Source organism: Rhynchophorus ferrugineus, unplaced genomic scaffold (assembly GCF_030347505.1).
Source record: "Rhynchophorus ferrugineus isolate W39M unplaced genomic scaffold, kcgeb_rfMv2 rfM10, whole genome shotgun sequence".
Lineage (NCBI taxonomy): Eukaryota > Metazoa > Arthropoda > Insecta > Coleoptera > Curculionidae > Rhynchophorus > Rhynchophorus ferrugineus.
The window spans coordinates 20,735,802-21,024,159 of NW_027472589.1; positions in this window are offsets into that span (position 1 = coordinate 20,735,802).

Here is a 288,358-nt window from a genome sequence, read left to right on the forward strand (position 1 = left end):
TGCCGAATATTACTTGTAATGTGAATTACAACAAAATCGCTAATTCATAATACCATTTTACAATTCTGGCCCAAGTTAGAAGCAGAGCCAATATTGCAAGATGTCGATAGTCCATATCTCGGAAACTATAAGAGATAATGCAATTTGGCAATCGGCAACGTAATTAGCATGCCGAATATTACTTGGAATGTGAACTGGAGCGAAATCGCTAATTCATAAGACCATTTTACAATTTCGACCCAAGTTAGAAGAAGAGCCAATATTGTAAAATGTCGATAGTCCATATCTCGGAAACTATAAGAGATAATGCAATTTGGCAATCGGCAACGTAATTAGCATGCCGAATATTACTTGGAATGTGAATTACAACGAAATCGCTAATTCATAAGACCATTTTACAATTCTGGCCCAAGTTAGAAGCAGAGCCAATATTCCAAGATGTCGATAGTTCATATCTCGGAAACTATAAGAGATAATGCAATTTGGCAATCGGCAACGTAATTAGCATGCCGAATATTACTTGGAATGTGAATTACAACGAAATCGCTAATTCATAAGACCATTTTACAATTCTGGCCCAAGTTAGAAGCAGAGCCAATATTGCAAGATGTCGATAGTCCATATCTTGGAAACTATAAGAGATAATGCAATTACGCAATCGGCAACGTAATTAGCATGCCGAATATTACTTGGAATGTGAATTGGAGCGAAATCGCTAATTCATAAGACCATATTACAATTCTGGCCCAAGTTAGAAGCAGAGCCAATATTGCAAGATGTCGATAGTCCATATCTCGGAAACTATAAGAGATAATGCAATTTGGCAAACGGCAACGTAATTAGCATGCCGAATATTACTTGGAATGTGAACTGGAGCGAAATCGCTAATTCATAGACCAATTTAGAATTTTGACCCAAGTTAGAAGAAAAGCCAATATTGTAAAATGTCGATAGTCCATTTCTCGGAAACTATAAGAGATAATGCAATTTGGCCATCGGCAGTGTAATTAGCATGCCGAATATTACTTGGAATGTGAATTACAACGAAATCGCTAATTCATAAGACCATTTTACAATTCTGGCCCAAGTTAGAAGCAGAGCCAATATTGCAAGATGTCGATAGTCCATATATCGGAAACTATAAGAGATAATGCAATTTGGCAATCGGCAATGTAATTAGCATGCCGAATATTACTTGTAATGTGAATTACAACAAAATCACTAATTCATAATACCATTTTACAATTCTGGCCCAAGTTAGAAGCAGAGCCAATATTGCAAGATGTCGATAGTCCATATCTCGGAAACTATAAGAGATAATGCAATTTGGCAATCGGCAACGTAATTAGCATGCCGAATATTACTTGGAATGTGAATTGGAGCGAAATCGCTAATTCATAAGACCATTTTACAATTCTGGCCCAAGTTAGAAGCAGAGCCAATATTGCAAGATGTCGATAGTCCATATCTCGGAAACTATAAGAGATAATGCAATTTGGCAATCGGCAACGTAATTAGCATGCCGAATATTACTTGGAATGTGAACTGGAGCGAAATCGCTAATTCATAAGACCATTTTACAATTTTGACCCAAGTTAGAAGAAGAGCCAATATTGTATAATGTCGATAGTCCATATCTCGGAAACTATAAGAGATAATGCAATTAGGCAATCGGCAACGTAATTAGCATGCCGAATATTACTTGGAATGTGAACTGGAGCGAAATCGCTAATTCATAAGACCATTTTACAATTTTGACCCAAGTTAGTAGAAGAGCCAATATTGTAAAATGTCGATAGTCCATATCTCGGAAACTATAAGAGATAATGCAATTTGGCAATCGGCAACGTAATTAGCATGCCGAATATTACTTGGAATGTGAACTGGAGCGAAATCGCTAATTCATAAGACCAATTTAGAATTTTGACCCAAGTTAGAAGAAAAGCCAATATTGTAAAATGTCGATAGTCCATATCTCGGAAACTATAAGAGATAATGCAATTTGGCCATCGGCAGTGTAATTAGCATGCCGAATATTACTTGGAATGTGAATTACAACGAAATCGCTAATTCATAAGACCATTTTGCAATTCTGGCCCAAGTTAGAAGCAGAGCCAATATTGCAAGATGTCGATAGTCCATATCTCGGAAACTATAAGAGATAATGCAATTTGGCAATCGGCAACGTAATTAGCATGCCGAATATTACTTGTAATGTGAATTACAACAAAATCGCTAATTCATAATACCATTTTACAATTCTGGCCCAAGTTAGAAGCAGAGCCAATATTGCAAGATGTCGATAGTCCATATCTCGGAAACTATAAGAGATAATGCAATCTGGCAATCGGCAACGTAATTAGCATGCCGAATATTACTTGGAATGTGAATTGGAGCGAAATTGCTAATTCATAAGACCATTTTACAATTTTGACCCAAGTTAGAAGCAGAGCAAATATTGTAAAATGTCGATAGTCCATATCTCGGAAACTATAAGAGATAATGCAAATTGGCAATCGGCAACGTAATTAGCATGCCGAATATTACTTGGAATGTGAATAACAACGAAATCGCTAATTCATAAGACCATTTTGCAATTCTGGCCCAAGTTAGAAGCAGAGCCAATATTGCAAGATGTCGATAGTCCATATCTCGGAAACTATAAGAGATAATGCAATTTGGCAATCGGCAACGTAATTAGCATGCCGAATATTACTTGGAATGTGAATTACAACGAAATCGCTAATTCATAAGACCATTTTACAATTCTGGCCCAAGTTAGAAGCAGAGCCAATATTGCAAGATGTCGATAGTCCATATCTCGGAAACTATAAGAGATAATGCAATTTGGCAATCGGCAACGTAATTAGCATGCCGAATATTACTTGGAATGTGAATTACAACGAAATCGCTAATTCATAAGACCATTTTACAATTCTGGCCCAAGTTAGAAGCAGAGCCAATATTGCAAGATGTCGATAGTCCATATCTCGGAAACTATAAGAGATAATGCAATTTGGCAATCGGCAACGTAATTAGCATGCCGAATATTACTTGGAATGTGAACTGGAGCGAAATCGCTAATTCATAAGACCATTTTACAATTTCGACCTAAGTTAGAAGAAGAGCCAATATTGTAAAATGTCGATAGTCCATATCTCGGAAACTATAAGAGATAATGCAATTTGGCAATCGGCAACGTAATTAGCATGCCGAATATTACTTGGAATGTGAATTACAACGAAATCGCTAATTCATAAGACCATTTTACAATTTTGACCCAAGTTAGAAGCAGAGCAAATATTGTAAAATGTCGATAGTCCATATCTCGGAAACTATAAGAGATAATGCAATTTGGCAATCGGCAACGTAATTAGCATGCCGAATATTACTTGGAATGTGAATTACAACGAAATCGCTAATTCATAAGACCATTTTGCAATTCTGGCCCAAGTTAGAAGCAGAGCCAATATTGCAAGATGTCGATAGTCCATATCTCGGAAACTATAAGAGATAATGCAATTTGGCAATCGGCAACGTAATTAGCATGCCGAATATTACTTGGAATGTGAATTACAACGAAATCGCTAATTCATAAGACCATTTTACAATTCTGGCCCAAGTTAGAAGCAGAGCCAATATTGCAAGATGTCGATAGTCCATATCTCGGAAACTATAAGAGATAATGCAATTTGGCAATCGGCAACGTAATTAGCATGCCGAATATTACTTGGAATGTGAATTACAACGAAATCGCTAATTCATAAGACCATTTTACAATTCTGGCCCAAGTTAGAAGCAGAGCCAATATTGCAAGATGTCGATAGTCCATATCTCGGAAACTATAAGAGATAATGCAATTTGGCAATCGGCAACGTAATTAGCATGCCGAATATTACTTGGAATGTAAACTGGAGCGAAATCGCTAATTCATAAGACCATTTTACAATTTCGACCCAAGTTAGAAGAAGAGCCAATATTGTAAAATGTCGATAGTCCATATCTCGGAAACTATAAGAGATAATGCAATTTGGCAATCGGCAACGTAATTAGCATGCCGAATATTACTTGGAATGTGAATTACAACGAAATCGCTAATTCATAAGACCATTTTACAATTTTGACCCAAGTTAGAAGCAGAGCAAATATTGTAAAATGTCGATAGTCCATATCTCGGAAACTATAAGAGATAATGCAATTTGGCCATCGGCAGTGTAATTAGCATGCCGAATATTACTTGGAATGTGAATTACAACGAAATCGCTAATTCATAAGACCATTTTACAATTCTGGCCCAAGTTAGAAGCAGAGCCAATATTGCAAGATGTCGATAGTCCATATCTCGGAAACTATAAGAGATAATGCAATTTGGCAATCGGCAACGTAATTAGCATGCCGAATATTACTTGTAATGTGAATTACAACAAAATCGCTAATTCATAATACCATTTTACAATTCTGGCCCAAGTTAGAAGCAGAGCCAATATTGCAAGATGTCGATAGTCCATATCTCGGAAACTATAAGAGATAATGCAATTTGGCAATCGGCAACGTAATTAGCATGCCGAATATTACTTGGAATGTGAACTGGAGCGAAATCGCTAATTCATAAGACCATTTTACAATTTCGACCCAAGTTAGAAGAAGAGCCAATATTGTAAAATGTCGATAGTCCATATCTCGGAAACTATAAGAGATAATGCAATTTGGCAATCGGCAACGTAATTAGCATGCCGAATATTACTTGGAATGTGAATTACAACGAAATCGCTAATTCATAAGACCATTTTACAATTCTGGCCCAAGTTAGAAGCAGAGCCAATATTCCAAGATGTCGATAGTTCATATCTCGGAAACTATAAGAGATAATGCAATTTGGCAATCGGCAACGTAATTAGCATGCCGAATATTACTTGGAATGTGAATTACAACGAAATCGCTAATTCATAAGACCATTTTACAATTCTGGCCCAAGTTAGAAGCAGAGCCAATATTGCAAGATGTCGATAGTCCATATCTTGGAAACTATAAGAGATAATGCAATTACGCAATCGGCAACGTAATTAGCATGCCGAATATTACTTGGAATGTGAATTGGAGCGAAATCGCTAATTCATAAGACCATATTACAATTCTGGCCCAAGTTAGAAGCAGAGCCAATATTGCAAGATGTCGATAGTCCATATCTCGGAAACTATAAGAGATAATGCAATTTGGCAATCGGCAACGTAATTAGCATGCCGAATATTACTTGGAATGTGAACTGGAGCTAAATCGCTAATTCATAAGACCAATTTAGAATTTTGACCCAAGTTAGAAGAAAAGCCAATATTGTAAAATGTCGATAGTCCATTTCTCGGAAACTATAAGAGATAATGCAATTTGGCCATCGGCAGTGTAATTAGCATGCCGAATATTACTTGGAATGTGAATTACAACGAAATCGCTAATTCATAAGACCATTTTACAATTCTGGCCCAAGTTAGAAGCAGAGCCAATATTGCAAGATGTCGATAGTCCATATATCGGAAACTATAAGAGATAATGCAATTTGGCAATCGGCAATGTAATTAGCATGCCGAATATTACTTGTAATGTGAATTACAACAAAATCACTAATTCATAATACCATTTTACAATTCTGGCCCAAGTTAGAAGCAGAGCCAATATTGCAAGATGTCGATAGTCCATATCTCGGAAACTATAAGAGATAATGCAATTTGGCAATCGGCAACGTAATTAGCATGCCGAATATTACTTGGAATGTGAACTGGAGCGAAATCGCTAATTCATAAGACCATTTTACAATTTCGACCCAAGTTAGAAGAAGAGCCAATATTGTAAAATGTCGATAGTCCATATCTCGGAAACTATAAGAGATAATGCAATTTGGCAATCGGCAACGTAATTAGCATGCCGAATATTACTTGGAATGTGAATTACAACGAAATCGCTAATTCATAAGACCATTTTACAATTCTGGCCCAAATTAGAAGCAGAGCCAATATTCCAAGATGTCGATAGTCCATATCTCGGAAACTATAAGAGATAATGCAATTTGGCAATCGGCAACGTAATTAGCATGCCGAATATTACTTGGAATGTGAATTGGAGCGAAATCGCTAATTCATAAGACCATTTTACAATTCTGGCCCAAGTTAGAAGCAGATCCAATATTGCAAGATGTCGATAGTCCATATCTCGGAAACTATAAGAGATAATGCAATTTGGCAATCGGCAACGTAATTAGCATGCCGAATATTACTTGGAATGTGAACTGGAGCGAAATCGCTAATTCATAAGACAATTTTACAATTTTGACCCAAGTTAGAAGAAGAGCCAATATTGTATAATGTCGATAGTCCATATCTCGGAAACTATAAGAGATAATGCAATTTGGCAATCGGCAACGTAATTAGCATGCCGAATATTACTTGGAATGTGAACTGGAGCGAAATCGCTAATTCATAAGACCATTTTACAATTTTGACCCAAGTTAGTAGAAGAGCCAATATTGTAAAATGTCGATAGTCCATATCTCGGAAACTATAAGAGATAATGCAATTTGGCAATCGGCAACGTAATTAGCATGCCGAATATTACTTGGAATGTGAACTGGAGCGAAATCGCTAATTCATAAGACCAATTTAGAATTTTGACCCAAGTTAGAAGAAAAGCCAATATTGTAAAATGTCGATAGTCCATATCTCGGAAACTATAAGAGATAATGCAATTTGGCCATCGGCAGTGTAATTAGCATGCCGAATATTACTTGGAATGTGAATTACAACGAAATCGCTAATTCATAAGACCATTTTGCAATTCTGGCCCAAGTTAGAAGCAGAGCCAATATTGCAAGATGTCGATAGTCCATATCTCGGAAACTATAAGAGATAATGCAATTTGGCAATCGGCAACGTAATTAGCATGCCGAATATTACTTGTAATGTGAATTACAACAAAATCGCTAATTCATAATACCATTTTACAATTCTGGCCCAAGTTAGAAGCAGAGCCAATATTGCAAGATGTCGATAGTCCATATCTCGGAAACTATAAGAGATAATGCAATTTGGCAATCGGCAACGTAATTAGCATGCCGAATATTACTTGGAATGTGAACTGGAGCGAAATCGCTAATTCATAAGACCAATTTAGAATTTTGACCCAAGTTAGAAGAAAAGCCAATATTGTAAAATGTCGATAGTCCATATCTCGGAAACTATAAGAGATAATGCAATTTGGCCATCGGCAGTGTAATTAGCATGCCGAATATTACTTGGAATGTGAATTACAACGAAATCGCTAATTCATAAGACCATTTTGCAATTCTGGCCCAAGTTAGAAGCAGAGCCAATATTGCAAGATGTCGATAGTCCATATCTCGGAAACTATAAGAGATAATGCAATTTGGCAATCGGCAAGGTAATTAGCATGCCGAATATTACTTGGAATGTGAATTACAACGAAATCGCTAATTCATAAGACCATTTTACAATTCTGGCCCAAGTTAGAAGCAGAGCCAATATTGCAAGATGTCGATAGTCCATATCTCGGAAACTATAAGAGATAATGCAATTTGGCAATCGGCAACGTAATTAGCATGCCGAATATTACTTGGAATGTGAATTACAACGAAATCGCTAATTCATAAGACCATTTTACAATTCTGGCCCAAGTTAGAAGCAGAGCCAATATTGCAAGATGTCGATAGTCCATATCTCGGAAACTATAAGAGATAATGCAATTTGGCAATCGGCAACGTAATTAGCATGCCGAATATTACTTGGAATGTGAACTGGAGCGAAATCGCTAATTCATAAGACCATTTTACAATTTCGACCCAAGTTAGAAGAAGAGCCAATATTGTAAAATGTCGATAGTCCATATCTCGGAAACTATAAGAGATAATGCAATTTGGCAATCGGCAACGTAATTAGCATGCCGAATATAACTTGGAATGTGAATTACAACGAAATCGCTAATTCATAAGACCATTTTACAATTTTGACCCAAGTTAGAAGCAGAGCAAATATTGTAAAATGTCGATAGTCCATATCTCGGAAACTATAAGAGATAATGCAATTTGGCAATCGGCAACGTAATTAGCATGCCGAATATTACTTGGAATGTGAATTACAACGAAATCGCTAATTCATAAGACCATTTTGCAATTCTGGCCCAAGTTAGAAGCAGAGCCAATATTGCAAGATGTCGATAGTCCATATCTCGGAAACTATAAGAGATAATGCAATTTGGCAATCGGCAACGTAATTAGCATGCCGAATATTACTTGGAATGTGAATTACAACGAAATCGCTAATTCATAAGACCATTTTACAATTCTGGCCCAAGTTAGAAGCAGAGCCAATATTGCAAGATGTCGATAGTCCATATCTCGGAAACTATAAGAGATAATGCAATTTGGCAATCGGCAACGTAATTAGCATGCCGAATATTACTTGGAATGTGAATTACAACGAAATCGCTAATTCATAAGACCATTTTACAATTCTGGCCCAAGTTAGAAGCAGAGCCAATATTGCAAGATGTCGATAGTCCATATCTCGGAAACTATAAGAGATAATGCAATTTGGCAATCGGCAACGTAATTAGCATGCCGAATATTACTTGGAATGTGAACTGGAGCGAAATCGCTAATTCATAAGACCATTTTACAATTTCGACCCAAGTTAGAAGAAGAGCCAATATTGTAAAATGTCGATAGTCCATATCTCGGAAACTATAAGAGATAATGCAATTTGGCAATCGGCAACGTAATTAGCATGCCGAATATTACTTGGAATGTGAATTACAACGAAATCGCTAATTCATAAGACCATTTTACAATTCTGGCTCAAGTTAGAAGCAGAGCCAATATTGCAAGATGTCGATAGTCCATATCTCGGAAACTATAAGAGATAATGCAATCTGGCAATCGGCAACGTAATTAGCATGCCGAATATTACTTGGAATGTGAATTGGAGCGAAATTGCTAATTCATAAGACCATTTTACAATTTTGACCCAAGTTAGAAGCAGAGCAAATATTGTAAAATGTCGATAGTCCATATCTCGGAAACTATAAGAGATAATGCAATTTGGCCATCGGCAGTGTAATTAGCATTCCGAATATTACTTGGAATGTGAATTACAACGAAATCGCTAATTCATAAGACCATTTTACAATTCTGGCCCAAGTTAGAAGCAGAGCCAATATTGCAAGATGTCGATAGTCCATATCTCGGAAACTATAAGAGATAATGCAATTTGGCAATCGGCAACGTAATTAGCATGCCGAATATTACTTGTAATGTGAATTACAACAAAATCGCTAATTCATAATACCATTTTACAATTCTGGCCCAAGTTAGAAGCAGAGCCAATATTGCAAGATGTCGATAGTCCATATCTCGGAAACTATAAGAGATAATGCAATTTGGCAATCGGCAACGTAATTAGCATGCCGAATATTACTTGGAATGTGAACTGGAGCGAAATCGCTAATTCATAAGACCATTTTACAATTTCGACCCAAGTTAGAAGAAGAGCCAATATTGTAAAATGTCGATAGTCCATATCTCGGAAACTATAAGAGATAATGCAATTTGGCAATCGGCAACGTAATTAGCATGCCGAATATTACTTGGAATGTGAATTACAACGAAATCGCTAATTCATAAGACCATTTTACAATTCTGGCCCAAGTTAGAAGCAGAGCCAATATTCCAAGATGTCGATAGTTCATATCTCGGAAACTATAAGAGATAATGCAATTTGGCAATCGGCAACGTAATTAGCATGCCGAATATTACTTGGAATGTGAATTACAACGAAATCGCTAATTCATAAGACCATTTTACAATTCTGGCCCAAGTTAGAAGCAGAGCCAATATTGCAAGATGTCGATAGTCCATATCTTGGAAACTATAAGAGATAATGCAATTACGCAATCGGCAACGTAATTAGCATGCCGAATATTACTTGGAATGTGAATTGGAGCGAAATCGCTAATTCATAAGACCATATTACAATTCTGGCCCAAGTTAGAAGCAGAGCCAATATTGCAAGATGTCGATAGTCCATATCTCGGAAACTATAAGAGATAATGCAATTTGGCAATCGGCAACGTAATTAGCATGCCGAATATTACTTGGAATGTGAACTGGAGCTAAATCGCTAATTCATAAGACCAATTTAGAATTTTGACCCAAGTTAGAAGAAAAGCCAATATTGTAAAATGTCGATAGTCCATTTCTCGGAAACTATAAGAGATAATGCAATTTGGCCATCGGCAGTGTAATTAGCATGCCGAATATTACTTGGAATGTGAATTACAACGAAATCGCTAATTCATAAGACCATTTTACAATTCTGGCCCAAGTTAGAAGCAGAGCCAATATTGCAAGATGTCGATAGTCCATATATCGGAAACTATAAGAGATAATGCAATTTGGCAATCGGCAATGTAATTAGCATGCCGAATATTACTTGTAATGTGAATTACAACAAAATCACTAATTCATAATACCATTTTACAATTCTGGCCCAAGTTAGAAGCAGAGCCAATATTGCAAGATGTCGATAGTCCATATCTCGGAAACTATAAGAGATAATGCAATTTGGCAATCGGCAACGTATTTAGCATGCCGAATATTACTTGGAATGTGAACTGGAGCGAAATCGCTAATTCATAAGACCATTTTACAATTTCGACCCAAGTTAGAAGAAGAGCCAATATTGTAAAATGTCGATAGTCCATATCTCGGAAACTATAAGAGATAATGCAATTTGGCAATCGGCAACGTAATTAGCATGCCGAATATTACTTGGAATGTGAATTACAACGAAATCGCTAATTCATAAGACCATTTTACAATTCTGGCCCAAGTTAGAAGCAGAGCCAATATTCCAAGATGTCGATAGTCCATATCTCGGAAACTATAAGAGATAATGCAATTTGGCAATCGGCAACGTAATTAGCATGCCGAATATTACTTGGAATGTGAATTGGAGCGATATCGCTAATTCATAAGACCATTTTACAATTCTGGCCCAAGTTAGAAGCAGAGCCAATATTGCAAGATGTCGATAGTCCATATCTCGGAAACTATAAGAGATAATGCAATTTGGCAATCGGCAACGTAATTAGCATGCCGAATATTACTTGGAATGTGAACTGGAGCGAAATCGCTAATTCATAAGACCATTTTACAATTTTGACCCAAGTTAGAAGAAGAGCCAATATTGTATAATGTCGATAGTCCATATCTCGGAAACTATAAGAGATAATGCAATTAGGCAATCGGCAACGTAATTAGCATGCCGAATATTACTTGGAATGTGAACTGGAGCGAAATCGCTAATTCATAAGACCATTTTACAATTTTGACCCAAGTTAGTAGAAGAGCCAATATTGTAAAATGTCGATAGTCCATATCTCGGAAACTATAAGAGATAATGCAATTTGGCAATCGGCAACGTAATTAGCATGCCGAATATTACTTGGAATGTGAACTGGAGCGAAATCGCTAATTCATAAGACCAATTTAGAATTTTGACCCAAGTTAGAAGAAAAGCCAATATTGTAAAATGTCGATAGTCCATATCTCGGAAACTATAAGAGATAATGCAATTTGGCCATCGGCAGTGTAATTAGCATGCCGAATATTACTTGGAATGTGAATTACAACGAAATCGCTAATTCATAAGACCATTTTGCAATTCTGGCCCAAGTTAGAAGCAGAGCCAATATTGCAAGATGTCGATAGTCCATATCTCGGAAACTATAAGAGATAATGCAATTTGGCAATCGGCAACGTAATTAGCATGCCGAATATTACTTGTAATGTGAATTACAACAAAATCGCTAATTCATAATACCATTTTACAATTCTGGCCCAAGTTAGAAGCAGAGCCAATATTGCAAGATGTCGATAGTCCATATCTCGGAAACTATAAGAGATAATGCAATCTGGCAATCGGCAACGTAATTAGCATGCCGAATATTACTTGGAATGTGAATTGGAGCGAAATTGCTAATTCATAAGACCATTTTACAATTTTGACCCAAGTTAGAAGCAGAGCAAATATTGTAAAATGTCGATAGTCCATATCTCGGAAACTATAAGAGATAATGCAATTTGGCAATCGGCAACGTAATTAGCATGCCGAATATTACTTGGAATGTGAATTACAACGAAATCGCTAATTCATAAGACCATTTTGCAATTCTGGCCCAAGTTAGAAGCAGAGCCAATATTGCAAGATGTCGATAGTCCATATCTCGGAAACTATAAGAGATAATGCAATTTGGCAATCGGCAACGTAATTAGCATGCCGAATATTACTTGGAATGTGAATTACAACGAAATCGCTAATTCATAAGACCATTTTACAATTCTGGCCCAAGTTAGAAGCAGAGCCAATATTGCAAGATGTCGATAGTCCATATCTCGGAAACTATAAGAGATAATGCAATTTGGCAATCGGCAACGTAATTAGCATGCCGAATATTACTTGGAATGTGAATTACAACGAAATCGCTAATTCATAAGACCATTTTACAATTCTGGCCCAAGTTAGAAGCAGAGCCAATATTGCAAGATGTCGATAGTCCATATCTCGGAAACTATAAGAGATAATGCAATTTGGCAATCGGCAACGTAATTAGCATGCCGAATATTACTTGGAATGTGAACTGGAGCGAAATCGCTAATTCATAAGACCATTTTACAATTTCGACCCAAGTTAGAAGAAGAGCCAATATTGTAAAATGTCGATAGTCCATATCTCGGAAACTATAAGAGATAATGCAATTTGGCAATCGGCAACGTAATTAGCATGCCGAATATTACTTGGAATGTGAATTACAACGAAATCGCTAATTCATAAGACCATTTTACAATTTTGACCCAAGTTAGAAGCAGAGCAAATATTGTAAAATGTCGATAGTCCATATCTCGGAAACTATAAGAGATAATGCAATTTGGCAATCGGCAACGTAATTAGCATGCCGAATATTACTTGGAATGTGAATTACAACGAAATCGCTAATTCATAAGACCATTTTGCAATTCTGGCCCAAGTTAGAAGCAGAGCCAATATTGCAAGATGTCGATAGTCCATATCTCGGAAACTATAAGAGATAATGCAATTTGGCAATCGGCAACGTAATTAGCATGCCGAATATTACTTGGAATGTGAATTACAACGAAATCGCTAATTCATAAGACCATTTTACAATTCTGGCCCAAGTTAGAAGCAGAGCCAATATTGCAAGATGTCGATAGTCCATATCTCGGAAACTATAAGAGATAATGCAATTTGGCAATCGGCAACGTAATTAGCATGCCGAATATTACTTGGAATGTGAATTACAACGAAATCGCTAATTCATAAGACCATTTTACAATTCTGGCCCAAGTTAGAAGCAGAGCCAATATTGCAAGATGTCGATAGTCCATATCTCGGAAACTATAAGAGATAATGCAATTTGGCAATCGGCAACGTAATTAGCATGCCGAATATTACTTGGAATGTGAACTGGAGCGAAATCGCTAATTCATAAGACCATTTTACAATTTCGACCCAAGTTAGAAGAAGAGCCAATATTGTAAAATGTCGATAGTCCATATCTCGGAAACTATAAAAGATAATGCAATTTGGCAATCGGCAACGTAATTAGCATGCCGAATATTACTTGGAATGTGAATTACAACGAAATCGCTAATTCATAAGACCATTTTACAATTCTGGCTCAAGTTAGAAGCAGAGCCAATATTGCAAGATGTCGATAGTCCATATCTCGGAAACTATAAGAGATAATGCAATCTGGCAATCGGCAACGTAATTAGCATGCCGAATATTACTTGGAATGTGAATTGGAGCGAAATTGCTAATTCATAAGACCATTTTACAATTTTGACCCAAGTTAGAAGCAGAGCAAATATTGTAAAATGTCGATAGTCCATATCTCGGAAACTATAAGAGATAATGCAATTTGGCAATCGGCAACCTAATTAGCATGCCGAATATTACTTGGAATGTGAATTACAACGAAATCGCTAATTCATAAGACCATTTTGCAATTCTGGCCCAAGTTAGAAGCAGAGCCAATATTGCAAGATGTCGATAGTCCATATCTCGGAAACTATAAGAGATAATGCAATTTGGCAATCGGCAACGTAATTAGCATGCCGAATATTACTTGGAATGTGAATTGGAGCGAAATCGCTAATTCATAAGACCATTTTACAATTCTGGCCCAAGTTAGAAGCAGAGCCGATATTGCAAGATGTCGATTGTCCATATCTCGGAAACTATAAGAGATAATGCAATTTGGCAATCGGCAACGTAATTAGCATGCCGAATATTACTTGGAATGTGAATTACAACGAAATCGCTAATTCATAAGACCATTTTACAATTCTGGCCCAAGTTAGAAGTAGAGCCAATATTGCAAGATGTCGATAGTCCATATCTCGGAAACTATAAGAGATAATGCAATTTGGCAATCGGCAATGTAATTAGCATGCCGAATATTACGTGGAATGTGAATTATAACGAAATCGCAAATTCATAAGACCATTTTACAATTCTGGCCCAAGTTAGAAGCAGAGCCAATATTGCAAGATGTCGATAGTCCATATCTCGGAAACTATAAGAGATAATGCAATTTGGCAATAGGCAACGTAATTAGCATGCCGAATATTACTTGGAATGTGAATTGGAGCGAAATTGCTAATTCATAAGACCATTTTACAATTTTGACCCAAGTTAGAAGCAGAGCCAATATTGTAAAATGTCGATAGTCCATATCTCGGAAACTATAAGAGATAATGCAATTTGGCAATCGGCAACGTAATTAGCATGCCGAATATTACTTGGAATGTGAATTACAACGAAATCGCTAATTCATAAGACCATTTTACAATTCTGGCCCAAGTTAGAAGCAGAGCCAATATTGCAAGATGTCGATAGTCCATATCTCGGAAACTATAAGAGATAATGCAATTTCGCAATCGGCAACGTAATTAGCATGCCGAATATTACTTGGAATGTGAATTACAACGAAATCGCTAATTCATAAGACTATTTTACAATTCTGGCCCAAGTTAGAAGCAGAGCCAATATTGCAAGATGTCGATAGTCCATATCTCAGAAACTATAAGAGATAATGCAATTTGACAATCGGCAACGTAATTAGCATGCCGAATATTACTTGGAATGTGAATTACAACGAAATCGCTAAATCATAAGACCATTTTACAATTCTGGCCCAAGTTAGAAGCAGAGCCAATATTGCAAGATGTCGATAGTCCATATCTCGGAAACTATAAGAGATAATGCAATTTGGCAATCGGCAACGTAATTAGCATGCCGAATATTACTTGGAATGTGAATTGGAGCGAAATCGCTAATTCATAAGACCATTTTACAATTCTGGCCCAAGTTAGAAGCAGAGCCAATATTGCAAGATGTCGATAGTCCACATCTCGGAAACTATAAGAGATAATGCAATTTGGCAATCGGCAACGTAATTAGCATGCCGAATATTACTTGGAATGTGAATTACAACGAAATCGCTAATTCATAAGACCATTTTACAATTCTGGCCCAAGTTAGAAGCAGAGCCAATATTGCAAGATGTCGATAGTCCATATCTCGGAAACTATAAGAGATAATGCAATTTGGCAATCGGCAACGTAATTAGCATGCCGAATATTACTTGGAATGTGAATTACAACGAAATCGCTAATTCATAAGACCATTTTACAATTCTGGCCCAAGTTAGAAGCAGAGCCAATATTGCAAGATGTCGATAGTCCATATCTCGGAAACTATAAGAGATAATGCAATTTGGCAATCGGCAACGTAATTAGCATGCCGAATATTACTTGGAATGTGAACTGGAGCGAAATCGCTAATTCATAAGACCATTTTACAATTTCGACCCAAGTTAGAAGAAGAGCCAATATTGTAAAATGTCGATAGTCCATATCTCGGAAACTATAAGAGATAATGCAATTTGGCAATCGGCAACGTAATTAGCATGCCGAATATTACTTGGAATGTGAATTACAACGAAATCGCTAATTCATAAGACCATTTTACAATTCTGGCTCAAGTTAGAAGCAGAGCCAATATTGCAAGATGTCGATAGTCCATATCTCGGAAACTATAAGAGATAATGCAATCTGGCAATCGGCAATGTAATTAGCATGCCGAATATTACTTGGAATGTGAATTGGAGCGAAATTGCTAATTCATAAAACCATTTTACAATTTTGACCCAAGTTAGAAGCAGAGCAAATATTGTAAAATGTCGATAGTCCATATCTCGGAAACTATAAGAGATAATGCAATTTGGCAATCGGCAACGTAATTAGCATGCCGAATATTACTTGGAATGTGAATTACAACGAAATCGCTAATTCATAAGACCATTTTGCAATTCTGGCCCAAGTTAGAAGCAGAGCCAATATTGCAAGATGTCGATAGTCCATATCTCGGAAACTATAAGAGATAATGCAATCTGGCAATCGGCAACGTAATTAGCATGCCGAATATTACTTGGAATGTGAATTGGAGCGAAATTGCTAATTCATAAGACCATTTTACAATTTTGACCCAAGTTAGAAGCAGAGCAAATATTGTAAAATGTCGATAGTCCATATCTCGGAAACTATAAGAGATAAAGCAATTTGGCAATCGGCAACGTAATTAGCATGCCGAATATTACTTGGAATGTGAATTACAACGAAATCGCTAATTCATAAGACCATTTTGCAATTCTGGCCCAAATTAGAAGCAGAGCCAATATTGCAAGATGTCGATAGTCCATATCTCGGAAACTATAAGAGATAATGCAATTTGGCAATCGGCAACGTAATTAGCATGCCGAATATTACTTGGAATGTGAATTGGAGCGAAATCGCTAATTCATAAGACAATTTTACAATTCTGGCCCAAGTTAGAAGCAGAGCCAATATTGCAAGATGTCGATAGTCCATATCTCGGAAACTATAAGAGATAATGCAATTTGGCAATCGGCAACGTAATTAGCATGCCGAATATTACTTGGAATGTGAATTACAACGAAATCGCTAATTCATAAGACCATTTTACAATTCTGGCCCAAGTTAGAAGCAGAGCCAATATTGCAAGATGTCGATAGTCCATATCTCGGAAACTATAAGAGATAATGCAATTTGGCAATCGGCAACGTAATTAGCATGCCGAATATTACTTGGAATGTGAACTGGAGCGAAATCGCTAATTCATAAGACCATTTTACAATTTCGACCCAAGTTAGAAGAAGAGCCAATATTGTAAAATGTCGATAGTCCATATCTCGGAAACTATAAGAGATAATGCAATTTGGCAATCGGCAACGTAATTAGCATGCCGAATATTACTTGGAATGTGAATTACAACGAAATCGCTAATTCATAAGACCATTTTACAATTCTGGCTCAAGTTAGAAGCAGAGCCAATATTGCAAGATGTCGATAGTCCATATCTCGGAAACTATAAGAGATAATGCAATCTGGCAATCGGCAACGTAATTAGCATGCCGAATATTACTTGGAATGTGAATTGGAGCGAAATTGCTAATTCATAAGACCATTTTACAATTTTGACCCAAGTTAGAAGCAGAGCAAATATTGTAAAATGTCGATAGTCCATATCTCGGAAACTATAAGAGATAATGCAATTTGGCAATCGACAACGTAATTAGCATGCCGAATATTACTTGGAATGTGAATTACAACGAAATCGCTAATTCATAAGACCATTTTGCAATTCTGGCCCAAGTTAGAAGCAGAGCCAATATTGCAAGATGTCGATAGTCCATATCTCGGAAACTATAAGAGATAATGCAATTTGGCAATCGGCAACGTAATTAGCATGCCGAATATTACTTGGAATGTGAATTGGAGCGAAATCGCTAATTCATAAGGCCATTTTACAATTCTGGCCCAAGTTAGAAGCAGAGCCAATATTGCAAGATGTCGATAGTCCATATCTCGGAAACTATAAGAGATAATGCAATTTGGCAATCGGCAACGTAATTAGCATGCCGAATATTACTTGGAATGTGAATTACAACGAAATCGCTAATTCATAAGACCATTTTACAATTCTGGCCCAAGTTAGAAGCAGAGCCAATATTGCAAGATGTCGATAGTCCATATCTCTGAAACTATAAGAGATAATGCAATTTGGCAATCGGCAACGTAATTAGCATGCCGAATATTACGTGGAATGTGAATTATAACGAAATCGCAAATTCATAAGACCATTTTACAATTCTGGCCCAAGTTAGAAGCAGAGCCAATATTGCAAGATGTCGATAGTCCATATCTCGGAAACTATAAGAGATAATGCAATTTGGCAATAGGCAACGTAATTAGCATGCCGAATATTACTTGGAATGTGAATTGGAGCGAAATTGCTAATTCATAAGACCATTTTACAATTTTGACCCAAGTTAGAAGCAGAGCCAATATTGTAAAATGTCGATAGTCCATATCTCGGAAACTATAAGAGATAATGCAATTTGGCAATCGGCAACGTAATTAGCATGCCGAATATTACTTGGAATGTGAATTACAACGAAATCGCTAATTCATAAGACCATTTTACAATTCTGGCCCAAGTTAGAAGCAGAGCCAATATTGCAAGATGTCGATAGTCCATATCTCAGAAACTATAAGAGATAATGCAATTTGGCAATCGGCAACGTAATTAGCATGCCGAATATTACTTGGAATGTGAATTACAACGAAATCGCTAATTCATAAGACTATTTTACAATTCTGGCCCAAGTTAGAAGCAGAGCCAATATTGCAAGATGTCGATAGTCCATATCTCGGAAACTATAAGAGATAATGCAATTTGACAATCGGCAACGTAATTAGCATGCCGAATATTACTTGGAATGTGAATTACAACGAAATCGCTAATTCATAAGACCATTTTACAATTCTGGCCCAAGTTAGAAGCAGAGCCAATATTGCAAGATGTCGATAGTCCATATCTCGGAAACTATAAGAGATAATGCAATTTGGCAATCGGCAACGTAATTAGCATGCCGAATATTACTTGGAATGTGAACTGGAGCGAAATCGCTAATTCATAAGACCATTTTACAATTTTGACCCAAGTTAGAAGAAGAGCCAATATTGTAAAATGTCGATAGTCCATATCTCGGAAACTATAAGAGATAATGCAATTTGGCAATCGGCACCGTAATTAGCATGCCGAATATCACTTGGAATGTGAATTACAACGAAATCGCTAATTCATAAGACCATTTTACAATTCTGGCCCAAGTTAGAAGCAGAGCCAATATTGCAAGATGTCGATAGTCCATATCTCGGAAACTATAAGAGATAATGCAATTTGGCAATCGGCAACGTAATTAGCATGCCGAATATTACTTGGGATGTGAATTGGAGCGAAATCGCTAATTCATAAGACCATTTTACAATTCTGGCCCAAGTTAGAAGCAGAGCCAATATTGCAAGATGTCGATAGTCCATATCTCGGAAACTATAAGAGATAATGCAATTTGGCAATCGGCAACGTAATTAGCATGCCGAATATTACTTGGAATGTGAACTGGAGCGAAATCGCTAATTCATAAGACCATTTTACAATTTTGACCCAAGTTAGAAGAAGAGCCAATATTGTAAAATGTCGATAGTCCATATCTCGGGAACTATAAGAGATAATGCGATTTGGCAATCGGCAACGTAATTAGCATGCCGAATATTACTTGGAATGTGAATTACAACGAAATCGCTAATTCATAAGACCATTTTACAATTCTGGCTCAAGTTAGAAGCAGAGCCAATATTGCAAGATGTCGATAGTCCATATCTCGGAAACTATAAGAGATAATACAATCTGGCAATCGGCAACGTAATTAGCATGCCGAATATTACTTGGAATGTGAATTGGAGCGAAATTGCTAATTCATAAGACCATTTTACAATTTTGACCCAAGTTAGAAGCAGAGCCAATATTGTAAAATGTCGATAGTCCATATCTCGGAAACTATAAGAGATAATGCAATTTGGCAATCGGCAACGTAATTAGCATGCCGAATATTACTTGGAATGTGAATTACAACGAAATCGCTAATTCATAAGACCATTTTACAATTCTGGCCCAAGTTAGAAGCAGAGCCAATATTGCAAGATGTCGATAGTCCATATCTCGGAAACTATAAGAGATAATGCAATTTGGCAATCGGCAACGTAATTAGCATGCCGAATATTACTTGGAATGTGAATTACAACGAAATCGCTAATTCATAAGACCATTTTACAATTCTGGCCCAAGTTAGAAGCAGAGCCAATATTGCAAGATGTCGATAGTCCATATCTCGGAAACTATAAGAGATAATGCAATTTGGCAATCGGCAACGTAATTAGCATGCCGAATATTACTTGGAATGTGAATTACAACGAAATCGCTAATTCATAAGACCATTTTACAATTCTGGCCCAAGTTAGAAGCAGAGCCAATATTGCAAGATGTCGATAGTCCATATCTCGGAAACTATAAGAGATAATGCAATTTGGCAATCGGCAACGTAATTAGCATGCCGAATATTACTTGGAATGTGAATTGGAGCGAAATTGCTAATTCATAAGACCATTTTACAATTTTGACCCAAGTTAGAAGCAGAGCCAATATTGTAAGATGTCGATAGTCCATATCTCGGAAACTATAAGAGATAATGCAATTTGGCAATCGGCAACGTAATTAGCATGCCGAATATTACTTGGAATGTGAATTACAACGATATCGCTAATTCATAAGACCAATTTACAATTCTGGCCCAAGTTAGAAGCAGAGCCAATATTGCAAGATGTCGATAGTCCATATCTCGGAAACTATAAGAGATAATGCAATTTGGCAATCGGCAACGTAATTAGCATGCCTAATATTACTTGGAATGTGAATTACAACGAAATCGCTAATTCATAAGACCATTTTACAATTCTGGCCCAAGTTAGAAGCAGAGCCAATATTGCAAGATGTCGATAGTCCATATCTCGGAAACTATAAGAGATAATGCAATTTGGCAATCGGCAACGTAATTAGCATGCCGAATATTACTTGGAATGTGAACTGGAGCGAAATCGCTAATTCATAAGACCATTTTACAATTTTGACCCAAGTTAGAAGAAGAGCCAATATAGTAAAATGTCGATAGTCCATATCTCGGAAACTATAAGAGATAATGCAATTCGGCAATCGGCAACGTAATTAGCATGCCGAATATTACTTGGAATGTGAATTACAACGAAATCTCTAATTCATAAGACCATTTTACAATTCTGGCTCAAGTTAGAAGCAGAGCCAATATTGCAAGATGTCGATAGTCCATATCTCGGAAATTATAAGAGATAATGCAATCTGGCAATCGGCAACGTAATTAGCATGCCGAATATTACTTGGAATGTGAATTGGAGCGAAATTGCTAATTCATAAGACCATTTTACAATTTTGACCCAAGTTAGAAGCAGAGCCAATATTGTAAAATGTCGATAGTCCATATCTCGGAAACTATAAGAGATAATGCAATTTGGCAATCGGCAACGTAATTAGCATGCCTAATATTACTTGGAATGTGAATTACAACGAAATCGCTAATTCATAAGACCATTTTACAATTCTGGCCCAAGTTAGAAGCAGAGCCAATATTGCAAGATGTCGATAGTCCATATCTCGGAAACTATAAGAGATAATGCAATTTGGCAATCGGCAACGTAATTAGCATGCCGAATATTACTTGGAATGTGAACTGGAGCGAAATCGCTAATTCATAAGACCATTTTACAATTTTGACCCAAGTTAGAAGAAGAGCCAATATAGTAAAATGTCGATAGTCCATATCTCGGAAACTATAAGAGATAATGCAATTCGGCAATCGGCAACGTAATTAGCATGCCGAATATTACTTGGAATGTGAATTACAACGAAATCTCTAATTCATAAGACCATTTTACAATTCTGGCTCAAGTTAGAAGCAGAGCCAATATTGCAAGATGTCGATAGTCCATATCTCGGAAATTATAAGAGATAATGCAATCTGGCAATCGGCAACGTAATTAGCATGCCGAATATTACTTGGAATGTGAATTGGAGCGAAATTGCTAATTCATAAGACCATTTTACAATTTTGACCCAAGTTAGAAGCAGAGCCAATATTGTAAAATGTCGATAGTCCATATCTCGGAAACTATAAGAGATAATGCAATTTGGCAATCGGAAACGTAATTAGCATGCCGAATATTACTTGGAATGTGAATTACAACGAAATCGCTAATTCATAAGACCATTTTACAATTCTGGCCCAAGTTAGAAGCAGAGCCATTATTGCAAGATGTCGATAGTCCATATCTCGGAAACTATAAGAGATAATGCAATTTGGCAATCGGCAACGTAATTAGCATGCCGAATATTACTTGGAATGTGAATTACAACGAAATCGCTAATTCATAAGACCATTTTACAATTCTGGCCCAAGTTAGAAGCAGAGCAAATATTGTAAAATGTCGATAGTCCATATCTCGGAAACTATAAGAGATAATGCAATTTGGCAATCGGCAACGTAATTAGCATGCCGAATATTACTTGGAATGTGAATTACAACGAAATCGCTAATTCATAAGACCATTTTGCAATTCTGGCCCAAGTTAGAAGCAGAGCCAATATTGCAAGATGTCGATAGTCCATATCTCGGAAACTATAAGAGATAATGCAATCTGGCAATCGGCAACGTAATTAGCATGCCGAATATTACTTGGAATGTGAATTGGAGCGAAATTGCTAATTCATAAGACCATTTTACAATTTTGACCCAAGTTAGAAGCAGAGCAAATATTGTAAAATGTCGATAGTCCATATATCGGAAACTATAAGAGATAATGCAATTTGGCAATCGGCAACGTAATTAGCATGCCGAATATTACTTGGAATGTGAATTACAACGAAATCGCTAATTCATAAGACCATTTTGCAATTCTGGCCCAAGTTAGAAGCAGAGCCAATATTGCAAGATGTCGATAGTCCATATCTCGGAAACTATAAGAGATAATGCAATTTGGTAATCGGCAACGTAATTAGCATGCCGAATATTACTTGGAATGTGAATTGGAGCGAAATCGCTAATTCATAAGACCATTTTACAATTCTGGCCCAAGTTAGAAGCAGAGCCAATATTGCAAGATGTCGATAGTCCATATCTCGGAAACTATAAGAGATAATGCAATTTGGCAATCGGCAACGTAATTAGCATGCCGAATATTACTTGGAATGTGAATTACAACGAAATCGCTAATTCATAAGACCATTTTACAATTCTGGCCCAAGTTAGAAGCAGAGCCAATATTGCAAGATGTCGATAGTCCATATCTCGGAAACTATAAGAGATAATGCAATTTGGCAATCGGCAACGTAATTAGCATGCCGAATATTACTTGGAATGTGAACTGGAGCGAAATCGCTAATTCATAAGACCATTTTACAATTTCGACCCAAGTTAGAAGAAGAGCCAATATTGTAAAATGTCGATAGTCCATATCTCGGAAACTATAAGAGATAATGCAATTTGGCAATCGGCAAGGTAATTAGCATGCCGAATATTACTTGGAATGTGAATTACAACGAAATCGCTAATTCATAAGACCATTTTACAATTCTGGCTCAAGTTAGAAGCAGAGCCAATATTGCAAGATGTCGATAGTCCATATCTCGGAAACTATAAGAGATAATGCAATCTGGCAATCGGCAACGTAATTAGCATGCCGAATATTACTTGGAATGTGAATTGGAGCGAAATTGCTAATTCATAAGACCATTTTACAATTTTGACCCAAGTTAGAAACAGAGCAAATATTGTAAAATGTCGATAGTCCATATCTCGGAAACTATAAGAGATAATGCAATTTGGCAATCGGCAACGTAATTAGCATGCCGAATATTACTTGGAATGTGAATTACAACGAAATCGCTAATTCATAAGACCATTTTGCAATTCTGGCCCAAGTTAGAAGCAGAGCCAATATTGCAAGATGTCGATAGTCCATATCTCGGAAACTATAAGAGATAATGCAATTTGGCAATCGGCAACGTAATTAGCATGCCGAATATTACTTGGAATGTGAATTACAACGAAATCGCTAATTCATAAGACCATTTTACAATTCTGGCCCAAGTTAGAAGCAGAGCCAATATTGCAAGATGTCGATAGTCCATATCTCGGAAACTATAAGAGATAATGCAATTTGGCAATCGGCAACGTAATTAGCATGCCGAATATTACGTGGAATGTGAATTATAACGAAATCGCAAATTCATAAGACCATTTTACAATTCTGGCCCAAGTTAGAAGCAGAGCCAATATTGCAAGATGTCGATAGTCCATATCTCGGAAACTATAAGAGATAATGCAATTTGGCAATAGGCAACGTAATTAGCATGCCGAATATTACTTGGAATGTGAATTGGAGCGAAATTGCTAATTCATAAGACCATTTTACAATTTTGACCCAAGTTAGAAGCAGAGCCAATATTGTAAAATGTCGATAGTCCATATCTCGGAAACTATAAGAGATAATGCAATTTGGCAATCGGCAACGTAATTAGCATGCCGAATATTACTTGGAATGTGAATTACAACGAAATCGCTAATTCATAAGACCATTTTACAATTCTGGCCCAAGTTAGAAGCAGAGCCAATATTGCAAGATGTCGATAGTCCATATCTCGGAAACTATAAGAGATAATGCAATTTGGCAATCGGCAACGTAATTAGCATGCCGAATATTACTTGGAATGTGAATTACAACGAAATCGCTAATTCATAAGACCATTTTACAATTCTGGCCCAAGTTAGAAGCAGAGCCAATATTGCAAGATGTCGATAGTCCATATCTCGGAAACTATAAGAGATAATGCAATTTGGCAATCGGCAACGTAATTAGCATGCCGAATATTACTTGGAATGTGAATTACAACGAAATCGCTAATTCATAAGACCATTTTACAATTCTGGCCCAAGTTAGAAGCAGAGCCAATATTGCAAGATGTCGATAGTCCATATCTCGGAAACTATAAGAGATAATGCAATTTGGCAATCGGCAACGTAATTAGCATGCCGAATATTACTTGGAATGTGAACTGGAGCGAAATCGCTAATTCATAAGACCATTTTACAATTTCGACCCAAGTTAGAAGAAGAGCCAATATTGTAAAATGTCGATAGTCCATATCTCGGAAACTATAAGAGATAATGCAATTTGGCAATCGGCAACGTAATTAGCATGCCGAATATTACTTGGAATGTGAATTACAACGAAATCGCTAATTCATAAGACCATTTTACAATTCCGGCTCAAGTTAGAAGCAGAGCCAATATTGCAAGATGTCGATAGTCCATATCTCGGAAACTATAAGAGATAATGCAATCTGGCAATCGGCAACGTAATTAGCATGCCGAATATTACTTGGAATGTGAATTGGAGCGAAATTGCTAATTCATAAGACCATTTTACAATTTTGACCCAAGTTAGAAGCAGAGCAAATATTGTAAAATGTCGATAGTCCATATCTCGGAAACTATAAGAGATAATGCAATTTGGCAATCGGCAACGTAATTAGCATGCCGAATATTACTTGGAATGTGAATTACAACGAAATCGCTAATTCATAAGACCATTTTGCAATTCTGGCCCAAGTTAGAAGCAGAGCCAATATTGCAAGATGTCGATAGTCCATATCTCGGAAACTATAAGAGATAATGCAATCTGGCAATCGGCAACGTAATTAGCATGCCGAATATTACTTGGAATGTGAATTGGAGCGAAATTGCTAATTCATAAGACCATTTTACAATTTTGACCCAAGTTAGAAGCAGAGCAAATATTGTAAAATGTCGATAGTCCATATCTCGGAAACTATAAGAGATAAAGCAATTTGGCAATCGGCAACGTAATTAGCATGCCGAATATTACTTGGAATGTGAATTGGAGCGAAATTGCTAATTCATAAGACCATTTTGCAATTCTGGCCCAAGTTAGAAGCAGAGCCAATATTGCAAGATGTCGATAGTCCATATCTTGGAAACTATAAGAGATAATGCAATTTGGCAATCGGCAACGTAATTAGCATGCCGAATATTACTTGGAATGTGAATTGGAGCGAAATCGCTAATTCATAAGACCATTTTACAATTCTGGCCCAAGTTAGAAGCAGAGCCAATATTGCAAGATGTCGATAGTCCATATCTCGGAAACTATAAGAGATAATGCAATTCGGCAATCGGCAACGTAATTAGCATGCCGAATATTACTTGGAATGTGAATTACAACGAAATCGCTAATTCATAAGACCATTTTACAATTCTGGCCCAAGTTAGAAGCAGAGCCAATATTGCAAGATGTCGATAGTCCATATCTCGGAAACTATAAGAGATAATGCAATTTGGCAATTGGCAACGTAATTAGCATGCCGAATATTACGTGGAATGTGAATTATAACGAAATCGCAAATTCATAAGACCATTTTACAATTCTGGCCCAAGTTAGAAGCAGAGCCAATATTGCAAGATGTCGATAGTCCATATCTCGGAAACTATAAGAGATAATGCAATTTGGCAATAGGCAACGTAATTAGCATGCCGAATATTACTTGGAATGTGAATTGGAGCGAAATTGCTAATTCATAAGACCATTTTACAATTTTGACCCAAGTTAGAAGCAGAGCCAATATTGTAAAATGTCGATAGTCCATATCTCGGAAACTATAAGAGATAATTCAATTTGGCAATCGGCAACGTAATTAGCATGCCGAATATTACTTTGAATGTGAATTACAACGAAATCGCTAATTCATAAGACCATTTTACAATTCTGGCCCAAGTTAGAAGCAGAGCCAATATTGAAAGATGTCGATAGTCCATATCTCGGAAACTATAAGAGATAATGCAATTTGGCAATCGGCAACGTAATTAGCATGCCGAATATTACTTGGAATGTGAATTACAACGAAATCGCTAATTCATAAGACTATTTTACAATTCTGGCCCAAGTTAGAAGCAGAGCCAATATTGCAAGATGTCGATAGTCCATATCTCGGAAACTATAAGAGATAATGCAATTTGACAATCGGCAACGTAATTAGCATGCCGAATATTACTTGGAGTGTGAATTACAACGAAATCGCTAATTCATAAGACCATTTTACAATTCTGGCCCAAGTTAGAAGCAGAGCCAATATTGCAAGATGTCGATAGTCCATATCTCGGAAACTATAAGAGATAATGCAATTTGGCAATCGGCAACGTAATTAGCATGCCGAATATTACTTGGAATGTGAACTGGAGCGAAATCGCTAATTCATAAGACCATTTTACAATTTTGACCCAAGTTAGAAGAAGAGCCAATATTGTAAAATGTCGATAGTCCATATCTCGGAAACTATAAGAGATAATGCAATTTGGCAATCGGCACCGTAATTAGCATGCCGAATATTACTTGGAATGTGAATTACAACGAAATCGCTAATTCATAAGACCATTTTACAATTCTGGTCCAAGTTAGAAGCAGAGCCAATATTGCAAGATGTCGATAGTCCATATCTCGGAAACTATAAGAGATAATGCAATTTGGCAATCGGCAACGTAATTAGCATGCCGAATATTACTTGGAATGTGAATTGGAGCGAAATCGCTAATTCATAAGACCATTTTACAATTTTGGTCCAAGTTAGAAGCAGAGCCAATATTGCAAGATGTCGATAGTCCATATCTCGGAAACTATAAGAGATAATGCAATTTGGCAATCGGCAACGTAATTAGCATGCCGAATATTACTTGGAATGTGAACTGGAGCGAAATCGCTAATTCATAAGACCATTTTACAATTTTGACCCAAGTTAGAAGAAGAGCCAATATTGTAAAATGTCGATAGTCCATATCTCGGGAACTATAAGAGATAATGCAATTTGGCAATCGGCAACGTAATTAGCATGCCGAATATTACTTGGAATGTGAATTACAACGAAATCGCTAATTCATAAGACCATTTTACAATTCTGGCTCAAGTTAGAAGCAGAGCCAATATTGCAAGATGTCGATAGTCCATATCTCGGAAACTATAAGAGATAATGCAATTTGGCAATCGGCAATGTAATTAGCATGCCGAATATTACTTGGAATGTGAATTGGAGCGAAATTGCTAATTCATAAGACCATTTTACAATTTTGACCCAAGTTAGAAGCAGAGCCAATATTGTAAAATGTCGATAGTCCATATCTCGGAAACTATAAGAGATAATGCAATTTGGCAATCGGCAACGTAATTAGCATGCCGAATATTACTTGGAATGTGAATTACAACGAAATCGCTAATTCATAAGACCATTTTACAATTCTGGCCCAAGTTAGAAGCAGAGCCAATATTGCAAGATGTCGATAGTCCATATCTCGGAAACTATAAGAGATAATGCAATTTGGCAATCGGCAACGTAATTAGCATGACGAATATTACTTGGAATGTGAATTGGAGCGAAATCGCTAATTCATAAGACCATTTTACAATTCTGGCCCAAGTTAGAAGCAGAGCCAATATTGCAAGATGTCGATAGACCATATCTCGGAAACTAAAAGAGATAATGCAATTTGGCAATCGGCAACGTAATTAGCATGCCGAATATTACTTGGAATGTGAATTACAACGAAATCGCTAATTCATAAGACCATTTTACAATTCTGGCCCAAGTTAGAAGCAGAGCCAATATTGCAAGATGTCGATAGTCCATATCTCGGAAACTATAAGAGATAATGCAATTTGGCAATCGGCAACGTAATTAGCATGCCGAATATTACTTGGAATGTGAATTGGAGCGAAATCGCTAATTCATAAGACCATTTTACAATTCTGGCCCAAGTTAGAAGCAGAGCCAATATTGCAAGATGTCGATAGTCCACATCTCGTAAACTATAAGAGATAATGCAATTTTGCAATCGGCAACGTAATTAGCATGCCGAATATTACTTGGAATGTGAATTACAACGAAATCGCTAATTCATAAGACCATTTTACAATTCTGGCCCAAGTTAGAAGCAGAGCCAATATTGCAAGATGTCGATAGTCCATATCTCGGAAACTATAAGAGATAATGCAATTTGGCAATCGGCAACGTAATTAGCATGCCGAATATTACTTGGAATGTGAATTACAACGAAATCGCTAATTCATAAGACCATTTTACAATTCTGGCCCAAGTTAGAAGCAGAGCCAATATTGCAAGATGTCGATAGTCCATATCTCGGAAACTATAAGAGATAATGCAATTTGGCAATCGGCAACGTAATTAGCATGCCGAATATTACTTGGAATGTGAACTGGAGCGAAATCGCTAATTCATAAGACCATTTTACAATTTCGACCCAAGTTAGAAGAAGAGCCAATATTGTAAAATGTCGATAGTCCATATCTCGGAAACTATAAGAGATAATGCAATTTGGCAATCGGCAACGTAATTAGCATGCCGAATATTACTTGGAATGTGAATTACAACGAAATCGCTAATTCATAAGACCATTTTACAATTCTGGCTCAAGTTAGAAGCAGAGCCAATATTGCAAGATGTCGATAGTCCATATCTCGGAAACTATAAGAGATAATGCAATCTGGCAATCGGCAACGTAATTAGCATGCCGAATATTACTTGGAATGTGAATTGGAGCGAAATTGCTAATTCATAAGACCATTTTACAATTTTGAACCAAGTTAGAAGCAGAGCAAATATTGTAAAATGTCGATAGTCCATATCTCGGAAACTATAAGAGATAATGCAATTTGGCAATCGGCAACGTAATTAGCATGCCGAATATTACTTGGAATGTGAATTACAACGAAATCGCTAATTCATAAGACTATTTTGCAATTCTGGCCCAAGTTAGAAGCAGAGCCAATATTGCAAGATGTCGATAGTCCATATCTCGGAAACTATAAGAGATAATGCAATCTGGCAATCGGCAACGTAATTAGCATGCCGAATATTACTTGGAATGTGAATTGGAGCGAAATTGCTAATTCATAAGACCATTTTACAATTTTGACCCAAGTTAGAAGCAGAGCAAATATTGTAAAATGTCGATAGTCCATATCTCGGAAACTATAAGAGATAAAGCAATTTGGCAATCGGCAACGTAATTAGCATGCCGAATATTACTTGGAATGTGAATTGGAGCGAAATCGCTAATTCATAAGACCATTTTACAATTCTGGCCCAAGTTAGAAGCAGAGCCAATATTGCAAGATGTCGATAGTCCATATCTCGGAAACTATAAGAGATAATGCAATTTGGCAATCGGCAACGTAATTAGCATGCCGAATATTACTTGGAATGTGAATTGGAGCGAAATCGCTAATTCATAAGACCATTTTACAATTCTGGCCCAAGTTAGAAGCAGAGCCAATATTGCAAGATGTCGATAGTCCACATCTCGTAAACTATAAGAGATAATGCAATTTTGCAATCGGCAACGTAATTAGCATGCCGAATATTACTTGGAATGTGAATTACAACGAAATCGCTAATTCATAAGACCATTTTACAATTCTGGCCCAAGTTAGAAGCAGAGCCAATATTGCAAGATGTCGATAGTCCATATCTCGGAAACTATAAGAGATAATGCAATTTGGCAATCGGCAACGTAATTAGCATGCCGAATATTACTTGGAATGTGAATTACAACGAAATCGCTAATTCATAAGACCATTTTACAATTCTGGCCCAAGTTAGAAGCAGAGCCAATATTGCAAGATGTCGATAGTCCATATCTCGGAAACTATAAGAGATAATGCAATTTGGCAATCGGCAACGTAATTAGCATGCCGAATATTACTTGGAATGTGAACTGGAGCGAAATCGCTAATTCATAAGACCATTTTACAATTTCGACCCAAGTTAGAAGAAGAGCCAATATTGTAAAATGTCGATAGTCCATATCTCGGAAACTATAAGAGATAATGCAATTTGGCAATCGGCAACGTAATTAGCATGCCGAATATTACTTGGAATGTGAATTACAACGAAATCGCTAATTCATAAGACCATTTTACAATTCTGGCTCAAGTTAGAAGCAGAGCCAATATTGCAAGATGTCGATAGTCCATATCTCGGAAACTATAAGAGATAATGCAATCTGGCAATCGGCAACGTAATTAGCATGCCGAATATTACTTGGAATGTGAATTGGAGCGAAATTGCTAATTCATAAGACCATTTTACAATTTTGAACCAAGTTAGAAGCAGAGCAAATATTGTAAAATGTCGATAGTCCATATCTCGGAAACTATAAGAGATAATGCAATTTGGCAATCGGCAACGTAATTAGCATGCCGAATATTACTTGGAATGTGAATTACAACGAAATCGCTAATTCATAAGACTATTTTGCAATTCTGGCCCAAGTTAGAAGCAGAGCCAATATTGCAAGATGTCGATAGTCCATATCTCGGAAACTATAAGAGATAATGCAATCTGGCAATCGGCAACGTAATTAGCATGCCGAATATTACTTGGAATGTGAATTGGAGCGAAATTGCTAATTCATAAGACCATTTTACAATTTTGACCCAAGTTAGAAGCAGAGCAAATATTGTAAAATGTCGATAGTCCATATCTCGGAAACTATAAGAGATAAAGCAATTTGGCAATCGGCAACGTAATTAGCATGCCGAATATTACTTGGAATGTGAATTACAACGAAATCGCTAATTCATAAGACCATTTTGCAATTCTGGCCCAAGTTAGAAGCAGAGCCAATATTGCAAGATGTCGATAGTCCATATCTCGGAAACTATAAGAGATAATGCAATTTGGCAATCGGCAACGTAATTAGCATGCCGAATATTACTTGGAATGTGAATTGGAGCGAAATCGCTAATTCATAAGACCATTTTACAATTCTGGCCCAAGTTAGAAGCAGAGCCAATATTGCAAGATGTCGATAGTCCATATCTCGGAAACTATAAGAGATAATGCAATTTGGCAATCGGCAACGTAATTAGCATGCCGAATATTACTTGGAATGTGAATTACAACGAAATCGCTAATTCATAAGACCATTTTACAATTCTGGCCCAAGTTAGAAGCAGAGCCAATATTGCAAGATGTCGATAGTCCATATCTCGGAAACTATAAGAGATAATGCAATTTGGCAATCGGCAACGTAATTAGCATGCCGAATATTACTTGGAATGTGAATTACAACAAAATCGCTAATTCATAAGACCATTTTACAATTCTGGCCCAAGTTAGAAGCAGAGCCAATATTGCAAGATGTCGATAGTCCATATCTCGGAAACTATAAGAGATAATGCAATTTGGCAATCGGCAACGTAATTAGCATGCCGAATATTACTTGGAATGTGAACTGGAGCGAAATCGCTAATTCATAAGACCATTTTACAATTTCGACCCAAGTTAGAAGAAGAGCCAATATTGTAAAATGTCGATAGTCCATATCTCGGAAACTATAAGAGATAATGCAATTTGGCAATCGGCAACGTAATTAGCATGCCGAATATTACTTGGAATGTGAATTACAACGAAATCGCTAATTCATAAGACCATTTTACCATTCTGGCTCAAGTTAGAAGCAGAGCCAATATTGCAAGATGTCGATAGTCCATATCTCGGAAACTATAAGAGATAATGCAATTTGGCGATCGGCAACGTAATTAGCATGCCGAATATTACTTGGAATGTGAATTACAACAAAATCGCTAATTCATAAGACCATTTTACAATTCTGGCCCAAGTTAGAAGCAGAGCCAATATTGCAAGATGTCGATAGTCCATATCTCGGAAACTATAAGAGATAATGCAATTTGGCAATCGGCAACGTAATTAGCATGCCGAATATTACTTGGAATGTGAACTGGAGCGAAATCGCTAATTCATAAGACCATTTTACAATTTCGACCCAAGTTAGAAGAAGAGCCAATATTGTAAAATGTCGATAGTCCATATCTCGGAAACTATAAGAGATAATGCAATTTGGCAATCGGCAACGTAATTAGCATGCCGAATATTACTTGGAATGTGAATTACAACGAAATCGCTAATTCAAAAGACCATTTTACAATTCTGGCTCAAGTTAGAAGCAGAGCCAATATTGCAAGATGTCGATAGTCCATATCTCGGAAACTATAAGAGATAATGCAATCTGGCAATCGGCAACGTAATTAGCATGCCGAATATTACTTGGAATGTGAATTGGAGCGAAATTGCTAATTCATAAGACCATTTTACAATTTTGACCCAAGTTAGAAGCAGAGCAAATATTGTAAAATGTCGATAGTCCATATCTCGGAAACTATAAGAGATAATGCAATTTGGCAATCGACAACGTAATTAGCATGCCGAATATTACTTGGAATGTGAATTACAACGAAATCGCTAATTCATAAGACCATTTTGCAATTCTGGCCCAAGTTAGAAGCAGAGCCAATATTGCAAGATGTCGATAGTCCATATCTCGGAAACTATAAGAGATAATGCAATTTGGCAATCGGCAACGTAATTAGCATGCCGAATATTACTTGGAATGTGAATTGGAGCGAAATCGCTAATTCATAAGACCATTTTACAATTCTGGCCCAAGTTAGAAGCAGAGCCAATATTGCAAGATGTCGATAGTCCATATCTCGGAAACTATAAGAGATAATGCAATTTGGCAATCGGCAACGTAATTAGCATGCCGAATATTACTTGGAATGTGAATTACAACGAAATCGCTAATTCATAAGACCATTTTACAATTCTGGCCCAAGTAAGAAGCAGAGCCAATATTGCAAGATGTCGATAGTCCATATCTCGGAAACTATAAGAGATAATGCAATTTGGCAATCGGCAACGTAATTAGCATGCCGAATATTACGTGGAATGTGAATTATAACGAAATCGCAAATTCATAAGACCATTTTACAATTCTGGCCCAAGTTAGAAGCAGAGCCAATATTGCAAGATGTCGATAGTCCATATCTCGGAAACTATAAGAGATAATGCAATTTGGCAATAGGCAACGTAATTAGCATGCCGAATATTACTTGGAATGTGAATTGGAGCGAAATTGCTAATTCATAAGACCATTTTACAATTCTGGCCCAAGTTAGAAGCAGAGCCAATATTGCAAGATGTCGATAGTCCATATCTCGGAAACTATAAGAGATAATGCAATTTGGCAATCGGCAACGTAATTAGCATGCCGAATATTACTTGGAATGTGAATTACAACGAAATCGCTAATTCATAAGACTATTTTACAATTCTGGCCCAAGTTAGAAGCAGAGCCAATATTGCAAGATGTCGATAGTCCATATCTCGGAAACTATAAGAGATAATGCAATTTGACAATCGGCAACGTAATTAGCATGCCGAATATTACTTGGAATGTGAATTACAACGAAATCGCTAATTCATAAGGCCATTTTACAATTCTGGCCCAAGTTAGAAGCAGAGCCAATATTGCAAGATGTCGATAGTCCATATCTCGGAAACTATAAGAGATAATGCAATTTGGCAATCGGCAACGTAATTAGCATGCCGAATATTACTTGGAATGTGAACTGGAGCGAAATCGCTAATTCATAAGACCATTTTACAATTTTGACCCAAGTTAGAAGAAGAGCCAATATTGTAAAATGTCGATAGTCCATATCTCGGAAACTATAAGAGATAATGTAATTTGGCAATCGGCACCGTAATTAGCATGCCGAATATTACTTGGAATGTGAATTACAACGAAATCGCTAATTCATAAGACCATTTTACAATTCTGGCCCAAGTTAGAAGCAGAGCCAATATTGCAAGATGTCGATAGTCCATATCTCGGAAACTATAAGAGATAATGCAATTTGGCAATCGGCAACGTAATTAGCATGCCGAATATTACTTGGAATGTGAATTGGAGCGAAATCGCTAATTCATAAGACCATTTTACAATTCTGGCCCAAGTTAGAAGCAGAGCCAATATTGCAAGATGTCGATAGTCCATATCTCGGAAACTATAAGAGATAATGCAATTTGGCAATCGGCAACGTAATTAGCATGCCGAATATTACTTGGAATGTGAACTGGAGCGAAATCGCTAATTCATAAGACCATTTTACAATTTTGACCCAAGTTAGAAGAAGAGCCAATATTGTAAAATGTCGATAGTCCATATCTCGGGAACTATAAGAGATAATGCAATTTGGCAATCGGCAACGTAATTAGCATGCCGAATATTATTTGGAATGTGAATTACAACGAAATCGCTAATTCATAAGACCATTTTACAATTCTGGCTCAAGTTAGAAGCAGAGCCAATATTGCAAGATGTCGATAGTCCATATCTCGGAAACTATAAGAGATAATACAATCTGGCAATCGGCAACGTAATTAGCATGCCGAATATTACTTGGAATGGAATTGGAGCGAAATTGCAAATTCATAAGACCATTTTACAATTTTGACCCAAGTTAGAAGCAGAGTCAATATTGTAAAATGTCGATAGTCCATATCTCGGAAACTATAAGAGATAATGCAATTTGGCAATCGGCAACGTAATTAGCATGCCGAATATTACTTGGAATGTGAATTACAACGAAATCGCTAATTCATAAGACCATTTTACAATTCTGGCCCAAGTTAGAAGCAGAGCCAATATTGCAAGATGTCGATAGTCCATATCTCGGAAACTATAAGAGATAATGCAATTTGGCAATCGGCAACGTAATCAGCATGACGAATATTACTTGGAATGTGAATTGGAGCGAAATCGCTAATTCATAAGACCATTTTACAATTCTGGCCCAAGTTAGAAGCAGAGCCAATATTGCAAGATGTCGATAGTCCATATCTCGGAAACTAAAACAGATAATGCAATTTGGCAATCGGCAACGTAATTAGCATGCCGAATATTACTTGGAATGTGAATTACAACGAAATCGCTAATTCATAAGACCATTTTACAATTCTGGCCCAAGTTAGAAGCAGAGCCAATATTGCAAGATGTCGATAGTCCATATCTCGGAAATTATAAGAGATAATGCAATCTGGCAATCGGCAACGTAATTAGCATGCCGAATATTACTTGGAATGTGAATTGGAGCGAAATTGCTAATTCATAAGACCATTTTACAATTTTGACCCAAGTTAGAAGCAGAGCCAATATTGTAAAATGTCGATAGTCCATATCTCGGAAACTATAAGAGATAATGCAATTTGGCAATCGGAAACGTAATTAGCATGCCGAATATTACTTGGAATGTGAATTACAACGAAATCGCTAATTCATAAGACCATTTTACAATTCTGGTCCAAGTTAGAACCAGAGCCAATATTGCAAGATGTCGATAGTCCATATCTCGGAAACTATAAGAGATAATGCAATTTGGCAATCGGCAACGTAATTAGCATGCCGAATATTACTTGGAATGTGAATTGGAGCGAAATCGCTAATTCATAAGACCATTTTACAATTCTGGCCCAAGTTAGAAGCAGAGCCAATATTGCAAGATGTCGATAGTCCATATCTCGGAAACTATAAGAGATAATGCAATTTGGCAATAGGCAACGTAATTAGCATGCCGAATATTACTTGGAATGTGAACTGGAGCGATATCGCTAATTCATAAGACCATTTTACAATTTTGACCCAAGTTAGAAGAAGAGCCAATATTGTAAAATGTCGATAGTCCATATCTCGGAAACTATAAGAGATAATGCAATTTGGCAATCGGCAACGTAATTAGCATGCCGAATATTACTTGGAATGTGAATTACAACGAAATCGCTAATTCATAAGACCATTTTACAATTCTGGCCCAAGTTAGAAGAAAAGCCAATATTGTAAAATGTCGATAGTCCATTTCTCGGAAACTATAAGAGATAATGCAATTTGGCCATCGGCAGTGTAATTAGCATGCCGAATATTACTTGGAATGTGAATTACAACGAAATCGCTAATTCATAAGACCATTTTACAATTCTGGCCCAAGTTAGAAGCAGAGCCAATATTGCAAGATGTCGATAGTCCATATCTCGGAAACTATAAGAGATAATGCAATTTGGCAATCGGCAACGTAATTAGCATGCCGAATATTACTTGGAATGTGAATTACAACAAAATCGCTAATTCATAAGACCATTTTACAATTCTGGCCCAAGTTAGAAGCAGAGCCAATATTGCAAGATGTCGATAGTCCATATCTCGGAAACTATAAGAGATAATGCAATTTGGCAATCGGCAACGTAATTAGCATGCCGAGTATTACTTGGAATGTGAATTGGAGCGAAATCGCTAATTCATAAGACCATTTTACAATTCTGGCCCAAGTTAGAAGCAGAGCCAATATTGCAAGATGTCGATAGTCCATATCTCGGAAACTATAAGAGATAATGCAATTTGGCAATCGGCAACGTAATTAGCATGCCGAATATTACTTGGAATGTGAACTGGAGCGAAATCGCTAATTCATAAGACCATTTTACAATTTTGACCCAAGTTAGAAGAAGAGCCAATATTGTAAAATGTCGATAGTCCATATCTCGGAAACTATAAGAGATAATGCAATTTGGCAATCGGCAACGTAATTAGCATGCCGAATATTACTTGGAATGTGAACTGGAGCGATATCGCTAATTCATAAGACCATTTTACAATTTTGACCCAAGTTAGAAGAAGAGCCAATATTGTAAAATGTCGATAGTCCATATCTCGGAAACTATAAGAGATAATGCAATTTGGCAATCGGCAACGTAATTAGCATGCCGAATATTACTTGGAATGTGAATTACAACGAAATCGCTAATTCATAAGACCATTTTACAATTCTGGCCCAAGTTAGAAGAAAAGCCAATATTGTAAAATGTCGATAGTCCATATCTCGGAAACTATAAGAGATAATGCAATTTGGCCATCGGCAGTATAATTAGCATGCCGAATATTACTTGGAATGTGAATTACAACGAAATCGCTAATTCATAGGACCGTTTTACAATTCTGGCCCAAGTTAGAAGCAGAGCCAATATTGCAAGATGTCGATAGTCCATATCTCGGAAACTATAAGAGATAATGCAATTTGGCAATCGGCAACGTAATTAGCATGCCGAATATTACTTGGAATGTGAATTACAACAAAATCGCTAATTCATAAGACCATTTTACATTTCTGGCCCAAGTTAGAAGCAGAGCCAATATTGCAAGATGTCGATAGTCCATATCTCGGAAACTATAAGAGATAATGCAATTTGGCAATCGGCAACGTAATTAGCATGCCGAGTATTACTTGGAATGTGAATTGGAGCGAAATCGCTAATTCATAAGACCATTTTACAATTCTGGCCCAAGTTAGAAGCAGAGCCAATATTGCAAGATGTCGATAGTCCATATCTCGGAAACTATAAGAGATAATGCAATTTGGCAATCGGCAACGTAATTAGCATGCCGAATATTACTTGGAATGTGAACTGGAGCGAAATCGCTAATTCATAAGACCATTTTACAATTTTGACCCAAGTTAGAAGAAGAGCCAATATTGTAAAATGTCGATAGTCCATATCTCGGAAACTATAAGAGATAATGCAATTTGGCAATCGGCAACGTAATTAGCATGCCGAATATTACTTGGAATGTGAATTACAACGAAATCGCTAATTCATAAGACCATTTTACAATTCTGGCTCAAGTGAGAAGCAGAGCCAATATTGCAAGATGTCGATAGTCCGTATCTCGGAAACTATAAGAGATAATGCAATCTGGCAATCGGCAACGTAATTAGCATGCCGAATATTACTTGGAATGTGAATTGGAGCGAAATTGCTAATTCATAAGGCCATTTTACAATTTTGACCCAAGTTAGAAGCAGAGCCAATATTGTAAAATGTCGATAGTCCATATCTCGGAAACTATAAGAGATAATGCAATTTGGCAATCGGCAACGTAATTAGCATGCCGAATATTACTTGGAATGTGAATTACAACGAAATCGCTAATTCATAAGACCATTTTACAATTCTGGCCCAAGTTAGAAGCAGAGCCAATATTGCAAGATGTCGATAGTCCATAACTCGGAAACTATAACAGATAATGCAATTTGGCAATCGGCAACGTAATTAGCATGCCGAATATTACTTGGAATGTGAATTACAACGAAATCGCTAATTCATAAGACCATTTTACAATTCTGGCCCAAGTTAGAAGCAGAGCCAATATTGCAAGATGTCGATAGTCCATATCTCGGAAACTATAAGAGATAATGCAATTTGGCAATCGGCAACGTAATTAGCATGCCGAATATTACTTGGAATGTGAATTGGAGCGAAATTGCTAATTCATAAGACCATTTTACAATTTTGACCCAAGTTAGAAGCAGAGCCAATATTGTAAAATGTCGATAGTCCATATCTCGGAAACTATAAGAGATAATGCAATTTGGCAATCGGAAACGTAATTAGCATGCCGAATATTACTTGGAATGTGAATTACAACGAAATCGCTAATTCATAAGACCATTTTACAATTCTGGCCCAAGTTAGAAGCAGAGCCAATATTGCAAGATGTCGATAGTCCATATCTCGGAAACTATAAGAGATAATGCAATTTGGCAATCGGCAACGTAATTAGCATGCCGAATATTACTTGGAATGTGAATTACAACGAAATCGCTAATTCATAAGACCATTTTACAATTCTGGCCCAAGTTAGAAGAAGAGCCAATATTGCAAGATGTCGACAGTCCATATCTCGGAAACTATAAGAGATAATGCAATTTGGCAATCGGCAACGTAATTAGCATGCCGAATATTACTTGGAATGTGAATTACAACGAAATGGCTAATTCATAAGACCATTTTACAATTCTGGCCCAAGTTAGAAGCAGAGCCAATGTTGCAAGATGTCGATAGTCCATATCTCGGAAACTATAAGAGATAATGCAATTTGGCAATCGGCAACGTAATTAGCATGCCGAATATTACTTGGAATGTGAACTGGAGCGAAATCGCTAATTCATAAGACCATTTTACAATTTTGACCCAAGTTAGAAGAAGAGCCAATATTGTAAAATGTCGATAGTCCATATCTCGGAAACTATAAGAGATAATGCAATTTGGCAATCGGCAACGTAATTAGCATGCCGAATATTACTTGGAATGTGAATTACAACGAAATCGCTAATTCATAAGACCATTTTACAATTCTGGCCCAAGTTAGAAGCAGAGCCAATATTGCAAGATGTCGATAGTCCATATCTCGGAAACTATAAGAGATAATGCAATTTGACAATCGGCAACGTAATTAGCATGCCGAATATTACTTGGAATGTGAATTGGAGGGAAATCGCTAATTCATAAGACCATTTTACAATTCTGGCCCAAGTTAGAAGCAGAGCCAATATTGCAAGACGTCGATAGTCCATATCTCGGAAACTATAAGAGATAATGCAATTTGGCAATCGGCAACGTAATTAGCATGCCGAATATTACTTGGAATGTGAACTGGAGCGAAATCGCTAATTCATAAGACCATTTTACAATTTTGACCCAAGTTAGAAGAAGAGCCATTATTGTAAAATGTCGATAGTCCATATCTCGGAAACTATAAGAGATAATGCAATTTGGCAATCGGCAACGTAATTAGCATGCCGAATATTACTTGGAATGTGAATTACAACGAAATCGCTAATTCATAAGACCATTTTACAATTCTGGCTCAAGTTAGAAGCAGAGCCAATATTGCAAGATGTCGATAGTCCATATCTCGGAAACTATAAGAGATAATGCAATCTGGCAATCGGCAACGTAATTAGCATGCCGAATATTTCTTGGAATGTGAATTGGAGCGAAATTGCTAATTCATAAGACCATTTTACAATTTTGACCCAAGTTAGAAGCAGAGCCAATATTGTAAAATGTCGATAGTCCATATCTCGGAAACTATAAGAGATAATGCAATTTGGCAATCGGCAACGTAATTAGCATGCCGAATATTACTTGGAATGTGAATTACAACGAAATCGCTAATTCATAAGACCATTTTACAATTCTGGCCCAAGTTAGAAGCAGAGCCAATATTGCAAGATGTCGATAGTCCATATCTCGGAAACTATAAGAGATAATGCAATTTGGCAATCGGCAACGTAATTAGCATGCCGAATATTACTTGGAATGTGAATTACAACGAAATCGCTAATTCATAAGACCATTTTACAATTCTGGCCCAAGTTAGAAGCAGAGCCAATATTGCAAGATGTCGATAGTCCATATCTCGGAAACTATAAGAGATAATGCAATTTGGCAATCGGCAACGTAATTAGCATGCCGAATATTACTTGGAATGTGAATTACAACGAAATCGCTAATTCATAAGACCATTTTACAATTCTGGCCCAAGTTAGAAGCAGAACCAATATTGCAAGAAGTCGATAGTCCATATCTCGGAAACTATAAGAGATAATTCAATTTGGCAATCGGCAACGTAATTAGCATGCCGAATATTACTTGGAATGTGAATTGGAGCGAAATTGCTAATTCATAAGACCATTTTACAATTTTGACCCAAGTTAGAAGCAGAGCCAATATTGTAAAATGTCGATAGTCCATATCTCGGAAACTATAAGAGATAATGCAATTTGGCAATCGGCAACGTAATTAGCATGTCGAATATTACTTGGAATGTGAATTACAACGAAATCGCTAATTCATAAGACCATTTTACAATTCTGGCCCAAGTTAGAAGCAGAGCCAATATTGCAAGATGTCGATAGTCCATATCTCGGAAACTATAAGAGATAATGCAATTTGGCAATCGGCAACGTAATTAGCATGCCGAATATTACTTGGAATGTGAATTACAACGAAATCGCTAATTCATAAGACCATTTTACAATTCTGGCCCAAGTTAGAAGCAGAGCCAATATTGCAAGATGTCGATAGTCCATATCTCGGAAACTATAAGAGATAATGCAATTTGGCAATCGGCAATGTAATTAGCATGCCGAATATTACTTGGAATGTGAACTGGAACGATATCGCTAATTCATAAGACCATTTTACAATTTTGACCCAAGTTAGAAGAAGAGCCAATATTGTAAAATGTCGATAGTCCATATCTCGGAAACTATAAGAGATAATGCAATTTGGCAATCGGCAACGTAATTAGCATGCCGAATATTACTTGGAATGTGAATTACAACGAAATCGCTAATTCATAAGACCATTTTACCATTCTGGCCCAAGTTAGAAGAAAAGCCAATATTGTAAAATGTCGATAGTCCATATCTCGGAAACTATAAGAGATAATGCAATTTGGCCATCGGCAGTGTAATTAGCATGCCGAATATTACTTGGAATGTGAATTACAACGAAATCGCTAATTCATAAGACCATTTTACAATTCTGGCCCAAGTTAGAAGCAGAGCCAATATTGCAAGATGTCGATAGTCCATATCTCGGAAACTATAAGAGATAATGCAATTTGGCAATCGGCAACGTAATTAGCATGCCGAATATTACTTGGAATGTGAATTGGAGCGAAATCGCTAATTCATAAGACCATTTTACAATTCTGGCCCAAGTTAGAAGCAGAGCCAATATTGCAATATGTCGATAGTCCATATCTCGGAAACTATAAGAGATAATGCAATTTGGCAATCGGCAACGTAATTAGCATGCCGAATATTACTTGGAATGTGAATTACAACGAAAACGCTAATTCATAAGACCATTTTACAATTCTGGCTCAAGTTAAAAGCAGAGCCAATATTGCAAGATGTCGATAGTCCGTATCTCGGAAACTATAAGAGATAATGCAATCTGGCAATCGGCAACGTAATTAGCATGCCGAATATTACTTGGAATGTGAATTGGAGCAAAATTGCTAATTCATAAGACCATTTTACAATTCTGGCCCAAGTTAGAAGCAGAGCCAATATTGCAAGATGTCGATAGTCCATATCTCGGAAACTATAAGAGATAATGCAATTTGGCAATCGGCAACGTAATTAGCATGCCGAATATTACTTGGAATGTGAATTACAACGAAATCGCTAATTCATAAGACCATTTTACAATTCTGGCCCAAGTTAGAAGCAGAGCCAATATTGCAAGATGTCGATAGTCAATATCTCGGAAACTATAAGAGATAATGCAATTTGGCAATCGGCAACGTAATTAGCATGCCGAATATTACTTGGAATGTGAATTACAACGAAATCGCTAATTCATAAGACCATTTTACAATTCTGGCCCAAGTTAGAAGCAGAACCAATATTGCAAGAAGTCGATAGTCCATATCTCGGAAACTATAAGAGATAATTCAATTTGGCAATCGGCAACGTAATTGGCATGCCGAATATTACTTGGAATGTGAATTACAATGAAATCGCTAATTCATAAGACCATTTTACAATTCTGGCCCAAGTTAGAAGCAGAGCCAATATTGCAAGATGTCGATAGTCCATATCTCGGAAACTATAAGAGAAAATGCAATTTGGCAATCGGCAACGTAATTAGCATGCCGAATATTACTTGGAATGTGAATTACAACGAAATCGCTAATTCATAAGACCATTTTACAATTCTGGCCCAAGTTAGAAGCAGAGCCAATATTGCAAGATGTCGATAGTCCATATCTCGGAAACTATAAGAGATAATGCAATTTGGCAATCGGCAACGTAATTAGCATGCCGCATATTACTTGGAATGTGAACTGGAGCGAAATTGCTAATTCATAAGACCATTTTACAATTTTGACCCAAGTTAGAAGAAGAGCCAATATTGTAAAATGTCGATAGTCCATATCTCGGAAACTATAAGAGATAATGCAATTTGGCAATCGGCAACGTAATTAGCATGCCGAATATTACTTGGAATGTGAATTACAACGAAATCGCTAATTCATAAGACCATTTTACAATTCTGGCTCAAGTTAAAAGCAGAGCCAATATTGCAAGATGTCGATAGTCCGTATCTCGGAAACTATAAGAGATAATGCAATCTGGCAATCGGCAACGTAATTAGCATGCCGAATATTACTTGGAATGTGAATTGGAGCGAAATTGCTAATTCATAAGACCATTTTACAATTTTGACCCAAGTTAGAAGCAGAGCCAATATTGTAAAATGTCGATAGTCCATATCTCGGAAACTATAAGAGATAATGCAATTTGGCAATCGGCAACGTAATTAGCATGCCGAATATTACTTGGAATGTGAATTACAACGAAATCGCTAATTCATAAGACCATTTTACAATTCTGGCCCAAGTTAGAAGCAGAGCCAATATTGCAAGATGTCGATAGTCCATAACTCGGAAACTATAAGAGATAATGCAATTTGGCAATCGGCAACGTAATTAGCATGCCGAATATTACTTGGAATGTGAATTGGAGCGAAATTGCTAATTCATAAGACCATTTTACAATTTTGACCCAAGTTAGAAGCAGAGCCAATATTGTAAAATGTCGATAGTCCATATCTCGGAAACTATAAGAGATAATGCAATTTGGCAATCGGCAACGTAATTAGCATGCCGAATATTACTTGGAATGTGAATTACAACGAAATCGCTAATTCATAAGACCATTTTACAATTCTGGCCCAAGTTAGAAGCAGAGCCAATATTGCAAGATGTCGATAGTCCATATCTCGGAAACTATAAGAGATAATGCAATTTGGCAATCGGCAACGTAATTAGCATGCCGAATATTACTTGGAATGTGAATTACAACGAAATCTCTAATACATAAGACCATTTTACAATTCTGGCCCAAGTTAGAAGCAGAGCCAATATTGCAAGATGTCGATAGTCCATATCTCGGAAACTATAAGAGATAATGCAATTTGGCAATCGGCAACGTAATTAGCATGCCGAATATTACTTGGAATGTGAATTACAACAAAATCGCTAATTCATAAGACCATTTTACAATTCTGGACCAAGTTAGAAGCAGAGCCAATATTGCAAGATGTCGATAGTCCATATCTCGGAAACTATAAGAGATAATGCAATTTGGCAATCGGCAACGTAATTAGCATGCCGAATATTACTTGGAATGTGAACTGGAGCGAAATCGCTAATTCATAAGACCATTTTACAATTTTGACCCAAGTTAGAAAAAGAGCCAATATTGTAAAATGTCGATAGTCCATATCTCGGAAACTATAAGAGATAATGCAATTTGGCAATCGGCAACGTAATTAGCATGCCGAATATTACTTGGAATGTGAATTACAACGAAATCGCTAATTCATAAGACCATTTTACAATTCTGGCCCAAGTTAGAAGCAGAGCCAATATTGCAAGATGTCGATAGTCCATATCTCGGAAACTATAAGAGATAATGCAATTTGGCAATCGGCAACGTAATTAGCATGCCGAATATTACTTGGAATGTGAATTACAACGAAATCGCTAATTCATAAGACCATTTTACAATTCTGGCCCAAGTTAGAAGCAGAACCAATATTGCAAGAAGTCGATAGTCCATATCTCGGAAACTATAAGAGATAATTCAATTTGGCAATCGGCAACGTAATTAGCATGCCGAATATTACTTGGAATGTGAATTGGAGCGAAATTGCTAATTCATAAGACCATTTTACAATTTTGACCCAAGTTAGAAGCAGAGCCAATATTGTAAAATGTCGATAGTCCATATCTCGGAAACTATAAGAGATAATGCAATTTGGCAATCGGCAACGTAATTAGCATGCCGAATATTACTTGGAATGTGAATTACAACGAAATCGCTAATTCATAAGACCATTTTACAATTCTGGCCCAAGTTAGAAGCAGAGCCAATATTGCAAGATGTCGATAGTCCATATCTCGGAAACTATAAGAGATAATGCAATTTGGCAATCGGCAACGTAATTAGCATGCCGAATATTACTTGGAATGTGAATTACAATGAAATCGCTAATTCATAAGACCATTTTACAATTCTGGCCCAAGTTAGAAGCAGAGCCAATATTGCAAGATGTCGATAGTCCATATCTCGGAAACTATAAGAGATAATGCAATTTGGCAATCGGCAACGTAATTAGCATGCCGAATATTACTTGGAATGTGAACTGGAACGATATCGCTAATTCATAAGACCATTTTACAATTTTGACCCAAGTTAGAAGAGCCAATATTGTAAAATGTCGATAGTCCATATCTCGGAAACTATAAGAGAAAATGCAATTTGGCAATCGGCAACGTAATTAGCATGCCGAATATTACTTGGAATGTGAATTACAACGAAATCGCTAATTCATAAGACCATTTTACAATTCTGGCCCAAGTTAGAAGAAAAGCCAATATTGTAAAATGTCGATAGTCCATATCTCGGAAACTATAAGAGATAATGCAATTTGGCCATCGGCAGTGTAATTAGCATGCCGAATATTACTTGGAATGTGAATTACAACGAAATCGCTGATTCATAAGACCATTTTACAATTCTGGACCAAGTTAGAAGCAGAGCCAATATTGCAAGATGTCGATAGTCCATATCTCGGAAACTATAAGAGATAATGCAATTTGGCAATCGGCAACGTAATTAGCATGCCGAATATTACTTGGAATGTGAATTGGAGCGAAATCGCTAATTCATAAGACCATTTTACAATTCTGGCCCAAGTTAGAAGCAGAGCCAATATTGCAAGATGTCGATAGTCCATATCTCGGAAACTATAAGAGATAATGCAATTTGGCAATCGGCAACGTAATTAGCATGCCGAATATTACTTGGAATGTGAACTGGAGCGAAATTGCTAATTCATAAGACCATTTTACAATTTTGACCCAAGTTAGAAGAAGAGCCAATATTGTAAAATGTCGATAGTCCATATCTCGGAAACTATAAGAGATAATGCAATTTGGCAATCGGCAACGTAATTAGCATGCCGAATATTACTTGGAATGTGAATTACAACGAAATCGCTAATTCATAAGACCATTTTACAATTCTGGCTCAAGTTAAAAGCAGAGCCAATATTGCAAGATGTCGATAGTCCGTATCTCGGAAACTATAAGAGATAATGCAATCTGGCAATCGGCAACGTAATTAGCATGCCGAATATTACTTGGAATGTGAATTGGAGCGAAATTGCTAATTCATAAGACCATTTTACAATTTTGACCCATGTTAGAAGCAGAGCCAATATTGTAAAATGTCGATAGTCCATATCTCGGAAACTATAAAAGATAATGCAATTTGGCAATCGGCAACGTAATTAGCATGCCGAATATTACTTGGAATGTGAATTACAACGAAATCGCTAATTCATAAGACCATTTTACAATTCTGGCCCAAGTTAGAAGCAGAGCCAATATTGCAAGATGTCGATAGTCCATAACTCGGAAACTATAAGAGATAATGCAATTTGGCAATCGGCAACGTAATTAGCATGCCGAATATTACTTGGAATGTGAATTGGAGCGAAATTGCTAATTCATAAGACCATTTTACAATTTTGACCCAAGTTAGAAGCAGAGCCAATATTGTAAAATGTCGATAGTCCATATCTCGGAAACTATAAGAGATAATGCAATTTGGCAATCGGCAACGTAATTAGCATGCCGAATATTACTTGGAATGTGAATTACAACGAAATCGCTAATTCATAAGACCATTTTACAATTCTGGCCCAAGTTAGAAGCAGAGCCAATATTGCAAGATGTCGATAGTCCATATCTCGGAAACTATAAGAGATAATGCAATTTGGCAATCGGCAACGTAATTAGCATGCCGAATATTACTTGGAATGTGAATTACAACGAAATCGCTAATTCATAAGACCATTTTACAATTCTGGCCCAAGTTAGAAGCAGAGCCAATATTGCAAGATGTCGATAGTCCATATCTCGGAAACTATAAGAGATAATGCAATTTGGCAATCGGCAACGTAATTAGCATGCCGAATATTACTTGGAATGTGAATTACAACAAAATCGCTAATTCATAAGACCATTTTACAATTCTGGCCCAAGTTAGAAGCAGAGCCAATATTGCAAGATGTCGATAGTCCATATCTCGGAAACTATAAGAGATAATGCAATTTGGCAATCTTCAACGTAATTAGCATGCCGAATATTACTTGGAATGTGAACTGGAGCGAAATCGCTAATTCATAAGACCATTTTACAATTTTGACCCAAGTTAGAAGAAGAGCCAATATTGTAAAATGTCGATAGTCCATATCTCGGAAACTATAAGAGATAATGCAATTTGGCAATCGGCAACGTAATTAGCATGCCGAATATTACTTGGAATGTGAATTACAACGAAATCGCTAATTCATAAGACCATTTTACAATTCTGGCCCAAGTTAGAAGCAGAGCCAATATTGCAAGATGTCGATAGTCCATATCTCGGAAACTATAAAAGATAATGCAATTTGACAATCGGCAACGTAATTAGCATGCCGAATATAACTTGGAATGTGAATTGGAGCGAAATCGCTAATTCATAAGACCATTTTACAATTCAGGCCCAAATTAGAAGCAGAGCCAATATTGCAAGATGTCGATAGTCCATATCTCGGAAACTATAAGAGATAATGCAATTTGGCAATCGGCAACGTAATTAGCATGCCGAATATTACTTGGAATGTGAACTGGAGCGAAATCGCTAATTCATAAGACCATTTTACAATTTTGACCCAAGTTAGAAGAAGAGCCAATATTGTAAAATGTCGATAGTCCATATCTCGGAAACTATAAGAGATAATGCAATTTGGCAATCGGCAACGTAATTAGCATGCCGAATATTACTTGGAATGTGAATTACAACGAAATCGCTAATTCATAAGACCATTTTACAATTCTGGCCCAAGTTAGAAGCAGAGCCAATATTGCAGGATGTCGATAGTCCATATCTCGGAAACTATAAGAGATAATGCAATTTGGCAATCGGCAACGTAATTAGCATGCCGAATATTACTTGGAATGTGAATTACAACGAAATCGCTAATTCATAAGACCATTTTACAATTCTGGCCCAAGTTAGAAGCAGAGCCAATATTGCAAGATGTCGATAGTCCATATCTCGGAAACTATAAGAGATAATGCAATTTGGCAATCGGCAACGTAATTAGCATGCCGAATATTACTTGGAATGTGAACTGGAGCGAAATCGCTAATTCATAAGACCATTTTACAATTTTGACCCAAGTTAGAAGAAGAGCCAATATTGTAAAATGTCGATAGTCCATATCTCGGAAACTATAAGAGATAATGCAATTTGGCAATCGGCAACGTAATTAGCATGCCGAATATTACTTGGAATGTGAATTGGAGCGAAATCGCTAATTCATAAGACCATTTTACAATTCAGGCCCAAGTTAGAAGCAGAGCCAATATTGCAAGATGTCGATAGTCCATATCTCGGAAACTATAAGAGATAATGCAATTTGGCAATCGGCAACGTAATTAGCATGCCGAATATTACTTGGAATGTGAATTACAACGAAATCGCTAATTCATAAGACCATTTTACAATTCTGGCCCAAGTTAGAAGCAGAGCCAATATTGCAAGATGTCGATAGTCCATATCTCGGAAACTATAAGAGATAATGCAATTTGACAATCGGCAACGTAATTAGCATGCCGAATATTACTTGGAATGTGAACTGGAGCGAAATCGCTAATTCATATGACCATTTTACAATTTTGACCCAAGTTAGAAGAAGAGCCAATATTGTAAAATGTCGATAGTCCATATCTCGGAAACTATAAGAGATAATGCAATTTGGCAATCGGCAACGTAATTAGCATGCCGAATATTAGTTGGAATGTGAATTACAACGAAATCGCTAACTCATAAGACCATTTTACAATTCTGGCCCAAGTTAGAAGCAGAACCAATATTGCAAGATGTCGATAGTCCATATCTCGGAAACTATAAGAGATAATGCAATTTGGCAATCGGCAACGTAATTAGCATGCCGAATATTACTTGGAATGTGAATTGGAGCGAAATTGCTAATTCATAAGACCATTTTACAATTTTGACCCAAGTTAGAAGCAGAGCCAATATTGTAAAATGTCGATAGTCCATATCTCGGAAACTATAAGAGATAATGCAATTTGGCAATCGGCAACGTAATTAGCATGCCGAATATTACTTGGAATGTGAATTACAACGAAATCGCTAATTCATAAGACCATTTTACAATTCTGGCCCAAGTTAGAAGCAGAGCCAATATTGCAAGATGTCGATAGTCCATATCTCGGAAACTATAAGAGATAATGCAATTTGGCAATCGGCAACGTAATTAGCATGCCGAATATTACTTGGAATGTGAATTACAACAAAATCGCTAATTCATAAGACCATTTTACAATTCTGGCCCAAGTTAGAAGCAGAGTCAATATTGCAAGATGTCGATAGTCCATATCTCGGAAACTATAAGAGATAATGCAATTTGGCAATCTTCAACGTAATTAGCATGCCGAATATTACTTGGAATGTGAACTGGAGCGAAATCGCTAATTCATAAGACCATTTTACAATTTTGACCCAAGTTAGAAGAAGAGCCAATATTGTAAAATGTCGATAGTCCATATCTCGGAAACTATAAGAGATAATGCAATTTGGCAATCGGCAACGTAATTAGCATGCCGAATATTACTTGGAATGTGAATTACAAGGAAATCGCTAATTCATAAGACCATTTTACAATTCTGGCCCAAGTTAGAAGCAGAGCCAATATTGCAAGATGTCGATAGTCCATATCTCGGAAACTATAAAAGATAATGCAATTTGACAATCGGCAACGTAATTAGCATGCCGAATATAACTTGGAATGTGAATTGGAGCGAAATCGCTAATTCATAAGACCATTTTACAATTCAGGCCCAAATTAGAAGCAGAGCCAATATTGCAAGATGTCGATAGTCCATATCTCGGAAACTATAAGAGATAATGCAATTTGGCAATCGGCAACGTAATTAGCATGCCGAATATTACTTGGAATGTGAACTGGAGCGAAATCGCTAATTCATAAGACCATTTTACAATTTTGACCCAAGTTAGAAGAAGAGCCAATATTGTAAAATGTCGATAGTCCATATCTCGGAAACTATAAGAGATAATGCAATTTGGCAATCGGCAACGTAATTAGCATGCCGAATATTACTTGGAATGTGAATTACAACGAAATCGCTAATTCATAAGACCATTTTACAATTCTGGCCCAAGTTAGAAGCAGAGCCAATATTGCAGGATGTCGATAGTCCATATCTCGGAAACTATAAGAGATAATGCAATTTGGCAATCGGCAACGTAATTAGCATGCCGAATATTACTTGGAATGTGAATTACAACGAAATCGCTAATTCATAAGACCATTTTACAATTCTGGCCCAAGTTAGAAGCAGAGCCAATATTGCAAGATGTCGATAGTCCATATCTCGGAAACTATAAGAGATAATGCAATTTGGCAATCGGCAACGTAATTAGCATGCCGAATATTACTTGGAATGTGAACTGGAGCGAAATCGCTAATTCATAAGACCATTTTACAATTTTGACCCAAGTTAGAAGAAGAGCCAATATTGTAAAATGTCGATAGTCCATATCTCGGAAACTATAAGAGATAATGCAATTTGGCAATCGGCAACGTAATTAGCATGCCGAATATTACTTGGAATGTGAATTGGAGCGAAATCGCTAATTCATAAGACCATTTTACAATTCAGGCCCAAGTTAGAAGCAGAGCCAATATTGCAAGATGTCGATAGTCCATATCTCGGAAACTATAAGAGATAATGCAATTTGGCAATCGGCAACGTAATTAGCATGCCGAATATTACTTGGAATGTGAATTACAACGAAATCGCTAATTCATAAGACCATTTTACAATTCTGGCCCAAGTTAGAAGCAGAGCCAATATTGCAAGATGTCGATAGTCCATATCTCGGAAACTATAAGAGATAATGCAATTTGACAATCGGCAACGTAATTAGCATGCCGAATATTACTTGGAATGTGAACTGGAGCGAAATCGCTAATTCATATGACCATTTTACAATTTTGACCCAAGTTAGAAGAAGAGCCAATATTGTAAAATGTCGATAGTCCATATCTCGGAAACTATAAGAGATAATGCAATTTGGCAATCGGCAACGTAATTAGCATGCCGAATATTAGTTGGAATGTGAATTACAACGAAATCGCTAACTCATAAGACCATTTTACAATTCTGGCCCAAGTTAGAAGCAGAACCAATATTGCAAGATGTCGATAGTCCATATCTCGGAAACTATAAGAGATAATGCAATTTGGCAATCGGCAACGTAATTAGCATGCCGAATATTACTTGGAATGTGAATTGGAGCGAAATTGCTAATTCATAAGACCATTTTACAATTTTGACCCAAGTTAGAAGCAGAGCCAATATTGTAAAATGTCGATAGTCCATATCTCGGAAACTATAAGAGATAATGCAATTTGGCAATCGGCAACGTAATTAGCATGCCGAATATTACTTGGAATGTGAATTACAACGAAATCGCTAATTCATAAGATCATTTTACAATTCGGGCCCAAGTTAGAAGCAGAGCCAATATTGCAAGATGTCGATAGTCCATATCTCGGAAACTATAAGAAATAATGCAATTTGGCAATCGGCAACGTAATTAGCATGCCGAATATTACTTGGAATGTGAATTACAACGAAATCGCTAATTCATAAGACCATTTTACAATTCTGGCCCAAGTTAGAAGCAGAGCCAATATTGCAAGATGTCGATAGTCCATATCTCGGAAACTATAAGAGATAATGCAATTTGGCAATCGGCAACGTAATTAGCATGCCGAATATTACTTGGAATGTGAATTAAAGCGAAATCGCTAATTCATAAGACCATTTTACAATTCTGGCCCAAGTTAGAAGCAGAGCCAATATTGCAAGATGTCGACAGTCCATATCTCGGAAACTATAAGAGATAATGCAATTTGGCAATCGGCGACGTAACTAGCATGCCGAATATTACTTGGAATGTGAACTGGAGCGAAATCGCTAACTCATAAGACCATTTTACAATTTTGACCAAAGTTAGAAGAAGAGCCAATATTGTAAAATGTCGATAGTCCATACCTCGGAAACTATAAGAGATAATGCAATTTGGCAATCGGCAACGTAATTAGCATGCCGAATATTACTTGGAATGTGAATTACAACGAAATCGCTAATTCATAAGACCATTTTACAATTCTGGCCCAAATTAGAAGCAGAGCCAATATTGCAAGATGTCGATAGTCCATATCTCGGAAACTATAAGAGATAATGCAATTTGGCAATCGGCAACGTAATTAGCATGCCGAATATTACTTGGAATGTGAATTGGAGCGAAATCGCTAATTCATAAGACCATTTTACAATTCTGGCCCAAGTTAGAAGCAGAGCCAATATTGCAAGATGTCGATAGTCCATATCTCGGAAACTATAAGAGATAATGCAATTTGGCAATCGGAAACGTAATTAGCATGCCGAATATTACTTGGAATGTGAACTGGAGCGAAATCGCTAATTCATAAGACCATTTTACAATTTTGACCCAAGTTAGAAGAAGAGCCAATATTGTAAAATGTCGATAGTCCATATCTCGGAAACTATAAGAGATAATGCAATTTGGCAATCGGCAACGTAATTAGCATGCCGAATATTACTTGGAATGTGAATTACAACGAAATCGCTAATTCATAAGACCATTTTACATTTCTGGCCCAAGTTAGAAGCAGAGCCAATATTGCAAGATGTCGATAGTCCATAACTCGGAAACTATAAGAGATAATGCAATTTGGCAATCGGCAACGTAATTAGCATGCCGAATATTACTTGGAATGTGAATTACAACGAAATCGCTAATTCATAAGACCATTTTACAATTCTGGCCCAAGTTAGAAGCAGAGCCAATATTGCAAGATGTCGATAGTCCATATCTCGGAAACTATAAGAGATAATGCAATTTGGCAATCGGCAACGTAATTAGCATGCCGAATATTACTTGGAATGTGAATTGGAGCGAAATTGCTAATTCATAAGACCATTTTACAGTTTTGACCCAAGTTAGAAGCAGAGCCAATATTGTAAAATGTCGATAGTCCATATCTCGGAAACTATAAGAGATAATGCAATTTGGCAATCGGCAACGTAATTAGCATGCCGAATATTACTTGGAATGTGAATTACAACGAAATCGCTAATTCATAAGACCATTTTACAATTCTGGCCCAAGTTAGAAGCAGAGCCAATATTGCAAGATGTCGATAGTCCATATCTCGGAAACTATAAGAGATAATGCAATTTGGCAATCGGCAACGTAATTAGCATGCCGAATATTACTTGGAATGTGAATTACAACGAAATCGCTAATTCATAAGACCATTTTACAATTCTGGCCCAAGTTAGAAGCAGAGCCAATATTGCAAGATGTCGATAGTCCATATCTCGGAAACTATAAGAGATAATGCAATTTGGCAATCGGCAACGTAATTAGCATGCCGAATATTACTTGGAATGTGGACTGGAGCGAAATCGCTAATTCATAAGACCATTTTACAATTTTGACCCAAGTTAGAAGAAGAGCCAATATTGTAAAATGTCGATAGTCCATATCTCGGAAACTATAAGAGATAATGCAATTTGGCAATCGGCAACGTAATTAGCATGCCGAATATTACTTGGAATGTGAATTACAACGAAATCGCTAATTCATAAGACCATTTTACAATTCTGGCTCAAGTTAGAAGCAGAGCCAATATTGCAAGATGTCGATAGTCCATATCTCGGAAACTATAAGAGATAATGCAATCTGGCAATCGGCAACGTAATTAGCATGCCGAATATTACTTGGAATGTGAATTACAACGAAATCGCTAATTCATAAGACCATTTTACAATTCTGGCCCAAGTTAGAAGCAGAGCCAATATTGCAAGATGTCGATAGTCCATATCTCGGAAACTATAAGAGATAATGCAATTTGGCAATCGGCAACGTAATTAGCATGCCGAATATTACTTGGAATGTGAATTACAACGAAATCGCTAACTCATAAGACCATTTTACAATTCTGGCCCAAGTTAGAAGCAGAACCAATATTGCAAGATGTCGATAGTCCATATCTCGGAAACTATAAGAGATAATGCAATTTGGCAATCGGCAACGTAATTAGCATGCCGAATATTACTTGGAATGTGAATTGGAGCGAAATTGCTAATTCATAAGACCATTTTACAATTTTGACCCAAGTTAGAAGCAGAGCCAATATTGTAAAATGTCGATAGTCCATATCTCGGAAACTATAAGAGATAATGCAATTTGGCAATCGGCAACGTAATTAGCATGCCGAATATTACTTGGAATGTGAATTACAACGAAATCGCTAATTCATAAGACCATTTTACAATTCTGGCCCAAGTTAGAAGCAGAGCCAATATTGCAAGATGTCGATAGTCCATATCTCGGAAACTATAAGAGATAATGCAATTTGGCAATCGGCAACGTAATTAGCTTGCCGAATATTACTTGGAATGTGAATTACAACGAAATCGCTAATTCATAAGACCATTTTACAATTCTGGCCCAAGTTAGAAGCAGAGCCAATATTGCAAGATGTCGATAGTCCATATCTCGGAAACTATAAGAGATAATGCAATTTGGCAATCGGCAACGTAATTAGCATGCCGAAAATTACTTGGAATGTGAATTACAGCGAAATCGCTAATTCATAAGACCATTTTACAATTCTGGCCCAAGTTAGAAGCAGAGCCAATATTGCAAGATGTCGACAGTCCATATCTCGGAAACTATAAGAGATAATGCAATTTGGCAATCGGCAACGTAACTAGCATGCCGAATATTACTTGGAATGTGAACTGGAGCGAAATCGCTAACTCATAAGACCATTTTACAATTTTGACCAAAGTTAGAAGAAGAGCCAATATTGTAAAATGTCGATAGTCCATATCTCGGAAACTATAAGAGATAATGCAATTTGGCAATCGGCAACGTAATTAGCATGCCGAATATTACTTGGAATGTGAATTACAACGAAATCGCTAATTCATAAGACCATTTTACAATTCTGGCCCAAGTTAGAAGCAGAGCCAATATTGCAAGATGTCGATAGTCCATATCTCGGAAACTATAAGAGATAATGCAATTTGGCAATCGGCAACGTAATTAGCATGCCGAATATTACTTGGAATGTGAATTGGAGCGAAATTGCTAATTCATAAGACCATTTTACAATTTTGACCCAAGTTAGAAGCAGAGCCAATATTGTAAAATGTCGATAGTCCATATCTCGGAAACTATAAGAGATAATGCAATTTGGCAATCGGCAACGTAATTAGCATGCCGAATATTACTTGGAATGTGAATTACAACGAAATCGCTAATTCATAAGACCATTTTACAATTCTGGCCCAAGTTAGAAGCAGAGCCAATATTACAAGATGTCGATAGTCCATATCTCGGAAACTATAAGAGATAATGCAATTTGGCAATCGGCAACGTAATTAGCATGCCGAATATTACTTGGAATGTGAATTACAACGAAATCGCTAATTCAAAAGACCATTTTACAATTCTGGCCCAAGTTAGAAGCAGAGCCAATATTGCAAGATGTCGATAGTCCATATCTCGGAAACTATAAGAGATAATGCAATTTGGCAATCGGCAACGTAATTAGCATGCCGAATATTACTTGGAATGTGAATTACAACGAAATCGCTAATTCATAAGACCATTTTACAATTCTGGCCCAAGTTAGGAGCAGAGCCAATATTGCAAGATGTCGATAGTCCATATCTCGGAAACTATAAGAGATAATGCAATTTGGCAATCGGCAACGTAATTAGCATGCCGAATATTACTTGGAATGTGAACTGGAGCGAAATCGCTAATTCATAAGACCATTTTACAATTTTGACCCAAGTTAGAAGAAGAGCCAATATTGTAAAATGTCGATAGTCCATATCTCGGAAACTATAAGAGATAATGCAATTTGGCAATCGGCAACGTAATTAGCATGCCGAATATTACTTGGAATGTGAATTACAACAAAATCGCTAATTCATAAGACCATTTTACAATTCTGGCCCAAGTTAGAAGCAGAGCCAATATTGCAAGATGTCGATAGTCCATATCTCGGAAACTATAAGAGATAATGCAATTTGACAATCGGCAACGTAATTAGCATGCCGAATATTACTTGGAATGTGAATTGGAGCGAAATTGCTAATTCATAAGACCATTTTACAATTCAGGCCCAAGTTAGAAGCAGAGCCAATATTGCAAGATGTCGATAGTCCATATCTCGGAAACTATAAGGGATAATGCAAATTGGCAATCGGCAACGTAATTAGCATGCCGAATATTACTTGGAATGTGAACTGGAGCGAAATCGCTAATTCATAAGACCATTTTACAATTTTGACCCCAGTTAGAAGAAGAGCCAATATTGTAAAATGTCGATAGTCCATATCTCGGAAACTATAAGAGATAATGCAATTTGGCAATCGGCGACGTAATTAGCATGCCGAATATTACTTGGAATGTGAATTACAACGAAATCGCTAATTCATAAGACCATTTTACAATTCTGGCTCAAGTTAGAAGCAGAGCCAATATTGCAAGATGTCGATAGTCCATATCTCGGAAACTATAAGAGATAATGCAATCTGGCAATCGGCAACGTAATTAGCATGCCGAATATTACTTGGAATGTGAATTACAACGAAATCGCTAATTCATAAGACCATTTTACAATTCTGGCCCAAGTTAGAAGCAGAGCCAATATTGCAGGATGTCGATAGTCCATATCTCGGAAACTATAAGAGATAAAGCAATTTGGCAATCGGCAACGTAATTAGCATGCCGAATATTACTTGGAATGTGAATTACAACGAAATCGCTAATTCATAAGACCATTTTACAATTCTGGCCCAAGTTAGAAGCAGAGCCAATATTGTAAAATGTCGATAGTCCATATCTCGGAAACTGTAAGAGATAATGCAATTTGGCAATCGGCAACGTAATCAGCATGCCGAATATTACTTGGAATGTGAATTACAACGAAATCGCTAATTCATAAGACCATTTTACAATTCTGGCCCAAGTTAGAAGCAGAGCCAATATTGCAAGATGTCGATAGTCCATATCTCGGAAACTATAAGAGATAATGCAATTTGGCAATCGGCAACGTAATTAGCATGCCGAATAATACTTGGAATGTGAATTGGAGCGAAATTGCTAATTCATAAGACCATTTTACAATTTTGACCCAAGTTAGAAGCAGAGCCAATATTGTAAAATGTCGATAGTCCATATCTCGGAAACTATAAGAGATAATGCAATTTGGCAATCGGAAACGTAATTAGCATGCCGAATATTACTTGGAATGTGAATTACAACGAAATCGCTAATTCATAAGACCATTTTACAATTCTGGCCCAAGTTAGAAGCAGAGCCAATATTGCAAGATGTCGATAGTCCATATCTCGGAAACTATAAGAGATAATGCAATTTGGCAATCGGCAACGTAATTAGCATGCCGAATATTACTTGGAATGTGAATTACAACGAAATCGCTAATTCATAAGACCATTTTACAATTCTGGCCCAAGTTAGAAGCAGAGCCAATATTGCAAGATGTCGATAGTCCATATCTCGGAAACTATAAGAGATAATGCAATTTGGCAATCGGCAACGTAATTAGCATGCCGAATATTACTTGGAATGTGAATTACAACGAAATGGCTAATTCATAAGACCATTTTACAATTCTGGCCCAAGTTAGAAGCAGAGCCAATGTTGCAAGATGTCGATAGTCCATATCTCGGAAACTATAAGAGATAATGCAATTTGGCAATCGGCAACGTAATTAGCATGCCGAATATTACTTGGAATGTGAACTGGAGCGAAATCGCTAATTCATAAGACCATTTTACAATTTTGACCCAAGTTAGAAGAAGAGCCAATATTGTAAAATGTCGATAGTCCATATCTCGGAAACTATAAGAGATAATGCAATTTGGCAATCGGCAACGTAATTAGCATGCCGAATATTACTTGGAATGTGAATTACAACGAAATCGCTAATTCATAAGACCATTTTACAATTCTGGCCCAAGTTAGAAGCAGAGCCAATATTGCAAGACGTCGATAGTCCATATCTCGGAAACTATAAGAGATAATGCAATTTGGCAATCGGCAACGTAATTAGCATGCCGAATATTACTTGGAATGTGAACTGGAGCGAAATCGCTAATTCATAAGACCATTTTACAATTTTGACCCAAGTTAGAAGAAGAGCCATTATTGTAAAATGTCGATAGTCCATATCTCGGAAACTATAAGAGATAATGCAATTTGGCAATCGGCAACGTAATTAGCATGCCGAATATTACTTGGAATGTGAATTACAACGAAATCGCTAATTCATAAGACCATTTTACAATTCTGGCTCAAGTTAGAAGCAGAGCCAATATTGCAAGATGTCGATAGTCCATATCTCGGAAACTATAAGAGATAATGCAATCTGGCAATCGGCAACGTAATTAGCATGCCGAATATTTCTTGGAATGTGAATTGGAGCGAAATTGCTAATTCATAAGACCATTTTACAATTTTGACCCAAGTTAGAAGCAGAGCCAATATTGTAAAATGTCGATAGTCCATATCTCGGAAACTATAAGAGATAATGCAATTTGGCAATCGGCAACGTAATTAGCATGCCGAATATTACTTGGAATGTGAATTACAACGAAATCGCTAATTCATAAGACCATTTTACAATTCTGGCCCAAGTTAGAAGCAGAGCCAATATTGCAAGATGTCGATAGTCCATATCTCGGAAACTATAAGAGATAATGCAATTTGGCAATCGGCAACGTAATTAGCATGCCGAATATTACTTGGAATGTGAATTACAACGAAATCGCTAATTCATAAGACCATTTTACAATTCTGGCCCAAGTTAGAAGCAGAGCCAATATTGCAAGATGTCGATAGTCCATATCTCGGAAACTATAAGAGATAATGCAATTTGGCAATCGGCAACGTAATTAGCATGCCGAATATTACTTGGAATGTGAATTACAACGAAATCGCTAACTCATAAGACCATTTTACAATTCTGGCCCAAGTTAGAAGCAGAACCAATATTGCAAGATGTCGATAGTCCATATCTCGGAAACTATAAGAGATAATTCAATTTGGCAATCGGCAACGTAATTAGCATGCCGAATATTACTTGGAATGTGAATTGGAGCGAAATTGCTAATTCATAAGACCATTTTACAATTTTGACCCAAGTTAGAAGCAGAGCCAATATTGTAAAATGTCGATAGTCCATATCTCGGAAACTATAAGAGATAATGCAATTTGGCAATCGACAACGTAATTAGCATGTCGAATATTACTTGGAATGTGAATTACAACGAAATCGCTAATTCATAAGACCATTTTACAATTCTGGCCCAAGTTAGAAGCAGAGCCAATATTGCAAGATGTCGATAGTCCATATCTCGGAAACTATAAGAGATAATGCAATTTGGCAATCGGCAACGTAATTAGCATGCCGAATATTACTTGGAATGTGAATTACAACGAAATCGCTAATTCATAAGACCATTTTACAATTCTGGCCCAAGTTAGAAGCAGAGCCAATATTGCAAGATGTCGATAGTCCATATCTCGGAAACTATAAGAGATAATGCAATTTGGCAACCGGCAATGTAATTAGCATGCCGAATATTACTTGGAATATGAACTGGAACGATATCGCTAATTCATAAGACCATTTTACAATTTTGACCCAAGTTAGAAGAAGAGCCAATATTGTAAAATGTCGATAGTCCATATCTCGGAAACTATAAGAGATAATGCAATTTGGCAATCGGCAACGTAATTAGCATGCCGAATTTTACTTGGAATGTGAATTACAACGAAATCGCTAATTCATAAGACCATTTTACCATTCTGGCCCAAGTTAGAAGAAAAGCCAATATTGTAAAATGTCGATAGTCCATATCTCGGAAACTATAAGAGATAATGCAATTTGGCCATCGGCAGTGTAATTAGCATGCCGAATATTACTTGGAATGTGAATTACAACGAAATCGCTAATTCATAAGACCATTTTACAATTCTGGCCCAAGTTAGAAGCAGAGCCAATATTGCAAGATGTCGATAGTCCATATCTCGGAAACTATAAGAGATAATGCAATTTGGCAATCGGCAACGTAATTAGCATGCCGAATATTACTTGGAATGTGAATTGGAGCGAAATCGCTAATTCATAAGACCATTTTACAATTCTGGCCCAAGTTAGAAGCAGAGCCAATATTGCAATATGTCGATAGTCCATATCTCGGAAACTATAAGAGATAATGCAATTTGGCAATCGGCAACGTAATTAGCATGCCGAATATTACTTGGAATGTGAATTACAACGAAAACGCTAATTCATAAGACCATTTTACAATTCTGGCTCAAGTTAAAAGCAGAGCCAATATTGCAAGATGTCGATAGTCCGTATCTCGGAAACTATAAGAGATAATGCAATCTGGCAATCGGCAACGTAATTAGCATGCCGAATATTACTTGGAATGTGAATTACAACGAAATCGCTAATTCATAAGACCATTTTACAATTCTGGCCCAAGTTAGAAGCAGAGCCAATATTGCAAGATGTCGATAGTCCATATCTCGGAAACTATAAGAGATAATGCAATTTGGCAATCGGCAACGTAATTAGCATGCCGAATATTACTTGGAATGTGAATTACAACGAAATCGCTAATTCATAAGACCATTTTACAATTCTGGCCCAAGTTAGAAGCAGAGCCAATATTGCAAGATGTCGATAGTCCATATCTCGGAAACTATAAGAGATAATGCAATTTGGCAATCGGCAACGTAATTAGCATGCCGAATATTACTTGGAATGTGAATTACAACGAAATCGCTAATTCATAAGACCATTTTACAATTCTGGCCCAAGTTAGAAGCAGAACCAATATTGCAAGAAGTCGATAGTCCATATCTCGGAAACTATAAGAGATAATTCAATTTGGCAATCGGCAACGTAATTAGCATGCCGAATATTACTTGGAATGTGAATTGGAGCGAAATTGCTAATTCATAAGACCATTTTACAATTTTGACCCAAGTTAGAAGCAGAGCCAATATTGTAAAATGTCGATAGTCCATATCTCGGAAACTATAAGAGATAATGCAATTTGGCAATCGGCAACGTAATTAGCATGCCGAATATTACTTGGAATGTGAATTACAACGAAATCGCTAATTCATAAGACCATTTTACAATTCTGGCCCAAGTTAGAAGCAGAGCCAATATTGCAAGATGTCGATAGTCCATATCTCGGAAACTATAAGAGATAATGCAATTTGGCAATCGGCAACGTAATTAGCATGCCGAATATTACTTGGAATGTGAATTACAATGAAATCGCTAATTCATAAGACCATTTTACAATTCTGGCCCAAGTTAGAAGCAGAGCCAATATTGCAAGATGTCGATAGTCCATATCTCGGAAACTATAAGAGAAAATGCAATTTGGCAATCGGCAACGTAATTAGCATGCCGAATATTACTTGGAATGTGAATTACAACGAAATCGCTAATTCATAAGACCATTTTACAATTCTGGCCCAAGTTAGAAGAAAAGCCAATATTGTAAAATGTCGATAGTCCATATCTCGGAAACTATAAGAGATAATGCAATTTGGCCATCGGCAGTGTAATTAGCATGCCGAATATTACTTGGAATGTGAATTACAACGAAATCGCTAATTCATAAGACCATTTTACAATTCTGGCCCAAGTTAGAAGCAGAGCCAATATTGCAAGATGTCGATAGTCCATATCTCGGAAACTATAAGAGATAATGCAATTTGGCAATCGGCAACGTAATTAGCATGCCGAATATTACTTGGAATGTGAATTGGAGCGAAATCGCTAATTCATAAGACCATTTTACAATTCTGGCCCAAGTTAGAAGCAGAGCCAATATTGCAAGATGTCGATAGTCCATATCTCGGAAACTATAAGAGATAATGCAATTTGGCAATCGGCAACGTAATTAGCATGCCGCATATTACTTGGAATGTGAACTGGAGCGAAATTGCTAATTCATAAGACCATTTTACAATTTTGACCCAAGTTAGAAGAAGAGCCAATATTGTAAAATGTCGATAGTCCATATCTCGGAAACTATAAGAGATAATGCAATTTGGCAATCGGCAACGTAATTAGCATGCCGAATATTACTTGGAATGTGAATTACAACGAAATCGCTAATTCATAAGACCATTTTACAATTCTGGCTCAAGTTAAAAGCAGAGCCAATATTGCAAGATGTCGATAGTCCGTATCTCGGAAACTATAAGAGATAATGCAATCTGGCAATCGGCAACGTAATTAGCATGCCGAATATTACTTGGAATGTGAATTGGAGCGAAATTGCTAATTCATAAGACCATTTTACAATTTTGACCCAAGTTAGAAGCAGAGCCAATATTGTAAAATGTCGATAGTCCATATCTCGGAAACTATAAGAGATAATGCAATTTGGCAATCGGCAACGTAATTAGCATGCCGAATATTACTTGGAATGTGAATTACAACGAAATCGCTAATTCATAAGACCATTTTACAATTCTGGCCCAAGTTAGAAGCAGAGCCAATATTGCAAGATGTCGATAGTCCATAACTCGGAAACTATAAGAGATAATGCAATTTGGCAATCGGCAACGTAATTAGCATGCCGAATATTACTTGGAATGTGAATTGGAGCGAAATTGCTAATTCATAAGACCATTTTACAATTTTGACCCAAGTTAGAAGCAGAGCCAATATTGTAAAATGTCGATAGTCCATATCTCGGAAACTATAAGAGATAATGCAATTTGGCAATCGGCAACGTAATTAGCATGCCGAATATTACTTGGAATGTGAATTACAACGAAATCGCTAATTCATAAGACCATTTTACAATTCTGGCCCAAGTTAGAAGCAGAGCCAATATTGCAAGATGTCGATAGTCCATATCTCGGAAACTATAAGAGATAATGCAATTTGGCAATCGGCAACGTAATTAGCATGCCGAATATTACTTGGAATGTGAATTACAACGAAATCTCTAATTCATAAGACCATTTTACAATTCTGGCCCAAGTTAGAAGCAGAGCCAATATTGCAAGATGTCGATAGTCCATATCTCGGAAACTATAAGAGATAATGCAATTTGGCAATCGGCAACGTAATTAGCATGCCGAATATTACTTGGAATGTGAATTACAACAAAATCGCTAATTCATAAGACCATTTTACAATTCTGGACCAAGTTAGAAGCAGAGCCAATATTGCAAGATGTCGATAGTCCATATCTCGGAAACTATAAGAGATAATGCAATTTGGCAATCGGCAACGTAATTAGCATGCCGAATATTACTTGGAATGTGAACTGGAGCGAAATCGCTAATTCATAAGACCATTTTACAATTTTGACCCAAGTTAGAAAAAGAGCCAATATTGTAAAATGTCGATAGTCCATATCTCGGAAACTATAAGAGATAATGCAATTTGGCAATCGGCAACGTAATTAGCATGCCGAATATTACTTGGAATGTGAATTACAACGAAATCGCTAATTCATAAGACCATTTTACAATTCTGGCCCAAGTTAGAAGCAGAGCCAATATTGCAAGATGTCGATAGTCCATATCTCGGAAACTATAAGAGATAATGCAATTTGGCAATCGGCAACGTAATTAGCATGCCGAATATTACTTGGAATGTGAATTACAACGAAATCGCTAATTCATAAGACCATTTTACAATTCTGGCCCAAGTTAGAAGCAGAACCAATATTGCAAGAAGTCGATAGTCCATATCTCGGAAACTATAAGAGATAATTCAATTTGGCAATCGGCAACGTAATTAGCATGCCGAATATTACTTGGAATGTGAATTGGAGCGAAATTGCTAATTCATAAGACCATTTTACAATTTTGACCCAAGTTAGAAGCAGAGCCAATATTGTAAAATGTCGATAGTCCATATCTCGGAAACTATAAGAGATAATGCAATTTGGCAATCGGCAACGTAATTAGCATGCCGAATATTACTTGGAATGTGAATTACAACGAAATCGCTAATTCATAAGACCATTTTACAATTCTGGCCCAAGTTAGAAGCAGAGCCAATATTGCAAGATGTCGATAGTCCATATCTCGGAAACTATAAGAGATAATGCAATTTGGCAATCGGCAACGTAATTAGCATGCCGAATATTACTTGGAATGTGAATTACAATGAAATCGCTAATTCATAAGACCATTTTACAATTCTGGCCCAAGTTAGAAGCAGAGCCAATATTGCAAGATGTCGATAGTCCATATCTCGGAAACTATAAGAGATAATGCAATTTGGCAATCGGCAACGTAATTAGCATGCCGAATATTACTTGGAATGTGAACTGGAACGATATCGCTAATTCATAAGACCATTTTACAATTTTGACCCAAGTTAGAAGAGCCAATATTGTAAAATGTCGATAGTCCATATCTCGGAAACTATAAGAGAAAATGCAATTTGGCAATCGGCAACGTAATTAGCATGCCGAATATTACTTGGAATGTGAATTACAACGAAATCGCTAATTCATAAGACCATTTTACAATTCTGGCCCAAGTTAGAAGAAAAGCCAATATTGTAAAATGTCGATAGTCCATATCTCGGAAACTATAAGAGATAATGCAATTTGGCCATCGGCAGTGTAATTAGCATGCCGAATATTACTTGGAATGTGAATTACAACGAAATCGCTAATTCATAAGACCATTTTACAATTCTGGACCAAGTTAGAAGCAGAGCCAATATTGCAAGATGTCGATAGTCCATATCTCGGAAACTATAAGAGATAATGCAATTTGGCAATCGGCAACGTAATTAGCATGCCGAATATTACTTGGAATGTGAATTGGAGCGAAATCGCTAATTCATAAGACCATTTTACAATTCTGGCCCAAGTTAGAAGCAGAGCCAATATTGCAAGATGTCGATAGTCCATATCTCGGAAACTATAAGAGATAATGCAATTTGGCAATCGGCAACGTAATTAGCATGCCGAATATTACTTGGAATGTGAACTGGAGCGAAATTGCTAATTCATAAGACCATTTTACAATTTTGACCCAAGTTAGAAGAAGAGCCAATATTGTAAAATGTCGATAGTCCATATCTCGGAAACTATAAGAGATAATGCAATTTGGCAATCGGCAACGTAATTAGCATGCCGAATATTACTTGGAATGTGAATTACAACGAAATCGCTAATTCATAAGACCATTTTACAATTCTGGCTCAAGTTAAAAGCAGAGCCAATATTGCAAGATGTCGATAGTCCGTATCTCGGAAACTATAAGAGATAATGCAATCTGGCAATCGGCAACGTAATTAGCATGCCGAATATTACTTGGAATGTGAATTGGAGCGAAATTGCTAATTCATAAGACCATTTTACAATTTTGACCCATGTTAGAAGCAGAGCCAATATTGTAAAATGTCGATAGTCCATATCTCGGAAACTATAAGAGATAATGCAATTTGGCAATCGGCAACGTAATTAGCATGCCGAATATTACTTGGAATGTGAATTACAACGAAATCGCTAATTCATAAGACCATTTTACAATTCTGGCCCAAGTTAGAAGCAGAGCCAATATTGCAAGATGTCGATAGTCCATAACTCGGAAACTATAAGAGATAATGCAATTTGGCAATCGGCAACGTAATTAGCATGCCGAATATTACTTGGAATGTGAATTGGAGCGAAATTGCTAATTCATAAGACCATTTTACAATTTTGACCCAAGTTAGAAGCAGAGCCAATATTGTAAAATGTCGATAGTCCATATCTCGGAAACTATAAGAGATAATGCAATTTGGCAATCGGCAACGTAATTAGCATGCCGAATATTACTTGGAATGTGAATTACAACGAAATCGCTAATTCATAAGACCATTTTACAATTCTGGCCCAAGTTAGAAGCAGAGCCAATATTGCAAGATGTCGATAGTCCATATCTCGGAAACTATAAGAGATAATGCAATTTGGCAATCGGCAACGTAATTAGCATGCCGAATATTACTTGGAATGTGAATTACAACGAAATCGCTAATTCATAAGACCATTTTACAATTCTGGCCCAAGTTAGAAGCAGAGCCAATATTGCAAGATGTCGATAGTCCATATCTCGGAAACTATAAGAGATAATGCAATTTGGCAATCGGCAACGTAATTAGCATGCCGAATATTACTTGGAATGTGAATTACAACAAAATCGCTAATTCATAAGACCATTTTACAATTCTGGCCCAAGTTAGAAGCAGAGCCAATATTGCAAGATGTCGATAGTCCATATCTCGGAAACTATAAGAGATAATGCAATTTGGCAATCGGCAACGTAATTAGCATGCCGAATATTACTTGGAATGTGAACTGGAGCGAAATCGCTAATTCATAAGACCATTTTACAATTTTGACCCAAGTTAGAAGAAGAGCCAATATTGTAAAATGTCGATAGTCCGTATCTCGGAAACTATAAGAGATAATGCAATTTGGCAATCGGCAACGTAATTAGCATGCCGAATATTACTTGGAATGTGAATTACAACGAAATCGCTAATTCATAAGACCATTTTACAATTCTGGCCCAAGTTAGAAGCAGAGCCAATATTGCAAGATGTCGATAGTCCATATCTCGGAAACTATAAAAGATAATGCAATTTGACAATCGGCAACGTAATTAGCATGCCGAATATAACTTGGAATGTGAATTGGAGCGAAATCGCTAATTCATAAGACCATTTTACAATTCAGGCCCAAATTAGAAGCAGAGCCAATATTGCAAGATGTCGATAGTCCATATCTCGGAAACTATAAGAGATAATGCAATTTGGCAATCGGCAACGTAATTAGCATGCCGAATATTACTTGGAATGTGAACTGGAGCGAAATCGCTAATTCATAAGACCATTTTACAATTTTGACCCAAGTTAGAAGAAGAGCCAATATTGTAAAATGTCGATAGTCCATATCTCGGAAACTATAAGAGATAATGCAATTTGGCAATCGGCAACGTAATTAGCATGCCGAATATTACTTGGAATGTGAATTACAACGAAATCGCTAATTCATAAGACCATTTTACAATTCTGGCCCAAGTTAGAAGCAGAGCCAATATTGCAGGATGTCGATAGTCCATATCTCGGAAACTATAAGAGATAATGCAATTTGGCAATCGGCAACGTAATTAGCATGCCGAATATTACTTGGAATGTGAATTACAACGAAATCGCTAATTCATAAGACCATTTTACAATTCTGGCCCAAGTTAGAAGCAGAGCCAATATTGCAAGATGTCGATAGTCCATATCTCGGAAACTATAAGAGATAATGCAATTTGGCAATCGGCAACGTAATTAGCATGCCGAATATTACTTGGAATGTGAACTGGAGCGAAATCGCTAATTCATAAGACCATTTTACAATTTTGACCCAAGTTAGAAGAAGAGCCAATATTGTAAAATGTCGATAGTCCATATCTCGGAAACTATAAGAGATAATGCAATTTGGCAATCGGCAACGTAATTAGCATGCCGAATATTACTTGGAATGTGAATTGGAGCGAAATCGCTAATTCATAAGACCATTTTACAATTCAGGCCCAAGTTAGAAGCAGAGCCAATATTGCAAGATGTCGATAGTCCATATCTCGGAAACTATAAGAGATAATGCAATTTGGCAATCGGCAACGTAATTAGCATGCCGAATATTACTTGGAATGTGAATTACAACGAAATCGCTAATTCATAAGACCATTTTACAATTCTGGCCCAAGTTAGAAGCAGAGCCAATATTGCAAGATGTCGATAGTCCATATCTCGGAAACTATAAGAGATAATGCAATTTGACAATCGGCAACGTAATTAGCATGTCGAATATTACTTGGAATGTGAACTGGAGCGAAATCGCTAATTCATATGACCATTTTACAATTTTGACCCAAGTTAGAAGAAGAGCCAATATTGTAAAATGTCGATAGTCCATATCTCGGAAACTATAAGAGATAATGCAATTTGGCAATCGGCAACGTAATTAGCATGCCGAATATTAGTTGGAATGTGAATTACAACGAAATCGCTAACTCATAAGACCATTTTACAATTCTGGCCCAAGTTAGAAGCAGAACCAATATTGCAAGATGTCGATAGTCCATATCTCGGAAACTATAAGAGATAATGCAATTTGGCAATCGGCAACGTAATTAGCATGCCGAATATTACTTGGAATGTGAATTGGAGCGAAATTGCTAATTCATAAGACCATTTTACAATTTTGACCCAAGTTAGAAGCAGAGCCAATATTGTAAAATGTCGATAGTCCATATCTCGGAAACTATAAGAGATAATGCAATTTGGCAATCGGCAACGTAATTAGCATGCCGAATATTACTTGGAATGTGAATTACAACGAAATCGCTAATTCATAAGATCATTTTACAATTCGGGCCCAAGTTAGAAGCAGAGCCAATATTGCAAGATGTCGATAGTCCATATCTCGGAAACTATAAGAGATAATGCAATTTGGCAATCGGCAACGTAATTAGCATGCCGAATATTACTTGGAATGTGAATTACAACGAAATCGCTAATTCATAAGACCATTTTACAATTCTGGCCCAAGTTAGAAGCAGAGCCAATATTGCAAGATGTCGATAGTCCATATCTCGGAAACTATAAGAGATAATGCAATTTGGCAATCGGCAACGTAATTAGCATGCCGAATATTACTTGGAATGTGAATTACAATGAAATCGCTAATTCATAGGACCATTTTACAATTCTGGCCCAAGTTAGAAGCAGAGCCAATATTGCAAGATGTCGATAGTCCATATCTCGGAAACTATAAGAGATAATGCAATTTGGCAATCGGCAACGTAATTAGCATGCCGAATATTACTTGGAATGTGAATTAAAGCGAAATCGCTAATTCATAAGACCATTTTACAATTCTGGCCCAAGTTAGAAGCAGAGCCAATATTGCAAGATGTCGACAGTCCATATCTCGGAAACTATAAGAGATAATGCAATTTGGCAATCGGCAACGTAACTAGCATGCCGAATATTACTTGGAATGTGAACTGGAGCGAAATCGCTAACTCATAAGACCATTTTACAATTTTGACCAAAGTTAGAAGAAGAGCCAATATTGTAAAATGTCGATAGTCCATACCTCGGAAACTATAAGAGATAATGCAATTTGGCAATCGGCAACGTAATTAGCATGCCGAATATTACTTGGAATGTGAATTACAACGAAATCGCTAATTCATAAGACCATTTTACAATTCTGGCCCAAATTAGAAGCAGAGCCAATATTGCAAGATGTCGATAGTCCATATCTCGGAAACTATAAGAGATAATGCAATTTGGCAATCGGCAACGTAATTAGCATGCCGAATATTACTTGGAATGTGAATTGGAGCGAAATCGCTAATTCATAAGACCATTTTACAATTCTGGCCCAAGTTAGAAGCAGAGCCAATATTGAAAGATGTCGATAGTCCATATCTCGGAAACTATAAGAGATAATGCAATTTGGCAATCGGAAACGTCATTAGCATGCCGAATATTACTTGGAATGTGAACTGGAGCGAAATCGCTAATTCATAAGACCATTTTACAATTTTGACCCAAGTTAGAAGAAGAGCCAATATTGTAAAATGTCGATAGTCCATATCTCGGAAACTATAAGAGATAATGCAATTTGGCAATCGGCAACGTAATTAGCATGCCGAATATTACTTGGAATGTGAATTACAACGAAATCGCTAATTCATAAGACCATTTTACATTTCTGGCCCAAGTTAGAAGCAGAGCCAATATTGCAAGATGTCGATAGTCCATAACTCGGAAACTATAAGAGATAATGCAATTTGGCAATCGGCAACGTAATTAGCATGCCGAATATTACTTGGAATGTGAATTACAACGAAATCGCTAATTCATAAGACCATTTTACAATTCTGGCCCAAGTTAGAAGCAGAGCCAATATTGCAAGATGTCGATAGTCCATATCTCGGAAACTATAAGAGATAATGCAATTTGGCAATCGGCAACGTAATTAGCATGCCGAATATTACTTGGAATGTGAATTGGAGCGAAATTGCTAATTCATAAGACCATTTTACAGTTTTGACCCAAGTTAGAAGCAGAGCCAATATTGTAAAATGTCGATAGTCCATATCTCGGAAACTATAAGAGATAATGCAATTTGGCAATCGGCAACGTAATTAGCATGCCGAATATTACTTGGAATGTGAATTACAACGAAATCGCTAATTCATAAGACCATTTTACAATTCTGGCCCAAGTTAGAAGCAGAGCCAATATTGCAAGATGTCGATAGTCCATATCTCGGAAACTATAAGAGATAATGCAATTTGGCAATCGGCAACGTAATTAGCATGCCGAATATTACTTGGAATGTGAATTACAACGAAATCGCTAATTCATAAGACCATTTTACAATTCTGGCCCAAGTTAGAAGCAGAGCCAATATTGCAAGATGTCGATAGTCCATATCTCGGAAACTATAAGAGATAATGCAATTTGGCAATCGGCAACGTAATTAGCATGCCGAATATTACTTGGAATGTGGACTGGAGCGAAATCGCTAATTCATAAGACCATTTTACAATTTTGACCCAAGTTAGAAGAAGAGCCAATATTGTAAAATGTCGATAGTCCATATCTCGGAAACTATAAGAGATAATGCAATTTGGCAATCGGCAACGTAATTAGCATGCCGAATATTACTTGGAATGTGAATTACAACGAAATCACTAATTCATAAGACCATTTTACAATTCTGGCTCAAGTTAGAAGCAGAGCCAATATTGCAAGATGTCGATAGTCCATATCTCGGAAACTATAAGAGATAATGCAATTTGGCCATCGGCAACGTAATTAGCATGCCGAATATTACTTGGAATGTGAATTACAACGAAATCGCTAATTCATAAGACCATTTTACAATTCTGGCCCAAGTTAGAAGCAGAGCCAATATTGCAAGATGTCGATAGTCCATATCTCGGAAACTATAAGAGATAATGCAATTTGGCAATCGGCAACGTAATTAGCATGCCGAATATTACTTGGAATGTGAATTACAACGAAATCGCTAACTCATAAGACCATTTTACAATTCTGGCCCAAGTTAGAAGCAGAACCAATATTGCAAGATGTCGATAGTCCATATCTCGGAAACTATAAGAGATAATGCAATTTGGCAATCGGCAACGTAATTAGCATGCCGAATATTACTTGGAATGTGAATTGGAGCGAAATTGCTAATTCATAAGACCATTTTACAATTTTGACCCAAGTTAGAAGCAGAGCCAATATTGTAAAATGTCGATAGTCCATATCTCGGAAACTATAAGAGATAATGCAATTTGGCAATCGGCAACGTAATTAGCATGCCGAATATTACTTGGAATGTGAATTACAACGAAATCGCTAATTCATAAGACCATTTTACAATTCTGGCCCAAGTTAGAAGCAGAGCCAATATTGCAAGATGTCGATAGTCCATATCTCGGAAACTATAAGAGATAATGCAATTTGGCAATCGGCAACGTAATTAGCTTGCCGAATATTACTTGGAATGTGAATTACAACGAAATCGCTAATTCATAAGACCATTTTACAATTCTGGCCCAAGTTAGAAGCAGAGCCAATATTGCAATGTCGATAGTCCATATCTCGGAAACTATAAGAGATAATGCAATTTGGCAATCGGCAACGTAATTAGCATGCCGAAAATTACTTGGAATGTGAATTACAGCGAAATCGCTAATTCATAAGACCATTTTACAATTCTGGCCCAAGTTAGAAGCAGAGCCAATATTGCAAGATGTCGACAGTCCATATCTCGGAAACTATAAGAGATAATGCAATTTGGCAATCGGCAACGTAACTAGCATGCCGAATATTACTTGGAATGTGAACTGGAGCGAAATCGCTAACTCATAAGACCATTTTACAATTTTGACCAAAGTTAGAAGAAGAGCCAATATTGTAAAATGTCGATAGTCCATATCTCGGAAACTATAAGAGATAATGCAATTTGGCAATCGGCAACGTAATTAGCATGCCGAATATTACTTGGAATGTGAATTACAACGAAATCGCTAATTCATAAGACCATTTTACAATTCTGGCCCAAGTTAGAAGCAGAGCCAATATTGCAAGATGTCGATAGTCCATATCTCGGAAACTATAAGAGATAATGCAATTTGGCAATCGGCAACGTAATTAGCATGCCGAATATTACTTGGAATGTGAATTGGAGCGAAATTGCTAATTCATAAGACCATTTTACAATTTTGACCCAAGTTAGAAGCAGAGCCAATATTGTAAAATGTCGATAGTCCATATCTCGGAAACTATAAGAGATAATGCAATTTGGCAATCGGCAACGTAATTAGCATGCCGAATATTACTTGGAATGTGAATTACAACGAAATCGCTAATTCATAAGACCATTTTACAATTCTGGCCCAAGTTAGAAGCAGAGCCAATATTACAAGATGTCGATAGTCCATATCTCGGAAACTATAAGAGATAATGCAATTTGGCAATCGGCAACGTAATTAGCATGCCGAATATTACTTGGAATGTGAATTACAACGAAATCGCTAATTCATAAGACCATTTTACAATTCTGGCCCAAGTTAGAAGCAGAGCCAATATTGCAAGATGTCGATAGTCCATATCTCGGAAACTATAAGAGATAATGCAATTTGGCAATCGGCAACGTAATTAGCATGCCGAATATTACTTGGAATGTGAATTACAACGAAATCGCTAATTCATAAGACCATTTTACAATTCTGGCCCAAGTTAGAAGCAGAGCCAATATTGCAAGATGTCGATAGTCCATATCTCGGAAACTATAAGAGATAATGCAATTTGGCAATCGGCAACGTAATTAGCATGCCGAATATTACTTGGAATGTGAACTGGAGCGAAATCGCTAATTCATAAGACCATTTTACAATTTTGACCCAAGTTAGAAGAAGAGCCAATATTGTAAAATGTCGATAGTCCATATCTCGGAAACTATAAGAGATAATGCAATTTGGCAATCGGCAACGTAATTAGCATGCCGAATATTACTTGGAATGTGAATTACAACAAAATCGCTAATTCATAAGACCATTTTACAATTCTGGCCCAAGTTAGAAGCAGAGCCAATATTGCAAGATGTCGATAGTCCATATCTCGGAAACTATAAGAGATAATGCAATTTGACAATCGGCAACGTAATTAGCATGCCGAATATTACTTGGAATGTGAATTGGAGCGAAATTGCTAATTCATAAGACCATTTTACAATTCAGGCCCAAGTTAGAAGCAGAGCCAATATTGCAAGATGTCGATAGTCCATATCTCGGAAACTATAAGGGATAATGCAAATTGGCAATCGGCAACGTAATTAGCATGCCGAATATTACTTGGAATGTGAACTGGAGCGAAATCGCTAATTCATAAGACCATTTTACAATTTTGACCCCAGTTAGAAGAAGAGCCAATATTGTAAAATGTCGATAGTCCATATCTCGGAAACTATAAGAGATAATGCAATTTGGCAATCGGCGACGTAATTAGCATGCCGAATATTACTTGGAATGTGAATTACAACGAAATCGCTAATTCATAAGACCATTTTACAATTCTGGCTCAAGTTAGAAGCAGAGCCAATATTGCAAGATGTCGATAGTCCATATCTCGGAAACTATAAGAGATAATGCAATCTGGCAATCGGCAACGTAATTAGCATGCCGAATATTACTTGGAATGTGAATTACAACGAAATCGCTAATTCATAAGACCATTTTACAATTCTGGCCCAAGTTAGAAGCAGAGCCAATATTGCAGGATGTCGATAGTCCATATCTCGGAAACTATAAGAGATAAAGCAATTTGGCAATCGGCAACGTAATTAGCATGCCGAATATTACTTGGAATGTGAATTACAACGAAATCGCTAATTCATAAGACCATTTTACAATTCTGGCCCAAGTTAGAAGCAGAGCCAATATTGTAAAATGTCGATAGTCCATATCTCGGAAACTATAAGAGATAATGCAATTTGGCAATCGGCAACGTAATTAGCATGCCGAATATTACTTGGAATGTGAATTACAACGAAATCGCTAACTCATAAGACCATTTTACAATTCTGGCCCAAGTTAGAAGCAGAACCAATATTGCAAGATGTCGATAGTCCATATCTCGGAAACTATAAGGGATAATGCAATTTGGCAATCGGCAACCTAATTAGCATGCCGAATATTACTTGGAATGTGAATTGGAGCGAAATTGCTAATTCATAAGACCATTTTACAATTTTGACCCAAGTTAGAAGCAGAGCCAATATTGTAAAATGTCGATAGTCCATATATCGGAAACTATAAGAGATAATGCAATTTGGCAATCGGCAACGTAATTAGCATGCCGAATATTACTTGGAATGTGAATTACAACGAAATCGCTAATTCATAAGACCATTTTACAATTCTGGCCCAAGTTAGAAGCAGAGCCAATATTGCAAGATGTCGATAGTCCATATCTCGGAAACTATAAGAGATAATGCAATTTGACAATCGGCAACGTAATTAGCACGCCGAATATTACTTGGAATGTGAATTGGAGCGAAATCGCTAATTCATAAGACCATTTTACAATTCAGGCCCAAGTTAGAAGCAGAGCCAATATTGCAGGATGTCGATAGTCCATATCTCGGAAACTATAAGAGATAATGCAATTTGGCAATCGGCAACGTAATTAGCATGCCGAATATTACTTGGAATGTGAATTACAACGAAATCGCTAATTCATAAGACCATTTTACAATTCTGGCCCAAGTTAGAAGCAGAGCCAATATTGTAAAATGTCGATAGTCCATATCTCGGAAACTATAAGAGATAATGCAATTTGGCAATCGGCAACGTAATTAGCATGCCGAATATTACTTGGAATGTGAATTACAACGAAATCGCTAACTCATAAGACCATTTTACAATTCTGGCCCAAGTTAGAAGCAGAACCAATATTGCAAGATGTCGATAGTCCATATCTCGGAAACTATAAGAGATAATGCAATTTGACAATCGGCAACGTAATTAGCATGCCGAATATTACTTGGAATGTGAATTGGAGCGAAATCGCTAATTCATAAGACCATTTTACAATTCAGGCCCAAGTTAGAAGCAGAGCCAATAATGCAGGATGTCGATAGTCCATATCTCGGAAACTATAAGAGATAATGCAATTTGGCAATCGGCAACGTAATTAGCATGCCGAATATTACTTGGAATGTGAATTACAACGAAATCGCTAACTCATAAGACCATTTTACAATTCTGGCCCAAGTTAGAAGCAGAACCAATATTGCAAGATGTCGATAGTCCATATCTCGGAAACTATAAGAGATAATGCAATTTGGCAATCGGCAACGTAATTAGCATGCCGAATATTACTTGGAATGTGAATTGGAGCGAAATTGCTAATTCATAAGACCATTTTACAATTTTGACCCAAGTTAGAAGCAGAGCCAATATTGTAAAATGTCGATAGTCCATATCTCGGAAACTATAAGAGATAATGCAATTTGGCAATCGGCAACGTAATTAGCATGCCGAATATTACTTGGAATGTGAATTACAACGAAATCGCTAATTCATAAGACCATTTTACAATTCTGGCCCAAGTTAGAAGCAGAGCCAATATTGCAAGATGTCGATAGTCCATATCTCGGAAACTATAAGAGATAATGCAATTTGACAATCGGCAACGTAATTAGCATGCCGAATATTACTTGGAATGTGAATTGGAGCGAAATCGCTAATTCATAAGACCATTTTACAATTCAGGCCCAAGTTAGAAGCAGAGCCAATATTGCAAGATGTCGATAGTCCATATCTCGGAAACTATAAGAGATAATGCAATTTGGCAATCGGCAACGTAATTAGCATGCCGAATATTACTTGGAATGTGAACTGGAGCGAAATCGCTAATTCATAAGACCATTTTACAATTTTGACCCAAGTTAGAAGAAGAGCCAATATTGTAAAATGTCGATAGTCCATATCTCGGAAACTATAAGAGATAATGCAATTTGGCAATCGGCAACGTAATTAGCATGCCGAATATTACTTGGAATGTGAATTGGAGCGAAATTGCTAATTCATAAGACCATTTTACAATTTTGACCCAAGTTAGAAGCAGAGCCAACATTGTAAAATGTCGATAGTCCATATCTCGGAAACTATAAGAGATAATGCAATTTGGCAATCGGCAACGTAATTAGCATGCCGAATATTACTTGGAATGTGAATTACAGCGAAATCGCTAATTCATAAGACCATTTTACAATTCTGGCCCAAGTTAGAAGCAGAGCCAATATTGCAAGATGTCGATAGTCCATATCTCTTAAACTATAAGACATAATGCAATTTGGCAATCGGCAACGTAATTAGCATGCCGAATATTACTTGGAATGTGAATTACAACGAAATCGCTAATTCATAAGACCATTTTACAATTCTGGCCCAAGTTAGAAGCAGAGCCAATATTGCAAGATGTCGATAGTCCATATCTCGGAAACTATAAGAGATAATGCAATTTGGCAATCGGCAACGTAATTAGCATGCCGAATATTACTTGGAATGTGAATTACAGCGAAATCGCTAATTCATAAGACCATTTTACAATTCTGGCCCAAGTTAGAAGCAGAGCCAATATTGCAAGATGTCGACAGTCCATATCTCGGAAACTATAAGAGATAATGCAATTTGGCAATCGGCAACGTAACTAGCATGCCGAATATTACTTGGAATGTGAACTGGAGCGAAATCGCTAACTCATAAGACCATTTTACAATTCTGGCCCAAGTTAGAAGCAGAGCCAATATTGCAAGATGTCGATAGTCCATAACTCGGAAACTATAAGAGATAATGCAATTTGGCAATCGGCAACGTAATTAGCATGCCGAATATTACTTGGAATGTGAGTTACAACGAAATCGCTAATTCATAAGACCATTTTACAATTCTGGCCCTAGTTAGAAGCAGAGCCAATATTGCAAGATGTCGATAGTCCATATCTCGGAAACTATAAGAGATAATGCAATTTGGCAATCGGCAACGTAATTAGCATGCCGAATATTACTTGGAATGTGAACTGGAGCGAAATCGCTAATTCATAAGACCATTTTACAATTTTGACCCAAGTTAGAAGAAGAGCCAATATTGTAAAATGTCGATAGTCCATATCTCGGAAACTATAAGAGATAATGCAATTTGGCAATCGGCAACGTAATTAGCATGCCGAATATTACTTGGAATGTGAATTACAACGAAATCGCTAATTCATAAGACCATTTTACAATTCTGGCCCAAGTTAGAAGCAGAGCCAATATTGCAAGATGTCGATAGTCCATATCTCGGAAACTATAAGAGATAATGCAATTTGACAATCGGCAACGTAATTAGCATGCCGAATATTACTTGGAATGTGAATTGGAGCGAAATCGCTAATTCATAAGACCATTTTACAATTCAGGCCCAAGTTAGAAGCAGAGCCAATATTGCAAGATGTCGATAGTCCATATCTCGGAAACTATAAGAGATAATGCAAATTGGCAATCGGCAACGTAATTAGCATGCCGAATATTACTTGGAATGTGAACTGGAGGGAAATCGCTAATTCATAAGACCATTTTACAATTTTGACCCCAGTTAGAAGAAGAGCCAATATTGTAAAATGTCGATAGTCCATATCTCGGAAACTATAAGAGATAATGCAATTTGGCAATCGGCAACGTAATTAGCATGCCGAATATTACTTGGAATGTGAATTACAACGAAATCGCTAATTCATAAGACCATTTTACAATTCTGGCTCAAGTTAGAAGCAGAGCCAATATTGCAAGATGTCGATAGTCCATATCTCGGAAACTATAAGAGATAATGCAATCTGGCAATCGGCAACGTAATTAGCATGCCGAATATTACTTGGAATGTGAATTACAACGAAATCGCTAATTCATAAGACCATTTTACAATTCTGGCCCAAGTTAGAAGCAGAGCCAATATTGCAGGATGTCGATAGTCCATATCTCGGAAACTATAAGAGATAATGCAATTTGGCAATCGGCAACGTAATTAGCATGCCGAATATTACTTGGAATGTGAATTACAACGAAATCGCTAATTCATAAGACCATTTTACAATTCTGGCCCAAGTTAGAAGCAGAGCCAATATTGTAAAATGTCGATAGTCCATATCTCGGAAACTATAAGAGATAATGCAATTTGGCAATCGGCAACGTAATTAGCATGCCGAATATTACTTGGAATGTGAATTACAACGAAATCGCTAACTCATAAGACCATTTTACAATTCTGGCCCAAGTTAGAAGCAGAACCAATATTGCAAGATGTCGATAGTCCATATCTCGGAAACTATAAGGGATAATGCAATTTGGCAATCGGCAACGTAATTAGCATGCCGAATATTACTTGGAATGTGAATTGGAGCGAAATTGCTAATTCATAAGACCATTTTACAATTTTGACCCAAGTTAGAAGCAGAGCCAATATTGTAAAATGTCGATAGTCCATATCTCGGAAACTATAAGAGATAATGCAATTTGGCAATCGGCAACGTAATTAGCATGCCGAATATTACTTGGAATGTGAATTACAACGAAATCGCTAATTCATAAGACCATTTTACAATTCTGGCCCAAGTTAGAAGCAGAGCCAATATTGCAAGATGTCGATAGTCCATATCTCGGAAACTATAAGAGATAATGCAATTTGACAATCGGCAACGTAATTAGCATGCCGAATATTACTTGGAATGTGAATTGGAGCGAAATCGCTAATTCATAAGACCATTTTACAATTCAGGCCCAAATTAGAAGCAGAGCCAATATTGCAGGATGTCGATAGTCCATATCTCGGAAACTATAAGAGATAATGCAGTTTGGCAATCGGCAACGTAATTAGCATGCCGAATATTACTTGGAATGTGAATTACAACGAAATCGCTAATTCATAAGACCATTTTACAATTCTGGCCCAAGTTAGAAGCAGAGCCAATATTGTAAAATGTCGATAGTCCATATCTCGGAAACTATAAGAGATAATGCAATTTGGCAATCGGCAACGTAATTAGCATGCCGAATATTACTTGGAATGTGAATTACAACGAAATCGCTAACTCATAAGACCATTTTACAATTCTGGCCCAAGTTAGAAGCAGAACCAATAATGCAAGATGTCGATAGTCCATATCTCGGAAACTATAAGAGATAATGCAATTTGGCAATCGGCAACGTAATTAGCATGCCGAATATTACTTGGAATGTGAATTGGAGCGAAATTGCTAATTCATAAGACCATTTTACAATTTTGACCCAAGTTAGAAGCAGAGCCAATATTGTAAAATGTCGATAGTCCATATCTCGGAAACTATAAGAGATAATGCAATTTGGCAATCGGCAACGTAATTAGCATGCCGAATATTACTTGGAATGTGAATTACAACGAAATCGCTAATTCATAAGACCATTTTACAATTCTGGCCCAAGTTAGAAGCAGAGCCAATATTGCAAGATGTCGATAGTCCATATCTCGGAAACTATAAGAGATAATGCAATTTGACAATCGGCAACGTAATTAGCATGCCGAATATTACTTGGAATGTGAATTGGAGCGAAATCGCTAATTCATAAGACCATTTTACAATTCAGGCCCAAGTTAGAAGCAGAGCCATTATTGCAAGATGTCGATAGTCCATATCTCGGAAACTATAAGAGATAATGCAATTTGGCAATCGGCAACGTAATTAGCATGCCGAATATTACTTGGAATGTGAACTGGAGCGAAATCGCTAATTCATAAGACCATTTTACAATTTTGACCCAAGTTAGAAGAAGAGCCAATATTGTAAAATGTCGATAGTCCATATCTCGGAAACTATAAGAGATAATGCAATTTGGCAATCGGCAACGTAATTAGCATGCCGAATATTACTTGGAATGTGAATTACAACGAAATCGCTAACTCATAAGACCATTTTACAATTCTGGCCCAGGTTAGAAGCAGAACCAATATTGCAAGATGTCGATAGTCCATATCTCGGAAACTATAAGAGATAATGCAATTTGGCAATCGGCAACGTAATTAGCATGCCGAATATTACTTGGAATGTGAATTGGAGCGAAATTGCTAATTCATAAGACCATTTTACAATTTTGACCCAAGTTAGAAGCAGAGCCAACATTGTAAAATGTCGATAGTCCATATCTCGGAAACTATAAGAGATAATGCAATTTGGCAATCGGCAACGTAATTAGCATGCCGAATATTACTTGGAATGTGAATTACAACGAAATCGCTAATTCATAAGACCATTTTACAATTCTGGCCCAAGTTAGAAGCAGAGCCAATATTGCAAGATGTCGATAGTCCATATCTCTTAAACTATAAGAGATAATGCAATTTGGCAATCGGCAACGTAATTAGCATGCCGAATATTACTTGGAATGTGAATTACAACGAAATCGCTAATTCATAAGACCATTTTACAATTCTGGCCCAAGTTAGAAGCAGAGCCAATATTGCAAGATGTCGATAGTCCATATCTCGGAAACTATAAGAGATAATGCAATTTGGCAATCGGCAACGTAATTAGCATGCCGAATATTACTTGGAATGTGAATTACAGCGAAATCGCTAATTCATAAGACCATTTTACAATTCTGGCCCAAGTTAGAAGCAGAGCCAATATTGCAAGATGTCGACAGTCCATATCTCGGAAACTATAAGAGATAATGCAATTTGGCAATCGGCAACGTAACTAGCATGCCGAATATTACTTGGAATGTGAACTGGAGGGAAATCGCTAACTCATAAGACCATTTTACAATTCTGGCCCAAGTTAGAAGCAGAGCCAATATTGCAAGATGTCGATAGTCCATAACTCGGAAACTATAAGAGATAATGCAATTTGGCAATCGGCAACGTAATTAGCATGCCGAATATTACTTGGAATGTGAATTACAACGAAATCGCTAATTCATAAGACCATTTTACAATTCTGGCCCTAGTTAGAAGCAGAGCCAATATTGCAAGATGTCGATAGTCCATATCTCGGAAACTATAAGAGATAATGCAATTTGGCAATCGGCAACGTAATTAGCATGCCGAATATTACTTGGAATGTGAACTGGAGCGAAATCGCTAATTCATAAGACCATTTTACAATTTTGACCCAAGTTAGAAGAAGAGCCAATATTGTAAAATGTCGATAGTCCATATCTCGGAAACTATAAGAGATAATGCAATTTGGCAATCGGCAACGTAATTAGCATGCCGAATATTACTTGGAATGTGAATTACAACGAAATCGCTAATTCATAAGACCATTTTACAATTCTGGCCCAAGTTAGAAGCAGAGCCAATATTGCAAGATGTCGATAGTCCATATCTCGGAAACTATAAGAGATAATGCAATTTGGCAATCGGCAACGTAATTAGCATGCCGAATATTACTTGGAATGTGAACTGGAGCGAAATCGCTAATTCATAAGACCATTTTACAATTTTGACCCAAGTTAGAAGCAGAGCCAATATTGTAAAATGTCGATAGTCCATATCTCGGAAACTATAAGAGATAATGCAATTTGGCAATCGGCAACGTAATTAGCATGCCGAATATTACTTGGAATGTGAATTACAACGAAATCGCTAATTCATAAGACCATTTTACAATTCTGGCCCAAGTTAGAAGCAGAGCCAATATTGCAAGATGTCGATAGTCCATATCTCGGAAACTATAAGAGATAATGCAATTTGACAATCGGCAACGTAATTAGCATGCCGAATATTACTTGGAATGTGAATTGGAGCGAAATCGCTAATTCATAAGACCATTTTACAATTCAGGCCCAAGTTAGAAGCAGAGCCAATATTGCAAGATGTCGATAGTCCATATCTCGGAAACTATAAGAGATAATGCAATTTGGCAATCGGCAACGTAATTAGCATGCCGAATATTACTTGGAATGTGAACTGGAGCGAAATCGCTAATTCATAAGACCATTTTACAATTTTGACCCAAGTTAGAAGAAGAGCCAATATTGTAAAATGTCGATAGTCCATATCTCGGAAACTATAAGAGATAATGCAATTTGGCAATCGGCAACGTAATTAGCATGCCGAATATTACTTGGAATGTGAATTACAACGAAATCGCTAACTCATAAGACCATTTTACAATTCTGGCCCAGGTTAGAAGCAGAACCAATATTGCAAGATGTCGATAGTCCATATCTCGGAAACTATAAGAGATAATGCAATTTGGCAATCGGCAACGTAATTAGCATGCCGAATATTACTTGGAATGTGAATTGGAGCGAAATTGCTAATTCATAAGACCATTTTACAATTTTGACCCAAGTTAGAAGCAGAGCCAACATTGTAAAATGTCGATAGTCCATATCTCGGAAACTATAAGAGATAATGCAATTTGGCAATCGGCAACGTAATTAGCATGCCGAATATTACTTGGAATGTGAATTACAGCGAAATCGCTAATTCATAAGACCATTTTACAATTCTGGCCCAAGTTAGAAGCAGAGCCAATATTGCAAGATGTCGATAGTCCATATCTCTTAAACTATAAGACATAATGCAATTTGGCAATCGGCAACGTAATTAGCATGCCGAATATTACTTGGAATGTGAATTACAACGAAATCGCTAATTCATAAGACCATTTTACAATTCTGGCCCAAGTTAGAAGCAGAGCCAATATTGCAAGATGTCGATAGTCCATATCTCGGAAACTATAAGAGATAATGCAATTTGGCAATCGGCAACGTAATTAGCATGCCGAATATTACTTGGAATGTGAATTACAGCGAAATCGCTAATTCATAAGACCATTTTACAATTCTGGCCCAAGTTAGAAGCAGAGCCAATATTGCAAGATGTCGACAGTCCATATCTCGGAAACTATAAGAGATAATGCAATTTGGCAATCGGCAACGTAACTAGCATGCCGAATATTACTTGGAATGTGAACTGGAGCGAAATCGCTAACTCATAAGACCATTTTACAATTCTGGCCCAAGTTAGAAGCAGAGCCAATATTGCAAGATGTCGATAGTCCATAACTCGGAAACTATAAGAGATAATGCAATTTGGCAATCGGCAACGTAATTAGCATGCCGAATATTACTTGGAATGTGAGTTACAACGAAATCGCTAATTCATAAGACCATTTTACAATTCTGGCCCAAGTTAGAAGCAGAGCCAATATTGCAAGATGTCGATAGTCCATATCTCGGAAACTATAAGAGATAATGCAATTTGACAATCGGCAACGTAATTAGCATGCCGAATATTACTTGGAATGTGAATTGGAGCGAAATCGCTAATTCATAAGACCATTTTACAATTCAGGCCCAAGTTAGAAGCAGAGCCAATATTGCAAGATGTCGATAGTCCATATCTCGGAAACTATAAGAGATAATGCAAATTGGCAATCGGCAACGTAATTAGCATGCCGAATATTACTTGGAATGTGAACTGGAGGGAAATCGCTAATTCATAAGGCCATTTTACAATTTTGACCCCAGTTAGAAGAAGAGCCAATATTGTAAAATGTCGATAGTCCATATCTCGGAAACTATAAGAGATAATGCAATTTGGCAATCGGCAACGTAATTAGCATGCCGAATATTACTTGGAATGTGAATTACAACGAAATCGCTAATTCATAAGACCATTTTACAATTCTGGCTCAAGTTAGAAGCAGAGCCAATATTGCAAGATGTCGATAGTCCATATCTCGGAAACTATAAGAGATAATGCAATCTGGCAATCGGCAACGTAATTAGCATGCCGAATATTACTTGGAATGTGAATTACAACGAAATCGCTAATTCATAAGACCATTTTACAATTCTGGCCCAAGTTAGAAGCAGAGCCAATATTGCAGGATGTCGATAGTCCATATCTCGGAAACTATAAGAGATAATGCAATTTGGCAATCGGCAACGTAATTAGCATGCCGAATATTACTTGGAATGTGAATTACAACGAAATCGCTAATTCATAAGACCATTTTACAATTCTGGCCCAAGTTAGAAGCAGAGCCAATATTGTAAAATGTCGATAGTCCATATCTCGGAAACTATAAGAGATAATGCAATTTGGCAATCGGCAACGTAATTAGCATGCCGAATATTACTTGGAATGTGAATTACAACGAAATCGCTAACTCATAAGACCATTTTACAATTCTGGCCCAAGTTAGAAGCAGAACCAATATTGCAAGATGTCGATAGTCCATATCTCGGAAACTATAAGGGATAATGCAATTTGGCAATCGGCAACGTAATTAGCATGCCGAATATTACTTGGAATGTGAATTGGAGCGAAATTGCTAATTCATAAGACCATTTTACAATTTTGACCCAAGTTAGAAGCAGAGCCAATATTGTAAAATGTCGATAGTCCATATCTCGGAAACTATAAGAGATAATGCAATTTGGCAATCGGCAACGTAATTAGCATGCCGAATATTACTTGGAATGTGAATTACAACGAAATCGCTAATTCATAAGACCATTTTACAATTCTGGCCCAAGTTAGAAGCAGAGCCAATATTGCAAGATGTCGATAGTCCATATCTCGGAAACTATAAGAGATAATGCAATTTGACAATCGGCAACGTAATTAGCATGCCGAATATTACTTGGAATGTGAATTGGAGCGAAATCGCTAATTCATAAGACCATTTTACAATTCAGGCCCAAATTAGAAGCAGAGCCAATATTGCAGGATGTCGATAGTCCATATCTCGGAAACTATAAGAGATAATGCAGTTTGGCAATCGGCAACGTAATTAGCATGCCGAATATTACTTGGAATGTGAATTACAACGAAATCGCTAATTCATAAGACCATTTTACAATTCTGGCCCAAGTTAGAAGCAGAGCCAATATTGTAAAATGTCGATAGTCCATATCTCGGAAACTATAAGAGATAATGCAATTTGGCAATCGGCAACGTAATTAGCATGCCGAATATTACTTGGAATGTGAATTACAACGAAATCGCTAACTCATAAGACCATTTTACAATTCTGGCCCAAGTTAGAAGCAGAACCAATAATGCAAGATGTCGATAGTCCATATCTCGGAAACTATAAGAGATAATGCAATTTGGCAATCGGCAACGTAATTAGCATGCCGAATATTACTTGGAATGTGAATTGGAGCGAAATTGCTAATTCATAAGACCATTTTACAATTTTGACCCAAGTTAGAAGCAGAGCCAATATTGTAAAATGTCGATAGTCCATATCTCGGAAACTATAAGAGATAATGCAATTTGGCAATCGGCAACGTAATTAGCATGCCGAATATTACTTGGAATGTGAATTACAACGAAATCGCTAATTCATAAGACCATTTTACAATTCTAGCCCAAGTTAGAAGCAGAGCCAATATTGCAAGATGTCGATAGTCCATATCTCGGAAACTATAAGAGATAATGCAATTTGACAATCGGCAACGTAATTAGCATGCCGAATATTACTTGGAATGTGAATTGGAGCGAAATCGCTAATTCATAAGACCATTTTACAATTCAGGCCCAAGTTAGAAGCAGAGCCAATATTGCAAGATGTCGATAGTCCATATCTCGGAAACTATAAGAGATAATGCAATTTGGCAATCGGCAACGTAATTAGCATGCCGAATATTACTTGGAATGTGAACTGGAGCGAAATCGCTAATTCATAAGACCATTTTACAATTTTGACCCAAGTTAGAAGAAGAGCCAATATTGTAAAATGTCGATAGTCCATATCTCGGAAACTATAAGAGATAATGCAATTTGGCAATCGGCAACGTAATTAGCATGCCGAATATTACTTGGAATGTGAATTACAACGAAATCGCTAACTCATAAGACCATTTTACAATTCTGGCCCAGGTTAGAAGCAGAACCAATATTGCAAGATGTCGATAGTCCATATCTCGGAAACTATAAGAGATAATGCAATTTGGCAATCGGCAACGTAATTAGCATGCCGAATATTACTTGGAATGTGAATTGGAGCGAAATTGCTAATTCATAAGACCATTTTACAATTTTGACCCAAGTTAGAAGCAGAGCCAACATTGTAAAATGTCGATAGTCCATATCTCGGAGACTATAAGAGATAATGCAATTTGGCAATCGGCAACGTAATTAGCATGCCGAATATTACTTGGAATGTGAATTACAACGAAATCGCTAATTCATAAGACCATTTTACAATTCTGGCCCAAGTTAGAAGCAGAGCCAATATTGCAAGATGTCGATAGTCCATATCTCGGAAACTATAAGAGATAATGCAATTTGGCAATCGGCAACGTAATTAGCATGCCGAATATTACTTGGAATGTGAATTACAGCGAAATCGCTAATTCATAAGACCATTTTACAATTCTGGCCCAAGTTAGAAGCAGAGCCAATATTGCAAGATGTCGACAGTCCATATCTCGGAAACTATAAGAGATAATGCAATTTGGCAATCGGCAACGTAACTAGCATGCCGAATATTACTTGGAATGTGAACTGGAGCGAAATCGCTAACTCATAAGACCATTTTACAATTCTGGCCCAAGTTAGAAGCAGAGCCAATATTGCAAGATGTCGATAGTCCATAACTCGGAAACTATAAGAGATAATGCAATTTGGCAATCGGCAACGTAATTAGCATGCCGAATATTACTTGGAATGTGAATTACAACGAAATCGCTAATTCATAAGACCATTTTACAATTCTGGCCCTAGTTAGAAGCAGAGCCAATATTGCAAGATGTCGATAGTCCATATCTCGGAAACTATAAGAGATAATGCAATTTGGCAATCGGCAACGTAATTAGCATGCCGAATATTACTTGGAATGTGAACTGGAGCGAAATCGCTAATTCATAAGACCATTTTACAATTTTGACCCAAGTTAGAAGAAGAGCCAATATTGTAAAATGTCGATAGTCCATATCTCGGAAACTATAAGAGATAATGCAATTTGGCAATCGGCAACGTAATTAGCATGCCGAATATTACTTGGAATGTGAATTACAACGAAATCGCTAATTCATAAGACCATTTTACAATTCTGGCCCAAGTTAGAAGCAGAGCCAATATTGCAAGATGTCGATAGTCCATATCTCGGAAACTATAAGAGATAATGCAATTTGACAATCGGCAACGTAATTAGCATGCCGAATATTACTTGGAATGTGAATTGGAGCGAAATCGCTAATTCATAAGACCATTTTACAATTCAGGCCCAAGTTAGAAGCAGAGCCAATATTGCAAGATGTCGATAGTCCATATCTCGGAAACTATAAGAGATAATGCAAATTGGCAATCGGCAACGTAATTAGCATGCCGAATATTACTTGGAATGTGAACTGGAGCGAAATCGCTAATTCATAAGACCATTTTACAATTTTGACCCCAGTTAGAAGAAGAGCCAATATTGTAAAATGTCGATAGTCCATATCTCGGAAACTATAAGAGATAATGCAATTTGGCAATCGGCAACGTAATTAGCATGCCGAATATTACTTGGAATGTGAATTACAACGAAATCGCTAATTCATAAGACCATTTTACAATTCTGGCTCAAGTTAGAAGTAGAGCCAATATTGCAAGATGTCGATAGTCCATATCTCGGAAACTATAAGAGATAATGCAATCTGGCAATCGGCAACGTAATTAGCATGCCGAATATTACTTGGAATGTGAATTACAACGAAATCGCTAATTCATAAGACCATTTTACAATTCTGGCCCAAGTTAGAAGCAGAGCCAATATTGCAGGATGTCGATAGTCCATATCTCGGAAACTATAAGAGATAATGCAATTTGGCAATCGGCAACGTAATTAGCATGCCGAATATTACTTGGAATGTGAATTACAACGAAATCGCTAATTCATAAGACCATTTTACAATTCTGGCCCAAGTTAGAAGCAGAGCCAATATTGTAAAATGTCGATAGTCCATATCTCGGAAACTATAAGAGATAATGCAATTTGGCAATCGGCAACGTAATTAGCATGCCGAATATTACTTGGAATGTGAATTACAACGAAATCGCTAACTCATAAGACCATTTTACAATTCTGGCCCAAGTTAGAAGCAGAACCAATATTGCAAGATGTCGATAGTCCATATCTCGGAAACTATAAGGGATAATGCAATTTGGCAATCGGCAACGTAATTAGCATGCCGAATATTACTTGGAATGTGAATTGGAGCGAAATTGCTAATTCATAAGACCATTTTACAATTTTGACCCAAGTTAGAAGCAGAGCCAATATTGTAAAATGTCGATAGTCCATATCTCCGAAACTATAAGAGATAATGCAATTTGGCAATCGGCAACGTAATTAGCATGCCGAATATTACTTGGAATGTGAATTACAACGAAATCGCTAATTCATAAGACCATTTTACAATTCTGGCCCTAGTTAGAAGCAGAGCCAATATTGTAAAATGTCGATAGTCCATATCTCCGAAACTATAAGAGATAATGCAATTTGGCAATCGGCAACGTAATTAGCATGCCGAATATTACTTGGAATGTGAATTACAACGAAATCGCTAACTCATAAGACCATTTTACAATTCTGGCCCAAGTTAGAAGCAGAACCAATAATGCAAGATGTCGATAGTCCATATCTCGGAAACTATAAGAGATAATGCAATTTGGCAATCGGCAACGTAATTAGCATGCCGAATATTACTTGGAATGTGAATTGGAGCGAAATTGCTAATTCATAAGACCATTTTACAATTTTGACCCAAGTTAGAAGCAGAGCCAATATTGTAAAATGTCGATAGTCCATATCTCGGAAACTATAAGAGATAATGCAATTTGGCAATCGGCAACGTAATTAGCATGCCGAATATTACTTGGAATGTGAATTACAACGAAATCGCTAATTCATAAGGCCATTTTACAATTCTGGCCCAAGTTAGAAGCAGAGCCAATATTGCAAGATGTCGATAGTCCATATCTCGGAAACTATAAGAGATAATGCAATTTGACAATCGGCAACGTAATTAGCATGCCGAATATTACTTGGAATGTGAATTGGAGCGAAATCGCTAATTCATAAGACCATTTTACAATTCAGGCCCAAGTTAGAAGCAGAGCCAATAATGCAGGATGTCGATAGTCCATATCTCGGAAACTATAAGAGATAATGCAATTTGGCAATCGGCAACGTAATTAGCATGCCGAATATTACTTGGAATGTGAATTACAACGAAATCGCTAATTCATAAGACCATTTTACAATTCTGGCCCAAGTTAGAAGCAGAGCCAATATTGTAAAATGTCGATAGTCCATATCTCGGAAACTATAAGAGATAATGCAATTTGGCAATCGGCAACGTAATTAGCATGCCGAATATTACTTGGAATGTGAATTACAACGAAATCGCTAACTCATAAGACCATTTTACAATTCTGGCCCAAGTTAGAAGCAGAACCAATATTGCAAGATGTCGATAGTCCATATCTCGGAAACTATAAGAGATAATGCAATTTGGCAATCGGCAACGTAATTAGCATGCCGAATATTACTTGGAATGTGAATTGGAGCGAAATTGCTAATTCATAAGACCATTTTACAATTTTGACCCAAGTTAGAAGCAGAGCCAATATTGTAAAATGTCGATAGTCCATATCTCGGAAACTATAAGAGATAATGCAATTTGGCAATCGGCAACGTAATTAGCATGCCGAATATTACTTGGAATGTGAATTGGAGCGAAATTGCTAATTCATAAGACCATTTTACAATTTTGACCCAAGTTAGAAGCAGAGCCAACATTGTAAAATGTCGATAGTCCATATCTCGGAAACTATAAGAGATAATGCAATTTGGCAATCGGCAACGTAATTAGCATGCCGAATATTACTTGGAATGTGAACTGGAGCGAAATCGCTATTTCATAAGACCATTTTACAATTTTGACCCAAGTTAGAAGAAGAGCCAATATTGCAAGATGTCGATAGTCCATATCTCGGAAACTATAAGAGATAATGCAATTTGGCAATCGGCAACGTAATTAGCATGCCGAATATTACTTGGAATGTGAACTGGAGCGAAATCGCTATTTCATAAGACCATTTTACAATTTTGACCCAAGTTAGAAGAAGAGCCAATATTGTAAAATGTCGATAGTCCATATCTCGGAAACTATAAGAGATAATGCAATTTGGCAATCGGCAACGTAATTAGCATGCCGAATATTACTTGGAATGTGAATTGGAGCGAAATTGCTAATTCATAAGACCATTTTACAATTTTGACCCAAGTTAGAAGCAGAGCCAACATTGTAAAATGTCGATAGTCCATATCTCGGAAACTATAAGAGATAATGCAATTTGGCAATCGGCAACGTAATTAGCATGCCGAATATTACTTGGAATGTGAATTGGAGCGAAATTGCTAATTCATAAGACCATTTTACAATTTTGACCCAAGTTAGAAGCAGAGCCAACATTGTAAAATGTCGATAGTCCATATCTCGGAAACTATAAGAGATAATGTAATTTGGCAATCGGCAACGTAATTAGCATGCCGAATATTACTTGGAATGTGAATTACAACGAAATCGCTAATTCATAAGACCATTTTACAATTCTGGCCCAAGTTAGAAGCAGAGCCAATATTGCAAGATGTCGATAGTCCATATCTCTTAAACTATAAGAGATAATGCAATTTGGCAATCGGCAACGTAATTAGCATGCCGAATATTACTTGGAATGTGAATTACAACGAAATCGCTAATTCATAAGACCATTTTACAATTCTGGCCCAAGTTAGAAGCAGAGCCAATATTGCAAGATGTCGATAGTCCATATCTCGGAAACTATAAGAGATAATGCAATTTGGCAATCGGCAACGTAATTAGCATGCCGAATATTACTTGGAATGTGAATTACAGCGAAATCGCTAATTCATAAGACCATTTTACAATTCTGGCCCAAGTTAGAAGCAGAGCCAATATTGCAAGATGTCGACAGTCCATATCTCGGAAACTATAAGAGATAATGCAATTTGGCAATCGGCAACGTAACTAGCATGCCGAATATTACTTGGAATGTGAACTGGAGCGAAATCGCTAACTCATAAGACCATTTTACAATTTTGACCAAAGTTAGAAGAAGAGCCAATATTGTAAAATGTCGATAGTCCATACTTCGGAAACTATAAGAGATAATGCAATTTGGCAATCGGCAACGTAATTAGCATGCCGAATATTACTTGGAATGTGAATTACAACGAAATCGCTAATTCATAAGACCATTTTACAATTCTGGCCCAAGTTAGAAGCAGAGCCAATATTGCAAGATGTCGATAGTCCATATCTCGGAAACTATAAGAGATAATGCAATTTGGCAATCGGCAACGTAATTAGCATGCCGAATATTACTTGGAATGTGAATTGGAGCGAAATCGCTAATTCATAAGACCATTTTACAATTCTGGCCCAAGTTAGAAGCAGAGCCAATATTGCAAGATGTCGATAGTCCATATCTCGGAAACTATAAGAGATAATGCAATTTGGCAATCGGAAACGTAATTAGCATGCCGAATATTACTTGGAATGTGAACTGGAGCGAAATCGCTAATTCATAAGACCATTTTACAATTTTGACCCAAGTTAGAAGAAGAGCCAATATTGTAAAATGTCGATAGTCCATATCTCGGAAACTATAAGAGATAATGCAATTTGGCAATCGGCAATGTAATTAGCATGCCGAATATTACTTGGAATGTGAATTACAACGAAATCGCTAATTCATAAGACCATTTTACAATTCTGGCCCAAGTTAGAAGCAGAGCCAATATTGCAAGATGTCGATAGTCCATAACTCGGAAACTATAAGAGATAATGCAATTTGGCAATCGTCAACGTAATTAGCATGCCGAATATTACTTGGAATGTGAATTACAACGAAATCGCTAATTCATAAGACCATTTTACAATTCTGGCCCTAGTTAGAAGCAGAGCCAATATTGCAAGATGTCGATAGTCCATATCTCGGAAACTATAAGAGATAATGCAATTTGGCAATCGGCAACGTAATTAGCATGCCGAATATTACTTGGAATGTGAATTGGAGCGAAATTGCTAATTCATAAGACCATTTTACAATTTTGACCCAAGTTAGAAGCAGAGCCAATATTGTAAAATGTCGATAGTCCATATCTCGGAAACTATAAGAGATAATGCAATTTGGCAATCGGCAACGTAATTAGCATGCCGAATATTACTTGGAATGTGAATTACAACGAAATCGCTAATTCATAAGACCATTTTACAATTCTGGCCCAAGTTAGAAGCAGAGCCAATATTGCAAGATGTCGATAGTCCATATCTCGGAAACTATAAGAGATAATGCAATTTGGCAATCGGCAACGTAATTAGCATGCCGAATATTACTTGGAATGTGAATTACAACGAAATCGCTAATTCATAAGACCATTTTACAATTCTGGCCCAAGTTAGAAGCAGAGCCAATATTGCAAGATGTCGATAGTCCATATCTCGGAAACTATAAGAGATAATGCAATTTGGCAATCGGCAACGTAATTAGCATGCCGAATATTACTTGGAATGTGAATTACAACGAAATCGCTAATTCATAAGACCATTTTACAATTCTGGCCCAAGTTAGAAGCAGAGCCAATATTGCAAGATGTCGATAGTCCATATCTCGGAAACTATAAGAGATAATGCAATTTGGCAATCGGCAACGTAATTAGCATGCCGAATATTACTTGGAATGTGAACTGGAGCGAAATCGCTAATTCATAAGACCATTTTACAATTTTGACCCAAGTTAGAAGAAGAGCCAATATTGTAAAATGTCGATAGTCCATATCTCGGAAACTATAAGAGATAATGCAATTTGGCAATCGGCAACGTAATTAGCATGCCGAATATTACTTGGAATGTGAATTACAACGAAATCGCTAATTCATAAGACCATTTTACAATTCTGGCCCAAGTTAGAAGCAGAGCCAATATTGCAAGATGTCGATAGTCCATATCTCGGAAACTATAAGAGATAATGCAATTTGACAATCGGCAACGTAATTAGCATGCCGAATATTACTTGGAATGTGAATTGGAGCGATATCGCTAATTCATAAGACCATTTTACAATTCAGGCCCAAGTTAGAAGCAGAGCCAATATTGCAAGATGTCGATAGTCCATATCTCGGAAACTATAAGAGATAATGCAATTTGGCAATCGGCAATGTAATTAGCATGCCGAATATTACTTGGAATGTGAACTGGAGCGAAATCGCTAATTCATAAGACCAATTTACAATTTTGACCCAAGTTAGAAGAAAAGCCAATATTGTAAAATGTCGATAGTCCATATCTCGGAAACTATAAGAGATAATGCAATTTGGCAATCGGCAACGTAATTAGCATGCCGAATATTACTTGGAATGTGAATTACAACGAAATCGCTAATTCATAAGACCATTTTACAATTCTGGCTCAAGTTAGAAGCAGAGCCAATATTGCAAGATGTCGATAGTCCATATCTCGGAAACTATAAGAGATAATGCAATCTGGCAATCGGCAACGTAATTAGCATGCCGAATATTACTTGGAATGTGAATTACAACGAAATCGCTAATTCATAAGACCATTTTACAATTCTGGCCCAAGTTAGAAGCAGAGCCAATATTGCAAGATGTCGATAGTCCATATCTCGGAAACTATAAGAGATAATGCAATTTGGCAATCGGCAACGTAATTAGCATGCCGAATATTACTTGGAATGTGAATTACAACGAAATCGCTAACTCATAAGACCATTTTACAATTCTGGCCCAAGTTAGAAGCAGAACCAATATTGCAAGATGTCGATAGTCCATATCTCGGAAACTATAAGAGATAATGCAATTTGGCAATCGGCAACGTAATTAGCATGCCGAATATTACTTGGAATGTGAATTGGAGCGAAATTGCTAATTCATAAGACCATTTTACAATTTTGACCCAAGTTAGAAGCAGAGCCAATATTATAAAATGTCGATAGTCCATATCTCGGAAACTATAAGAGATAATGCAATTTGGCAATCGGCAACGTAATTAGCATGCCGAATATTACTTGGAATGTGAATTACAACGAAATTGCTAATTCATAAGACCATTTTACAATTCTGGCCCAAGTTAGAAGCAGAGCCAATATTGCAAGATGTCGATAGTCCATATCTCGGAAACTATAAGAGATAATGCAATTTGGCAATCGGCAACGTAATTAGCATGCCGAATATTACTTGGAATGTGAATTACAACGAAATCGCTAATTCATAAGACCATTTTACAATTCTGGCCCAAGTTAGAAGCAGAGCCAATATTGCAAGATGTCGATAGTCCATATCTCGGAAACTATAAGAGATAATGCAATTTGGCAATCGGCAACGTAATTAGCATGCCGAATATTACTTGGAATGTGAATTGGAGCGAAATCGCTAATTCATAAGACCATTTTACAATTCTGGCCCAAGTTAGAAGCAGAGCCAATATTGCAAGATGTCGATAGTCCATATATCGGAAACTATAAGAGATAATGCAATTTGGCAATCGGAAACGTAATTAGCATGCCGAATATTACTTGGAATGTGAATTACAACGAAATCGCTAATTCATAAGACCATTTTACAATTCTGGCCCAAGTTAGAAGCAGAGCCAATATTGCAAGATGTCGATAGTCCATATCTCTTAAACTATAAGAGATAATGCAATTTGGCAATCGGCAACGTAATTAGCATGCCGAATATTACTTGGAATGTGAACTGGAGCGAAATCGCTAACTCATAAGACCATTTTACAATTTTGACCAAAGTTAGAAGAAGAGCCAATATTGTAAAATGTCGATAGTCCATATCTCGGAAACTATAAGAGATAATGCAATTTGGCAATCGGCAACGTAATTAGCATGCCGAATATTACTTGGAATGTGAATTACAACGAAATCGCTAATTCATAAGACCATTTTACAATTCAGGCCCAAGTTAGAAGCAGAGTCAATATTGCAAGATGTCGATAGTCCATATCTCGTAAACTATAAGAGATAATGCAATTTGGCAAACGGCAACGTAATTAGCATGCCGAATATTACTTGGAATGTGAATTGGAGCGAAATCGCTAATTCATAAGACCATTTTACAATTCTGGCCCAAGTTAGAAGCAGAGCCAATATTGCAAGATGTCGATAGTCCATATATCGGAAACTATAAGAGATAATGCAATTTGGCAATCGGAAACGTAATTAGCATGCCGAATATTACTTGGAATGTGAACTGGAGCGAAATCGCTAATTCATAAGACCATTTTACAATTTTGACCCAAGTTAGAAGAAGAGCCAATATTGTAAAATGTCGATAGTCCATATCTCGGAAACTATAAGAGATAATGCAATTTGGCAATCGGCAACGTAATTAGCATGCCGAATATTACTTGGAATGTGAATTACAACGAAATCGCTAATTCATAAGACCATTTTACAATTCTGGCTCAAGTTAGAAGCAGAGCCAATATTGCAAGATGTCGATAGTCCATATCTCGGAAACTATAAGAGATAATGCAATTTGGCAATCGGCAACGTAATTAGCACGCCGAATATTACTTGGAATGTGAATTGGAGCGAAATTGCTAATTCATAAGACCAATTTACAATTTTGACCCAAGTTAGAAGAAGAGCCAATATTGTAAAATGTCGATAGTCCATATCTCGGAAACTATAAGAGATAATGCAATTTGGCAATCGGCAACGTAATTAGCATGCCGAATATTACTTGGAATGTGAATTACAACGAAATCGCTAATTCATAAGACCATTTTACAATTCTGGCTCAAGTTAGAAGCAGAGCCAATATTGCAAGATGTCGATAGTCCATATCTCGGAAACTATAAGAGATAATGCAATCTGGCAATCGGCAACGTAATTAGCACGCCGAATATTACTTGGAATGTGAATTGGAGCGAAATTGCTAATTCATAAGACCAATTTACAATTTTGACCCAAGTTAGAAGCAGAGCCAATATTGTAAAATGTCGATAGTCCATATCTCGGAAACTATAAGAGATAATGCAATTTGGCAATCGGCAACGTAATTAGCATGCCGAATATTACTTGGAATGTGAATTACAACGAAATCGCTAATTCATAAGACCATTTTACAATTCTGGCCCAAGTTAGAAGCAGAGCCAATATTGCAAGATGTCGATAGTCCATATCTCGGAAACTATAAGAGATAATGCAATTTGGCAATCGGCAACGTAATTAGCATGCCGAATATTACTTGGAATGTGAATTGGAGCGAAATCGCTAATTCATAAGACCATTTTACAATTCTGGCCCAAGTTAGAAGCAGAGCCAATATTGCAAGATGTCGATAGTCCATATCTCGTAAACTATAAGAGATAATGCAATTTGGCAATCGGCAACGTAATTAGCATGCCGAATATTACTTGGAATGTGAATTGGAGCGAAATCGCTAATTCATAAGACCATTTTACAATTCTGGCCCAAGTTAGAAGCAGAGCCAATATTGCAAGATGTCGATAGTCCATATATCGGAAACTATAAGAGATAATGCAATTTGGCAATCGGCAACGTAATTAGCATGCCGAATATTACTTGGAATGTGAACTGGAGCGAAATCGCTAATTCATAAGACCAATTTATAATTTTGACCCAAGTTAGAAGAAAAGCCAATATTGTAAAATGTCGATAGTCCATATCTCGGAAACTATAAGAGATAATGCAATTTGGCCATCGGCATTGTAATTAGCATGCCGAATATTACTTGGAATGTGAATTACAACGAAATCGCTAATTCATAAGGCCATTTTACAATTCTGGCCCAAGTTAGAAGCAGAGCCAATATTGCAAGATGTCGATAGTCCATATCTCGGAAACTATAAGAGATAATGCAATTTGGCAATCGGCAACGTAATTAGCATGCCGAATATTACTTGGAATGTGAATTACAACAAAATCGCTAATTCATAAGACCATTTTACAATTCTGGCCCAAGTTAGAAGCAGAGCCAATATTGCAAGATATCGATAGTCCATATCTAGGAAACTATAAGAGATAATGCAATTTGGCAATCGGCAACGTAATTAGCATGCCGAATATTACTTGGAATGTGAATTGGAGCGAAATCGCTAATTCATAAGACCATTTTACAATTCTGGCTCAAGTTAGAAGCAGAGCCAATATTGCAAGATGTCGATAGTCCATATCTCGGAAGCTATAAGGGATAATGCAATTTGGCTATCGGCAACGTAATTAGCATGCCGAATATTACTTGGAATGTGAATTACAACGAAATCGCTAATTCATAAGACCATTTTACAATTCTGGCCCAAGTTAGAAGCAGAGCCAAAATTGCAACATGTCGATAGTCCATATCTCGGAAACTATAAGAGATAATGCAATTTGGTAATCGGCAACGTAATTAGCATGCCGAATATTACTTGGAATGTGAATTGGAGCGAAGTCGCTAATTCATAAGACCATTTTACAATTCTGGCCCAAGTTAGAAGCAGAGCCAATATTGCAAGATGTCGATAGTCCATATCTCGGAAACTATAATAGATAATGCAATTTGGCAATCGGCAACGTAATTAGCATGCCGAATATTACTTGGAATGTGAACTGGAGCGAAATCGCTAATTCATAAGACCATTTTACAATTTTGACCCAAGTTAGAAGCAGAGCCAATATTGTAAAATGTCGATAGTCCATATCTCGGAACCTATAAGATATAATGCAATTTGGCCATCGGCAGTGTAATTAGCATGCCGAATATTACTTGGAATGTGAATTGGAGCGAAATTGCTAATTCATAAGACCATATTACAATTCTGGCTCAAGTTAGAAGCAGAGCCAATATTGCAACATGTCGATAGTCCATATCTCGGAAACTATAAGAGATAATGCAATTTAGCAATCGGCAACGTAATTAGCATGCTGAATATTACTTGGAATGTGAATTACAACGAAATCGCTATTTCAAAAGACCATTTTACAATTCTGGCCCAAGTTAGAAGCAGAGCTAATATTGTCAGATGTCGATAGTCCATATCTCGGAAACTATAAGAGATAAAGCAATTTGGCCATCGGCAACGTAATTAGCATGCCAAATATTACTTGGAATGTGAATTGGAGCGAAATCGCTAATTCATAAGACCATTTTACAATTCTGGCTCAAGTTAGAAGCAGAGCCAATATTGCAAGTTGTCGATAGTCCATATCTCGGAAACTATAAGAGATAATGCAATTTGGCAATCGGCAACGTAATTAGCATGCCGAATATTACTTGGAATGTGAATTGGAGCGAAATCGCTAATTCATAAGACCATTTTACAATTTTGACCCAAGTTAGAAGCAGAGCCAATATTGTCAGATGTCGATAGTCCATATCTCGGAAACTATAAGAGATAAAGCAATTTGGCCATCGGCAACGTAATTAGCATGCCAAATATTACTTGGAATGTGAATTGGAGCGAAATCGCTAATTCATAAGACCATTTTACAATTCTGGCCCAAGTTAGAAGCAGAGCCAATATTGCAAGATGTCGATAGTCCATATCTCGGAAACTATAATAGATAATGCAATTTGGCAATCGGCAACGTAATTAGCATGCCGAATATTACTTGGAATGTGAACTGGAGCGAAGTCGCTAATTCATAAGACCATTTTACAATTCTGGCCCAAGTTAGAAGCAGAGCCAATATTGCAAGATGTCGATAGTCCATATCTCGGAAACTATAATAGATAATGCAATTTGGCAATCGGCAACGTAATTAGCATGCCGAATATTACTTGGAATGTGAACTGGAGCGAAATCGCTAATTCATAAGACCATTTAACAATTTTGACCCAAGTTAGAAGCAGAGCCAATATTGTAAAATGTCGATAGTCCATATCTCGGAACCTATAAGATATAATGCAATTTGGCCATCGGCAGTGTAATTAGCATGCCGAATATTACTTGGAATATGAATTGGAGCGAAATTGCTAATTCATAAGACCATATTACAATTCTGGCTCAAGTTAGAAGCAGAGCCAATATTGCAACATGTCGATAGTCCATATCTCGGAAACTATAAGAGATAATGCAATTTAGCAATCGGCAACGTAATTAGCATGCTGAATATTACTTGGAATGTGAATTACAACGAAATCGCTATTTCAAAAGACCATTTTACAATTCTGGCCCAAGTTAGAAGCAGAGCTAATATTGTCAGATGTCGATAGTCCATATCTCGGAAACTATAAGAGATAAAGCAATTTGGCCATCGGCAACGTAATTAGCATGCCAAATATTACTTGGAATGTGAATTGGAGCGAAATCGCTAATTCATAAGACCATTTTACAATTCTGGCTCAAGTTAGAAGCAGAGCCAATATTGCAAGTTGTCGATAGTCCATATCTCGGAAACTATAAGAGATAATGCAATTTGGCAATCGGCAACGTAATTAGCATGCCGAATATTACTTGGAATGTGAATTGGAGCGAAATCGCTAATTCATAAGACCATTTTACAATTTTGACCCAAGTTAGAAGCAGAGCCAATATTGTCAGATGTCGATAGTCCATATCTCGGAAACTATAAGAGATAAAGCAATTTGGCCATCGGCAACGTAATTAGCATGCCAAATATTACTTGGAATGTGAATTGGAGCGAAATCGCTAATTCATAAGACCATTTTACAATTCTGGCCCAAGTTAGAAGCAGAGCCAAAATTGCAAGATGTCGATAGTCCATATCTCGGAAACTATAAAAGATAATGCAATTTGGCCATCGGCAACGTAATTAGCATGCCGAATATTACTTGGAATGTGAATTGGAGCGAAATCGCTAATTCATAAGACCATTTTACAATTCTGGCTCAAGTTAGAAGCAGAGCCAATATTGCAAGTTGTTGATAGTCCATATCTCGGAAACTATAAGATATAATGCAATTTGGCCATCGGCAGTGTAATTAGCATGCCGAATATTACTTGGAATGTGAATTGGAGTGAAATTGCTAATTCATAAGACCATATTACAATTCTGGCTCAAGTTAGAAGCAGAGCCAATATTGCAAGATGTCGATAGTCCATATCTCGGAACCTATAAGATATAATGCAATTTGGCCATCGGCAGTATAATTAGCATGCCGAATATTACTTGGAATGTGAATTGGAGCGAAATTGCTAATTCATAAGACCATATTACAATTCTGGCTCAAGTTAGAAGCAGAGCCAATATTGCAAGATGTCGATAGTCCATATCTCGGAAACTATAAGAGATAATGCAATTTAGCAATCGGCAACATAATTAGCATGCTGAATATTACTTGGAATGTGAATTACAACGAAATCGCTAATTCATAAGACCATTTTACAATTCTGACCCAAGTTAGAAGCAGAGCCAATAGTGTCAGATGTCGATAGTCCATATCTCGGAAACTATAAGAGATAATGCAATTTGGCCATCGCCAACTTAATTAGCATGCCGAATATTACTTGGAATGTGAATTGGAGCGAAATCGCTAATTCATAAGACCATTTTACAATTTTGACCCAAGTTAGAAGCAGAGCCAATATTGTAAAATGTCGATAGTCCATATCTCGGAACCTATAAGATATAATGCAATTTGGCCATCGGCAGTGTAATTAGCATGCCGAATATTACTTGGAATGTGAATTGGAGCGAAATTGCTAATTCATAAGACCATATTACAATTCTGGCTCAAGTTAGAAGCAGAGCCAATATTGCAACATGTCGATAGTCCATATCTCGGAAACTATAAGAGATAATGCAATTTAGCAATCGGCAACGTAATTAGCATGCTGAATATTACTTGGAATGTGAATTACAACGAAATCGCTATTTCAAAAGACCATTTTACAATTGTGGCCCAAGTTAGAAGCAGAGCTAATATTGTCAGATGTCGATAGTCCATATCTCGGAAACTATAAGAGATAAAGCAATTTGGCCATCGGCAACGTAATTAGCATGCCAAATATTACTTGGAATGTGAATTGGAGCGAAATCGCTAATTCATAAGACCATTTTACAATTCTGGCTCAAGTTAGAAGCAGAGCCAATATTGCAAGTTGTCGATAGTCCATATCTCGGAAACTATAAGAGATAATGCAATTTGGCAATCGGCAACGTAATTAGCATGCCGAATATTACTTGGAATGTGAATTGGAGCGAAATCGCTAATTCATAAGACCATTTTACAATTTTGACCCAAGTTAGAAGCAGAGCCAATATTGTCAGATGTCGATAGTCCATATCTCGGAAACTATAAGAGATAATGCAATTTGGCAAACGGCAACGTAATTAGCATGCCGAATATTACTTGGAGTGTGAATTACAACGAAATCGCAAATTCATAAGACCATTTTACAATTCTGGCCCAAGTTAGAAGCAGAGCTAATATTGTCAGATGTCGATAGTCCATATCTCGGAAACTATAATAGATAATGCAATTTGGCCATCGGCAACGTAATTAGCATGCCGAATATTACTTGGAATGTGAATTGAAGCGAAATCGCTAATTCATAAGACCATTTTACAATTCTGGCTCAAGTTAGAAGCAGAGCCAATATTGCAAGATGTCGATAGTCCATATCTCGGAAACTATAAGAGATAATGCAATTTGGCAATCGGCAACGTAATTAGCATGCCGAATATTACTTGGAATGTGAATTGGAGCGAAATCGCTAATTCATAAGACCACTTTACAATTTTGACCCAAGTTAGATGAAGAGCCAATATTGTCAGATGTCGATAGTCCATATCTCGGAAACTATAAGAGATAATGCAATTTGGCAATCGGCAACGTAATTAGCATGCCGAATATTACCTGGAATGTGAATTGGAGCGAAATCGCGAATTCATAAGACCATATTACAATTTTGACACAAGTTAGAAGCAGAGCCAATATTGTAAAATGTCGATAGTCTATATCTCGGAAACTATAAGAGGTAATGCAATTTGGCAATCGGCAACGTAATTAGCATGCCGAATATTACTTGGAATGTGAATTACAACGAAATCGCTAATTCATAAGACCATTTTACAATTCTGGCCCAAGTTAGAAGCAGAGCCAATAGTGTCAGATGTCGATAGTCCATATCTCGGAAACTATAAGAGATAATGCAATTTGGCCATCGCCAACGTAATTAGCATGCCGAATATTACTTGGAATGTGAATTGGAGCGAAATCGCTAATTCATAAGACCATTTTACAATTTTGACCCAAGTTAGAAGCAGAGCCAATATTGTAAAATGTCGATAGTCCATATCTCGGAACCTATAAGATATAATGCAATTTGGCCATCGGCAGTGTAATTAGCATGCCGAATATTACTTGGAATTTGAATTGGAGCGAAATTGCTAATTCATAAGACCATATTACAATTCTGGCTCAAGTTAGAAGCAGAGCCAATATTGCAAGATGTCGATAGTCCATATCTCGGAAACTATAAGAGATAATGCAATTTGGCAAACGGCAACGTAATTAGCATGCCGAATATTACTTGGAGTGTGAATTACAACGAAATCGCAAATTCATAAGACCATTTTACAATTCTGGCCCAAGTTAGAAGCAGAGCTAATATTGTCAGATGTCGATAGTCCATATCTCGGAAACTATAATAGATAATGCAATTTGGCCATCGGCAACGTAATTAGCATGCCGAATATTACTTGGAATGTGAATTGAAGCGAAATCGCTAATTCATAAGACCATTTTACAATTCTGGCTCAAGTTAGAAGCAGAGCCAATAATGCAAGATGTCGATAGTCCATATCTCGGAAACTATAAGAGATAATGCAATTTGGCAATCAGCAACGTAATTAGCATGCCGAATATTACTTGGAATGTGAATTGGGGCGAAATCGCTAATTCATAAGACCATTTAACAATTTTGACCCAAGTTAGAAGCAGAGCCAATATTGTAAAATGTCGATAGTCTATATCTCGGAAACTATAAGAGGTAATGCAATTTGGCAACCGGCAACGTAATTAGCATGCCGAATATTACTTGGAATGTGAATTACAACGAAATCGCTAATTCATAAGACCATTTTACAATTCTGGCCCAAGTTAGAAGCAGAGCCAATAGTGTCAGATGTCGATAGTCCATATCTCGGAACCTATAAGATATAATGCAATTTGGCCATCGGCAGTGTAATTAGCATGCCGAATATTACTTGGAATGTGAATTACAACGAAATCGCTTATTCATAATACCATTTTACAATTCTGGCCCAAGTTAGAAGCAGAGCCAATATTGTCAGATGTCGATAGTCCATATCTCGGAACCTATAAGATATAATGCAATTTGGCCATCGGCAGTGTAATTAGCATGCCGAATATTACTTGGAATGTGAATTACAACGAAATCGCTTATTCATAATACCATTTTACAATTCTGGCCCAAGTTAGAAGCAGAGCCAATATTGTCAGATGTCGATAGTCCATATCTCGGAAACTATAAGAGATAATGCAATTTGGCCATCGCCAACGTAATTAGCATGCCGAATATTACTTGGAATGTGAATTGGAGCGAAATCGCTAATTCATAAGACCATTTTACAATTTTGACCCAAGTTAGAAGCAGAGCGAATATTGTAAAATATCGATAGTCCATATCTCGGAACCTATAAGAGATAATGCAATTTGGCCATCGGCAGTGTAATTAGCATGCCGAATATTACTTGGAATGTGAATTGGAGCGAAATTGCTAATTCATAAGGCCATATTACAATTTTGACCCAAGTTAGAAGCAGAGCCAATATTGTAAAATGTCGATAGTCTATATCTCGGAAACTATAAGAGATAATGCAATTTGGCAATCGGCAACGTAATTAGCATGCCGAATATTACTTGGAATGTGAATTGGAGCGAAATCGCTAATTCATAAGACCATTTTACAATTTTGACCCAAGTTAGAAGCAGAGCCAATATTGTAAAATGTCGATAGTCCATATCTCGGAACCTATAAGAGATAATGCAATTTGGCCATCGGCAGTGTAATTAGCATGCCGAATATTACTTGGAATGTGAATTGGAGCGAAATTGCTAATTCATAAGACCATATAACAATTTTGACCCAAGTTAGAAGCAGAGCCAATATTGTAAAATGTCGATAGTCTATATCTCGGAAACTATAAAAGATAATGCAATTTGGCAATCGGCAACGTAATTAGCATGCCGAATATTACTTGGAATGTGAATTACAATGAAATCGCTAATTCATAAGACCATTTTACAATTCTGGCCCAAGTTAGAAGCAGAGCCAATGTTGCAAGATATCGATAGTCCATATCTCGGAAACTATAAGAGATAATGCAATTTGGCAATCGGCAACATAATTAGCATGCCGAATATTACTTGGAATGTGAATTATAGCGAAATTGCTAATTCATAAGACCATTTTTCAATTTTGACCCAAGTTAGAAGCAGAGCCAATATTGTAAAATGTCGATAGTCCATATCTCGGAACCTATAAGAGATAATGCAATTTGGCCATCGGCAGTGTAATTAGCATGCCGAATATTACTTGGAATGTGAATTATAACGAAATCGCTAATTCATAAGACCATTTTACAATTCTGGCCCAAGTTAGAAGCAGAGCTAATATTGCTAGATGTCGATAGTCCATATCTCGAAAACCATAAGAGATAATGCAATTTGGCAATCGGCAACGTAATTAGCATGCCGAATATAACTTGGAATGTGAATTACAATGAAATCGCTAATTCATAAGACCATTTTACAATTCTGGCCCAAGTTAGAAGCAGAGCCAATATTGCAAGATGTCGATAGTCCATATCTCGGAAACTATAAGAGATAATGCAATTTGGCAATCGGCAACATAATTAGCATGCCGAATATTACTTGGAATGTGAATTATAGCGAAATTGCTAATTCATAAGACCATTTTTCAATTTTGACCCAAGTTAGAAGCAGAGCCAATATTGTCAGGTGTTGATAGTCCATATCTCGGAAACCATAAGAGATAATACAATTTGGCAATCGGCAAGGTAATTAGCATGGTGAATATTACTTGGAATGTGAATTGGAGCGAAATCGCTAATTCATAAGAAAATTTTACAATTTTGACCCACGTTAGAAGAAGAGCCAATATTGTAAAATGTCGATAGTCCATATTTCGGAAACTATAAGAGATAATGCAATTTGTCCATCGGCAGTGTAATTAGCATGCCGAATATTACTTGGAATGTGAATTACAACGAAATCGCTAATTCATAAGACCATTTTACAATTCTGGCTCAAGTTAGAAGCAGAGCCAATATTGCAAGATGTCGATAGTCCTTATCTCGGAAACAATAAGAGATAATGCTATTTGGCAATCGGAAACGTAATTAGCATGCCGAATATTACTTGGAATGTGAATTACAACGAAATCGCTAATTCATAAGACCATTTTACAATTTTGACCCAAGTTAGAAGCAGAGCCAATATTGTAAAATGTCGATAGTCCATATCTCGGAAACTATAAGAGATAATGCAATTTGGCAATCGGCAACGTAATTAGCATGCCGAATATTACTTGGAATGTGAATTACAACGAAATCGCTAATTCATAAGACCATTTTACATTTCTGGCCCAAGTTAGAAGCAGAGCCAATTTTGTCAGATGTCGATAGTCCATATCTCGGTAACTATAAGAGATAATGCAATTTGGCCATCGGCAACGTAATTAGCATGCCGAATATTACTTGGAATGTGAATTGGAGCGAAATCGCTAATTCATAAGACCATTTTACAATTTTGACCCAAGTTAGATGCAGAGCCAATATTGTAAAATGTCGATAGTCCATATCTCCGAAACTATAAGAGATAATGCAATTTGGCCATCGGCAGTGTAATTAGCATGCCGAATATTACATGGAATGTGAATTACAACGAAATCGCTAATTCATAAGACAATTTTACAATTCTGGCTCAAGTTAGAAGCAGAGCCAATATTGCAAGATGTCGATAGTCCATATCTCGGAAACTATAAGAGATAATGCAATTTGGCAATCGGCAACGTAATTAGCATGCCGAATATTACCTGGAATGTGAATTGGAGCGAAATCGCGAATTCATAAGACCATATTACAATTTTGACACAAGTTAGAAGCAGAGCCAATATTGTAAAATGTCGTTAGTCTATATCTCGGAAACTATAAGAGGTAATGCAATTTGGCAACCGGCAACGTAATTAGCATGCCGAATATTACTTGGAATGTGAATTACAACGAAATCGCTAATTCATAAGACCATTTTACAATTCTGGCCCAAGTTAGAAGCAGAGCCAATAGTGTCAGATGTCGATAGTCCATATCTCGGAACCTATAAGATATAATGCAATTTGGCCATCGGCAGTGTAATTAGCATGCCGAATATTACTTGGAATGTGAATTACAACGAAATCGCTTATTCATAATACCATTTTACAATTCTGCCCAAGTTAGAAGCAGAGCCAATATTGTCAGATGTCGATAGTCCATATCTCGGAAACTATAAGAGATAATGCAATTTGGCCATCGCCAACGTAATTAGCATGCCGAATATTACTTGGAATGTGAATTGGAGCGAAATCGCTAATTCATAAGACCATTTTACAATTTTGACCCAAGTTAGAAGCAGAGCGAATATTGTAAAATATCGATAGTCCATATCTCGGAACCTATAAGAGATAATGCAATTTGGCCATCGGCAGTGTAATTAGCATGCCGAATATTACTTGGAATGTGAATTGGAGCGAAATTGCTAATTCATAAGGCCATATTACAATTTTGACCCAAGTTAGAAGCAGAGCCAATATTGTAAAATGTCGATAGTCTATATCTCGGAAAATATAAGAGATAATGCAATTTGGCAATCGGCAACGTAATTAGCATGCCGAATATTACTTGGAATGTGAATTGGAGCGAAATCGCTAATTCATAAGACCATTTTACAATTTTGACCCAAGTTAGAAGCAGAGCCAATATTGTAAAATGTCGATAGTCCATATCTCGGAACCTATAAGAGATAATGCAATTTGGCCATCGGCAGTGTAATTAGCATGCCGAATATTACTAGGAATGTGAATTGGAGCGAAATTGCTAATTCATAAGACCATATTACAATTTTGACCCAAGTTAGAAGCAGAGCCAATATTGTAAAATGTCGATAGTATATATCTCGGAAACTATAAAAGATAATGCAATTTGGCAATCGGCAACGTAATTAGCATGCCGAATATTACTTGGAATGTGAATTACAATGAAATCGCTAATTCATAAGACCATTTTACAATTCTGGCCCAAGTTAGAAGCAGAGCCAATGTTGCAAGATGTCGATAGTCCATATCTCGGAAACTATAAGAGATAATGCAATTTGGCAATCGGCAACATAATTAGCATGCCGAATATTACTTGGAATGTGAATTATAGCGAAATTGCTAATTCATAAGACCATTTTTCAATTTTGACCCAAGTTAGAAGCAGAGCCAATATTGTAAAATGTCGATAGTCCATATCTCGGAACCTATAAGAGATAATGCAATTTGGCCATCGGCAGTGTAATTAGCATGCCGAATATTACTTGGAATGTGAATTATAACGAAATCGCTAATTCATAAGACCATTTTACAATTCTGGCCCAAGTTAGAAGCAGAGCTAATATTGCAAGATGTCGATAGTCCATATCTCGAAAACCATAAGAGATAATGCAATTTGGCAATCGGCAACGTAATTAGCATGCCGAATATAACTTGGAATGTGAATTACAATGAAATCGCTAATTCATAAGACCATTTTACAATTCTGGCCCAAGTTAGAAGCAGAGCCAATATTGCAAGATGTCGATAGTCCATATCTCGGAAACTATAAGAGATAATGCAATTTGGCAATCGGCAACATAATTAGCATGCCGAATATTACTTGGAATGTGAATTATAGCGAAATTGCTAATTCATAAGACCATTTTTCAATTTTGACCCAAGTTAGAAGTAGAGCCAATATTGTCAGGTGTTGATAGTCCATATCTCGGAAACTATAAGAGATAATACAATTTGGCAATCGGCAAGGTAATTAGCATGGTGAATATTACTTGGAATGTGAATTGGAGCGAAATCGCTAATTCATAAGAAAATTTTACAATTTTGACCCAAGTTAGAAGAAGAGCCAATATTGTAAAATGTCGATAGTCCATATTTCGGAAACTATAAGAGATAATGCAATTTGTCCATCGGCAGTGTAATTAGCATGCCGAATATTACTTGGAATGTGAATTACAACGAAATCGCTAATTCATAAGACCATTTTACAATTCTGGCTCAAGTTAGAAGCAGAGCCAATATTGCAAGATGTCGATAGTCCTTATCTCGGAAACAATAAGAGATAATGCAATTTGGCAATCGGAAACGTAATTAGCATGCCGAATATTACTTGGAATGTGAATTACAACGAAATCGCTAATTCATAAGACCATTTTACAATTTTGACCCAAGTTAGAAGCAGAGCCAATATTGTAAAATGTCGATAGTCCATATCTCGGAAACTATAAGAGATAATGCAATTTGGCAATCGGCAACGTAATTAGCATGCCGAATATTACTTGGAATGTGAATTACAACGAAATCGCTAATTCATAAGACCATTTTACATTTCTGGCCCAAGTTAGAAGCAGAGCCAATTTTGTAAGATGTCGATAGTCCATATCTCGGTAACTATAAGAGATAATGCAATTTGGCCATCGGCAACGTAATTAGCATGCCGAATATTACTTGGAATGTGAATTGGAGCGAAATCGCTAATTCATAAGACCATTTTACAATTTTGACCCAAGTTAGATGCAGAGCCAATATTGTAAAATGTCGATAGTCCATATCTCCAAAACTATAAGAGATAATGCAATTTGGCCATCGGCAGTGTAATTAGCATGCCGAATATTACTTGGAATGTGAATTACAACGAAATCGCTAATTCATAAGACAATTTTACAATTCTGGCTCAAGTTAGAAGCAGAGCCAATATTGCAAGATGTCGATAGTCTATATCCCGGAAACTATAAGAGATAATGCAATTTGGCAATCGGCAACGTAATTAGAATGCCGAATATTACTTGGAATGTGAATTGGAGCGAAATCGCTAATTCATAAGACCATTTTACAATTCTGGCCGAAGTTAGAAGCAGAGCCAATATTGCAAGATGTCGAAAGTCCATATCTCGGAAACTATAAGAGATAATGCAATTTGGCAATCGGCAACGTAATTAGCATGCCGAATATTACTTGGAATGTGAATTGGAGCGAAATTGCTAATTCATAAGACCATATTACAATTTTGACCCAAGTTAGAAGCAGAGCCAATATTGTAAAATGTCGATAGTCTATATCTCGGAAACTATAAAAGATAATGCAATTTGGCAATCGGCAACGTAATTAGCATGCCGAATATTACTTGGAATGTGAATTACAATGAAATCGCTAATTCATAAGACCATTTTACAATTCTGGCCCAAGTTAGAAGCAGAGCCAATGTTGCAAGATGTCGATAGTCCATATCTCGGAAACTATAAGAGATAATGCAATTTGGCAATCGGCAACATAATTAGCATGCCGAATATTACTTGGAATGTGAATTATAGCGCAATTGCTAATTCATAAGACCATTTTTCAATTTTGACCCAAGTTAGAAGCAGAGCCAATATTGTAAAATGTCGATAGTCCATATCTCGGAACCTATAAGAGATAATGCAATTTGGCCATCGGCAGTGTAATTAGCATGCCGAATATTACTTGGAATGTGAATTATAACGAAATCGCTAATTCATAAGACCATTTTACAATTCTGGCCCAAGTTAGAAGCAGAGCTAATATTGCAAGATGTCGATAGTCCATATCTCGAAAACCATAAGACATAATGCAATTTGGCAATCGGCAACGTAATTAGCATGCCGAATATAACTTGGAATGTGAATTACAATGAAATCGCTAATTCATAAGACCATTTTACAATTCTGGCCCAAGTTAGAAGCAGAGCCAATATTGCAAGATGTCGATAGTCCATATCTCGGAAACTATAAGAGATAATGCAATTTGGCAATCGGCAACATAATTAGCATGCCGAATATTACTTGGAATGTGAATTATAGCGAAATTGCTAATTCATAAGACCATTTTTCAATTTTGACCCAAGTTAGAAGTAGAGCCAATATTGTCAGGTGTTGATAGTCCATATCTCGGAAACTATAAGAGATAATACAATTTGGCAATCGGCAAGGTAATTAGCATGGTGAATATTACTTGGAATGTGAATTGGAGCGAAATCGCTAATTCATAAGAAAATTTTACAATTTTGACCCAAGTTAGAAGAAGAGCCAATATTGTAAAATGTCGATAGTCCATATTTCGGAAACTATAAGAGATAATGCAATTTGTCCATCGGCAGTGTAATTAGCATGCCGAATATTACTTGGAATGTGAATTACAACGAAATCGCTAATTCATAAGACCATTTTACAATTCTGGCTCAAGTTAGAAGCAGAGCCAATATTGCAAGATGTCGATAGTCCTTATCTCGGAAACAATAAGAGATAATGCAATTTGGCCATCGGAAACGTAATTAGCATGCCGAATATTACTTGGAATGTGAATTACAACGAAATCGCTAATTCATAAGACCATTTTACAATTTTGACCCAAGTTAGAAGCAGAGCCAATATTGTAAAATGTCGATAGTCCATATCTCGGAAACTATAAGAGATAATGCAATTTGGCAATCGGCAACGTAATTAGCATGCCGAATATTACTTGGAATGTGAATTACAACGAAATCGCTAATTCATAAGACCATTTTACATTTCTGGCCCAAGTTAGAAGCAGAGCCAATTTTGTCAGATGTCGATAGTCCATATCTCGGTAACTATAAGAGATAATGCAATTTGGCCATCGGCAACGTAATTAGCATGCCGAATATTACTTGGAATGTGAATTGGAGCGAAATCGCTAATTCATAAGACCATTTTACAATTTTGACCCAAGTTAGATGCAGAGCCAATATTGTAAAATGTCGATAGTCCATATCTCCGAAACTATAAGAGATAATGCAATTTGGCCATCGGCAGTGTAATTAGCATGCCGAATATTACTTGGAATGTGAATTACAACGAAATCGCTAATTCATAAGACAATTTTACAATTCTGGCTCAAGTTAGAAGCAGAGCCAATATTGCAAGATGTCGATAGTCCATATCTCGGAAACTATAAGAGATAATGCAATTTGGCAATCGGCAACGTAATTAGAATGCCGAATATTACTTGGAATGTGAATTGGAGCGAAATCGCTAATTCATAAGACCATTTTACAATTCTGGCCGAAGTTAGAAGCAGAGCCAATATTGCAAGATGTCGAAAGTCCATATCTCGGAAACTATAAGAGATAATGCAATTTGGCCATCGGCAACGTAATTAGAATGCCGAATATTACTTGGAATGTGAATTGGAGCGAAATTGCTAATTCATAAGACCATATTACAATTTTGACCCAAGTTAGAAGCAGAGCCAATATTGTAAAATGTCGATAGTCTATATCTCGGAAACTATAAAAGATAATGCAATTTGGCAATCGGCAACGTAATTAGCATGCCGAATATTACTTGGAATGTGAATTACAATGAAATCGCTAATTCATAAGACCATTTTACAATTCTGGCCCAAGTTAGAAGCAGAGCCAATGTTGCAAGATGTCGATAGTCCATATCTCGGAAACTATAAGAGATAATGCAATTTGGCAATCGGCAACATAATTAGCATGCCGAATATTACTTGGAATGTGAATTATAGCGCAATTGCTAATTCATAAGACCATTTTTCAATTTTGACCCAAGTTAGAAGCAGAGCCAATATTGTAAAATGTCGATAGTCCATATCTCGGAACCTATAAGAGATAATGCAATTTGGCCATCGGCAGTGTAATTAGCATGCCGAATATTACTTGGAATGTGAATTATAACGAAATCGCTAATTCATAAGACCATTTTACAATTCTGGCCCAAGTTAGAAGCAGAGCTAATATTGCAAGATGTCGATAGTCCATATCTCGAAAACCATAAGACATAATGCAATTTGGCAATCGGCAACGTAATTAGCATGCCGAATATAACTTGGAATGTGAATTACAATGAAATCGCTAATTCATAAGACCATTTTACAATTCTGGCCCAAGTTAGAAGCAGAGCCAATATTGCAAGATGTCGATAGTCCATATCTCGGAAACTATAAGAGATAATGCAATTTGGCAATCGGCAACATAATTAGCATGCCGAATATTACTTGGAATGTGAATTATAGCGAAATTGCTAATTCATAAGACCATTTTTCAATTTTGACCCAAGTTAGAAGCAGAGCCAATATTGTCAGGTGTTGATAGTCCATATCTCGGAAACTATAAGAGATAATACAATTTGGCAATCGGCAAGGTAATTAGCATGGTGAATATTACTTGGAATGTGAATTGGAGCGAAATCGCTAATTCATAAGAAAATTTTACAATTTTGACCCAAGTTAGAAGAAGAGCCAATATTGTAAAATGTCGATAGTCCATATTTCGGAAACTATAAGAGATAATGCAATTTGTCCATCGGCAGTGTAATTAGCATGCCGAATATTACTTGGAATGTGAATTACAACGAAATCGCTAATTCATAAGACCATTTTACAATTCTGGCTCAAGTTAGAAGCAGAGCCAATATTGCAAGATGTCGATAGTCCTTATCTCGGAAACAATAAGAGATAATGCAATTTGGCCATCGGAAACGTAATTAGCATGCCGAATATTACTTGGAATGTGAATTACAACGAAATCGCTAATTCATAAGACCATTTTACAATTTTGACCCAAGTTAGAAGCAGAGCCAATATTGTAAAATGTCGATAGTCCATATCTCGGAAACTATAAGAGATAATGCAATTTGGCAATCGGCAACGTAATTAGCATGCCGAATATTACTTGGAATGTGAATTACAACGAAATCGCTAATTCATAAGACCATTTTACATTTCTGGCCCAAGTTAGAAGCAGAGCCAATTTTGTCAGATGTCGATAGTCCATATCTCGGTAACTATAAGAGATAATGCAATTTGGCCATCGGCAACGTAATTAGCATGCCGAATATTACTTGGAATGTGAATTGGAGCGAAATCGCTAATTCATAAGACCATTTTACAATTTTGACCCAAGTTAGATGCAGAGCCAATATTGTAAAATGTCGATAGTCCATATCTCCGAAACTATAAGAGATAATGCAATTTGGCCATCGGCAGTGTAATTAGCATGCCGAATATTACTTGGAATGTGAATTACAACGAAATCGCTAATTCATAAGACAATTTTACAATTCTGGCTCAAGTTAGAAGCAGAGCCAATATTGCAAGATGTCGATAGTCCATATCTCGGAAACTATAAGAGATAATGCAATTTGGCAATCGGCAACGTAATTAGAATGCCGAATATTACTTGGAATGTGAATTGGAGCGAAATCGCTAATTCATAAGACCATTTTACAATTCTGGCCGAAGTTAGAAGCAGAGCCAATATTGCAAGATGTCGAAAGTCCATATCTCGGAAACTATAAGAGATAATGCAATTTGGCCATCGGCAGTGTAATTGGCATGCCGAATATTACTAGGAATGTGAATTAAAACGAAATCGCTAATTCATAAGACCATTTTACAATTCTGGCTCAAGTTAGAAGCAGAGCCAATATTGCAAGATGTCGATAGTCCATATCTCGGAAACTATAAGAGGTAATGCAGTTTGGCAATCGGCAACGTAATTAGCATGCCGAATATTACTTGGAATGTGAATTACAACGAAATCGCTAATTCATAAGACCATTTTACAATTTGGGCCCAAGTTAGAAGCAGAGCCAATATTGCAAGATGTCAATAGTCCATATCTCGGAAACTATAATAGATAATGCAATTTGGCCATCGGCAGTGTAATTAGCATGCCGATTATTACTTGGAATGTGAATTACAACGAAATCGCTAATTCATAAGACCATTTTACAATTCTGGCCCAAGTTAGAAGCAGAGACAATATTGCAAGATGTCGATAGTCCATATCTCGGAAACTATAAGAGATAATGCAATTTGCCAATAGGCAACGTAATTAGCATGCCGAATATTACTTGGAATGTGAATTACAACGAAATCGCTAATTCATAAGACCATTTTACAATTCTGGCTCAAGTTAGAAACAGAGACAATATTGCAAGATGTCGATAGTCCATATCTCGGAAACTATAAGATATAATGCATTTTGGCCATCGGCATTGTAATTAGCATGCCGAATATTACTTGGAATGTGAATTACAACGAAATTGCTAATTCATAAGACCATTTTACATTTCTGGCTCAAGTTAGAAGCAGAGACAATATTGCAAGATGTCGATAGTCCATATCTCGGAAACTATAAGATATAATGCATTTTGGCCATCGGCAGTGTAATTAGCATGCCGTATATTACTTGGAATGTGAATTACAGCGAAATTGCTAATTCATAAGACCATTTTACATTTCTGGCTCAAGTTAGAAGCAGAGCCAATATTGTCAGATGTCGATAGTCCATATCTCGGAAACTATAAGAGATAATGCAATTTGGCCATCGGCAACGTCATTAGCATGCCGAATATTACTTGGAATGTGAATTGGAGCGAAATCGCTAATTCATAAGACCATTTTACAATTTTGACCCAAATTAGAAGCAGAGACAATATTGTAAAATGTCGACAGTCCATATCTCGGAAACTATAAGAGATAATACAATTTGGCAATCGGCAACGTAATTAGCTTACCGAATATTACATGGAATGTGAATTACAACGAAATCGCTAATTCATAAGACCATTTTACAATTCTGGCCCAACTTAGAAGCAGAGCCAATACTGCAAGATGTCGATAGTCCATATCTCGGAAACTATAAGAGATAATGCAATTTGGCAATCGGCAACGTAATTAGCATGCCGAATATTACTTGGAGTGTGAATTACAACGAAATCGCTAATTCTTAAGATCATTTTACCATTCTGGCCCAAGTTAGAAGCAGAGCTAATATTGTCAGATGTCGATAGTCCATATCTCGGAAACTATAAGAGATAATGCAATTTGGCCATCGCCAACTTAATTAGCATGCCGAATATTACTTGGAATGTGAATTACAACGAAATCGCTAATTCATAAGACCATTTTACAATTTTGACCCAAGTTAGAAGCAGAGCCAATATTGTAAAATGTCGATAGTCCATATCTCGGAAACTATAAGAGATAATGCAATTTGGCAATCGGCAACGTAATTAGCATGCCGAATATTACTTGGAATGTGAATTACAACGAAATCGCTAATTCATAAGACCATTTTACATTTCTGGCCCAAGTTAGAAGCAGAGCCAATTTTGTCAGATGTCGATAGTCCATATCTCGGTAACTATAAGAGATAATGCAATTTGGCCATCGGCAACGTAATTAGCATGCCGAATATTACTTGGAATGTGAATTGGAGCGAAATCGCTAATTCATAAGACCATTTTACAATTTTGACTCAAGTTAGATGCAGAGCCAATATTGTAAAATGTCGATAGTCCATATCTCCGAAACTATAAGAGATAATGCAATTTGGCCATCGGCAGTGTAATTAGCATGCCGAATATTACTTGGAATGTGAATTACAAGGAAATCGCTAATTCATAAGACAATTTTACAATTCTGGCTCAAGTTAGAAGCAGAGCCAATATTGCAAGATGTCGATAGTCCATATCTCGGAAACTATAAGAGATAATGCAATTTGGCAATCGGCAACGTAATTAGAATGCCGAATATTACTTGGAATGTGAATTGGAGCGAAATCGCTAATTCATAAGACCATTTTACAATTCTGGCCGAAGTTAGAAGCAGAGCCAATATTGCAAGATGTCGATAGTCCATATCTCGGAAACTATAAGAGATAATGCAATTTGGCCATCGGCAGTGTAATTGGCATGCCGAATATTACTAGGAATGTGAATTAAAACGAAATCGCTAATTCATAAGACCATTTTACAATTCTGGCTCAAGTTAGAAGCAGAGCCAATATTGCAAGATGTCGATAGTCCATATCTCGGAAACTATAAGAGGTAATGCAGTTTGGCAATCGGCAACGTAATTAGCATGCCGAATATTACTTGGAATGTGAATTACAACGAAATCGCTAATTCATAAGACCATTTTACAATTCTGGCCCAAGTTAGAAGCAGAGCCAATATTGCAAGATGTCGATAGTCCATATCTCGGAAACTATAAGAGATAATGCAATTTGACAATCGGCAACGTAATTAGCATGCCGAATATTACTTGGAATGTGAATTGGAGCGAAATCGCTAATTCATAAGACCATTTTACAATTCAGGCCCAAATTAGAAGCAGAGCCAATATTGCAGGATGTCGATAGTCCATATCTCGGAAACTATAAGAGATAATGCAGTTTGGCAATCGGCAACGTAATTAGCATGCCGAATATTACTTGGAATGTGAATTACAACGAAATCGCTAATTCATAAGACCATTTTACAATTCTGGCCCAAGTTAGAAGCAGAGCCAATATTGTAAAATGTCGATAGTCCATATCTCGGAAACTATAAGAGATAATGCAATTTGGCAATCGGCAACGTAATTAGCATGCCGAATATTACTTGGAATGTGAATTACAACGAAATCGCTAACTCATAAGACCATTTTACAATTCTGGCCCAAGTTAGAAGCAGAACCAATAATGCAAGATGTCGATAGTCCATATCTCGGAAACTATAAGAGATAATGCAATTTGGCAATCGGCAACGTAATTAGCATGCCGAATATTACTTGGAATGTGAATTGGAGCGAAATTGCTAATTCATAAGACCATTTTACAATTTTGACCCAAGTTAGAAGCAGAGCCAATATTGTAAAATGTCGATAGTCCATATCTCGGAAACTATAAGAGATAATGCAATTTGGCAATCGGCAACGTAATTAGCATGCCGAATATTACTTGGAATGTGAATTACAACGAAATCGCTAATTCATAAGACCATTTTACAATTCTGGCCCAAGTTAGAAGCAGAGCCAATATTGCAAGATGTCGATAGTCCATATCTCGGAAACTATAAGAGATAATGCAATTTGACAATCGGCAACGTAATTAGCATGCCGAATATTACTTGGAATGTGAATTGGAGCGAAATCGCTAATTCATAAGACCATTTTACAATTCAGGCCCAAGTTAGAAGCAGAGCCAATATTGCAAGATGTCGATAGTCCATATCTCGGAAACTATAAGAGATAATGCAATTTGGCAATCGGCAACGTAATTAGCATGCCGAATATTACTTGGAATGTGAACTGGAGCGAAATCGCTAATTCATAAGACCATTTTACAATTTTGACCCAAGTTAGAAGAAGAGCCAATATTGTAAAATGTCGATAGTCCATATCTCGGAAACTATAAGAGATAATGCAATTTGGCAATCGGCAACGTAATTAGCATGCCGAATATTACTTGGAATGTGAATTACAACGAAATCGCTAACTCATAAGACCATTTTACAATTCTGGCCCAGGTTAGAAGCAGAACCAATATTGCAAGATGTCGATAGTCCATATCTCGGAAACTATAAGAGATAATGCAATTTGGCAATCGGCAACGTAATTAGCATGCCGAATATTACTTGGAATGTGAATTGGAGCGAAATTGCTAATTCATAAGACCATTTTACAATTTTGACCCAAGTTAGAAGCAGAGCCAACATTGTAAAATGTCGATAGTCCATATCTCGGAAACTATAAGAGATAATGCAATTTGGCAATCGGCAACGTAATTAGCATGCCGAATATTACTTGGAATGTGAATTACAACGAAATCGCTAATTCATAAGACCATTTTACAATTCTGGCCCAAGTTAGAAGCAGAGCCAATATTGTCAGATGTCGATAGTCCATATCTGTTAAACTATAAGAGATAATGCAATTTGGCAATCGGCAACGTAATTAGCATGCCGAATATTACTTGGAATGTGAATTACAACGAAATCGCTAATTCATAAGACCATTTTACAATTCTGGCCCAAGTTAGAAGCAGAGCCAATATTGCAAGATGTCGATAGTCCATATCTCGGAAACTATAAGAGATAATGCAATTTGGCAATCGGCAACGTAATTAGCATGCCGAATATTACTTGGAATGTGAATTACAACGAAATCGCTAATTCATAAGACCATTTTACAATTCTGGCCCAAGTTAGAAGCAGAGCCAATATTGCAAGATGTCGACAGTCCATATCTCGGAAACTATAAGAGATAATGCAATTTGGCAATCGGCAACGTAACTAGCATGCCGAATATTACTTGGAATGTGAACTGGAGCGAAATCGCTAACTCATAAGACCATTTTACAATTCTGGCCCAAGTTAGAAGCAGAGCCAATATTGCAAGATGTCGATAGTCCATAACTCGGAAACTATAAGAGATAATGCAATTTGGCAATCGGCAACGTAATTAGCATGCCGAATATTACTTGGAATGTGAATTACAACGAAATCGCTAATTCATAAGACCATTTTACAATTCTGGCCCTAGTTAGAAGCAGAGCCAATATTGCAAGATGTCGATAGTCCATATCTCGGAAACTATAAGAGATAATGCAATTTGGCAATCGGCAACGTAATTAGCATGCCGAATATTACTTGGAATGTGAACTGGAGCGAAATCGCTAATTCATAAGACCATTTTACAATTTTGACCCAAGTTAGAAGAAGAGCCAATATTGTAAAATGTCGATAGTCCATATCTCGGAAACTATAAGAGATAATGCAATTTGGCAATCGGCAACGTAATTAGCATGCCGAATATTACTTGGAATGTGAATTACAACGAAATCGCTAATTCATAAGACCATTTTACAATTCTGGCCCAAGTTAGAAGCAGAGCCAATATTGCAAGATGTCGATAGTCCATATCTCGGAAACTATAAGAGATAATGCAATTTGACAATCGGCAACGTAATTAGCATGCCGAATATTACTTGGAATGTGAATTGGAGCGAAATCGCTAATTCATAAGACCATTTTACAATTCAGGCCCAAGTTAGAAGCAGAGCCAATATTGCAAGATGTCGATAGTCCATATCTCGGAAACTATAAGAGATAATGCAAATTGGCAATCGGCAACGTAATTAGCATGCCGAATATTACTTGGAATGTGAACTGGAGCGAAATCGCTAATTCATAAGACCATTTTACAATTTTGACCCCAGTTAGAAGAAGAGCCAATATTGTAAAATGTCGATAGTCCATATCTCGGAAACTATAAGAGATAATGCAATTTGGCAATCGGCAACGTAATTAGCATGCCGAATATTACTTGGAATGTGAATTACAACGAAATCGCTAATTCATAAGACCATTTTACAATTCTGGCTCAAGTTAGAAGCAGAGCCAATATTGCAAGATGTCGATAGTCCATATCTCGGAAACTATAAGAGATAATGCAATCTGGCAATCGGCAACGTAATTAGCATGCCGAATATTACTTGGAATGTGAATTACAACGAAATCGCTAATTCATAAGACCATTTTACAATTCTGGCCCAAGTTAGAAGCAGAGCCAATATTGCAGGATGTCGATAGTCCATATCTCGGAAACTATAAGAGATAATGCAATTTGGCAATCGGCAACGTAATTAGCATGCCGAATATTACTTGGAATGTGAATTACAACGAAATCGCTAATTCATAAGACCATTTTACAATTCTGGCCCAAGTTAGAAGCAGAGCCAATATTGTAAAATGTCGATAGTCCATATCTCGGAAACTATAAGAGATAATGCAATTTGGCAATCGGCAACGTAATTAGCATGCCGAATATTACTTGGAATGTGAATTACAACGAAATCGCTAACTCATAAGACCATTTTACAATTCTGGCCCAAGTTAGAAGCAGAACCAATATTGCAAGATGTCGATAGTCCATATCTCGGAAACTATAAGGGATAATGCAATTTGGCAATCGGCAACGTAATTAGCATGCCGAATATTACTTGGAATGTGAATTGGAGCGAAATTGCTAATTCATAAGACCATTTTACAATTTTGACCCAAGTTAGAAGCAGAGCCAATATTGTAAAATGTCGATAGTCCATATCTCCGAAACTATAAGAGATAATGCAATTTGACAATCGGCAACGTAATTAGCATGCCGAATATTACTTGGAATGTGAATTACAACGAAATCGCTAATTCATAAGACCATTTTACAATTCTGGCCCAAGTTAGAAGCAGAGCCAATATTGCAAGATGTCGATAGTCCATATCTCGGAAACTATAAGAGATAATGCAATTTGACAATCGGCAACGTAATTAGCATGCCGAATATTACTTGGAATGTGAATTGGAGCGAAATCGCTAATTCATAAGACCATTTTACAATTCAGGCCCAAGTTAGAAGCAGAGCCAATATTGCAGGATGTCGATAGTCCATATCTCGGAAACTATAAGAGATAATGCAGTTTGGCAATCGGCAACGTAATTAGCATGCCGAATATTACTTGGAATGTGAATTACAACGAAATCGCTAATTCATAAGACCATTTTACAATTCTGGCCCAAGTTAGAAGCAGAGCCAATATTGTAAAATGTCGATAGTCCATATCTCGGAAACTATAAGAGATAATGCAATTTGGCAATCGGCAACGTAATTAGCATGCCGAATATTACTTGGAATGTGAATTACAACGAAATCGCTAACTCATAAGACCATTTTACAATTCTGGCCCAAGTTAGAAGCAGAACCAATATTGCAAGATGTCGATAGTCCATATCTCGGAAACTATAAGAGATAATGCAATTTGGCAATCGGCAACGTAATTAGCATGCCGAATATTACTTGGAATGTGAATTGGAGCGAAATTGCTAATTCATAAGACCATTTTACAATTTTGACCCAAGTTAGAAGCAGAGCCAATATTGTAAAATGTCGATAGTCCATATCTCGGAAACTATAAGAGATAATGCAATTTGGCAATCGGCAACGTAATTAGCATGCCGAATATTACTTGGAATGTGAATTACAACGAAAACGCTAATTCATAAGACCATTTTACAATTCTGGCCCAAGTTAGAAGCAGAGCCAATATTGCAAGATGTCGATAGTCCATATCTCGGAAACTATAAGAGATAATGCAATTTGACAATCGGCAACGTAATTAGCATGCCGAATATTACTTGGAATGTGAATTGGAGCGAAATCGCTAATTCATAAGACCATTTTACAATTCAGGCCCAAGTTAGAAGCAGAGCCAATATTGCAAGATGTCGATAGTCCATATCTCGGAAACTATAAGAGATAATGCAATTTGGCAATCGGCAACGTAATTAGCATGCCGAATATTACTTGGAATGTGAACTGGAGCGAAATCGCTATTTCATAAGACCATTTTACAATTTTGACCCAAGTTAGAAGAAGAGCCAATATTGTAAAATGTCGATAGTCCATATCTCGGAAACTATAAGAGATAATGCAATTTGGCAATCGGCAACGTAATTAGCATGCCGAATATTACTTGGAATGTGAATTACAACGAAATCGCTAACTCATAAGACCATTTTACAATTCTGGCCCAGGTTAGAAGCAGAACCAATATTGCAAGATGTCGATAGTCCATATCTCGGAAACTATAAGAGATAATGCAATTTGACAATCGGCAACGTAATTAGCATGCCGAATATTACTTGGAATGTGAATTGGAGCGATATCGCTAATTCATAAGACCATTTTACAATTCAGGCCCAAGTTAGAAGCAGAGCCAATATTGCAAGATGTCGATAGTCCATATCTCGGAAACTATAAGAGATAATGCAATTTGGCAATCGGCAATGTAATTAGCATGCCGAATATTACTTGGAATGTGAACTGGAGCGAAATCGCTAATTCATAAGACCAATTTACAATTTTGACCCAAGTTAGAAGAAGAGCCAATATTGTAAAATGTCGATAGTCCATATCTCGGAAACTATAAGAGATAATGCAATTTGGCAATCGGCAACGTAATTAGCATGCCGAATATTACTTGGAATGTGAATTACAACGAAATCGCTAATTCATAAGACCATTTTACAATTCTGGCTCAAGTTAGAAGCAGAGCCAATATTGCAAGATGTCGATAGTCCATATCTCGGAAACTATAAGAGATAATGCAATCTGGCAATCGGCAACGTAATTAGCATGCCGAATATTACTTGGAATGTGAATTACAACGAAATCGCTAATTCATAAGACCATTTTACAATTCTGGCCCAAGTTAGAAGCAGAGCCAATATTGCAAGATGTCGATAGTCCATATCTCGGAAACTATAAGAGATAATGCAATTTGGCAATCGGCAACGTAATTAGCATGCCGAATATTACTTGGAATGTGAATTATAACGAAATCGCTAACTCATAAGACCATTTTACAATTCTGGCCCAAGTTAGAAGCAGAACCAATATTGCAAGATGTCGATAGTCCATATCTCGGAAACTATAAGAGATAATGCAATTTGGCAATCGGCAACGTAATTAGCATGCCGAATATTACTTGGAATGTGAATTGGAGCGAAATTGCTAATTCATAAGACCATTTTACAATTTTGACCCAAGTTAGAAGCAGAGCCAATATTATAAAATGTCGATAGTCCATATCTCGGAAACTATAAGAGATAATGCAATTTGGCAATCGGCAACGTAATTAGCATGCCGAATATTACTTGGAATGTGAATTACAACGAAATTGCTAATTCATAAGACCATTTTACAATTCTGGCCCAAGTTAGAAGCAGAGCCAATATTGCAAGATGTCGATAGTCCATATCTCGGAAACTATAAGAGATAATGCAATTTGGCAATCGGCAACGTAATTAGCATGCCGAATATTACTTGGAATGTGAATTACAACGAAATCGCTAATTCATAAGACCATTTTACAATTCTGGCCCAAGTTAGAAGCAGAGCCAATATTGCAAGATGTCGATAGTCCATATCTCGGAAACTATAAGAGATAATGCAATTTGGCAATCGGCAACGTAATTAGCATGCCGAATATTACTTGGAATGTGAATTGGAGCGAAATCGCTAATTCATAAGACCATTTTACAATTCTGGCCCAAGTTAGAAGCAGAGCCAATATTGCAAGATGTCGATAGTCCATATATCGGAAACTATAAGAGATAATGCAATTTGGCAATCGGAAACGTAATTAGCATGCCGAATATTACTTGGAATGTGAATTACAACGAAATCGCTAATTCATAAGACCATTTTACAATTCTGGCCCAAGTTAGAAGCAGAGCCAATATTGCAAGATGTCGACAGTCCATATCTCGGAAACTATAAGAGATAATGCAATTTGGCAATCGGCAACGTAATTAGCATGCCGAATATTACTTGGAATGTGAACTGGAGCGAAATCGCTAACTCATAAGACCATTTTACAATTTTGACCAAAGTTAGAAGAAGAGCCAATATTGTAAAATGTCGATAGTCCATATCTCGGAAACTATAAGAGATAATGCAATTTGGCAATCGGCAACGTAATTAGCATGCCGAATATTACTTGGAATGTGAATTACAACGAAATCGCTAATTCATAAGACCATTTTACAATTCAGGCCCAAGTTAGAAGCAGAGTCAATATTGCAAGATGTCGATAGTCCATATCTCGTAAACTATAAGAGATAATGCAATTTGGCAAACGGCAACGTAATTAGCATGCCGAATATTACTTGGAATGTGAATTGGAGCGAAATCGCTAATTCATAAGACCATTTTACAATTCTGGCCCAAGTTAGAAGCAGAGCCAATATTGCAAGATGTCGATAGTCCATATATCGGAAACTATAAGAGATAATGCAATTTGGCAATCGGAAACGTAATTAGCATGCCGAATATTACTTGGAATGTGAACTGGAGCGAAATCGCTAATTCATAAGACCATTTTACAATTTTGACCCAAGTTAGAAGAAGAGCCAATATTGTAAAATGTCGATAGTCCATATCTCGGAAACTATAAGAGATAATGCAATTTGGCAATCGGCAACGTAATTAGCATGCCGAATATTACTTGGAATGTGAATTACAACGAAATCGCTAATTCATAAGACCATTTTACAATTCTGGCTCAAGTTAGAAGCAGAGCCAATATTGCAAGATGTCGATAGTCCATATCTCGGAAACTATAAGAGATAATGCAATTTGGCAATCGGCAACGTAATTAGCACGCCGAATATTACTTGGAATGTGAATTGGAGCGAAATTGCTAATTCATAAGACCAATTTACAATTTTGACCCAAGTTAGAAGAAGAGCCAATATTGTAAAATGTCGATAGTCCATATCTCGGAAACTATAAGAGATAATGCAATTTGGCAATCGGCAACGTAATTAGCATGCCGAATATTACTTGGAATGTGAATTACAACGAAATCGCTAATTCATAAGACCATTTTACAATTCTGGCTCAAGTTAGAAGCAGAGCCAATATTGCAAGATGTCGATAGTCCATATCTCGGAAACTATAAGAGATAATGCAATCTGGCAATCGGCAACGTAATTAGCACGCCGAATATTACTTGGAATGTGAATTGGAGCGAAATTGCTAATTCATAAGACCAATTTACAATTTTGACCCAAGTTAGAAACAGAGCCAATATTGTAAAATGTCGATAGTCCATATCTCGGAAACTATAAGAGATAATGCAATTTGGCAATCGGCAACGTAATTAGCATGCCGAATATTACTTGGAATGTGAATTACAACGAAATCGCTAATTCATAAGACCATTTTACAATTCTGGCCCAAGTTAGAAGCAGAGCCAATATTGCAAGATGTCGATAGTCCATATCTCGGAAACTATAAGAGATAATGCAATTTGGCAATCGGCAACGTAATTAGCATGCCGAATATTACTTGGAATGTGAATTGGAGCGAAATCGCTAATTCATAAGACCATTTTACAATTCTGGCCCAAGTTAGAAGCAGAGCCAATATTGCAAGATGTCGATAGTCCATATCTCGTAAACTATAAGAGATAATGCAATTTGGCAATCGGCAACGTAATTAGCATGCCGAATATTACTTGGAATGTGAATTGGAGCGAAATCGCTAATTCATAAGACCATTTTACAATTCTGGCCCAAGTTAGAAGCAGAGCCAATATTGCAAGATGTCGATAGTCCATATATCGGAAACTATAAGAGATAATGCAATTTGGCAATCGGAAACGTAATTAGCATGCCGAATATTACTTGGAATGTGAACTGGAGCGAAATTGCTAATTCATAAGACCAATTTATAATTTTGACCCAAGTTAGAAGAAAAGCCAATATTGTAAAATGTCGATAGTCCATATCTCGGAAACTATAAGAGATAATGCAATTTGGCCATCGGCATTGTAATTAGCATGCCGAATATTACTTGGAATGTGAATTACAACGAAATCGCTAATTCATAAGGCCATTTTACAATTCTGGCCCAAGTTAGAAGCAGAGCCAATATTGCAAGATGTCGATAGTCCATATCTCGGAAACTATAAGAGATAATGCAATTTGGCAATCGGCAACGTAATTAGCATGCCGAATATTACTTGGAATGTGAATTACAACAAAATCGCTAATTCATAAGACCATTTTACAATTCTGGCCCAAGTTAGAAGCAGAGCCAATATTGCAAGATATCGATAGTCCATATCTAGGAAACTATAAGAGATAATGCAATTTGGCAATCGGCAACGTAATTAGCATGCCGAATATTACTTGGAATGTGAATTGGAGCGAAATCGCTAATTCATAAAACCATTTTACAATTCTGGCTCAAGTTAGAAGCAGAGCCAATATTGCAAGATGTCGATAGTCCATATCTCGGAAGCTATAAGGGATAATGCAATTTGGCTATCGACAACGTAATTAGCATGCCGAATATTACTTGGAATGTGAATTACAACGAAATCGCTAATTCATAAGACCATTTTACAATTCTGGCCCAAGTTAGAAGCAGAGCCAAAATTGCAAGATGTCGATAGTCCATATCTCGGAAACTATAAGAGATAATGCAATTTGGTAATCGGCAACGTAATTAGCATGCCGAATATTACTTGGAATGTGAATTGGAGCGAAGTCGCTAATTCATAAGACCATTTTACAATTCTGGCCCAAGTTAGAAGCAGAGCCAATATTGCAAGATGTCGATAGTCCATATCTCGGAAACTATAATAGATAATGCAATTTGGCAATCGGCAACGTAATTAGCATGCCGAATATTACTTGGAATGTGAACTGGAGCGAAATCGCTAATTCATAAGACCATTTTACAATTTTGACCCAAGTTAGAAGCAGAGCCAATATTGTAAAATGTCGATAGTCCATATCTCGGAACCTATAAGATATAATGCAATTTGGCCATCGGCAGTGTAATTAGCATGCCGAATATTACTTGGAATGTGAATTGGAGCGAAATTGCTAATTCATAAGACCATATTACAATTCTGGCTCAAGTTAGAAGCAGAGCCAATATTGCAACATGTCGATAGTCCATATCTCGGAAACTATAAGAGATAATGCAATTTAGCAATCGGCAACGTAATTAGCATGCTGAATATTACTTGGAATGTGAATTACAACGAAATCGCTATTTCAAAAGACCATTTTACAATTCTGGCCCAAGTTAGAAGCAGAGCTAATATTGTCAGATGTCGATAGTCCATATCTCGGAAACTATAAGAGATAAAGCAATTTGGCCATCGGCAACGTAATTAGCATGCCAAATATTACTTGGAATGTGAATTGGAGCGAAATCGCTAATTCATAAGACCATTTTACAATTCTGGCTCAAGTTAGAAGCAGAGCCAATATTGCAAGTTGTCGATAGTCCATATCTCGGAAACTATAAGAGATAATGCAATTTGGCAATCGGCAACGTAATTAGCATGCCGAATATTACTTGGAATGTGAATTGGAGCGAAATCGCTAATTCATAAGACCATTTTACAATTTTGACCCAAGTTAGAAGCAGAGCCAATATTGTCAGATGTCGATAGTCCATATCTCGGAAACTATAAGAGATAAAGCAATTTGGCCATCGGCAACGTAATTAGCATGCCAAATATTACTTGGAATGTGAATTGGAGCGAAATCGCTAATTCATAAGACCATTTTACAATTCTGGCCCAAGTTAGAAGCAGAGCCAATATTGCAAGATGTCGATAGTCCATATCTCGGAAACTATAATAGATAATGCAATTTGGCAATCGGCAACGTAATTAGCATGCCGAATATTACTTGGAATGTGAACTGGAGCGAAGTCGCTAATTCATAAGACCATTTTACAATTCTGGCCCAAGTTAGAAGCAGAGCCAATATTGCAAGATGTCGATAGTCCATATCTCGGAAACTATAATAGATAATGCAATTTGGCAATCGGCAACGTAATTAGCATGCCGAATATTACTTGGAATGTGAACTGGAGCGAAATCGCTAATTCATAAGACCATTTAACAATTTTGACCCAAGTTAGAAGCAGAGCCAATATTGTAAAATGTCGATAGTCCATATCTCGGAACCTATAAGATATAATGCAATTTGGCCATCGGCAGTGTAATTAGCATGCCGAATATTACTTGGAATGTGAATTGGAGCGAAATTGCTAATTCATAAGACCATATTACAATTCTGGCTCAAGTTAGAAGCAGAGCCAATATTGCAACATGTCGATAGTCCATATCTCGGAAACTATAAGAGATAATGCAATTTAGCAATCGGCAACGTAATTAGCATGCTGAATATTACTTGGAATGTGAATTACAACGAAATCGCTATTTCAAAAGACCATTTTACAATTCTGGCCCAAGTTAGAAGCAGAGCTAATATTGTCAGATGTCGATAGTCCATATCTCGGAAACTATAAGAGATAAAGCAATTTGGCCATCGGCAACGTAATTAGCATGCCAAATATTACTTGGAATGTGAATTGGAGCGAAATCGCTAATTCATAAGACCATTTTACAATTCTGGCTCAAGTTAGAAGCAGAGCCAATATTGCAAGTTGTCGATAGTCCATATCTCGGAAACTATAAGAGATAATGCAATTTGGCAATCGGCAACGTAATTAGCATGCCGAATATTACTTGGAATGTGAATTGGAGCGAAATCGCTAATTCATAAGACCATTTTACAATTTTGACCCAAGTTAGAAGCAGAGCCAATATTGTCAGATGTCGATAGTCCATATCTCGGAAACTATAAGAGATAAAGCAATTTGGCCATCGGCAACGTAATTAGCATGCCAAATATTACTTGGAATGTGAATTGGAGCGAAATCGCTAATTCATAAGACCATTTTACAATTCTGGCCCAAGTTAGAAGCAGAGCCAAAATTGCAAGATGTCGATAGTCCATATCTCGGAAACTATAAAAGATAATGCAATTTGGCCATCGGCAACGTAATTAGCATGCCGAATATTACTTGGAATGTGAATTGGAGCGAAATCGCTAATTCATAAGACCATTTTACAATTCTGGCTCAAGTTAGAAGCAGAGCCAATATTGCAAGTTGTTGATAGTCCATATCTCGGAAACTATAAGATATAATGCAATTTGGCCATCGGCAGTGTAATTAGCATGCCGAATATTACTTGGAATGTGAATTGGAGTGAAATTGCTAATTCATAAGACCATATTACAATTCTGGCTCAAGTTAGAAGCAGAGCCAATATTGCAAGATGTCGATAGTCCATATCTCGGAACCTATAAGATATAATGCAATTTGGCCATCGGCAGTATAATTAGCATGCCGAATATTACTTGGAATGTGAATTGGAGCGAAATTGCTAATTCATAAGACCATATTACAATTCTGGCTCAAGTTAGAAGCAGAGCCAATATTGCAAGATGTCGATAGTCCATATCTCGGAAACTATAAGAGATAATGCAATTTAGCAATCGGCAACATAATTAGCATGCTGAATATTACTTGGAATGTGAATTACAACGAAATCGCTAATTCATAAGACCATTTTACAATTCTGACCCAAGTTAGAAGCAGAGCCAATAGTGTCAGATGTCGATAGTCCATATCTCGGAAACTATAAGAGATAATGCAATTTGGCCATCGCCAACTTAATTATCATGCCGAATATTACTTGGAATGTGAATTGGAGCGAAATCGCTAATTCATAAGACCATTTTACAATTTTGACCCAAGTTAGAAGCAGAGCCAATATTGTAAAATGTCGATAGTCCATATCTCGGAACCTATAAGATATAATGCAATTTGGCCATCGGCAGTGTAATTAGCATGCCGAATATTACTTGGAATGTGAATTGGAGCGAAATTGCTAATTCATAAGACCATATTACAATTCTGGCTCAAGTTAGAAGCAGAGCCAATATTGCAACATGTCGATAGTCCATATCTCGGAAACTATAAGAGATAATGCAATTTAGCAATCGGCAACGTAATTAGCATGCTGAATATTACTTGGAATGTGAATTACAACGAAATCGCTATTTCAAAAGACCATTTTACAATTGTGGCCCAAGTTAGAAGCAGAGCTAATATTGTCAGATGTCGATAGTCCATATCTCGGAAACTATAAGAGATAAAGCAATTTGGCCATCGGCAACGTAATTAGCATGCCAAATATTACTTGGAATGTGAATTGGAGCGAAATCGCTAATTCATAAGACCATTTTACAATTCTGGCTCAAGTTAGAAGCAGAGCCAATATTGCAAGTTGTCGATAGTCCATATCTCGGAAACTATAAGAGATAATGCAATTTGGCAATCGGCAACGTAATTAGCATGCCGAATATTACTTGGAATGTGAATTGGAGCGAAATCGCTAATTCATAAGACCATTTTACAATTTTGACCCAAGTTAGAAGCAGAGCCAATATTGTCAGATGTCGATAGTCCATATCTCGGAAACTATAAGAGATAATGCAATTTGGCAAACGGCAACGTAATTAGCATGCCGAATATTACTTGGAGTGTGAATTACAACGAAATCGCAAATTCATAAGACCATTTTACAATTCTGGCCCAAGTTAGAAGCAGAGCTAATATTGTCAGATGTCGATAGTCCATATCTCGGAAACTATAATAGATAATGCAATTTGGCCATCGGCAACGTAATTAGCATGCCGAATATTACTTGGAATGTGAATTGAAGCGAAATCGCTAATTCATAAGACCATTTTACAATTCTGGCTCAAGTTAGAAGCAGAGCCAATATTGCAAGATGTCGATAGTCCATATCTCGGAAACTATAAGAGATAATGCAATTTGGCAATCGGCAACGTAATTAGCATGCCGAATATTACTTGGAATGTGAATTGGAGCGAAATCGCTAATTCATAAGACCACTTTACAATTTTGACCCAAGTTAGATGAAGAGCCAATATTGTCAGATGTCGATAGTCCATATCTCGGAAACTATAAGAGATAATGCAATTTGGCAATCGGCAACGTAATTAGCATGCCGAATATTACCTGGAATGTGAATTGGAGCGAAATCGCGAATTCATAAGACCATATTACAATTTTGACACAAGTTAGAAGCAGAGCCAATATTGTAAAATGTCGATAGTCTATATCTCGGAAACTATAAGAGGTAATGCAATTTGGCAATCGGCAACGTAATTAGCATGCCGAATATTACTTGGAATGTGAATTACAACGAAATCGCTAATTCATAAGACCATTTTACAATTCTGGCCCAAGTTAGAAGCAGAGCCAATAGTGTCAGATGTCGATAGTCCATATCTCGGAAACTATAAGAGATAATGCAATTTGGCCATCGCCAACGTAATTAGCATGCCGAATATTACTTGGAATGTGAATTGGAGCGAAATCGCTAATTCATAAGACCATTTTACAATTTTGACCCAAGTTAGAAGCAGAGCCAATATTGTAAAATGTCGATAGTCCATATCTCGGAACCTATAAGATATAATGCAATTTGGCCATCGGCAGTGTAATTAGCATGCCGAATATTACTTGGAATTTGAATTGGAGCGAAATTGCTAATTCATAAGACCATATTACAATTCTGGCTCAAGTTAGAAGCAGAGCCAATATTGCAAGATGTCGATAGTCCATATCTCGGAAACTATAAGAGATAATGCAATTTGGCAAACGGCAACGTAATTAGCATGCCGAATATTACTTGGAGTGTGAATTACAACGAAATCGCAAATTCATAAGACCATTTTACAATTCTGGCCCAAGTTAGAAGCAGAGCTAATATTGTCAGATGTCGATAGTCCATATCTCGGAAACTATAATAGATAATGCAATTTGGCCATCGGCAACGTAATTAGCATGCCGAATATTACTTGGAATGTGAATTGAAGCGAAATCGCTAATTCATAAGACCATTTTACAATTCTGGCTCAAGTTAGAAGCAGAGCCAATAATGCAAGATGTCGATAGTCCATATCTCGGAAACTATAAGAGATAATGCAATTTGGCAATCAGCAACGTAATTAGCATGCCGAATATTACTTGGAATGTGAATTGGGGCGAAATCGCTAATTCATAAGACCATTTAACAATTTTGACCCAAGTTAGAAGCAGAGCCAATATTGTAAAATGTCGATAGTCTATATCTCGGAAACTATAAGAGGTAATGCAATTTGGCAACCGGCAACGTAATTAGCATGCCGAATATTACTTGGAATGTGAATTACAACGAAATCGCTAATTCATAAGACCATTTTACAATTCTGGCCCAAGTTAGAAGCAGAGCCAATAGTGTCAGATGTCGATAGTCCATATCTCGGAACCTATAAGATATAATGCAATTTGGCCATCGGCAGTGTAATTAGCATGCCGAATATTACTTGGAATGTGAATTACAACGAAATCGCTTATTCATAATACCATTTTACAATTCTGGCCCAAGTTAGAAGCAGAGCCAATATTGTCAGATGTCGATAGTCCATATCTCGGAACCTATAAGATATAATGCAATTTGGCCATCGGCAGTGTAATTAGCATGCCGAATATTACTTGGAATGTGAATTACAACGAAATCGCTTATTCATAATACCATTTTACAATTCTGGCCCAAGTTAGAAGCAGAGCCAATATTGTCAGATGTCGATAGTCCATATCTCGGAAACTATAAGAGATAATGCAATTTGGCCATCGCCAACGTAATTAGCATGCCGAATATTACTTGGAATGTGAATTGGAGCGAAATCGCTAATTCATAAGACCATTTTACAATTTTGACCCAAGTTAGAAGCAGAGCGAATATTGTAAAATATCGATAGTCCATATCTCGGAACCTATAAGAGATAATGCAATTTGGCCATCGGCAGTGTAATTAGCATGCCGAATATTACTTGGAATGTGAATTGGAGCGAAATTGCTAATTCATAAGGCCATATTACAATTTTGACCCAAGTTAGAAGCAGAGCCAATATTGTAAAATGTCGATAGTCTATATCTCGGAAACTATAAGAGATAATGCAATTTGGCAATCGGCAACGTAATTAGCATGCCGAATATTACTTGGAATGTGAATTGGAGCGAAATCGCTAATTCATAAGACCATTTTACAATTTTGACCCAAGTTAGAAGCAGAGCCAATATTGTAAAATGTCGATAGTCCATATCTCGGAACCTATAAGAGATAATGCAATTTGGCCATCGGCAGTGTAATTAGCATGCCGAATATTACTTGGAATGTGAATTGGAGCGAAATTGCTAATTCATAAGACCATATTACAATTTTGACCCAAGTTAGAAGCAGAGCCAATATTGTAAAATGTCGATAGTCTATATCTCGGAAACTATAAAAGATAATGCAATTTGGCAATCGGCAACGTAATTAGCATGCCGAATATTACTTGGAATGTGAATTACAATGAAATCGCTAATTCATAAGACCATTTTACAATTCTGGCCCAAGTTAGAAGCAGAGCCAATGTTGCAAGATATCGATAGTCCATATCTCGGAAACTATAAGAGATAATGCAATTTGGCAATCGGCAACATAATTAGCATGCCGAATATTACTTGGAATGTGAATTATAGCGAAATTGCTAATTCATAAGACCATTTTTCAATTTTGACCCAAGTTAGAAGCAGAGCCAATATTGTAAAATGTCGATAGTCCATATCTCGGAACCTATAAGAGATAATGCAATTTGGCCATCGGCAGTGTAATTAGCATGCCGAATATTACTTGGAATGTGAATTATAACGAAATCGCTAATTCATAAGACCATTTTACAATTCTGGCCCAAGTTAGAAGCAGAGCTAATATTGCTAGATGTCGATAGTCCATATCTCGAAAACCATAAGAGATAATGCAATTTGGCAATCGGCAACGTAATTAGCATGCCGAATATAACTTGGAATGTGAATTACAATGAAATCGCTAATTCATAAGACCATTTTACAATTCTGGCCCAAGTTAGAAGCAGAGCCAATATTGCAAGATGTCGATAGTCCATATCTCGGAAACTATAAGAGATAATGCAATTTGGCAATCGGCAACATAATTAGCATGCCGAATATTACTTGGAATGTGAATTATAGCGAAATTGCTAATTCATAAGACCATTTTTCAATTTTGACCCAAGTTAGAAGCAGAGCCAATATTGTCAGGTGTTGATAGTCCATATCTCGGAAACCATAAGAGATAATACAATTTGGCAATCGGCAAGGTAATTAGCATGGTGAATATTACTTGGAATGTGAATTGGAGCGAAATCGCTAATTCATAAGAAAATTTTACAATTTTGACCCACGTTAGAAGAAGAGCCAATATTGTAAAATGTCGATAGTCCATATTTCGGAAACTATAAGAGATAATGCAATTTGTCCATCGGCAGTGTAATTAGCATGCCGAATATTACTTGGAATGTGAATTACAACGAAATCGCTAATTCATAAGACCATTTTACAATTCTGGCTCAAGTTAGAAGCAGAGCCAATATTGCAAGATGTCGATAGTCCTTATCTCGGAAACAATAAGAGATAATGCTATTTGGCAATCGGAAACGTAATTAGCATGCCGAATATTACTTGGAATGTGAATTACAACGAAATCGCTAATTCATAAGACCATTTTACAATTTTTACCCAAGTTAGAAGCAGAGCCAATATTGTAAAATGTCGATAGTCCATATCTCGGAAACTATAAGAGATAATGCAATTTGGCAATCGGCAACGTAATTAGCATGCCGAATATTACTTGGAATGTGAATTACAACGAAATCGCTAATTCATAAGACCATTTTACATTTCTGGCCCAAGTTAGAAGCAGAGCCAATTTTGTCAGATGTCGATAGTCCATATCTCGGAAACTATAAGAGATAATGCAATTTGGCCATCGGCAACGTAATTAGCATGCCGAATATTACTTGGAATGTGAATTGGAGCGAAATCGCTAATTCATAAGACCATTTTACAATTTTGACCCAAGTTAGATGCAGAGCCAATATTGTAAAATGTCGATAGTCCATATCTCCGAAACTATAAGAGATAATGCAATTTGGCCATCGGCAGTGTAATTAGCATGCCGAATATTACTTGGAATGTGAATTACAACGAAATCGCTAATTCATAAGACAATTTTACAATTCTGGCTCAAGTTAGAAGCAGAGCCAATATTGCAAGATGTCGATAGTCCATATCTCGGAAACTATAAGAGATAATGCAATTTGGCAATCGGCAACGTAATTAGCATGCCGAATATTACCTGGAATGTGAATTGGAGCGAAATCGCGAATTCATAAGACCATATTACAATTTTGACACAAGTTAGAAGCAGAGCCAATATTGTAAAATGTCGTTAGTCTATATCTCGGAAACTATAAGAGGTAATGCAATTTGGCAACCGGCAACGTAATTAGCATGCCGAATATTACTTGGAATGTGAATTACAACGAAATCGCTAATTCATAAGACCATTTTACAATTCTGGCCCAAGTTAGAAGCAGAGCCAATAGTGTCAGATGTCGATAGTCCATATCTCGGAACCTATAAGATATAATGCAATTTGGCCATCGGCAGTGTAATTAGCATGCCGAATATTACTTGGAATGTGAATTACAACGAAATCGCTTATTCATAATACCATTTTACAATTCTGGCCCAAGTTAGAAGCAGAGCCAATATTGTCAGATGTCGATAGTCCATATCTCGGAAACTATAAGAGATAATGCAATTTGGCCATCGCCAACGTAATTAGCATGCCGAATATTACTTGGAATGTGAATTGGAGCGAAATCGCTAATTCATAAGACCATTTTACAATTTTGACCCAAGTTAGAAGCAGAGCGAATATTGTAAAATATCGATAGTCCATATCTCGGAACCTATAAGAGATAATGCAATTTGGCCATCGGCAGTGTAATTAGCATGCCGAATATTACTTGGAATGTGAATTGGAGCGAAATTGCTAATTCATAAGGCCATATTACAATTTTGACCCAAGTTAGAAGCAGAGCCAATATTGTAAAATGTCGATAGTCTATATCTCGGAAAATATAAGAGATAATGCAATTTGGCAATCGGCAACGTAATTAGCATGCCGAATATTACTTGGAATGTGAATTGGAGCGAAATCGCTAATTCATAAGACCATTTTACAATTTTGACCCAAGTTAGAAGCAGAGCCAATATTGTAAAATGTCGATAGTCCATATCTCGGAACCTATAAGAGATAATGCAATTTGGCCATCGGCAGTGTAATTAGCATGCCGAATATTATTAGGAATGTGAATTGGAGCGAAATTGCTAATTCATAAGACCATATTACAATTTTGACCCAAGTTAGAAGCAGAGCCAATATTGTAAAATGTCGATAGTATATATCTCGGAAACTATAAAAGATAATGCAATTTGGCAATCGGCAACGTAATTAGCATGCCGAATATTACTTGGAATGTGAATTACAATGAAATCGCTAATTCATAAGACCATTTTACAATTCTGGCCCAAGTTAGAAGCAGAGCCAATGTTGCAAGATGTCGATAGTCCATATCTCGGAAACTATAAGAGATAATGCAATTTGGCAATCGGCAACATAATTAGCATGCCGAATATTACTTGGAATGTGAATTATAGCGAAATTGCTAATTCATAAGACCATTTTTCAATTTTGACCCAAGTTAGAAGCAGAGCCAATATTGTAAAATGTCGATAGTCCATATCTCGGAACCTATAAGAGATAATGCAATTTGGCCATCGGCAGTGTAATTAGCATGCCGAATATTACTTGGAATGTGAATTATAACGAAATCGCTAATTCATAAGACCATTTTACAATTCTGGCCCAAGTTAGAAGCAGAGCTAATATTGCAAGATGTCGATAGTCCATATCTCGAAAACCATAAGAGATAATGCAATTTGGCAATCGGCAACGTAATTAGCATGCCGAATATAACTTGGAATGTGAATTACAATGAAATCGCTAATTCATAAGACCATTTTACAATTCTGGCCCAAGTTAGAAGCAGAGCCAATATTGCAAGATGTCGATAGTCCATATCTCGGAAACTATAAGAGATAATGCAATTTGGCAATCGGCAACATAATTAGCATGCCGAATATTACTTGGAATGTGAATTATAGCGAAATTGCTAATTCATAAGACCATTTTTCAATTTTGACCCAAGTTAGAAGCAGAGCCAATATTGTCAGGTGTTGATAGTCCATATCTCGGAAACTATAAGAGATAATACAATTTGGCAATCGGCAAGGTAATTAGCATGGTGAATATTACTTGGAATGTGAATTGGAGCGAAATCGCTAATTCATAAGAAAATTTTACAATTTTGACCCAAGTTAGAAGAAGAGCCAATATTGTAAAATGTCGATAGTCCATATTTCGGAAACTATAAGAGATAATGCAATTTGTCCATCGGCAGTGTAATTAGCATGCCGAATATTACTTGGAATGTGAATTAAAACGAAATCGCTAATTCATAAGACCATTTTACAATTCTGGCTCAAGTTAGAAGCAGAGCCAATATTGCAAGATGTCGATAGTCCATATCTCGGAAACAATAAGAGATAATGCTATTTGGCAATCGGAAACGTAATTAGCATGCCGAATATTACTTGGAATGTGAATTACAACGAAATCGCTAATTCATAAGACCATTTTACAATTTTGACCCAAGTTAGAAGCAGAGCCAATATTGTAAAATGTCGATAGTCCATATCTCGGAAACTATAAGAGATAATGCAATTTGGCAATCGGCAACGTAATTAGCATGCCGAATATTACTTGGAATGTGAATTACAACGAAATCGCTAATTCATAAGACCATTTTACATTTCTGGCCCAAGTTAGAAGCAGAGCCAATTTTGTCAGATGTCGATAGTCCATATCTCGGTAACTATAAGAGATAATGCAATTTGGCCATCGGCAACGTAATTAGCATGCCGAATATTACTTGGAATGTGAATTGGAGCGAAATCGCTAATTCATAAGACCATTTTACAATTTTGACCCAAGTTAGATGCAGAGCCAATATTGTAAAATGTCGATAGTCCATATCTCCAAAACTATAAGAGATAATGCAATTTGGCCATCGGCAGTGTAATTAGCATGCCGAATATTACTTGGAATGTGAATTACAACGAAATCGCTAATTCATAAGACAATTTTACAATTCTGGCTCAAGTTAGAAGCAGAGCCAATATTGCAAGATGTCGATAGTCTATATCCCGGAAACTATAAGAGATAATGCAATTTGGCAATCGGCAACGTAATTAGAATGCCGAATATTACTTGGAATGTGAATTGGAGCGAAATCGCTAATTCATAAGACCATTTTACAATTCTGGCCGAAGTTAGAAGCAGAGCCAATATTGCAAGATGTCGAAAGTCCATATCTCGGAAACTATAAGAGATAATGCAATTTGGCAATCGGCAACGTAATTAGCATGCCGAATATTACTTGGAATGTGAATTGGAGCGAAATTGCTAATTCATAAGACCATATTACAATTTTGACCCAAGTTAGAAGCAGAGCCAATATTGTAAAATGTCGATAGTCTATATCTCGGAAACTATAAAAGATAATGCAATTTGGCAATCGGCAACGTAATTAGCATGCCGAATATTACTTGGAATGTGAATTACAATGAAATCGCTAATTCATAAGACCATTTTACAATTCTGGCCCAAGTTAGAAGCAGAGATAATGTTGCAAGATGTCGATAGTCCATATCTCGGAAACTATAAGAGATAATGCAATTTGGCAATCGGCAACATAATTAGCATGCCGAATATTACTTGGAATGTGAATTATAGCGCAATTGCTAATTCATAAGACCATTTTTCAATTTTGACCCAAGTTAGAAGCAGAGCCAATATTGTAAAATGTCGATAGTCCATATCTCGGAACCTATAAGAGATAATGCAATTTGGCCATCGGCAGTGTAATTAGCATGCCGAATATTACTTGGAATGTGAATTATAACGAAATCGCTAATTCATAAGACCATTTTACAATTCTGGCCCAAGTTAGAAGCAGAGCTAATATTGCAAGATGTCGATAGTCCATATCTCGAAAACCATAAGACATAATGCAATTTGGCAATCGGCAACGTAATTAGCATGCCGAATATAACTTGGAATGTGAATTACAATGAAATCGCTAATTCATAAGACCATTTTACAATTCTGGCCCAAGTTAGAAGCAGAGCCAATATTGCAAGATGTCGATAGTCCATATCTCGGAAACTATAAGAGATAATGCAATTTGGCAATCGGCAACATAATTAGCATGCCGAATATTACTTGGAATGTGAATTATAGCGAAATTGCTAATTCTTAAGACCATTTTTCAATTTTGACCCAAGTTAGAAGCAGAGCCAATATTGTCAGGTGTTGATAGTCCATATCTCGGAAACTATAAGAGATAATACAATTTGGCAATCGGCAAGGTAATTAGCATGGTGAATATTACTTGGAATGTGAATTGGAGCGAAATCGCTAATTCATAAGAAAATTTTACAATTTTGACCCAAGTTAGAAGAAGAGCCAATATTGTAAAATGTCGATAGTCCATATTTCGGAAACTATAAGAGATAATGCAATTTGTCCATCGGCAGTGTAATTAGCATGCCGAATATTACTTGGAATGTGAATTACAACGAAATCGCTAATTCATAAGACCATTTTACAATTCTGGCTCAAGTTAGAAGCAGAGCCAATATTGCAAGATGTCGATAGTCCTTATCTCGGAAACAATAAGAGATAATGCAATTTGGCCATCGGAAACGTAATTAGCATGCCGAATATTACTTGGAATGTGAATTACAACGAAATCGCTAATTCATAAGACCATTTTACAATTTTGACCCAAGTTAGAAGCAGAGCCAATATTGTAAAATGTCGATAGTCCATATCTCGGAAACTATAAGAGATAATGCAATTTGGCAATCGGCAACGTAATTAGCATGCCGAATATTACTTGGAATGTGAATTACAACGAAATCGCTAATTCATAAGACCATTTTACATTTCTGGCCCAAGTTAGAAGCAGAGCCAATTTTGTCAGATGTCGATAGTCCATATCTCGGAAACTATAAGAGATAATGCAATTTGGCCATCGGCAACGTAATTAGCATGCCGAATATTACTTGGAATGTGAATTGGAGCGAAATCGCTAATTCATAAGACCATTTTACAATTTTGACCCAAGTTAGATGCAGAGCCAATATTGTAAAATGTCGATAGTCCATATCTCCGAAACTATAAGAGATAATGCAATTTAGCCATCGGCAGTGTAATTAGCATGCCGAATATTACTTGGAATGTGAATTACAAGGAAATCGCTAATTCATAAGACAATTTTACAATTCTGGCTCAAGTTAGAAGCAGAGCCAATATTGCAAGATGTCGATAGTCCATATCTCGGAAACTATAAGAGATAATGCAATTTGGCAATCGGCAACGTAATTAGAATGCCGAATATTACTTGGAATGTGAATTGGAGCGAAATCGCTAATTCATAAGACCATTTTACAATTCTGGCCGAAGTTAGAAGCAGAGCCAATATTGCAAGATGTCGAAAGTCCATATCTCGGAAACTATAAGAGATAATGCAATTTGGCCATCGGCAGTGTAATTGGCATGCCGAATATTACTAGGAATGTGAATTAAAACGAAATCGCTAATTCATAAGACCATTTTACAATTCTGGCTCAAGTTAGAAGCAGAGCCAATATTGCAAGATGTCGATAGTCCATATCTCGGAAACTATAAGAGGTAATGCAGTTTGGCAATCGGCAACGTAATTAGCATGCCGAATATTACTTGGAATGTGAATTACAACGAAATCGCTAATTCATAAGACCATTTTACAATTCGGGCCCAAGTTAGAAGCAGAGCCAATATTGCAAGATGTCAATAGTCCATATCTCGGAAACTATAATAGATAATGCAATTTGGCCATCGGCAGTGTAATTAGCATGCCGATTATTACTTGGAATGTGAATTACAACGAAATCGCTAATTCATAAGACCATTTTACAATTCTGGCCCAAGTTAGAAGCAGAGACAATATTGCAAGATGTCGATAGTCCATATCTCGGAAACTATAAGAGATAATGCAATTTGCCAATAGGCAACGTAATTAGCATGCCGAATATTACTTGGAATGTGAATTACAACGAAATCGCTAATTCATAAGACCATTTTACAATTCTGGCTCAAGTTAGAAACAGAGACAATATTGCAAGATGTCGATAGTCCATATCTCGGAAACTATAAGATATAATGCATTTTGGCCATCGGCATTGTAATTAGCATGCCGAATATTACTTGGAATGTGAATTACAACGAAATTGCTAATTCATAAGACCATTTTACATTTCTGGCTCAAGTTAGAAGCAGAGACAATATTGCAAGATGTCGATAGTCCATATCTCGGAAACTATAAGATATAATGCATTTTGGCCATCGGCAGTGTAATTAGCATGCCGTATATTACTTGGAATGTGAATTACAGCGAAATTGCTAATTCATAAGACCATTTTACATTTCTGGCTCAAGTTAGAAGCAGAGCCAATATTGTCAGATGTCGATAGTCCATATCTCGGAAACTATAAGAGATAATGCAATTTGGCCATCGGCAACGTCATTAGCATGCCGAATATTACTTGGAATGTGAATTGGAGCGAAATCGCTAATTCATAAGACCATTTTACAATTTTGACCCAAATTAGAAGCAGAGACAATATTGTAAAATGTCGACAGTCCATATCTCGGAAACTATAAGAGATAATACAATTTGGCAATCGGCAACGTAATTAGCTTACCGAATATTACATGGAATGTGAATTACAACGAAATCGCTAATTCATAAGACCATTTTACAATTCTGGCCCAACTTAGAAGCAGAGCCAATACTGCAAGATGTCGATAGTCCATATCTCGGAAACTATAAGAGATAATGCAATTTGGCAATCGGCAACGTAATTAGCATGCCGAATATTACTTGGAGTGTGAATTACAACGAAATCGCTAATTCTTAAGATCATTTTACCATTCTGGCCCAAGTTAGAAGCAGAGCTAATATTGTCAGATGTCGATAGTCCATATCTCGGAAACTATAAGAGATAATGCAATTTGGCCATCGCCAACTTAATTAGCATGCCGAATATTACTTGGAATGTGAATTACAACGAAATCGCTAATTCATAAGACCATTTTACAATTTTGACCCAAGTTAGAAGCAGAGCCAATATTGTAAAATGTCGATAGTCCATATCTCGGAAACTATAAGAGATAATGCAATTTGGCAATCGGCAACGTAATTAGCATGCCGAATATTACTTGGAATGTGAATTACAACGAAATCGCTAATTCATAAGACCATTTTACATTTCTGGCCCAAGTTAGAAGCAGAGCCAATTTTGTCAGATGTCGATAGTCCATATCTCGGTAACTATAAGAGATAATGCAATTTGGCCATCGGCAACGTAATTAGCATGCCGAATATTACTTGGAATGTGAATTGGAGCGAAATCGCTAATTCATAAGACCATTTTACAATTTTGACTCAAGTTAGATGCAGAGCCAATATTGTAAAATGTCGATAGTCCATATCTCCGAAACTATAAGAGATAATGCAATTTGGCCATCGGCAGTGTAATTAGCATGCCGAATATTACTTGGAATGTGAATTACAACGAAATCGCTAATTCATAAGACAATTTTACAATTCTGGCTCAAGTTAGAAGCAGAGCCAATATTGCAAGATGTCGATAGTCCATATCTCGGAAACTATAAGAGATAATGCAATTTGGCAATCGGCAACGTAATTAGAATGCCGAATATTACTTGGAATGTGAATTGGAGCGAAATCGCTAATTCATAAGACCATTTTACAATTCTGGCCGAAGTTAGAAGCAGAGCCAATATTGCAAGATGTCGATAGTCCATATCTCGGAAACTATAAGAGATAATGCAATTTGGCCATCGGCAGTGTAATTGGCATGCCGAATATTACTAGGAATGTGAATTAAAACGAAATCGCTAATTCATAAGACCATTTTACAATTCTGGCTCAAGTTAGAAGCAGAGCCAATATTGCAAGATGTCGATAGTCCATATCTCGGAAACTATAAGAGGTAATGCAGTTTGGCAATCGGCAACGTAATTAGCATGCCGAATATTACTTGGAATGTGAATTACAACGAAATCGCTAATTCATAAGACCATTTTACAATTCTGGCCCAAGTTAGAAGCAGAGCCAATATTGCAAGATGTCAATAGTCCATATCTCGGAAACTATAATAGATAATGCAATTTGGCCATCGGCAGTGTAATTAGCATGCCGATTATTACTTGGAATGTGAATTACAACGAAATCGCTAATTCATAAGACCATTTTACAATTCTGGCCCAAGTTAGAAGCAGAGACAATATTGCAAGATGTCGATAGTCCATATCTCGGAAACTATAAGAGATAATGCAATTTGCCAATAAGCAACGTAATTAGCATGCCGAATATTACTTGGAATGTGAATTACAACGAAATCGCTAATTCATAAGACCATTTTACAATTCTGGCTCAAGTTAGAAGCAGAGACAATATTGCAAGATGTCGATAGTCCATATCTCGGAAACTATAAGATATAATGCATTTTGGCCATCGGCAGTGTAATTAGCATGCCGAATATTACTTGGAATGTGAATTACAACGAAATTGCTAATTCATAAGACCATTTTACATTTCTGGCTCAAGTTAGAAGCAGAGACAATATTACAAGATGTCGATAGTCCATATCTCGGAAACTATAAGATATAATGCATTTTGGCCATCGGCAGTGGAATTATCATGCCGTATATTACTTGGAATGTGAATTACAGCGAAATTGCTAATTCATAAGACCATTTTACATTTCTGGCTCAAGTTAGAAGCAGAGCCAATATTGTCAGATGTCGATAGTCCATATCTCGGAAACTATAAGAGATAATGCAATTTGGCCATCGGCAACGTCATTAGCATGCCGAATATTACTTGGAATGTGAATTGGAGCGAAATCGCTAATTCATAAGACCATTTTACAATTTTGACCCAAATTAGAAGCAGAGACAATATTGTAAAATGTCGATAGTCCATATCTCGGAAACTATAAGAGATAATACAATTTGGCAATCGGCAACGTAATTAGCTTACCGAATATTACATGGAATGTGAATTACAATGAAATCGCTAATTCATAAGACCATTTTACAATTCTGGCCCAACTTAGAAGCAGAGCCAATACTGCAAGATGTCGATAGTCCATATCTCGGAAACTATAAGAGATAATGCAATTTGGCAATCGGCAACGTAATTAGCATGCCGAATATTACTTGGAGTGTGAATTACAACCAAATCGCTAATTCTTAAGATCATTTTACCATTCTGGCCCAAGTTAGAAGCAGAGCTAATATTGTCAGATGTCGATAGTCCATATCTCGGAAACTATAAGAGATAATGCTATTTGGCCATCGGCAACGTAATTAGCATGCCGAATATTACTTGGAATGTGAATTGGAGCGAAATCGCTAATTCATAAGACCATTTTACAATTTTGACCCAAGTTAGAAGCAGAGCCAATATTGTAAAATGTCGATAGTCCATATCTCGGAAACTATAAGAGATAATGCAATTTGGCAATCGGCAACGTAATTAGCATGCCGAATATTACTTGGAGTGTGAATTACAACGAAATCGCTAATTCATAAGACCATTTTACAATTGTGGCCCAAGTTAGAAGCAGAGCTAATATTGTCAGATGTCGATAGTCCATATCTCGGAAACTATAAGAGATAATGCAATTTGGCCATCGGCAACGTAATTAGCATGCCGAATATTACTTGGAATGTGAATTGGAGCGAAATCGCTAATTCATAAGACCATTTTACAATTTTGACCCAAGTTAGAAGCAGAGCCAATATTGTAAAATGTCGATAGTCCATATCTCGGAAACTATAAGAGATAATGCAATTTGTCCATCGGCAGTGTAATTAGCATGCCGAATATTACTTGGAATGTGAATTACAACGAAATCGCTAATTCATAAGACCATTTTACAATTCTGGCTCAAGTTAGAAGCAGAGCCAATATTGCAAGATGTCGATAGTCGATATCTCGGAAACAATAAGAGATAATGCAATTTGGCAATCGGAAACGTAATTAGCATGCCGAATATTACTTGGAATGTGAATTACAACGAAATCGCTAATTCATAAGACCATTTTACAATTTTGACCCAAGTTAGAAGCAGAGCCAATTTTGTCAGATGTCGATAGTCCATATCTCGGAAACTATAAGAGATAATGCAATTTGGCAATCGGCAACGTAATTAGCAGGCCGAATATTACTTGGAATGTGAATTACAACGAAATCGCTAATTCATAAGACAATTTTACAATTCTGGCTCAAGTTAGAAGCGGAGCCAATATTGCAAGATGTCGATAGTCCATATCTCGGAAACTATAAGAGATAATGCAATTTGGCCATCGGCAGTGTAATTAGCATGCCGAATATTACTTGGAATGTGAATTACAACGAAATCGCTAATTCATAAGACCATTTTACAATTCTGGCTCAAGTTAGAAGCTTAGCCAATATTGCAAGATGTCGATAGTCCATATCTCGGAAACTATAAGAGATAATGCAGTTTGGCAATCGGCAACGTAATTAGCATGCCGAATATTACTTGGAATGTGAATTACAACGAAATCGCTAATTCATAAGACCATTTTACAATTCTGGCCCAAGTTAGAAGCAGAGCCAATATTGCAAGATGTCGATAGTCCATATCTCGGAAACTATAAGAGATAATGCAATTTGGCCATCGGCAGTGTAATTAGCATGCCGATTATTACTTGGAATGTGAATTACAACGAAATCGCTAATTCATAAGACCATTTTACAATTCTGGCCCAAGTTAGAAGCAGAGACAATATTGCAAGATGTCGATAGTCCATATCTCGGAAACTATAAGAGATAATGCAATTTGGCAATAGGCAACGTAATTAGCATGCCGAATATTACTTGGAATGTGAATTACAACGAAATCGCTAATTCATAAGACCATTTTACAATTCTGGCTCAAATTAGAAGCAAAGCCAATATTGTCAGATGTCGATAGTCCATATCTCGGAAACTATAAGATATAATGCAATTTGGCCATCGGCAACGTAATTAGCATGCCGAATATTACTTGGAATGTGAATTACAACGAAATCGCTAATTCATAAGACCATTTTACAATTTTGACCCAAGTTAGAAGCAGAGCCAATATTGTAAAATGTCGATAGTCCATATCTCGTAAACTATAAGAGATAATGCAATTTGGCAATCGGCAACGTAAATAGCATGCCGAATATTACTTGGAATGTGAATTGGAGCGAAATCGCTAATTCATAAGACCATTTTACAATTTTGACCCAAGTTAGAAGCAGAGCCAATATTGTAAAATGTCGATAGTCCATATCTCGGAAACTATAAGAGATAATCCAATTTGGCAATCGGCAACGTAATTAGCATGTCGAATATTACTTGGAGTGTGAATTACAACGAAATCGCTAATTCATAAGACCATTTTACAATTCTGGCCCAAGTTAGAAGCAGAGCTAATATTGTCAGATGTCGATAGTCCATATCTCGGAAACTATAAGAGATAATGCAATTTGGCCATCGGCAACGTAATTAGCATGCCGAATATTACTTGGAATGTGAATTGGAGCGAAATCGCTAATTCATAAGACCATTTTACAATTTTGACCCAAGTTAGAAGCAGAGCCAATATTGTAAAATGTCGATAGTCCATATCTCGTAAACTATAAGAGATAATGCAATTTGGCAATCGGCAACGTAAATAGCATGCCGAATATTACTTGGAATGTGAATTGGAGCGAAATCGCTAATTCATAAGACCATTTTACAATTTTGACCCAAGTTAGAAGCAGAGCCAATATTGTAAAATGTCGATAGTCCATATCTCGGAAACTATAAGAGATAATGCAATTTGGCAATCGGCAACGTAATTAGCATGTCGAATATTACTTGGAGTGTGAATTACAACGAAATCGCTAATTCATAAGACCATTTTACAATTCTGGCCCAAGTTAGAAGCAGAGCTAATATTGTCAGATGTCGATAGTCCATATCTCGGAAACTATAAGAGATAATGCAATTTGGCCATCGGCAACGTAATTAGCATGCCGAATATTACTTGGAATGTGAATTGGAGCGAAATCGCTAATTCATAAGACCATTTTACAATTCTGGCTCAAGTTAGAAGCAAAGCCAATATTGCAAGATGTCGATAGTCCATATCTCGGAAACTATAAGAGATAATGCAATTTGGCCATCGGCAGTGTAATTAGCATGCCGATTATTACTTGGAATGTGAATTACAACGAAATCGCTAATTCATAAGACCATTTTACAATTCTGGCCCAAGTTAGAAGCAGAGACAATATTGCAAGATGTCGATAGTCCATATCCCGGAAACTATAAGAGATAATGCAATTTGGCAATAGGCAACGTAATTAGCATGCCGAATATTACTTGGAATGTGAATTACAACGAAATCGCTAATTCATAAGACCATTTTACAATTCTGGCTCAAGTTAGAAGCAAAGCCAATATTGTCAGATGTCGATAGTCCATATCTCGTAAACTATAAGAGATAATGCAATTTGGCAATCGGCAACGTAAATAGCATGCCGAATATTACTTGGAATGTGAATTGGAGCGAAATCGCTAATTCATAAGACCATTTTACAATTTTGACCCAAGTTAGAAGCAGAGCCAATATTGTAAAATGTCGATAGTCCATATCTCGGAAACTATAAGAGATAATGCAATTTGGCAATCGGCAACGTAATTAGCATGTCGAATATTACTTGGAGTGTGAATTACAACGAAATCGCTAATTCATAAGACCATTTTACAATTCTGGCCCAAGTTAGAAGCAGAGCTAATATTGTCAGATGTCGATAGTCCATATCTCGGAAACTATAAGAGATAATGCAATTTGGCCATCGGCAACGTAATTAGCATGCCGAATATTACTTGGAATGTGAATTGGAGCGAAATCGCTAATTCATAAGACCATTTTACAATTCTGGCTCAAGTTAGAAGCAGAGCCAATATTGCAAGATGTCGATAGTCCATATCTCGGAAACTATAAGAGATAATGCAATTTGGCAATCGGCAACGTAATTAGCATGCCGAATATTACTTGGAATGTGAATTGGAGCGAAATCGCTAATTCATAAGACCATTTTACAATTTTGACCCAAGTTAGAAGCAGAGCCAATATTGTCAGATTTCGATAGTCCATATCTCGGAAACTATAAGAGATAATGCAATTTGGCAATCGGCAACGTAATTAGCATGCCGAATATTACCTGGAATGTGAATTGGAGCGAAATCGCGAATTCATAAGACCATATTACAATTTTGACACAAGTTAGAAGCAGAGCCAATATTGTAAAATGTCGATAGTCCATATCTCGGAAACTATAAGAGATAATGCAATTTGGCAATCGGCAACGTAATTAGCATGCCAAATATTACTTGGAGTGTGAATTACAACGAAATCGCTAATTCATAAGACCATTTTAAAATTCTGGCCCAAGTTAGAAGCAGAGCTAATATTGTCAGATGTCGATAGTCCATATATCGGAAACTATAATAGATAATGCAATTTGGCCATCGGCAACGTAATTAGCATGCCGAATATTACTTGGAATGTGAATTGGAGCGAAATCGCTAATTCATAAGACCATTTTACAATTTTGACCCAAGTTAGAAGCAGAGCCAATATTGTCAGATTTCGATAGTCCATATCTCGGAAACTATAAGAGATAATGCAATTTGGCAATCGGCAACGTAATTAGCATGCCGAATATTACCTGGAATGTGAATTGGAGCGAAATCGCTAATTCATAAGACCATATTACAATTTTGACACAAGTTAGAAGCAGAGCCAATATTGTAAAATGTCGATAGTCCATATCTCGGAAACTATAAGAGATAATGCAATTTGTCCATCGGCAGTGTAATTAGCATGCCGAATATTACTTGGAATGTGAATTACAACGAAATCGCTAATTCATAAGACCATTTTACAATTCTGGCTCAAGTTAGAAGCAGAGCCAATATTGCAAGATGTCGATAGTCGATATCTCGGAAACAATAAGAGATAATGCAATTTGGCAATCGGAAACGTAATTAGCATGCCGAATATTACTTGGAATGTGAATTACAACGAAATCGCTAATTCATAAGACCATTTTACAATTTTGACCCAAGTTAGAAGCAGAGCCAATTTTGTCAGATGTCGATAGTCCATATCTCGGAAACTATAAGAGATAATGCAATTTGGCAATCGGCAACGTAATTAGCAGGCCGAATATTACTTGGAATGTGAATTACAACGAAATCGCTAATTCATAAGACCATTTTACATTTCTGGCCCAAATTAGAAGCAGAGCCAATTTTGTCAGAAGTCGATAGTCCATATCTGGGAAACTATAAGAGATAATGCAATTTGGCCATCGGCAACGTAATTAGCATGCCGAATATTACTTGGAATGTGAATTGGAGCGAAATCGCTAATTCATAAGACCATTTTACAATTTTGACCCAAGTTAGATGCAGAGCCAATATTGTAAAATGTCGATAGTCCATATCTCCGAAACTATAAGAGATAATGCAATTTGGCCATCGGCAGTGTAATTAGCATGCCGAATATTACTTGGAATGTGAATTACAACGAAATCGCTAATTCATAAGACAATTTTACAATTCTGGCTCAAGTTAGAAGCGGAGCCAATATTGCAAGATGTCGATAGTCCATATCTCGGAAACTATAAGAGATAATGCAATTTGGCCATCGGCAGTGTAATTAGCATGCCGAATATTACTTGGAATGTGAATTACAACGAAATCGCTAATTCATAAGACCATTTTACAATTCTGGCTCAAGTTAGAAGCTTAGCCAATATTGCAAGATGTCGATAGTCCATATCTCGGAAACTATAAGAGATAATGCAGTTTGGCAATCGGCAACGTAATTAGCATGCCGAATATTACTTGGAATGTGAATTACAACGAAATCGCTAATTCATAAGACCATTTTACAATTCTGGCCCAAGTTAGAAGCAGAGCCAATATTGCAAGATGTCGATAGTCCATATCTCGGAAACTATAAGAGATAATGCAATTTGGCCATCGGCAGTGTAATTAGCATGCCGATTATTACTTGGAATGTGAATTACAACGAAATCGCTAATTCATAAGACCATTTTACAATTCTGGCCCAAGTTAGAAGCAGAGACAATATTGCAAGATGTCGATAGTCCATATCTCGGAAACTATAAGAGATAATGCAATTTGGCAATAGGCAACGTAATTAGCATGCCGAATATTACTTGGAATGTGAATTACAACGAAATCGCTAATTCATAAGACCATTTTACAATTCTGGCTCAAATTAGAAGCAAAGCCAATATTGTCAGATGTCGATAGTCCATATCTCGGAAACTATAAGATATAATGCAATTTGGCCATCGGCAACGTAATTAGCATGCCGAATATTACTTGGAATGTGAATTACAACGAAATCGCTAATTCATAAGACCATTTTACAATTTTGACCCAAGTTAGAAGCAGAGCCAATATTGTAAAATGTCGATAGTCCATATCTCGTAAACTATAAGAGATAATGCAATTTGGCAATCGGCAACGTAAATAGCATGCCGAATATTACTTGGAATGTGAATTGGAGCGAAATCGCTAATTCATAAGACCATTTTACAATTTTGACCCAAGTTAGAAGCAGAGCCAATATTGTAAAATGTCGATAGTCCATATCTCGGAAACTATAAGAGATAATGCAATTTGGCAATCGGCAACGTAATTAGCATGTCGAATATTACTTGGAGTGTCAATTACAACGAAATCGCTAATTCATAAGACCATTTTACAATTCTGGCCCAAGTTAGAAGCAGAGCTAATATTGTCAGATGTCGATAGTCCATATATCGGAAACTATAATAGATAATGCAATTTGGCCATCGGCAACGTAATTAGCATGCCGAATATTACTTGGAGTGTGAATTACAACGAAATCGCTAATTCATAAGACCATTTTACAATTCTGGCCCAAGTTAGAAGCAGAGCTAATATTGTCAGATGTCGATAGTCCATATCTCGGAAACTATAAGAGATAATGCAATTTGGCCATCGGCAACGTAATTAGCATGCCGAATATTACTTGGAATGTGAATTGGAGCGAAATCGCTAATTCATAAGACCATTTTACAATTTTGACCCAAGTTAGAAGCAGAGCCAATATTGTAAAATGTCGATAGTCCATATCTCGGAAACTATAAGAGATAATGCAATTTGTCCATCGGCAGTGTAATTAGCATGCCGAATATTACTTGGAATGTGAATTACAACGAAATCGCTAATTCATAAGACCATTTTACAATTCTGGCTCAAGTTAGAAGCAGAGCCAATATTGCAAGATGTCGATAGTCGATATCTCGGAAACAATAAGAGATAATGCAATTTGGCAATCGGAAACGTAATTAGCATGCCGAATATTACTTGGAATGTGAATTACAACGAAATCGCTAATTCATAAGACCATTTTACAATTTTGACCCAAGTTAGAAGCAGAGCCAATTTTGTCAGATGTCGATAGTCCATATCTCGGAAACTATAAGAGATAATGCAATTTGGCAATCGGCAACGTAATTAGCAGGCCGAATATTACTTGGAATGTGAATTACAACGAAATCGCTAATTCATAAGACCATTTTACATTTCTGGCCCAAATTAGAAGCAGAGCCAATTTTGTCAGATGTCGATAGTCCATATCTGGGAAACTATAAGAGATAATGTAATTTGGCCATCGGCAACGTAATTAGCATGCCGAATATTACTTGGAATGTGAATTGGAGCGAAATCGCTAATTCATAAGACCATTTTACAATTTTGACCCAAGTTAGATGCAGAGCCAATATTGTAAAATGTCGATAGTCCATATCTCCGAAACTATAAGAGATAATGCAATTTGGCCATCGGCAGTGTAATTAGCATGCCGAATATTACTTGGAATGTGAATTACAACGAAATCGCTAATTCATAAGACAATTTTACAATTCTGGCTCAAGTTAGAAGCGGAGCCAATATTGCAAGATGTCGATAGTCCATATCTCGGAAACTATAAGAGATAATGCAATTTGGCCATCGGCAGTGTAATTAGCATGCCGAATATTACTTGGAATGTGAATTACAACGAAATCGCTAATTCATAAGACCATTTTACAATTCTGGCTCAAGTTAGAAGCTTAGCCAATATTGCAAGATGTCGATAGTCCATATCTCGGAAACTATAAGAGATAATGCAGTTTGGCAATCGGCAACGTAATTAGCATGCCGAATATTACTTGGAATGTGAATTACAACGAAATCGCTAATTCATAAGACCATTTTACAATTCTGGCCCAAGTTAGAAGCAGAGCCAATATTGCAAGATGTCGATAGTCCATATCTCGGAAACTATAAGAGATAATGCAATTTGGCCATCGGCAGTGTAATTAGCATGCCGATTATTACTTGGAATGTGAATTACAACGAAATCGCTAATTCATAAGACCATTTTACAATTCTGGCCCAAGTTAGAAGCAGAGACAATATTGCAAGATGTCGATAGTCCATATCTCGGAAACTATAAGAGATAATGCAATTTGGCAATAGGCAACGTAATTAGCATGCCGAATATTACTTGGAATGTGAATTACAACGAAATCGCTAATTCATAAGACCATTTTACAATTCTGGCTCAAATTAGAAGCAAAGCCAATATTGTCAGATGTCGATAGTCCATATCTCGGAAACTATAAGATATAATGCAATTTGGCCATCGGCAACGTAATTAGCATGCCGAATATTACTTGGAATGTGAATTACAACGAAATCGCTAATTCATAAGACCATTTTACAATTTTGACCCAAGTTAGAACCAGAGCCAATATTGTAAAATGTCGATAGTCCATATCTCGTAAACTATAAGAGATAATGCAATTTGGCAATCGGCAACGTAAATAGCATGCCGAATATTACTTGGAATGTGAATTGGAGCGAAATCGCTAATTCATAAGACCATTTTACAATTTTGACCCAAGTTAGAAGCAGAGCCAATATTGTAAAATGTCGATAGTCCATATCTCGGAAACTATAAGAGATAATGCAATTTGGCAATCGGCAACGTAATTAGCATGTCGAATATTACTTGGAGTGTGAATTACAACGAAATCGCTAATTCATAAGACCATTTTACAATTCTGGCCCAAGTTAGAAGCAGAGCTAATATTGTCAGATGTCGATAGTCCATATCTCGGAAACTATAAGAGATAATGCAATTTGGCCATCGGCAACGTAATTAGCATGCCGAATATTACTTGGAATGTGAATTGGAGCGAAATCGCTAATTCATAAGACCATTTTACAATTCTGGCTCAAGTTAGAAGCAGAGCCAATATTGCAAGATGTCGATAGTCCATATCTCGGAAACTATAAGAGATAATGCAATTTGGCAATCGGCAACGTAATTAGCATGCCGAATATTACTTGGATTGTGAATTGGAGCGAAATCGCTAATTCATAAGACCATTTTACAATTTTGACCCAAGTTAGAAGCAGAGCCAATATTGTCAGATTTCGATAGTCCATATCTCGGAAACTATAAGTGATAATGCAATTTGGCAATCGGCAACGTAATTAGCATGCCGAATATTACCTGGAATGTGAATTGGAGCGAAATCGCGAATTCATAAGACCATATTACAATTTTGACACAAGTTAGAAGCAGAGCCAATATTGTAAAAAGTCGATAGTCCATATCTCGGAAACTATAAGAGATAATGCAATTTGGCAATCGGCAACGTAATTAGCATGCCAAATATTACTTGGAGTGTGAATTACAACGAAATCGCTAATTCATAAGACCATTTTACAATTCTGGCCCAAGTTAGAAGCAGAGCTAATATTGTCAGATGTCGATAGTCCATATATCGGAAACTATAATAGATAATGCAATTTGGCCATCGGCAACGTAATTAGCATGCCGAATATTACTTGGAATGTGAATTGGAGCGAAATCGCTAATTCATAAGACCATTTTACAATTTTGACCCAAGTTAGAAGCAGAGCCAATATTGTCAGATTTCGATAGTCCATATCTCGGAAACTATAAGAGATAATGCAATTTGGCAATCGGCAACGTAATTAGCATGCCGAATATTACCTGGAATGTGAATTGGAGCGAAATCGCGAATTCATAAGACCATATTACAATTTTCACACAAGTTAGAAGCAGAGCCAATATTGTAAAATGTCGATAGTCCATATCTCGGAAACTATAAGAGATAATGCAATTTGGCAATCGGCAACGTAATTAGCATGCCAAATATTACTTGGAGTGTGAATTACAACGAAATCGCTAATTCATAAGACCATTTTACAATTCTGGCCCAAGTTAGAAGCAGAGCTAATATTGTCAGATGTCGATAGTCCATATATCGGAAACTATAATAGATAATGCAATTTGGCCATCGGCAACGTAATTAGCATGCCGAATATTACTTGGAGTGTGAATTACAACGAAATCGCTAATTCATAAGACCATTTTACAATTCTGGCCCAAGTTAGAAGCAGAGCTAATATTGTCAGATGTCGATAGTCCATATCTCGGAAACTATAAGAGATAATGCAATTTGGCCATCGGCAACGTAATTAGCATGCCGAATATTACTTGGAATGTGAATTGGAGCGAAATCGCTAATTCATAAGGCCATTTTACAATTTTGACCCAAGTTAGAAGCAGAGCCAATATTGTAAAATGTCGATAGTCCATATCTCGGAAACTATAAGAGATAATGCAATTTGTCCATCGGCAGTGTAATTAGCATGCCGAATATTACTTGGAATGTGAATTACAACGAAATCGCTAATTCATAAGACCATTTTACAATTCTGGCTCAAGTTAGAAGCAGAGCCAATATTGCAAGATGTCGATAGTCGATATCTCGGAAACAATAAGAGATAATGCAATTTGGCAATCGGAAACGTAATTAGCATGCCGAATATTACTTGGAATGTGAATTACAACGAAATCGCTAATTCATAAGACCATTTTACAATTTTGACCCAAGTTAGAAGCAGAGCCAATTTTGTCAGATGTCGATAGTCCATATCTCGGAAACTATAAGAGATAATGCAATTTGGCAATCGGCAACGTAATTAGCAGGCCGAATATTACTTGGAATGTGAATTACAACGAAATCGCTAATTCATAAGACCATTTTACATTTCTGGCCCAAATTAGAAGCAGAGCCAATTTTGTCAGATGTCGATAGTCCATATCTGGGAAACTATAAGAGATAATGCAATTTGGCCATCGGCAACGTAATTAGCATGCCGAATATTACTTGGAATGTGAATTGGAGCGAAATCGCTAATTCATAAGACCATTTTACAATTTTGACCCAAGTTAGATGCAGAGCCAATATTGTAAAATGTCGATAGTCCATATCTCCGAAACTATAAGAGATAATGCAATTTGGCCATCGGCAGTGTAATTAGCATGCCGAATATTACTTGGAATGTGAATTACAACGAAATCGCTAATTCATAAGACAATTTTACAATTCTGGCTCAAGTTAGAAGCGGAGCCAATATTGCAAGATGTCGATAGTCCATATCTCGGAAACTATAAGAGATAATGCAATTTGGCCATCGGCAGTGTAATTAGCATGCCGAATATTACTTGGAATGTGAATTACAACGAAATCGCTAATTCATAAGACCATTTTACAATTCTGGCTCAAGTTAGAAGCTTAGCCAATATTGCAAGATGTCGATAGTCCATATCTCGGAAACTATAAGAGATAATGCAGTTTGGCAATCGGCAACGTAATTAGCATGCCGAATATTACTTGGAATGTGAATTACAACGAAATCGCTAATTCATAAGACCATTTTACAATTCTGGCCCAAGTTAGAAGCAGAGCCAATATTGCAAGATGTCGATAGTCCATATCTCGGAAACTATAAGAGATAATGCAATTTGGCCATCGGCAGTGTAATTAGCATGCCGATTATTACTTGGAATGTGAATTACAACGAAATCGCTAATTCATAAGACCATTTTACAATTCTGGCCCAAGTTAGAAGCAGAGACAATATTGCAAGATGTCGATAGTCCATATCCCGGAAACTATAAGAGATAATGCAATTTGGCAATAGGCAACGTAATTAGCATGCCGAATATTACTTGGAATGTGAATTACAACGAAATCGCTAATTCATAAGACCATTTTACAATTCTGGCTCAAGTTAGATGCAAAGCCAATATTGTCAGATGTCGATAGTCCATATCTCGGAAACTATAAGAGATAATGCAATTTGGCCATCGGCAACGTAATTAGCATGCCGAATATTACTTGGAATGTGAATTACAACGAAATCGCTAATTCATAAGACCATTTTACAATTTTGACCCAAGTTAGAAGCAGAGCCAATATTGTAAAATGTCGATAGTCCATATCTCGTAAACTATAAGAGATAATGCAATTTGGCAATCGGCAACGTAAATAGCATGCCGAATATTACTTGGAATGTGAATTGGAGCGAAATCGCTAATTCATAAGACCATTTTACAATTTTGACCCAAGTTAGAAGCAGAGCCAATATTGTAAAATGTCGATAGTCCATATCTCGGAAACTATAAGAGATAATGCAATTTGGCAATCGGCAACGTAATTAGCATGTCGAATATTACTTGGAGTGTGAATTACAACGAAATCGCTAATTCATAAGACCATTTTACAATTCTGGCCCAAGTTAGAAGCAGAGCTAATATTGTCAGATGTCGATAGTCCATATCTCGGAAACTATAAGAGATAATGCAATTTGGCCATCGGCAACGTAATTAGCATGCCGAATATTACTTGGAATGTGAATTGGAGCGAAATCGCTAATTCATAAGACCATTTTACAATTCTGGCTCAAGTTAGAAGCAGAGCCAATATTGCAAGATGTCGATAGTCCATATCTCGGAAACTATAAGAGATAATGCAATTTGGCAATCGGCAACGTAATTAGCATGCCGAATATTACTTGGAATGTGAATTGGAGCGAAATCGCTAATTCATAAGACCATTTTACAATTTTGACCCAAGTTAGAAGCAGAGCCAATATTGTCAGATTTCGATAGTCCATATCTCGGAAACTATAAGAGATAATGCAATTTGGCAATCGGCAACGTAATTAGCATGCCGAATATTACCTGGAATGTGAATTGGAGCGAAATCGCGAATTCATAAGACCATATTACAATTTTGACACAAGTTAGAAGCAGAGCCAATATTGTAAAATGTCGATAGTCCATATCTCGGAAACTATAAGAGATAATGCAATTTGGCAATCGGTAACGTAATTAGCATGCCAAATATTACTTGGAGTGTGAATTACAACGAAATCGCTAATTCATAAGACCATTTTACAATTCTGGCCCAAGTTAGAAGCAGAGCTAATATTGTCAGATGTCGATAGTCCATATATCGGAAACTATAATAGATAATGCAATTTGGCCATCGGCAACGTAATTAGCATGCCGAATATTACTTGGAATGTGAATTGGAGCGAAATCGCTAATTCATAAGACCATTTTACAATTTTGACCCAAGTTAGAAGCAGAGCCAATATTGTCAGATTTCGATAGTCCATATCTCGGAAACTATAAGAGATAATGCAATTTGGCAATCGGCAACGTAATTAGCATGCCGAATATTACCTGGAATGTGAATTGGAGCGAAATCGCGAATTCATAAGACCATATTACAATTTTGACACAAGTTAGAAGCAGAGCCAATATTGTAAAATGTCGATAGTCCATATCTCGGAAACTATAAGAGATAATGCAATTTGGCAATCGGCAACGTAATTAGCATGCCAAATATTACTTGGAGTGTGAATTACAACGAAATGGCTAATTCATAAGACCATTTTACAATTCTGGCCCAAGTTAGAAGCAGAGCTAATATTGTCAGATGTCGATAGTCCATATATCGGAAACTATAATAGATAATGCAATTTGGCCATCGGCAACGTAATTAGCATGCCGAATATTACTTGGAATGTGAATTGGAGCGAAATCGCTAATTCATAAGACCATTTTACAATTCTGGCTCAAGTTAGAAGCAGAGCCAATATTGCAAGATGTCGATAGTCCATATCTCGGAAACTATAAGAGATAATGCAATTTGGCAATCGGCAACGTAATTAGCATGCCGAATATTACTTGGAATGTGAATTGGAGCGAAATCTCTAATTCATAAGACCATTTTACAATTTTGACCCAAGTTAGAAGCAGAGCCAATATTGTCAGATGTCGATAGTCCATATCTCGGAAACTATAAGAGATAATGCAATTTGGCAATCGGCAACGTAATTAGCATGCCGAATATTACCTGGAATGTGAATTGGAGCGAAATCGCGAATTCATAAGACCATATTACAATTTTAACACAAGTTAGAAGCAGAGCCAATATTGTAAAATGTCGATAGTCTATATCTCGGAAACTATAAGAGGTAATGCAATTTGGCAATCGGCAACGTAATTAGCATGCCGAATATTACTTGGAATGTGAATTACAACGAAATCGCTAATTCGTAAGACCATTTTACAATTCTGGCCCAAGTTAGAAGCAGAGCCAATAGTGTCAGATGTCGATAGTCCATATCTCGGAAACTATAAGAGATAATGCAATTTGGCCATCGCCAACGTAATTAGCATGCCGAATATTACTTGGAATGTGAATTGGAGCGAAATCGCTAATTCATAAGACCATTTTACAATTTTGACCCAAGTTAGAAGCAGAGCCAATATTGTAAAATGTCGATAGTCCATATCTCGGAACCTATAAGATATAATACAATTTGGCCATCGGCAGTGTAATTAGCATGCCGAATATTACTTGGAATGTGAATTGGAGCGAAATTGCTAATTCATTAGACCATATTACAATTCTGGCTCAAGTTAGAAGCAGAGCCAATATTGCAAGATGTCGATAGTCCATATCTCGGAAACTATAAGAGATAATGCAATTTAGCAATCGGCAACGTAATTAGCATGCTGAATATTACTTGGAATGTGAATTACAACGAAATCGCTATTTCAAAAGACCATTTTACAATTCTGGCCTAAGTTAGAAGCAGAGCTAATATTGTCAGATATCGATAGTCCATATCTCGGAAACTATAAGAGATAATGCAATTTGGCCATCGGCAACGTAATTAGCATGCCGAATATTACTTGGAATGTGAATTGGAGCGAAATCGCTAATTCATAAGACCATTTTACAATTTTGACCCAAATTAGAAGCAGAGCCAATATTGTCAGATGTCGATAGTCCATATCTCGGAAACTATAAGCGATAATGCAATTTGGCAATCGGCAACGTAATTAGCATGCCGAATATTACCTGGAATGTGAATTGGAGCGAAATCGCGAATTCATAAGACCATATTACAATTTTGACACAAGTTAGAAGCAGAGCCAATATTGTAAAATGTCGATAGTCCATATCTCGGAAACTATAAGAGAAAATGCAATTTGGCAATCGGCAACGTAATTAGCATGAAGAATATTACTTGGAGTGTGAATTACAACGAAATCGCTAATTCATAAAACCATTTTACAATTCTGGCCCAAGTTAGAAGCAGAGCTAATATTGTCAGATGTCGATAGTCCATATCTCGGAAACTATAATAGATAATGCAATTTGGCCATCGGCAACGTAATTAGCATGCCGAATATTACTTGGAATGTGAATTGGAGCGAAATCGCTAATTCATAAGACCATTTTACAATTCTGGCTCAAGTTAGAAGCAGAGCCAATATTGCAAGATGTCGATAGTCCATATCTCGGAAACTATAAGAGATAATGCAATTTGGCAATCGGCAACGTAATTAGCATACCGAATATTACTTGGAATGTGAATTGGAGCGAAATCGCTAATTCATAAGACCATTTTACAATTTTGACCCAAGTTAGAAGCAGAGCCAATATTGTCAGATGTCGATAGTCCATATCTCGGAAACTATAAGAGATAATGCAATTTGGCAATCGGCAACGTAATTAGCATACCGAATATTTCTTGGAATGTGAATTGGAGCGAAATCGCTAATTCATAAGACCATTTTACAATTTTGACCCAAGTTAGAAGCAGAGCCAATATTGTCAGATGTCGATAGTCCATATCTCGGAAACTATAAGAGGTAATGCAATTTGGCAATCGGCAACGTAATTAGCATGCCGAATATTACTTGGAATGTGAATTACAACGAAATCTCTAATTCATAAGACCATTTTACAATTCTGGCCCAAGTTAGAAGCAGAGCCAATAGTGTCAGATGTCGATAGTCCATATCTCGGAAACTATAAGAGATAATGCAATTTGGCCATCGGCAACGTAATTAGCATGCCGAATATTACTTGGAATGTGAATTGGAGCGAAATCGCTAATTCATAAGACCATTTTACAATTCTGGCTCAAGTTAGAAGCAGAGCCAATATTGTAAAATGTCGATAGTCTATATCTCGGAAACTATAAGAGATAATGCAATTTGGCAATCGGCAACGTAATTAGCATGCCGAATATTACTTGGAATGTGAATTACAACGAAATCGCTTATTCATAATACCATTTTACAATTCTGGCCCAAGTTAGAAGCAGAGCCAATATTGTCAGATGTCGATAGTCCATATCTCGGAAACTATAAGAGAAAATGCAATTTGGCCATCGCCAACGTAATTAGCATGCCGAATATTACTTGGAATGTGAATTGGAGCGAAATTGCTAATTCATAAGACCATTTTACAATTTTGACCCAAGTTAGAAGCAGAGCCAATATTGTAAAATGTCGATAGTCTATATCTCGGAAACTATAAGAGATAATGCAATTTGGCAATCGGCAACGTAATTAGCATGCCGAATATTACTTGGAATGTGAATTGGAGCGAAATCGCTAATTCATAAGACCATTTTACAATTTTGACCCAAGTTAGAAGCAGAGCCAATATTGTCAGATGTCGATAGTCCATATCTCGGAAACTATAAGAGATAATGCAATTTGGCAATCGGCAACGTAATTAGCATGCCGAATATTACCTGGAATGTGAATTGGAGCGAAATCGCGAATTCATAAGACCATATTACAATTTTGACACAAGTTAGAAGCAGAGCCAATATTGTAAAATGTCGATAGTCTATATCTCGGAAACTATAAGAGGTAATGCAATTTGGCAATCGGCAACGTAATTAGCATGCCGAATATTACTTGGAATGTGAATTACAACGAAATCGCTAATTCATAAGACCATTTTACAATTCTGGCCCAAGTTAGAAGCAGAGCCAATAGTGTCAGATGTCGATAGTCCATATCACGGAAACTATAAGAGATAATGCAATTTGGCCATCGCCAACGTAATTAGCATGCAGAATATTACTTGGATTGTGAATTGGAACGAAATCGCTAATTCATAAGACCATTTTACAATTTTGACCCAAGTTAGAAGCAGAGCCAATATTGTAAAATGTCGATAGTCCATATCTCGGAACCTATAAGATATAATGCAATTTGGCCATCGGCAGTGTAATTAGCATGCCGAATATTACTTGGAATGTGAATTGGAGCGAAATTGCTAATTCATAAGACCATATTACAATTCGGGCTCAAGTTAGAAGCAGAGCCAGTATTTCAAGATGTCGATAGTCCATATCTCGGAAACTGTAAGAGATAATGCAATTTAGCAATCGGCAACGTAATTAGCATGCTGAATATTACTTGGAATGTGAATTACAACGAAATCGCTATTTCAAAAGACCATTTTACAATTCTGGCCCAAGTTAGAAGCAGAGCCAATATTGCAAGATGTCGATAGTCCATATCTCGGAAACTATAAGAGATAATGCAATTCGGCAATCGGCAACGTAATTAGCATGCCGAATATTACTTGGAATGTGAATTGGAGCGAAATCGCTAATTTATAAGGCCATTTTACATTTCTGGCCCAAGTTAGAAGCAGAGCCAATATTGCAAGATGTCGATAGTCCATATCTCGGAAACTATAAGAGATAATGCAATTCGACAATCGGCAACGTAATTAGCATGCCGAATATTACTTGGAATGTGAATTGGAGCGAAATCGCTAATTTATAAGGCCATTTTACATTTCTGGCCCAAGTTAGAAGCAGAGCCAATATTGTAAAATGTCGATAGTCTATATCTCGGAAACTATAAGAGGTAATGCAATTTGGCAATCGGCAACGTAATTAGCATGCCGAATATTACTTGGAATGTGAATTACAACGAAATCGCTAATTCGTAAGACCATTTTACAATTCTGGCCCAAGTTAGAAGCAGAGCCAATAGTGTCAGATGTCGATAGTCCATATCTCGGAAACTATAAGAGATAATGCAATTTGGCCATCGCCAACGTAATTAGCATGCCGAATATTACTTGGAATGTGAATTGGAGCGAAATCGCTAATTCATAAGACCATTTTACAATTTTGACCCAAGTTAGAAGCAGAGCCAATATTGTAAAATGTCGATAGTCCATATCTCGGAACCTATAAGATATAATGCAATTTGGCCATCGGCAGTGTAATTAGCATGCCGAATATTACTTGGAATGGGAATTGGAGCGAAATTGCTAATTCATTAGACCATATTACAATTCTGGCTCAAGTTAGAAGCAGAGCCAATATTGCAAGATGTCGATAGTCCATATCTCGGAAACTATAAGAGATAATGCAATTTAGCAATCGGCAACGTAATTAGCATGCTGAATATTACTTGGAATGTGAATTACAACGAAATCGCTATTTCAAAAGACCATTTTACAATTCTGGCCTAAGTTAGAAGCAGAGCTAATATTGTCAGATATCGATAGTCCATATCTCGGAAACTATAAGAGATAATGCAATTTGGCCATCGGCAACGTAATTAGCATGCCGAATATTACTTGGAATGTGAATTGGAGCGAAATCGCTAATTTATAAGACCATTTTACAATTCTGGCTCAAGTTAGAAGCAGAGCCAATATTGCAAGTTGTCGATAGTCCATATCTCGGAAACTATAAGAGATAATGCAATTTGGCAATCGGCAACGTAATTAGCATGCCGAATATTACTTGGAATGTGAATTGGAGCGAAATCGCTAATTCATAAGACCATTTTACAATTTTGACCCAAGTTAGAAGCAGAGCCAATATTGTCAGATGTCGATAGTCCATATCTCGGAAACTATAAGCGATAATGCAATTTGGCAATCGGCAACGTAATTAGCATGCCGAATATTACCTGGAATGTGAATTGGAGAGAAATCGCGAATTCATAAGACCATATTACAATTTTGACACAAGTTAGAAGCAGAGCCAATATTGTAAAATGTCGATAGTCCATATCTCGGAAACTATAAGAGATAATGCAATTTGGCAATCGGCAACGTAATTAGCATGCCGAATATTACTTGGAGTGTGAATTACAACGAAATCGCTAATTCATAAAACCATTTTACAATTCTGGCCCAAGTTAGAAGCAGAGCTAATATTGTCAGATGTCGATAGTCCATATCTCGGAAAATATAATAGATAATGCAATTTGGCCATCGGCAACGTAATTAGCATGCCGAATATTACTTGGAATGTGAATTGGAGCGAAATCGCTAATTCATAAGACCATTTTACAATTCTGGCTCAAGTTAGAAGCAGAGCCAATATTGCAAGATGTCGATAGTCCATATCTCGGAAACTATAAGAGATAATGCAATTTGGCAATCGGCAACGTAATTAGCATACCGAATATTACTTGGAATGTGAATTGGAGCGAAATCGCTAATTCATAAGACCATTTTACAATTTTGACCCAAGTTAGAAGCAGAGCCAATATTGTCAGATGTCGATAGTCCATATCTCGGAAACTATAAGAGATAATGCAATTTGGCCATCGGCAACGTAATTAGCATGCCGAATATTACTTGGAATGTGAATTGGAGCGAAATCGCTAATTCATAAGACCATTTTACAATTCTGGCTCAAGTTAGAAGCAGAGCCAATATTGCAAGATGTCGATAGTCCATATCTCGGAAACTATAAGAGGTAATGCAATTTGGCAATCGGCAACGTAATTAGCATGCCGAATATTACTTGGAATGTGAATTACAACGAAATCGCTTATTCATAATACCATTTTACAATTCTGGCCCAAGTTAGAAGCAGAGCCAATATTGTCAGATGTCGATAGTCCATATCTCGGAAACTATAACAGAAAATGCAATTTGGCCATCGCCAACGTAATTAGCATGCCGAATATTACTTGGAATGTGAATTGGAGATAAATCGCTAATTCATAAGACCATTTTACAATTTTGACCCAAGTTAGAAGCAGAGCCAATATTGTCTGATGTCGATAGTCCATATCTCGGAAACTATAAGAGATAATGCAATTTGGCAATCGGCAACGTAATTAGCATGCCGAATATTACCTGGAATGTGAATTGGAGCGAAATCGCGAATTCATAAGACCATATTACAATTTTGACACAAGTTAGAAGCAGAGCCAATATTGTAAAATGTCGATAGTCTATATCTCGGAAACTATAAGAGGTAATGCAATTTGGCAATCGGCAACGTAATTAGCATGCCGAATATTACTTGGAATGTGAATTACAACGAAATCGCTAATTCATAAGACCATTTTACAATTCTGGCCCAAGTTAGAAGCAGAGCCAATAGTGTCAGATGTCGATAGTCCATATCTCGGAAACTATAAGAGATAATGCAATTTGGCCATCGCCAACGTAATTAGCATGCCGAATATTACTTGGAATGTGAATTGGAACGAAATCGCTAATTCATAAGACCATTTTACAATTTTGACCCAAATTAGAAGCAGAGCCAATATTGTAAAATGTCGATAGTCCATATCTCGGAACCTATAAGATATAATGCAATTTGGCCATCGGCAGTGTAATTAGCATGCTGAATATTACTTGGAATGTGAATTGGAGCGAAATTGCTAATTCATAAGACCATATTACAATTCTGGCTCAAGTTAGAAGCAGAGCCAGTATTTCAAGATGTCGATAGTCCATATCTCGGAAACTGTAAGAGATAATGCAATTTAGCAATCGGCAACGTAATTAGCATGCTGAATATTACTTGGAATGTGAATTACAACGAAATCGCTATTTCAAAAGACCATTTTACAATTCTGGCCCAAGTTAGAAGCAGAGCCAATATTGCAAGATGTCGATAGTCCATATCTCGGAAACTATAAGAGATAATGCAATTCGGCAATCGGCAACGTAATTAGCATGCCGAATATTACTTGGAATGTGAATTGGAGCGAAATCGCTAATTTATAAGGCCATTTTACATTTCTGGCCCAAGTTAGAAGCAGAGCCAATATTGCAAGATGTCGATAGTCCATATCTCGGAAACTATAAGAGATAATGCAATTTGGCAATCGGCAACGTAATTAGCATGTCGAATATTACTTGGAATGTGAATTACAACGAAATCGCTAATTCATAAGACCATTTTGCAATTCTGGCCCAAGTTAGAAGCAGAGCCAATATTGCAAGATGTCGATAGTCCATATCTCGGAAACTATAAGAGATAATGCAATTTGGCAATCGGCAACGTAATTAGCATGCCGAATATTACTTGGAATTTGAATTACAACGAAATCGCTAATTCATAAGACCATTTTACAATTCTGGCCCAAGTTAGAAGCAGAGACAATATTGCAAGATGTCGATAGTCCATATCTCGGAAACTATAAGATATAATGCATTTTGGCCATCGACAGTGTAATTAGCATTCCGAATATTACTTGGAATGTGAATTACAACGAAATTGCTAATTCATAAGACCATTTTACATTCCTGGCTCAAGTTAGAAGCAGAGCCAATATTGTCAGATGTCGATAGTCCATATCTCGGAAACTATAAGAGATAATGCAATTTGGCAATCGGCAACGTAATTAGCATTCCGAATGTTACTTGGAATGCGAATTACAACGAAATCGCTAATTCATAAGACCATTTTACAATTCTGGCTCAAGTTAGAAGCAAAGCCAATATTGTCAGATGTCGATAGTCCATATCTCGGAAACTATAAGAGATAATGCAATTTGGCCATCGGCAACGTAATTAGTATGCCGAATATTACTTGGAATGTGAATTACAACGAAATCGCTAATTCATAAGACTATTTTACAATTTTGACCCAAGTTAGAAGCAGAGCCAATATTGTAAAATGTCGATAGTCCATATCTCGGAAACTATAACAGATAATGCAATTTGGCAATCGGCAACGTAATTAGCATGCCGAATATTACTTGGAATGTGAATTGGAGCGAAATCGCTAATTCATAAGACCATTTTACAATTTTGACCCAAGTTAGAAGCAGAGCCAATATTGTAAAATGTCGATAGTCCATTTCTCGGAAACTATAAGAGATAATGCAATTTGGCAATCGGCAACGTAATTAGCATGCCGAATATTACTTGGAGTGTGAATTACAACGAAATCGCTAATTCATAAGACCATTTTACAATTCTGGCCCAAGTTAGAAGCAGAGCTAATATTGTCAGATGTCGATAGTCCATATCTCGGAAACTATAAGAGATAATGCAATTTGGCCATCGGCAACGTAATTAGCATGCCGAATATTACTTGGAATGTGAATTGGAGCGAAATCGCTAATTCAAAAGACCATTTTACAATTCTGGCTCAAGTTAGAAGCAGAGCCAATATTGCAAGATGTCGATAGTCCATATCTCGGAAACTATAAGAGGTAATGTAATTTGGCAATCGGCAACGTAATTAGCATGCCGAATATTACTTGGAATGTGAATTACAACGAAATCGCTTATTCATAATAACATTTTACAATTCTGGCCCAAGTTAGAAGCAGAGTAAACATTGTCAGATGTCGATAGTCCATATCTCGGAAACTATAAGTGATAATGCAATTTGGCCATCGCCAACGTAATTAGCATGCCGAATATTACTTGGAATGTGAATTGGAGCGAAATCGCTAATTTATAAGGCCATTTTACATTTCTGGCCCAAGTTAGAAGCAGAGCCAATATTGCAAGATGTCGATAGTCCATATCTCGGAAACTATAAGAGATAATGCAATTCGGCAATCGGCAACGTAATTAGCATGCCGAATATTACTTGGAATGTGAATTGGAGCGAAATCGCTAATTTATAAGGCCATTTTACATTTCTGGCCCAAGTTAGAAGCAGAGCCAATATTGTAAAATGTCGATAGTCTATATCTCGGAAACTATAAGAGGTAATGCAATTTGGCAATCGGCAACGTAATTAGCATGCCGAATATTACTTGGAATGTGAATTACAACGAAATCGCTAAATCGTAAGACCATTTTACAATTCTGGCCCAAGTTAGAAGCAGAGCCAATAGTGTCAGATGTCGATAGTCCATATCTCGGAAACTATAAGAGATAATGCAATTTGGCCATCGCCAACGTAATTAGCATGCCGAATATTACTTGGAATGTGAATTGGAGCGAAATCGCTAATTCATAAGACCATTTTACAATTTTGACCCAAGTTAGAAGCAGAGCCAATATTGTAAAATGTCGATAGTCCATATCTCGGAACCTATAAGATTTAATGCAATTTGGCCATCGGCAGTGTAATTAGCATGCCGAATATTACTTGGAATGTGAATTGGAGCGAAATTGCTAATTCATTAGACCATATTACAATTCTGGCTCAAGTTAGAAGCAGAGCCAATATTGCAAGATGTCGATAGTCCATATCTCGGAAACTATAAGAGATAATGCAATTCGGCAATCGGCAACGTAATTAGCATGCCGAATATTACTTGGAATGTGAATTGGAGCGAAATCGCTAATTTATAAGGCCATTTTACATTTCTGGCCCAAGTTAGAAGCAGAGCCAATATTGTAAAATGTCGATAGTCTATATCTCGGAAACTATAAGAGATAATGCAATTTAGCAATCGGCAACGTAATTAGCATGCTGAATGTTACTTGGAATGTGAATTACAACGAAATCGCTATTTCAAAAGACCATTTTACAATTCTGGCCTAAGTTAGAAGCAGAGCTAATATTGTCAGATATCGATAGTCCATATCTCGGAAACTATAAGAGATAATGCAATTTGGCAATCGGCAACGTAATTAGCATGCCGAATATTACTTGGAATGTGAATTGGAGCGAAATCGCTAATTCATAAGACCATTTTACAATTTTGACCCAAGTTAGAAGCAGAGCCAATATTGTCAGATGTCGATAGTCCATATCTCGGAAACTATAAGCGATAATGCAATTTGGCAATCGGCAACGTAATTAGCATGCCGAATATTACTTGGAATGTGAATTGGAGCGAAATCGCTAATTCATAAGACCATTTTACAATTTTGACCCAAGTTAGAAGCAGAGCCAATATTGTCAGATGTCGATAGTCCATATCTCGGAAACTATAAGCGATAATGCAATTTGGCAATCGGCAACGTAATTAGCATGCCGAATATTACCTGGAATGTGAATTGGAGCGAAATCGCGAATTCATAAAACCATTTTACAATTCTGGCCCAAGTTAGAAGCAGAGCCAATATTGCAAGATGTCGATAGTCCATATCTCGGAAACTATAAGAGATAATGCAATTTGGCAATCGGCAACGTAATTAGCATACCGAATATTACTTGGAATGTGAATTGGAGCGAAATCGCTAATTCATAAGACCATTTTACAATTTTGACCCAAGTTAGAAGCAGAGCCAATATTGTCAGATGTCGATAGTCCATATCTCGGAAACTATAAGCGATAATGCAATTTGGCAATCGGCAACGTAATTAGCATGCCGAATATTACCTGGAATGTGAATTGGAGCGAAATAGCGAATTCATAAGACCATATTACAATTTTGACACAAGTTAGAAGCAGAGCCAATATTGTAAAATGTCGATAGTCCATATCTCGGAAACTATAAGAGATAATGCAATTTGGCAATCGGCAACGTAATTAGCATGCCGAATATTACTTGGAGTGTGAATTACAACGAAATCGCTAATTCATAAAACCATTTTACAATTCTGGCCCAAGTTAGAAGCAGAGCTAATATTGTCAGATGTCGATAGTCCATATCTCGGACACTATAATAGATAATGCAATTTGGCCATCGGCAACGTAATTAGCATGCCGAATATTACTTGGAATGTGAATTGGAGCGAAATCGCTAATTCATAAGACCATTTTACAATTCTGGCTCAAGTTAGAAGCAGAGCCAATATTGCAAGATGTCGATAGTCCATATCTCGGAAACTATAAGAGATAATGCAATTTGGCAATCGGCAACGTAATTAGCATACCGAATATTACTTGGAATGTGAATTGGAGCGAAATCGCTAATTCATAAGACCATTTTACAATTTTGACCCAAGTTAGAAGCAGAGCCAATATTGTCAGATGTCGATAGTCCATATCTCGGAAACTATAAGAGATAATGCAATTTGGCAATCGGCAACGTAATTAGCATACCGAATATTTCTTGGAATGTGAATTGGAGCGAAATCGCTAATTCATAAGACCATTTTACAATTTTGACCCAAGTTAGAAGCAGAGCCAATATTGTCAGATGTCGATAGTCCATATCTCGGAAACTATAAGAGGTAATGCAATTTGGCAATCGGCAACGTAATTAGCATGCCGAATATTACTTGGAATGTGAATTACAACGAAATCGCTAATTCATAAGACCATTTTACAATTCTGGCCCAAGTTAGAAGCAGAGCCAATAGTGTCAGATGTCGATAGTCCATATCTCGGAAACTATAAGAGATAATGCAATTTGGCCATCGGCAACGTAATTAGCATGCCGAATATTACTTGGAATGTGAATTGGGGCGAAATCGCTAATTCATAAGACCATTTTACAATTCTGGCTCAAGTTAGAAGCAGAGCCAATATTGCAAGATGTCGGTAGTCCATATCTCGGAAACTATAAAAGATAATGCAATTTGGCAATCGGCAACGTAATTAGCATGCCGAATATTACTTGGAATGTGAATTACAACGAAATCGCTTATTCATAATACCATTTTACAATTCTGGCCCAAGTTAGAAGCAGAGCCAATATTGTCAGATGTCGATACTCCATATCTCGGAAACTATAAGAGAAAATGCAATTTGGCCATCGCCAACGTAATTAGCATGCCGAATATTACTTGGAATGTGAATTGGAGCGAAATCGCTAATTCATAAGACCATTTTACAATTTTGACCCAAGTTAGAAACAGAGCCAATATTGTAAAATGTCGATAGTCTATATCTCGGAAACTATAAGAGATAATGCAATTTGGCAATCGGCAACGTAATTAGCATGCCGAATATTACTTGGAATGTGAATTGGAGCGAAATCGCTAATTCATAAGACCATTTTACAATTTTGACCCAAGTTAGAAGCAGAGCCAATATTGTCAGATGTCGATAGTCCATATCTCGGAAACTATAAGAGATAATGCAATTTGGCAATCGGCAACGTAATTAGCATGCCGAATATTACTTGGAATGTGAATTGGAGCGAAATCGCGAATTCATAAGACCATATTACAATTTTGACACAAGTTAGAAGCAGAGCCAATATTGTAAAATGTCGATAGTCTATATCTCGGAAACTATAAGAGGTAATGCAATTTGGCAATCGGCAACGTAATTAGCATGCCGAATATTACTTGGAATGTGAATTACAACGAAATCGCTAATTCATAAGACCATTTTACAATTCTGGCCCAAGTTAGAAGCAGAGCCAATAGTGTCAGATGTCGATAGTCCATATCTCGGAAACTATAAGAGATAATGCAATTTGGCCATCGCCAACGTAATTAGCATGCCGAATATTACTTGGAATGTGAATTGGAACGAAATCGCTAATTCATAAGACCATTTTACAATTTTGACCCAAATTAGAAGCAGAGCCAATATTGTAAAATGTCGATAGTCCATATCTCGGAACCTATAAGATATAATGCAATTTGGCCATCGGCAGTGTAATTAGCATGCCGAATATTACTTGGAATGTGAATTGGAGCGAAATTGCTAATTCATAAGACCATATTACAATTCTGGCTCATGTTAGAAGCAGAGCCAGTATTTCAAGATGTCGATAGTCCATATCTCGGAAACTGTAAGAGATAATGCAATTTAGCAATCGGCAACGTAATTAGCATGCTGAATATTACTTGGAATGTGAATTACAACGAAATCGCTATTTCAAAAGACCATTTTACAATTCTGGCCCAAGTTAGAAGCAGAGCCAATATTGCAAGATGTCGATAGTCCATATCTCGGAAACTATAAGAGATAATGCAATTCGGCAATCGGCAACGTAATTAGCATGCCGAATATTACTTGGAATGTGAATTGGAGCGAAATCGCTAATTTATAAGGCCATTTTACATTTCTGGCCCAAGTTAGAAGCAGAGCCAATATTGCAAGATGTCGATAGTCCATATCTCGGAAACTATAAGAGATAATGCAATTTGGCAATCGGCAACGTAATTAGCATGCCGAATATTACTTGGAATGTGAATTACAACGAAATCGCTAATTCATAAGACCATTTTACAATTCTGGCCCAAGTTAGAAGCAGAGCCAATAGTGTCAGATGTCGATAGTCCATATCTCGGAAACTATAAGAGATAATGCAATTTGGCCATCGCCAACGTAATTAGCATGCCGAATATTACTTGGAATGTGAATTACAACGAAATCGCTAATTCATAAGACTATTTTACAATTTTGACCCAAGTTAGAAGCAGAGCCAATATTGTAAAATGTCGATAGTCCATATCTCGGAAACTATAACAGATAATGCAATTTGGCAATCGGCAACGTAATTAGCATGCCGAATATTACTTGGAATGTGAATTGGAGCGAAATCGCTAATTCATAAGACCATTTTACAATTTTGACCCAAGTTAGAAGCAGAGCCAATATTGTAAAATGTCGATAGTCCATTTCTCGGAAACTATAAGAGATAATGCAATTTGGCAATCGGCAACGTAATTAGCATGCCGAATATTACTTGGAGTGTGAATTACAACGAAATCGCTAATTCATAAGACCATTTTACAATTCTGGCCCAAGTTAGAAGCAGAGCTAATATTGTCAGATGTCGATAGTCCATATCTCGGAAACTATAAGAGATAATGCAATTTGGCCATCGGCAACGTAATTAGCATGCCGAATATTACTTGGAATGTGAATTGGAGCGAAATCGCTAATTCAAAAGACCATTTTACAATTCTGGCTCAAGTTAGAAGCAGAGCCAATATTGCAAGATGTCGATAGTCCATATCTCGGAAACTATAAGAGGTAATGCAATTTGGCAATCGGCAACGTAATTAGCATGCCGAATATTACTTGGAATGTGAATTACAACGAAATCGCTTATTCATAATAACATTTTACAATTCTGGCCCAAGTTAGAAGCAGAGTAAACATTGTCAGATGTCGATAGTCCATATCTCGGAAACTATAAGTGATAATGCAATTTGGCCATCGCCAACGTAATTAGCATGCCGAATATTACTTGGAATGTGAATTACAACGAAATCGCTAATTCATAAGACCATTTTACAATTCTGGCCCAAGTTAGAAGCAGAGCCAATAGTGTCAGATGTCGATAGTCCATATCTCGGAAACTATAAGAGATAATGCAATTTGGCCATCGCCAACGTAATTAGCATGCCGAATATTACTTGGAATGTGAATTGGAACGAAATCGCTAATTCATAAGACCATTTTACAATTTTGACCCAAATTAGAAGCAGAGCCAATATTGTAAAATGTCGATAGTCCATATCTCGGAACCTATAAGATATAATGCAATTTGGCCATCGGCAGTGTAATTAGCATGCCGAATATTACTTGGAATGTGAATTGGAGCGAAATTGCTAATTCATAAGACCATATTACAATTCTGGCTCAAGTTAGAAGCAGAGCCAGTATTTCAAGATGTCGATAGTCCATATCTCGGAAACTGTAAGAGATAATGCAATTTAGCAATCGGCAACGTAATTAGCATGCTGAATATTACTTGGAATGTGAATTACAACGAAATCGCTATTTCAAAAGACCATTTTACAATTCTGGCCCAAGTTAGAAGCAGAGCCAATATTGCAAGATGTCGATAGTCCATATCCCGGAAACTATAAGAGATAATGCAATTCGGCAATCGGCAACGTAATTAGCATGCCGAATATTACTTGGAATGTGAATTGGAGCGAAATCGCTAATTTATAAGGCCATTTTACATTTCTGGCCCAAGTTAGAAGCAGAGCCAATATTGCAAGATGTCGATAGTCCATATCTCGGAAACTATAAGAGATAATGCAATTTGGCAATCGGCAACGTAATTAGCATGCCGAATATTACTTGGAATGTGAATTACAACGAAATCGCTAATTCATAAGACCATTTTGCAATTCTGGCCCAAGTTAGAAGCAGAGCCAATATTGCAAGATGTCGATAGTCCATATCTCGGAAACTATAAGAGATAATGCAATTTGGCAATCGGCAACGTAATTAGCATGCCGAATATTACTTGGAATTTGAATTACAACGAAATCGCTAATTCATAAGACCATTTTACAATTCTGGCCCAAGTTAGAAGCAGAGACAATATTGCAAGATGTCGATAGTCCATATCTCGGAAACTATAAGATATAATGCATTTTGGCCATCGGCAGTGTAATTAGCATTCCGAATATTACTTGGAATGTGAATTACAACGAAATTGCTAATTCATAAGACCATTTTACATTCCTGGCTCAAGTTAGAAGCAGAGCCAATATTGCCAGATGTCGATAGTCCATATCTCGGAAACTATAAGAGATAATGCAATTTGGCAATCGGCAACGTAATTAGCATTCCGAATGTTACTTGGAATGCGAATTACAACGAAATCGCTAATTCATAAGACCATTTTACAATTCTGGCTCAAGTTAGAAGCAAAGCCAATATTGTCAGATGTCGATAGTCCATATCTCGGAAACTATAAGAGATAATGCAATTTGGCCATCGGCAACGTAATTAGTATGCCGAATATTACTTGGAATGTGAATTACAACGAAATCGCTAATTCATAAGACTATTTTACAATTTTGACCCAAGTTAGAAGCAGAGCCAATATTGTAAAATGTCGATAGTCCATATCTCGGAAACTATAACAGATAATGCAATTTGGCAATCGGCAACGTAATTAGCATGCCGAATATTACTTGGAATGTGAATTGGAGCGAAATCGCTAATTCATAAGACCATTTTACAATTTTGACCCAAGTTAGAAGCAGAGCCAATATTGTAAAATGTCGATAGTCCATTTCTCGGAAACTATAAGAGATAATGCAATTTGGCAATCGGCAACGTAATTAGCATGCCGAATATTACTTGGAGTGTGAATTACAACGAAATCGCTAATTCATAAGACCATTTTACAATTCTGGCCCAAGTTAGAAGCAGAGCTAATATTGTCAGATGTCGATAGTCCATATCTCGGAAACTATAAGAGATAATGCAATTTGGCCATCGGCAACGTAATTAGCATGCCGAATATTACTTGGAATGTGAATTGGAGCGAAATCGCTAATTCAAAAGACCATTTTACAATTCTGGCTCAAGTTAGAAGCAGAGCCAATATTGCAAGATGTCGATAGTCCATATCTCGGAAACTATAAGAGGTAATGCAATTTGGCAATCGGCAACGTAATTAGCATGCCGAATATTACTTGGAATGTGAATTACAACGAAATCGCTTATTCATAATAACATTTTACAATTCTGGCCCAAGTTAGAAGCAGAGTAAACATTGTCAGATGTCGATAGTCCATATCTCGGAAACTATAAGTGATAATGCAATTTGGCCATCGCCAACGTAATTAGCATGCCGAATATTACTTGGAATGTGAATTGGAGCGAAATCGCTAATTCATAAAACCATTTTACAATTTTGACCCAAGTTAGAAGCAGAGCCAATATTGTAAAATGTCGATAGTCCATATCTCGGAACCTATAAGAGATAATGCAATTTGGTCATCGGCAGTGTAATTAGCATGCCGAATATTACTTGGAATGTGAATTGGAGCGAAATTGCTAATTCATAAGGCCATATTACAATTTTGACCCAAGTTAGAAGCAGAGCCAATATTGTAAAATGTCGATAGTCTATATCTCGGAAACTATAAGAGATAATGCAACTTGGCAATTGGCAACGTAATTAGCATGCCGAATATTACTTGGAATGTGAATTGGAGCGAAATCGCTAATTCATAAGACCATTTTACAATTCTGGCTCCAGTTAGAAGCAGAGCCAATATTGCAAGATGTCGATAGTCCATATCTCGGAAACTATAAGAGATAATGCAATTTGGCAATCGGCAACGTAATTAGCATGCCGAATATTACTTGGAATGTGAATTGGAGCGAAATCGCTAATTCATAAGACCATTTTACAATTTTGACCCAAGTTAGAAGCAGAGCCAATATTGTCAGATTTCGATAGTCCATATCTCGGAAACTATAAGAGATAATGCAATTTGGCAATCGGCAACGTAATTAGCATGCCGAATATTACCTGGAATGTGAATTGGAGCGAAATCGCGAATTCATAAGACCATATTACAATTTTGACACAAGTTAGAAGCAGAGCCAATATTGTAAAATGTCGATAGTCTATATCTCGGAAACTATAAGAGATAATGCAATTTGGCCATCGCCAACGTAATTAGCATGCCGAATATTACTTGGAATGTGAATTGGAACGAAATCGCTAATTCATAAGACCATTTTACAATTTTGACCCAAATTAGAAGCAGAGCCAATATTGTAAAATGTCGATAGTCCATATCTCGGAACCTATAAGATATAATGCAATTTGGCCATCGGCAGTGTAATTAGCATGCCGAATATTACTTGGAATGTGAATTGGAGCGAAATTGCTAATTCATAAGACCATATTACAATTCTGGCTCAAGTTAGAAGCAGAGCCAGTATTTCAAGATGTCGATAGTCCATATCTCGGAAACTGTAAGAGATAATGCAATTTAGCAATCGGCAACGTAATTAGCATGCTGAATATTACTTGGAATGTGAATTACAACGAAATCGCTATTTCAAAAGACCATTTTACAATTCTGGCCCAAGTTAGAAGCAGAGCCAATATTGCAAGATGTCGATAGTCCATATCTCGGAAACTATAAGAGATAATGCAATTCGGCAATCGGCAACGTAATTAGCATGCCGAATATTACTTGGAATGTGAATTGGAGCGAAATCGCTAATTTATAAGGCCATTTTACATTTCTGGCCCAAGTTAGAAGCAGAGCCAATATTGCAAGATGTCGATAGTCCATATCTCGGAAACTATAAGAGATAATGCAATTTGGCAATCGGCAACGTAATTAGCATGCCGAATATTACTTGGAATGTGAATTACAACGAAATCGCTAATTCATAAGACCATTTTGCAATTCTGGCCCAAGTTAGAAGCAGAGCCAATATTGCAAGATGTCGATAGTCCATATCTCGGAAACTATAAGAGATAATGCAATTTGGCAATCGGCAACGTAATTAGCATGCCGAATATTACTTGGAATTTTAATTACAACGAAATCGCTAATTCATAAGACCATTTTACAATTCTGGCCCAAGTTAGAAGCAGAGACAATATTGCAAGATGTCGATAGTCCATATCTCGGAAACTATAAGATATAATGCATTTTGGCCATCGACAGTGTAATTAGCATTCCGAATATTACTTGGAATGTGAATTACAACGAAATTGCTAATTCATAAGACCATTTTACATTCCTGGCTCAAGTTAGAAGCAGAGCCAATATTGTCAGATGTCGATAGTCCATATCTCGGAAACTATAAGAGATAATGCAATTTGGCAATCGGCAACGTAATTAGCATTCCGAATGTTACTTGGAATGCGAATTACAACGAAATCGCTAATTCATAAGACCATTTTACAATTCTGGCTCAAGTTAGAAGCAAAGCCAATATTGTCAGATGTCGATAGTCCATATCTCGGAAACTATAAGAGATAATGCAATTTGGCCATCGGCAACGTAATTAGTATGCCGAATATTACTTGGAATGTGAATTACAACGAAATCGCTAATTCATAAGACTATTTTACAATTTTGACCCAAGTTAGAAGCAGAGCCAATATTGTAAAATGTCGATAGTCCATATCTCGGAAACTATAACAGATAATGCAATTTGGCAATCGGCAACGTAATTAGCATGCCGAATATTACTTGGAATGTGAATTGGAGCGAAATCGCTAATTCATAAGACCATTTTACAATTTTGACCCAAGTTAGAAGCAGAGCCAATATTGTAAAATGTCGATAGTCCATTTCTCGGAAACTATAAGAGATAATGCAATTTGGCAATCGGCAACGTAATTAGCATGCCGAATATTACTTGGAGTGTGAATTACAACGAAATCGCTAATTCATAAGACCATTTTACAATTCTGGCCCAAGTTAGAAGCAGAGCTAATATTGTCAGATGTCGATAGTCCATATCTCGGAAACTATAAGAGATAATGCAATTTGGCCATCGGCAACGTAATTAGCATGCCGAATATTACTTGGAATGTGAATTGGAGCGAAATCGCTAATTCAAAAGACCATTTTACAATTCTGGCTCAAGTTAGAAGCAGAGCCAATATTGCAAGATGTCGATAGTCCATATCTCGGAAACTATAAGAGGTAATGCAATTTGGCAATCGGCAACGTAATTAGCATGCCGAATATTACTTGGAATGTGAATTACAACGAAATCGCTTATTCATAATAACATTTTACAATTCTGGCCCAAGTTAGAAGCAGAGTAAACATTGTCAGATGTCGATAGTCCATATCTCGGAAACTATAAGTGATAATGCAATTTGGCCATCGCCAACGTAATTAGCATGCCGAATATTACTTGGAATGTGAATTGGAGCGAAATCGCTAATTTATAAGGCCATTTTACATTTCTGGCCCAAGTTAGAAGCAGAGCCAATATTGCAAGATGTCGATAGTCCATATCTCGGAAACTATAAGAGATAATGCAATTCGGCAATCGGCAACGTAATTAGCATGCCGAATATTACTTGGAATGTGAATTGGAGCGAAATCGCTAATTTATAAGGCCATTTTACATTTCTGGCCCAAGTTAGAAGCAGAGCCAATATTGTAAAATGTCGATAGTCTATATCTCGGAAACTATAAGAGGTAATGCAATTTGGCAATCGGCAACGTAATTAGCATGCCGAATATTACTTGGAATGTGAATTACAACGAAATCGCTAATTCGTAAGACCATTTTACAATTCTGGCCCAAGTTAGAAGCAGAGCCAATAGTGTCAGATGTCGATAGTCCATATCTCGGAAACTATAAGAGATAATGCAATTTGGCCATCGCCAACGTAATTAGCATGCCGAATATTACTTGGAATGTGAATTGGAGCGAAATCGCTAATTCATAAGACCATTTTACAATTTTGACCCAAGTTAGAAGCAGAGCCAATATTGTAAAATGTCGATAGTCCATATCTCGGAACCTATAAGATATAATGCAATTTGGCCATCGGCAGTGTAATTAGCATGCCGAATATTACTTGGAATGTGAATTGGAGCGAAATTGCTAATTCATTAGACCATATTACAATTCTGGCTCAAGTTAGAAGCAGAGCCAATATTGCAAGATGTCGATAGTCCATATCTCGGAAACTATAAGAGATAATGCAATTTAGCAATCGGCAACGTAATTAGCATGCTGAATATTACTTGGAATGTGAATTACAACGAAATCGCTATTTCAAAAGACCATTTTACAATTCTGGCCTAAGTTAGAAGCAGAGCTAATATTGTCAGATATCGATAGTCCATATCTCGGAAACTATAAGAGATAATGCAATTTGGCCATCGGCAACGTAATTAGCATGCCGAATATTACTTGGAATGTGAATTGGAGCGAAATCGCTAATTCATAAGACCATTTTACAATTCTGGCTCAAGTTAGAAGCAGAGCCAATATTGCAAGTTGTCGATAGTCCATATCTCGGAAACTATAAGAGATAATGCAATTTGGCAATCGGCAACGTAATTAGCATGCCGAATATTACTTGGAATGTGAATTGGAGCGAAATCGCTAATTCATAAGACCATTTTACAATTTTGACCCAAGTTAGAAGCAGAGCCAATATTGTCAGATGTCGATAGTCCATATCTCGGAAACTATAAGCGATAATGCAATTTGGCAATCGGCAACGTAATTAGCATGCCGAATATTACCTGGAATGTGAATTGGAGCGAAATCGCGAATTCATAAGACCATATTACAATTTTGACACAAGTTAGAAGCAGAGCCAATATTGTAAAATGTCGATAGTCCATATCTCGGAAACTATAAGAGATAATGCAATTTGGCAATCGGCAACGTAATTAGCATGCCGAATATTACTTGGAGTGTGAATTACAACGAAATCGCTAATTCATAAAACCATTTTACAATTCTGGCCCAAGTTAGAAGCAGAGCTAATATTGTCAGATGTCGATAGTCCATATCTCGGAAACTATAATAGATAATGCAATTTGGCCATCGGCAACGTAATTAGCATGCCGAATATTACTTGGAATGTGAATTGGAGCGAAATCGCTAATTCATAAGACCATTTTACAATTCTGGCTCAAGTTAGAAGCAGAGCCAATATTGCAAGATGTCGATAGTCCATATCTCGGAAACTATAAGAGATAATGCAATTTGGCAATCGGCAACGTAATTAGCATACCGAATATTACTTGGAATGTGAATTGGAGCGAAATCGCTAATTCATAAGACCATTTTACAATTTTGACCCAAGTTAGAAGCAGAGCCAATATTGTCAGATGTCGATAGTCCATATCTCGGAAACTATAAGAGATAATGCAATTTGGCAATCGGCAACGTAATTAGCATACCGAATATTTCTTGGAATGTGAATTGGAGCGAAATCGCTAATTCATAAGACCATTTTACAATTTTGACCCAAGTTAGAAGCAGAGCCAATATTGTCAGATTTCGATAGTCCATATCTCGGAAACTATAAGAGATAATGCAATTTGGCAATCGGCAACGTAATTAGCATGCCGAATATTACTTGGAATGTGAATTACAACGAAATCGCTAATTCATAAGACCATTTTACAATTCTGGCCCAAGTTAGAAGCAGAGCCAATAGTGTCAGATGTCGATAGTCCATATCTCGGAAACTATAAGAGATAATGCAATTTGGCCATCGGCAACGTAATTAGCATGCCGAATATTACTTGGAATGTGAATTGGAGCGAAATCGCTAATTCATAAGACCATTTTACAATTCTGGCTCAAGTTAGAAGCAGAGCCAATATTGCAAGATGTCGATAGTCCATATCTCGGAAACTATAAGAGGTAATGCAATTTGGCAATCGGCAACGTAATTAGCATGCCGAATATTACTTGGAATGTGAATTACAACGAAATCGCTTATTCATAATACCATTTTACAATTCTGGCCCAAGTTAGAAGCAGAGCCAATATTGTCAGATGTCGATACTCCATATCTCGGAAACTATAAGAGAAAATGCAATTTGGCCATCGCCAACGTAATTAGCATGCCGAATATTACTTGGAATGTGAATTGGAGCGAAATCGCTAATTCATAAGACCATTTTACAATTTTGACCCAAGTTAGAAGCAGAGCCAATATTGTAAAATGTCGATAGTCTATATCTCGGAAACTATAAGAGATAATGCAATTTGGCAATCGGCAACGTAATTAGCATGCCGAATATTACTTGGAATGTGAATTGGAGCGAAATCGCTAATTCATAAGACCATTTTACAATTTTGACCCAAGTTAGAAGCAGAGCCAATATTGTCAGATGTCGATAGTCCATATCTCGGAAACTATAAGAGATAATGCAATTTGGCAATCGGCAACGTAATTAGCATGCCGAATATTACCAGGAATGTGAATTGGAGCGAAATCGCGAATTCATAAGACCATATTACAATTTTGACACAAGTTAGAAGCAGAGCCAATATTGTAAAATGTCGATAGTCTATATCTCGGAAACTATAAGAGGTAATGCAATTTGGCAATCGGCAACGTAATTAGCATGCCGAATATTACTTGGAATGTGAATTACAACGAAATCGCTAATTCATAAGACCATTTTACAATTCTGGCCCAAGTTAGAAGCAGAGCCAATAGTGTCAGATGTCGATAGTCCATATCTCGGAAACTATAAGAGATAATGCAATTTGGCCATCGCCAACGTAATTAGCATGCCGAATATTACTTGGAATGTGAATTGGAACGAAATCGCTAATTCATAAGACCATTTTACAATTTTGACCCAAATTAGAAGCAGAGCCAATATTGTAAAATGTCGATAGTCCATATCTCGGAACCTATAAGATATAATGCAATTTGGCCATCGGCAGTGTAATTAGCATGCCGAATATTACTTGGAATGTGAATTGGAGCGAAATTGCTAATTCATAAGACCATATTACAATTCTGGCTCAAGTTAGAAGCAGAGCCAGTATTTCAAGATGTCGATAGTCCATATCTCGGAAACTGTAAGAGATAATGCAATTTAGCAATCGGCAACGTAATTAGCATGCTGAATATTACTTGGAATGTGAATTACAACGAAATCGCTATTTCAAAAGACCATTTTACAATTCTGGCCCAAGTTAGAAGCAGAGCCAATATTGCAAGATGTCGATAGTCCATATCTCGGAAACTATAAGAGATAATGCAATTCGGCAATCGGCAACGTAATTAGCATGCCGAATATTACTTGGAATGTGAATTGGAGCGAAATCGCTAATTTATAAGGCCATTTTACATTTCTGGCCCAAGTTAGAAGCAGAGCCAATATTGCAAGATGTCGATAGTCCATATCTCGGAAACTATAAGAGATAATGCAATTTGGCAATCGGCAACGTAATTAGCATGCCGAATATTACTTGGAATGTGAATTACAACGAAATCGCTAATTCATAAGACCATTTTGCAATTCTGGCCCAAGTTAGAAGCAGAGCCAATATTGCAAGATGTCGATAGTCCATATCTCGGAAACTATAAGAGATAATGCAATTTGGCAATCGGCAACGTAATTAGCATGCCGAATATTACTTGGAATTTGAATTACAACGAAATCGCTAATTCATAAGACCATTTTACAATTCTGGCCCAAGTTAGAAGCAGAGACAATATTGCAAGATGTCGATAGTCCATATCTCGGAAACTATAAGATATAATGCATTTTGGCCATCGGCAGTGTAATTAGCATTCCGAATATTACTTGGAATGTGAATTACAACGAAATTGCTAATTCATAAGACCATTTTACATTCCTGGCTCAAGTTAGAAGCAGAGCCAATATTGCCAGATGTCGATAGTCCATATCTCGGAAACTATAAGAGATAATGCAATTTGGCAATCGGCAACGTAATTAGCATTCCGAATGTTACTTGGAATGCGAATTACAACGAAATCGCTAATTCATAAGACCATTTTACAATTCTGGCTCAAGTTAGAAGCAAAGCCAATATTGTCAGATGTCGATAGTCCATATCTCGGAAACTATAAGAGATAATGCAATTTGGCCATCGGCAACGTAATTAGTATGCCGAATATTACTTGGAATGTGAATTACAACGAAATCGCTAATTCATAAGACTATTTTACAATTTTGACCCAAGTTAGAAGCAGAGCCAATATTGTAAAATGTCGATAGTCCATATCTCGGAAACTATAACAGATAATGCAATTTGGCAATCGGCAACGTAATTAGCATGCCGAATATTACTTGGAATGTGAATTGGAGCGAAATCGCTAATTCATAAGACCATTTTACAATTTTGACCCAAGTTAGAAGCAGAGCCAATATTGTAAAATGTCGATAGTCCATTTCTCGGAAACTATAAGAGATAATGCAATTTGGCAATCGGCAACGTAATTAGCATGCCGAATATTACTTGGAGTGTGAATTACAACGAAATCGCTAATTCATAAGACCATTTTACAATTCTGGCCCAAGTTAGAAGCAGAGCTAATATTGTCAGATGTCGATAGTCCATATCTCGGAAACTATAAGAGATAATGCAATTTGGCCATCGGCAACGTAATTAGCATGCCGAATATTACTTGGAATGTGAATTGGAGCGAAATCGCTAATTCAAAAGACCATTTTACAATTCTGGCTCAAGTTAGAAGCAGAGCCAATATTGCAAGATGTCGATAGTCCATATCTCGGAAACTATAAGAGGTAATGCAATTTGGCAATCGGCAACGTAATTAGCATGCCGAATATTACTTGGAATGTGAATTACAACGAAATCGCTTATTCATAATAACATTTTACAATTCTGGCCCAAGTTAGAAGCAGAGTAAACATTGTCAGATGTCGATAGTCCATATCTCGGAAACTATAAGTGATAATGCAATTTGGCCATCGCCAACGTAATTAGCATGCCGAATATTACTTGGAATGTGAATTGGAGCGAAATCGCTAATTCATAAAACCATTTTACAATTTTGACCCAAGTTAGAAGCAGAGCCAATATTGTAAAATGTCGATAGTCCATATCTCGGAACCTATAAGAGATAATGCAATTTGGTCATCAGCAGTGTAATTAGCATGCCGAATATTACTTGGAATGTGAATTGGAGCGAAATTGCTAATTCATAAGGCCATATTACAATTTTGACCCAAGTTAGAAGCAGAGCCAATATTGTAAAATGTCGATAGTCTATATCTCGGAAACTATAAGAGATAATGCAACTTGGCAATTGGCAACGTAATTAGCATGCCGAATATTACTTGGAATGTGAATTGGAGCGAAATCGCTAATTCATAAGACCATTTTACAATTCTGGCTCAAGTTAGAAGCAGAGCCAATATTGCAAGATGTCGATAGTCCATATCTCGGAAACTATAAGAGATAATGCAATTTGGCAATCGGCAACGTAATTAGCATGCCGAATATTACTTGGAATGTGAATTGGAGCGAAATCGCTAATTCATAAGACCATTTTACAATTTTGACCCAAGTTAGAAGCAGAGCCAATATTGTCAGATTTCGATAGTCCACATCTCGGAAACTATAAGAGATAATGCAATTTGGCAATCGGCAACGTAATTAGCATGCCGAATATTACCTGGAATGTGAATTGGAGCGAAATCGCGAATTCATAAGACCATATTACAATTTTGACACAAGTTAGAAGCAGAGCCAATATTGTAAAATGTCGATAGTCCATATCTCGGAAACTATAAGAGATAATGCAATTTGGCAATCGGCAACGTAATTAGCATGCCAAATATTACTTGGAGTGTGAATTACAACGAAATCGCTAATTCATAAGACCATTTTACAATTCTGGCCCAAGTTAGAAGCAGAGCTAATATTGTCAGATGTCGATAGTCCATATATCGGAAACTATAATAGATAATGCAATTTGGCCATCGGCAACGTAATTAGCATGCCGAATATTACTTGGAATGTGAATTGGAGCGAAATCGCTAATTCATAAGACCATTTTACAATTTTGACCCAAGTTAGAAGCAGAGCCAATATTGTCAGATTTCGATAGTCCATATCTCGGAAACTATAAGAGATAATGCAATTTGGCAATCGGCAACGTAATTAGCATGCCGAATATTACCTGGAATGTGAATTGGAGCGAAATCGCGAATTCATAAGACCATATTACAATTTTGACACAAGTTAGAAGCAGAGCCAATATTGTAAAATGTCGATAGTCCATATCTCGGAAACTATAAGAGATAATGCAATTTGGCAATCGGCAACGTAATTAGCATGCCAAATATTACTTGGAGTGTGAATTACAACGAAATCGCTAATTCATAAGACCATTTTACAATTCTGGCCCAAGTTAGAAGCAGAGCTAATATTGTCAGATGTCGATAGTCCATATATCGGAAACTATAATAGATAATGCAATTTGGCCATCGGCAACGTAATTAGCATGCCGAATATTACTTGGAATGTGAATTGGAGCGAAATCGCTAATTCATAAGACCATTTTACAATTCTGGCTCAAGTTAGAAGCAGAGCCAATATTGCAAGATGTCGATAGTCCATATCTCGGAAACTATAAGAGATAATGCAATTTGGCAATCGGCAACGTAATTAGCATGCCGAATATTACTTGGAATGTGAATTGGAGCGAAATCTCTAATTCATAAGACCATTTTACAATTTTGACCCAAGTTAGAAGCAGAGCCAATATTGTCAGATGTCGATAGTCCATATCTCGGAAACTATAAGAGATAATGCAATTTGGCAATCGGCAACGTAATTAGCATGCCGAATATTACCTGGAATGTGAATTGGAGCGAAATCGCGAATTCATAAGACCATATTACAATTTTAACACAAGTTAGAAGCAGAGCCAATATTGTAAAATGTCGATAGTCTATATCTCGGAAACTATAAGAGGTAATGCAATTTGGCAATCGGCAACGTAATTAGCATGCCGAATATTACTTGGAATGTGAATTACAACGAAATCGCTAATTCGTAAGACCATTTTACAATTCTGGCCCAAGTTAGAAGCAGAGCCAATAGTGTCAGATGTCGATAGTCCATATCTCGGAAACTATAAGAGATAATGCAATTTGGCCATCGCCAACGTAATTAGCATGCCGAATATTACTTGGAATGTGAATTACAACGAAATCGCTAATTCGTAAGACCATTTTACAATTCTGGCCCAAGTTAGAAGCAGAGCCAATATTGTAAAATGTCGATAGTCCATATCTCGGAACCTATAAGATATAATGCAATTTGGCCATCGGCAGTGTAATTAGCATGCCGAATATTACTTGGAATGTGAATTGGAGCGAAATTGCTAATTCATTAGACCATATTACAATTCTGGCTCTAGTTAGAAGCAGAGCCAATATTGCATGATGTCGATAGTCCATATCTCGGAAACTATAAGAGATAATGCAATTTAGCAATTGGCAACGTAATTAGCATGCTGAATATTACTTGGAATGTGAATTACAAAGAAATCGCTATTTCAAAAGACCATTTTACAATTCTGGCCTAAGTTAGAAGCAGAGCTAATATTGTCAGATATCGATAGTCCATATCTCGGAAACTATAAGAGATAATGCAATTTGGCCATCGGCAACGTAATTAGCATGCCGAATATTACTTGGAATGTGAATTGGAGCGAAATCGCTAATTCATAAGACCATTTTACAATTCTGGCTCAAGTTAGAAGCAGAGCCAATATTGCAAGTTGTCGATAGTCCATATCTCGGAAACTATAAGAGATAATGCAATTTGGCAATCGGCAACGTAATTAGCATGCCGAATATTACTTGGAATGTGAATTGGAGCGAAACCGCTAATTCATAAGACCATTTTACAATTTTGACCCAAGTTAGAAGCAGAGCCAATATTGTCAGATGTCGATAGTCCATATCTCGGAAACTATAAGCGATAATGCAATTTGGCAATCGGCAACGTAATTAGCATGCCGAATATTACCTGGAATGTGAATTGGAGCGAAATCGCCAATTCATAAGACCATATTACAATTTTGACACAAGTTAGAAGCAGAGCCAATATTGTAAAATGTCGATAGTCCATATCTCGGAAACTATAAGAGATAATGCAATTTGGCAATCGGCAACGTAATTAGCATGAAGAATATTACTTGGAGTGTGAATTACAACGAAATCGCTAATTCATAAAACCATTTTACAATTCTGGCCCAAGTTAGAAGCAGAGCTAATATTGTCAGATGTCGATAGTCCATATCTCGGAAACTATAATAGATAATGCAATTTGGCCATCGGCAACGTAATTAGCTTGCCGAATATTACTTGGAATGTGAATTGGAGCGAAATCGCTAATTCATAAGACCATTTTACAATTCTGGCTCAAGTTAGAAGCAAAGCCAATATTGCAAGATGTCGATAGTCCATATCTCGGAAACTATAAGAGATAATGCAATTTGGCAATCGGCAACGTAATTAGCATGCCGAATATTACTTGGAATGTGAATTGGAGCGAAATCGCTAATTTATAAGACCATTTTACAATTTTGACCCAAGTTAGAAGCAGAGCCAATATTGTCAGATGTCGATAGTCCATATCTCGGAAACTATAAGAGATAATGCAATTTGGCAATCGGCAACGTAATTAGCATACCGAATATTTCTTGGAATGTGAATTGGAGCGAAATCGCTAATTCATAAGACCATTTTACAATTTTGATCCAAGTTAGAAGCAGAGCCAATATTGTCAGATGTCGATAGTCCATATCTCGGAAAATATAAGAGATAATGCAATTTGGCAATCGGCAACGTAATTAGCATGCCGAATATTACTTGGAATGTGAATTACAACGAAATCTCTAATTCATAAGACCATTTTACAATTCTGGCCCAAGTTAGAAGCAGAGCCAATAGTGTCAGATGTCGATAGTCCATATCTCGGAAACTATAAGAGATAATGCAATTTGGCCATCGGCAACGTAATTAGCATGCCGAATATTACTTGGAATGTGAATTGGAGCGAAATCGCTAATTCATAAGACCATTTTACAATTCTGGCTCAAGTTAGAAGCAGAGCCAATATTGCAAGATGTCGATAGTCCATATCTCGGAAACTATAAGAGGTAATGCAATTTGGCAATCGGCAACGTAATTAGCATGCCGAATATTACTTGGAATGTGAATTACAACGAAATCGCTTATTCATAATACCATTTTACAATTCTGGCCCAAATTAGAAGCAGAGCCAATATTGTCAGATGTCGATAGTCCATATCTCGGAAACTATAAGAGAAAATGCAATTTGGCCATCGCCAACGTAATTAGCATGCCGAATATTACTTGGAATGTGAATTGGAGCGAAATTGCTAATTCATAAGACCATTTTACAATTTTGACCCAAGTTAGAAGCAGAGCCAATATTGTAAAATGTCGATAGTCTATAACTCGGAAACTATAAGAGATAATGCAATTTGGCAATCGGCAACGTAATTAGCATGCCGAATATTACTTGGAATGTGAATTGGAGCGAAATCGCTAATTCATAAGACCATTTTACAATTTTGACCCAAGTTAGAAGCAGAGCCAATATTGTCAGATGTCGATAGTCCATATCTCGGAAACTATAAGAGATAATGCAATTTGGCAATCGGCAACGTAATTAGCATGCCGAATATTACCTGGAATGTGAATTGGAGCGAAATCGCGAATTCATAAGACCATATTACAATTTTGACACAAGTTAGAAGCAGAGCCAATATTGTAAAATGTCGATAGTCTATATCTCGGAAACTATAAGAGGTAATGCAATTTGGCAATCGGCAACGTAATTAGCATGCCGAATATTACTTGGAATGTGAATTACAACGAAATCGCTAATTCATAAGACCATTTTACAATTCTGGCCCAAGTTAGAAGCAGAGCCAATAGTGTCAGATGTCGATAGTCCATATCTCGGAAACTATAAGAGATAATGCAATTTGGCCATCGCCAACGTAATTAGCATGCCGAATATTACTTGGAATGTGAATTGGAACGAAATCGCTAATTCATAAGACCATTTACAATTTTGACCCAAGTTAGAAGCAGAGCCAATATTGTAAAATGTCGATAGTCCATATCTCGGAACCTATAAGATATAATGCAATTTGGCCATCGGCAGTGTAATTAGCATGCCGAATATTACTTGGAATGTGAATTGGAGCGAAATTGCTAATTCATAAGACCATATTACAATTCGGGCTCAAGTTAGAAGCAGAGCCAGTATTTCAAGATGTCGATAGTCCATATCTCGGAAACTGTAAGAGATAATGCAATTTAGCAATCGGCAAAGTAATTAGCATGCTGAATATTACTTGGAATGTGAATTACAACGAAATCGCTATTTCAAAAGACCATTTTACAATTCTGGCCCAAGTTAGAAGCAGAGCCAATATTGCAAGATGTCGATAGTCCATATCTCGGAAACTATAAGAGATAATGCAATTCGGCAATCGGCAACGTAATTAGCATGCCGAATATTACTTGGAATGTGAATTGGAGCGAAATCTCTAATTTATAAGGCCATTTTACATTTCTGGCCCAAGTTAGAAGCAGAGCCAATATTGCAAGATGTCGATAGTCCATATCTCGGAAACTATAAGAGATAATGCAATTCGGCAATCGGCAACGTAATTAGCATGCCGAATATTACTTGGAATGTGAATTGGAGCGAAATCGCTAATTTATAAGGCCATTTTACATTTCTGGCCCAAGTTAGAAGCAGAGCCAATATTGTAAAATGTCGATAGTCTATATCTCGGAAACTATAAGAGGTAATGCAATTTGGCAATCGGCAACGTAATTAGCATGCCGAATATTACTTGGAATGTGAATTACAACGAAATCGCTAATTCGTAAGACCATTTTACAATTCTGGCCCAAGTTAGAAGCAGAGCCAATAGTGTCAGATGTCGATAGTCCATATCTCGGAAACTATAAGAGATAATGCAAATTGGCCATCGCCAACGTAATTAGCATGCCGAATATTACTTGGAATGTGAATTGGAGCGAAATCGCTAATTCATAAGACCATTTTACAATTTTGACCCAAGTTAGAAGCAGAGCCAATATTGTAAAATGTCGATAGTCCATATCTCGGAACCTATAAGATATAATGCAATTTGGCCATCGGCAGTGTAATTAGCATGCCGAATATTACTTGGAATGTGAATTGGAGCGAAATTGCTAATTCATTAGACCATATTGCAATTCTGGCTCAAGTTAGAAGCAGAGCCAATATTGCAAGATGTCGATAGTCCATATCTCGGAAACTATAAGAGATAATGCAATTTAGCAATCGGCAACGTAATTAGCATGCTGAATATTACTTGGAATGTGAATTACAACGAAATCGCTATTTCAAAAGACCATTTTACAATTCTGGCCTAAGTTAGAAGCAGAGCTAATATTGTCAGATATCGATAGTCCATATCTCGGAAACTATAAGAGATAATGCAATTTGGCCATCGGCAACGTAATTAGCATGCCGAATATTACTTGGAATGTGAATTGGAGCGAAATCGCTAATTCATAAGACCATTTTACAATTCTGGCTCAAGTTAGAAGCAGAGCCAATATTGCAAGTTGTCGATAGTCCATATCTCGGAAACTATAAGAGATAATGCAATTTGGCAATCGGCAACGTAATTAGCATGCCGAATATTACTTGGAATGTGAATTGGAGCGAAATCGCTAATTCATAAGACCATTTTACAATTTTGACCCAAGTTAGAAGCAGAGCCAATATTGTCAGATGTCGATAGTCCATATCTCGGAAACTATAAGCGATAATGCAATTTGGCAATCGGCAACGTAATTAGCATGCCGAATATTACCTGGAATGTGAATTGGAGCGAAATCGCGAATTCATAAGACCATATTACAATTTTGACACAAGTTAGAAGCAGAGCCAATATTGTAAAATGTCGATAGTCCATATCTCGGAAACTATAAGAGATAATGCAATTTGGCAATCGGCAACGTAATTAGCATGCCGAATATTACTTGGAGTGTGAATTACAACGAAATCGCTAATTCATAAAACCATTTTACAATTCTGGCCCAAGTTAGAAGCAGAGCTAATATTGTCAGATGTCGATAGTCCATATCTCGGAAACTATAATAGATAATGCAATTTGGCCATCGGCAACGTAATTAGCATGCCGAATATTACTTGGAATGTGAATTGGAGCGAAATCGCTAATTCATAAGACCATTTTACAATTCTGGCTCAAGTTAGAAGCAGAGCCAATATTGCAAGATGTCGATAGTCCATATCTCGGAAACTATAAGAGATAATGCAATTTGGCAATCGGCAACGTAATTAGCATACCGAATATTACTTGGAATGTGAATTGGAGCGAAATCGCTAATTCATAAGACCATTTTACAATTTTGACCCAAGTTAGAAGCAGAGCCAATATTGTCAGATGTCGATAGTCCATATCTCGGAAACTATAAGAGATAATGCAATTTGGCAATCGGCAACGTAATTAGCATACCGAATATTTCTTGGAATGTGAATTGGAGCGAAATCGCTAATTCATAAGACCATTTTACAATTTTGACCCAAGTTAGAAGCAGAGCCAATATTGTCAGATGTCGATAGTCCATATCTCGGAAACTATAAGAGGTAATGCAATTTGGCAATCGGCAACGTAATTAGCATGCCAAATATTACTTGGAATGTGAATTACAACGAAATCGCTAATTCATAAGACCATTTTACAATTCTGGCCCAAGTTAGAAGCAGAGCCAATAGTGTCAGATGTCGATAGTCCATATCTCGGAAACTATAAGAGATAATGCAATTTGGCCATCGGCAACGTAATTAGCATGCCGAATATTACTTGGAATGTGAATTGGAGCGAAATCGCTAATTCATAAGACCATTTTACAATTCTGGCTCAAGTTAGAAGCAGAGCCAATATTGCAAGATGTCGATAGTCCATATCTCGGAAACTATAAGAGGTAATGCAATTTGGCAATCGGCAACGTAATTAGCATGCCGAATATTACTTGGAATGTGAATTACAACGAAATCGCTTATTCATAATACCATTTTACAATTCTGGCCCAAGTTAGAAGCAGAGCCAATATTGCAAGATGTCGATAGTCCATATCTCGGAAACTATAAGAGAAAATGCAATTTGGCCATCGCCAACGTAATTAGCATGCCGAATATTACTTGGAATGTGAATTGGAGCGAAATCGCTAATTCATAAGACCATTTTACAATTTTGACCCAAGTTAGAAGCAGAGCCAATATTGTAAAATGTCGATAGTCTATATCTCGGAAACTATAAGAGATAATGCAATTTGGCAATCGGCAACGTAATTAGCATGCCGAATATTACTTGGAATGTGAATTGGAGCGAAATCGCTAATTCATAAGACCATTTTACAATTTTGACCCAAGTTAGAAGCAGAGCCAATATTGTCAGATGTCGATAGTCCATATCACGGAAACTATAAGAGATAATGCAATTTGGCAATCGGCAACGTAATTAGCATGCCGAATATTACCTGGAATGTGAATTGGAGCGAAATCGCGAATTCATAAGACCATATTACAATTTTGACACAAGTTAGAAGCAGAGCCAATATTGTAAAATGTCGATAGTCTATATCTCGGAAACTATAAGAGGTAATGCAATTTGGCAATCGGCAACGTAATTAGCATGCCGAATATTACTTGGAATGTGAATTACAACGAAATCGCTAATTCTTAAGACCATTTTACAATTCTGGCCCAAGTTAGAAGCAGAGCCAATAGTGTCAGATGTCGATAGTCCATATCTCGGAAACTATAAGAGATAATGCAATTTGGCCATCGCCAACGTAATTAGCATGCCGAATATTACTTGGAATGTGAATTGGAACGAAATCGCTAATTCATAAGACCATTTTACAATTTTGACCCAAATTAGAAGCAGAGCCAATATTGTAAAATGTCGATAGTCCATATCTCGGAACCTATAAGATATAATGCAATTTGGTCATCGGCAGTGTAATTAGCATGCCGAATATTACTTGGAATGTGAATTGGAGCGAAATTGCTAATTCATAAGACCATATTACAATTCTGGCTCAAGTTAGAAGCAGAGCCAGTATTTCAAGATGTCGATAGTCCATATCTCGGAAACTGTAAGAGATAATGCAATTTAGCAATCGGCAACGTAATTAGCATGCTGAATATTACTTGGAATGTGAATTACAACGAAATCGCTATTTCAAAAGACCATTTTACAATTCTGGCCCAAGTTAGAAGCAGAGCCAATATTGCAAGATGTCGATAGTCCATATCTCGGAAACTATAAGAGATAATGCAATTCGGCAATCGGCAACGTAATTAGCATGCCGAATATTACTTGGAATGTGAATTGGAGCGAAATCGCTAATTTATAAGGCCATTTTACATTTCTGGCCCAAGTTAGAAGCAGAGCCAATATTGCAAGATGTCGATAGTCCATATCTCGGAAACTATAAGAGATAATGCAATTTGGCAATCGGCAACGTAATTAGCATGCCGAATATTACTTGGAATGTGAATTACAACGAAATCGCTAATTCATAAGACCATTTTGCAATTCTGGCCCAAGTTAGAAGCAGAGCCAATATTGCAAGATGTCGATAGTCCATATCTCGGAAACTATAAGAGATAATGCAATTTGGCAATCGGCAACGTAATTAACATGCCGAATGTTACTTGGAATTTGAATTACAACGAAATCGCTAATTCATAAGACCATTTTACAATTCTGGCCCAAGTTAGAAGCAGAGACAATATTGCAAGATGTCGATAGTCCATATCTCGGAAACTATAAGATATAATGCATTTTGGCCATCGACAGTGTAATTAGCATTCCGAATATTACTTGGAATGCGAATTACAACGAAATCGCTAATTCATAAGACCATTTTACAATTCTGGCTCAAGTTAGAAGCAAAGCCAATATTGTCAGATGTCGATAGTCCATATCTCGGAAACTATAAGAGATAATGCAATTTGGCCATCGGCAACGTAATTAGTATGCCGAATATTACTTGGAATGTGAATTACAACGAAATCGCTAATTCATAAGACTATTTTACAATTTTGACCCAAGTTAGAAGCAGAGCCAATATTGTAAAATGTCGATAGTCCATATCTCGGAAACTATAACAGATAATGCAATTTGGCAATCGGCAACGTAATTAGCATGCCGAATATTACTTGGAATGTGAATTGGAGCGAAATCGCTAATTCATAAGACCATTTTACAATTTTGACCCAAGTTAGAAGCAGAGCCAATATTGTAAAATGTCGATAGTCCATTTCTCGGAAACTATAAGAGATAATGCAATTTGGCAATCGGCAACGTAATTAGCATGCCGAATATTACTTGGAGTGTGAATTACAACGAAATCGCTAATTCATAAGACCATTTTACATTTCTGGCCCAAGTTAGAAGCAGAGCTAATATTGTCAGATGTCGATAGTCCATATCTCGGAAACTATAAGAGATAATGCAATTTGGCCATCGGCTACGTAATTAGCATGCCGAATATTACTTGGAATGTGAATTGGAGCGAAATCGCTAATTCAAAAGACCATTTTACAATTCTGGCTCAAGTTAGAAGCAGAGCCAATATTGCAAGATGTCGATAGTCCATATCTCGGAAACTATAAGAGGTAATGCAATTTGGCAATCGGCAACGTAATTAGCATGCCGAATATTACTTGGAATGTGAATTACAACGAAATCGCTTATTCATAATAACATTTTACAATTCTGGCCCAAGTTAGAAGCAGAGTAAACATTGTCAGATGTCGATAGTCCATATCTCGGAAACTATAAGTGATAATGCAATTTGGCCATCGCCAACGTAATTAGCATGCCGAATATTACTTGGAATGTGAATTGGAGCGAAATCGCTAATTTATAAGGCCATTTTACAATTCTGGCCCAAGTTAGAAGCAGAGCCAATATTGCAAGATGTCGATAGTCCATATCTCGGAAACTATAAGAGATAATGCAATTCGGCAATCGGCAACGTAATTAGCATGCCGAATATTACTTGGAATGTGAATTGGAGCGAAATCGCTAATTTATAAGGCCATTTTACATTTCTGGCCCAAGTTAGAAGCAGAGCCAATATTGTAAAATGTCGATAGTCTATATCTCGGAAACTATAAGAGGTAATGCAATTTGGCAATCGGCAACGTAATTAGCATGCCGAATATTACTTGGAATGTGAATTACAACGAAATCGCTAATTCGTAAGACCATTTTACAATTCTGGCCCAAGTTAGAAGCAGAGCCAATAGTGTCAGATGTCGATAGTCCATATCTCGGAAACTATAAGAGATAATGCAATTTGGCCATCGCCAACGTAATTAGCATGCCGAATATTACTTGGAATGTGAATTGGAGCGAAATCGCTAATTCATAAGACCATTTTACAATTTTGACCCAAGTTAGAAGCAGAGCCAATATTGTAAAATGTCGATAGTCCATATCTCGGAACCTATAAGATATAATGCAATTTGGCCATCGGCAGTGTAATTAGCATGCCGAATATTACTTGGAATGTGAATTGGAGCGAAATTGCTAATTCATTAGACCATATTACAATTCTGGCTCAAGTTAGAAGCAGAGCCAATATTGCAAGATGTCGATAGTCCATATCTCGGAAACTATAAGAGATAATGCAATTTAGCAATCGGCAACGTAATTAGCATGCTGAATATTACTTGGAATGTGAATTACAACGAAATCGCTATTTCAAAAGACCATTTTACAATTCTGGCCTAAGTTAGAAGCAGAGCTAATATTGTCAGATATCGATAGTCCATATCTCGGAAACTATAAGAGATAATGCAATTTGGCCATCGGCAACGTAATTAGCATGCCGAAAATATTCGGCAAGTAATAACTTGGAATGTGAATTGGAGCGAAATCGCTAATTCATAAGACCATTTTACAATTCTGGCTCAAGTTAGAAGCAGAGCCAATATTGCAAGTTGTCGATAGTCCATATCTCGGAAACTATAAGAGATAATGCAATTTGGCAATCGGCAACGTAATTAGCATGCCGAATATTACTTGGAATGTGAATTGGAGCGAAATCGCTAATTCATAAGACCATTTTACAATTTTGACCCAAGTTAGAAGCAGAGCCAATATTGTCAGATGTCGATAGTCCATATCTCGGAAACTATAAGCGATAATGCAATTTGGCAATCGGCAACGTAATTAGCATGCCGAATATTACCTGGAATGTGAATTGGAGCGAAATCGCGAATTCATAAGACCATATTACAATTTTGACACAAGTTAGAAGCAGAGCCAATATTGTAAAAGGTCGATAGTCCATATCTCGGAAACTATAAGAGATAATGCAATTTGGCAATCGGCAACGTAATAAGCATGCCGAATATTACTTGGAGTGTGAATTACAACGAAATCGCTAATTCATAAAACCATTTTACAATTCTGGCCCAAGTTAGAAGCAGAGCTAATATTGTCAGATGTCGATAGTCCATATCTCGGAAACTATAATAGATAATGCAATTTGGCCATCGGCAACGTAATTAGCATGCCGAATATTACTTGGAATGTGAATTGGAGCGAAATCGCTAATTCATAAGACCATTTTACAATTCTGGCTCAAGTTAGAAGCAGAGCCAATATTGCAAGATGTCGATAGTCCATATCTCGGAAACTATAAGAGATAATGCAATTCGGCAATCGGCAACGTAATTAGCATGCCGAATATTACTTGGAATGTGAATTGGAGCGAAATCTCTAATTTATAAGGCCATTTTACATTTCTGGCCCAAGTTAGAAGCAGAGCCAATATTGCAAGATGTCGATAGTCCATATCTCGGAAACTATAAGAGATAATGCAATTCGGCAATCGGCAACGTAATTAGCATGCCGAATATTACTTGGAATGTGAATTGGAGCGAAATCGCTAATTTATAAGGCCATTTTACATTTCTGGCCCAAGTTAGAAGCAGAGCCAATATTGTAAAATGTCGATAGTCTATATCTCGGAAACTATAAGAGGTAATGCAATTTGGCAATCGGCAACGTAATTAGCATGCCGAATATTACTTGGAATGTGAATTACAACGAAATCGCTAATTCGTAAGACCATTTTACAATTCTGGCCCAAGTTAGAAGCAGAGCCAATAGTGTCAGATGTCGATAGTCCATATCTCGGAAACTATAAGAGATAATGCAAATTGGCCATCGCCAACGTAATTAGCATGCCGAATATTACTTGGAATGTGAATTGGAGCGAAATCGCTAATTCATAAGACCATTTTACAATTTTGACCCAAGTTAGAAGCAGAGCCAATATTGTAAAATGTCGATAGTCCATATCTCGGAACCTATAAGATATAATGCAATTTGGCCATCGGCAGTGTAATTAGCATGCCGAATATTACTTGGAATGTGAATTGGAGCGAAATTGCTAATTCATTAGACCATATTGCAATTCTGGCTCAAGTTAGAAGCAGAGCCAATATTGCAAGATGTCGATAGTCCATATCTCGGAAACTATAAGAGATAATGCAATTTAGCAATCGGCAACGTAATTAGCATGCTGAATATTACTTGGAATGTGAATTACAACGAAATCGCTATTTCAAAAGACCATTTTACAATTCTGGCCTAAGTTAGAAGCAGAGCTAATATTGTCAGATATCGATAGTCCATATCTCGGAAACTATAAGAGATAATGCAATTTGGCCATCGGCAACGTAATTAGCATGCCGAATATTACTTGGAATGTGAATTGGAGCGAAATCGCTAATTCATAAGACCATTTTACAATTCTGGCTCAAGTTAGAAGCAGAGCCAATATTGCAAGTTGTCGATAGTCCATATCTCGGAAACTATAAGAGATAATGCAATTTGGCAATCGGCAACGTAATTAGCATGCCGAATATTACTTGGAATGTGAATTGGAGCGAAATCGCTAATTCATAAGACCATTTTACAATTTTGACCCAAGTTAGAAGCAGAGCCAATATTGTCAGATGTCGATAGTCCATATCTCGGAAACTATAAGCGATAATGCAATTTGGCAATCGGCAACGTAATTTGCATGCCGAATATTACCTGGAATGTGAATTGGAGCGAAATCGCGAATTCATAAGACCATATTACAATTTTGACACAAGTTAGAAGCAGAGCCAATATTGTAAAATGTCGATAGTCCATATCTCGGAAACTATAAGAGATAATGCAATTTGGCAATCGGCAAAGTAATTAGCATGCCGAATATTACTTGGAGTGTGAATTACAACGAAATCGCTAATTCATAAAACCATTTTACAATTCTGGCCCAAGTTAGAAGCAGAGCTAATATTGTCAGATGTCGATAGTCCATATCTCGGAAACTATAATAGATAATGCAATTTGGCCATCGGCAACGTAATTAGCATGCCGAATATTACTTGGAATGTGAATTGGAGCGAAATCGCTAATTCATAAGACCATTTTACAATTCTGGCTCAAGTTAGAAGCAGAGCCAATATTGCAAGATGTCGATAGTCCATATCTCGGAAACTATAAGAGATAATGCAATTTGGCAATCGGCAACGTAATTAGCATACCGAATATTACTTGGAATGTGAATTGGAGCGAAATCGCTAATTCATAAGACCATTTTACAATTTTGACCCAAGTTAGAAGCAGAGCCAATATTGTCAGATGTCGATAGTCCATATCTCGGAAACTATAAGAGGTAATGCAATTTGGCAATCGGCAACGTAATTAGCATGCCAAATATTACTTGGAATGTGAATTACAACGAAATCGCTAATTCATAAGACCATTTTACAATTCTGGCCCAAGTTAGAAGCAGAGCCAATAGTGTCAGATGTCGATAGTCCATATCTCGGAAACTATAAGAGATAATGCAATTTGGCCATCGGCAACGTAATTAGCATGCCGAATATTACTTGGAATGTGAATTGGAGCGAAATCGCTAATTCATAAGACCATTTTACAATTCTGGCTCAAGTTAGAAGCAGAGCCAATATTGCAAGATGTCGATAGTCCATATCTCGGAAACTATAAGAGGTAATGCAATTTGGCAATCGGCAACGTAATTAGCATGCCGAATATTACTTGGAATGTGAATTACAACGAAATCGCTTATTCATAATACCATTTTACAATTCTGGCCCAAGTTAGAAGCAGAGCCAATATTGCTAGATGTCGATAGTCCATATCTCGGAAACTATAAGAGAAAATGCAATTTGGCCATCGCCAACGTAATTAGCATGCCGAATATTACTTGGAATGTGAATTGGAGCGAAATCGCTAATTCATAAGACCATTTTACAATTTTGACCCAAGTTAGAAGCAGAGCCAATATTGTAAAATGTCGATAGTCTATATCTCGGAAACTATAAGAGATAATGCAATTTGGCAATCGGCAACGTAATTAGCATGCCGAATATTACTTGGAATGTGAATTGGAGCGAAATCGCTAATTCATAAGACCATTTTACAATTTTGACCCAAGTTAGAAGCAGAGCCAATATTGTCAGATGTCGATAGTCCATATCACGGAAACTATAAGAGATAATGCAATTTGGCAATCGGCAACGTAATTAGCATGCCGAATATTACCTGGAATGTGAATTGGAGCGAAATCGCGAATTCATAAGACCATATTACAATTTTGACACAAGTTAGAAGCAGAGCCAATATTGTAAAATGTCGATAGTCTATATCTCGGAAACTATAAGAGGTAATGCAATTTGGCAATCGGCAACGTAATTAGCATGCCGAATATTACTTGGAATGTGAATTACAACGAAATCGCTAATTCTTAAGACCATTTTACAATTCTGGCCCAAGTTAGAAGCAGAGCCAATAGTGTCAGATGTCGATAGTCCATATCTCGGAAACTATAAGAGATAATGCAATTTGGCCATCGCCAACGTAATTAGCATGCCGAATATTACTTGGAATGTGAATTGGAACGAAATCGCTAATTCATAAGACCATTTTACAATTTTGACCCAAATTAGAAGCAGAGCCAATATTGTAAAATGTCGATAGTCCATATCTCGGAACCTATAAGATATAATGCAATTTGGTCATCGGCAGTGTAATTAGCATGCCGAATATTACTTGGAATGTGAATTGGAGCGAAATTGCTAATTCATAAGACCATATTACAATTCTGGCTCAAGTTAGAAGCAGAGCCAGTATTTCAAGATGTCGATAGTCCATATCTCGGAAACTGTAAGAGATAATGCAATTTAGCAATCGGCAACGTAATTAGCATGCTGAATATTACTTGGAATGTGAATTACAACGAAATCGCTATTTCAAAAGACCATTTTACAATTCTGGCCCAAGTTAGAAGCAGAGCCAATATTGCAAGATGTCGATAGTCCATATCTCGGAAACTATAAGAGATAATGCAATTCGGCAATCGGCAACGTAATTAGCATGCCGAATATTACTTGGAATGTGAATTGGAGCGAAATCGCTAATTTATAAGGCCATTTTACATTTCTGGCCCAAGTTAGAAGCAGAGCCAATATTGCAAGATGTCGATAGTCCATATCTCGGAAACTATAAGAGATAATGCAATTTGGCAATCGGCAACGTAATTAGCATGCCGAATATTACTTGGAATGTGAATTACAACGAAATCGCTAATTCATAAGACCATTTTGCAATTCTGGCCCAAGTTAGAAGCAGAGCCAATATTGCAAGATGTCGATAGTCCATATCTCGGAAACTATAAGAGATAATGCAATTTGGCAATCGGCAACGTAATTAGCATGCCGAATGTTACTTGGAATTTGAATTACAACGAAATCGCTAATTCATAAGACCATTTTACAATTCTGGCCCAAGTTAGAAGCAGAGACAATATTGCAAGATGTCGATAGTCCATATCTCGGAAACTATAAGATATAATGCATTTTGGCCATCGACAGTGTAATTAGCATTCCGAATATTACTTGGAATGTGAATTACAACGAAATTGCTAATTCATAAGACCATTTTACATTCCTGGATCAAGTTAGAAGCAGAGCCAATATTGTCAGATGTCGATAGTCCATATCTCGGAAACTATAAGAGATAATGCAATTTGGCAATCGGCAACGTAATTAGCATTCCGAATGTTACTTGGAATGCGAATTACAACGAAATCGCTAATTCATAAGACCATTTTACAATTCTGGCTCAAGTTAGAAGCAAAGCCAATATTGTCAGATGTCGATAGTCCATATCTCGGAAACTATAAGAGATAATGCAATTTGGCCATCGGCAACGTAATTAGTATGCCGAATATTACTTGGAATGTGAATTACAACGAAATCGCTAATTCATAAGACTATTTTACAATTTTGACCCAAGTTAGAAGCAGAGCCAATATTGTAAAATGTCGATAGTCCATATCTCGGAAACTATAACAGATAATGCAATTTGGCAATCGGCAACGTAATTAGCATGCCGAATATTACTTGGAATGTGAATTGGAGCGAAATCGCTAATTCATAAGACCATTTTACAATTTTGACCCAAGTTAGAAGCAGAGCCAATATTGTAAAATGTCGATAGTCCATTTCTCGGAAACTATAAGAGATAATGCAATTTGGCAATCGGCAACGTAATTAGCATGCCGAATATTACTTGGAGTGTGAATTACAACGAAATCGCTAATTCATAAGACCATTTTACATTTCTGGCCCAAGTTAGAAGCAGAGCTAATATTGTCAGATGTCGATAGTCCATATCTCGGAAACTATAAGAGATAATGCAATTTGGCCATCGGCTACGTAATTAGCATGCCGAATATTACTTGGAATGTGAATTGGAGCGAAATCGCTAATTCAAAAGACCATTTTACAATTCTGGCTCAAGTTAGAAGCAGAGCCAATATTGCAAGATGTCGATAGTCCATATCTCGGAAACTATAAGAGGTAATGCAATTTGGCAATCGGCAACGTAATTAGCATGCCGAATATTACTTGGAATGTGAATTACAACGAAATCGCTTATTCATAATAACATTTTACAATTCTGGCCCAAGTTAGAAGCAGAGTAAACATTGTCAGATGTCGATAGTCCATATCTCGGAAACTATAAGTGATAATGCAATTTGGCCATCGCCAACGTAATTAGCATGCCGAATATTACTTGGAATGTGAATTGGAGCGAAATCGCTAATTTATAAGGCCATTTTACAATTCTGGCCCAAGTTAGAAGCAGAGCCAATATTGCAAGATGTCGATAGTCCATATCTCGGAAACTATAAGAGATAATGCAATTCGGCAATCGGCAACGTAATTAGCATGCCGAATATTACTTGGAATGTGAATTGGAGCGAAATCGCTAATTTATAAGGCCATTTTACATTTCTGGCCCAAGTTAGAAGCAGAGCCAATATTGTAAAATGTCGATAGTCTATATCTCGGAAACTATAAGAGGTAATGCAATTTGGCAATCGGCAACGTAATTAGCATGCCGAATATTACTTGGAATGTGAATTACAACGAAATCGCTAATTCGTAAGACCATTTTACAATTCTGGCCCAAGTTAGAAGCAGAGCCAATAGTGTCAGATGTCGATAGTCCATATCTCGGAAACTATAAGAGATAATGCAATTTGGCCATCGCCAACGTAATTAGCATGCCGAATATTACTTGGAATGTGAATTGGAGCGAAATCGCTAATTCATAAGACCATTTTACAATTTTGACCCAAGTTAGAAGCAGAGCCAATATTGTAAAATGTCGATAGTCCATATCTCGGAACCTATAAGATATAATGCAATTTGGCCATCGGCAGTGTAATTAGCATGCCGAATATTACTTGGAATGTGAATTGGAGCGAAATTGCTAATTCATTAGACCATATTACAATTCTGGCTCAAGTTAGAAGCAGAGCCAATATTGCAAGATGTCGATAGTCCATATCTCGGAAACTATAAGAGATAATGCAATTTAGCAATCGGCAACGTAATTAGCATGCTGAATATTACTTGGAATGTGAATTACAACGAAATCGCTATTTCAAAAGACCATTTTACAATTCTGGCCTAAGTTAGAAGCAGAGCTAATATTGTCAGATATCGATAGTCCATATCTCGGAAACTATAAGAGATAATGCAATTTGGCCATCGGCAACGTAATTAGCATGCCGAATATTACTTGGAATGTGAATTGGAGCGAAATCGCTAATTCATAAGACCATTTTACAATTCTGGCTCAAGTTAGAAGCAGAGCCAATATTGCAAGTTGTCGATAGTCCATATCTCGGAAACTATAAGAGATAATGCAATTTGGCAATCGGCAACGTAATTAGCATGCCGAATATTACTTGGAATGTGAATTGGAGCGAAATCGCTAATTCATAAGACCATTTTACAATTTTGACCCAAGTTAGAAGCAGAGCCAATATTGTCAGATGTCGATAGTCCATATCTCGGAAACTATAAGCGATAATGCAATTTGGCAATCGGCAACGTAATTAGCATGCCGAATATTACCTGGAATGTGAATTGGAGCGAAATCGCGAATTCATAAGACCATATTACAATTTTGACACAAGTTAGAAGCAGAGCCAATATTGTAAAATGTCGATAGTCCATATCTCGGAAACTATAAGAGATAATGCAATTTGGCAATCGGCAACGTAATAAGCATGCCGAATATTACTTGGAGTGTGAATTACAACGAAATCGCTAATTCATAAAACCATTTTACAATTCTGGCACAAGTTAGAAGCAGAGCTAATATTGTCAGATGTCGATAGTCCATATCTCGGAAACTATAATAGATAATGCAATTTGGCCATCGGCAACGTAATTAGCATGCCGAATATTACTTGGAATGTGAATTGGAGCGAAATCGCTAATTCATAAGACCATTTTACAATTCTGGCTCAAGTTAGAAGCAGAGCCAATATTGCAAGATGTCGATAGTCCATATCTCGGAAACTATAAGAGATAATGCAATTTGGCAATCGGCAACGTAATTAGCATGCCGAATATTACTTGGAATGTGAATTGGAGCGAAATCGCTAATTCATAAGACCATTTTACAATTTTGACCCAAGTTAGAAGCAGAGCCAATATTGTCAGATGTCGATAGTCCATATCTCGGAAACTATAAGAGATAATGCAATTTGGCAATCGGCAACGTAATTAGCATACCGAATATTTCTTGGAATGTGAATTGGAGCGAAATCGCTAATTCATACGACCATTTTACAATTTTGACCCAAGTTAGAAGCAGAGCCAATATTGTCAGATGTCGATAGTCCATATCTCGGAAACTATAAGAGATAATGCAATTTGGCAATCGGCAACGTAATTAGCATGCCGAATATTACTTGGAATGTGAATTACAACGAAATCGCTAATTCATAAGACCATTTTACAATTCTGGCCCAAGTTAGAAGCAGAGCCAATAGTGTCAGATGTCGATAGTCCATATCTCGGAAACTATAAGAGATAATGCAATTTGGCCATCGGCAACGTAATTAGCATGCCGAATATTACTTGGAATGTGAATTGGAGCGAAATCGCTAATTCATAAGACCATTTTACAATTCTGGCTCAAGTTAGAAGCAGAGCCAATATTGCAAGATGTCGATAGTCCATATCTCGGAAACTATAAGAGGTAATGCAATTTGGCAATCGGCAACGTAATTAGCATGCCGAATATTACTTGGAATGTGAATTACAACGAAATCGCTTATTCATAATACCATTTTACAATTCTGGCCCAAGTTAGAAGCAGAGCCAATATTGTCAGATGTCGATACTCCATATCTCGGAAACTATAAGAGAAAATGCAATTTGGCCATCGCCAACGTAATTAGCATGCCGAATATTACTTGGAATGTGAATTGGAGCGAAATCGCTAATTCATAAGACCATTTTACAATTTTGACCCAAGTTAGAAGCAGAGCCAATATTGTAAAATGTCGATAGTCTATATCTCGGAAACTATAAGAGATAATGCAATTTGGCAATCGGCAACGTAATTAGCATGCCGAATATTACTTGGAATGTGAATTGGAGCGAAATCGCTAATTCATAAGACCATTTTACAATTTTGACCCAAGTTAGAAGCAGAGCCAATATTGTCAGATGTCGATAGTCCATATCTCGGAAACTATAAGAGATAATGCAATTTGGCAATCGGCAACGTAATTAGCATGCCGAATATTACCTGGAATGTGAATTGGAGCGAAATCGCGAATTCATAAGACCATATTACAATTTTGACACAAGTTAGAAGCAGAGCCAATATTGTAAAATGTCGATAGTCTATATCTCGGAAACTATAAGAGGTAATGCAATTTGGCAATCGGCAACGTAATTAGCATGCCGAATATTACTTGGAATGTGAATTACAACGAAATCTCTAATTCATAAGACCATTTTACAATTCTGGCCCAAGTTAGAAGCAGAGCCAATAGTGTCAGATGTCGATAGTCCATATCTCGGAAACTATAAGAGATAATGCAATTTGGCCATCGCCAACGTAATTAGCATGCCGAATATTACTTGGAATGTGAATTGGAACGAAATCGCTAATTCATAAGACCATTTTACAATTTTGACCCAAATTAGAAGCAGAGCCAATATTGTAAAATGTCGATAGTCCATATCTCGGAACCTATAAGATATAATGCAATTTGGCCATCGGCAGTGTAATTAGCATGCCGAATATTACTTGGAATGTGAATTGGAGCGAAATTGCTAATTCATAAGACCATATTACAATTCTGGCTCAAGTTAGAAGCAGAGCCAGTATTTCAAGATGTCGATAGTCCATATCTCGGAAACTGTAAGAGATAATGCAATTTAGCAATCGGCAACGTAATTAGCATGCTGAATATTACTTGGAATGTGAATTACAACGAAATCGCTATTTCAAAAGACCATTTTACAATTCTGGCCCAAGTTAGAAGCAGAGCCAATATTGCAAGATGTCGATAGTCCATATCTCGGAAACTATAAGAGATAATGCAATTCGGCAATCGGCAACGTAATTAGCATGCCGAATATTACTTGGAATGTGAATTGGAGCGAAATCGCTAATTTATAAGGCCATTTTACATTTCTGGCCCAAGTTAGAAGCAGAGCCAATATTGCAAGATGTCGATAGTCCATATCTCGGAAACTATAAGAGATAATGCAATTTGGCAATCGGCAACGTAATTAGCATGCCGAATATTACTTGGAATGTGAATTACAACGAAATCGCTAATTCATAAGACCATTTTGCAATTCTGGCCTAAGTTAGAAGCAGAGCCAATATTGCAAGATGTCGATAGTCCATATCTCGGAAACTATAAGAGATAATGCAATTTGGCAATCGGCAACGTAATTAGCATGCCGAATATTACTTGGAATTTGAATTACAACGAAATCGCTAATTCATAAGACCATTTTACAATTCTGGCCCAAGTTAGAAGCAGAGACAATATTGCAAGATGTCGATAGTCCATATCTCGGAAACTATAAGATATAATGCATTTTGGCCATCGGCAGTGTAATTAGCATTCCGAATATTACTTGGAATGTGAATTACAACGAAATTGCTAATTCATAAGACCATTTTACATTCCTGGCTCAAGTTAGAAGCAGAGCCAATATTGTCAGATGTCGATAGTCCATATCTCGGAAACTATAAGAGATAATGCAATTTGGCAATCGGCAACGTAATTAGCATTCCGAATGTTACTTGGAATGCGAATTAGAACGAAATCGCTAATTCATAAGACCATTTTACAATTCTGGCTCAAGTTAGAAGCAAAGCCAATATTGTCAGATGTCGATAGTCCATATCTCGGAAACTATAAGAGATAATGCAATTTGGCCATCGGCAACGTAATTAGTATGCCGAATATTACTTGGAATGTGAATTACAACGAAATCGCTAATTCATAAGACTATTTTACAATTTTGACCCAAGTTAGAAGCAGAGCCAATATTGTAAAATGTCGATAGTCCATATCTCGGAAACTATAACAGATAATGCAATTTGGCAATCGGCAACGTAATTAGCATGCCGAATATTACTTGGAATGTGAATTGGAGTGAAATCGCTAATTCATAAGGCCATTTTACAATTTTGACCCAAGTTAGAAGCAGAGCCAATATTGTAAAATGTCGATAGTCCATTTCTCGGAAACTATAAGAGATAATGCAATTTGGCAATCGGCAACGTAATTAGCATGCCGAATATTACTTGGTGTGTGAATTACAACGAAATCGCTAATTCATAAGACCATTTTACAATTCTGGCCCAAGTTAGAAGCAGAGCTAATATTGTCAGATGTCGATAGTCCATATCTCGGAAACTATAAGAGATAATGCAATTTGGCCATCGGCAACGTAATTAGCATGCCGAATATTACTTGGAATGTGAATTGGAGCGAAATCGCTAATTCAAAAGACCATTTTACAATTCTGGCTCAAGTTAGAAGCAGAGCCAATATTGCAAGATGTCGATAGTCCATATCTCGGAAACTATAAGAGGTAATGCAATTTGGCAATCGGCAACGTAATTAGCATGCCGAATATTACTTGGAATGTGAATTACAACGAAATCGCTTATTCATAATAACATTTTACAATTCTGGCCCAAGTTAGAAGCAGAGTAAACATTGTCAGATGTCGATAGTCCATATCTCGGAAACTATAAGTGATAATGCAATTTGGCCATCGCCAACGTAATTAGCATGCCGAATATTACTTGGAATGTGAATTGGAACGAAATCGCTAATTCATAAAACCATTTTACAATTTTGACCCAAGTTAGAAGCAGAGCCAATATTGTAAAATGTCGATAGTCCATATCTCGGAACCTATAAGAGATAATGCAATTTGGCCATCGGCAGTGTAATTAGCATGCCGAATATTACTTGGAATGTGAATTGGAGCGAAATTGCTAATTCATAAGGCCATATTACAATTTTGACCCAAGTTAGAAGCAGAGCCAATATTGTAAAATGTCGATAGTCTATATCTCGGAAACTATAAGAGATAATGCAACTTGGCAATTGGCAACGTAATTAGCATGCCGAATATTACTTGGAATGTGAATTGGAGCGAAATCGCTAATTCATAAGACCATTTTACAATTTTGACCCAAGTTAGAAGCAGAGCCAATATTGTAAAATGTCGATAGTCCATATCTCGGAACCTATAAGATATAATGCAATTTGGCCATCGGCAGTGTAATTAGCATGCCGAATATTACTTGGAATGTGAATTGGAGCGAAATTGCTAATTCATAAGACCATATTACAATTCTGGCTCAAGTTAGAAGCAGAGCCAATATTGCAAGATGTCGATAGTCCATATCTCGGAAACTATAAGAGATAATGCAATTTAGCAATCGGCAACGTAATTAGCATGCTGAATATTACTTGGAATGTGAATTACAACGAAATCGCTATTTCAAAAGACCATTTTACAATTCTGGCCCAAGTTAGAAGCAGAGCTAATATTGTCAGATGTCGATAGTCCATATCTCGGAAACTATAAGAGATAATGCAATTTGGCCATCGGCAACGTAATTAGCATGCCGAATATTACTTGGAATGTGAATTGGAGCGAAATCGCTAATTCATAAGACCATTTTACAATTCTGGCTCAAGTTAGAAGCAGAGCCAATATTGCAAGTTGTCGATAGTCCATATCTCGGAAACTATAAGAGATAATGCAATTTGGCAATCGGCAACGTAATTAGCATGCCGAATATTACTTGGAATGTGAATTGGAGCGAAATCGCTAATTTATAAGACCATTTTACAATTTAGACCCATGTTAGAAGCAGAGCCAATATTGTCAGATGTCGATAGTCCATATCTCGGAAACTATAAGAGATAATGCAATTTGGCAATCGGCAACGTAATTAGCATGCCGAATATTACCTGGAATGTGAATTGGAGCGAAATCGCGAATTCATAAGACCATATTACAATTTTGACACAAATTAGAAGCAGAGCCAATATTGTAAAATGTCGATAGTCCATATCTCGGAAACTATAAGAGATAATGCAATTTGGCAATCGGCAACGTAATTAGCATACCGAATATTACTTGGAATATGAATTGGAGCGAAATCGCTAATTCATAAGACCATTTTACAATTTTGACCCAAGTTAGAAGCAGAGCCAATATTGTCAGATGTCGATAGTCCATATCTCGGAAACTATAAGAGATAATGCAATTTGGCAATCGGCAACGTAATTAGCATGCCGAATATTACCTGGAATGTGAATTGGAGCGAAATCGCGAATTCATAAGACCATATTTCAATTTTGACACAAGTTAGAAGCAGAGCCAATATTGTAAAATGTCGATAGTCTATATCTCGGAAACTATAAGAGGTAATGCAATTTGGCAATCGGCAACGTAATTAGCATGCCGAATATTACTTGGAGTGTAAATTACAACGAAATCGCTAATTCATAAGACCATTTTACAATTCTGGCCCAAGTTAGAAGCAGAGCCAATAGTGTCAGATGTCGATAGACCATATCTCGGAAACTATAAGAGATAATGCAATTTGGCCATCGCCAACGTAATTAGCATGCCGAATATTACTTGGAATGTGAATTGGAGCGAAATCGCTAATTCATAAGACCATTTTACAATTTTGACCCAAGTTAGAAGCAGAGCCAATATTGTAAAATGTCGATAGTCCATATCTCGGAACCTATAAGATATAATGCAATTTGGCCATCGGCAGTGTAATTAGCATGCCGAATATTACTTGGAATGTGAATTGGAGCGAAATTGCTAATTCATAAGACCATATTACAATTCTGGCTCAAGTTAGAAGCAGAGCCAATATTGCAAGATGTCGATAGTCCATATCTCGGAAACTATAAGAGATAATGCAATTTAGCAATCGGCAACGTAATTAGCATGCTGAATATTACTTGGAATGTGAATTACAACGAAATCGCTATTTCAAAAGACCATTTTACAATTCTGGCCCAAGTTAGAAGCAGAGCCAATATTGCAAGATGTCGATAGTCCATATCTCGGAAACTATAAGAGATAATGCAATTTGGCAATCGGCAACGTAATTAGCATGCCGAATATTACTTGGAATGTGAATTGGAGCGAAATCGCTAATTTATAAGGCCATTTTACATTTCTGGCCCAAGTTAGAAGCAGAGCCAATACTGCAAGATGTCGATAGTCCATATCTCAGAAACTATAAGAGATAATGCAATTTGGCAATCGGCAACGTAATTAGTATGCCGAATTTTATTTGGAATGTGAATTGGAGCGAAATCGCTAATTTATAAGGCCATTTTACATTTCTGGCCCAAGTTAGAAGCAGAGCCAATACTGCAAGATGTCGATAGTCCATATCTCGGAAACTATAAGAGATAATGCAATTTGGCAATCGGCAACGTAATTAGCATGCCGAATATTACTTGGAATGTGAATTGGAGCGAAATCGCTAATTTATAAGGCCATTTTACATTTCTGGCCCAAGTTAGAAGCAGAGCCAATACTGCAAGATGTCGATAGTCCATATCTCAGAAACTATAAGAGATAATGCAATTTGGCAATCGGCAACGTAATTAGTATGCCGAATTTTATTTGGAATGTGAATTGGAGCGAAATCGCTAATTTATAAGGCCATTTTACATTTCTGGCCCAAGTTAGAAGCAGAGCCAATACTGCAAGATGTCGATAGTCCATATCTCGGAAACTATAAGAGATAATGCAATTTAGCAATCGGCAACGTAATTAGCATGCTGAATATTACTTGGAATGTGAATTACAACGAAATCGCTATTTCAAAAGACCATTTTACAATTCTGGCCCAAGTTAGAAGCAGAGCCAATATTGCAAGATGTCGATAGTCCATATCTCGGAAACTATAAGAGATAATGCAATTTGGCAATCGGCAACGTAATTAGCATGCCGAATATTACTTGGAATGTGAATTGGAGCGAAATCGCTAATTTATAAGGCCATTTTACATTTCTGGCCCAAGTTAGAAGCAGAGCCAATACTGCAAGATGTCGATAGTCCATATCTCAGAAACTATAAGAGATAATGCAATTTGGCAATCGGCAACGTAATTAGTATGCCGAATTTTATTTGGAATGTGAATTACAACGAAATCGCTAATTCATAAGACCATTTTGCAATTCTGGCCCAAGTTAGAAGCAGAGCCAATATTGCAAGATGTCGATAGTCCATATCTCGGAAACTATAAGATATAATGCATTTTGGCCATCGGCAGTGTAATTAGCATTCCGAATATTACTTGGAATGTGAATTACAACGAAATTGCTAATTCATAAGACCATTTTACATTTCTGGCTCAAGTTAGAAGCAGAGCCAATATTGTCAGATGTCGATAGTCCATATCTCGGAAACTATAAGAGATAATGCAATTTGGCAATCGGCAACGTAATTAGCATGCCGAATGTTACTTGGAATGCGAATTACAACGAAATCGCTAATTCATAAGACTATTTTACAATTCTGGCTCAAGTTAGAAGCAAAGCCAATATTGTCAGATTTCGATAGTCCATATCTCGGAAACTATAAGAGATAATGCAATTTGGCCATCGGCAACGTAATTAGTATGCCGAATATTACTTGGAATGTGAATTACAACGAAATCGCTAATTCATAAGACTATTTTACAATTTTGACCCAAGTTAGAAGCAGAGCCAATATTGTAAAATGTCGATAGTCCATATCTCGGAAACTATAACAGATAATGCAATTTGGCAATCGGCAACGTAATTAGCATGCCGAATATTACTTGGAGTGTGAATTACAACGAAATCGCTAATTCATAAGACCATTTTACAATTCTGGCCCAAGTTAGAAGCAGAGCTAATATTGTCAGATGTCGATAGTCCAATATCTCGGAAACTATAAGAGATAATGCAATTTGGCCATCGGCAACGTAATTAGCATGCCGAATATTTCTTGGAATGTGAATTGGAGCGAAATCGCTAATTCATAAGACCATTTTACAATTCTGGCTCAAGTTAGAAGCAGAGCCAATATTGCAAGATGTCGATAGTCCATATTTCGGAAACTATAAGAGGTAATGCAATTTGGCAATCGGCAACGTAATTAGCATGCCGAATATTACTTGGAATGTGAATTACAACGAAATCGCTTATTCATAATACCATTTTACAATTCTGGCCCAAGTTAGAAGCAGAGCCAATATTGTCAGATGTCGATAGTCCATATCTCGGAAACTATAAGAGATAATGCAATTTGGCCATCGCCAACGTAATTAGCATGCCGAATAATACTTGGAATGTGAATTGGAGCGAAATCGCTAATTCATAAGACCATTTTACAATTTTGACCCAAGTTAGAAGCAGAGCCAATATTGTAAAATGTCGATAGTCCATATCTCTTAACCTATAAGAGATAACGCAATTTGACCATCGGCAGTGTAATTAGCATGCCGAATATTACTTGGAATGTGAATTGGAGCGAAATTGCTAATTCATAAGGCCATATTACAATTTTGACCCAAATTAGAAGCAGAGCCAATATTGTAAAATGTCGATAGTCTATATCTCGGAAACTATAAGAGATAATGCAATTTGGCAATCGGCAACGTAATTAGCATGCCGAATATTACTTGGAATGTGAATTGGAGCGAAATAGCTAATTCATAAGACCCTTTTACAATTTTGACCCAAGTTAGAAGCAGAGCCAATATTGTAAAATGTCGATAGTCCATATCTCGGAACCTATAAGAGATAATGCAATTTGGCCATCGGCAGTGTAATTAGCATGCCGAATATTACTTGGAATGTGAATTGGAGCGAAATTTCTAATTCATAAGACCATATTACAATTTTGACCCAAGTTAGAAGCAGAGCCAATATTGTAAAATGTCGATAGTCTATATCTCGGAAACTATAAGAGATAATGCAATTTGGCAATCGGCAACGTAATTAGCATGCCGAATATTACTTGGAATGTGAATTGGAGCGAAATCTCTAATTCATAAAGCCATTTTACATTTCTGGCCCAAGTTAGAAGCAGAGCCAATACTGCAAGATATCGATAGTCCTTATCTCAGAAACTATAAGAGATAATGCAATTTGGCAATCGGCAACGTAATTAGCATGCCGAATATTACTTGGAATGTGAATTGGAGCGAAATCTCTAATTCATAAGGCCATTTTACATTTCTGGCCCAAGTTAGAAGCAGAGCCAATACTGCAAGATATCGATAGTCCTTATCTCAGAAACTATAAGAGATAATGCAATTTGGCAATCGGCAACTTAATTAGCATGCCGAATTTAATTTGGAATGTGAATTACAACGAAATCGCTAATTCATAAGACCATTTTGCAATTCTGGCCCAAGTTAGAAGCAGAGCCAATATTGCAAGATGTCGATAGTCCATATCTCGGAAACTATAAGACATAATGCAATTTGGCAATCGGCAACGTAAATAGCATGCCGAATATTACTTGGAACGTGAATTACAACGAAATAGCTAATTCATAAGACCATTTTACAATTCTGACCCAAGTTAGAAGCAGAGCCAATATAGCAAGATGTCGATAGTCCATATCTCGGAAACTATAAGAGATAATGCAATTTGGCAATCGGCAACGTAATTAGCATGCCGAATATTACTTGGAATGTGAATTACAACGAAATCGCCAATTCATAAGACCATTTTACAATTCTGGCCCAAGTTAGAAGCAGAGCCAATATTGCAAGATGTCGATAGTCCATATCTCGGAAACTATAAGAGATAATGCAATTTGGTAATCGGCAACGTAATTAGTATGCCGAATATTACTTGGAATGTGAATTACAACGAAATCGCTAATTCATAAGACCATTTTACAATTCTGGCCCAAGTTAGAAGCAGAGCCAATATTGCAAGATGTCGATAGTCCATATCTCGGAAACTATAAGAGATAATGCAATTTAGCAATCGGCAACGTAATTAGCATGCCGAATATTACTTGGAATGTGAATTATAGCGAAATCGCTAATTCATAAGGCAATTTTACAATTTTGACCCAAATTAGAAGCAGTGCCAATATTATAAAATGTCGATAGTCCATATCTCGGAAACTATAAGAGATAATGCAATTTGGCAATCGGCAACGTAATTAGCATGACGAATATTACTTGGTATGTGAATTACAACGAAATCGCTAATTCATAAGACCATTTTACAATTCTGGCCCAAGTTAGAAGCAGAGCCAATATTGTCAGATGTCGATAGTCCATATCTCGGAAACTATAAGAGATAATGCAATTTGGCAATCGGCAACGTAATTAGCATGCCGAATATTACTTGGAATGTGAATTGGAGCGAAATCGCTAATTCATAAGACCATTTTACAATTCTGGCCTAAGTTAGAAGCAGAGCCAATATTGCAAGATGTCGATAGTCCATATCTCGGAACCTATAAGAGATAATGCAATTTGGCCATCGGCAGTGTAATTAGCATGCCGAATATTACTTGGAATGTGAATTGGAGCGAAATTGCTAATTCATAAGACCATATTACAATTTTGACCCAAGTTAGAAGCAGAGCCAATATTGTAAAATGTCGATAGTCTATATCCCGGAAACTATAAGAGATAATGCAATTTGGCAATCGGCAACGTAATTAGCATACCGAATAATACTTGGAATGTGAATTACAACGAAATCGCTAATTCATAAGACCATTTTACAATTCTGGCCCAAGTTAGAAGCAGAGCCAATATTGCAAGATGTCGATAGTTCATATCTCGGAAACAATAAGAGATAATGCAATTTGGCAATCGGCAACGTAAATAGCATGCCGAATATTACTTGGAATGTGAATTACAACGAAATCGCTAATTCATAAGACCATTTTACAATTCTGGCCCAAGTTAGAAGCAGAGCCAATATTGCAAGATGTCGATAGTCCATATCTCGGAAACTATAAGAGATAATGCAATTTAGCAATCGGCAACGTAATTAGCATGCTGAATATTACTTGGAATGTGAATTACAACGAAATCGTTAATTCAAAAGACCATTTTACAATTCTGGCCCAAGTTAGAAGCAGAGCCAATATTGCAAGATGTCGATAGTCCATATCTCAGAAACTATAAGAGATAATGCAATTTGGCAATCGGCAACGTAATTAGCATGCCGAATATTACTTGGACTGTGAATTGGAGCGAAATCGCTAATTCATAAGGCCATTTTACATTTCTGGCCCAAGTTAGAAGCAGAGCCAATACTGCAAGATATCGATAGTCCTTATCTCAGAAACTATAAGAGATAATGCAATTTGGCAATCGGCAACCTAATTAGCATGCCGAATTTTATTTGGAATGTGAATTACAACGAAATCGCTAATTCATAAGACCATTCTGCAATTCTGGCCCAAGTTAGAAGCAGAGCCAATATTGCAAGATGTCGATAGTCCATATCTCGGAAACTATAAGACATAATGCAATTTGGCAATCGGCAACGTAAATAGCATGCCGAATATTAGTTGGAATGTGAATTACAACGAAATAGCTAATTCATAAGACCATTTTACAATTCTGACCCAAGTTAGAAGCAGAGCCAATATAGCAAGATGTCGATAGTCCATATCTCGGAAACTATAAGAGATAATGCAATTTGGCAATCGGCAACGTAATTAGCATGCCGAATATTACTTGGAATGTGAATTACAACGAAATCGCCAATTCATAAGACCATTTTACAATTCTGGCCCAAGTTAGAAGCAGAGCCAATATTGCAAGATGTCGATAGTCCATATCTCGGAAACTATAAGAGATAATGCAATTTGGTAATCGGCAACGTAATTAGCATGCCGAATATTACTTGGAGTGTGAATTACAACGAAATCGCTAATTCATAAGACCATTTTACCATTCTGGCCCAAGTTAGAAGCAGAGCCAATATTGCAAGATGTCGATAGTCCATATCTCGGAAACTATAAGAGATAATGCAATTTGGCAATCGGCAACGTAATTAGCATGCCGAATATTACTTGGAATGTGAATTATAGCGAAATCGCTAATTCATAAGGCAATTTTACAATTTTGACCCAAATTAGAAGCAGAGCCAATATTATAAAATGTCGATAGTCCATATCTCGGAAACTATAAGAGATAATGCAATTTGGCAATCGGCAACGTAATTAGCATGCCGAATATTACTTGGAATGTGAATTGGAGCGAAATCGCTAATTCATAAGACCATTTTACAATTTTGACCCAAGTTAGAAGCAGAGCCAATATTGCAAGATGTCGATAGTCCATATCTCGGAAACTATAAGAGATAATGCAATTCGACAATCGGCAACGTAATTAGCATGCCGAATATTACTTGGAATGTGAATTGGAGCGAAATCGCTAATTTATAAGGCCATTTTACATTTCTGGCCCAAGTTAGAAGCAGAGCCAATATTGTAAAATGTCGATAGTCTATATCTCGGAAACTATAAGAGGTAATGCAATTTGGCAATCGGCAACGTAATTAGCATGCCGAATATTACTTGGAATGTGAATTACAACGAAATCGCTAATTCGTAAGACCATTTTACAATTCTGGCCCAAGTTAGAAGCAGAGCCAATAGTGTCAGATGTCGATAGTCCATATCTCGGAAACTATAAGAGATAATGCAATTTGGCCATCGCCAACGTAATTAGCATGCCGAATATTACTTGGAATGTGAATTGGAGCGAAATCGCTAATTCATAAGACCATTTTACAATTTTGACCCAAGTTAGAAGCAGAGCCAATATTGTAAAATGTCGATAGTCCATATCTCGGAAACTATAAGAGATAATGCAATTTGGTAATCGGCAACGTAATTAGCATGCCGAATATTACTTGGAATGTGAATTGGAGCGAAATCGCTAATTCATAAGACCATTTTACAATTTTGACCCAAGTTAGAAGCAGAGCCAATATTGTAAAATGTCGATAGTCCATATCTCGGAACCTATAAGATATAATGCAATTTGGCCATCGGCAGTGTAATTAGCATGCCGAATATTACTTGGAATGTGAATTGGAGCGAAATTGCTAATTCATAAGACCATATTACAATTCTGGCTCAAGTTAGAAGCAGAGCCAATATTGCAAGATGTCGATAGTCCATATCTCGGAAACTATAAGAGATAATGCAATTTAGCAATCAGCAACGTAATTAGCATGCTGAATATTACTTGGAATGTGAATTACAACGAAATCGCTATTTCAAAAGACCATTTTACAATTCTGGCCCAAGTTAGAAGCAGAGCTAATATTGTCAGATGTCGATAGTCCATATCTCGGAAACTATAAGAGATAATGGAATTTGGCCATCGGCAACGTAATTAGCATGCCGAATATTACTTGGAATGTGAATTGGAGCGAAATCGCTAATTCATAAGACCATTTTACAATTCTGGCTCAAGTTAGAAGCAGAGCCAATATTGCAAGTTGTCGATAGTCCATATCTCGGAAACTATAAGAGATAATGCAATTTGGCAATCGGCAACGTAATTAGCATGCCGAATATTACTTGGAATGTGAATTGGAGCGAAATCGCTAATTCATAAGACCATTTTACAATTTTGACCCAAGTTAGAAGCAGAGCCAATATTGTCAGATGTCGATAGTCCATATCTCGGAAACTATAAGAGATAATGCAATTTGGCAATCGGCAACGTAATTAGCATGCCGAATATTACCTGGAATATGAATTGGAGCGAAATCGCGAATTCATAAGACCATATTACAATTTTGACACAAGTTAGAAGCAGAGCCAATATTGTAAAATTTCGATAGTCCATATCTCGGAACCTATAAGATATAATGCAATTTGGCCATCGGCAGTGTAATTAGCATGCCGAATATTACTTGGAATGTGAATTGGAGCGAAATTGCTAATTCATAAGACCATTTTACAATTCTGGCTCAAGTTAGAAGCAGAGCCAATATTGCAAGTTGTCGATAGTCCATATCTCGGAAACTATAAGAGATAATGCAATTTGGCAATCGGCAACGTAAATAGCATGCCGAATATTACTTGGAATGTGAATTGGAGCGAAATCGCTAATTCATAAGACCATTTTACAATTTTGACCCAAGTTAGAAGCAGAGCCAATATTGTCAGATGTCGATAGTCCATATCTCGGAAACTATAAGAGATAATGCAATTTGGCAATCGGCAACGTAATTAGCATGCCGAATATTACTTGGACTGTGAATTGGAGCGAAATCGCTAATTCATAAGGCCATTTTACATTTCTGGCCCAAGTTAGAAGCAGAGCCAATACTGCAAGATATCGATAGTCCTTATCTCAGAAACTATAAGAGATAATGCAATTTGGCAATCGGCAACCTAATTAGCATGCCGAATTTTATTTGGAATGTGAATTACAACGAAATCGCTAATTCATAAGACCATTTTGCAATTCTGGCCCAAGTTAGAAGCAGAGCCAATATTGCAAGATGTCGATAGTCCATATCTCGGAAACTATAAGACATAATGCAATTTGGCAATCGGCAACGTAAATAGCATGCCGAATATTAGTTGGAATGTGAATTACAACGAAATAGCTAATTCATAAGACCATTTTACAATTCTGACCCAAGTTAGAAGCAGAGCCAATATAGCAAGATGTCGATAGTCCATATCTCGGAAACTATAAGAGATAATGCAATTTGGCAATCGGCAACGTAATTAGCATGCCGAATATTACTTGGAATGTGAATTACAACGAAATCGCCAATTCATAAGACCATTTTACAATTCTGGCCCAAGTTAGAAGCAGAGCCAATATTGCAAGATGTCGATAGTCCATATCTCGGAAACTATAAGAGATAATGCAATTTGGTAATCGGCAACGTAATTAGCATGCCGAATATTACTTGGAGTGTGAATTACAACGAAATCGCTAATTCATAAGACCATTTTACCATTCTGGCCCAAGTTAGAAGCAGAGCCAATATTGCAAGATGTCGATAGTCCATATCTCGGAAACTATAAGAGATAATGCAATTTGGCAATCGGCAACGTAATTAGCATGCCGAATATTACTTGGAATGTGAATTATAGCGAAATCGCTAATTCATAAGGCAATTTTACAATTTTGACCCAAATTAGAAGCAGAGCCAATATTATAAAATGTCGATAGTCCATATCTCGGAAACTATAAGAGATAAAGCAATTTGGCAATCGGCAACGTAATTAGCATGCCGAATATTACTTGGAATGTGAATTGGAGCGAAATCGCTAATTCATAAGACCATTTTACAATTTTGACCCAAGTTAGAAGCAGAGCCAATATTGCAAGATGTCGATAGTCCATATCTCGGAAACTATAAGAGATAATGCAATTCGACAATCGGCAACGTAATTAGCATGCCGAATATTACTTGGAATGTGAATTGGAGCGAAATCGCTAATTTATAAGGCCATTTTACATTTCTGGCCCAAGTTAGAAGCAGAGCCAATATTGTAAAATGTCGATAGTCTATATCTCGGAAACTATAAGAGGTAATGCAATTTGGCAATCGGCAACGTAATTAGCATGCCGAATATTACTTGGAATGTGAATTACAACGAAATCGCTAATTCGTAAGACCATTTTACAATTCTGGCCCAAGTTAGAAGCAGAGCCAATAGTGTCAGATGTCGATAGTCCATATCTCGGAAACTATAAGAGATAATGCAATTTGGCCATCGCCAACGTAATTAGCATGCCGAATATTACTTGGAATGTGAATTGGAGCGAAATCGCTAATTCATAAGACCATTTTACAATTTTGACCCAAGTTAGAAGCAGAGCCAATATTGTAAAATGTCGATAGTCCATATCTCGGAAACTATAAGAGATAATGCAATTTGGTAATCGGCAACGTAATTAGCATGCCGAATATTACTTGGAATGTGAATTGGAGCGAAATCGCTAATTCATAAGACCATTTTACAATTTTGACCCAAGTTAGAAGCAGAGCCAATATTGTAAAATGTCGATAGTCCATATCTCGGAACCTATAAGATATAATGCAATTTGGCCATCGGCAGTGTAATTAGCATGCCGAATATTACTTGGAATGTGAATTGGAGCGAAATTGCTAATTCATAAGACCATATTACAATTCTGGCTCAAGTTAGAAGCAGAGCCAATATTGCAAGATGTCGATAGTCCATATCTCGGAAACTATAAGAGATAATGCAATTTAGCAATCAGCAACGTAATTAGCATGCTGAATATTACTTGGAATGTGAATTACAACGAAATCGCTATTTCAAAAGACCATTTTACAATTCTGGCCCAAGTTAGAAGCAGAGCTAATATTGTCAGATGTCGATAGTCCATATCTCGGAAACTATAAGAGATAATGCAATTTGGCCATCGGCAACGTAATTAGCATGCCGAATATTACTTGGAATGTGAATTGGAGCGATATCGCTAATTCATAAGACCATTTTACAATTCTGGCCCAAGTTAGAAGCAGAGCCAATATTGCAAGATGTCGATAGTCCATATCTCGGAAACTATAAGAGATAATGCAATTTGGCAATCGGCAACGTAATTAGCATGCCGAATATTACTTGGAATGTGAATTGGAGCGAAATCGCTAATTCATAAGTCCATTTTACAATTTTGACCCAAGTTAGAAGCAGAGCCAATATTGTCAGATGTCGATAGTCCATATCTCGGAAACTATAAGAGATAATGCAATTTGGCAATCGGCAACGTAATTAGCATGCCGAATATTACCTGGAATGTGAATTGGAGCGAAATCGCGAATTCATAAGACCATATTACAATTTTGACACAAGTTAGAAGCAGAGCCAATATTGTAAAATGTCGATAGTCCATATCTCGGAACCTATAAGATATAATGCAATTTGGCCATCGGCAGTGTAATTAGCATGCCGAATATTACTTGGAATGTGAATTGGAGCGAAATTGCTAATTCATAAGACCATTTTACAATTCTGGCTCAAGTTAGAAGCAGAGCCAATATTGCAAGTTGTCGATAGTCCATATCTCGGAAACTATAAGAGATAATGCAATTTGGCAATCGGCAACGTAAATAGCATGCCGAATATTACTTGGAATGTGAATTGGAGCGAAATCGCTAATTCATAAGACCATTTTACAATTTTGACCCAAGTTAGAAGCAGAGCCAATATTGTCAGATGTCGATAGTCCATATCTCGGAAACTATAAGAGATAATGCAATTTGGCAATCGGCAACGTAATTAGCATGCCGAATATTACTTGGACTGTGAATTGGAGCGAAATCGCTAATTCATAAGGCCATTTTACATTTCTGGCCCAAGTTAGAAGCAGAGCCAATACTGCAAGATATCGATAGTCCTTATCTCAGAAACTATAAGAGATAATGCAATTTGGCAATCGGCAACCTAATTAGCATGCCGAATTTTATTTGGAATGTGAATTACAACGAAATCGCTAATTCATAAGACCATTTTGCAATTCTGGCCCAAGTTAGAAGCAGAGCCAATATTGCAAGATGTCGATAGTCCATATCTCGGAAACTATAAGACATAATGCAATTTGGCAATCGGCAACGTAAATAGCATGCCGAATATTAGTTGGAATGTGAATTACAACGAAATAGCTAATTCATAAGACCATTTTACAATTCTGACCCAAGTTAGAAGCAGAGCCAATATAGCAAGATGTCGATAGTCCATATCTCGGAAACTATAAGAGATAATGCAATTTGGCAATCGGCAACGTAATTAGCATGCCGAATATTACTTGGAATGTGAATTACAACGAAATCGCCAATTCATAAGACCATTTTACAATTCTGGCCCAAGTTAGAAGCAGAGCCAATATTGCAAGATGTCGATAGTCCATATCTCGGAAACTATAAGAGATAATGCAATTTGGTAATCGGCAACGTAATTAGCATGCCGAATATTACTTGGAGTGTGAATTACAACGAAATCGCTAATTCATAAGACCATTTTACAATTCTGGCCCAAGTTAGAAGCAGAGCCAATATTGCAAGATGTCGATAGTCCATATCTCGGAAACTATAAGAGATAATGCAATTTGGCAATCGGCAACGTAATTAGCATGCCGAATATTACTTGGAATGTGAATTATAGCGAAATCGCTAATTCATAAGGCAATTTTACAATTTTGACCCAAATTAGAAGCAGAGCCAATATTATAAAATGTCGATAGTCCATATCTCGGAAACTATAAGAGATAATGCAATTTGGCAATCGGCAACGTAATTAGCATGCCGAATATTACTTGGTATGTGAATTACAACGAAATCGCTAATTCATAAGACCATTTTACATTTCTGGCCCAAGCTAGAAGCAGAGCCAATATTGTCAGATGTCGATAGTCCATATCTCGGAAACTATAAGAGATAATGCAATTTGGCAATCGGCAACGTAATTAGCATGCCGAATATTACTTGGAATGTGAATTGGAGCGAAATCGCTAATTCATAAGACCATTTTACAATTCTGGCCTAAGTTAGAAGCAGAGCCAATGTTGCAAGATGTCGATAGTCCATATCTCGGAAGCTATAAGAGATAATGCAATTTGGTAATCGGCAACGTAATTAGCATGCCGAATATTACTTGGAATGTGAATTGGAGCGAAATCGCTAATTCATAAGACCATTTTAGAATTTTTACCCAAGTTAGAAGCAGAGCCAATATTGTAAAATGTCGATAGTCCATATCTCGGAAACTATAAGAGATAATGCAATTTGGCAATCGGCAACGTAAATAGCATGCCGAATATTACTTGGAACGTGAATTACAACGAAATAGCTAATTCATAAGACCATTTTACAATTCTGACCCAAGTTAGAAGCAGAGCCAATATAGCAAGATGTCGATAGTCCATATCTCGGAAACTATAAGAGATAATGCAATTTGGCAATCGGCAACGTAATTAGCATGCCGAATATTACTTGGAATGTGAATTACAACGAAATCGCCAATTCATAAGACCATTTTACAATTCTGGCCCAAGTTAGAAGCAGAGCCAATATTGCAAGATGTCGATAGTCCATATCTCGGAAACTATAAGAGATAATGCAATTTGGTAATCGGCAACGTAATTAGTATGCCGAATATTACTTGGTATGTGAATTACAACGAAATCGCTAATTCATTAGACCATTTTACATTTCTGGCCCAAGTTAGAAGCAGAGCCAATATTGTCAGATGTCGATAGTCCATATCTCGGAAACTATAAGAGATAATGCAATTTGGCAATCGGCAACGTAATTAGCATGACGAATATTACTTGGTATGTGAATTACAACGAAATCGCTAATTCATAAGACCATTTTACATTTCTGGCCCAAGTTAGAAGCAGAGCCAATATTGTCAGATGTCGATAGTCCATATCTCGGAAACTATAAGAGATAATGCAATTTGGCAATCGGCAACGTAATTAGCATGCCGAATATTACTTGGAATGTGAATTGGAGCGAAATCGCTAATTCATAAGACCATTTTACAATTCTGGCCTAAGTTAGAAGCAGAGCCAATATTGCAAGATGTCGATAGTCCATATCTCGGAACCTATAAGAGATAATGCAATTTGGCCATCGGCAGTGTAATTAGCATGCCGAATATTACTTGGAATGTGAATTGGAGCGAAATTGCTAATTCATAAGACCATATTACAATTTTGACCCAAGATAGAAGCAGAGCCAATATTGTAAAATGTCGATAGTCTATATCCCGGAAACTATAAGAGATAATGCAATTTGGCAATCGGCAACGTAATTAGCATACCGAATAATACTTGGAATGTGAATTACAACGAAATCGCTAATTCATAAGACCATTTTACAATTCTGGCCCAAGTTAGAAGCAGAGCCAATATTGCAAGATGTCGATAGTTCATATCTCGGAAACAATAAGAGATAATGCAATTTGGCAATCGGCAACGTAAATAGCATGCCGAATATTACTTGGAATGTGAATTACAACGAAATCGCTAATTCATAAGACCATTTTACAATTCTGGCCCAAGTTAGAAGCAGAGCCAATATTGCAAGATGTCGATAGTCCATATCTCGGAAACTATAAGAGATAATGCAATTTAGCAATCGGCAACGTAATTAGCATGCTGAATATTACTTGGAATGTGAATTACAACGAAATCGTTAATTCAAAAGACCATTTTACAATTCTGGCCCAAGTTAGAAGCAGAGCCAATATTGCAAGATGTCGATAGTCCATATCTCAGAAACTATAAGAGATAATGCAATTTGGCAATCGGCATCGTAATTAGCATGCCGAATATTACTTGGACTGTGAATTGGAGCGAAATCGCTAATTCATAAGGCCATTTTACATTTCTGGCCCAAGTTAGAAGCAGAGCCAATACTGCAAGATATCGATAGTCCTTATCTCAGAAACTATAAGAGATAATGCAATTTGGCAATCGGCAACCTAATTAGCATGCCGAATTTTATTTGGAATGTGAATTACAACGAAATCGCTAATTCATAAGACCATTTTGCAATTCTGGCCCAAGTTAGAAGCAGAGCCAATATTGCAAGATGTCGATAGTCCATATCTCGGAAACTATAAGACATAATGCAATTTGGCAATCGGCAACGTAAATAGCATGCCGAATATTAGTTGGAATGTGAATTACAACGAAATAGCTAATTCATAAGACCATTTTACAATTCTGACCCAAGTTAGAAGCAGAGCCAATATAGCAAGATGTCGATAGTCCATATCTCGGAAACTATAAGAGATAATGCAATTTGGCAATCGGCAACGTAATTAGCATGCCGAATATTACTTGGAATGTGAATTACAACGAAATCGCCAATTCATAAGACCATTTTACAATTCTGGCCCAAGTTAGAAGCAGAGCCAATATTGCAAGATGTCGATAGTCCATATCTCGGAAACTATAAGAGATAATGCAATTTGGTAATCGGCAACGTAATTAGCATGCCGAATATTACTTGGAGTGTGAATTACAACGAAATCGCTAATTCATAAGACCATTTTACCATTCTGGCCCAAGTTAGAAGCAGAGCCAATATTGCAAGATGTCGATAGTCCATATCTCGGAAACTATAAGAGATAATGCAATTTGGCAATCGGCAACGTAATTAGCATGCCGAATATTACTTGGAATGTGAATTATAGCGAAATCGCTAATTCATAAGGCAATTTTACAATTTTGACCCAAATTAGAAGCAGAGCCAATATTATAAAATGTCGATAGTCCATATCTCGGAAACTATAAGAGATAATGCAATTTGGCAATCGGCAACGTAATTAGCATGCCGAATATTACTTGGAATGTGAATTGGAGCGAAATCGCTAATTCATAAGACCATATTACAATTTTGACCCAAGTTAGAAGCAGAGCCAATATTGCAAGATGTCGATAGTCCATATCTCGGAAACTATAAGAGATAATGCAATTCGACAATCGGCAACGTAATTAGCATGCCGAATATTACTTGGAATGTGAATTGGAGCGAAATCGCTAATTTATAAGGCCATTTTACATTTCTGGCCCAAGTTAGAAGCAGAGCCAATATTGTAAAATGTCGATAGTCTATATCTCGGAAACTATAAGAGGTAATGCAATTTGGCAATCGGCAACGTAATTAGCATGCCGAATATTACTTGGAATGTGAATTACAACGAAATCGCTAATTCGTAAGACCATTTTACAATTCTGGCCCAAGTTAGAAGCAGAGCCAATAGTGTCAGATGTCGATAGTCCATATCTCGGAAACTATAAGAGATAATGCAATTTGGCCATCGCCAACGTAATTAGCATGCCGAATATTACTTGGAATGTGAATTGGAGCGAAATCGCTAATTCATAAGACCATTTTACAATTTTGACCCAAGTTAGAAGCAGAGCCAATATTGTAAAATGTCGATAGTCCATATCTCGGAAACTATAAGAGATAATGCAATTTGGTAATCGGCAACGTAATTAGCATGCCGAATATTACTTGGAATGTGAATTGGAGCGAAATCGCTAATTCATAAGACCATTTTACAATTTTGACCCAAGTTAGAAGCAGAGCCAATATTGTAAAATGTCGATAGTCCATATCTCGGAACCTATAAGATATAATGCAATTTGGCCATCGGCAGTGTAATTAGCATGCCGAATATTACTTGGAATGTGAATTGGAGCGAAATTGCTAATTCATAAGACCATATTACAATTCTGGCTCAAGTTAGAAGCAGAGCCAATATTGCAAGATGTCGATAGTCCATATCTCGGAAACTATAAGAGATAATGCAATTTAGCAATCAGCAACGTAATTAGCATGCTGAATATTACTTGGAATGTGAATTACAACGAAATCGCTATTTCAAAAGACCATTTTACAATTCTGGCCCAAGTTAGAAGCAGAGCTAATATTGTCAGATGTCGATAGTCCATATCTCGGAAACTATAAGAGATAATGGAAATTGGCCATCGGCAACGTAATTAGCATGCCGAATATTACTTGGAATGTGAATTGGAGCGAAATCGCTAATTCATAAGACCATTTTACAATTCTGGCTCAAGTTAGAAGCAGAGCCAATATTGCAAGTTGTCGATAGTCCATATCTCGGAAACTATAAGAGATAATGCAATTTGGCAATCGGCAACGTAATTAGCATGCCGAATATTACTTGGAATGTGAATTGGAGCGAAATCGCTAATTCATAAGACCATTTTACAATTTTGACCCAAGTTAGAAGCAGAGCCAATATTGTCAGATGTCGATAGTCCATATCTCGGAAACTATAAGAGATAATGCAATTTGGCAATCGGCAACGTAATTAGCATGCCGAATATTACCTGGAATATGAATTGGAGCGAAATCGCGAATTCATAAGACCATATTACAATTTTGACACAAGTTAGAAGCAGAGCCAATATTGTAAAATGTCGATAGTCCATATCTCGGAACCTATAAGATATAATGCAATTTGGCCATCGGCAGTGTAATTAGCATGCCGAATATTACTTGGAATGTGAATTGGAGCGAAATTGCTAATTCATAAGACCATTTTACAATTCTGGCTCAAGTTAGAAGCAGAGCCAATATTGCAAGTTGTCGATAGTCCATATCTCGGAAACTATAAGAGATAATGCAATTTGGCAATCGGCAACGTAAATAGCATGCCGAATATTACTTGGAATGTGAATTGGAGCGAAATCGCTAATTCATAAGACCATTTTACAATTTTGACCCAAGTTAGAAGCAGAGCCAATATTGTCAGATGTCGATAGTCCATATCTCGGAAACTATAAGAGATAATGCAATTTGGCAATCGGCAACGTAATTAGCATGCCGAATATTACTTGGACTGTGAATTGGAGCGAAATCGCTAATTCATAAGGCCATTTTACATTTCTGGCCCAAGTTAGAAGCAGAGCCAATACTGCAAGATATCGATAGTCCTTATCTCAGAAACTATAAGAGATAATGCAATTTGGCAATCGGCAACCTAATTAGCATGCCGAATTTTATTTGGAATGTGAATTACAACGAAATCGCTAATTCATAAGACCATTTTGCAATTCTGGCCCAAGTTAGAAGCAGAGCCAATATTGCAAGATGTCGATAGTCCATATCTCGGAAACTATAAGACATAATGCAATTTGGCAATCGGCAACGTAAATAGCATGCCGAATATTAGTTGGAATGTGAATTACAACGAAATAGCTAATTCATAAGACCATTTTACAATTCTGACCCAAGTTAGAAGCAGAGCCAATATAGCAAGATGTCGATAGTCCATATCTCGGAAACTATAAGAGATAATGCAATTTGGCAATCGGCAACGTAATTAGCATGCCGAATATTACTTGGAATGTGAATTACAACGAAATCGCCAATTCCTAAGACCATTTTACAATTCTGGCCCAAGTTAGAAGCAGAGCCAATATTGCAAGATGTCGATAGTCCATATCTCGGAAACTATAAGAGATAATGCAATTTGGTAATCGGCAACGTAATTAGCATGCCGAATATTACTTGGAGTGTGAATTACAACGAAATCGCTAATTCATAAGACCATTTTACCATTCTGGCCCAAGTTAGAAGCAGAGCCAATATTGCAAGATGTCGATAGTCCATATCTCGGAAACTATAAGAGATAATGCAATTTGGCAATCGGCAACGTAATTAGCATGCCGAATATTACTTGGAATGTGAATTATAGCGAAATCGCTAATTCATAAGGCAATTTTACAATTTTGACCCAAATTAGAAGCAGAGCCAATATTGCAAGATGTCGATAGTCCATATCTCGGAAACTATAAGAGATAATGCAATTCGACAATCGGCAACGTAATTAGCATGCCGAATATTACTTGGAATGTGAATTGGAGCGAAATCGCTAATTTATAAGGCCATTTTACATTTCTGGCCCAAGTTAGAAGCAGAGCCAATATTGTAAAATGTCGATAGTCTATATCTCGGAAACTATAAGAGGTAATGCAATTTGGCAATCGGCAACGTAATTAGCATGCCGAATATTACTTGGAATGTGAATTACAACGAAATCGCTAATTCGTAAGACCATTTTACAATTCTGGCCCAAGTTAGAAGCAGAGCCAATAGTGTCAGATGTCGATAGTCCATATCTCGGAAACTATAAGAGATAATGCAATTTGGCCATCGCCAACGTAATTAGCATGCCGAATATTACTTGGAATGTGAATTGGAGCGAAATCGCTAATTCATAAGACCATTTTACAATTTTGACCCAAGTTAGAAGCAGAGCCAATATTGTAAAATGTCGATAGTCCATATCTCGGAAACTATAAGAGATAATGCAATTTGGTAATCGGCAACGTAATTAGCATGCCGAATATTACTTGGAATGTGAATTGGAGCGAAATCGCTAATTCATAAGACCATTTTACAATTTTGACCCAAGTTAGAAGCAGAGCCAATATTGTAAAATGTCGATAGTCCATATCTCGGAACCTATAAGATATAATGCAATTTGGCTATCGGCAGTGTAATTAGCATGCCGAATATTACTTGGAATGTGAATTGGAGCGAAATTGCTAATTCATAAGACCATATTACAATTCTGGCTCAAGTTAGAAGCAGAGCCAATATTGCAAGATGTCGATAGTCCATATCTCGGAAACTATAAGAGATAATGCAATTTAGCAATCAGCAACGTAATTAGCATGCTGAATATTACTTGGAATGTGAATTACAACGAAATCGCTATTTCAAAAGACCATTTTACAATTCTGGCCCAAGTTAGAAGCAGAGCTAATATTGTCAGATGTCGATAGTCCATATCTCGGAAACTATAAGAGATAATGCAATTTGGCCATCGGCAACGTAATTAGCATGCCGAATATTACTTGGAATGTGAATTGGAGCGAAATCGCTAATTCATAAGACCATTTTACAATTCTGGCTCAAGTTAGAAGCAGATCCAATATTGCAAGTTGTCGATAGTCCATATCTCGGAAACTATAAGAGATAATGCAATTTGGCAATCGGCAACGTAATTAGCATGCCGAATATTACCTGGAATGTGAATTGGAGCGAAATCGCTAATTCATAAGACAATTTTACAATTTTGACCCAAGTTAGAAGCAGAGCCAATATTGTCAGAAGTCGATAGTCCATATCTCGGAAACTATAAGAGATAATGCAATTTGGCAATCGGCAACGTAATTAGCATGCCGAATATTACCTGGAATGTGAATTGGAGCGAAATCGCGAATTCATAAGACCATATTACAATTTTGACACAAGTTAGAAGCAGAGCCAATATTGTAAAATGTCGATAGTCCATATCTCGGAACCTATAAGATATAATGCAATTTGGCCATCGGCAGTGTAATTAGCATGCCGAATATTACTTGGAATGTGAATTGGAGCGAAATTGCTAATTCATAAGACCATTTTACAATTCTGGCTCAAGTTAGAAGCAGAGCCAATATTGCAAGTTGTCGATAGTCCATATCTCGGAAACTATAAGAGATAATGCAATTTGGCAATCGGCAACGTAAATAGCATGCCGAATATTACTTGGAATGTGAATTGGAGCGAAATCGCTAATTCATAAGACCATTTTACAATTTTGACCCAAGTTAGAAGCAGAGCCAATATTGTCAGATGTCGATAGTCCATATCTCGGAAACTATAAGAGATAATGCAATTTGGCAATCGGCAACGTAATTAGCATGCCGAATATTACTTGGACTGTGAATTGGAGCGAAATCGCTAATTCATAAGGCCATTTTACATTTCTGGCCCAAGTTAGAAGCAGAGCCAATACTGCAAGATATCGATAGTCCTTATCTCAGAAACTATAAGAGATAATGCAATTTGGCAATCGGCAACCTAATTAGCATGCCGAATTTTATTTGGAATGTGAATTACAACGAAATCGCTAATTCATAAGACCATTTTGCAATTCTGGCCCAAGTTAGAAGCAGAGCCAATATTGCAAGATGTCGATAGTCCATATCTCGGAAACTATAAGACATAATGCAATTTGGCAATCGGCAACGTAAATAGCATGCCGAATATTAGTTGGAATGTGAATTACAACGAAATAGCTAATTCATAAGACCATTTTACAATTCTGACCCAAGTTAGAAGCAGAGCCAATATAGCAAGATATCGATAGTCCATATCTCGGAAACTATAAGAGATAATGCAATTTGGCAATCGGCAACGTAATTAGCATGCCGAATATTACTTGGAATGTGAATTACAACGAAATCGCCAATTCATAAGACCATTTTACAATTCTGGCCCAAGTTAGAAGCAGAGCCAATATTGCAAGATGTCGATAGTCCATATCTCGGAAACTATAAGAGATAATGCAATTTGGTAATCGGCAACGTAATTAGCATGCCGAATATTACTTGGAGTGTGAATTACAACGAAATCGCTAATTCATAAGACCATTTTACCATTCTGGCCCAAGTTAGAAGCAGAGCCAATATTGCAAGATGTCGATAGTCCATATCTCGGAAACTATAAGAGATAATGCAATTTGGCAATCGGCAACGTAATTAGCATGCCGAATATTACTTGGAATGTGAATTATAGCGAAATCGCTAATTCATAAGGCAATTTTACAATTTTGACCCAAATTAGAAGCAGAGCCAATATTATAAAATGTCGATAGTCCATATCTCGGAAACTATAAGAGATAATGCAATTTGGCAATCGGCAACGTAATTAGCATGCCGAATATTACTTGGTATGTGAATTACAACGAAATCGCTAATTCATAAGACCATTTTACATTTCTGGCCCAAGCTAGAAGCAGAGCCAATATTGTCAGATGTCGATAGTCCATATCTCGGAAACTATAAGAGATAATGCAATTTGGCAATCGGCAACGTAATTAGCATGCCGAATATTACTTGGAATGTGAATTGGAGCGAAATCGCTAATTCATAAGACCATTTTACAATTCTGGCCTAAGTTAGAAGCAGAGCCAATGTTGCAAGATGTCGATAGTCCATATCTCGGAAGCTATAAGAGATAATGCAATTTGGTAATCGGCAACGTAATTAGCATGCCGAATATTACTTGGAATGTGAATTGGAGCGAAATCGCTAATTCATAAGACCATATTACAATTTTGACCCAAGTTAGAAGCAGAGCCAATATTGTAAAATGTCGATAGTCCATATCTCGGAAACTATAATAGATAATGCAATTTGGTAACCGGCAACGTAATTAGCATGCCGAATATTACTTGGAATGTGAATTGGAGCGAAATCGCTAATTCATAAGACCATTTTAGAATTTTGACCCAAGTTAGAAGCAGAGCCAATATTGTAAAATGTCGATAGTCCATATCTCGGAACCTATAAGATATAATGCAATTTGGCCATCGGCAGTGTAATTAGCATGCCGAATATTACTTGGAATGTGAATTGGAGCGAAAATGCTAATTCATAAGACCATATTACAATTCTGGCTCAAGTTAGAAGCAGAGCCAATATTGCAAGATGTCGATAGTCCATATCTCGGAAACTATAAGAGATAATGCAATTTAGCAATCAGCAACGTAATTAGCATGCTGAATATTACTTGGAATGTGAATTACAACGAAATCGCTATTTCAAAAGACCATTTTACAATTCTGGCCCAAGTTAGAAGCAGAGCTAATATTGTCAGATGTCGATAGTCCATATCTCGGAAACTATAAGAGATAATGCAATTTGGCCATCGGCAACGTAATTAGCATGCCGAATATTACTTGGAATGTGAATTGGAGCGAAATCGCTAATTCATAAGACCATTTTACAATTCTGGCTCAAGTTAGAAGCAGAGCCAATATTGCAAGTTGTCGATAGTCCATATCTCGGAAACTATAAGAGATAATGCAATTTGGCAATCGGCAACGTAATTAGCATGCCGAATATTACTTGGAATGTGAATTGGAGCGAAATCGCTAATTCATAAGACCATTTTACAATTTTGACCCAAGTTAGAAGCAGAGCCAATATTGTCAGATGTCGATAGTCCATATCTCGGAAACTATAAGAGATAATGCAATTTGGCAATCGGCAACGTAATTAGCATGCCGAATATTACCTGGAATGTGAATTGGAGCGAAATCGCGAATTCATAAGACCATATTACAATTTTGACACAAGTTAGAAGCAGAGCCAATATTGTAAAATGTCGATAGTCCATATCTCGGAAACTATAAGAGATAATGCAATTTGGCAATCGGCAACGTAATTAGCATGCCGAATATTACTTGGAGTGTGAATTACAACGAAATCGCTAATTCATAAGACCATTTTACAATTCTGGCCCAAGTTAGAAGCAGAGCTAATATTGTCAGATGTCGATAGTCCATATCTCGGAAACTATAATAGATAATGCAATTTGGCCATCGGCAACGTAATTAGCATGCCGAATATTACTTGGAATGTGAATTGGAACGAAATCGCTAATTCATAAGACCATTTTACAATTCTGGCTCAAGTTAGAAGCAGAGCCAATATTGCAAGATGTCGATAGTCCATATCTCGGAAACTATAAGAGATAATGCAATTTGGCAATCGGCAACGTAATTAGCATGCCGAATATTACTTGGAATGTGAATTGGAGCGAAATCGCTAATTCATAAGACCATTTTACAATTTTGGCCCAAGTTAGAAGCAGAGCCAATATTGTCAGATGTCGATAGTCCATATCTCGGAAACTATAAGAGATAATGCAATTTGGCAATCGGCAACGTAATTAGCATGCCGAATATTACCTGGAATGTGAATTGGAGCGAAATCGCGAATTCATAAGACCATATTACAATTTTGACACAAGTTAGAAGCAGAGCCAATATTGTAAAATGTCGATAGTCTATATCTCGGAAACTATAAGAGGAAATGCAATTTGGCAATCGGCAACGTAATTAGCATGCCGAATATTACTTGGAATGTGAATTACAACGAAATCGCTAATTCATAAGACCATTTTACAATTCTGGCCCAAGTTAGAAGCAGAGCCAATAGTGTCAGATGTCGATAGTCCATATCTCGGAAACTATAAGAGATAATGCAATTTGGCCATCGCCAACGTAATTAGCATGCCGAATATTACTTGGAATGTGAATTGGAGCGAAATCGCTAATTCATAAGACCATTTTACAATTTTGACCCAAGTTAGAAGCAGAGCCAATATTGTAAAATGTCGATAGTCCATATCTCGGAACCTATAAGATATAATGCAATTTGGCCATCGGCAGTGTAATTAGCATGCCGAATATTACTTGGAATGTGAATTGGAGCGAAATTGCTAATTCATAAGACCATATTACAATTCTGGCTCAAGTTAGAAGCAGAGCCAATATTGCAAGATGTCGATAGTCCATATCTCGGAAACTATAAGAGATAATGCAATTTAGCAATAGGCAACGTAATTAGCATGCTGAATATTACTTGGAATGTGAATTACAACGAAATCGCTATTTCAAAAGACCATTTTACAATTCTGGCCCAAGTTAGAAGCAGAGCCAATATTGCAAGATGTCGAAAGTCCATATCTCGGAAACTATAAGAGATAATGCAATTTGGCAATCGGCAACGTAATTAGCATGCCGAATATTACTTGGAATGTGAATTGGAGCGAAATCGCTAATTTATAAGGCCATTTTACATTTCTGGCCCAAGTTAGAAGCAGAGCCAATACTGCAAGATGTCGATAGTCCATATCTCAGAAACTATAAGAGATAATGCAATTTGGCAATCGGCAACGTAATTAGTATGCCGAATTTTATTTGGAATGTGAATTACAACGAAATCGCTAATTCATCAGACCATTTTGCAATTCTGGCCCAAGTTAGAAGCAGAGCCAATATTGCAAGATGTCGATAGTCCATATCTCGGAAACTATAAGAGATAATGCAATTTGGCAATCGGCAACGTAATTAGCATGCCGAATATTACTTGGAATGTGAATTACAACGAAATCGCTAATTCATAAGACCATTTTACAATTCTGGCCCAAGTTAAAAGCAGAGACAATATTGCAAGATGTCGATAGTCCATATCTCAGAAACTATAAGATATAATGCATTTTGGCCATCGGCAGTGTAATTAGCATGCCGAATATTACTTGGAATGTGAATTACAACGAAATTGCTAATTCATAAGACCATTTTACATTTCTGGCTCAAGTTAGAAGCAGAGCCAATATTGTCAGATGTCGATAGTCCATATCTCGGAAACTATAAGAGATAATGCAATTTGGCAATCGGCAACGTAATTAGCATGCCGAATGTTACTTGGAATGCGAATTACAACGAAATCGCTAATTCGTAAGACCATTTTACAATTCTGGCTCAAGTTAGAAGCAAAGCCAATATTGTCAGATGTCGATAGTCCATATCTCGGAAACTATAAGAGATAATGCAATTTGGCCATCGGCAACGTAATTAGCATGCCGAATATTACTTGGAATGTGAATTACAACGAAATCGCTAATTCATAAGACTATTTTACAATTTTGACCCAAGTTAGAAGCAGAGCCAATATTGTAAAATGTCGATAGTCCATATCTCGGAAACTATAACAGATAATGCAATTTGGCAATCGGCAACGTAATTAGCATGCCGAATATTACTTGGAATGTGAATTGGAGCGAAATCGCTAATTCATAAGACCATTTTACAATTTTGACCCAAGTTAGAAGCAGAGTCAATATTGTAAAATGTCGATAGTCCATTTCTCGGAAACTATAAGAGATAATGCAATTTGGCAATCGGCAACGTAATTAGCATGCCGAATATTACTTGGAGTGTGAATTACAACGAAATCGCTAATTCATAAGACCATTTTACAATTCTGGCCCAAGTTAGAAGCAGAGCTAATATTGTCAGATGTCGATAGTCCATATCTCGGAAACTATAAGAGGTAATGCAATTTGGCCATCGGCAACGTAATTAGCATGCCGAATATTACTTGGAATGTGAATTGGAGCGAAATCGCTAATTCATAAGACCATTTTACAATTCTGGCTCAAGTTAGAAGCAGAGCCAATATTGCAAGATGTCGATAGTCCATATCTAGGAAACTATAAGAGGTAATGCAATTTGGCAATCGGCAACGTAATTAGCATGCCGAATATTACTTGGAATGTGAATTACAACGAAATCGCTTATTCATAATACCATTTTACAATTCTGGCCCAAGTTAGAAGCAGAGCCAATATTGTCAGATGTCGATAGTCCATATCTCGGAAACTATATGAGATAATGCAATTTGGCCATCGCCAACGTAATTAGCATGCCGAATATTACTTGGAATGTGAATTGGAGCGAAATCGCTAATTCATAAGACCATTTTACAATTTTGACCCAAGTTAGAAGCAGAGCCAATATTGTAAAATGTCGATAGTCCATATCTCGGAACCTATAAGAGATAATGCAATTTGGCCATCGGCAACGTAATTAGCATGCCGAATATTACTTGGAATGTGAATTGGAGCGAAATCGCTAATTCATAAGACCATTTTACAATTTTGACCCAAGTTAGAAGCAGAGAAAATATTGTAAAATGTCGATAGTCCATATCTCGGAACCTATAAGAGATAATGCAATTTGGCCATCGGCAGTGTAATTAGCATGCCGAATATTACTTGGAATGTGAATTGGAGCGAAATTGCTAATTCATAAGACCATATTACAATTTTGACCCAAGTTAGAAGCAGAGCCAATATTGTAAAATGTCGATAGTCTATATCTCGGAAACTATAAGAGATAATGCAATTTGGCAATCGGCAACGTAATTAGCATACCGAATAATACTTGGAATGTGAATTACAACGAAATCGCTAATTCATAAGACCATTTTACAATTCTGGCCCAAGTTAGAAGCAGAGCCAATATTGCAAGATGTCGATAGTCCATATCTCGGAAACAATAAGAGATAATGCAATTTGGCAATCGGCAACGTAATTAGCATGCCGAATATTACTTGGAATGTGAATTACAACGAAATCGCTAATTCATAAGACCATTTTACAATTCTTTCCCAAGTTAGAAGCAGAGCCAATATTGCAAGATGTCGATAATCCATATCTCGGAAACTATAAGAGATAATGCAATTTAGCAATCGGCAACGTAATTAGCATGCTGAATATTACTTGGAATGTGAATTACAACGAAATCGCTAATTCAAAAGACCATTTTACAATTCTGGCCCAAGTTAGAAGCAGAGCCAATATTGCAAGATGTCGATAGTCCATATCTCAGAAACTATAAGAGATAATGCAATTTGGCAATCGGCAACGTAATTAGCATGCCGAATATTACTTGGAATGTGAATTGGAGCGAAATCGCTAATTCATAAGGCCATTTTACATTTCTGGCCCAAGTTAGAAGCAGAGCCAATAATGCAAGATATCGATAATCCTTATCTCAGAAACTATAAGAGATAATGCAATTTGGCAATCGGCAACCTAATTAGCATGCCGAATTTTATTTGGAATGTGAATTACAACGAAATCGCTAATTCATAAGACCATTTTGCAATTCTGGCCCAAGTTAGAAGCAGAGCCAATATTGCAAGATGTCGATAGTCCATATCTCGGAAACTATAAGACATAATGCAATTTGGCAATCGGCAACGTAAATAGCATGCCGAATATTACTTGGAATGTGAATTACAACGAAATAGCTAATTCATAAGACCATTTTACAATTCTGACCCAAGTTAGAAGCAGAGCCAATATAGCAAGATGTCGATAGTCCATATCTCGGAAACTATAAGAGATAATGCAATTTGGCAATCGGCAACGTAATTAGCATGCCGAATATTACTTGGAATGTGAATTACAACGAAATCGCCAATTCATAAGACCATTTTACAATTCTGGCCCAAGTTAGAAGCAGAGCCAATATTGCAAGATGTCGATAGTCCATATCTCGGAAACTATAAGAGATAATGCAATTTGGCAATCGGCAACGTAATTAGCATGCCGAATATTACTTGGAATGTGAATTATAGCGAAATCGCTAATTCATAAGGCAATTTTACAATTTTGACCCAAATTAGAAGCAGAGCCAATATTATAAAATGTCGATAGTCCATATCTCGGAAACTATACGAGATAATGCAATTTGGCAATCGGCAACGTAATTAGCATGCCGAATATTACTTGGTATGTGAATTACAACGAAATCGCTAATTCATAAGACCATTTTACATTTCTGGCCCAAGTTAGAAGCAGAGCCAATATTGTCAGATGTCGATAGTCCATATCTCGGAAACTATAAGAGATAATGCAATTTGGTAATCGGCAACGTAATTAGCATGCCGAATATTACTTGGAATGTGAATTGGAGCGAAATCGCTAATTCATAAGACCATTTTACAATTCTGGCCTAAGTTAGAAGCAGAGCCAATATTGCAAGATGTCGATAGTCCATATCTCGGAAGCTATAAGAGATAATGCAATTTGGCAATCGGCAACGTAATTAGCATGCCGAATATTACAGAGCCAATATTGTCAGATGTCGATAGTCCATATCTCGGAAACTATAAGAGATAATGCAATTTGGCAATCGGCAACGTAATTAGCATGCCGAATATTACTTGAAATGTGAATTGGAGCGAAATCGCTAATTCATAAGACCATTTTACAATTTTGACCCAAGTTAGAAGCAGAGCCAATATTGTAAAATGTCGATAGTCCATATCTCGGAAACTATAAGAGATAATGCAATTTGGCCATCGGCAGTGTAATTAGCATGCCGAATATTACTTGGAATATGAATTAGAACGAAATCACTAATTCATAATTCCATTTTACAATTCTGGCTCAAGTTAGATGCAGAGCGAATATTGCAAGATGTCGATAGTCCATATCTCGGAAACTATAAGAGATAATGCAATTTGGTAATCGGCAACGTAATTAGCATGCCGAATATTACTTGGAATGTGAATTGGAGCGAAATCGCTAATTCATAAGACCATTTTACAATTTTAACACCAGTTAGAAGCAGAGCCAATATTGTAAAATGTCGATAGTCCATATCTCGGAAACTATAAGAGATAATGCAATTTGGCAATCGGCAACGTAATTAGCATGCCGAATATTACTTGGAATGTGAATTACAACGAAATCGCTAATTCATAAGACCATTTTACAATTTTAACACCAGTTAGAAGCAGAGCCAATATTGTAAAATGTCGATAGTCCATATCTCGGAAACTATAAGAGATAATGCAATTTGGCAATCGGCAGCGTAATTAGCATGCCGAATATTACTTGGAATGTGAATTGGAGCGAAATCGCTAAATCATAAGACCATTTTACAATTTTGACCAAAGTTAGAAGCAGAGCCAATATTGTGAAATGTCGAAAGTCCATATCTCGGAAACTATAAGAGATAATGCAATTTGGCCATCGGCTGTGTAATTAGCATGCCGAATATTACTTGGAATGTGAGTTACAACGAAATCGCTAATTCATAAGACCATTTTACAATTCTGGCCCAAGTTAGAAGCAGAGCCAATATTGCCAGATGTCGATAGTCCATATCTCGGAAACTATAAGAGATAATGCAATTTGGCAATCGGCAACGTAATTAGCATGCCGAATATTACTTGGAATGTGAATTGGAGGTAAATCTCTAATTCATAAGAAAATTTTACAATTTTGACCCAAGTTAGAAGCAGAGCCAATATTGTAAAATGTCGATAGTCCATATCTCGGAAACTATAAGAGATATTGCAATTTGGCAATCGGCAACGTAATTAGCATGCCGAATATTACTTGGAATGTGAATTACAACGAAATCGCTAATTCATAAGACAATTTTACAATTTTGACCCAAGTTAGAAGCAAAGCCAATATTGTAAAATGTCGATAGTCCATATCTCGGAAACTATAAGAGATAATGCAATTTGGCAATCGGCAACCTAATTAGAATGCCGAATATTACTTGGAATGTGAATTACAACGAAATCGTTAATTCATAAGACCATTTTACAATTCTGGCCCAAGTTAGAAGCAGAGCCAATATTGCAAGATGTCGATAGTCCATATCTCGGAAACTATAAGAGATAACGCAATTTGGCAATCGGCAACGTAATTAGCATGCCGAATATTACTTGGAATGTGAATTGGAGCGAAATCGCTAATTCATAAGACCATTTTACAATTTTGACCCAAGTTAGAAACAGAGCCAATATTGTAAAATGTCGATAGTCCATATCTCGGAAACTATAAGAGATAATGCAATTTGGCCATCGGTAGTGTAATTAGCATGCCGAATATTACTTGGAATGTGGATTACAACGAAATCGCTAATTCATAAGACCATTTTACAATTCTGGCTCAAGTTAGATGCAGAGCGAATTTTGCAAGATGTCGATAGTCCATATCTTGGAAACTATAAGAGATAATGTAATTTGGCCATCGGCAACGTAATTAGCATGCCGAATATTACTTGGAATGTGAATTACAACGAAATCGCTAATTCATAAGACCATTTTACAATTCTGGCCTAAGTTAGAAGCAGAGCCAATATTTCAAGATGTCGATAGTCTATATCTCGGAAACTATAAGAGATAATGCAATTTGGTAATCGGCAACGTAATTAGCATGCCGAATATTACTTGGAATGTGAATTGGAGATAAATCGCTAATTCATAAGAAAATTTTACAATTTTGACCCAAGTTAGAAGCAGAGCCAATATTGTAAAATGTCGAGAGTCCATATCTCGGAAACTATAAGAGATAATGCAATTTAGCCATCGGCAACGTAATTAGCATGCCGAATTTTACTTGGAATGTGAATTGGAGCGAAATCGCTAATTCATAAGACCATTTTACAATTTTGACCAAAGTTAGAAGCAGAGCCAATATTGTGAAATGTCGATAGTTCATATCTCGGAAACTATAAGAGATAATGCAATTTGGCCATCGGCAGTGTAATTAGCATGCCGAATATTACTTGGAATGTGAGTTACAACGAAATCGCTAATTCATAAGACCATTTTACAATTCTGGCCCAAGTTAGAAGCAGAGCCAATATTGTAAAATGTCGATAGTCCATATCTCGGAAACTATAAGAGATAATGCAATTTGGCAATCGGCAACGTAATTAGCATGCCGAATATTACTTGGAATGTGAATTACAAGGAAATCGCTAATTCATAAGACCATTTTACAATTCTGGCCCAAGTTGGAAGCAGAGCCAATATTGCCAGATGTCGATAGTCCATATCTCGGAAACTATAAGAGATAATGCAATTTAGCCATCGGCAACGTAATTAGCATGCCGAATATTACTTGGAATGTGAATTGGAGGGAAATCGCTAATTCATAAGACCATTTTACAATTTTGACCCAAGTTAGAAGCAGAGCCAATATTGCCAGATGTCGATAGTCCGTATCTCGGAAACTATAAGAGATAATGCAATTTAGCCATCGGCAACGTAATTAGCATGCCGAATATTACTTGGAATGTGAATTGGAGCGAAATCGCTAATTCATAAGACCATTTTACAATTTTGACCAAAGTTAGAAGCAGGGCCAATATTGTGAAATGTCGATAGTCCATATCTCGGAAACTAACAGAGATAATGCAATTTGGCCATCGGCAGTGTAATTAGCATGCCGAATATTACTTGGAATGTGAGTTACAACGAAATCGCTAATTCATAAGACCATTTTACAATTGGGGCCCAAGTTAGAAGCAGAGCCAATATTGCAAGATGTCGATAGTCCATATCTCGGAACCTATAAGAGATAATGCAATTTGGCCATCGTCAGTGTAATTAGCATGACGAATATTACTTGGAATATGAATTACAACGAAATCGCTAATTCATAAGACCATTTTACAATTTTGACCCAAGTTAGAAGCAGAGCCAATATTGTAAAATGTCGATAGTCCATATCTCGGAAACTATAAGAGATAATGCAATTTGGCCATCGGCAACGTAATTAGCATGCCGAATATTACTTGAAATGTGAATTGGAGCGAAATCGCTAATTCATAAGACCATTTTACAATTTTGACCCAAGTTAGAAGCAGAGCCAATATTGTAAAATGTCGATAGTCCATATCTCGGAAACTATAAGAGATAATGCAATTTGGCAATAGGCAACGTAATTAGCATGCCGAATATTACTTGGAATGTGAATTACAACGAAATCGCTAATTCATAAGACTATTTTACAATTCTGGCCCAAGTTAGAAGCAGAGCCAATATTGCAAGATGTCGATAGTCCATATCTCGGAAACTATAAGAGATAATGCAATTTGGTAATCGGCAACGTAATTAGCATGCCGAATATTACTTGGAATGTGAATTGGAGTGAAATCGCTAATTCATAAGACCATTTTACAATTTTAACTCCAGTTAGAAGCAGAGCCAATATTGTAAAATGTCGACAGTCCATATCTCAGAAACTATAAGAGATAATGCAATTTGGCAATCGGCAACGTAATTAGCATGCCGAATATTACTTGGAATGTGAATTACAACGAAATCGCTAATTCATAAGACCATTTTACAATTCTGGCCCAAGTTAGAAGCAGAGCCAATATTGCCAGATGTCGATAGTCCATATCTCGGAAACTATAAGAGATAATGCAATTTAGCCATCGGCAACGTAATTAGCATGCCGAATATTACTTGGAATGTGAATTGGAGCGAAATCGCTAATTCATAAGACCATTTTACAATTTTGACCAATGTTAGAAGCAGAGCCAATATTGTGAAATGTCGAAAGTCCATATCTCGGAAACTATAAGAGATAATGCAATTTGGCCATCGGCAGTGTAATTAGCATGCCGAATATTACTTGGAATGTGAGTTACAACGAAATCGCTAATTCATAAGACCATTTTACAATTCTGACCCAAGTAAGAAGCAGAGCCAATATTGCCAGATGTCGATAGTCCATATCTCGGAAACTATAAGAGATAATGCAATTTGGCAATCGGCAACGTAATTAGCATGCTGAATATTACTTGGAGTGTGAATTACAACGAAATCGCTAATTCAAAATACCATTTTACAATTCTGGCCCAAGTTAGAAGCAGAGCCAATATTGCAAGATGTCGATAGTCCATATCTCAGAAACTATAAGAGATAATGCAATTTGGCAATCGGCAACGTAATTAGCATGCCGAATATTACTTGGAATGTGAATTACAACGAAATCGCTAATTCATAAGACCATTTTACAATTCTGGCCCAAGTTAGAAGCAGAGCCAATATTGCAAGATGTCGATAGTCCATATCTCGGAAACTATAAAAGATAATGCAATTTAGCAATCGGCAACGTAATTAGCATGCTGAATATTACTTGGAATGTGAATTACAACGAAATCGCTAATTCAAAAGACCATTTTACAATTCTGGCCCAAGTTAGAAGCAGAGCCAATATTGCAAGATGTCGATAGTCCATATCTCAGAAACTATAAGAGATAATGCAATTTGGCAATCGGCAACGTAATTAGCATGCCGAATATTACTTGGAATGTGAATTGGAGCGAAATCGCTAATTCATAAGGCCATTTTACATTTCTGGCCCAAGTTAGAAGCAGAGCCAATACTGCAAGATATCGAGAGTCCTTATCTCAGAAACTATAAGAGATAATGCAATTTGGCAATCGGCAACCCAATTAGCATGCCGAATTTTATTTGGAATGTGAATTACAACGAAATCGCTAATTCATAAGACCATTATGCAATTCTGGCCCAAGTTAGAAGCAGAGCCAATATTGCAAGATGTCGATAGTCCATATCTCGGAAACTATAAGACATAATGCAATTTGGCAATCGGCAACGTAAATGGCATGCCGAATATTACAGAGCCAATATTGCAAGATGTCGATAGTCCTTATCTCGGAAACTATAAGAGATAATGCAATTTGGCAATCTTCAACGTAATTAGCATGCCGAATATTACTTGAAATGTGAATTGGAGCGAAATCGCTAATTCATAAGACCATTTTACAATTTTGACCCAAGTTAGAAGCAGAGCCAATGTTGTAAAATGTCGATAGTCCATATCTCGGAAACTATAAGAGATAATGCAATTTGGCCATCGGCAGTGTAATTAGCATGCCGAATATTACTTGGAATATGAATTAGAACGAAATCGCTAATTCATAAGACCATTTTACAATTCTGGCTCAAGTTAGATGCAGAGCGAATATTGCAAGATGTCGATAATCCATATCTCGGAAACTATAAGAGATAATGCAATTTGGCAATAGGCAACGTAATTAGCATGCCGAATATTACTTGGAATGTGAATTACAACGAAATCGCTAATTCATAAGACTATTTTACAATTCTGGCCCAAGTTAGAGGCAGAGACAATATTGCAAGATGTCGATAGTCCATATCTCGGAAACTATAAGAGATAATGCAATTTGGTAATCGGCAACGTAATTAGCATGCCGAATATTACTTGGAATGTGAATTGGAGCGAAATCGCTAATGCATAAGACCATTTTACAATTTTAACACCAGTTAGAAGCAGAGCCAATATTGTAAAATGTCGATAGTCCATATCTCGGAAACTATAAGAGATAATGCAATTTGGCAATCGGCAACGTAATTAGCATGCTGAATATTACTTGGAGTGTGAATTACAACGAAATCGCTAATTCAAAATACCATTTTACAATTCTGGCCCAAGTTAGAAGCAGAGCCAATATTGCAAGATGTCGATAGTCCATATCTCAGAAACTATAAGAGATAATGCAATTTGGCAATCGGCAACGTAATTAGCATGCCGAATATTACTTGGAATGTGAATTACAACGAAATCGCTAATTCATAAGACCATTTTACAATTCTGGCCCAAGTTAGAAGCAGAGCCAATATTGCAAGATGTCGATAGTCCATATCTCGGAAACTATAAAAGATAATGCAATTTAGCAATCGGCAACGTAATTAGCATGCTGAATATTACTTGGAATGTGAATTACAACGAAATCGCTAATTCAAAAGACCATTTTACAATTCTGGCCCAAGTTAGAAGCAGAGCCAATATTGCAAGATGTCGATAGTCCATATCTCAGAAACTATAAGAGATAATGCAATTTGGCAATCGGCAACGTAATTAGCATGCCGAATATTACTTGGAATGTGAATTGGAGCGAAATCGCTAATTCATAAGGCCATTTTACATTTCTGGCCCAAGTTAGAAGCAGAGCCAATACTGCAAGATATCGAGAGTCCTTATCTCAGAAACTATAAGAGATAATGCAATTTGGCAATCGGCAACCCAATTAGCATGCCGAATTTTATTTGGAATGTGAATTACAACGAAATCGCTAATTCATAAGACCATTATGCAATTCTGGCCCAAGTTAGAAGCAGAGCCAATATTGCAAGATGTCGATAGTCCATATCTCGGAAACTATAAGACATAATGCAATTTGGCAATCGGCAACGTAAATGGCATGCCGAATATTACAGAGCCAATATTGCAAGATGTCGATAGTCCTTATCTCGGAAACTATAAGAGATAATGCAATTTGGCAATCTTCAACGTAATTAGCATGCCGAATATTACTTGAAATGTGAATTGGAGCGAAATCGCTAATTCATAAGACCATTTTACAATTTTGACCCAAGTTAGAAGCAGAGCCAATGTTGTAAAATGTCGATAGTCCATATCTCGGAAACTATAAGAGATAATGCAATTTGGCCATCGGCAGTGTAATTAGCATGCCGAATATTACTTGGAATATGAATTAGAACGAAATCGCTAATTCATAAGACCATTTTACAATTCTGGCTCAAGTTAGATGCAGAGCGAATATTGCAAGATGTCGATAATCCATATCTCGGAAACTATAAGAGATAATGCAATTTGGCAATAGGCAACGTAATTAGCATGCCGAATATTACTTGGAATGTGAATTACAACGAAATCGCTAATTCATAAGACTATTTTACAATTCTGGCCCAAGTTAGAGGCAGAGACAATATTGCAAGATGTCGATAGTCCATATCTCGGAAACTATAAGAGATAATGCAATTTGGTAATCGGCAACGTAATTAGCATGCCGAATATTACTTGGAATGTGAATTGGAGCGAAATCGCTAATGCATAAGACCATTTTACAATTTTAACACCAGTTAGAAGCAGAGCCAATATTGTAAAATGTCGATAGTCCATATCTCGGAAACTATAAGAGATAATGCAATTTGGCAATCGGCATCGTAATTAGCATGCCGAATATTACTTGGAATGTGAATTACAACGAAATCGCTAATTCATAAGACCATTTTACAATTCTGGCCCAAGTTAGAAGCAGAGCCAATATTGCCAGATGTCGATAGTCCATATCTCGGAAACTATAAGAGATAATGCAATTTAGCCATAGGCAACGTAATTAGCATGCCGAATATTACTTGGAATGTGAATTGGAGCGAAATCGCTAATTCATAAGACCATTTTACAATTTTGACCAAAGTTAGAAGCAGAGCCAATATTGTGAAATGTCGAAAGTCCATATCTCGGAAACTATAAGAGATAATGCAATTTGGCCATCGGCAGTGTAATTAGCATGCCGAATATTACTAGGAATGTGAGTTACAACGAAATCGCTAATTCATAAGACCATTTTACAATTCTGGCCCAAGTTAGAAGCAGAGCCAATATTGTAAAATGTCGATAGTCCATATCTTGGAAACTATAAGAGATAATGCAATTTGGCAATCGGCAACGTAATTAGCATGCCGAATATTACTTGGAATGTGAATTACAACGAAATCGCTAATTCATAAGACCATTTTACAATTCTGGCCCAAGTTAGAAGCAGAGCCAATATTGCCAGATGTCGATAGTCCATATCTCGGAAACTATAAGAGATAATGCAATTTGGCAATCGGCAACGTAATTAGCATGCCGAATATTACTTGGAATGTGAATTGGAGGTAAATCTCTTATTCATAAGAAAATTTTACAATTTTGACCCAAGTTAGAAGCAGAGCCAATATTGTAAAATGTCGATAGTCCATATCTCGGAAACTATAAGAGATATTGCAATTTGGCAATCGGCAACGTAATTAGCATGCCGAATATTACTTGGAATGTGAATTACAACGAAATCGCTAATTCATAAGACAATTTTACAATTTTGACCCAAGTTAGAAGCAAAGCCAATATTGTAAAATATCGATAGTCCATATCTCGGAAACTATAAGAGATAATGCAATTTGGCAATCGGCAACGTAATTAGCATGCCGAATATTACTTGGAATGTGAATTACAACGAAATCGCTAATTCATAAGACCATTTTACAATTCTGGCCCAAGTTAGAAGCAGAGCCAATATTGCAAGATGTCGATAGTCCATATCTCGGAAACTATAAGAGATAATGCAATTTGGCAATCGGCAACGTAATTAGCAAGCCGAATATTACTTGGAATGTGAATTGGAGCGAAATCGCTAATTCATAAGACCATTTTACAATTTTGACCCAAGTTAGAAGCAGAGCCAATATTGTAAAATGTCGATAGTCCATATCTCGGAAACTATAAGAGATAATGCAATTTAGCCATCGGCAACGTAATTAGCATGCCGAATTTTACTTGGAATGTGAATTGGAGCGAAATCGCTAATTCATAAGACCATTTTACAATTTTGACCAAAGTTAGAAGCAGAGCCAATATTGTGAAATGTCGATAGTTCATATCTCGGAAACTATAAGAGATAATGCAATTTGGCCATCGGCAGTGTAATTAGCATGCCGAATATTACTTGGAATGTGAGTTACAACGAAATCGCTAATTCATAAGACCATTTTACAATTCTGGCCCAAGTTAGAAGCAGAGCCAATATTGTAAAATGTCGATAGTCCATATCTCGGAAACTATAAGAGATAATGCAATTTGGCAATCGGCAACGTAATTAGCATGCCGAATATTACTTGGAATGTGAATTACAAGGAAATCGCTAATTCATAAGACCATTTTACAATTCTGGCCCAAGTTGGAAGCAGAGCCAATATTGCCAGATGTCGATAGTCCATATCTCGGAAACTATAAGAGATAATGCAATTTAGCCATCGGCAACGTAATTAGCATGCCGAATATTACTTGGAATGTGAATTGGAGGGAAATCGCTAATTCATAAGACCATTTTACAATTTTGACCCAAGTTAGAAGCAGAGCCAATATTGCCAGATGTCGATAGTCCGTATCTCGGAAACTATAAGAGATAATGCAATTTAGCCATCGGCAACGTAATTAGCATGCCGAATATTACTTGGAATGTGAATTGGAGCGAAATCGCTAATTCATAAGACCATTTTACAATTTTGACCAAAGTTAGAAGCAGGGCCAATATTGTGAAATGTCGATAGTCCATATCTCGGAAACTAACAGAGATAATGCAATTTGGCCATCGGCAGTGTAATTAGCATGCCGAATATTACTTGGAATGTGAGTTACAACGAAATCGCTAATTCATAAGACCATTTTACAATTGGGGCCCAAGTTAGAAGCAGAGCCAATATTGCAAGATGTCGATAGTCCATATCTCGGAACCTATAAGAGATAATGCAATTTGGCCATCGTCAGTGTAATTAGCATGACGAATATTACTTGGAATATGAATTACAACGAAATCGCTAATTCATAAGACCATTTTACAATTTTGACCCAAGTTAGAAGCAGAGCCAATATTGTAAAATGTCGATAGTCCATATCTCGGAAACTATAAGAGATAATGCAATTTGGCCATCGGCAACGTAATTAGCATGCCGAATATTACTTGAAATGTGAATTGGAGCGAAATCGCTAATTCATAAGACCATTTTACAATTTTGACCCAAGTTAGAAGCAGAGCCAATATTGTAAAATGTCGATAGTCCATATCTCGGAAACTATAAGAGATAATGCAATTTGGCAATAGGCAACGTAATTAGCATGCCGAATATTACTTGGAATGTGAATTACAACGAAATCGCTAATTCATAAGACTATTTTACAATTCTGGCCCAAGTTAGAAGCAGAGCCAATATTGCAAGATGTCGATAGTCCATATCTCGGAAACTATAAGAGATAATGCAATTTGGTAATAGGCAACGTAATTAGCATGCCGAATATTACTTGGAATGTGAATTGGAGTGAAATCGCTAATTCATAAGACCATTTTACAATTTTAACTCCAGTTAGAAGCAGAGCCAATATTGTAAAATGTCGACAGTCCATATCTCAGAAACTATAAGAGATAATGCAATTTGGCAATCGGCAACGTAATTAGCATGCCGAATATTACTTGGAATGTGAATTACAACGAAATCGCTAATTCATAAGACCATTTTACAATTCTGGCCCAAGTTAGAAGCAGAGCCAATATTGCCAGATGTCGATAGTCCATATCTCGGAAACTATAAGAGATAATGCAATTTAGCCATCGGCAACGTAATTAGCATGCCGAATATTACTTGGAATGTGAATTGGAGCGAAATCGCTAATTCATAAGACCATTTTACAATTTTGACCAATGTTAGAAGCAGAGCCAATATTGTGAAATGTCGAAAGTCCATATCTCGGAAACTATAAGAGATAATGCAATTTGGCCATCGGCAGTGTAATTAGCATGCCGAATATTACTTGGAATGTGAGTTACAACGAAATCGCTAATTCATAAGACCATTTTACAATTCTGACCCAAGTAAGAAGCAGAGCCAATATTGCCAGATGTCGATAGTCCATATCTCGGAAACTATAAGAGATAATGCAATTTGGCAATCGGCAACGTAATTAGCATGCTGAATATTACTTGGAGTGTGAATTACAACGAAATCGCTAATTCAAAATACCATTTTACAATTCTGGCCCAAGTTAGAAGCAGAGCCAATATTGCAAGATGTCGATAGTCCATATCTCAGAAACTATAAGAGATAATGCAATTTGGCAATCGGCAACGTAATTAGCATGCCGAATATTACTTGGAATGTGAATTACAACGATATCGCTAATTCATAAGACCATTTTACAATTCTGGCCCAAGTTAGAAGCAGAGCCAATATTGCAAGATGTCGATAGTCCATATCTCGGAAACTATAAAAGATAATGCAATTTAGCAATCGGCAACGTAATTAGCATGCTGAATATTACTTGGAATGTGAATTACAACGAAATCGCTAATTCAAAAGACCATTTTACAATTCTGGCCCAAGTTAGAAGCAGAGCCAATATTGCAAGATGTCGATAGTCCATATCTCAGAAACTATAAGAGATAATGCAATTTGGCAATCGGCAACGTAATTAGCATGCCGAATATTACTTGGAATGTGAATTGGAGCGAAATCGCTAATTCATAAGGCCATTTTACATTTCTGGCCCAAGTTAGAAGCAGAGCCAATACTGCAAGATATCGAGAGTCCTTATCTCAGAAACTATAAGAGATAATGCAATTTGGCAATCGGCAACCCAATTAGCATGCCGAATTTTATTTGGAATGTGAATTACAACGAAATCGCTAATTCATAAGACCATTATGCAATTCTGGCCCAAGTTAGAAGCAGAGCCAATATTGCAAGATGTCGATAGTCCATATCTCGGAAACTATAAGACATAATGCAATTTGGCAATCGGCAACGTAAATGGCATGCCGAATATTACAGAGCCAATATTGCAAGATGTCGATAGTCCTTATCTCGGAAACTATAAGAGATAATGCAATTTGGCAATCTTCAACGTAATTAGCATGCCGAATATTACTTGAAATGTGAATTGGAGCGAAATCGCTAATTCATAAGACCATTTTACAATTTTGACCCAAGTTAGAAGCAGAGCCAATGTTGTAAAATGTCGATAGTCCATATCTCGGAAACTATAAGAGATAATGCAATTTGGCCATCGGCAGTGTAATTAGCATGCCGAATATTACTTGGAATATGAATTAGAACGAAATCGCTAATTCATAAGACCATTTTACAATTCTGGCTCAAGTTAGATGCAGAGCGAATATTGCAAGATGTCGATAATCCATATCTCGGAAACTATAAGAGATAATGCAATTTGGCAATAGGCAACGTAATTAGCATGCCGAATATTACTTGGAATGTGAATTACAACGAAATCGCTAATTCATAAGACTATTTTACAATTCTGGCCCAAGTTAGAGGCAGAGACAATATTGCAAGATGTCGATAGTCCATATCTCGGAAACTATAAGAGATAATGCAATTTGGTAATCGGCAACGTAATTAGCATGCCGAATATTACTTGGAATGTGAATTGGAGCGAAATCGCTAATGCATAAGACCATTTTACAATTTTAACACCAGTTAGAAGCAGAGCCAATATTGTAAAATGTCGATAGTCCATATCTCGGAAACTATAAGAGATAATGCAATTTGGCAATCGGCATCGTAATTAGCATGCCGAATATTACTTGGAATGTGAATTACAACGAAATCGCTAATTCATAAGACCATTTTACAATTCTGGCCCAAGTTAGAAGCAGAGCCAATATTGCCAGATGTCGATAGTCCATATCTCGGAAACTATAAGAGATAATGCAATTTAGCCATAGGCAACGTAATTAGCATGCCGAATATTACTTGGAATGTGAATTGGAGCGAAATCGCTAATTCATAAGACCATTTTACAATTTTGACCAAAGTTAGAAGCAGAGCCAATATTGTGAAATGTCGAAAGTCCATATCTCGGAAACTATAAGAGATAATGCAATTTGGCCATCGGCAGTGTAATTAGCATGCCGAATATTACTAGGAATGTGAGTTACAACGAAATCGCTAATTCATAAGACCATTTTACAATTCTGGCCCAAGTTAGAAGCAGAGCCAATATTGTAAAATGTCGATAGTCCATATCTTGGAAACTATAAGAGATAATGCAATTTGGCAATCGGCAACGTAATTAGCATGCCGAATATTACTTGGAATGTGAATTACAACGAAATCGCTAATTCATAAGACCATTTTACAATTCTGGCCCAAGTTAGAAGCAGAGCCAATATTGTCAGATGTCGATAGTCCATATCTCGGAAACTATAAGAGATAATGCAATTTGGCAATCGGCAACGTAATTAGCATGCCGAATATTACTTGGAATGTGAATTGGAGGTAAATCTCTTATTCATAAGAAAATTTTACAATTTTGACCCAAGTTAGAAGCAGAGCCAATATTGTAAAATGTCGATAGTCCATATCTCGGAAACTATAAGAGATATTGCAATTTGGCAATCGGCAACGTAATTAGCATGCCGAATATTACTTGGAATGTGAATTACAACGAAATCGCTAATTCATAAGACCATATTACAATTTTGACCCAAGTTAGAAGCAAAGCCAATATTGTAAAATGTCGATAGTCCATATCTCGGAAACTATAAGAGATAATGCAATTTGGCAATCGGCAACGTAATTAGCATGCCGAATATTACTTGGAATGTGAATTACAACGAAATCGCTAATTCATAAGACCATTTTACAATTCTGGCCCAAGTTAGAAGCAGAGCCAATATTGCAAGATGTCGATAGTCCATATCTCGGAAACTATAAGAGATAATGCAATTTGGCAATCGGCAACGTAATTAGCAAGCCGAATATTACTTGGAATGTGAATTGGAGATAAATCGCTAATTCATAAGACCATTTTACAATTTTGACCCAAGTTAGAAGCAGAGCCAATATTGTAAAATGTCGATAGTCCATATCTCGGAAACTATAAGAGATAATGCAATTTGGCCATCGGTAGTGTAATTAGCATGCCGAATATTACTTAGAATGTGAATTACAACGAAATCGCTAATTCATAAGATCATTTTACAATTCTGGCTCAAGTTAGATGCAGAGCGAATTTTGCAAGATGTCGATAGTCCATATCTTGGAAACTATAAGAGATAATGTAATTTGGCAATCGTCTACGTAATTAGCATGCCGAATATTACTTGGAATGTGAATTACAACGAAATCGCTAATTCATAAGACCATTTTACAATTCTGGCCTAAGTTAGAAGCAGAGCCAATATTGCAAGATGTCGATAGTCTATATCTCGGAAACTATAAGAGATAATGCAATTTGGTAATCGGTAACGTAATTAGCATGCCGAATATTACTTGGAATGTGAATTGGAGATAAATCGCTAATTCATAAGAAAATTTTACAATTTTGACCCAAGTTAGAAGCAGAGCCAATAATGTAAAATGTCGAGAGTCCATATCTCGGAAACTATAAGAGATAATGCAATTTAGCCATCGGCAACGTAATTAGCATGCCGAATATTACTTGGAATGTGAGTTACAACGAAATCGCTAATTCATAAGACCATTTTACAATTCTGGCCCAAGTTAGAAGCAGAGCCAATATTGTAAAATGTCGATAGTCCATATCTCGGAAACTATAAGAGATAATGCAATTTGGCAAACGGCAACGTAATTAGCATGCCGAATATTACTTGGAATGTGAATTACAACGAAATCGCTAATTCATAAGACCATTTTACAATTCTGGCCCAAGTTGGAAGCAGAGCCAATATTGCCAGATGTCGATAGTCCATATCTCGGAAACTATAAGAGATAATGCAATTTAGCCATCGGCAACGTAATTAGCATGCCGAATATTACTTGGAATGTGAATTGGAGCGAAGTCGCTAATTCATTAGACCATTTTACAATTTTGACCCAAGTTAGAAGCAGAGCCAATATTGCCAGATGTCGATAGTCCGTATCTCGGAAACTATAAGAGATAATGCAATTTAGCCATCGGCAACGTAATTAGCATGCCGAATATTACTTGGAATGTGAATTGGAGCGAAATCGCTAATTCATAAGACCATTTTACAATTTTGACCAAAGTTAGAAGCAGGGCCAATATTGTGAAATGTCGATAGTCCATATCTCGGAAACTATAAGAGATAATGCAATTTGGCCATCGGCAGTGTAATTAGCATGCCGAATATTACTTGGAATGTGAGTTACAACGAAATCGCTAATTCATAAGACCATTTTACAATTGGGGCCCAAGTTAGAAGCAGAGCCAATAATGCAAGAAGTCGATAGTCCATATCTCGGAAACTATAAGAGATAATGCAATTTGGCTATCGGCAACGTAATTAGCATGCCGAATATTACTTGGAATGTGAATTGGAGCGAAATCGCTAATTCATAAGACCATTTTACAATTTTAACACCAGTTAGAAGCAGAGCCAATATTGTAAAATGTCGATAGTCCATATCTCGGAAACTATAAGAGATAATGCAATTTGGCAATCGGCAGCGTAATTAGCATGCCGAATATTACTTGGAATGTGAATTGGAGCGAAATCGCTAAATCATAAGACCTTTTAACAATTTTGACCAAAGTTAGAAGCAGAGCCAATATTGTGAAATGTCGAAAGTCCATATCTCGGAAACTATAAGAGATAATGCAATTTGGCCATCGGCTGTGTAATTAGTATGCCGAATATTACTTGGAATGTGAGTTACAACGAAATCGCTAATTCATAAGACCATTTTACAATTCTGTCCCAAGTTAGAAGCAGAGCCAATATTGTAAAATGTCGATAGTCCATATCTTGGAAACTATAAGAGATAATGCAATTTGGCAATCGGCAACGTAATTAGCATGCCGAATATTACTTGGAATGTGAATTACAACGAAATCGCTAATTCATAAGACCATTTTACAATTCTGGCCCAAGTTAGAAGCAGAGCCAATATTGCCAGATGTCGATAGTCCATATCTCGGAAACTATAAGAGATAATGCAATTTGGCAATCGGCAACGTAATTAGCATGCCGAATATTACTTGGAATGTGAATTGGAGGTAAATCTCTAATTCATAAGAAAATTTTACAATTTTGACCCAAGTTAGAAGCAGAGCCAATATTGTAAAATGTCGATAGTCCATATCTCGGAAACTATAATAGATATTGCAATTTGGCAATCGGCAACGTAATTAGCATGCCGAATATTACTTGGAATGTGAGTTACAACGAAATCGCTAATTCATAAGACCATTTTACAATTCTGGCCCAAGTTAGAAGCAGAGCCAATATTGTAAAATGTCGATAGTCCATATCTCGGAAACTATAAGAGATAATGCAATTTGGCAAACGGCAACGTAATTAGCATGCCGAATATTACTTGGAATGTGAATTACAACGAAATCGCTAATTCATAAGACCATTTTACAATTCTGGCCCAAGTTGGAAGCAGAGCCAATATTGCCAGATGTCGATAGTCCATATCTCGGAAACTATAAGAGATAATGCAATTTAGCCATCGGCAACGTAATTAGCATGCCGAATATTACTTGGAATGTGAATTGGAGCCAAGTCGCTAATTCATAAGACCATTTTACAATTTTGACCCAAGTTAGAAGCAGAGCCAATATTGCCAGATGTCGATAGTCCGTATCTCGGAAACTATAAGAGATAATGCAATTTAGCCATCGGCAACGTAATTAGCATGCCGAATATTACTTGGAATGTGAATTGGAGCGAAATCGCTAATTCATAAGACCATTTTACAATTTTGACCAAAGTTAGAAGCAGGGCCAATATTGTGAAATGTCGATAGTCCATATCTCGGAAACTATAAGAGATAATGCAATTTGGCCATCGGCAGTGTAATTAGCATGCCGAATATTACTTGGAATGTGAGTTACAACGAAATCGCTAATTCATAAGACCATTTTACAATTGGGGCCCAAGTTAGAAGCAGAGCCAATAATGCAAGAAGTCGATAGTCCATATCTCGGAAACTATAAGAGATAATGCAATTTGGCAATCGGCAACGTAATTAGCATGCCGAATATTACTTGGAATGTGAATTGGAGCGAAATCGCTAATTCATAAGACCATTTTACAATTTTAACACCAGTTAGAAGCAGAGCCAATATTGTAAAATGTCGATAGTCCATATCTCGGAAACTATAAGAGATAATGCAATTTGGCAATCGGCAGCGTAATTAGCATGCCGAATATTACTTGGAATGTGAATTGGAGCGAAATCGCTAAATCATAAGACCATTTTACAATTTTGACCAAAGTTAGAAGCAGAGCCAATATTGTGAAATGTCGAAAGTCCATATCTCGGAAACTATAAGAGATAATGCAATTTGGCCATCGGCTATGTAATTAGCATGCCGAATATTACTTGGAATGTGAGTTACAACGAAATCGCTAATTCATAAGACCATTTTACAATTCTGTCCCAAGTTAGAAGCAGAGCCAATATTGTAAAATGTCGATAGTCCATATCTTGGAAACTATAAGAGATAATGCAATTTGGCAATCGGCAACGTAATTAGCATGCCGAATATTACTTGGAATGTGAATTACAACGAAATCGCTAATTCATAAGACCATTTTACAATTCTGGTCCAAGTTAGAAGCAGAGCCAATATTGCCAGATGTCGATAGTCCATATCTCGGAAACTATAAGAGATAATGCAATTTGGCAATCGGCAACGTAATTAGCATGCCGAATATTACTTGGAATGTGAATTGGAGGTAAATCTCTAATTCATAAGAAAATTTTACAATTTTGACCCAAGTTAGAAGCAGAGCCAATATTGTAAAATGTCGATAGTCCATATCTCGGAAACTATAAGAGATAATGCAATTTGGCAATCGGCAACGTAATTAGAATGCCGAATATTACTTGGAATGTGAATTACAACGAAATCGTTAATTCATAAGACCATTTTACAATTCTGGCCCAAGTTAGAAGCAGAGCCAATATTGCAAGATGTCGATAGTCCATATCTCGGAAACTATAAGAGATAACGCAATTTGGCAATCGGCAACGTAATTAGCATGCCGAATATTACTTGGAATGTGAATTGGAGCGAAATCGCTAATTCATAAGACCATTTTACAATTTTGACCCAAGTTAGAAGCAGAGCCAATATTGTAAAATGTCGATAGTCCATATCTCGGAAACTATAAGAGATAATGCAATTTGGCCATCGGCAACGTAATTAGCATGCCGAATATTACTTGGAATGTGAATTACAACGAAATCGCTAATTCATAAGACCATTTTACAATTCTGGCTCAAGTTAGATGCAGAGCGAATTTTGCAAGATGTCGATAGTCCATATCTTGGTTACTATAAGAGATAATGTAATTTGGCCATCGGCAACGTAATTAGCATGCCGAATATTACTTGGAATGTGAATTACAACGAAATCGCTAATTCATAAGACCATTTTACAATTCTGGCCTAAGTTAGAAGCAGAGCCAATATTTCAAGATGTCGATAGTCTATATCTCGGAAACTATAAGAGACAATGCAATTTGGTAATCGGCAACGTAATTAGCATGCCGAATATTACTTGGAATGTGAATTGGAGATAAATCGCTAATTCATAAGAAAATTTTACAATTTTGACCCAAGTTAGAAGCAGAGCCAATATTGTAAAATGTCGAGAGTCCATATCTCGGAAACTATAAGAGATAATGCAATTTAGCCATCGGCAACGTAATTAGCATGCCGAATTTTACTTGGAATGTGAATTGGAGCGAAATCGCTAATTCATAAGACCATTTTACAATTTTGACCAAAGTTAGAAGCAGAGCCAATATTGTGAAATGTCGATAGTTCATAACTCGGAAACTATAAGAGATAATGCAATTTGGCCATCGGCAGTGTAATTAGCATGCCGAATATTACTTGGAATGTGAGTTACAACGAAATCGCTAATTCATAAGACCATTTTACAATTCTGGCCCAAGTTAGAAGCAGAGCCAATATTGTAAAATGTCGATAGTCCATATCTCGGAAACTATAAGAGATAATGCAATTTGGCAATCGGCAACGTAATTAGCATGCCGAATATTACTTGGAATGTGAATTACAAGGAAATCGCTAATTCATAAGACCATTTTACAATTCTGGCCCAAGTTGGAAGCAGAGCCAATATTGCCAGATGTCGATAGTCCATATCTCGGAAACTATAAGAGATAATGCAATTTAGCCATCGGCAACGTAATTAGCATGCCGAATATTACTTGGAATGTGAATTGGAGGGAAATCGCTAATTCATAAGACCATTTTACAATTTTGACCCAAGTTAGAAGCAGAGCCAATATTGCCAGATGTCGATAGTCCGTATCTCGGAAACTATAAGAGATAATGCAATTTAGCCATCGGCAACGTAATTAGCATGCCGAATATTACTTGGAATGTGAATTGGAGCGAAATCGCTAATTCATAAGACCATTTTACAATTTTGACCAAAGTTAGAAGCAGGGCCAATATTGTGAAATGTCGATAGTCCATATCTCGGAAACTAACAGAGATAATGCAATTTGGCCATCGGCAGTGTAATTAGCATGCCGAATATTACTTGGAATGTGAGTTACAACGAAATCGCTAATTCATAAGACCATTTTACAATTGGGGCCCAAGTTAGAAGCAGAGCCAATATTGCAAGATGTCGATAGTCCATATCTCGGAAACTATAACAGATAATGCAATTTGGCAATCGGCAACGTAATTAGCATGCCGAATATTACTTGGAATGTGAATTGGAGCGAAATCGCTAATTCATAAGACCATTTTACAATTTTGACCCAAGTTAGAAGCAGAGCCAATATTGTAAAATGTCGATAGTCCGTATCTCGGAACCTATAAGAGATAATGCAATTTGGCCATCGTCAGTGTAATTAGCATGACGAATATTACTTGGAATATGAATTACAACGAAATCGCTAATTCATAAGACTATTTTACAATTCTGGCCCAAGTTAGAAGCAGAGCCAATATTGCAAGATGTCGATAGTCCATATCTCGGAAACTATAAGAGATAAAGCAATTTGGCAATCGGCAACGTAATTAGCATGCCGAATATTACTTGGAATGTGAATTGGAGCGAAATCGCTAATTCATAAGACCATTTTACAATTTTGACCCAAGTTAGAAGCAGAGCCAATATTGTAAAATGTCGATAGTCCATATCTCGGAAACTATAAGAGATAATGCAATTTGGCCATCGGCAGTGTAATTAGCATGCCGAATATTACTTGGAATATGAATTAGAACGGAATCGCTAATTCATAAGACCATTTTACAATTCTGGCTCAAGTTAGAAGCAGAACCAATATTGCAAGACGTCGATAGTCCATATCTCGGAAACTATAAGAGATAATGCAATTTGGCAATCGGCAACGTAATTAGCATGCCGAATATTACTTGGAATGTGAATTGGAGATAAATCGCTAATTCATAAGAAAATTTTACAATTTTGACCCAGGTTAGAAGCAGAGCCAATATTGTAAAATGTCGATAGTCTATATCTCGGAAACTATAAAAGATTATTAATTAGCATGCCGAATATTACTTGGAATGTGAATTACAACGAAATCGCTAATTCATAAGACCATTTTACAATTTTGACCCAAGTTAGAAGCAGAGCCAATATTGTAAAATGTCGATAGTCCATATCTCGGAAACTATAAGAGATAATGCAATTTGGCCATCGGCAGTGTAATTAGCATGCCGAATATTACTTGGAATATGAATTAGAACGAAATCGCTAATTCATAAGACCATTTTACAATTCTGGCTCAAGCTAGAAGCAGAACCAATATTGCAAGATGTCGATAGTCCATATCTCGGAAACTATAAGAGATAATGCAATTTGGCAATCGGCAACGTAATTAGCATGCCGAATATTACTTGGATTGTGAATTGGTCATAAATCGCTAATTCATAAGAAAATTTTACAATTCTGGCCCAAGTTAGAAGCAGAGCCAATATTGTAAAATGTCGATAGTCCATATCTCGGAAACTATAAAAGATAATGCAACTTGGCAATCGGCAACGTAATTAGCATGCCGAATATTACTTGGAATGTGAATTACAACGAAATCGCTAATTCATAAGACCATTTTACAATTTTGACCCAAGTTAGAAGCAGAGCCAATATTGTAAAATGTCGATAGTCCATATCTCGGAAACTATAAGAGATAATGCAATTTGGCAATCGGCAACGTAATTAGCATGCCGAATATTACTTAGAATGTGAATTACAACGAAATCGCTAATTCATAAGACCATTTTACAATTCTGGCCCAAGTTAGAAGCAGAGCCAATATTGCAAGATGTCGATAGTCCTTATCTCGGAAACTATAAGAGATAATGCAATTTGGCAATCGGCAACGTAATTAGCATGCCGAATATTACTTGAAATGTGAATTGGAGCGAAATCGCTAATTCATAAGACCATATTACAATTTTGACCCAAGTTAGAAGCAGAGCCAATATTGTAAAATGTCGATAGTCCATACCTCGGAAACTATAAGAGATAATGCAATTTGGCCATCGGCAGTGTAATTAGCATGCCGAATATTACTTGGAATATGAATTAGAACGAAATCGCTAATTCATAAGACCATTTTACAATTCTGGCTCAAGTTAGATGCAGAGCGAATATTGCAAGATGTCGATAGCCCATATCTCGGAAACTATAAGAGATAATGCAATTTGGCAATAGGCAACGTAATTAGCATGCCGAATATTACTTGGAATGTGAATTACAACGAAATCGCTAATTCATAAGGCTATTTTACAATTCTGGCCCAAGTTAGAAGCAGAGCCAATATTGTAAGATGTCGATAGTCCATATCTCGGAAACTATAAGAGATAATGCAATTTGGTAATCGGCAACGTAATTAGCATGCCGAATATTACTTGGAATGTGAATTGGAGCGAAATCGCTAATTCATAAGACCATTTTACAATTTTAACTCCAGTTAGAAGCAGAGCCAATATTGTAAAATGTCGACAGTCCATATCTCAGAAACTATAAGAGATAATGCAATTTGGCAATCGGCAACGTAATTAGCATGCTGAATATTACTTGGAATGTGAATTACAACGAAATCGCTAATTCAAAAGACCATTTTACAATTCTGGCCCAAGTTAGAAGCAGAGCCAATATTGCAAGATGTCGATAGTCCATATCTCAGAAACTATAAGAGATAATGCAATTTGGCAATCGGCAACGTAATTAGCATGCCGAATATTACTTGGAATGTGAATTGGAGCGAAATCGCTAATTCATAAGGCCATTTTACATTTCTGGCCCAAGTTAGAAGCAGAGCCAATACTGCAAGATATCGAGAGTCCTTATCTCAGAAACTATAAGAGATAATGCAATTTGGCAATCGGCAACCTAATTAGCATGCCGAATTTTATTTGGAATGTGAATTACAACGAAATCGCTAATTCATAAGACCATTTTGCAATTCTGGCCCAAGTTAGAAGCAGAGCCAATATTGCAAGATGTCGATAGTCCATATCTCGGAAACTATAAGACATAATGCAATTTGGCAATCGGCAACGTAAATGGCATGCCGAATATTACTTGGAATGTGAATTACAACGAAATAGCTAATTCATAAGACCATTTTACAATTCTGACCCAAGTTAGAAGCAGAGCCAATATAGCAAGATGTCGATAGTCCATATCTCGGAAACTATAAGAGATAATGCAATTTGGCAATCGGCAACGTAATTAGCATGCCGAATATTACTTGGAATGTGAATTACAACGAAATCGCCAATTCATAAGACCATTTTACAATTCTGGCCCAAGTTAGAAGCAGAGCCAATATTGCAAGATGTCGATAGTCCATATCTCGGAAACTATAAGAGATAATGCAATTTGGTAATCGGCAACGTAATTAGCATGCCGAATATTACTTGGAATGTGAATTACAACGAAATCGCTAATTCATAAGACCATTTTACAATTCTGGCTCAAGTTAGAAGCAGAGCCAATATTGCAAGATGTCGATAGTCCATATCTCGGAAACTATAAGAGATAATGCAATTTGGCAATCTTCAACGTAATTAGCATGCCGAATATTACAGAGCCAATATTGCAAGATGTCGATAGTCCTTATCTCGGAAACTATAAGAGATAATGCAATTTGGCAATCTTCAACGTAATTAGCATGCCGAATATTACTTGAAATGTGAATTGGAGCGAAATCGCTAATTCATAAGACCATTTTAAAATTTTTACCCAAGTTAGAAGCAGTGCCAATATTGTAAAATGTCGATAGTCCATATCTCGGAAACTATAAGAGATAATGCAATTTGGCCATCGGCAGTGTAATTAGCATGCCGAATATTACTTGGAATATGAATTAGAACGAAATCGCTAATTCATAAGACCATTTTACAATTCTGGCTCAAGTTAGATGCAGAGCGAATATTGCAAGATGTCGATAATCCATATCTCGGAAACTATAAGAGATAATGCAATTTGGCAATAGGCAACGTAATTAGCATGCCGAATATTACTTGGAATGTGAATTACAACGAAATCGCTAATTCATAAGACTATTTTACAATTCTGGCCCAAGTTAGAGGCAGAGACAATATTGCAAGATGTCGATAGTCCATATCTCGGAAACTATAAGAGATAATGCAATTTGGTAATCGGCAACGTAATTAGCATGCCGAATATTACTTGGAATGTGAATTGGAGCGAAATCGCTAATGCATAAGACCATTTTACAATTTTAACACCAGTTAGAAGCAGAGCCAATATTGTAAAATGTCGATAGTCCATATCTCGGAAACTATAAGAGATAATGCAATTTGGCAATCGGCATCGTAATTAGCATGCCGAATATTACTTGGAATGTGAATTACAACGAAATCGCTAATTCATAAGACCATTTTACAATTCTGGCCCAAGTTAGAAGCAGAGCCAATATTGCCAGATGTCGATAGTCCATATCTCGGAAACTATAAGAGATAATGCAATTTAGCCATCGGCAACGTAATTAGCATGCCGAATATTACTTGGAATGTGAATTGGAGCGAAATCGCTAATTCATAAGACCATTTTACAATTTTGACCAAAGTTAGAAGCAGAGCCAATATTGTGAAATGTCGAAAGTCCATATCTCGGAAACTATAAGAGATAATGCAATTTGGCCATCGGCAGTGTAATTAGCATGCCGAATATTACTAGGAATGTGAGTTACAACGAAATCGCTAATTCATAAGACCATTTTACAATTCTGGCCCAAGTTAGAAGCAGAGCCAATATTGTAAAATGTCGATAGTCCATATCTTGGAAACTATAAGAGATAATGCAATTTGGCAATCGGCGACGTAATTAGCATGCCGAATATTACTTGGAATGTGAATTACAACGAAATCGCTAATTCATAAGACCATTTTACAATTCTGGCCCAAGTTAGAAGCAGAGCCAATATTGCCAGATGTCGATAGTCCATATCTCGGAAACTATAAGAGATAATGCAATTTGGCAATCGGCAACGTAATTAGCATGCCGAATATTACTTGGAATGTGAATTGGAGGTAAATCTCTTATTCATAAGAAAATTTTACAATTTTGACCCAAGTTAGAAGCAGAGCCAATATTGTAAAATGTCGATAGTCCATATCTCGGAAACTATAAGAGATATTGCAATTTGGCAATCGGCAACGTAATTAGCATGCCGAATATTACTTGGAATGTGAATTACAACGAAATCGCTAATTCATAAGACAATTTTACAATTTTGACCCAAGTTAGAAGCAAAGCCAATATTGTAAAATGTCGATAGTCCATATCTCGGAAACTATAAGAGATAATGCAATTTGGCAATCGGCAACGTAATTAGCATGCCGAATATTACTTGGAATGTGAATTACAACGAAATCGCTAATTCATAAGACCATTTTACAATTCTGGCCCAAGTTAGAAGCAGAGCCAATATTGCAAGATGTCGATAGTCCATATCTCGGAAACTATAAGAGATAATGCAATTTGGCAATCGGCAACGTAATTAGCATGCCGAATATTACTTGGAATGTGAATTGGAGCGAAATCGCTAATTCATAAGACCATTTTAGAATTTTTACCCAAGTTAGAAGCAGAGCCAATATTGTAAAATGTCGATAGTCCATATCTCGGAAACTATAAGAGATAATGCAATTTGGCCATCGGCAGTGTAATTAGCATGCCGAATATTACTTGGAATGTGAATTACAACGAAATCGCTAATTCATAAGACCATTTTACAATTCTGGCTCAAGTTAGATGCAGAGCGAATTTTGCAAGATGTCGATAGTCCATATCTTGGAAACTATAAGAGATAATGTAATTTGGCAATCGTCAACGTAATTAGCATGCCGAATATTACTTGGAATGTGAATTACAACGAAATCGCTAATTCATAAGACCATTTTACAATTCTGGCCTAAGTTAGAAGCAGAGCCAATATTGCAAGATGTCGATAGTCTATATCTCGGAAACTATAAGAGATAATGCAATTTGGTAATCGGCAACGTAATTAGCATGCCGAATATTACTTGGAATGTGAATTGGAGATAAATCGCTAATTCATAAGAAAATTTTACAATTTTGACCCAAGTTAGAAGCAGAGCCAATATTGTAAAATGTCGAGAGTCCATATCTCGGAAACTATAAGAGATAATGCAATTTGGCCATCGGCAGTGTAATTAGCATGCCGAATATTACTTGGAATGTGAGTTACAACGAAATCGCTAATTCATAAGACCATTTTACAATTCTGGCCCAAGTTAGAAGCAGAGCCAATATTGTAAAATGTCGATAGTCCATATCTCGGAAACTATAAGAGATAATGCAATTTGGCAATCGGCAACGTAATTAGCATGCCGAATATTACTTGGAATGTGAATTACAACGAAATCGCTAATTCATAAGACCATTTTACAATTCTGGCCCAAGTTGGAAGCAGAGCCAATATTGCCAGATGTCGATAGTCCATATCTTGGAAACTATAAGAGATAATGCAATTTAGCCATCGGCAAAGTAATTAGCATGCCGAATATTACTTGGAATGTGAATTGGAGCGAAGTCGCTAATTCATAAGACCATTTTACAATTTTGACCCAAGTTAGAAGCAGAGCCAATATTGCCAGATGTCGATAGTCCGTATCTCGGAAACTATAAGAGATAATGCAATTTAGCCATCGGCAACGTAATTAGCATGCCGAATATTACTTGGAATGTGAATTGGAGCGAAATCGCTAATTCATAAGACCATTTTACAATTTTGACCAAAGTTAGAAGCAGGGCCAATATTGTGAAATGTCGATAGTCCATATCTCGGAAACTATAAGAGATAATGCAATTTGGCCATCGGTAGTGTAATTAGCATGCCGAATATTACTTGGAATGTGAGTTACAACGAAATCGCTAATTCATAAGACCATTTTACAATTGGGGCCCAAGTTAGAAGCAGAGCCAATAATGCAAGAAGTCGATAGTCCATATCTCGGAAACTATAAGAGATAATGCAATTTGGCAATCGGCAACGTAATTAGCATGCCGAATATTACTTGGAATGTGAATTGGAGCGAAATCGCTAATTCATAAGACCATTTTACAATTTTGACCCAAGTTAGAAGCAGAGCCAATATTGTAAAATGTCGATAGTCCGTATCTCGGAACCTATAAGAGATAATGCAATTTGGCCATCGTCAGTGTAATTAGCATGACGAATATTACTTGGAATGTGAATTACAACGAAATCGCTAATTCATAAGACTATTTTATAATTCTGGCCCAAGTTAGAAGCAGAGCCAATATTGCAAGATGTCGATAGTCCATATCTCGGAAACTATAAGAGATAAAGCAATTTGGCAATCGGCAACGTAATTAGCATGCCGAATATTACTTGGAATGTGAATTACAACGAAATCGCTAATTCATAAGACCATTTTACAATTCTGGCCCAAGTTAGAAGCAGAACCAATATTGCAAGATGTCGATAGTCCATATCTCGGAAACTATAAGAGATAATGCAATTTGGCAATCGGCAACGTAATTAGCATGCCGAATATTACTTGGAATGTGAATTACAACGAAATCGCTAATTCATAAGACCATTTTACAATTTTGACCCAAGTTAGAAGCAGAGCCAATATTGTAAAATGTCGATAGTCCATATCTCGGAAACTATAAGAGATAATGCAATTTGGCAATCGGCAACGTAATTAGCATGCCGAATATTACTTGGAATGTGAATTACAACGAAATCGCTAATTCATAAGACCATTTTACAATTTTGACCCAAGTTAGAAGCAGAGCCAATATTGTAAAATGTCGATAGTCCATATCTCGGAAACTATAAGAGATAATGCAATTTGGCAATCGGCAACGTAATTAGCATGCCGAATATTACTTAGAATGTGAATTACAACGAAATCGCTAATTCATAAGACCATTTTACAATTCTGGCCCAAGTTAGAAGCAGAGCCAATATTGCAAGATGTCGATAGTCCTTATCTCGGAAACTATAAGAGATAATGCAATTTGGCAATCGGCAACGTAATTAGCATGCCGAATATTACTTGAAATGTGAATTGGAGCGAAATCGCTAATTCATAAGACCATTTTACAATTTTGACCCAAGTTAGAAGCAGAGCCAATATTGTAAAATGTCGATAGTCCATATCTCGGAAACTATAAGAGATAATGCAATTTGGCCATCGGCAGTGTAATTAGCATGCCGAATATAACTTGGAATATGAATTAGAACGAAATCGCTAATTCATAAGACCATTTTACAATTCTGGCTCAAGTTAGATGCAGAGCGAATATTGCAAGATGTCGATAGTCCATATCTCGGAAACTATAAGAGATAATGCAATTTGGCAATAGGCAACGTAATTAGCATGCCGAATATTACTTGGAATGTGAATTACAACGAAATCGCTAATTCATAAGACTATTTTACAATTCTGGCCCAAGTTAGAAGCAGAGCCAATATTGCAAGATGTCGATAGTCCATATCTCGGAAACTATAAGAGATAATGCAATTTGGTAATCGGCAACGTAATTAGCATGCCGAATATTACTTGGAATGTGAATTGGAGCGAAATCGCTAATTCATAAGACCATTTTACAATTTTAACTCCAGTTAGAAGCAGAGCCAATATTGTAAAATGTCGATAGTCCATATCTCAGAAACTATAAGAGATAATGCAATTTGGCAATCGGCAACGTAACTAGCATGCCGAATATTACTTGGAATGTGAATTACAACGAAATCGCTAATTCATAAGACCATTTTACAATTCTGGCCCAAGTTAGAAGCAGAGCCAATATTGCCAGATGTCGATAGTCCATATCTCGGAAACTATAAGAGATAATGCAATTTAGCCATCGGCAACCTAATTAGCATGCCGAATATTACTTGGAATGTGAATTGGAGCGAAATCGCTAATTCATAAGACCATTTTACAATTTTGACCAATGTTAGAAGCAGAGCCAATATTGTGAAATGTCGAAAGTCCATATCTCGGAAACTATAAGAGATAATGCAATTTGGCCATCGGCAGTGTAATTAGCATGCCGAATATTACTTGGAATGTGAGTTACAACGAAATCGCTAATTCATAAGACCATTTTACAATTCTGACCCAAGTTAGAAGCAGAGCCAATATTGCCAGATGTCGATAGTCCATATCTCGGAAACTATAAGAGATAATGCAATTTGGCAATCGGCAACGTAATTAGCATACTGAATATTACTTGGAATGTGAATTACAACGAAATCGCTAATTCAAAAGACCATTTTACAATTCTGGCCCAAGTTAGAAGCAGAGCCAATATTGCAAGATGTCGATAGTCCATATCTCAGAAACTATAAGAGATAATGCAATTTGGCAATCGGCAACGTAATTAGCATGCCGAATATTACTTGGAATGTGAATTGGAGCGAAATCGCTAATTCATAAGGCCATTTTACATTTCTGGCCCAAGTTAGAAGCAGAGCCAATACTGCAAGATATCGAGAGTCCTTATCTCAGAAACTATAAGAGATAATGCAATTTGGCAATCGGCAACCTAATTAGCATGCCGAATTTTATTTGGAATGTGAATTACAACGAAATCGCTAATTCATAAGACCATTTTGCAATTCTGGCCCAAGTTAGAAGCAGAGCCAATATTGCAAGATGTCGATAGTCCATATCTCGGAAACTATAAGACATAATGCAATTTGGCAATCGGCAACGTAAATAGCATGCCGAATATTACTTGGAATGTGAATTACAACGAAATAGCTAATTCATAAGACCATTTTACAATTCTGACCCAAGTTAGAAGCAGAGCCAATATAGCAAGATGTCGATAGTCCATATCTCGGAAACTATAAGAGATAATGCAATTTGGCAATCGGCAACGTAATTAGCATGCCGAATTTTATTTGGAATGTGAATTACAACGAAATCGCTAATTCATAAGACCATTTTGCAATTCTGGCCCAAGTTAGAAGCAGAGCCAATATTGCCAGATGTCGATAGTCCGTATCTCGGAAACTATAAGAGATAATGCAATTTAGCCATCGGCAACGTAATTAGCATGCCGAATATTACTTGGAATGTGAATTGGAGCGAAATCGCTAATTCATAAGACCATTTTACAATTTTGACCAAAGTTAGAAGCAGGGCCAATATTGTGAAATGTCGATAGTCCATATCTCGGAAACTATAAGAGATAATGCAATTTGGCCATCGGTAGTGTAATTAGCATGCCGAATATTACTTGGAATGTGAGTTACAACGAAATCGCTAATTCATAAGACCATTTTACAATTGGGGCCCAAGTTAGAAGCAGAGCCAATAATGCAAGAAGTCGATAGTCCATATCTCGGAAACTATAAGAGATAATGCAATTTGGCAATCGGCAACGTAATTAGCATGCCGAATATTACTTGGAATGTGAATTGGAGCGAAATCGCTAATTCATAAGACCATTTTACAATTTTGACCCAAGTTAGAAGCAGAGCCAATATTGTAAAATGTCGATAGTCCGTATCTCGGAACCTATAAGAGATAATGCAATTTGGCCATCGTCAGTGTAATTAGCATGACGAATATTACTTGGAATGTGAATTACAACGAAATCGCTAATTCATAAGACTATTTTATAATTCTGGCCCAAGTTAGAAGCAGAGCCAATATTGCAAGATGTCGATAGTCCATATCTCGGAAACTATAAGAGATAAAGCAATTTGGCAATCGGCAACGTAATTAGCATGCCGAATATTACTTGGAATGTGAATTACAACGAAATCGCTAATTCATAAGACCATTTTACAATTCTGGCCCAAGTTAGAAGCAGAACCAATATTGCAAGATGTCGATAGTCCATATCTCGGAAACTATAAGAGATAATGCAATTTGGCAATCGGCAACGTAATTAGCATGCCGAATATTACTTGGAATGTGAATTACAACGAAATCGCTAATTCATAAGACCATTTTACAATTTTGACCCAAGTTAGAAGCAGAGCCAATATTGTAAAATGTCGATAGTCCATATCTCGGAAACTATAAGAGATAATGCAATTTGGCAATCGGCAACGTAATTAGCATGCCGAATATTACTTGGAATGTGAATTACAACGAAATCGCTAATTCATAAGACCATTTTACAATTTTGACCCAAGTTAGAAGCAGAGCCAATATTGTAAAATGTCGATAGTCCATATCTCGGAAACTATAAGAGATAATGCAATTTGGCAATCGGCAACGTAATTAGCATGCCGAATATTACTTAGAATGTGAATTACAACGAAATCGCTAATTCATAAGACCATTTTACAATTCTGGCCCAAGTTAGAAGCAGAGCCAATATTGCAAGATGTCGATAGTCCTTATCTCGGAAACTATAAGAGATAATGCAATTTGGCAATCGGCAACGTAATTAGCATGCCGAATATTACTTGAAATGTGAATTGGAGCGAAATCGCTAATTCATAAGACCATTTTACAATTTTGACCCAAGTTAGAAGCAGAGCCAATATTGTAAAATGTCGATAGTCCATATCTCGGAAACTATAAGAGATAATGCAATTTGGCCATCGGCAGTGTAATTAGCATGCCGAATATAACTTGGAATATGAATTAGAACGAAATCGCTAATTCATAAGACCATTTTACAATTCTGGCTCAAGTTAGATGCAGAGCGAATATTGCAAGATGTCGATAGTCCATATCTCGGAAACTATAAGAGATAATGCAATTTGGCAATAGGCAACGTAATTAGCATGCCGAATATTACTTGGAATGTGAATTACAACGAAATCGCTAATTCATAAGACTATTTTACAATTCTGGCCCAAGTTAGAAGCAGAGCCAATATTGCAAGATGTCGATAGTCCATATCTCGGAAACTATAAGAGATAATGCAATTTGGTAATCGGCAACGTAATTAGCATGCCGAATATTACTTGGAATGTGAATTGGAGCGAAATCGCTAATTCATAAGACCATTTTACAATTTTAACTCCAGTTAGAAGCAGAGCCAATATTGTAAAATGTCGATAGTCCATATCTCAGAAACTATAAGAGATAATGCAATTTGGCAATCGGCAACGTAACTAGCATGCCGAATATTACTTGGAATGTGAATTACAACGAAATCGCTAATTCATAAGACCATTTTACAATTCTGGCCCAAGTTAGAAGCAGAGCCAATATTGCCAGATGTCGATAGTCCATATCTCGGAAACTATAAGAGATAATGCAATTTAGCCATCGGCAACCTAATTAGCATGCCGAATATTACTTGGAATGTGAATTGGAGCGAAATCGCTAATTCATAAGACCATTTTACAATTTTGACCAATGTTAGAAGCAGAGCCAATATTGTGAAATGTCGAAAGTCCATATCTCGGAAACTATAAGAGATAATGCAATTTGGCCATCGGCAGTGTAATTAGCATGCCGAATATTACTTGGAATGTGAGTTACAACGAAATCGCTAATTCATAAGACCATTTTACAATTCTGACCCAAGTTAGAAGCAGAGCCAATATTGCCAGATGTCGATAGTCCATATCTCGGAAACTATAAGAGATAATGCAATTTGGCAATCGGCAACGTAATTAGCATACTGAATATTACTTGGAATGTGAATTACAACGAAATCGCTAATTCAAAAGACCATTTTACAATTCTGGCCCAAGTTAGAAGCAGAGCCAATATTGCAAGATGTCGATAGTCCATATCTCAGAAACTATAAGAGATAATGCAATTTGGCAATCGGCAACGTAATTAGCATGCCGAATATTACTTGGAATGTGAATTGGAGCGAAATCGCTAATTCATAAGGCCATTTTACATTTCTGGCCCAAGTTAGAAGCAGAGCCAATACTGCAAGATATCGAGAGTCCTTATCTCAGAAACTATAAGAGATAATGCAATTTGGCAATCGGCAACCTAATTAGCATGCCGAATTTTATTTGGAATGTGAATTACAACGAAATCGCTAATTCATAAGACCATTTTGCAATTCTGGCCCAAGTTAGAAGCAGAGCCAATATTGCAAGATGTCGATAGTCCATATCTCGGAAACTATAAGACATAATGCAATTTGGCAATCGGCAACGTAAATAGCATGCCGAATATTACTTGGAATGTGAATTACAACGAAATAGCTAATTCATAAGACCATTTTACAATTCTGACCCAAGTTAGAAGCAGAGCCAATATAGCAAGATGTCGATAGTCCATATCTCGGAAACTATAAGAGATAATGCAATTTGGCAATCGGCAACGTAATTAGCATGCCGAATATTACTTGGAATGTGAATTACAAAGAAATCGCCAATTCATAAGACCATTTTACAATTCTGGCCCAAGTTAGAAGCAGAGCCAATATTGCAAGATGTCGATAGTCCATATCTCGGAAACTATAAGAGATAATGCAATTTGGTAATCGGCAACGTAATTAGCATGCCGAATATTACTTGGTATGTGAATTACAACGAAATCGCTAATTCATAAGACCATTTTATATTTCTGGCCCAAGTTAGAAGCAGAGCCAATATTGTCAGATGTCGATAGTCCATATCTCGGAAACTATAAGAGATAATGCAATTTGGCAATCGGCAACGTAATTAGCATGCCGAATATTACTTGGAATGTGAATTACAACGAAATCGCTAATTCATAAGACCATTTTACAATTCTGGCTCAAGTTAGAAGCAGAGCCAATATTGCAAGATGTCGATAGTCCATATCTCGGAAACTATAAGAGATAATGCAATTTGGCAATCTTCAACGTAATTAGCATGCCGAATATTACAGAGCCAATATTGCAAGATGTCGATAGTCCTTATCTCGGAAACTATAAGAGATAATGCAATTTGGCAATCTTCAACGTAATTAGCATGCCGAATATTACTTGAAATGTGAATTGGAGCGAAATCGCTAATTCATAAGACCATTTTACAATTTTGACCCAAGTTAGAAGCAGAGCCAATGTTGTAAAATGTCGATAGTCCATATCTCGGAAACTATAAGAGATAATGCAATTTGGCCATCGGCAGTGTAATTAGCATGCCGAATATTACTTGGAATATGAATTAGAACGAAATCGCTAATTCATAAGACCATTTTACAATTCTGGCTCAAGTTAGATGCAGAGCGAATATTGCAAGATGTCGATAATCCATATCTCGGAAACTATAAGAGATAATGCAATTTGGCAATAGGCAACGTAATTAGCATGCCGAATATTACTTGGAATGTGAATTACAACGAAATCGCTAATTCATAAGACTATTTTACAATTCTGGCCCAAGTTAGAGGCAGAGACAATATTGCAAGATGTCGATAGTCCATATCTCGGAAACTATAAGAGATAATGCAATTTAGCCATCGGCAACGTAATTAGCATGCCGAATATTACTTGGAATATGAATTAGAACGAAATCGCTAATTCATAAGACCATTTTACAATTCTGGCTCAAGTTAGAAGCAGAGCCAATATTGCAAGATGTCGATAGTCCATATCTCGGAAACTATAAGAGATAATGCAATTTGGCAATCTTCAACGTAATTAGCATGCCGAATATTACAGAGCCAATATTGCAAGATGTCGATAGTCCTTATCTCGGAAACTATAAGAGATAATGCAATTTGGCAATCTTCAACGTAATTAGCATGCCGAATATTACTTGAAATGTGAATTGGAGCGAAATCGCTAATTCATAAGACCATTTTACAATTTTGACCCAAGTTAGAAGCAGAGCCAATGTTGTAAAATGTCGATAGTCCATATCTCGGAAACTATAAGAGATAATGCAATTTGGCCATCGGCAGTGTAATTAGCATGCCGAATATTACTTGGAATATGAATTAGAACGAAATCGCTAATTCATAAGACCATTTTACAATTCTGGCTCAAGTTAGAAGCAGAGCCAATATTGTAAAATGTCGATAGTCCATATCTCGGAAACTATAAGAGATAATGCAATTTGGCAATCGGCATCGTAATTAGCATGCCGAATATTACTTGGAATGTGAATTACAACGAAATCGCTAATTCATAAGACCATTTTACAATTCTGGCCCAAGTTAGAAGCAGAGCCAATATTGCCAGATGTCGATAGTCCATATCTCGGAAACTATAAGAGATAATGCAATTTAGCCATCGGCAACGTAATTAGCATGCCGAATATTACTTGGAATGTGAATTGGAGCGAAATCGCTAATTCATAAGACCATTTTACAATTTTGACCAAAGTTAGAAGCAGAGCCAATATTGTGAAATGTCGAAAGTCCATATCTCGGAAACTATAAGAGATAATGCAATTTGGCCATCGGCAGTGTAATTAGCATGCCGAATATTACTAGGAATGTGAGTTACAACGAAATCGCTAATTCATAAGACCATTTTACAATTCTGGCCCAAGTTAGAAGCAGAGCCAATATTGTAAAATGTCGATAGTCCATATCTTGGAAACTATAAGAGATAATGCAATTTGGCAATCGGCGACGTAATTAGCATGCCGAATATTACTTGGAATGTGAATTACAACGAAATCGCTAATTCATAAGACCATTTTACAATTCTGGCCCAAGTTAGAAGCAGAGCCAATATTGCCAGATGTCGATAGTCCATATCTCGGAAACTATAAGAGATAATGCAATTTGGCAATCGGCAACGTAATTAGCATGCCGAATATTACTTGGAATGTGAATTGGAGGTAAATCTCTTATTCATAAGAAAATTTTACAATTTTGACCCAAGTTAGAAGCAGAGCTAATATTGTAAAATGTCGATAGTCCATATCTCGGAAACTATAAGAGATATTGCAATTTGGCAATCGGCAACGTAATTAGCATGCCGAATATTACTTGGAATGTGAATTACAACGAAATCGCTAATTCATAAGACAATTTTACAATTTTGACCCAAGTTAGAAGCAAAGCCAATATTGTAAAATGTCGATAGTCCATATCTCGGAAACTATAAGAGATAATGCAATTTGGCAATCGGCAACGTAATTAGCATGCCGAATATTACTTGGAATGTGAATTACAACGAAATCGCTAATTCATAAGACCATTTTACAATTCTGGCCCAAGTTAGAAGCAGAGCCAATATTGCAAGATGTCGATAGTCCATATCTCGGAAACTATAAGAGATAATGCAATTTGGCAATCGGCAACGTAATTAGCATGCCGAATATTACTTGGAATGTGAATTGGAGCGAAATCGCTAATTCATAAGACCATTTTACAATTTTTACCCAAGTTAGAAGCCGAGCCAATATTGTAATATGTCGATAGTCCATATCTCGGAAACTATAAGAGATAATGCAATTTGGCCATCGGCAGTGTAATTAGCATGCCGAATATTACTTGGAATGTGAATTACAACGAAATCGCTAATTCATAAGACCATTTTACAATTCTGGCTCAAGTTAGATGCAGAGCGAATTTTGCAAGATGTCGATAGTCCATATCTTGGAAACTATAAGAGATAATGTAATTTGGCAATCGTCAACGTAATTAGCATGCCGAATATTACTTGGAATGTGAATTACAACGAAATCGCTAATTCATAAGACCATTTTACAATTCTGGCCTAAGTTAGAAGCAGAGCCAATATTGCAAGATGTCGATAGTCTATATCTCGGAAACTATAAGAGATAATGCAATTTGGTAATCGGTAACGTAATTAGCATGCCGAATATTACTTGGAATGTGAATTGGAGATAAATCGCTAATTCATAAGAAAATTTTACAATTTTGACCCAAGTTAGAAGCAGAGCCAATATTGTAAAATGTCGAGAGTCCATATCTCGGAAACTATAAGAGATAATGCAATTTGGCCATCGGCAGTGTAATTAGCATGCCGAATATTACTTGGAATGTGAATTACAACGAAATCGCTAATTCATAAGACCATTTTACAATTCTGGCCCAAGTTGGAAGCAGAGCCAATATTGCCAGATGTCGATAGTCCATATCTTGGAAACTATAAGAGATAATGCAATTTAGCCATCGGCAAAGTAATTAGCATGCCGAATATTACTTGGAATGTGAATTGGAGCGAAGTCGCTAATTCATAAGACCATTTTACAATTTTGACCCAAGTTAGAAGCAGAGCCAATATTGCCAGATGTCGATAGTCCGTATCTCGGAAACTATAAGAGATAATGCAATTTAGCCATCGGCAACGTAATTAGCATGCCGAATATTACTTGGAATGTGAATTGGAGCGAAATCGCTAATTCATAAGACCATTTTACAATTTTGACCAAAGTTAGAAGCAGGGCCAATATTGTGAAATGTCGATAGTCCATATCTCGGAAACTATAAGAGATAATGCAATTTGGCCATCGGTAGTGTAATTAGCATGCCGAATATTACTTGGAATGTGAGTTACAACGAAATCGCTAATTCATAAGACCATTTTACAATTGGGGCCCAAGTTAGAAGCAGAGCCAATAATGCAAGAAGTCGATAGTCCATATCTCGGAAACTATAAGAGATAATGCAATTTGGCAATCGGCAACGTAATTAGCATGCCGAATATTACTTGGAATGTGAATTGGAGCGAAATCGCTAATTCATAAGACCATTTTACAATTTTGACCCAAGTTAGAAGCAGAGCCAATATTGTAAAATGTCGATAGTCCGTATCTCGGAACCTATAAGAGATAATGCAATTTGGCCATCGTCAGTGTAATTAGCATGACGAATATTACTTGGAATGTGAATTACAACGAAATCGCTAATTCATAAGACTATTTTATAATTCTGGCCCAAGTTAGAAGCAGAGCCAATATTGCAAGATGTCGATAGTCCATATCTCGGAAACTATAAGAGATAAAGCAATTTGGCAATCGGCAACGTAATTAGCATGCCGAATATTACTTGGAATGTGAATTACAACGAAATCGCTAATTCATAAGACCATTTTACAATTCTGGCCCAAGTTAGAAGCAGAGCCAATATTGCCAGATGTCGATAGTCCATATCTCGGAAACTATAAGAGATAATGCAATTTGGCAATCGGCAACGTAATTAGCATGCCGAATATTACTTGGAATGTGAATTGGAGGTAAATCTCTTATTCATAAGAAAATTTTACAATTTTGACCCAAGTTAGAAGCAGAGCTAATATTGTAAAATGTCGATAGTCCATATCTCGGAAACTATAAGAGATATTGCAATTTGGCAATCGGCAACGTAATTAGCATGCCGAATATTACTTGGAATGTGAATTACAACGAAATCGCTAATTCATAAGACAATTTTACAATTTTGACCCAAGTTAGAAGCAAAGCCAATATTGTAAAATGTCGATAGTCCATATCTCGGAAACTATAAGAGATAATGCAATTTGGCAATCGGCAACGTAATTAGCATGCCGAATATTACTTGGAATGTGAATTACAACGAAATCGCTAATTCATAAGACCATTTTACAATTTTGACCCAAGTTAGAAGCAGAGCCAATATTGCCAGATGTCGATAGTCCGTATCTCGGAAACTATAAGAGATAATGCAATTTAGCCATCGGCAACGTAATTAGCATGCCGAATATTACTTGGAATGTGAATTGGAGCGAAATCGCTAATTCATAAGACCATTTTACAATTTTGACCAAAGTTAGAAGCAGGGCCAATATTGTGAAATGTCGATAGTCCATATCTCGGAAACTATAAGAGATAATGCAATTTGGCCATCGGTAGTGTAATTAGCATGCCGAATATTACTTGGAATGTGAGTTACAACGAAATCGCTAATTCATAAGACCATTTTACAATTGGGGCCCAAGTTAGAAGCAGAGCCAATAATGCAAGAAGTCGATAGTCCATATCTCGGAAACTATAAGAGATAATGCAATTTGGCAATCGGCAACGTAATTAGCATGCCGAATATTACTTGGAATGTGAATTGGAGCGAAATCGCTAATTCATAAGACCATTTTACAATTTTGACCCAAGTTAGAAGCAGAGCCAATATTGTAAAATGTCGATAGTCCGTATCTCGGAACCTATAAGAGATAATGCAATTTGGCCATCGTCAGTGTAATTAGCATGACGAATATTACTTGGAATGTGAATTACAACGAAATCGCTAATTCATAAGACTATTTTATAATTCTGGCCCAAGTTAGAAGCAGAGCCAATATTGCAAGATGTCGATAGTCCATATCTCGGAAACTATAAGAGATAAAGCAATTTGGCAATCGGCAACGTAATTAGCATGCCGAATATTACTTGGAATGTGAATTACAACGAAATCGCTAATTCATAAGACCATTTTACAATTCTGGCCCAAGTTAGAAGCAGAACCAATATTGCAAGATGTCGATAGTCCATATCTCGGAAACTATAAGAGATAATGCAATTTGGCAATCGGCAACGTAATTAGCATGCCGAATATTACTTGGAATGTGAATTACAACGAAATCGCTAATTCATAAGACCATTTTACAATTTTGACCCAAGTTAGAAGCAGAGCCAATATTGTAAAATGTCGATAGTCCATATCTCGGAAACTATAAGAGATAATGCAATTTGGCAATCGGCAACGTAATTAGCATGCCGAATATTACTTGGAATGTGAATTACAACGAAATCGCTAATTCATAAGACCATTTTACAATTTTGACCCAAGTTAGAAGCAGAGCCAATATTGTAAAATGTCGATAGTCCATATCTCGGAAACTATAAGAGATAATGCAATTTGGCAATCGGCAACGTAATTAGCATGCCGAATATTACTTAGAATGTGAATTACAACGAAATCGCTAATTCATAAGACCATTTTACAATTCTGGCCCAAGTTAGAAGCAGAGCCAATATTGCAAGATGTCGATAGTCCTTATCTCGGAAACTATAAGAGATAATGCAATTTGGCAATCGGCAACGTAATTAGCATGCCGAATATTACTTGAAATGTGAATTGGAGCGAAATCGCTAATTCATAAGACCATTTTACAATTTTGACCCAAGTTAGAAGCAGAGCCAATATTGTAAAATGTCGATAGTCCATATCTCGGAAACTATAAGAGATAATGCAATTTGGCCATCGGCAGTGTAATTAGCATGCCGAATATAACTTGGAATATGAATTAGAACGAAATCGCTAATTCATAAGACCATTTTACAATTCTGGCTCAAGTTAGATGCAGAGCGAATATTGCAAGATGTCGATAGTCCATATCTCGGAAACTATAAGAGATAATGCAATTTGGCAATAGGCAACGTAATTAGCATGCCGAATATTACTTGGAATGTGAATTACAACGAAATCGCTAATTCATAAGACTATTTTACAATTCTGGCCCAAGTTAGAAGCAGAGCCAATATTGCAAGATGTCGATAGTCCATATCTCGGAAACTATAAGAGATAATGCAATTTGGTAATCGGCAACGTAATTAGCATGCCGAATATTACTTGGAATGTGAATTGGAGCGAAATCGCTAATTCATAAGACCATTTTACAATTTTAACTCCAGTTAGAAGCAGAGCCAATATTGTAAAATGTCGATAGTCCATATCTCAGAAACTATAAGAGATAATGCAATTTGGCAATCGGCAACGTAACTAGCATGCCGAATATTACTTGGAATGTGAATTACAACGAAATCGCTAATTCATAAGACCATTTTACAATTCTGGCCCAAGTTAGAAGCAGAGCCAATATTGCCAGATGTCGATAGTCCATATCTCGGAAACTATAAGAGATAATGCAATTTAGCCATCGGCAACCTAATTAGCATGCCGAATATTACTTGGAATGTGAATTGGAGCGAAATCGCTAATTCATAAGACCATTTTACAATTTTGACCAATGTTAGAAGCAGAGCCAATATTGTGAAATGTCGAAAGTCCATATCTCGGAAACTATAAGAGATAATGCAATTTGGCCATCGGCAGTGTAATTAGCATGCCGAATATTACTTGGAATGTGAGTTACAACGAAATCGCTAATTCATAAGACCATTTTACAATTCTGACCCAAGTTAGAAGCAGAGCCAATATTGCCAGATGTCGATAGTCCATATCTCGGAAACTATAAGAGATAATGCAATTTGGCAATCGGCAACGTAATTAGCATACTGAATATTACTTGGAATGTGAATTACAACGAAATCGCTAATTCAAAAGACCATTTTACAATTCTGGCCCAAGTTAGAAGCAGAGCCAATATTGCAAGATGTCGATAGTCCATATCTCAGAAACTATAAGAGATAATGCAATTTGGCAATCGGCAACGTAATTAGCATGCCGAATATTACTTGGAATGTGAATTGGAGCGAAATCGCTAATTCATAAGGCCATTTTACATTTCTGGCCCAAGTTAGAAGCAGAGCCAATACTGCAAGATATCGAGAGTCCTTATCTCAGAAACTATAAGAGATAATGCAATTTGGCAATCGGCAACCTAATTAGCATGCCGAATTTTATTTGGAATGTGAATTACAACGAAATCGCTAATTCATAAGACCATTTTGCAATTCTGGCCCAAGTTAGAAGCAGAGCCAATATTGCAAGATGTCGATAGTCCATATCTCGGAAACTATAAGACATAATGCAATTTGGCAATCGGCAACGTAAATAGCATGCCGAATATTACTTGGAATGTGAATTACAACGAAATAGCTAATTCATAAGACCATTTTACAATTCTGACCCAAGTTAGAAGCAGAGCCAATATAGCAAGATGTCGATAGTCCATATCTCGGAAACTATAAGAGATAATGCAATTTGGCAATCGGCAACGTAATTAGCATGCCGAATATTACTTGGAATGTGAATTACAAAGAAATCGCCAATTCATAAGACCATTTTACAATTCTGGCCCAAGTTAGAAGCAGAGCCAATATTGCAAGATGTCGATAGTCCATATCTAGGAAACTATAAGAGATAATGCAATTTGGTAATCGGCAACGTAATTAGCATGCCGAATATTACTTGGAATGTGAATTACAACGAAATCGCTAATTCATAAGACCATTTTACAATTCTGGCCCAAGTTAGAAGCAGAGCCAATATTGCAAGATGTCGATAGTCCATATCTCGGAAACTATAAGAGATAATGCAATTTGGCAATCGGAAACGTAATTAGCATGCCGAATATTACTTGGAATGTGAATTATAGCGAAATCGCTAATTCATAAGGCAATTTTACAATTTTGACCCAAATTAGAAGCAGAGCCAATATTATAAAATGTCGATAGTCCATATCTCGGAAACTATAAGAGATAATGCAATTTGGCAATCGGCAACGTAATTAGCATGCCGAATATTACTTGGTATGTGAATTACAACGAAATCGCTAATTCATAAGACCATTTTATATTTCTGGCCCAAGTTAGAAGCAGAGCCAATATTGTCAGATGTCGATAGTCCATATCTCGGAAACTATAAGAGATAATGCAATTTGGCAATCGGCAACGTAATTAGCATGCCGAATATTACTTGGAATGTGAATTGGAGCGAAATCGCTAATTCATAAGACCATTTTACAATTCTGGCCTAAGTTAGAAGCAGAGCCAATATTGCAAGATGTCGATAGTCCATATCTCGGAAGCTATAAGAGATAATGCAATTTGGTAATCGGCAACGTAATTAGCATGCCGAATATTACAGAGCCAATATTGCAAGATGTCGATAGTCCTTATCTCGAAAACTATAAGAGATAATGCAATTTGGCAATCTTCAACGTAATTAGCATGCCGAATATTACTTGAAATGTGAATTGGAGCGAAATCGCTAATTCATAAGACCATTTTACAATTTTGACCCAAGTTAGAAGCAGAGCCAATGTTGTAAAATGTCGATAGTCCATATCTCGGAAACTATAAGAGATAATGCAATTTGGCCATCGGCAGTGTAATTAGCATGCCGAATATTACTTGGAATATGAATTAGAACGAAATCGCTAATTCATAAGACCATTTTACAATTCTGGCTCAAGTTAGATGCAGAGCGAATATTGCAAGATGTCGATAGTCCATATCTCGGAAACTATAAGAGATAATGCAATTTGGCAATAGGCAACGTAATTAGCATGCCGAATATTACTTGGAATGTGAATTACAACGAAATCGCTAATTCATAAGACTATTTTACAATTCTGGCCCAAGTTAGAGGCAGAGACAATATTGCAAGATGTCGATAGTCCATATCTCGGAAACTATAAGAGATAATGCAATTTGGTAATCGGCAACGTAATTAGCATGCCGAATATTACTTGGAATGTGAATTGGAGCGAAATCGCTAATGCATAAGACCATTTTACAATTTTAACACCAGTTAGAAGCAGAGCCAATATTGTAAAATGTCGATAGTCCATATCTCGGAAACTATAAGAGATAATGCAATTTGGCAATCGGCATCGTAATTAGCATGCCGAATATTACTTGGAATGTGAATTACAACGAAATCGCTAATTCATAAGACCATTTTACAATTCTGGCCCAAGTTAGAAGCAGAGCCAATATTGCCAGATGTCGATAGTCCATATCTCGGAAACTATAAGAGATAATGCAATTTAGCCATCGGCAACGTAATTAGCATGCCGAATATTACTTGGAATGTGAATTGGAGCGAAATCGCTAATTCATAAGACCATTTTACAATTTTGACCAAAGTTAGAAGCAGAGCCAATATTGTGAAATGTCGAAAGTCCATATCTCGGTAACTATAAGAGATAATGCAATTTGGCCATCGGCAGTGTAATTAGCATGCCGAATATTACTAGGAATGTGAGTTACAACGAAATCGCTAATTCATAAGACCATTTTACAATTCTGGCCCAAGTTAGAAGCAGAGCCAATATTGTAAAATGTCGATAGTCCATATCTTGGAAACTATAAGAGATAATGCAATTTGGCAATCGGCAACGTAATTAGCATGCCTAATATTACTTGGAATGTGAATTACAACGAAATCGTTAATTCATAAGACCATTTTACAATTCTGGCCCAAGTTAGAAGCAGAGCCAATATTGCCAGATGTCGATAGTCCATATCTCGGAAACTATAAGAGATAATGCAATTTGGCAATCGGCAACGTAATTAGCATGCCGAATATTACTTGGAATGTGAATTGGAGGTAAATCTCTTATTCATAAGAAAATTTTACAATTTTGACCCAAGTTAGAAGCAGAGCCAATATTGTAAAATGTCGATAGTCCATATCTCGGAAACTATAAGAGATATTGCAATTTGGCAATCGGCAACGTAATTAGCACGCCGAATATTACTTGGAATGTGAATTACAACGAAATCGCTAATTCATAAGACAATTTTACAATTTTGACCCAAGTTAGAAGCAAAGCCAATATTGTAAAATGTCGATAGTCCATATCTCGGAAACTATCAGAGATAATGCAATTTGGCAATCGGCAACGTAATTAGCATGCCGAATATTACTTGGAATGTGAATTACAACGAAATCGCTAATTCATAAGACCATTTTAAAATTCTGGCCCAAGTTAGAAACAGAGCCAATATTGCAAGATGTCGATAGTCCATATCTCGGAAACTATAAGAGATAATGCAATTTGGCAATCGGCAACGTAATTAGCATGCCGAATATTACTTGGAATGTGAATTACAACGAAATCGCTAATTCATAAGACCATTTTACAATTCTGGCCCAAGTTGGAAGCAGAGCCAATATTGCCAGATGTCGATAGTCCATATCTCGGAAACTATAAGAGATAATGCAATTTAGCCATCGGCAACGTAATTAGCATGCCGAATATTACTTGGAATGTGAATTGGAGCGAAGTCGCTAATTCATAAGACCATTTTACAATTTTGACCCAAGTTAGAAGCAGAGCCAATATTGCCAGATGTCGATAGTCCGTATCTCGGAAACTATAAGAGATAATGCAATTTAGCCATCGGCAACGTAATTAGCATGCCGAATATTACTTGGAATGTGAATTGGAGCGAAATCGCTAATTCATAAGACCATTTTACAATTTTGACCAAAGTTAGAAGCAGGGCCAATATTGTGAAATGTCGATAGTCCATATCTCGGAAACTATAAGAGATAATGCAATTTGGCCATCGGCAGTGTAATTAGCATGCCGAATATTACTTGGAATGTGAGTTACAACGAAATCGCTAATTCATAAGACCATTTTACAATTGGGGCCCAAGTTAGAAGCAGAGCCAATAATGCAAGAAGACGATAGTCCATATCTCGGAAACTATAAGAGATAATGCAATTTGGCAATCGGCAACGTAATTAGCATGCCGAATATTACTTGGAATGTGAATTGGAGCGAAATCGCTAATTCATAAGACCATTTTACAATTTTGACCAATGTTAGAAGCAGAGCCAATATTGTGAAATGTCGAAAGTCCATATCTCGGAAACTATAAGAGATAATGCAATTTGGCCATCGGCAACGTAATTAGCATGCTGAATATTACTTGGAATGTGAATTACAACGAAATCGCTAATTCAAAAGACCATTTTACAATTCTGGCCCAAGTTAGAAGCAGAGCCAATATTGCAAGATGTCGATAGTCCATATCTCAGAAACTATAAGAGATAATGCAATTTGGCAATCGGCAACGTAATTAGCATGCCGAATATTACTTGGTATGTGAATTACAACGAAATCGCTAATTCATAAGACCATTTTACATTTCTGGCCCAAGTTAGAAGCAGAGCCAATATTGTCAGATGTCGATAGTCCATATCTCGGAAACTATAAGAGATAATGCAATTTGGCAATCGGCAACGTAATTAGCATGCCGAATATTACTTGGAATGTGAATTGGAGCGAAATCGCTAATTCATAAGACCATTTTACAATCCTGGCCTAAGTTAGAAGCAGAGCCAATATTGCAAGATGTCGATAGTCCATATCTCGGAAGCTATAAGAGATAATGCAATTTGGTAATCGGCAACGTAATTAGCATGCCGAATATTACAGAGCCAATATTGCAAGATGTCGATAGTCCTTATCTCGAAAACTATAAGAGATAATGCAATTTGGCAATCTTCAACGTAATTAGCATGCCGAATATTACTTGAAATGTGAATTGGAGCGAAATCGCTAATTCATAAGACCATTTTACAATTTTGACCCAAGTTAGAAGCAGAGCCAATGTTGTAAAATGTCGATAGTCCATATCTCGGAAACTATAAGAGATAATGCAATTTGGCCATCGGCAGTGTAATTAGCATGCCGAATATTACTTGGAATATGAATTAGAACGAAATCGCTAATTCATAAGACCATTTTACAATTCTGGCTCAAGTTAGATGCAGAGCGAATATTGCAAGATGTCGATAGTCCATATCTCGGAAACTATAAGAGATAATGCAATTTGGCAATAGGCAACGTAATTAGCATGCCGAATATTACTTGGAATGTGAATTACAACGAAATCGCTAATTCATAAGACTATTTTACAATTCTGGCCCAAGTTAGAGGCAGAGACAATATTGCAAGATGTCGATAGTCCATATCTCGGAAACTATAAGAGATAATGCAATTTGGTAATCGGCAACGTAATTAGCATGCCGAATATTACTTGGAATGTGAATTGGAGCGAAATCGCTAATGCATAAGACCATTTTACAATTTTAACACCAGTTAGAAGCAGAGCCAATATTGTAAAATGTCGATAGTCCATATCTCGGAAACTATAAGAGATAATGCAATTTGGCAATCGGCATCGTAATTAGCATGCCGAATATTACTTGGAATGTGAATTACAACGAAATCGCTAATTCATAAGACCATTTTACAATTCTGGCCCAAGTTAGAAGCAGAGCCAATATTGCCAGATGTCGATAGTCCATATCTCGGAAACTATAAGAGATAATGCAATTTAGCCATCGGCAACGTAATTAGCATGCCGAATATTACTTGGAATGTGAATTGGAGCGAAATCGCTAATTCATAAGACCATTTTACAATTTTGACCAAAGTTAGAAGCAGAGCCAATATTGTGAAATGTCGAAAGTCCATATCTCGGAAACTATAAGAGATAATGCAATTTGGCCATCGGCAGTGTAATTAGCATGCCGAATATTACTAGGAATGTTAGTTACAACGAAATCGCTAATTCATAAGACCATTTTACAATTCTGGCCCAAGTTAGAAGCAGAGCCAATATTGTAAAATGTCGATAGTCCATATCTTGGAAACTATAAGAGATAATGCAATTTGGCAATCGGCAACGTAATTAGCATGCCTAATATTACTTGGAATGTGAATTACAACGAAATCGCTAATTCATAAGACCATTTTACAATTCTGGCCCAAGTTAGAAGCAGAGCCAATATTGCCAGATGTCGATAGTCCATATCTCGGAAACTATAAGAGATAATGCAATTTGGCAATCGGCAACGTAATTAGCATGCCGAATATTACTTGGAATGTGAATTGGAGGTAAATCTCTTATTCATAAGAAAATTTTACAATTTTGACCCAAGTTAGAAGCAGAGCCAATATTGTAAAATGTCGATAGTCCATATCTCGGAAACTATAAGAGATATTGCAATTTGGCAATCGGCAACGTAATTAGCACGCCGAATATTACTTGGAATGTGAATTACAACGAAATCGCTAATTCATAAGACAATTTTACAATTTTGACCCAAGTTAGAAGCAAAGCCAATATTGTAAAATGTCGATAGTCCATATCTCGGAAACTATCAGAGATAATGCAATTTGGCAATCGGCAACGTAATTAGCATTCCGAATATTACTTGGAATGTGAATTACAACGAAATCGCTAATTCATAAGACCATTTTACAATTCTGGCCCAAGTTAGAAGCAGAGCCAATATTGCAAGATGTCGATAGTCCATATCTCGGAAACTATAAGAGATAATGCAATTTGGCAATCGGCAACGTAATTAGCATGCCGAATATTACTTGGAATGTGAATTACAACGAAATCGCTAATTCATAAGACCATTTTACAATTCTGGCCCAAGTTGGAAGCAGAGCCAATATTGCCAGATGTCGATAGTCCATATCTCGGAAACTATAAGAGATAATGCAATTTAGCCATCGGCAACGTAATTAGCATGCCGAATATTACTTGGAATGTGAATTGGAGCGAAGTCGCTAATTCATAAGACCATTTTACAATTTTGACCCAAGTTAGAAGCAGAGCCAATATTGCCAGATGTCGATAGTCCGTATCTCGGAAACTATAAGAGATAATGCAATTTAGCCATCGGCAACGTAATTAGCATGCCGAATATTACTTGGAATGTGAATTGGAGCGAAATCGCTAATTCATAAGACCATTTTACAATTTTGACCAAAGTTAGAAGCAGGGCCAATATTGTGAAATGTCGATAGTCCATATCTCGGAAACTATAAGAGATAATGCAATTTGGCCATCGGCAGTGTAATTAGCATGCCGAATATTACTTGGAATGTGAGTTACAACGAAATCGCTAATTCATAAGACCATTTTACAATTGGGGCCCAAGTTAGAAGCAGAGCCAATAATGCAAGAAGTCGATAGTCCATATCTCGGAAACTATAAGAGATAATGCAATTTGGCAATCGGCAACGTAATTAGCATGCCGAATATTACTTGGAATGTGAATTGGAGCGAAATCGCTAATTCATAAGACCATTTTACAATTTTGACCAATGTTAGAAGCAGAGCCAATATTGTGAAATGTCGAAAGTCCATATCTCGGAAACTATAAGAGATAATGCAATTTGGCCATCGGCAGTGTAATTAGCATGCCGAATATTACTTGGAATGTGAGTTACAACGAAATCGCTAATTCATAAGACCATTTTACAATTCTGACCCAAGTTAGAAGCAGAGCCAATATTGCCAGATGTCGATAGTCCATATCTCGGAAACTATAAGAGATAATGCAATTTGGCAATCGGCAACGTAATTAGCATGCTGAATATTACTTGGAATGTGAATTACAACGAAATCGCTAATTCAAAAGACCATTTTACAATTCTGGCCCAAGTTAGAAGCAGAGCCAATATTGCAAGATGTCGATAGTCCATATCTCAGAAACTATAAGAGATAATGCAATTTGGCAATCGGCAACGTAATTAGCATGCCGAATATTACTTGGAATGTGAATTGGAGCGAAATCGCTAATTCATAAGGCCATTTTACATTTCTGGCCCAAGTTAGAAGCAGAGCCAATACTGCAAGATATCGAGAGTCCTTATCTCAGAAACTATAAGAGATAATGCAATTTGGCAATCGGCAACCTAATTAGCATGCCGAATTTTATTTGGAATGTGAATTACAACGAAATCGCTAATTCATAAGACCATTTTGCAATTCTGGCCCAAGTTAGAAGCAGAGCCAATATTGCAAGATGTCGATAGTCCATATCTCGGAAACTATAAGACATAATGCAATTTGGCAATCGGCAACGTAAATAGCATGCCGAATATTACTTGGAATGTGAATTACAACGAAATAGCTAATTCATAAGACCATTTTACAATTCTGACCCAAGTTAGAAGCAGAGCCAATATAGCAAGATGTCGATAGTCCATATCTCGGAAACTATAAGAGATAATGCAATTTGGCAATCGGCAACGTAATCAGCATGCCGAATATTACTTGGAATGTGAATGACAACGAAATCGCCAATTCATAAGACCATTTTACAATTCTGGCCCAAGTTAGAAGCAGAGCCAATATTGCAAGATGTCGATAGTCCATATCTCGGAAACTATAAGAGATAATGCAATTTGGTAATCGGCAACGTAATTAACATGCCGAATGTTACTTG